Source organism: Rhinichthys klamathensis, unplaced genomic scaffold (genome assembly GCF_029890125.1).
Source record: "Rhinichthys klamathensis goyatoka isolate OS25496 unplaced genomic scaffold, OSU_Roscu_1.1 h1tg000485l_1, whole genome shotgun sequence".
Taxonomy (NCBI): domain Eukaryota; kingdom Metazoa; phylum Chordata; class Actinopteri; order Cypriniformes; family Leuciscidae; genus Rhinichthys; species Rhinichthys klamathensis.
In genome coordinates this window covers 1,386,141-1,640,000 of record NW_026606972.1, presented here as the reverse complement: position 1 = coordinate 1,640,000, position 253,860 = coordinate 1,386,141, and the positions used below count along the sequence as shown (strand labels likewise).

Genomic DNA, 253,860 nt, shown 5'->3' with positions numbered 1-253,860 from the left:
AATATTGTTTACAGTTGTGCACTGCTCTACCCAAAGGGAGTTTATGTTTGTTGTAAATAAGGGTGTATTTTTTCTTTCGCACAATGCTGTGAACAAATTAGAATTGCAAAAAGCATATGCAGTAAAAATGTGAAACATACATATTCAGTGTCTTGTACTCGGTTACCTCACTAAATACAGTAATGTGTAACATTACTGTAGTTTTCTCAGTCGCTTTGGTGCATTTCTCACATCACTATTTACATTTGCACAACAGTTAATGCAGTCCTCAAAACAATTAGTACAAACTGCAAAACCTAGTTGATAACCTGCAAAAGTGTGTCACTTTCTCAAAATGGATAGCTCATTCCTCAAAAGCAAGCATTCATGTCAATGAAAGTGTCAGTGTCATCAAGATGAAAAGTCCTGACACCATTGTTTATGAACAAGATAGTCAAATGGCTTTGTCATGTTTTCATTATGACAGTTTATTTACTCTGTAAATGTTTTCCAATGCAAAAAAGTCAGATCTTGGTGACACTACCTGAAAATGCTCAAGACAGCACTATATACTATTTGCACAGCCATTTGAAAAACTGTAATTCTGAATAGCACACAGCTCTGGTTATGATGACAGACAGAGTCTCTGACCTACAGGGCAGGGGTGTTTTGTCATTATTTGTAGCTTGCAAAGACTTGCGGATGTTATGTACAGAGTTTGTGTCTGTGGTTTTTGTCTCTGTGGACGAGACGTTACACTATAATACCAAACATATGCAATCCTCTTCATCTTTGTGCCCATGCAGCTGTGTCACTGCAGCTGGATTTTTATAATTGTGTTGCATTCAGACACGTCTGTGATGGTCTGCTGCTGCATGTTGATGAACGAGATGGTGTTTGTGTAGGCTTGTAATAGGAAACACGTTCTGGGGATAGTTCCATGATTGTATTTAGGTTTATCCAAATTACATTGGATTCTTTTTAGGTTTCAGTAACATCACTATTTTAATTGATGAAAAGTTTTTCATGCGTTTGTCTGAATTTTGTTAACAGTGGGTAATGTCCACATGTCAAATGTTTCATTATATTTTGTTCCTGGTTTTTAGTGTAAACTAACATTTCTTGTCTTTTTTATTATCCAGGCAAATCAATGTCATCTGATGACCATCAAAAGAGTAAGTTCATAGCAAATTTCTTAGCAGATAATAAAAAGAAAACACCCATGAGAAAGACAACAGTGGTTCTATTTCGACAAAAAATAAACAAACATATAATTAAATAAAACATGTATGCACTAGAAGCCATATCCACAAGTGTCCTATTGATTTGCATAGACTATGATTAATTTATTAGTTTTTACAAGATTTACATAATCATCTATTTCTTTTTGGTCAGCCTGTTATTACATTTGCATATTATTGGGCCTTTGTAGTTTTGCTGTTATGTCCAGTGTAAAATATGGGTCCTGCAGCAAAACCACTTGAGAACCACTGCACTATGATAATATGTAAGATCTATATATATTTTTAATTTATTATCTTCTTTCATGAAGTCTTCTTTGACAGTTCCTGCTTTCCCTCTCAGCAGGTGGAGGAGCGAAACCATCTTGTTTTATACACAAAACCACCCGGATTGTTGGGGGGATGCAGGTGCAGCGAGCAGAGGATGGAAGCTGGGTCGTCAGCATTCAAAAAAGGTACACATGTCCAATTTGATCAGTATTAAGTATTATTTTAATCTAATTCAACCTACTTAATTTAGAACAAATATGCAGATGAATCTGTGGTAGATAAATATTCAATACATTGAAAAAAGTTGTAGTTTCTTTTTAATAAAGTAGTAAAAATAAGTAATTTAGATGGTAACATCTAAATTAACTGGTTTTATTCAAATAAAAAATATTATATAACATCAATGAACTTAAATACATTAATTTATACCAACACAGCTGATTTTTATGGGTTAAATCAGGTAAAAATAGCTCTTTAATGTGACAATTGCAGGTTACAGCCTTTTACAATGTGCAATATTGCGTTGAAATTTAAGTTTGAATGAGAATCAGCACATGTTATTAAAAAATGCACTTTTCCTAAATATGCTTATTTGTATTGTACATGCTGAATTTATGTTTGAAGTCTTGGGGTAGGGGGTTACCACATTTGCACCTTTTTTTCTTTTCTTTTTTTCATTCTTTTTTTTTGGTGAAAAATGGCATTATGATTTAGAATATTTGGCTAATAGAACGGATTTTAGTATCTGGAAAATTCAGAAAAACTAACATGACATAACCTGAATAAGATGAGGGATGGTAATTCCTCTAGCCTTAACGACACATTCTGATTGGTTCTCCTCCCGCAGGAACAGACACTGGTGCGGAGGTTCACTCATCAGAGAGGATTGGGTTCTGACTGATCAACAGTGCTTCTCCACCTGGTAATCTATCTCAACTCCTCTAATAACCAGTCACTCTCTCTTGTCAATGCAAAGCACGTTTGAGTTTTCCTCCTCCTTGAGCGTGCAAGATTCTGGCCTGTCCCGGCCTTGTGTTCCCATCTGTCAGTTGATGTTTTCTACGAGACGTGCGGATCCACAGTTTCCGGTTTAGGAGAGAGTAGTGACAGATCTGTTCGGACTGTGACTGATGGTTCTCTGCTCTTGTCAGCGGTGCATCTGTTTAGACTCGGCGTTCGGCTGCGTGATATACGCCTGTGGATGTGCTTCAGTGACATTTGAGTGAAAACCTGCTGGCTCTGTTTAGTTTGAGGGAGGAAAAGGGGACAGAAGGAGAACGAGAGTGAGCGTGTCTGGCTTTTAGATCATCTCTACTTCCCCCAGATCCGCTCCCTGGTGGTTTCAGCTATCTTGTGCTTTGCATGAAGACACAGAACCGGGCTGGACGCTCGAAACTGACCTCTGCGCCTTGATCAGACCTGGAGATGAGCTTACCAGGAACGCTCTGCAACATACATATCTCATGCTTGTAGAAAGACTCTGCTACGTCTGCAATCCAGATTATATATTTCCAGAAGGCTAAAAATGACTTATCACCGTTCTACTCGGATACTTTAGTCGCATACTTTAGTTGTCATGACACTTCTGTGTTTGACATATATGCTTGTATGTTCCTCAGTGTTCCTGACCTCTCGGAGTACACTGTGCAGGTGGGGCTTCTTCATCTCAACGCGTCCGCCGACACGCAGGATCTCCGGATCGCACATGTGGTCTGCGGGCCCGAGGGATCCAACTTGGCCCTGCTCAAACTCACAACGTAAGTGCATTTATCCATCTGCCCATTCATCTTCTCATCCATCCAGCCATCCTTATGGTAACTCATAGTCTTATGCCCAGGCCTGCCCCTCTCTCTGAGCATGTGCGAACTGTGCAGCTTCCTGTCGCGGGCTGTGCTGTTGCAGAAGGCACTTACTGCCTCATGTATGGCTGGGGAGACACTAAAGGTACTATTCTGTTCTATTCTATTCTTTTCTATACAGCAACATTGTTTAGTGCTTTTAAATAGTTATGACATGTTCCTCTGGTTGTTATATGCAAAATAATTGAGTCTGAGGACTGAGGAAATGACTAATATTCAAGGTGCAATGCTCCATTGTTTATTATTATTTGCTGATTCCATTCTATTCAACTCTATTTTATTTAATTGTAATTTATTTTATTTTACTATTATATTTGCTCTTAGGCTACCTCAAAACTGTCCTGATATGTATTTTAGGGCTTTCAAAATTAATATATGAATATGTGAATTTTTTCACATGCATTCAATTTGATAACTATATATATATATATAGTTATTACAGATGTTGTGTATATATATATATATATACTATTTATGTGTAATAATATATTTGTTTGTTTTTTCCTTCCTTTTTCCCTCGAACTAGTGCTGAATAGTAATATTAATTTTATGATTTTAAATAATATTATATAATTAATACAATATTATATAAAAAATATATACAGTATATGGCAACACTTTAGTTTAGGGTCCAATTCTGACTATTAACTAGTTGCTTATTAGCGTGCATATTACTAGGATATTGGCTGTTTATTTGTACTCTTAAAGCACATATTAATGCATTGACATTCTGCATGACCACATCCTTCATCCTATACCCAATACCTAAACTTAACAACTACCTTACTGACTATTAATAAGAAGTAATTAGGAGTTTATTGAGGCAAAAGTCGTAGTTAATAGTTAGGTAATAGTGAACTGGAGCCTAATCTGAAGTGTGACCATAATTATTTAAATATTTTCCACCCAAGAATTTGCTTTATTAAAATGGTCAAATAAAATAGAAAAATATATAAAAATCTGAAAACCCCTGATCTGTTCTATTTGGTATTTGGTATTTACTTCAAAACACAGCTCTAATGCATTTAGATGGTCTTAATAATCACAATGACTTATGACATCTTTTATTCGTGTTTGTATCTTGTGGACAAAGAACAAGATACACAAATAAATATTTAATGTGACTCAGCATCATTAAAATACACACTTGAACAAACTAAACATTCTAAGCACATTCTGTTTAACCCATTTTTCCAAACCCGTGTTGAGTTATTTAGACACATAAGGCCAAATAAAGAAAGCTAATTGAACTTGCATGCAAACTTTCCAGACCATTACATTTCTATTAAAACTGACCCTTTGACCTCTCTGTTAGGCACGGGACATGAGGGCAGTCTGAAAATGGTGGGGCTTCCGATTGTCAGCAACAAAAGGTGTTCCCAAAGCCACAAAGGTATTCTGCCAATCACAGAGACCAAAATCTGTGCTGGAGGCAAGAGAGACCAGGGTGTTTGTGAGGTACGAGTCAGATCCTGATCATTGAGGAGTATCGTTTCAGAGGATGGTGTTTATTCTATGATTGTGACCTCTACTCTTCTCTATTCACCTCTTACAGAAAGACTACGGTGGCCCATTGGTGTGCCAGGAAGGAGAAAGCAAGGTCATAGTGGGTGTGAGCATCAACGGTCGTGGGTGTGCCGTCGCCAGGCGTCCTGCTGTCTTCGTCAACGTGGCCTTCTACTCTGAATGGATCCGCAAAGTCTTCAAATACTATTCGGACATGGAAATAAGTTACTAGACTGTTATATTTTCCAATGTGGGGATAATATACTCATGGCGCGTTATGGTTTTTAGCATCTACAACGTGAAGACCATGGTTGCTGGTGTACACAAAACTTGGAGGCCAGAGTTGTTGTTTTTTTAATTAAATGAAAACCACTGGTACAGAAAAAAGGTGCAAGACAAGATCATCTGATGTTCTCACAAACAAACTGTAAAAATCAGACATCAGACATTATTTTATTGTTTTAATACAACAAATGGAGGAAATTGCAACTTTTGAACTTTTTTTTGGCAGGAGATTGTTGTGGCTGGTGAGTTAGCTCAAAAAATCAAGGACAGATGGATAAATGAGGAGATAAAAGCAATTAGAAGAAACTGTGGTGTTCATCCACATGAACATATTTGTCTCAGACCAGAGCAGATGTTGTTCTAAATGTCATTCCCTGGAGATACTTGAAGATGTCAATAACCCCACGTTTTCAGACAGGACGGAGTTTTTGTTTTCACTGGGGTGCATTTTTCCAGGTGTTATCACTTGTGCACAAACTGAATTTTCCTCAGTGTAAATCATTTTAAAGGCATTTCAGGTGCAACTTAGAAGGACGAAATTCCGTATCACAGTTTCCAATACACCATTTTCAACATCAACCACTTCACAAATCAGATTTGGAGCGGCAGTCTGCACCGTGGCCGATTTTCATGCCCGATTGAGATGTTATCACACATTTCCAGAAGGGTTCATTGACATTCTAATGTTTCGCACCTTGCCTTACTCCAGTTTGGAGCGTTCTGTGGCCCCTTTGGGGCCGTTTCATGTACTGCACTCCAAAGAGTGTGCGAATGTCACTCTGTGCATCCGTAGGTCTTATAGATCTGAAATTACAAACATCTGAAGGTCTTTCCTTTCACATGGTGTAATATATCTGTCGAAATTTTATACGCAGTTCGCGGAGTATTTATTTATGTCTTTTATAGATGGACCGAAGTCATGGCATTTCATCCTCCAGAAGTGTTTATTGTGTTTAATCTGGCGTGTAGATTTGAAACATAACATTTGTAAACAAAACAAAAGGACGATATGTCTTTAAAGGAAAATATTGGGTCATAACAAGACATTTCGACTCAAAGACGGCTCCCCGAAGGTTTATAAGCCGCACATGTGCGCGTCGTCCATGTGGAGGGTCTTTTAAGTCCAAATTTAGACAAGAGGGCTAAGATACTTAATCAAACTGCAGTACTGAACAGTAACGCAGTCGAGAACAGGCAGGCCTAACTGTTTAAACTAATGTTTATCATGTTTTTAATACGAAAATGTGTTTTATTGTAAATAATATGCTCGCTATGTATATAAGGTGCCAGTTTTTTGACATTTTATCAATTTTCACACTTTGTATTGTTAACACATCAGTTTTGTGATTTCCTCTTTGCGCTGCTGCCATCAGTGGTCTTAATATTGAATATCTAGGCTGCTGTTGTTTTTAACACTATTTCTATGACTTTTTTGTATTTCCAACTTTTAAAATGTAAATGTGACCTTTTTTTGTTTTATTTGTAAATAATTAAAACATTTTAAAAAAGTTATTGTTGGTCATTTGTAGTATTTCAGTTTCTATTAAACAGTGTTGTTATTGTTAACTAACACTTTTCAAAATCCTATTTTTTAAATTAAATGTATCCGGGAACTTATATAAATAAGGATTAAATGGAAATAAGAAATATTGTAAAATGGCAATGGCACATAACAAGATTACTAAAATGTAAAGCAAATTTAAAATGAAAACATATAAATTCTAATTCAAAATATGAATAAATACTATAATAGGATGTTAATAATACTAAAATAGCTCTGTTATTAAATTGAAAAATGTCTAATCATTAATATGCTAATGTATTGTTTCTTTCTCTGCTGCTCTGAGACCAATGGCCTGATGGTTTCCATTCACTCAAGTCTGATGTTTCAACCCATCGAACGTGTGTGTCAGTTCGCTTTCAGCAGGTTGTGTGTTTAGGCGACCCATAGCTGATGAATACAACCCCCTCTTATGGGCGATAGAAAAGGACGTGTGAGAAGAAAGGTCATCCAGACCAAAGCCAATAGTTTCCTGTTTCCTCCAGTGCACTTAAATCAGCAGGGGTCAAAGGTCAGGGTTCAAACTGTTGAAAAGCTAACTGAATTCATAAAGCGGTTACTTCAGTCAAACGGGAGCAGGCAGACAGTATGTTGAAGCAATCACGGATGAGAGTCAGGAGAGCTCTCATGAATAAGCCGTTTCAGTTCCAGATCCATGATGGATTGTTGCCGCCATATGAGGTTAAACTAATACACTTGATTCAATTAATCCAGCGGAGGCTGATTATTGTTGAATCAGATGTGTTAGTTCAAGGCTGGAACAAATTATGCTGTCGTGGGTTCCCAGAGGACAAGAGTTGAAAACCACTGGAACAGACACAAGACGTCAGATCTTCTATAGGACTCCAATGTACAGTAAAACACAGAGGTTTTGTGTTTAAATCAAGAGAAAACCACATTTCCACTCGAAACTCTCTCTGAGAGTAAGCATTTGAAGTCATTTTTCTGCTTCAGTGCTTTGTTAACTGCTCGTATAATGGCTCTCTTCAATCTTTTTTATTTTATTTTCGAGCATCGATCTTGCTTGTACAGAGTGGTGCATATTTTCTTTATAGACTTTCCTACTGCATGTACATAGAAAGAGTTTATGCGTTTGATCTTTCGAATGTGGAAAATAAACACTAACAATTTTAGATTCATGGCATTTATATCAGAAATAAGCCTGTGAGTTTGACCTCTGCGTGTTTGTCAGAGTAGCCCAGACTCCCTGTTAGCGCTTGAAGCATTCTGGTTTGTGTCCAAGTGTTGATCTCGTTCACTCACCGTGTAGAAGTATGCGAGTCCAGTCCAAAGCTCACAGGAGAGATTTCTTACCAGATGAACCTGTGCTGACAGAGGTGGTCTGAGAGAGAGAGAGAGAGAGAGAGAGAGAGAGAGAGAGCACTAATCAGCCACAACATTAAAACCACCTGCCTAATATAGTGTAGATCCCACTAATGCTGTTAAAACAGCTCTGTTGCATCGAGGCATGGACTCCACAAGACCTCTGAATGTGTCCTGACTGTTCATCCCAAGGCGTCAAATACTGACGCTTTTGCCAAAGCGTCTATATCCAACGCACATGGCACCCTTAAGCGTCAATATGAGACGCAGATATATGGCGCCTCCTAGTGGTCTAACCCTAACACTACCCCAGACCTAAACCTACCCAAAACCGAAGCGTGTTATATTGACGCTAAAGGGTGCCATGTGCGTCGGATGTAGACGCTTTGTCAAAAGCGACTTGGGATGAGAATGCGTTGCAGCAATGCGTTGGTTGGATCTGACACCAAGATATTAGCAGCAGATTCTTCGAGTCCTGCAGGTTGACTCCATGGATTGGATTTGTTGGTCCAGCACATCCCATAGATGCTCAGTCAGATTGAGATCTGGGGAAATTGGAGGCCAAGGCAACACCTTGAACTCTGCGTCATGTTCCTCAGACCATTCCTGAACAATTTGTGCAGTGTGGAAGGGTGCATTAGCCTGCTGAAAGAGGCCATTGCCATCAGGGAACACCATTGCTAAAGGTTGTACATGGTCTGCAACAATCTTTAGGTAGGGGGTACGTGTTAAAGTAACATCCGCATGAATGCCAGGACACAAGGTTTCCCAGCAGAACTTTGACCCCTGACCCTGACTCCGGTTCACCGATTGTCCTTCCTTGCACAACTTTTGGCTGGTATAACCCCAGCATACTGAAAACACCCCCCAAGACTTGCTGTGTTGGAGATGCTCTGACACAGTCTTCTAGCCATCATTATTTTGGCCTGAATAGCAGGGCCCTTGGTGCATGTGCTGCGAGATGACCACTAGGACTTTTATTTTGCATTGTGTATATGTCCAAAAAACACCCATTTGCTCATTTGTTTAGCTAAATCGCTTTTGATATTAAATGTAGAATAAAGGGATTCTGACACTATATGATGCAAAATTCTTAATTAGCATTTTGTCTTATTTTTCAGCTAAAGTTTTTATAATTCCTTGAAAAAAAAAAATTGCATATAATATTTTCAAAGACTTCAGATATTTTTCAAAATGTGTATTAAATAAACAAAAATGATACAAAATGATACTAGTCATTACAACAATACTTCAACAATACTTCTCTTGTTTTAAAGATACATTATAAAATGTAGACAAATACAAATTTTGATTTAAAGAAAATATAAAAACGTCTTAAAATCTTGTGTTGCTTATAATTTGATTCATTTTTTTTAAAGTGTTATTTTATAAGACAATAAGTGAAAAAAAAAAAAGTGTTTTGTTTTTGCATTGCATCTCTTTATTATTTATTCACGATTTGACAGAGACAATCTTTAGGCAGACAGTGAGTGAGACAGGTTTTAAGTTTCCAGTCCATGTAATTTTTAAAAGCACTTCCAAATACAACCACAATATCAAAAACATATATATTTTTATTAGTCTAAAAAATTGTCTAAAAACAGTACATCCAAACCAAATGCCACTATTTCTTTCCTTTGCTGCCCTCTACTGTCCACAACATCAACCTTCAGGAACGTTCTATCTTGGAATTCAAAACCTTGAAACATTCTGGCCAATCAGAGACTGACGAGAAGCCCACTGTGAGCGATTACTTTCATCTGTGTTCAAGGGAACCAATCGGTAATCTGATTCCATTTGGCCATGTTGGTGATATGATGGCATCAAACTCTCTGTGCGATCCAATGGACACGTTGACATTGCATTTGAGTTCAAATGAGCCCATGGAAAAGTGTTTTTGTCTCTGTGATGGGCCAATGGAAAAGTGGATTGTGTGTGATGAGCCAAGTAACCGTCCAATGAGCTGCCAGAGGTCGCTGGCAGAGAAATCAAAGCATTCCTACTTCTCAGAAATCCAGGTACACCTGAGAAAGAGACATCATTTATAATGCAGACTATGATTCTACAATGAAAACAAGACATCAGGGCTTACCCAGTGATCCACTACGGTCTTCCCTTCGCTCCCTCCTCATCCTCGCTCTGCGATTGGAAAACCAAACCTTCAGATGGAAGGTCAAGATCAGGTCAAACATCTAACACAAGCCCCTTTAAATATGCAAACTCTGAAAGCATCTTCTTCATTTGGCAAATGTTTATTTATGAGGGGAAAAAAAAGCATTTGTTAAATCTGAATTGCCTTTATGGTGTCTTGTGGAAGGTTTGTCTCCTCAGACAGCTTTTCTCTGGTCAGCAGGTCAGGATAAAGCCCACGGATGAACTCTGAAATGGCCAGAAATCAGAAGGGGAGATGTTGCAATGTCAGTATAATAGCACTCAGATGACTCTGAGCAGACAGTGAGAGATTGGAGTGACTGAAAGTGAATCACCTTTCTCTAACCTCTCACTCTGATTTGGTGTGAAAGCTGTTCTGTTGCGAGGAGAGGTGACTCGCGGGGTTGTGTCCATTTGTTGCTGAATTGTCTGAGCGGTTGTGTGTAAACTCCTCTGCTCATCCACTTCTGGGTGAAAGGAAGTGAACGGAGAAGGTTAGTAGACATATTTGTTTCAAGACCAATAGGATGAATGCATGTGGGACATTTTAGATGGGACACTTAATCATCTTTATCATTATGGGCATATTCTTCTATTAGTAAACATAAGCAAGTTCATCTAACCTGAACTGTGTAGTATAAGTAACACAATAAAGCCCTCTTTTTGTATGTGGTGATCTTAAAAAGTAGCACCTGGAAAATTGGGTGGTTGATTTGGTGTGTTTTTCCACTATACCATTCAAAAGTTTTGGGGTCAGTACGATAAAAAAAAAAAAAGAAATGTATACTTTTATTAAGAAAGAATGTATTAAAATGATCCAAAAATGACAGTAAAGACATTTATACTGTTGTAAAAGATTTCACTTTCAAATAAATGCTGTTCTTTTGAAATTTATATTCATCAAAGAATCCTGAAAAAGAAAATGTATATTGGTTTCCACAAAACAATTAAGCAGCACCACTATTTTCATCATTGATATAATAAGAAAAGTTTCTTCAAATCAGCATTTAAGAATGATTTCTGAAGGATCGTGTGACACTGAAGATCGTAGTAATGGCTGCTAAAATTCGGCTTTATTAATTAGGAATAAATTACATTTTAAAATATATTAAAATAGAAAACTATTATTTTAAATTGTAATAATATTTCACAATTTTAATATTATTTTTACTGTATTTTTAATCAAATAAGTGCAGCCTTGGTGAGCATAAGAGATTTCTTTCAAAAACATAAAAAAAAAATCTACATTTTTTGAATGATGTTATAATATCAGAACACAGAGATCAGTAACAGGTTACATTGTGCCATTTGGAACAACACTGACAATCAGATGACATTTTAAAACTACAACAGTGACAAATGTCTCGCTTCACCTGTATTTACCCTAGTATTTGAATAATGAATGAATTCGATTACCTGTGTAAATGTGTTTGACACTTGGATATGCACTGCCCATCATATCCACATCTAGATGAATCTTCTTAAGAATCCGGTTTATGGATGACACCTGATGGACATTGATTTGTTGAGTCATACATTTCCTCCCCAAAAGGTTCTTTATAGTGAAAAATGGCTCTTTAGATTATTAAAATGTTCTTCAAGTTAAGAAAATTGTTCTTTTAAGAACTGTTCACCGAAAAGTTCTTTGGGGAACCAAAAAAGGTTCTTCACTGCGTAAACCTCATAATGAGGTCCTCTTTTGGAACCGTTTTTTTTTTTTTTATGTGTGTCTATGCAGAAATTGGCTTTCAAAACTACACCAGCTTAAAGGAAAACCTCAATAAGTGTTGTGACCTACACTGGGGACTGTATCTCCTCTGCAGACTCGATCTGTCGCCAGTTTTTGTCGGATCTCCCAGGCGAACAGTGTGGGGTTCTGCCGCTTGTGCTGCGCAATGATGGAGATGACGTCAGGAGTCAGGAGCCTGGGTCTGCTGCCTCCCGTTGCTTTGGGACCAATGGCCCCTGTGCGCTGAAACCTGCCCAAAATCTTACTAACGCAGCCGTTGGAGACCTGACAGAGCACAGGTTTATTCCAGCATGTATAGATATTCACAAAAACACATGGCAAAGGTGAGAATTTGACTCAATACCTTGAGTATTTTGGAGATCTCACACGGTCTCACACCCTCGGTCGCGAGCTCAACCATCAATCTCCGTTTGCAGACGGGCAGAGGACGACCGTTCAGAAACACACCGCCCAGCTGATTCACACTCCCTTCTTCTCCTGACACATATATCCATAGACAAAGCTACATTACTGGGAGGTTTGCGCTTTTATAATGCAGTGGAATTTCTTCCATAATCAACTGAACAACTTTTTCTGCGCCTTTGCTGAACAAATGTGGCTATATAGCTTAAAGATTTTCATCATTTTTATCCATTTGATTTTGTGCTCCATAGGCTGCTGGATTTTATGAGTTCTCAGAGTTTCAAAACAATTTCTTCATCCGTAAAAGTCACTCAAAGTGGCAGAAACTGTTAATGAACAGCAGCAATTAGGAGTTGAAAATCTTTGGAATAACTGTAACGATTAAATGCCGACCTTCATTTCCCAGAACAGAGTTTGCGCTGCACATCCCAATGGGCACCTGGTAAAAATATATATTTTAGTCAACATTTAATGCATTAAATTAGCCTGAAATCTAATGCGGAAAGAAAACTACAATGAGTGAAAGCGAGGTAATCCTTTTCTTACAGTGAAGACGGTCTTTTTCTGTGCCGTTCTTCTTGAAGGAGATGCGTCCTTGCGCGTGGACCCCTCACTGCCCCGGCGCGCGACTTCTTATATAGCTAACCTAGCCTTATCAAGATGACGTACTGTGCACATAGGGGGGAAAAGGTAAATATAGACTCTCGATGGTGATAATGTAGTCAACAGTGTTCACACTGTAGAAAAGACGGAAAATATAGTCATTTCTGCCAGGACATTATGCATAACCCTGAAGCACAACGCACTGCAGTGCAAAATTCAAAATACAGGTAAAACACCTGTGAAAAAAATCAATACGGAAAAATCCTTCATATTAATAAAATTCATTGTCCCCTATTATTTTTTAACGGATTTTTTTTAACAATATCCATAAGTTATCCCTAAAATCAAAAGGGGGAATTGATAGGTGAATAACACTGATGTAGAAGCACCTGCTTGTAAGTCTGTAAAACTGAAAATTTGTTTCTCAAATCTGATTGTTTGATTGGAATGTTGTTCCACAAAATCTGTCACTTGGATGGTACCCTTTAAAATGGTTCTAGTGTACCATTTAGGAACTAATATGTAGACCTTTGGTAGCAACAAGTACCTTTGAGGTAGGCTACTAATATGCACTCTAGATATAAAAATATGTAGGCATATACCTTTGCTGTACAAATGGACAGCTTTTGTACTTTTTTTTCTGAGAGTGAAGGGTTACAACACCGTTTTTGTAATGTTTAGACTTAGATTGCAAGCATAAGCGCGTATTTGACGCTAAAAGTGTTGTTTGGCGAAACCCGTCCGTTCACTTCAATGATGTTCGCGCGCTTTCCATTCCATACTGAATGTTGTTATTAGTTTGAAAAGTATTTTAGATAATTAAAGTTTACTGTGGCAGTCAGTGGCGTAAGTGCCAAAGATGAACCTCAACAGATTACGCCCAGAAAAACTATCTTCAAAAATAATCAACTAAACTAAAAACAGTGGCCCCTAAAATATCGTGTAATTGGCACTGTGTGCACCAATGTGACAGATGCAGTAGTTAGACTTGCAGGTTCCCTGCGCACATATGAGTGGCACGAATATTTAGAGAAAATAGGTACCCCAAAGGATTTTTTTTTTACTTAAAGATGTGTTTATTTAAATAAAATGCTTAATGAGTTTAAAGGATCGCCTTTGCTGAGCGAACAGAGAGCACCAAGTGTGTGAAGTGTCTGATTTCAGCACCAGCCCGCGCTGAACAGGTCCCATGATGTTCTGAATGAGCGAATGAAAGCAGTGCTTGCCCACATATGAAACTAGTCAGCTTCCAAACGATGATTCTGAAATGTTATACTCTTTTTATGTGCCCACAAGCCCTATTTTACTACTGTGCTTCTCAAACGGCTGTAGATTGAGGCTCTCCGGCTGTCACGTGACTGGCGCATCTTTCATCCTTCCACGCGACGACTGTAGCTACATGTTAATCAGATTTAGTTCTTTTAAAGCAAACATTTGAAAGCCTGCTCCAAAGACGACTGCCATATGGTAAAGTGCTTTTGATAAATCATAAATCCATCATGGAGCCCCTTTTATTACATTTTCTTTCAAGCATGAACAAATAGAGTCCGAGGGGCAAATGTGAACCAATTGTGGTTTTATTTATAAAAATCGAGAGTTGAAAACCCTCCCAGATGTCCCTTGTCTGGCCAGCAGATAAAATGTGTTGTAAACGTTTCAAAGGAAATATTTGGAGAGCAAATATTAGCGCGAGAGTATCCACACAAGCCTCATCTTTGGTCCTGCTCAATGACTAATTGGGCATCATTAGGTAAATCCACACAGATCGAAGATTGTGGAAATAAGGTTGGATTTTAAAATGCCATATGGTGCAAATTACATATTAACCACCCCTTACAGCATAATCATATCTGCAGGACTGAACGATGCACATATAAACGCGACGACCGGTTTGAACGCCAACATCTCCTTGCCAACGAGATGAAAAGACAAAAAACATATTTATTTATTACTTTAGAGAGCTTTACGTTCTTTTTTACTCATTTTATTAAACGAAAATTGATAATTAAATGAGTTAAAGTTCAAAAATGAGATAAAAAAGGACGAACCCCTCTCTGTGCGCAAATCTGCCCGGCACTTTGGGGATGTTTACAATTTGAACATTTAAATCAATACGATTTTGATATATTCGCGTATCCTGTGCCGTCAGAAATCAAGAAAGCCACACTAATGATTCATCTTTCCATGTTGTGCTCTGAATCATAGCACTTAAAGTCTGAAATGGCACCCGCGTAAATGTGTACATGCAGCTCTCCAAACGCGCACACGTGTGGCCCACAGTGATGTGCTATTCAAATATCAGTTGAAATACTGCGGATGCATCTTTAAAATTAAGAGAACACAAAAACTTTTTGGACACTAGCTTTAAAGTCAAGGAAACCATGGCCTTTTTTATTTATTTGTATTTTTCACTGTTCGCACCAAAGCTCATGGGTAGCTTACAGCTGAGAAAGTGCACTTATGTGCCAATGCAAAAATTCAGGTAAATATCAAATCTTTTACATTTCCTCCCCAAATGTGTAATTTAATTGCATAACTGTCCACTAATACACCACCTTATCGTATCCAAGGCTCTTGGTTACATGTACATACCGTTGTTGGAGCTCAGTGAGACAGCTGGTAGTCCGGAATAGAAGTAATCGTTAAATTTCTTACACAGTACACGTTGTATGCCAATCAGTGATGATATCATGAGCCATATGGTTATAAGGCAAGTAAAGCATGTTTTCAGGTTCTTGCGTTTGTCCTGATCCGAATATTTTGAAACAACAAATGATCGACTAATGTTTTAATAATTAATTTATTTTATTAATCAAGTAAATTAATAGAACAATCGAGGGTGAACTATAGTTGTAGCTATGGTTGTGGGCGTGAGTGAATGTATGTCCAATCTGCCTTCCTATTCATATGACCACGTTTATGATTTTTGTATGAGATACAAATGAGCATTATAACAAAAAAACCTAGGGTGAATTCGGGTAATCTGGGACATTGGGTAATGTGGGACACCTATCTCCACTGTGTTTATTTCACACAATTTAGTCAGCAGGACTTTTACTATAGGTTTAGCATGGATGTCATGTGACTGAAATCACATGACTTTATGGGGGTGATGCCACAGAAAGGGGCAGGGCACTTGTCAATCAAGAAGCTCCTCTGGGAATTGCATGACAAGGTCATTGACATATAGGACACTGACTAGATTAATGTTAAGGACATAAATCTTTCATAAATAAGACAATGTTCCTACTTGTTGTCAAATTATGTTTGTGATCTATTCAAGCAACAAAATATGTATTAAAGTGTTGAAAGTTTTTTTTTTTCTTTCAAACATTTGTTTGTTGTCCCACTTTATCAAATATGATTGAGAATGTGGGACAGCATGCTTTGGGTAATCTGGGACAGTCTTCAAATGGGGGAAATATGCATTTAGGATCTTTATAAGTCTAATGACAAGGGCGTAGATCTCATTATAACTTATTGGTAGACAACTGATATACTTTAAAATGAACTCTAAAATAAAGCTAATCAGGGTTTGAAATGAACACCCGCCAACTCGCCAAGTTGGATAAAAATCAACTGTGGCGGATAACGCTGTCAAATCTAGCCAATTTGGCGGGTTACCTATTCTTTTTTTCTCACTTTGCTGAGTCTCTCATCTGCAAGGAGCGTTTGTTCCCTGAGTAGCCCCAATTTGAATGGAGAACTTAAATGAATAACCGAATAAATAATCGGTTAATCAAATAGTTGTTTGCTGTTGCTTAAATTTTAGTTGAAATTTTAAAATAGTATACAATTTTTATAGAGTTATACATTTATTTAAATGAATTAACACAGAAGATTGTTAATCCTGTGATAGAATTTATTTTTCCTTGGAACACTCTTTATGTAAATATGACATGAAATTTCTATGAATATTATACATTTTCTTATTGAGATTTCCGTTGCCTACTTGTCATTTTTTCATAATGCTTTTTAAAAATGTGTGATATTGTGTTTGGCATGCATAAAGTATGGTGAATATAGGCTTTTTTTTTAGGCCTAACACGTGTCCCAGATTACAAAGTGACCTGTCCCAGATTATCAAATTCAGTCAGAATACTTTTTTTTTTTGGGGCTAAAAAACACTAATAGATGTGGCATGTCTCCTCTGGGTATAATATCTACATTCTTTGTTCTGGTGTAGGTAGGAAACATATTAGGGATTTCAGAAAAGTTTAATGTGTTGATCTAATGTGTTAGATAGATATAGAAATAAATCGCAGAAGTCAAAATTGCAAAAAAAATTCCCAGATTACCCGAATTCACCCTACTATAAAATATTTTGGGTGCAGGGCGGCACACGCATTTCTATTTGTTCCAGCAGAACGATTCCAATGCATACTTCTATTCTAACATAAGTTCAATATGATCTACTTAATCAATAGAAAAAAGGTGATGTCAACAGAGTCTCACTTCATTAAAAAAAAAGTGCAGAAGTGTAATATTGACTTATGAGTCAATGCAATATTTGTCAAATGGTGTCATCTAGTGGCCAGTAAGTATTTCCACAGAATTATTGTCGAGCAGGGGGTCCATTAATGTCAGAACATGTATGTCATATTTTGACAGTTATGGTGCATTATGAAATTATGAAACCTATTGAATTACAAACAAACGTAAAATCATAGCCTATATATAGTTAAGTGCTTTCAGTTTGGGTATCACCACCACAGCTTATTCAACAGGAATTGTACACTCTCTATAAATCAATTCCAAAATGCAGGAATGTGCGGGGAGGCCATAGTTTAAATGACACAATTAACAAATTAACAATTAACAAATCTTACGTATTTGTGTCTTTTCACATGTTTTAGGGATTGACCGTAATTTATTTTTTTCTCTCTTTCTTTTTAAATTAATACCGATGTCCTAATAAATAATTTTCTTTTTAAGGCTCTTACGTTGTTAATAGTGCCATATTGTGTTATAACAGTTATAACAAACCAATTTCAATTTACAAACTCAAGGAAAATTAAATTACATATGAAAGTATAACAAATAGGCCCATATGTAGGACAAGCTTCTATGCATCATCTCTCAACCAGTGATCTCTCAATCTGCCTCCATCCATGTTGCACAGAGAAAAGTATTTGTATAAATAAATAAATATTGAAAATAAATACGTGTGCAAATAAATAAATAAAAACAAGTAAATGCATAAATAAATGCACAAACAAACAAACAAACAAACATATAGTGTGTAATAAATAATTAAATAAATAAAGTTAGGTCCATAATAAATAAAGGAAAAAATAATACAAAATAAATTCAGGATTCAATTTCATTACAATAGCATTTATTCTATAAAGTAGTTTCTTTCTTTCTTTCTTTCTTTCTTTCTTTCTTTCTTTCTTTCTTTCTTTCTTTCTTTCTTTCTTATTTAAATCTCCAGTAATATCTATCGTTGGTGACTACGCTTACATACTCATGAAACATATGCGCCAATATAAAGATAATAAAAGAAACAGTAGCAAAGTAAAAAAGTAAATAAAAGCAAACAAATAAATAAATAAATATAGTTATAGTAGCAAAGTGAATAAAATAAGTAATAATAATAATAATAATACAAAATTAATTCATAAATATTAAATTGGTGTGTGTTGTGAATGTGAATATGTGCAGTATGCACACGTTTTTTTTTTTATCTGTGCTGACGTGTCGCACCTCCCCATTTACCGGATGTCATCACTCGTGTCCAACGTCACAACCAAATCGCCCCATTCAGAGCGCCAGTGACGCTGTGACCGAGGAAGTGCAACATTTCGACGTGTACATCCCAATGCTGTGCTTCCGGTTAAGCAAAGCGTGATCAGTCGTGCTCAGTCTCTCTTCTTCCCTTTCTCGGCTCACAGTAGAGGCGTCTCATAGGACTCTCCCGGTTCCTTTACCTCTCTCTTTCTTCCCTCCCTAACGGAATACTCATCCAGCTCAGCGGACATGGCATCTGCAGTACAGGCACAAGTTCAGTCCAACCCAACTTCAGCCCCGCAGCTGCAGAGGGGAATAGTGAAGATGGTAGGAGAGCACACGGGGCACAAGTGTTGGTCTGGGGGGGCTGGTGATAGCAAAGACTTAAAAAAGTTCCGGTCTTTCATGTCAGGCATGTATTATGCAGCCTGTTGGTTTTCCACTAGTTCTCTTGAGTTTTGGCGAGTCTTCAAGTTGTTTCCATGGTCAGCAGAAATTGACAGAAGTTGAGCGGGCTTCAGCTGTGATCCAGATGGCCAACGTTATATTCAAAGTTCATTTGTTGGCTTTTATTCGCTGTCGTAAACGAAGCCTAACATTATTATATACCAGTCGCTAAGTCTAAATGTTTTGCAGCAACAGCTCAATGTTTGCAAAGACGAGGCACAGATTTCATAATAAACTCTTGATAGTTTGTTAAACAGCTGTCTTGTATCAAAGCTGAGCTTCTTAAACGATTCTAGAGTTTATCTGAACGCAAAATCTAGATTTGTGGGTTGCATTTGATTTGTTAATTGGCGGAGTTAACGGATTTTGACTCATGCTAGTGACTCGAAACTTTTGAATCGGTTCACAAAAAGATTCATTTGCGGATTCGTCCAGGTTGCACCTCCAGGAGGTGGCGCCACTTGAGTGTCTTATGCGTTACTAGTGAGTGTGTTGAATCCTTTTTACAGTCTGTGGTTGAATCATTCACTTACTCAACCGATTCGGGGGATGTCGTGAATGAGCTTTAAGTTTTTTTTTTTTTTGTTTTTTTTTTTTTTTACAAATGACAACAAAGCATCTCTATAATTTTTTCATTCATCCTTCAACGGCAGGGTTTGAATTTGTTTTAAAATATTGAAAAAAATGTGAGAGACTAAAAGTGATTAAAAGACACTAAAAAGTGTGTCAAAAGTAATTTTTACACATTCCCAGACAGTAGTTCTCAAAAACTGCTTCGTCAGTTTTTGAATGCACCTGTCCGTGCAGTTGAATGAGAACGAATAAATCGATTTAAAGATTCGTTCAAAACACTTATTCTCTCGCGAATCAAACTGTCATAGTCGTAATCTGGAATCACCACTATGATTAGTCTTACTACACTTTCATTTGAACTTAAGTTCAAAGTTCAGATTTCTTCTGTTCTGTCAGTCTTGCGTGTGAGATCTCGTGTGTGTTCGTGCGCTCGAGTAAATTCTCCTTGAGTTTCGCTCGCGTGTTACAGTGTTTCTGTGTTACTCATTCAGCTCCTCATGACTGACCAGGCTCTGCAGTTTCGGACTGTTTGCTTTTTATCTGCTCTGGTCAATGAAGGGGTAAGTTAGCAGATAGATAGGAGAAACTGACACGTAGGTTTTCCAAGGAGAAACTCGTGGCGATAACGTGAGGTAACCCACAAGTAGAAACGCTGCATGATATCAAAGCCTTTATTCAACCTAATTGTCCGTGAAATTAGCTTTTTTGTTGTAATGTTTTCAGTTGTTATTATAGCCTCTTTGGGAGGATAAAACTGCCACAAAATGTATCTGGTATCCATAGTTTTCACCAAAAGCTATAATTGTTACTACATTACAACTATATTTGGGGCAAATGCCTCTGTAACCAGTTCATGTTTTTGTAAACAAATATGTAAACATTTAAATATGTATTTGTTGTTGATGTCTTGTGAATCATTTATCGCTATTTGATGCTGGTTTTACAGATACATTTCATACCTATTCCTAAACATCAATTAACACTTTTCAAAGTAGCCTACTTCCCACTTTTGCTCAACTCCTTGTTTAACCAGAGCGTGGTGGATTTGGGAAAATCATGGATATTTTCCGAATCTGACTGTGGTGACCTAGGCCTGTGTATCCTTCCATACAGCCAGTAATTAGACAGGCGCTCTGCTCCCAGGGCCTCTCTAGAGGAAAAAAACTCTCGGTTTGGCCTCTTGATTTATTAGAAATATATTCGTTTTAATAAGTTTAAGTAAAGCCTAGAACACCATTGGGTTGCGCAATCATCTTTGATGATATCAACCAGTGTTTGTGACATGTGGCTTTGAGTTTGAATCAATGTGAGCAGGACAATAACTTAGATATTCTCAAAAATTTCTGACAAATATTGAATTGAAAGATTCTATGTAAATGTTATTATTACTGTTGTTACTATTGGTATAAATGTCAGATTTTGTATATTGATTGTTTTCTTAAGAATTTTTTTTTAAATTATTGTAAACAATGTTTTGAATTGATTAATCAGAATAATTTTTTAAATTGAAATACTGTTGATTGCCATACAATATAGCCATTGCTGCTTATGTCGTTTAATCAAAAATAAATAAATAGATATTCTCAAATGGGACAGAGTCTAATATCTTTATTGGCTATATTTTAGGACCAAAGATTGACACAGAATCAACGTAATCTTTAGTCCATTAATGTAATCATTTCGTAACGGTGCAGGTGTGTCAAGGGGTTTAAAGGAACGCCAGTGATCTGATATCTGATTGGATAAGCCAGTGTCAGATATCTGTAACAACTGTTTCAGCATAAAGCAAGCATGACGAGGCTTGTAAACATCAGTGCTGTAAATACCTCACACAGCTCCGAGATCAAGCACTGATTCAAATGGTAATGTGAATACACAAGTGGTCGTTGGTCTCATTCGTTTTAAGTTGTATTTGTTTAGCTGCTGCTAAAGCTGAGACGTCATGTTGTGATTATCACAGTAGTGATTGTTTTACTGATTTTATCTTTGTTTTGTGGGTGTAATGGTTGTTCAACTGTTGGCCAAACACAAACAAGCAGGTCCTAAAGGAATTATGGTCAGATCCCTCAGTGTTTGACTTGCGGATTGATTGTTTGTATCATGCACTGCCAATGCACAATTACAACTCTCATCATCATTGACATGTCTGTGATGATAAACTATTTATGAAACATTATATGTGCACTCACATTGATTTGTTTCCTCGCAGGTCTTGTCTGGTTGTGCTGTCATTGTTAGGGGTCAGCCACGAGGTGGACCACCTCCAGAACGGCAGATCAACCTGAGTAACATCCGAGCCGGAGCTCTGGCCCGTCGAGCAGTTCAGGCCCAACCAGACACCAAGGACACACCGGATGAGGTAAACATCAGCCCTGCACAGAGCTGCTCTGTCTGGCCCTTTGATTTTTTTTTTTTTGTTGTAACGTGTTGATTCATAGTCATTTTCTTATTTTGTTCTTCTCATAGTGAAGTTTTGGATATTCAGTAAACCAAATAATCCCCCCCCCCCTCCCCAGTATGCTAATTTATTAGCTGTGTTTACTACACAAAAATAAGTATTTTGTGAAAACTCTGAATATAAAAAAGAAATAAAACAACCTTTCCTTACATTGTTCAAGAGCACCCAAACAAACAAAACAATCACAGCTTTGTGGGAAATTGATGTGAAATTAAAGCCGCTGTGGCTCTTTTAATAAAATGATTTTAATGGCAGGTTATGACTATTTAATGACAAATAGTTTGAGAATTATTTGAGTTTTATTGTCACTTGACTTTTTTGATCTGCATTTAGGAATTTATTTAATACAGGGGTTTAGATTACTTACCATCCAATATTTTTGTCCCATGTTGTGGTTATCACTATCAATCATAGCAATTTCAAGAGTGAATTTCACATTTAAATGTAGATGTCACTTCCGAAATTTTGCAGCATGTAATTGGCCGTCGGTCCTCTTTACTGCGTGAAAAACTAAAGTTTGAATCAATGGTTTATATAAAGCCTCAAAAGCACGCAGTGACAGCTTCCTTTTTAATCATTTAAAACCTGTCCCTCATCTCAGTTCATCACAATCTCACAAAGTTCCGTTATAATAAATGAAGCTGACTGCACTTCACAATGAATCTCTTACTTGCATCGTGTCTACACTTAATTTGCTATAATGAGAGGATTTGCAAGCGTGCAGAACTCGGCACTGAACAAAAGCTCTGGCGTCTTGAGCGGTGAGTGAATTCTGACTAAATCAAACATCTCTGATTGGCCATTGCATTCAAGAGATCAACATGTCTGTGATTGGCTACATTTCTCACTACTGCAAACACACGTTGTAAATAGAAACATTCGACGTTCTCTAAAGCGCAAACACCAATACACACTAGAGCTTTTGCCCTGTTTTGCTGAAATTATATTATTACAGTATCAAGTGAGGGTGCCCCTTAATTCAGCTTTGCCAGCTCAGGAATAAAGCACATTTTAACACGCATTAAAATAGAAAACAGTTATTTTAAAATGTAAAAATATTTCACAATATTACTGTTTTTACTGATTTTGGGGTCTCGCAGACCCCAGACTTTTAAACAAAAGGGTGTGTGCAGATGGTCATACTAAGAACCCGCATCAGACGAGTGGTTTGTTTGGTATTTGTCACTTGAGCCCCTTTAACATCGTTGATCCCGGGAAAATTGCCGGAAAATGCTAGTGCCTTCTGTGTGAACGCAAACACGTCCCGGGATTGATACCAGGATCGATGCCGGGATGGGGACCTAGTAACATTGCCGGGATCAGTCCCGGAACGCGCCCTGTGTAAACAAAAGCCAGGACCAATGCTGTAAGGGGTGTGTTGTAGTGATAACTTGACGCACAACGTAATGACGGCTTATCGAATTAACACGTTGAAAAGAAGTCATAATCTAAAAAAAGAGTTGTGATGTGACCACGAAAGATGTTGTACATAAACAAAAAAGTTTGAACATCAACATCTAATGCCTGATCAGCTGCCATGTTGTTCAAAGCAATGCAAACACTTCCACTGTTGTACCACAACATGTTTTCGACGCGTACGTTACTCGTCACGTGTCTTTACGGGATGTGTGTGAACGCACTCACAGATTCCGGAAAATCACTGGCAGTGTGAATGAACCAAAATCAAACGATCAAATCCCGGACGGCGGGACACATCCGTGCATTTTCCGGAATCTCTGTGTGAAAGGGGCTTTGGTATTTCCAACCAATGTATTTAATGTGTATATAAGCCAGTTAATTGTGCTGTGCATAAAATGACTGTAGTTCATAGCATCTTGTGACATTTTTCCTTAGTAAGTCCATTGTGTTTTTAATCCTTTAATTCTACACCTCATTATATAATAAAAAAATTCCGCAGGTCATTTATACGGTTTTGTTCAAACATTTTCATTCCCGCTAGAGTGAATAGCGACTCTTTAGTTACTAATGCACATCCTCCAGTGCTGAATGGCTGTAAATAGCTTTGTGTTCTTTGCAGCCATGGGCTTTCCAGGCACGAGAGTTCATGCGTAAAAAGGTAATCGGCAAAGAAGTCTGCTTCACCGTTGAGAATAAAACACCTCAAGGCAGAGAATACGGCATAGTGTACCTGGGAAGAGGTGAGTAGTGTGCTTTTTCACATGAGAATCTCACTGCAACAGTGCTGATCTGAAGTGCATTCTGGGTCATGTTTTACTAAAATATGAGAGCATTTGAATGTGTGTCGATGTGTTGACTTTAGTGTTGTTATAGTAACGTGGGTTTGATCTCTCTAAAGACACATCAGGAGAAAATATCGCAGAGTCCCTGGTGGCCGAGGGTCTTGCAGCAGTTCGCAGAGAAGGCATCAGAGGAAACAAGTAAGAAACCTACGTATTTTCTTTCCCAAAGCGTCAAACAACTGGTGTCAGTACGGTTCTTGCACCTATTGTCAAAGCCTTCACAATGCTGGCTATGTTTTCCCCTTTGGCTGAGATCATTTGTGTTGTCACAGTGGTTTTATTGTAAAAACACATTATTTGTCCTGCAGGGGGCAGTGTTTGCCTTTAATGAAGTTACATTAGACACACTCTGGATTTATCAAACGTTATTGCTTTTGATATTTCTCCATTTGATCTCACACCCCCTCTTCTGGTCACATCTGCTCTTTACATGTCTCTTCTATCTGCCCTTCTCCCTCTGGCTAGCAGCGATGTCATATTGTCCTAAGCTTTTGGGACTTAATGATGCGTATGCAGGCCACTCTGTGAAATGGCCCTGAACAATTGCCAGTGGAATCGGTTTGCTTTAGCCTCATTTTCCCCGCAGGAGACAGTGGTGTTAGACCCGCTGGTCTCTCCACAGCCCCTGAAAAGCCTTCTCATTAGCCAGGCCTGCTGTGGCCCATCACAGCCCACTTGATCGGCTATCATAATCTCCAAAGGAGTCGTGTTTAAACCTGGGCCGCGCTCTGCCCACCAGCTCTCAATTAGGCACAGCTGAGCTGGGATGGATGCCCACTCCTCTCCCTCTGACACACTCCTGCTTTCTCTTTTAAAAAGATGAAAGAAAATAAAACTTTACAAGACAAAGACTGCTCAAGATGGCTGCGGAGATTTGGCAGCCTCTTATTTCTCGTAGTTAAAATTTATGAAGGCTTAGATAATTGGAGCTTTGGGCTTGTCATTTAGTAGGCAGAAGGCGACTTCTCTTTGACATTTGATCTACCAGGCTTGCCTGTTACTACATGAGTGAGTTTTTAAATAAGAGTCGGGTATTAACATCTGTCCTGTGGGTTGTCGTTTTGCATATCAGAAAAAGCAGGATGACGAACCCAGATGTCTGGTTTGAATCTTGTGAGCTTTGTGTTTGTGTCCATTAGACGTGGCAGTATCCTAGACTCCCATGGGCCGCCGACAGTAGTAACCATTAGACTTGAAGTCAAGACCGCCTAAACCGAGACCAAGACACTACCAAGACCAGAGGGTATCAAGACCAAGACAGACCAAGTCGAGACCAAGACCGAGACCGGAAAAAAACAAAAAAAAACAGACTAGTGTTGTTGTAGCTAAGGAATAATTTGTAAGATTTTGTTTTGCATTGCCTGCCTATCTCTGCTGATTTTGAAGTCTCTAAATGAATCCATTCTGCAACTTTTAAATACATAATTATATTTTTAAAAACGAAATTATTAGCTAAAGTCCAGGATCCGAAAGTTGGTTGTTTTGTCGCTATGGTTACACACACACACACACCGTTGGCGGTGCACTCAAAGTCATCTGTCAGTTGTGCATGATCTCCTGAATGAAGTTAAAGCCCATCATGTCAGTAATATGTGTTTTACTAAATATTAATACATCAAAAACTGTACATGATATGTGTTTTTTAAATCAAGTGATCTAAGTGCTCGTTGCCGCTGCGATCAGTGGCGCGGATACGGCTCGAGCACCGCACTGTCTTCACTCGGACGCGCGCTTCAATCCGTTGCGGATATCGTCGTGGATATTGATATTGCTAAATCCCCGACCACTATGTCGGTCTGAGACAACGAGACCAAGACAAGACCAAAGACCGTCAAGGCCGTGACAAGACCGAGACCACGTAAAAGTGGTCTCGAGGCATACATCACTAGTAACCATTTGCACATAAAAATGGAAATGTTTTCACCAGGTCCAATGAAATTGCCTGACTGCAACGCAACTTCCTGGAGGTGGGCTTTACAGGTCTTTATCAGTCTGCCTGGAAACTAAATAGAGTTTGAAAGGAACTGGGCTGACTGTTATCACTTATTAGACCAAATCAATTATTTGCAAAGTTTTCCAGGTATTTGTCTTGATATTTAAAAGACATTTTTGGTTTTCAAGCACTAAGCAAGTATGTATGATGGAATAAAGACAATGTTGTTATTCCTACGCATATTTCATGATTTAAAGGTGGAGCGTGCAATCGTACTGTATGTGTGTATGTAACCGGTTCTACTTGACCCACTCCAAGCGGGATTCGAATTCGGCGTGGGAGGCAGCCGCGCTAACAAGGATGCTAATGCCTCTTGAGGCCAGGGGAGTGAGGTTTACACACACAGCTCTTACTGGGGTGCGTTTCCCAAAAGCGTTGTTAGCCAACTATGGTCACAAGTTTCATCATTATCAGAATAGTTAAATGAGTCTGTGTTTCCCAAAACTATAGTTCCAATGAACATTCGCAAACCTGTGGTTAGAAACATAGTTTCATGTTTGCAAGATATGTGGACTTAAACAAAATCCCTATCCCTATTCCCTATCTTAAACAAAATAAGCAAGCTGACATTTAGTACAATCTATAGTTTTTATTTTAAATATATACAAATGTCATTTATGTTTTTTAGTTTGGCAAGATATTTAAAGCACTGTTTTTGAAGAGTGTGCATGTGCGTTCGTGCTCTAGTATGTAATAATGAACCTATGATTGAATCTGGAAATAAAGCAAAATGAGAATTAGTCCTCAGATGTCATATCTGTAAGTTATAGCAAAAAATCTAGCATTAATTCAATTTCAAATGGATTCATTAAAATAAGTTATTACTCCATCACCTTCACCTGTGTGACATTATTAACCAACATGGTTGAACGACATATTTGTGACAGCATGGTTTTGGGAAACAGTCGCGATTAACTACAGTAGTCAACATTTGAAGTGGATCAAAAAAGTTAATCAAAGTTGTCCTAAGACAAGAACGGGTATTGTTCAAAATTCATGTATAATTTCGATGAAAGGTTTTGATCCACTTCAAATGTTGACTACAGTAGTTGATTTCTTCAATGATGCATCATACTTTGATAGTTAAGTAGCGAATTGTTATTTTATGGGAAACGCACTCTAGGCCTACGTCCATTACACTCCTAAACCTCACTCCTATCCGGGTCACGGCACCAAATGTGACCGGTCCTACTCGACCTGCTCCGAGCGGGATTCGAACCAGGGGTCTCTGGCATGTGAGGTGGGCGCTCTAACAAGGACGCTAAAGACCACAGCTCTTACTGGCCTACGTCCGTTGCATGTGTATGCGCAATATTTCAGTCTGACCACCTTTTTTATTAAAGAAATGCAAAAATAGAATACAACCAACATATCACATTAATGAGCATTTGAAAGTTTATACATCCCATAAAATATTAATTGCGACTCGAGTACAGACTTACCATTTAAATAATAATGTAACATTGCTTTCATACACTTACTTCAGTTTCTGATTCTATCAAGTATTAGGAAAAAATGGAAGGTTGTTCAAATAAAGGAATATTTCCGGCCCACAGTCGATATATTCAAAAATAACCGTTTTCAAAAAGTAAATGCATCATATCCTCTGGGTTTGAGTGTAATAATTGGATAACATTATATCGTAGATAAGATTGGAGTAAACATAATATATATGCAGCAACAATAAAAACAATAACATTAAAAATAAAATTCCAATTGTATTATGATTATTCATCTGGCAGTAACTTTAGCTTAGTAACTTCACTTAAGTTATTTTAATTTTTTTTTATCAAAAATGGTAACAAAGGTATGCCGATAGACAGCATTTCTTATCCATGTCCTGTCCTGTATTATGTTTAGGTGATTTTTCAGCAAATTTTAAATCTCACATGCATTAAAATAATATCACGGTATAAAAGCGCCTATTACAAATTCAGCAAGCATGCTCTTCAGTAGATCTGGTATATCTAAAAGGCACTTTGAATCTTGTCTTTTCATCTAGTTTCAGTAAGACATGAATATTGAAGATTAAATTATCATTGAATGTGTTTTAATATTCAATCTCTGCGATCTTGCCATCAAAACTCCAGTAATTCATCATTTTATTTCATAATTTGTTTGCTGTCTGAGCCAAGACATTAAAGCAGGAGCTGATACATCATTGACAGGGCCTCTGGTCAAACTGTGTCTTTAATTAATTGACTTTCACCACCCACATTTTTTCACCACTAAAAAACCCCCCAGTTTTCATCATAGATTCTGATTCATCCCTCTTCCGTTCTTTCTGTCTGTCTGTCTGTCTGTCTGTCTGTCTGTCTGTCTGTCTGTCTGTCTGTCTGTCTGTCTGTCTTTCTGTCTTACCTCTTTAAGTCTGTTCATTATTAAGGCCAGCACTACTTGCATTGATAGAGCCTTATTAAAAAAACTGACGAGTGTCTGCCATGGTCAGACTGTTTAATTTCCCTTAAAGATAATGATGGCTTTTAGAACAACAGAGGAATTAATTGAAACATGTGTTGGTTTTTGATAATGAACAAACCCATTTGAAGAGCTTATCAAGGTCTCAGAAAGGGGCTGCTCTCTGTGAAAGACCTCTACATCTGTTGCTCAGAGCATTGAAGTCGCGAGGGGAAAGAAAGGCAGACTAAAATGATCTTGTCTTATTTTTAGTTCTCCAAACTCTTGTGGTAAGCTCTGTGGTCTGTAATTTGATATATACTGGACTTTGTGCACTTCTGTATGTTTCAGTCCTGAGCAGGCAAGACTGTGTGATTTGGAGGACCAAGCCAAGTCTGTTAAAAAGGGACTGTGGTCTGAGGGTGGAGGCTCACACACCGTTCGAGATTTGAAGTATACCATCGAGAACCCTCGCAACTTTGTAGACTCCCTCCACCAGAAACCAGTCAATGGTAAGCTTGGTTTGTGGATCACATATTATGCTCTTGAAGGCCAGTACAAATAAATGCTGGTGCAAACATCACTAGTGTTCAAGATCAAGTTCCAATTTCATATTCTTAAATGCAGATTTACTAATACCCCCCCCAACTGATTTTAATGAGTAAAGGAAGGTCATACATTCACATAATTATATATTATAGGTTATTACAAGCATTACAAGTAATACGAGTTCCGTAATCAGATTACTTTTTTTACAAGTAACGAGTAAAGTAACTTATTACTTTCAAATTTACAACCAAATACTGAGTTACTTATTTCAAACAAGTAAAGCGGGTTACTTTTTTCTCTTTTATTGACTGACACCTCTCTTGTCCCCATGTTGAGAGAAATCAGGGAAAGTGCAGAAGTGCTGTGTAAACATGATGGATATTGTAGTTCTAGATTAATTGTGAGCAATGCATTCTCACTTGCACAAAAACAGATTCAGTATTCCTCAAAACGAATAAAAACAGTGAAATGCAAACTCAGATTATTATGAAAACCTGCAATAACACAAATATACTTTCATATATCTCACTTTATTAACCAGTGTCTTTTCTGCTGACCTTTGTTGATCCAATTCAACCATATGAATAAGCAAAAATGGCTTTAGTTAAACATCACATTTGAGCGTTCATTTGTTTTTATTGGTTAAGATTGTTGAACTATCTTGTCCTGCGACGTATTTATGCATTTACTTCAGTGTATTTGCTTATTCATTCCACTTTTGGTGTGAAAAAGCCAAATATATATATATATATATATAATATATATATATATTTGTTTGGTTACTATAAAACAAGCAAGCCCAGCCCAGGTGATAAAAAGTAACACAAAATGAATGTAACATTACTTTTCATTAAAAGTAACTAACGCAATTAGTTACTTTTCTAGGGAGTAACACAATTTTGTAACGCATTACTTTTAAAAGTAACTTTCCAAAACAATGGGGACCACTATATCATAAATACTTTGGGGAGTTTTGCACGGTGGGCTCCACCAGGCCCCCCTTATAATTATGGCATACAGTTTAGTGTTTCCTTCAGACAAAAGTTAAAATTTAACACTCTAACAATGCTCTCTGGAGTGTCTCATTCTTCCAGATGCCCTTTTTTAAATATATTTTCACAGCTCTGCACACAGCTCAATTCTCCTATTTAAACTGAGTACTAACCCTGATGAGAGTTAACCTCCATTAGAGGGCTAGCCAGCTCGCTGCAAATGAACAACGGAGTCATTAAATGCTATAGAAATGTGCACCATTTCCCCCCGCAGCTGACAAGCTTATTAGATGCTAATCAGAAGTCAAAGTTGCCATTGTTTGTAATAATGAATTGAAACACCCTTGGCCACATGACCCGTTCCAGCGTGGCTGTGATCCACCTTCTTAGTGAATTATTTCACAGCCCTCGCTGTGCAGTAATGCCAACTGAGTTTTAAACATGCCAATTTGTTCTCTTCAAGTCAAGGCACCATGCAGAACTAGAGAGGCCTGTTTACATACTGTCAGCTTCCCACATGCCGTGACATCGCATGAACTTTGTGAAGTGGGCTGACAATTTGAATTGGAAAAAGCAAAATTAGAATCAACAATAAAATCATTAACATGCTGAATTGTCTTGGTTTTAACTATTAGAATAGTTCATATTGGTGTGTTCTTTTTCAAATGTATAGCCTACTTTTATTCTAAATAGACTTTTAAAATATTACAAATGTTACCTGAACTTTCTATTTTTCAAAAAAAAAAAATCCTGATAAAATGTACCACAGTGTCAGCAAAAATGGTTTTATATATATAAAATGTTCAATATTAGAATGATTTCTGGAGGTTCATGTGACAGTTATTGTAAAAACCATGTCATGCCATATCATGTGAAAAGTTATTTTAAATTATATAATATATCCCAATATCTTTTTTATCAAATAAATGCAGCCTTGGTAAACATAAGAGATTCAAAAACATTCAAAATGTCTTACTGACTGTACTGTCATTTTCATTTTGTGCATAAAAGCAGCAAAAAAGGGACATTTTAAGTTTTGTCCTTCATTAACTTTCTACCTTTTTCTTATACACACAGCCATTATTGAACATGTGCGTGATGGCTGCATGGTTCGAGCGCTACTTCTGCCCGACCACTATCTGGTGACAGTTATGCTATCTGGAGTCAAGGTGAGCTTCAGTCCTTCTATATGTAACTCTATGAATAAGAAAGAACCAATTTCTTTAGGCAGAACCCATGAGACCCTATATATCTCATGCTTTCCCATTTTCTCATTAGTTCTTCTCTATGTATCTCTTGATGGTTAGCCCTGAGAGATTCTCTCTGGGTTTTCTTTGACCAGACCTGTTCCATGAATTCAGTTGACCATCTTACTGCTTAATCTCACTAATCATGAAAAAATTAACTCCATAGCTGTGATAAATTAAGTGTGTTAGTGGTAGAACTAGAGTTTCCACTCAGTGACTTTTCAAGAAAGGGTTTGCCTTCTTTGTAAAGTATGATTGTACATTGTTTTCTGGGGATTGTTTTTTAGTATGTCCCAGTAGATTTCAGACAATGTATATTTTCTGTAATGCATATGAAAAACCTGTGTCTCCAGTGCCCTACGTTTAAACGGGAGGCAGATGGCAGCGAGATCCCCGAGGCCTTTGCAGCAGAGGCAAAGTTCTTCACAGAGTCACGACTTCTTCAGAGAGATGTGCAGATCATTTTGGAGTCCTGCCCCAACCAGGTCATTCTGGGTACCATCCTGCACCCGGTATGAAGCCACGTCATCCCAGACCAGCTTTCTGATTGATCTTTAATAACTGCAGTTAAACCCAAGCATAGACCATTAAGCTTTTTGGGCGTTCATTTATGCTAGATCCAAAATCTTAAAGTGTGTGAGAGATGGACACCTTAGTGCAGGTTGGAAAATGAATGCACGCAATACAAATGTTTTTTGGGTTTTTTTTGCATTTGAGTACATGTTAGCCTTCAGTCTGTCTGTTGATTTTTGCTTTCAGGACAATACCTGATATAAATGCATCAATATCAATATTTTAAGGTTATCAACAACATTCCACACACAAACCGCAATGACAGTGACTGTCAAAACTAAGTAATTAAGGGAAACGATGCATAACCAATTTTGATACAACAGCATAAGTAATACTAATTAAACTTAAGTAAACATTGGTTCAAGTTCTTTAGCAATTGTTCAAGGCAAGTCAGTTAGAACATTAAAAACATAGAAACATTACAAGCAAAAGAACAAAATAAAAATAGATAAAAGATGGAAAAAAGTATAGATATCTAACAATATAAGGCATTCAAGTAAACTTTTGCAAATTAAGTGAAATACCGGTACTTTTGGCATTCCTAGTGTGAATAATACAGTAAACACTAAGGCTGTAATCAGTAGATCTACAGGTCTAGACTTATGCACATGTTTGTTGTACAGGGCCTTCAATGTCAAGAATTATTCATAAATTTAATTTATTTAATGCAACACATCAGTTCCGCAGGTATAAAGCGTCTTCATGTCATAGTTCTTAATCAGAGTATCAGACACCATCTGTGGTACATTTCACACAATGGGTCTCATTCATGAAACACGAGCAGAACGAATTTGTGTAAATCGTGTGTAAAGTGGTTCTGGCGTAAATTTTCGGATTCATTAAAATGTTCGTATTTTCCAAATGTTAGTTGGTACACAAGAAATCTACACCTGCTCCCAGCCACGTGTAAATAGTGCGCTTAACACCCGAACGTTTTGCTCATTAATAAGGCTGCATTTTAATTCACCTTAATCGGGTACATATTTGCACAGCATTTTGAAAAAATATTATATATAGAAATTACATACGGTTTTTCTTATTATGAGAGCCAGTAATAGCATCTGCGATGGTGGTCCTTCTCCAGTTTGTATACTATTTTTCCGAAGTGAACTAATTAGTTTTTTGCTCTCAAGCTTAATGTCGAACCATTTTCTTCTCACTTCTGGGAATGTTCGATTAAAAGATGAAACTCCATTAACTGCATCTGTAATATGCTGCCAAGCTTCCTTTTTTTTTTAGGACCCGATACGCCACTATGCACGCTTGAAAATAAAATGTGGCGTTTTGAAAAAACTTCTGATAATAAAACTTCAATTTCTGCATCTGAGAATATTTTTTTCATTCGCATTCATGTCATAATATGATGCCCATATATAGTTGTCAGTCGGATTTAATGGGCGGGATTTATGGTAATTGAGAATGAACGTGCACGCGCATCCCATTTACGACTGATTGGAATTCATTAACACACACACACATTTCACTATCACATCTGACGTTTACGAAGTATTTGTTTTCGAGTTTTCGGGAAGGTCTCTTTACGCGCAAATCACTCGCATATTTACTCATATATTTACGAATGTTTCATGAATGAGACCCAATGTGTGAGGCTGTTTTGCTCTTAAACAATATGATGCACATTAAACTGATAACATTAGTAACTGGCACACAAACTTTGCACTGTCTGTATTTTTTTTTCTCGGTTTCTGATATTTCTTTGCTAATTTTAAACCCTGTGTTTGTGTGTGGTCGTTACAGAATGGGAACATCACAGAGTTGTTGTTGAAGGAAGGCTTTGCACGTTGCGTGGACTGGTCAATGGCTGTGTATACCCAGGGTGCTGAGAAACTCCGAGCAGCAGAACGGTCAGTGCTTCCGAGTCGGACAGTTGTCTGCCCTAGTTCGCTATACATTTCAAATATGCCTGACATTTCGACTGCTGGATCTGACAGAGCAGCTTGTTAAGTGCTTTAGACTGTCTCGGGCTGCTCTTACTTCATGTTTCAGCAGAATAGTTTAGCAAATGTGGCAACTTATCACACAGCTGTTCAAGAACACCTGCCCTTATGCCCACCTGCTAGCTTACTGAAGCGTTAGACACAATCGCAATGAAATATGATAGGAACATACAAGGTTGTGTCTTTATTCCAATTAAGTGCACACGGATGTCCTTTATGCAGTGCTTCATTTTGGTAAAATGAATATTTCTCTGTCTAAAACCCTGCAGTTCAGCGAAAGAGCGTAAAGTAAGAATCTGGAAAGACTATGTTGCTCCCACAGCCAATCTGGACCAGAAGGACAGACAGTTTGTAGCAAAGGTAAGTCTTTGTTCTCACTTGGTTTGAAAGAATTTCGGTTTCAATCTGTGCAACCTTAATAGCGACAAACCACAGAATCGTTATACAAGAACCAATGACACAATGCAAACTTTTTTTGTCCAGATTTATTCATTATTTTAAGATGCATGAAACCAAAATAATGAAAATCAAAATGAAGACAAAAAGCTAATTAAAAGCCCTACATTTTTCTTTTCGATGCTCGCGTCACACTTGGATGTAAGCCACAATATGGATTCAATTGTCTGTTGCTACTTTGTTACATTGCTACATTAAAGGGTTAGTTCACCCAAAAATGAAAATTCTGTCATTAATTACTCGCCCTCATGTCGTTTCAAACCCATAAGACTTTCGGTCATCTTCGGAACACAAATGAAGATCTTTTTAATGAAATCTGAGATACTTCTGTCCCTCCATTGACAGCTCTGCAACTGACAATTTGACGCTTCATCATATAAAGTGATCGAGTCTCTTCAGAAAATCTGGACTAAACCGCTCAATTTATATGGATTAGTTTTGCAATCTCATTATGAACTTTTTGAAGCGTCAAAGTGGTAGTTGTGTAGCTGTCAATGGAGAACACAAAACTGGCTCAGATTTTATATAAAAATATCTTCACTTGTGTTCCAAAGATGAACGAAAGTCTTGCGTGTTTGAAACGACATGAGGCTGAGTAAATGATGTCAGAATTTTCATTTTTGGGTGAACTATCCCTTCAAAATAGTTGTAATTGAAAACAAAGTCATGCAACCAACATGCAGATATGTTCAGAAAAATTCTGGAAGTGATCTCAGAGAGGAGCCCTGCAGACCCTCAATACTGTGTGAAGGTCAATAAGTCTCTAAAAATATCAATACATTGTTTTTTTATTTTATTTTTTTAAAATACATTTTATACAAAGCAAGGTTAGTTCTAGTTGTAAAAAATTAAAGAAATTAAGATATGTACATTCACATGTATTCAGGTTATAAGAAACATATAAATATATAAGAATATATAATATATATATAAGAATAAAATGTATTACTACTTTTTACTTTATGGCTACACATGATATTTGAGTCATGACCTTGAAGCTATTATTTCAAAACCATATGAAACTGATATGAATGCAAAGAGTACAATTCTAAGAACTTGGCACATGTTTTTAACCTACATTTCTTTACCTGTTCTTGCCATTGACCCACAAAAAAAATCTGAATGTTACACTACTAATTTCTTGTATAGATGATAATGCAGTTCTGAACTCTTCAAAAGTTCTTCTCGCTGAAGGTCACTGAAACCTGTTGATCTAAAATCAGCCCTCGGGCCCTCCAGACAAACTCTTGATCTCCAAGCGAAACAAGTCTACGTCTAGAACGTCTAAAAATAACATGAGAAGTCTGCAGAGTTTAGGTCGACGCTTCCACACTAGCAAAGCTTGACATTTCACCAGCTGAGACCCAACATGATAACAAATGACCGTCTCTACTCTGTCTGTTCTACAAACTCCTTTATTACAGGGCTTCTGAAGAATATTTGAGCACCGCAGTCTCTTAAAGTGCTGAGTGCGGTTGACATACTCATCTCCCTGACGCCTTGTTCTCTATTGTGTCTGTCAGCGAGGCAGGCCTTTCAGGTCTCAGGTGTTTCATTTCATTTTGCATACTCTGTAAAGTCAGCCTTGGGCCGTCTCAGCGGTTCTGTTCAGCTGCAGTCTTCAGCGCTCCCCTGCTGAATATCTGCTTTCGCTGCCCTGGAATAGAATGCATGAAGAAAGAATAAGGAAGAATAATGGGAACTTTAAGGGTTATTTGCTTTTCTCAAGTTTTGACTTTTAGAAAAACAGTTGAGTCTGAAAGAGACAGATTGAACATGAAATTGACCTGGTTTCTTTCTTAAACTACTGTGCAAAAGTTTGAGGTCGGTAAGATTCTAAAATTACTTTGCTTTTCAAACGACATCTCTTGTGTCATGTAGGTGGCAAACATAGTGTTGACAAATTCCAAACATTATTATTTTAGGCTACTGAGCATATCTCACAATCTTATTAGAGTGGTGCAAGGATGACGTTAGAAACCCGGAAGACTAATTCGCAGCTGGTTCCTTCTACATTTTACAATTTATGTGTAAAATAAAGCCTGTGGTAAACAAAATTTGACTATACTTTGACGTTTTGTTCTACAACTTAAATTACACGCTCCCATAGCGAAAATGTGAATTTTGAAGCATTTGTTCATTTTTGAAAACTTAAGTTTCTAACAAGTTACTAGATAAGACACCTTGGGGTGTGAGTGTGTGCAGTGCAACTAAATGTCAAGTTATGTTTACCACAAGCTTTATTTTATTCACAAATGAAACAAAAATACCATTTTAAAACACCATGGGAAAATTTCGGGTTCTGACGTCATTCCTGCACCACTCTATTCCCAATCGATAAAATCAAATCTTTTTTGAATATTTTGTTTCATTTGGAAATGCATCGCATTATTCTGGTAAAATGGCCCGTGAATGTGGTTTCATGTTGACTTGAAGATCAAAGGAGAATTTGTAAGGTTACCTTTTGCAGTTAGTGATATTGCCACATGAGTAAGGTTTGTTAACTTTGTTGAAACCGCTGCCGCCTGGATTTAATTGATATGTTGACACTGTGTGCTCTCTCCTAAGTCAGCAACTGTGCTTTTGCGGAAAGTTTATTCATTCTCCTTAAAGTAAGGTTGTTTCACTGAACTTCAAGACCTTTAAAATATTCATGCTTGGCCTTTGGTTATGTAAAGGTGTTGCTCTGCAATCTGCTTACAGAATTAGTTTCAAAATCCGCAGACACAAAATGTGTTTTTTTTTGCCTGAGTCAGAAAATACCAGAAGTGAAGAATAAAACATTTATATGAGCTTTAGCTTGCCTCAGATCTCTTTGAGCTGGGAGAGAAAGATATACTTTGAAATTGTGTGCGAGTGTGTATTTAAGAGAGAGTGTGTGTGTGTGAGAGAGAAACTCAACAGAAAAAGCTACTGACAATGGCAAGTATTTGTAAGCTGTTTCTGTGTCCTGGCATACAGGTCTAGCTGTTGTAATTGGCTTGCATTTCCTGGCCTTCAGATGGTTTTTAGAAAGAGTTTAATAATAATAACAGTAATAGTATTAGTAATAATAGTATTATTATTCAACAACACCAATAATTATGTTTTAATTATATTTTTCTATTAGAAGAATTGTTAATTTCAGCTAAGGTTGCTTTGTTTTAATTTAATTGTAAACCATAAACTTGAACCTACGGAGCCCCTAAAGGGACCTTTGCAAAAATAAAAATATAATTTACTGACTTTCACGTGCGCACGAGAAACTATCGGGGGCTCCGTATAAACCATATGTAGAAAAAAAAATGTAAATATGATATTTTCAGGCCAAAAAGATAATTATATATATATGGTATATACACTAACGTTCAAAAGTTTGGGGTCAGTAAAATATATAGTTTTGGATGAGGATGCATTAAATTGATCAAAAGTGACAGTAAATACTTTTTTAATGTTACAAAAGATTTCAATTTCAAATAAATGCTTTTTTTTGTTTCACTTTCTATTTATCAAAGAATCCTCAGAGTATCACGGTTTTAAAAAAGACCATTTACCAGCAGAACGGTTTTTAACATTAATAAGAAAAGTTTTCAGAATGATTTCTGAAGGGTAATGTGACTGAAAACTGGAGTAATGGTGCTGAAAATTCAGCGCTGCCATCACAGCATTAAATAAAACAAAAAATATGTATTAAAATAGAAAAGTTATTTTAAAGTGTAATATTTCACAATATTACGGTTTTACTGCTTTGATCAGCATAATATAATTCTTTCAAAAACAGAAATAGCTTATCGACTCCAAACTTTTGAACACCAGTTTAACATGATAATCTTTCAGTCCTGTGTCATGTATCAAAAGCACCATGCCATTACCATGTTATATCATTACTATAGTACCTTTTTTTTTTTTTTTTTTTGATGGTTGATGTTTAAAAAAAAAACATTTGTACCAAATATATAAAAATATAATATTTACTGGGCACAACATCATACTCCTTATGATGTAGTTCTAGTGATGATCTGTAGGTGGCAGTAGCTCCCTGTCGTGTTCAATGGGCTGCAGTACCAGAGTGAGTCATGAATATGGGCTGAAGATCTCTGTTGGTAGCTTGCGGTGAAGTGCCTTGCATATGTGACTGCTAATGAAACGACAAAATGTTCGCCTTACAGTTCCCAGTTCTGCTCAACTACTTCCACACCGAAACACCCCCCACTAATTTGCTCAGGTGACCTTGTTGATTTGGCACTGAGTGTGCTTAGGAATACATAAGCAGCGCACACGCATAGACTGACATTCTCTGCTGTATCACTGCCGAGCCGAATGCTTCTGCAAGTGATTCGTTTAATTTCCTCTCTGAAGATTCAGTTCAAAGCCTGACGATCTATCAGTCTGTGCCGTAATTCTGCTCATATCATTCTTCTTTCCTGTTCATGTCCCTCTGAAGACTGTAATTTTGTCTTCATTTGCTCAGATCACATAATGCATGTTTTTGAAAGCATTCCTCTGCTTGTTCAGGTCTGGTTATATATGATCCATTACCCCGTCATCTTCCACATCACTGACTCCTCTATTAAATAACTCTGAGTTGATGATCATATAAGATGACATCGGATATGATATACTCAGGCGGGATTCTAAACATCAGAGCTTCTGTGACATTTGTTGTCTTGTGCGGATGGTCCACGTACGCGATTGGATGGAGACTGCACATGTAACGCATGATTCCTCTCAACTGTAATGTAACATGATTCTGTCACAAAACCTGGATGTCAAAGGTAGCACATGCCAGTTTTAACCTCAGGAATCTCTTCACATCACTGGGGAAATTAAATATGAATTGTTATTATTATTATTATTTTGATTGAATCGTGGCTTCTTTGGGATGGACCCCCTAGCATCATGGTGCCAACTTCTGTGCGTTCAAGCATCACTCACATTTTCTTTAAAAAAACAAATATTTCTCTTTATTTTATAAATAAACCAAGTTTATTTCTCCTTATTAAATGTCCATATGGGCAATTAATTCCTTTTTTTTTTGGTAGATCTAAAAAAAACTTCTAAGTGCTCGATTTAATCCTCTCCCTGTCTCTTTTCCTTTAAGCAAAATTGACCGTTTCACTACTCTCTCCCTCTCAGCTCTTTTGTGTTCCCTGTTGGCTCGCTTTCATTGTCTTATGTGAGTGAAATGGTGAAGTTATGGTGGTAGGATGAGACAATCCGAGAGAGGAGGCATGTTCTTTTGAGAACAGTGTGGGAGAAGTGTTTTGTTTGCAGCTGTTTGCTTTTGTGCCGCAGAAGGCTCGTGGTGGGGTACAGTAACGTTTCTCTGGCAACAAGTGAGTCTCTCCCGTCCTCCAAGCGGAGCTTGCTCGCCACCTCTCGTTCTTTTTTACACCTACTCGTGCGCTCTCTCGATAACACTCCTGAATGTTAGGGTGACTGACAAATATTTGACAAATAAACAGGAATAATTAAAATGGGAACATTGACCACTGTAGGCAGTTTGAGTGTGAAAAAGGTGCTAAATGTTACAAATGCAGTGCTTTAATTGCTGTAGATGTGCCATTTTTTTCATGTTTTGACTGGCAGTTGCTTTTAAGGTGTTTACACGTTCAAGTCAATGATCAGCCAATGTCGGCACACTGGTGAGAGAAAACACTCTGATTGGGTGTTCAGCTTAGCAAACTGAGTGTGACGTCATATTACAACTGTTGGCAGTGCCTGTAGAAAATTGTGTGCTCAGTCTTGTGGTTCCAAAATCAGTGTTCTCAATCAGTTTTTTTTTGTCCCTAAAACAGTTTGGCATGTCTGTTGTGCTTCAAAATGGACAAAAACATCCAAATATGGACAATAAACCATAAAATATTCAAATATGAGGTCAAGAGTGTAGGTTGAACATCAATGGTATCAAATGTCATTGGTTCTTGAAAATAACGTCAAGCTTGCGGCAAGAAAATTATGCCAGAATTTTCATTGATAACTTGACCTTCCTTTCTCCTTTCTCTGCATTATTTAATTTTCTTTTTGCCCTCTTCTTTACAGGTCATGCAAGTCATGAACGCAGATGCCATCGTGGTGAAGCTGAACTCTGGGGAGTGTAAGACCATCCACCTGTCCAGTATCAGGCCCCCAAGGCTAGAAGGCGAGGTACGAGTTAATGCACGTCTGTCCTTGGATATCCCTGTCACTGAGGCCATTACTGAATCCACTGGGTGCCAGCAAAGTGCTGATGTGATGGTTTTTTGCTCTCTCCTCCATTTCTTAAAAGCGCCGATCTCCTCCCTTCATGCATCTTTCACACTCAGATCTCAGAGCAATGTCTTCACTGGACACCAGGGGGAGCTAGACAGACAGAAGCCCACCGGCTCTCCTCCCCTCCACTCGCTCTGACACACCAGTGGTGCACTGCAGCCAAAAGCCCTATAGATCTGCTCCCATAATGAGCACACGCTCTCTTCGAATCTCTCTTCCTCATCTATTAATGTCATACGCATCCTCTCAATCCAATGCAATTCTCAAATGCTCATTTTTGATTGGCTAGATGTTAACAAATTAATATGGAAGCATCATTTTGCGGGGCTGCATATGCACACACATTTTTGAGGTCACCAAACGCTCAGAAATGTGCTTGTCTGTTTCTTATTCACGCCCAAATAAGGCTGTTAATGAGAGTTGATGTGTAATGGGTGCTTTGTCTAGGCTAAGTGTGTGCGTATCAGCAAGCTATATTTTCAACTTAGTGGTTTAAATTGGAGTGTGAACATCTCGCTGCAATTAGCCACTCTCTTCCTGACCCCTGACCTCCTGTAATAAGACACGATGATTCAGCATGTTGGTAAAAAAAAAAAACTAGCTTTGGTTTTGATTTAGCAAATTAGACATGTAGTTTATTAGGGAGGACTTTCGCTCTACCGTTGCATGATCATTTTTGTTTTGGGTTCTTGTGCTTTTGATGGATGCAGCAATATGTTTGAAATCTTTAATGAAGTTTGTGATTATTTTTAAAGGAGGCTTTCAGAAAGTCGCAATTTGTCATGCACATGTAAACAGAGAGCAGGAATGCGGAGCTGTGGGTCGGTATCTATGGATACGCGGCTGCAAGCTTTCGGATCACAGCGTGTTTCTATCCTGGCAGCTTAAAGATGGCTTTAATCAGATCAGAGATGATTACAAAACAATAAAGATTACGGATGTATTTAGATCTCATACGTGCTTCGGAGGAATGAGACGAACCAGAGAGCTTTTAAAAATGGATTTCTTTAGATTTTGTAATATTTTGACAAGTACATTTTTCTCGAAAGAGAAACCTGGAAGCTTGATTTAGACAGAGAAATTGATCTTTTGGATTTATAGTATCTTCTGTCAACCATTTTAATGAGGTGATGTTAGCGTCATTTCAGACTGTTGCTTTGTTCAGTTTACAGCATTTCTGCTTTTATAATCTCTTTAAATGTGTTTGGTAAGGTAAAAATCACTATTGTCGGATGTAAAGGGATAGTTCACCTAAATTAAATTGTGATTTACTCACCCACATGATGTTCTAAACCTGTATGACTTTCTTCTGTGGAACATACACTGATATTTTGAGAAATATCTATTTTTTTCAATGGTAACCAAACCACCTGCTTCAAAATATCTTGAAGTTGAAGGGGGTTTGAAGATGAATGTTAGTTGAATTTACCATTTCAAATTTTTGAACTATCCCTTTAAGGTTAGAGATGTTATCAAACCACTGACTAACAACTGCATAACAATGACCTGGAAAGTATCCACAACACTCATGCATCATGGCGAGTTTGGCACGGACAAAGCACCACTTATTTTTCCCTCAGAAAATGTAAATCCGGTTTAATTCCTGTCTTTTCGGTCTGCGGAAGGTAGATCAGATGGCAGTGAGCTAGTGTATTAAGCAGCATGATGTAATTATCATAATACCATGGTGACCAACCGGCAGTGTTTGGTTGCATGCATGTCTGTCTGACACCTATGGCATCTGCCTCACTCCACAGATAGTCGTGACTAAGCAGCACTTTGTGCGTCTCTTAACGAAACTAGTTTCAGACCAGCTTCCACAATGCTATAACGTCTATCGAATGATCTAAAACTAAATTAATGTAAGCTTTAGAGATGTTTAAGCACATTATAGTGACTATACTGCTTATTTCACATTATAATTTTTTTTTTTTTTTTTACTTTTAAATTGATAATAGTCGACTAGAAGAGGTTTAGTCGACTAAAATGTTAATAGAAGAGTGCATGTCCTGTTCATTCATTCCCCCACCTAAATTTTTTGTCAGTACTAAGACTCGAATCCACGATCTTCGGGTTACAAGTCCGACTCTTATCTATTAGGCCACAACTGCCCCAAATATTGTCATTTAATTATTATTTCATGATATGGGTAATTTTAAATGTCAGTGAAATTTCATAATTATTGATACTTCAGCAAAAACTAATACTAGGTTAATTAATGTAAGTAAAAAGTCCTCTAAATAGTTACAGAAGACAAGTAAACAGTCAGCAATAAAATAAGAACAAAGAAACTAATTGCAAACGAAAAATACAACACAACAAAAATACAAATGAAATAAACTGTGGTTTTTCAGGAAGATGTACTAAGTGGTATTCAGATAAGTAGCCTACAACAGAAATGAAATAAAGTAATCAAATGTAAAATAACACTGCTGTATATATTAGATATAGACTCATCCTTATTTAAAACTACAAAAATGATTAATTCAAGAGCAGAAAGTGATTTTTATCTTTGTCTTTCCTTGTTTGATTAACATTAATAACTGAAGTAGTCATTTGGCTGCACAGATCCATTATACCGGTATACCGTTACACGCACGTTTCAAACACGCTTTCTCAAATGTTTACATTGACCTGAGACATAACCGACTGTGTTTACGAGGATACTTACCAAAACGGGATTTCGACAGATTTGTGCGCAGGCTATTTGACCGTTTATGCGCGAATCTGAAGCCCATAGTATACTTGGCTTATGCGCGTTACGCCCCGTCTCGGAGCGTGCGCACAGGAGACAGCCTAGGGAACAGCGTCTCTTTCGCGGCTTAATACACTTTTAATTACACTGTTTGATATCAAGCACGTCCCGCAGTTTAGCAACAGTAGACTGCATTTTACAACACTCACTCACTTCGGCTGATTTGGATGTTAAGTTTGGCTTAGGGAGGGACAAAAGTGCACCGAAAGTGCACTGGACTGAATGTGGTAGTGGCACAATAAGCACTTTACCTCAATTATCCTGTTTTCATAATCGTTGGAAGCTGAAATCAAAATACGATTAATTGCACAGCCCTAATTTTTTCAACACATTGCTAAGCATTACTTTTGCCAGTACTTTGTGGCAAGCTTTATGCATGCACTTGGGAGCGGAATAGGCTATATTACGCCTATAGCTATATATTAAATGCTCATTATGGTTTAGTATTCTCTTCAGTATATATTTAAGTAATTAAATTGAATATGAATCTGTGATTAGTTGACTAATGGCTTAAATGAACGTCTACTAGTCGACTAGAAAAATCTTTATAGTCGGGGGCAGCCCTAATATAAATGCACTTCTCAATTAGATGCAGTTTTTCCCATAGGCAGGTTGAGGGTACATTTATCCTTTAAAACCAACCAGATAAAGGCATCTTGGTAGAAAGGATTCTGATGTTGCCTTCTCCCTTTTATCCTGCCTGTGACGGTAGCATTTTTCCGGCACAGCCATGTTGTAAAGGTATTGATGTGTTGGAGGTACTTCCTCTTTTGAAACCCGCACTCCTGTTCAGGTTATTGACTGTATCTTCTGTAGTGCATCTCTGCACCAGATGTTCTTGCAGTATGTTTTCCCTGCTTGGCTGCGCACTTTGACGAGGGTGAAAGAGAGAGAGTAGTGTGCAAAGTTGTTCCTCTAAAGCATTCGAGTCATTGCGGTCATGCTGCCCTTGAATGTGAGGTTTCATCAATAACGGTCCTGGTATGGTAAATCTGACCTTTGACCCTTTACTTCTATGGTCTGAATAAAAGTCAGTTGGGAGAAACTCAAACATTATGTGTACCAAACAATTAAACTTCATTAATAACATCTGTTCTTTCTCCTTGGTTCTAAGGGACCTGATGGAAATCAGGTTATGATTTGTTTTGTTGAATTCTACAAAATGGTTAATGTAGTGTTTTGAGGAATCATCCTAGAGAAGAAAAGTTAGAGAAATTGCTAATGCTCATGTTTTGTTTTATTCACTTCATTTAACATGATGACCCTCTGCAAATGTCGATAGTCATTCAAGATCTGTTCCTTTGCCGTCTAAAAGGGACAGGTACCTATATTTTTCCTCCTTAATCTAATGCTACATTAACCTTGACATGATGTTACTTAACTAACGAGATCTCTGGTAATCTTTTCATCAATCTAATCAATTTTGGCTCGCAAGTCTCCAATAGTTTAGCACACGACAACTTTTAAATTGGTATCGTAATTAATTTAAACTGCGTATGTTCGAACAACAGCTGTACAATGGTTTCAGAACAGCTGCAGTCATTTTTTATCAGTTACTCTTTTGATTGCGTTTATCAAAATGGCTCTCGGTAATGGCTTTCTGTTTGTGCACATGCACTCGTGTCATCAGCACTCGTGTGCTCGCTCACATTCAGAGGCAAATTTTAGTGTTTGACAGTTCACAACATGATTGTATACAGTTAAGCGGTGATGTCACATTACATGCACTCTCAAGGGTGTGGTTACATTTTCGCAGGCTAAAAAAAGTCCACTGTCAATAGTGTAGCAGCGTATGAAGCAACACTCACACAGAAGTCACTTTCAAACCACACAGCTTTTCAGTGAATTCGCATGACCAACTTGAAAATGGGCAAAATCTGTGGGAACATTTCCGCTCTCTGATTGTGCAGATTCCTATCGAAGGACTCGTAAATGTGATGCAAATGCAAGGGTTTGCTAAAGTGACGCTGCCAACTGCAAACAAAAGTCCAGGTCCATTTGTGCATCTAAATTTTCAGTTCACAGTATTCCCGCTCGGTTTTAAAATTGCCCCAGCTCTTGCACATTCTCATCCTTCAAAGCCTACGTCAAAGCTTCCTCTAGTGTGTAGGCTCCTAACGGCCAATAGGAACATATTTCATGTGTACTATACAATATACACAGGGCCACCCAGCCAATGCTGCATAAATAGAAACCAAGTAACTGACAAAATGTCTGGTTGCTTGCTGCTTGCTTAGGACAAAATCTCACACTAACATAAAAAAGAGCTATTATTGCTTGTCCCTTTATCGCATCACGACTGGTGTCATGGTGACACTTCTATCTTCTTTTTAGCCATCTGTTTGTCACACTCTCTTGTCCTGATTTTTAAACACTCTCTCTTCCTCAGTTCAACTCAGGGCATGAAACTGTTGTCCCCGCGTCATGCCTTAAAAACACTTCAACTCAAAGAGACAAATCTGACCTCAGGCCAGCCCGGGGATCTGTGTGTATCTCTCTCTCTCTCTCTCTCTCTCTCTCTCTCTCTCTCTCTCTCTCTCTCTCTCTCTCTCTCTCTCTCTCTCTCTCTCTCTCTCTCTCTCTCTCTCTCTCTCTCTCTCTCTCTCTCTCTCTCTCTCTCTCTCTCTCTCTCTCTCTCTCTCTCTCTCTCTCTCTCTCTCTCTCTCTCTCTGAGGACTTTGAGGGGATTTAGGGCCAGATGTGTTGACCAACACGAAGATGAACTCTGACAGCTGCTGCCCAGTGTTTCTCTTTCTCGCTCTTGTCACTTAATGCTGGGACCCCCATTTTTGACTTCCCGTGGCTACGTAATTGCTTTATTATTATTATTGACTGAATGATCCTATAGACCATTTAGGAGCAGACGTCAGAGTTACGTGACTTGCAGCTAAGCACACACTGTGGTTGCAGAAAAACAGTGGTAACAAGTAGAGGAACATAGGGAATTTGATTAGACACCATTTGAAGCTAAATTCAAATGATTATGGTTGCAAGCCACAGACTGGACGGATGAAACCTGCGATGATTAGTCTACTATTTAAGCAGGAATTTGATGTCAACAATAGTTCTACACAATATTCATGCAGTTCATAGGGGACATAATGTATTAGCCCTACAGTTATAAAATAATATTTAAATATTTAACGTTTCACATAGATGAGTTAAACGCATAACATTTGAATCTTGGAATTGCGGGATATGAACTGGCAATTAAATTTAAGTGTGAGATTAAACCAAGTCAATGAAAGCGTGCTGCTCTGACAAACCATTAGTGTGATGCACACACAAGTTATTGACTGACTTAACCAAGTATATAAAGTCCTTATTAAACATTCCACACATCTAAATGACTGTGATGCATGTGGAAACTCAGTTCAAGCGTTTTGACTGATTGGATGGCTATCCTATCCTGAAAAGACCATGGGTAAATGCCCTCTGAAAGAGAGGGCACTTTTTCACATTCCAGATGAAACTGGACAAAATGCGTCTGGTTGTTAAAGTCACATATATGTAAATTTGTAAGTTATTTTGCATAAATATTACAAAGGCACATTAATTTCTAAGAAATAATATGCACAGATAAATCATTTAGGCTATAATAAACACTGCAATATTCCATCAAAATATTAGAATTGTTCATTTTGATTTAATTTGTCCTATTTTAGGCTGCTATTGTGATTGGCTGCTTAGTTTTTCTTATTAAAAATAAGAACAATCTTGTCATATGTCGTTATCATGAAATAGTTTCTCGTATCATGAAGTAAGACTTTGGTTGTATCGCCCACTCCTGTTTTCCACTAATATTTGCGTTAAAAAAAATACGGCATTTGGTTACTACTATGAACACATGGCGTTTCGGCATTGTCGTCGTCATCGCGACATTTTTGACTGGGTGAACCATCTCTTTGAGAGAAATGGGACCATGTGTCTTGCCTAATTTCTTTTCCTCGTTCATTTCCCCCCTTCCTCTCTCGGCCAGATGGAGGCTTATTTTTTTTGCGCCATGGCGAGCTATTTCCAGCTGCGTGGTGGTGTCAGCCGTTTTAGGAGCACTCACAAGGATGTGGAGGGGGAGGAGTTATGTCAGAGCAGCTCAATGAGTCATCCTCACTCCCACTGTATGTGTGTGTTATGGGACTGCAGGGGAAATGTTGACATCTGGGTTTAAAGCCATACCCCTGTCTTCTCTACAGAAATAGCAATATACAATGTATCGGTCATTGAATGACTCTTCCGTGTCATTTGCTGTCACCTTGCTCAGTGTGTTTGTGCTCTGGGTGTGTGTTTGAATGCCACATTGTGTCTTTTCATAGTGTGTTTGTGTGTATCTGCTGTGCCTGCATGCTGAAGGCATGTGTTTGTTTGTGTATGTGTGTCCTGTGGCCTCTGTCTGGGGTCACTCTATGGTTCCATGGCTCATCTTACACATGGTTGGTCAGGCTCTTTCTTGCAGACGAGTCTGCTTTGCTTCAGGATCGTTTGACTCTTGGAATTCTAGCGAACTTCCTTCCAATCATTTGAGAGTAATGACCCATGGATGTTGTAAAACAAAATAATTTTTTTGGTAATGGAATGTTCGGGGTTCAATACAAGTTAAGCGTGACTCACATGGGTGCCCTAGGGCAAGGTCAGACATGAAGTGTCACGCACCTTAAAACATAAATAAAATAAATAAATAAATACTATATACCTGTTCTTTTGAACTTTGTATTCATCAAAGATTCCTGAAAAAAGTCAAATAGAATGGTTTCTGAATTTTCACTTGAGTAATGACCGCTGAAAAAATCTGTCATCACAGGAATGCATTACATTTTAAAATGTATTATTAGAAATCAGTTATTTATATAAATTATATTACACAATATTACTGTCTTGACTGCATTTTTGATCAAATGAATGCTAATGTTCAAAAGTTTGGGGTTAGATTTTTTTTTTTTTATAGTTGCATGTTGAATTTAACAATATAAGTGACAATGTATTTGTGTAAATATAAGATCATCTCAATTGTTTGTCCTCCCTTTCTTTTTTTATCATTCTGTTTCTCCATGCGTCACTGTTGTTCGTCACTGATGATTTATTTTAAGAGGGCATTGTAATTTCAGTCTTAAATGCTGATTATTTTTCGAAGGCATCTCTGATGCAGCTGCATGAGTTTAAATTGCTCATTGCGATTTCCGTGACTGATGCTGAGGGTCATAATACGCCAATTCCAACTGTCGTGCGTGACTTATGCACTTATGCGAAAGGCTGAAAGGTTTTCACTGCAGTTATTCTATTGACATACCAGTCATTAATTGTTACTCAGGTTTTCACATTTTTTTGCATCGTTCAAGGTCCTTGCCTCTTGACGATTAAGAAATGTCTAACTCATTGCAAGAAAAGTAAAAGCCTAAATTTAGACATGTTTGAATACACTATAGTTGAATAGAGCAGCTTCATCTGTTCTGGTGTTTGGTATGGTTGAAGTTAAAGGAATTAGGGATGTCAATTTATGATCATTCCCATGCTTGATTGTCATTTTAAATGAACAATTAATCAATGAATTGTTAACCTTAATACTGCAAGATGCGTCTACTGCAGTGGCATATAGTCACCAGCATGACAGGATGTGCAAATGCCACTAAAAATGCCAGCTTCCTCACCCGAATTAAATGTTTTTTTTTTTTTTGGTCTAAATAAAAGGGTAGGATTGTAAAATGAATCGATGTAATTGATAATTTGATAAAATGAAGTGAGTGTGCGTTTGGGATCATTTTACTTTAAATGGAGGTTATTGTTGGCTGTATAGTTTCTTATCTCGTTACGGAGACCGCCGAATGCGTCTTTTTTTTAAATGGTAGCCTATCATGGTGCTTTGTTGTATTGTATTTTAAAACGCAATCACAATGTTTGCAGTTAACATTATCGGCATTTAAAGTAAAATGATCCGTAGGGCTGTGCCGGAATCTCTTGTTTCTTTCCCAAATCCTCGCCATCTATTATTGCAGTGGACTATAAACGTATATTTTCTTCCTATCATTCACTTTTAATCCCTTTTTTTGCATCTTACTGTGGTAAAAAATGCTGTAGTGTAGACGACATACCTTTTTACTTGCCAAAACAACAGATAGCAGTGTTAGCCTTACCTAACCTAATTTGTTTTATAGATGTATCTTATGGGTTTCAGTCTTTATCTCTTTACACATTCAATTGTAACAGTTTGTCCTTGTCCACATCAAGTTTATTTGTTTAGTACGGCACCCTGGATATGACATGCGGGGGGAAATTGAAAGCTATCGTGGACACAAATGTGTTCCCTCATTTTAGTTAAATCATGGCCACTTTTTACTAAACCGTAGTTTTAATTTAATGAGGGAACATATTAATGAATGGTGGACTGTGGCCATGAATTAAGTCTTAGGAACAAATTATGTTTGTCTATTTTTTAGATCTGACGTGCACGCATGTGCCACACGCACCCCAAAACTACACTCCTTGCTTAATCGACCATCAATACGTTTTATTGATTAAATTATCGACAATTATTGTGGGTTAAAATAAACATCTATTTGAATTTTCACATTAATTTAAAGCCAGAAAATGACATTCAATTTGCAGGTTTCCTGTTCTTTTTAAGTAAATAAGGTGTCACTCTTTAGTACTCAAAATGTTCTAATGCTTAAATTGAACACCACTTCTTTTACCTAAGTGACATTCTCTGAGTATTATCTGGCATTAATGGAAATCAAATGGAAATCTAAAAGGGTATGCTTAATTAACAATTTGTGCAAAATGACATCTAGAACATCAAGATAAACAAATTAAAGTGCAAAAGGGCCCCCTCCCCCCTAAACTTTTTATATTTTTCTTCTTTCTATTTTACATAACTCCCACATTTAATCTTTCCTCAGATTGTGTATATGGACTTGCATATCTTTCTGAATAATTAGTCCTTCTGAACACAGATTTAATTGGCTAAAAACATGAACGAATGATTTAAAGGGGCTTTGTTTGATTAAAGGGCTAATTGACCTTTATTAATTTATTTGTTTCATAAGATTCCTTCCTTTTTATTATATCGACAAAAATGGGTAAAGCATTCAAAATGTCGCATGACATTCTGACAACTCTTTCAGTGTTTGTTTAAAAACATTTTCCCTCAACGTTCACGTTATAATAGGCTGCAAGAGCATGATTATAAACACAACAAATCTGTGTAAGCAGACTAGTGAGTAAATTAGTTTACCCGTTCAACTAATGACGTTTTGTGTCCTCAACAACCTCTGTAGTCCCATTTAGCCAATTGTTAGCAACTGCCTTTTACAAGACAAATGAAAGCTTTAAAAAATCACAACAGTGTATAACACACGTATTTTATATTGTATATTATATTTCAAGCATTTAACCAAAAACCCATTAAAAAAAAAAATATTGACTAACCGGAAGTGCTTAAATGCTCGGCCGTTTTTGGGTTTTTGGCTTACAAAAATACGTCTGCCCTGCACCACTGTATTTTTTGAGGGTGTGATTGGTTGTTCCCTGACGGTGGAGAGAGCTCTTCACTCTCTCTCGCTTTCTCTTTCTCTGCTTCAGAGTCCTTGGGCCATTTATCACCTGAAGATAATGAGATTGGCTAATGAGAAAAAGAGAGAGAGAATCAGGAATGAAAATGTGAGTGGTGCATATAGGTACGAGACAAAGAAACCTTTGTATTGTGAGAGGTGTGTGTGACTTTAAACATCAGGAGCTACTGTGTATTGCATGACAAGCCGCTCATAGATCTACTAAAATGGTGCTAGGGTCAATAACAAGTATGATTAAAGAATATATTACGTTTTTTTTTAAATAATGAATATCCTGAAACTTTAATTCATAAATACTACATTTTTGCATTATTGTGCATATGACGTTTTACAACCTAAAAAGTCTAAATCTGACAATTTAAGAGACTTTAAGAGACTTCTTATTTTGACAGTTATATTTTAAAACCACTTCACTGCTTCAATTACACATGTTCAGGTCAAGATTTGTCAATGATTTTTGTCATTTTTTAATTTTATGTCATTGGTTCTGGAGAGAAGATGGTCAAACTTAACTTTGTGCAGAGTTGTAATATAGATATGGAACTATTTTTATAGATCAACAGCACCAGTCCACATTTTGAAAAAAGACCCTCGGAAAGAAAATCATACTGATTTTAAACATTAGGGCAAGTAAATGAAAAATTCATTTCAGTTAACTAACATTGAGTAACATTGTTTTTTACGGTTTCACATAAATGCTGTTGTTGTAATGCTAGCTATAATAACAGGACAGTTTTGAGTCCATTTACTCTTGTATACCGTATGTCCATTTTTTGTGCTTGTTATTCGTTCATCTTCACTTTATTTTTTGTGAAGCATTGTTTTGCTTCGTTTCTGCTATGGGCAATAGACATCTACTCTTGCATTGCGTGTGTAAAGGAGACCAGCTAGTGAGAGCTGTGCAGATAAACCTCACTCCCCTAATCTCTAGAGCCAAACAACACACCTCTCTTCATTGAGGCTGGCGCGCTAACAAGGATGCTAAACACAGCATTCTCTAGCATCAGTCGCCAGAGCGCCGGCCTCAATAAAGAGAGGGGTGTGTTGTTTGGGTTGATTTCAAATATCAACAGTTTAACAACGATTTTGGGAGATCGCACACTGCACCTTTAAGTGTAGTTTGTCAGTTTTCCTTAATGTAGCAATACATGATTGTTTTGCTTATCATACCTGACTGATGGTTGCACAGGTCTTGTTCTGTCCTGTTAGCCTTTGCAGAATGAAAACGTTCTTGTGCTCACTGCATGCAGCCAGACTGTCATTTTTAGGAGCCAGTAACAGGAAAAAATCAGCATGTCAGCCAGACGAAGAAATCCTCATTTCTCCTCGCACGGTTCAGTAACCAGCCTTCCGTGTCTTAGCAGAACACACTTGAGTTGCTCAATACAACGACAAAGACTTTTTATCTTGACAATCGACACTGATTTTGCTATTCAGCAGTGTTAGAGCTGTCTCGTGGACGCAATGAGATGAAAATTTTGAATATGTTCATTGTTTAAGACTGATTTTTTTTTTATCAGTGACATGGCACTTGCATGTTACAGCTCCAAGTACATTAACCCCATCACACGAGTCAAATATTTTATGATTTCAGCCTGCTCGTATTCAAAACAAATGCACAGATTTCAGTATTTGTGTATGTAACATGCTTGCTGACATTCATATGATCAACTAGCAAAACACAGAACGCTCGCTCTTACCAACACTTACACAATAACACACACTCTAACACACGACTGCATGGCCTCCCTCTGCTTTTCTTGCTCGGGGGAAAGGAATTGCCGTGGATATTTATAGGCGGGCTCAAAACGGGTTGTCCTCTCTTTCACCGTCAGGGGTTTCTGTCTATATTATTCCATCGGCACAGTTCTTTAGCCGTCCTGAAAGATGTCTCTGCGCATTAAATGCAACGTCTCACTCTCAGAAGTGGGTGGTCGATACGGTTTTATTTTATACCAAATATCAGACCACGTGGGTGCAGATGATGTGGTTTTAGGTCAGTTATTTGCTGCACAGATTAATGTTCGCTGGAATCAGAGCGTGAGGATTTAAAAATTGCGGAGATTTATGCTTTTTAAAGTCAATATGCTTTTATTCGCCGTAAGATTTGGTCCTTGAGGTTAACAGTCCGATCTCTCCCTTCTTTCCCACAAGCTACGCCTCATCCTGACTGTGGTGTTAGTAGTCTCTCTCTAGTTTATTTCTGCTCTTGCTTATGTTTTTCCTTCAAGCAAGTTGTTGCCTGGATTGAGCCAATTCCAAAATAGGCAAATGATTCTTAAAGGGATAGTTCACTGAAAAATAAAATTGGCTTACTCTCTCGTCGTTCTGTCTCACTAAGTTTCTTGAAACATGAAATTACATATTTTAAATTAATCTACTGGTTTATTTTTTCCATAGTTACAATGAATGGGAAGCAGAGCTTTCCTAAGGGGTTTAAAGCACCATAAAAGTGGCCCAAACAACTTGTGCACTTTATTTCTGGTATTTCAAAGTGATGCAATAGTTTGTTTGGCCAAAACAAAAGTCTTTATATCCTAATAACTTTTCTCTAAAACAAGCTGTTAACAACAGTTGATCATTGAATCAGTCATTTCAACTTGAGAACCGATTCAGTCCAAAGCATGAGCAAATCAAACTGGTTTTATTAACTGGATCTACCTGTTCATTGAAAAGAGTGATTTGCTCAGTGTTCTTTTCTATAACCTAAAACAAACAACTTATTTTTTCTACTTTAGGTAGAGTGGGTCTGAACTGAACTAATTTGTTAACTGGACCTACTGATTCATTTAAAAAAAAGATGCAGCCATTTGTTAAGTGTTCCTTTCCACAACACAAAAATTACATTTTTCCGATTTACGCAGAGTGGCTCTGAATGTTGTGTGTTAATTCATACTGTCATGGCCTCAGCTGCAAAACCGGATGCTTGAATATTGAGCATCCTGAGTTTTTTTTTTTTTTGCCTTTCTCTGTGAAAATACAGCCTTTTTTTTTTTTTTGCTTTCTTATAAAAAATGTAAATGAGGTTCTATTTCTAGTATACCAATGTGTGTGGCAGTGAGAGCATCTCGTATAGCTTGTGGAGTCACATGCCTGGCACACCAAGAGATCGAGACAATGAGACGTGTCATCTACCAATTCTGACACATTAGCATGGCTGTGTGGGAAAAGGAAGGATATTGGGTATTAAGAGAATGGTAAAATTGGAAAGAGATGGAGAAGGGGAGGAAGACAGGATGGAAGTCATGAGACTCTCAGCAAGTGATTAAACGTTGTGCCAGTTTGGGATGGAAGGCTATTTTTCATTTATGTGATATTGACTTTTCTCTGTCTGTCTTTCTCTCTCTTTTTGCCTATTCTATCTGACTCTACAGGAGAAGAACAAGGACAAAGACAAGCGTTTCCGTCCACTCTACGACATTCCTTACATGTTTGAGGCACGGGAATTCTTAAGGAAGAAGCTCATTGGCAAGAAGGTGAGAGACTGTGACGTTCTGCCTTATTATTCTTTCTGTATAAAAGTTTTCTTCCATGTGAATTTCTGTATTCTGTTTGGAGTTACTAAGCACATTCACCAAACAGACCTTGAACATATCGACTTTATTCATAGAACCACAAATGATTTATATTTGAGGAAAACAGAATGGCAAGGCACAGGACATTGACATGTGAACTGTTGATGTATTTACACACAAATATGTGCACACTAGGGCTGTTGCAGTTATACAGTAAATTTGTAATACTTATTCTCCACAATATTCTATCAGTATTTTTATTTATTAGATCTTCATCATGTCCCAAAAGTTGAAAATAATGAAGATAAAGAACAATGTACGCGTTATAAATTAATTGGATAATAACAAGTCTCTATATGACAAATGTTTGAAGGGGATGGGTTGAAAAATTAAAAAGGCTTCAGCTAGAAAAGGAAAGTTGTTTCTAAGGTGGAGCAAGTTATTACATTTTGATGCAAGGTATAGATATATGAATATTATATTAGGGCAGTGAAAATGTACGTGTTAATTTTAGGATTACATTTTTTCAGTTTAACGCGTTAAAAATATATATTCTTGAATGGACAAAAACACAAAATTATGTAAAATTAGAATATTTATGGATTAACATTAAACCTTGATTGATTGAATGCTCGAAAAAGTTGTTCATGATGTCACTGGATTACCATGCATGAATTAATCACTCACAAAAAGCAGGAATATGTATTAAAGGGATAGTTTGCCCAAAAATGAAAGTTCTGTCATTAATTATTCACCCTCATATCGTTCCACACTCGTAAGATTTTTGTTCATATTCGGAACACAAATGAAGATCTTTTTAATCAAATCTGCGAGCTTTCTGTCCCTCCATTGACAGCTACGCAACTACCACTTTGATGCTTCAAAAAGGTCATAAAGAGATCGTAAAAATAATCCATATGAATTGAGCGGTCTAGTCCAAAATTTTCTGAAGAGACTCGATCGCTTTGTATGATGAACAGATTGAATTTAGGCTTTTATTCACATATAAACATTTATCAACTCACGTATCAATTGTGGTAAACGGAAGCATGTTCGCTTGACGTGAACGAGGTTCATTTTCGTGTGTTACGCAGCTCGTTTGAGTTTCCGAAAGAACCATTGAAGTCAATTTTATTTGTGTTCCGAAGATGAACGAAGTCTTATGGGTTTGGAACGACATGAGGGTGAACTATCCCTTTAAGTACATGTAGTGATTTAAAAAATATATTTTAAAGTAACTGTAAAACATGAAGTGATTCCATCTGTCACTCATAGCAAACAGAAATACTTTGTATCAAAAGGTGCAGTTTTAATTGGGACAGCAGGGTGTGGGATGTTCTGAAAATTCTGTCATATCGGGACTCATTAAAGTATGATAGACAGATTGTGTAGCTGCGCATTGTCTATTCATGACTTTTCTCACCCAGACAATTCAGTGTTTATGTGCAGAATAACGAAAAGCCCAGCGTGCTAGGCCCACTTGATTTAACACCAAAGAAATATGACAGCACATTTCCTCACACGCAGACATTTTCTCATAAATGATCACCAGAAGCGTGGATTACTAATGCAGCTTTATATTGTCCTTGTATGATCGTAATGCTCCTAGAAACCAATATTTTATTGCCTCATCTTTTTACAGAAGTCTGGTTCACTGACCTGGAATCATTCAAATATTCTGACACTAGAGCGGGAAAATAGAAAGCAGCGAGTTTTGCCTCAGATCAGAGTTTTGCATTTCCCGTGTATGCACTCAGCGGTAACAGATAGTTGCATTTATACAACACACTGTTTGATAAGATATGTCTGTTTGCATGTTAATGCAAATAGTGTGAGAATGTTTGAATTCATTCAGAATTAATCCAGCTCAAGAAGATCGGCGTGTGGTATTCATTACATTTTTCACACAAGTGCTTTGACTTAGATTAATCATCTTTGATCTTTAGAGTCAAAAGTAGCGTCTAAATATTTCCTTTACAGAAAAAGTCCTGCTTTTTTTTTATAAATTGATTTAAATTTAGTTTGTAACCAGATATTCAGTATTGGGATGGACCAAATGCAAAAGTTAAAGCAGAGGTCATTGAAACGCATGTTGATCGACCACTATTATGGATATAGTCTTGATGGTGGTTACACCAATGGATTTTTTAAATAAAATGCAATCAGGCTTTTGTCAGCTTTCTTTAGTTGTTGCTAGGACACAATGTGGTGTGAGGATGAGGCCTTGTACAGAGACGTGCCATGTTTTAGCATCTCCTCTGCTGCCCTGGCAACCGCCGTGGAAAATGATGTTCCAACTGTTAAAAGTTAAATGAAATCTGTGCAATTATAGAAGTTTGTAACTAAAATCGGGTAATTGGTAAAGACTGATTGTTTTGTTGCTGGAAAAATAGAAATCTAATGGCCCATATCTGCCAGATCAGGGGAGAAGGATGATTTTATGCCCAGAACCTTTTGATTTTGAGTTTTTCTGGCATTTAAGATGCCATTAGTTCTCTACATGCTGCATCCCAGCTAGTCAGGAGGGGGAAGTAGTACCTGCTTTTTGTTTCCAGAGTATTAGCATGAGAGCTTGAGCTGACACTATTGGATTTGTCGATGTTGCATCAATTTTCTGTCACTTTAACATCGAAGAGGTCGAAGGTCAACTTTTTAAAATCTCAGCCAGTATGTGATCAATTTCAGTTCAATGGCACAATGAACAAGAGAAGATGAAAGGAAAGGAGGGAGAGAATCTCCATCCAAGCCCCAGTGAGTCACAGCTCTGGAACGGAAGAACTTGGGAGCGAGGCATCCATTTCAGATCGCGTTTCCTTCTTTTGAAAGGAGGGAGAGAATGAGTGGCATTCACCAGCAGTGGGTAATGGAAGAAAATCTGTGCAGAAGTGCATTTTCTCCTCTCGGTTTTGAAACAGAACTTCCCTGTGACATAATCCAAAGCTAGATTTGGCTAACTTTCTAAGTAGCGCCTCTGTAGAGGGTCTCTGCCTCAGCGAAAAAGTCAAATGAAAATGTTGCATTAATCCACTTATCAGGAAAGAGCACGTTTGGATAATCCTGCCCGCTCAAAGTGCCTCCTGTTATGTGGGTGTGAGTGTTTGTGTGTGTGTGTGTATGAGAGGTGTGAACAAGAGGCAGTGACTGACTGGAATGTCAGTGTTGAGTGTTTGATGTCTGTGTTTATGCAGGTATGTTCCATAAGTTCTGCTTTGTTTATTAGTTAGTTCATTTGTATGGAAGAGGACGTGCTGAGTCTTCCCATGTTTCCCTGATGCACATTGATGCAGCCACGGCAGAGCTGTGCAGACTTCATTCATCTTTTTTCTCCACTTTGGCTTCTGCTTTAGAGGGAATTACAGTGGCATGTGAGACTAGCAGCTCACTTTTAATCCATGAAATATGTATTACAGAGTTTCCTGACTACACCTACCCTCACCACATTAGACTCCACTCACAGGGACTTAAGCTTGCAGAGAGCAGGTTTGACTCTGCACATCTCATAAGATACATTCACACTAGAGCTTTTGGTGTGGAACCGTGTCCGTTTGTGATCCAAGTTTGGTTGGTATAAAAGCTTTTTTTGGCATTCCTAACAAGTGTCAAGCATACATACTAGAGAACCTTTTTATTTTTTATTCCAGCTATAAATAACTATTTAAAAAAATATATATTGTTGCTTTTTGACACACTAATAAATTATCATTTATACCACAACAATGAAAATGTAAAATGTAAATTTACTATTATTAATAATAGCAATGATTAATTATTAATTAATAAGAATTAAATGTTAATAAGAATTTAATACTATTGTTTTGTAGTAATACAATTAGTAATATAATAAACATCAATACATTTATTTACTTAATACTAATACAAATAATGATCATGTATTTTAATAATTTAGCAATAAAATTATGAATTCATAAACAATTGTATAATAATGATGTAAATGATTAATACACACTTAATGCTATATAATTTTTAATGCTAACAATAGTCATGATAGTGCTAATAAGAATATGAGAAATATAAGAAAATATTTGTATTAATAATTGTCATCATCAATAATAGTAATAATAATAATTATAATCATCATCGTATTATGTTAAGAACCGACTCAGTCATTCAATCTGGACAACTGGTTGCAGAATGTCTGTCTTTTTTATTTTATTTTTTTAGATGTAATTTTGTGGCTTTTGCATGCTCCTTATCATACATAATGTCATACCCGCTTGTCTCCAGATAAACTGTTCAGAGAGCAGTTCACATGCTTTGCGTTTCTTGCAATACATCTGTGGCAGATAAACATGCATGCTTTCCTATGTGCTATAAGGTTTATGTTTTATTTGTTTGGGGATAAATCTGACTTTCAGAATCATACTGATAAATCATACTGACAAAAACATAAACGGTGAAGCTGGCATCTCCTCTTCCTGAGTCGTCAACAATTTACTTATGGTGGTATTCGCGCTGATGATTCAAACACATACCACCGTTTGTACCCTAAAGTACAATGTGTAAAGAATCCAGTAGGGGAGGGGGTGAAACCATCTCTGGTTTTTACAAAGCAGTCAAACCAAGTGTGAAAGCATCTATACATTGCTGTACATGGACCAGCTCAATCTCTTTGCATTTCCCTGGACGTTTCAGTGGATCTGTCTCTGTTTTGAGGGATGCTTCGCCTTTAGCACCATTTCTGTCTTCGTCATCCTCTTCCTCCTGGTTCTGTCTGGGCATTTTTCAAACCCTCCAATGCCTTTGTCCTTTGGTCAGATCTTTCTATTCAGGCATGTTTCTAAAAGCCCATTTAATCTGTCATCTACTTCCCAAATGGGCCGCCACTTTCTTTTCTCATTCATTTTCTTCATAAGCACTTTTGTTCCTCTGAACGAGCGGGAATCGTTTGCGTTTTGTGTTTCTTAAGAAGGGCATGTTGTCGTCGTTCAACCAAGCTCATTACTCCTGCCCAATGGTGCAGAGCTGTCTCTGCCTTTCAGAGAGGGAACTGGAGAGAGTAGAAGTAGAGGATGAAAATGCAATTATTTTGTGCTTTATTTGTTGATGAAGCACTAAACTCCTGGGGTAAGAAAATGAGTGTCCACAGGTTTCCCCCACCTAATGAACTTCCATTATGTCCATTAGACTGAGTTACATTGTCATTTTGAGGCAAATGAATTGAATGGGGATACATGGATTGAATTCCAACTTTAGGAATTAGTTCAGAGCATATAACTTTCTCACCCTTTGCCTTATTGTGCCATGTCACAATTCTGTCTTGTTTTCGTAAATCTACGTTCACATTATATTATGTAGAACAGAACTGCAGTACATTTGTCTTAATGTGAGCACCATCGTTTACCATTATAGGTGGGTAAGAATTCAGAACAGTTAATTAACTTAGTAATTTTGCTTTTGCTATCTTAAGATTTAAAGAATAGCACTTTCAGCGATATTTTAAATGTTTAAAGGAGTAGTTCACTTTTTCAAAAACTTTTGCTGATAATTTACTCACCCCCAAGTCATCCAAGATGTCCTTGTCTTTCTTTCTTCAGTCGAAAAGAAATTAATGTTTTTGATGAAAACATTCCAGGATTTTTCTCCATATAATGGACTTCAATGGTAGCCAAATGGTTCAAGGTCTAAATGACCGTTTCTGTGCAGCTTCAAAGGGCTTTAAACGATACCAGACGATGAATAAGGGTCTTATCTAGAGAAACGATCTGTCATTTCAAAAATAAATAAAAAAGTTAAAGTTTTATAGGCACAAATGCTCGCCTTGCGAACTCTCCTGTTCGAACTCGTTCATCAAAATGAACTAATCTTTTTTCGAGTCAATGACTCGAAAAAAGATTCGTTCATTTTGATGAACGAGTCAATGACTCGAAAAAAGATTCGTTCATTTTGATGAACGAGTTCGAACAGGAGTTCGCAAGGCGAGCATTTGTGCCTATAAAACTAACTTTTTTATTTATTTTTGAAATGACCGATCGTTTCGCTAGATAAGACCCTTATTCATCGTCTGGTATCGTTTAAAGCCCTTTGAAGCTGCACTGAAACGGTCATTTAGACCTTGAACCGTTTGGTGCCCAGCAAAGTGCATTATAAGGAGAAAAATCCTGAAATGTTTTCATCAAAAACATTAATTTCTTTTCGACTGAAGAAAGACATGGACATCTTGGATGACATCGGGGTGAGTAAATTATCAGCAAAAGTTTTTTTTTTAAGTGAACTAATCCTTTAAGTGTCTTATAATGTAATGCAGAATTGTTTTTTTTTTTCAATTTAATTTTAATAAATATTCAAAATACTACTGCAATAACTAAATTATTTAGCCTTTAAAACTAGTTATCCAATTTGTTAAACTAGATTTTTCATTTGAGAATGATTTGGCTGATATTTAAAGTAATTATAACAAGAACTAAGTAATTCTTAAATAATTTCAAATAGTACGTTATGCAGAGTTGCTTCACCTGTTAAGACTCCGGATGCCACATCAAAAGAGACTGGTCTCGTTATTTTTGACCAAACCGTTTAGAAGTTATAAGCAAAATAGATGTACCCTCAGGCCATGCTTATTCTAAAGTTTGGTTTTTGAATAGATTAAAAAGTTGCAAAAATACAGCCTCATCAGCCTTGCTTGCCATCAAATTTGTTTGTGTTATTGGAGAATGGTTTGACTAATCAAATTGAATTCCATAATTTTTTGTTGGCTTGGTCTGAAGATCGTCTGTATCGATTTGTGAAAATCGGAAATGAGGAAAAGGAGAGCAATCGAATGCAGTGTCGAATGCAATCGACATAAACTAAAGGCTGTGATTTTAACGTTAGCCGATATTAAAGAATCTATTACTAATTTAAGGTGACGAGCGTGAATAGTAAAACAAATATTGGTCAGACAGATTATCAGTCGGTCTCTACTGCAGACTACAAAATCACCAAGTTTAAGGGACATTGAGTGCACTTTGTTGTACACCCTAAGTTGTAAAACTTTTCGCACAAATTCTGTCAACAACCTGGGAAGGATCCAGAAAGAAATCATCTCCAAGTTTACTAGGGTAGAGCTTAGTTTTAGACTGAAATTAATTGTTGTTCGTGTACATATGGTTCACACTCGTCAGCCTCAGGACGGGGTCCTTCAGATTGGAGGGAAATGCTTTGACACATTAGTGGTGCCTCATTTCTGTAAGGTAGTTTTACACATGCACTAATGAATTGTGGTCAGGATGCAATCAATCCACACACTCCAATAGGACAATGCAGTCGGTCACGTGAAGTCTTCGTCCTTGGGTTGTTATTGGTGCCATCCCGATTAATGACTGATCTTCCCCCCTGCATGTCAAGACAGATGGGAGATCCGGCTTACTATTTCAGATTAGCTTCCAACCCTCTGTTTGCTCTGAACTGATTGAACGGAATTGGCTGGATCACGGTCTCCTATCTCTGAATATCTTAACGCGGCGGCTTTATTTGCTCAGAGCTAACAAGAATACACCGCATGCGATGGCCCCTCCGTGATGATCCTATGACCTCAGAGAGAGTTTGACACAAATGGAGTCGATTTCTTAACCTGAAGCAGTTTGGTGTGAAATAATCAGGTTTAGTTATCCTCTTCCCTTCCACTTTCCTCTATTGCCGCCGAGCGAAATAGTAACCGGTCCCCGCCTCTTTTTTCACTTTGTAATAAACAGTTTCCATGTTTGGTCTGGCTTCCTCTGGGGAGATCTATGGTCTAGCCTGACATGATTCACACTGACTCAGGGTGACCTTGGAAAGTAGCCCACAGTCATGCTTGTACACGCGCACACACACAAACCCCTTGCTAGATGCCCTAACACAATTTGTCCACCCTGAAAGGCCTGTAATCCATTTTTTCCCCTTTACAGCCAGCTTTTCGCTTGATTTGCAATCCTGTACAAAGATATCAAATTCAGAGTTTGATGTGTTGCTCTTTCTTGGCGTAATTCTGTCATGTTTAATGCGACATCATAAAACAGGGTTACAGTGCAGTTCTCCATGTCCTCACATGTAGTAGCTTCAGTGGTCAATTTATCTCAATAGCCAAGCCCCTGACAGGCTTATAAAAGTGTGTGTATGTATGTAGTGTTTCTTGGCCCTTCATCGGCTCCATTGGTGATTTTTAACCATTTTGTTTTGTATCTTTGCAGGTTAATGTCACGGTCGATTACATAAGAGCTGCCACCAGTGCCATGGAAACGGGTGGCGTTCCGGCTTTCCCAGAGCGTACCTGTGCGACAGTCACCATTGGAGGAATGTGAGTACAGTAGCCAGTTACTAAATCTGTACCAAGTTCTGCTTTTTGACCTATTTTTGAAAACCACCTCCTCCCACTCAGGTTTTCTGTACCTTACAGACATTGATAAAGCAGCCTAAATTGGTCCATATACACTACTATTCACCAAAACTGCCTTTTTAAAAAATAAAAAATAGTAAAAATAGTAATATTGTGAACTATATTACAATTTAAAAAAACTTTTAAAAAGACCCCCAGTCTTCAGTGTCACATGATCCTTCAGAAATCATTCTAAAATGTTGATTTGATGTTCAAGAAATATTTCTTATCAATGTTGACAACAGTGCTGCTCATTTTGTGGAAAGTTCATAAAATCTTACTGACCCCCAAATTTTGAAAGCTATTTTAACTCGTGCTACATTTCAGGTAAAATGATGTTGATTGTGTAAGAATAAACCAAAAATTAAGTCATTATTCACTGAATATCTTCCCCTCCAATAAGCTGTAAACTGCTGCGTCTGGATCTAGTCATTGTGTTGAACTCGAACCACATCAGTCTGATCTGTTCATTAATCATCCAGACTGATTAAATAATGACTTTAAATGTCAGTCATTTCCTCACATAGTTGCTATCACTCTTCAAATGTGGGTTGTCTTATTCAAAAGAAACATGTTACTAAAAAGAAAAGGAATCAACACTCTCTAACCATCACCTTCAAAATCAGGACCGACAAAGGCTTTATTACCTTTTTTGACTCCTCTATGAATTCAAATGATTCTTGTTCACCCATGTGATGTGGATGTGTGAGCACACTGTCCCTTGTTAGGGTAAGTGAGGCCAGGCACATGAGTCTGGGGTGGCACTGCGCCTCAGGCTGTGATTACCCAACCGTGCCCCAGTGCTTGGCATTAGAGCATTGTGGGTAACAGGTGGTCACATCGCCTGAGGGCTCAGCTGCTTTGCCACATCTTGACTCTTCGTTGTTTCGGAATCAGCTCTTTCCAGGTTTTCCCATAGTGCCATAAATATTTTAGGAGCCTGAACTGATCGTAGATCTGTAAAAATTCATGGCAGCACAGACAAGTCTGTTGGCCTGATGCAATATGTTACTTTTTAGTAACCATTTGATTTGTGAACTTTGAAAATAAGTTTATCATGGCTTGCAATTTTAGTGTTTTGTTTTGTCAGTTTGTTTTTTGATTTAACTACTTGGCCTAAACAGCCACGCTAGTTCTTTTTCACTTTGTATTTTTTGGCTCTGATCTGTGGTATGTTTGTGTAATCAAAGTGAGGACTCCATTGAGTACTAGCTGAAACTGTGTACCACTATAACTTCAGAAAAGGCACCAAAACATTGTTGTTTTGTTTTATTCATGTTTGCTCTTTTGATTTTATTACCAAAACTTGACACAGAATGGCTGTTGCACGTTTGCTGTGCTCTGCAATAGGGGAATGCGAGCTGCTCGCCAAATGCAATATCTGTGTTGAAAAATGGCTATGAGAAATGCATTTGCCACTTTGCTTGCAGGGCACCGGTCTCATTTGTTGTCATCAATTATGGTTCAGTTCTGCAAATTAGGCCTTAAGACTCAATCTTACTCAACGCTCTCCTTCAAACAATGTGCAAATTACATTCTATATAATATAGACAAACCTCCCTCCAAAATTATAGTTGTAATATAAAGTGAGTGATTCAAAAAGAAAAAAAAATGCACAAGCTCAGTTTTCAACGGTCAAAATATATTTTAAAATGTAATTTATTCCTGTGATGGCAAAGCTGGACTTTCATGATGCTAATATGCTGATTTGATGCTAAAGACATATTTCTTATCATCAATGTTCAAAACGGTAGTGCTGCTTTATTTATTTTTTTGGTATTCTTTGAATGGAAGGTTCAAAAGAACAGCATTTGATTGACATTGAAATCTTTTGTGACACAACGTCTTTACTGTCATTTGCTTAATGTGCCCTTTCTGAATTAAATGATTCATTTCATGCCAACATCTGATTTTGTTTTGCTCTCTCTATAGAAACATTGCTGAGGCTCTGGTCAGTAAAGGTCTCGCCACAGTGATCAGATACCGCCAGGACGACGATCAAAGATCTTCCCATTATGACGAGCTCCTGGCAGCAGAGGCAAGGTAAGCCAGAACACTAAAATAAAAGCACCGGTGAGCGAATGCGGCCCATATTCCTCCACATTGCGAAGGAGAAGCCGTCTGTGAAATGGAGCCATTTTGTTCTTTGCAGTTAGTCATGGCTTGTCTGGTTAGCTCTCATTTCATGGGGGCAATATCAGTCTCAGAGCTCATACCTTAACCACCAGCACTAAAGCATGGCTCTTTTATTCTTCGTCTATTACTACAATTATATAGATTTGCGGTGCAGAGGTTTCAAGGGTGGTTCATTGCACAGAAAGAGATTCGGATCTCGTGGTCTGCGATAGACGGGTTGACTCTCGAGAGAAAGAGACTCGCTTTTTCTTATCTGCTGCTCTCTTTTCCATTTCTATTCTTCACTTTTGGTGTTGCTCTCAAACGCACATGCTTTCATACACATCTCCTCGGTTTTCTTGTCCTTTGCTCTCTCTGGGTAATACTTCCCCGTGGAGCCAGCGGAGATTGGAGGTTTGCGGGCCTCAAATTTATTTTTAGCAGTGATTGCTGGTCATTACCCTACATCCTCTGAGAAATCAACCCCAGGACTAGCTCTCTCTCTCTCTGTCTTCCTTTCTTCACCGAATGTGATTGGACACCAGGGAGGCTACAGCCACAGATGCATCTGCCTTAAAGAGGCCTAAGACACGTCCCTCATTCCTCCTGAATCTACTGTAATCTGCAGGCGTCACCACTCAGCAACCACTATTACACTGATCGAGCACTCAGACACACACAAAAGACACCATATCCATTCCCATGTGTAATACAGGAGAACTGCTGGCCTATAAATGTAATTTGTTGGTTCTTTTCTGGCATGAGAGATGGATGAATGGGTGGGCTTGTTTAAGGGTTGGTTTCTCAGGCTGGGGCAAAAATGTTTTTATGTTCTGGGGGCCCGTTCTGAACATTTTGTCTAACACAATTCTTGAATCATTGCAGGGCGATCAAGAACGGCAAAGGACTTCACAGCAAGAAAGAAGTGCCTATTCACAGGGTGGCAGACATTTCAGGGGTAAGTTTGTGCGTTCCGGGACCCCTAGCATAACCAGTCCTACATTTGTATTTGCTTCGATTTGATTGATTTGTTTGGATGCATTTCAGTTACTACGTCCTTTTTGTTTACACAAGAAAAATATTCTGTAAGTTAAAGTTATACATGGCATTGTTTTAGACCTATTCAAATCGGTAACTCATCTTTTTGAACTGTTCATTAAAAGAACCAGTCAGTGAACTCATAACTGAAGTAAAATTTGATTTCCGCAGAACTGTGATATCTACAGGATGGACAGCACTATTCAAATAAATTGGAAATTACATATTTGGATATCAATATTTTTACCTAGCTTTAGCCATTCATACACTGGCATAACATTCACTGCATCACATCCCCTGTCGTTTGTTTTAAATAAATAGTTTGGTTAGTGTAGTTTATTTTCCGCTGAAATATTTTTGCTTGTTTGATTTTTCACCTTTTTTATTGATTTATTGATATTTGTTGACTATTATGATTTGTCTTCAGTGTAAAAGTTTTGTCAAATTTGATTTTCAGCTGCCCATAAGCGTGTGGAATTTTCTGTTCTGCTTAACACTTTCTGTTTTAAATCATCCCACAGACAAAATCAAACCCAAACATCTGTGTGAAAATTTAAAAAAAATAATAATAAATTGTGTTTGGGCCCGAGCATGACCCATGACCGTGTTCTGAATGTTGAACGGTTTTTCTGATGTCTTCTATATTCCAGAATCCTCTCCCAAATCTTTGATGTTAGCGCTACGCCCTATGACAGCTGATTTATTGCTGCATTACGGCCCTGCCCATTAAATTAATGAACAGCCCTCTAAAAATAGTCTTTCCACCCATAAAGTCATCATGCTCGTAGCTCTGAAGTTGTTTTAAGGCGAATCCTGTTTGGTTGCCTCACCAAATGAAGATTAAATTTTACTTAGCTTGTAAATGTCGTTTTCTGGGTGACAGGCTTGTTTACTTAGTGTGTGAAGCAACTTGCGTTTCACAGCCGCTGACTTCCTGTTCACCTCTCCTCAACTATCTCCTTCCTCTCTTCCTCTCTCATCTCTGCGTTTATGAATGAGCTCCTCAGGTTTTAATGAAGTGTATGGCAGCTTTCTGCGAACTTTTTCAGGATGTTATTTATACCCGAGTTTGTGTAGGAGGCATTTAGAGCGAGAAAAAAGAGTGTCACTCTTAAATGATAACATTCTCATTTCTCATCCAGAAACAAGATTCCCTCGTTATATGACTGACAGTCAGAGTAATGTCGTTTGGATTGGGACTGTGAAAGGGCCATTTATCTTTGGATGTGTTTGTTTGCTTTTCTCCCCTTCTTTCTCTTCCTTTTTTCCTTTTCTTTGTGTGGGTCACAGGAACCAGCAATATTTCGAGTGAAATCTGAAGTGTCTCTGTTACACCCCAAACCCTCACCTGTCAAACCAAGATCGCTAATCTCACTTCTGAAAGTATACTATTGGCCAGGAAACTTTTGAAATAGAGCTGTCCTTCTCCCATAATGGGTTACGGTGTCACCATCTGTTATCTTCCACTTGGCCTGCCATTCTACAGTAGTCCAATTGTAATTACAAATTAAAAGTATCTAAACTAATGTAACGTATCCAGCTGAGTTAGCCATATTTTTAAAATTGTTTAAAAATTTGGTGTAAAAAAGGGGCTAATAGTTTAGTGCATCATAGAAATTGTATAAATGTATTAAAAAGTTGCATTAATATATTGTTTTTGGCATAATTTAAAAAACAAAATCAAAACATTTAATCATGCCATCGATCCACTTTTAAATTCTGTAAAAAACGAATTTTGGTGGCAGAAATAATCCACTAAAACATTGCACATTTTCCACTTTACCTCCATGAATAAAAAAGAGAAATGTAGGTCTCCTTAAATTTGAATTTTACAGCACAATTCTAATGTTAAAAAAAGTGTTTAAAGTATTACATGCAAAAAATATATTACAATTAAAATGTGGTTTTGGGGGAATGGGGTCACATCTTTGTCACCTTTTTCACCCCTGATGAGTTTGCATCTCTGGGTAATTGTCATGTCAGCTGCAAATATTAATGTGGCTCTATCATTTGCACAAAACCAAACACCTGTCCAAACGGCACAAAAACAGCTGCGAGGTGTAACGTGTAAATGTTTCTTTTCATATGATGTTTAAACACCAGTTCAATTACTGATGCTCTTTTTTTTCCCTTGCACAGGAGACACAGAAGGCGAAACAGTTCCTGCCATTCCTGCAGAGAGCGGGCCGCTCGGAGGCCGTGGTAGAGTACGTGTTTAGTGGCTCAAGACTCAAGCTCTACATGCCCAAAGAGACATGTCTCATCACCTTCCTGCTCGCTGGTAAGTGTCAGTCGGCTTCGGCCTGTCAACTACGCCACCATCTGTGACCACATAACGACCACAATGTGGCATCTGACCGCTGTTGCACCACCAGTCTAACGATTTGTTTTGTTCAGTTCTTTAACACTTCAAGGAACAGTTCACCTAAAAAGAATGAAAATGTTGTCGTCATTTACTTCTTCTCATGCCATTGCTCTCCTTCATGCATTGAAAGTGGTCAGTGTCCTGGGGCGGTGAAGCTGTGCTCCATACATCTGGCTATATTACTTCTGAAGCCATTGAAAGATTGGAAAGTTATTCACCCAAAAAAATTATTGAAATCTTGCTTACCGTGGTCACATTTCAATGTGGAAAAAAACTGCATAGACATTCTACTATAATAAGTTTTGTTCCATGGATGAAAGAAAGTCATACAGGTTTTAATAGAGGTAAGTAAATGATGAGACAATTTCATTTTTATATGAAAAATTCCTTAAATGATTCATACACGCTCCATGAGCCATATAAAAGTATCTCTTCACATTTCCTTGCCTCAAGCTTAACGGTGAGTGATTTTTGTGGAAGGGGTTTCTTTCTTCTCAAGATGCTCTGCTAGTAGAGTTTTAGATTGAATACCTTCTGTCCTTCCCCTCTGACCTGTGGAGGCTGGTGTTTTCTGACAGGTCTGGAAAGCTGAAGTTAGTGCAGGCGTTTTGTCTATGCCTCTGACCTCCCAAAGGCAAGACGAGGATCTGAAGGGCTCAATCTGATGGAAGGTTAAGTGTCACGTTCGCTGGCTGTGAGGTCTTGCTACTCAGCATCTGTTCTTCCCCTTGAGTTTCCTTGCCCTCTCTGTGTGGAACATATATGCACACATGCTTGTGTGAAAGTGTCTGGGCAGATACAGCCATCACTGCTGCACATCAGGGGAAGTGGTGGAGCATCTGTGACATTTGACCTTTAATCAGGACTCTGCATGTAGCCAATTGCCACTCTTGCTGGCACATTTGCAGGTGTGTTGCCAAATCCTTCACCCTTTGACATTTTTATATAGACGTTTGTGATTTAGGGTATTTGTTATTAGTAATATTTAACTTTTTTCAAAATATTGTTCATTTCAGCATTTATGCTACTGTTCAAGTTTGGGGCCTGTAAGATTTACATATTTTTGTAAGAGGTTTTATGCTCACCAAGGCTGCATTTACTTGATACAGTAAAAACTGAAATATTGTGAAATGGTTGCGATTTAAAGTAACTTTTATTTAAATAAGTTTTAATATGAAATTTATTTCTGAGATGGCAAAGGTGAATTTTCAGCATCATTACGCCAGTCACATGATCCTTCAGAAATCATTCTAAAATGCTGATTTGCTGCTCAAACATTGTGCTAATTTATTTTGTGGAAACCATGATACATTCTTTCAGGATTCTCTGAATAGAAAGTTCAAAATAATATTTTTAAATGATTGTTGTAACGTTATATTAAAATTGCTCTTCCAAGCTTTATAATGGTAGTGAATGGTGGTCCTCATTTTGAAGTCCAAAAAAGTGCATCAACCATCATAAAAGTAATTCATACGACTCCAGGGTGAACTATCCCTTTAATACATTTTTAAAATCAAAATCTGTACTTTAACAATAATGCAAAGTATACAATACAATTTATTAACTAACATTTACAAAGTTTAATACATGTTGTCAAAAATGTATATCTAATTTCTAGTTCATGTTATCTATGCATTAACTAATGTTAATGGATGGCATCCTATTGTGTAGTATTACCACGTTATCCAACACTTAAAGCATACTTAATTACTTGTAGCTTTGCAGGTTAACCGGTTAGCTTAGCTTATCCGGTTAGCTTAATAATCCACTAAGAGACTATTTGACTAAATCACTGACTGTTTGTGGCTTCAATTTTAATTTAATTCAAATGAATTCAAATTAAAATAAGCAGTCAAGGCTACCTAGATGATGATTTTTCACACTGTTTTTAGGAGACGTTTTTCCAGATATTCCAGCATTATGCACTTAATTTTATTTTATACATCTACATCAAAAAGCTGCATTTTAGGATCTCTAATTGGATGCCATAAAAATAACCAAGCTTATTTGGACAAATCGAATCTTTTCTGGATCAATGGAGGGTGGGATTTTGACCATTTGCCGGAATTGCACACAACATGGGAACATCGCAAGGTTCTGTATATGGGGTGCACAAACATTCAAGCTTCATTAGACTACATAAAGAGACTGTCACTTTCTTGTGGTCGCTCAATTTCTTCAAGACTGACATTAGTGTCCTCCCAACCCCGACCTCAACCTTCCTCCGTATCACTCAGAACAAGCCGTTGACTGATTTGTGTTATTTCTGAGGAGTTTATTTCTGTCCTCTCACCATCAGGTCTAATTATTCACCCTGAAAACAGAGAGCAGAGCCGCCCATCTATTTCTGCATCCCTCCATTTCTTCCATCTATTTGTCTCTACTTTCCCCAACGGAGAACAGACACCCTCCACCCCCACCGTGCTTAATTGTGCATATCGTCATTGGAGATATTTCAATTAATTTGGTCATTTGTTCCTGAGTGTGTCTTTTGTCTTTTCCTTCCTCCATTTTTTCCCTTTTGCAATTATCTTTCTTCCTATGAGGGATTTCGGACAAAAAAAAAACTACCTTTTTTTTTTTCTCAATTTAAAAAAAAAAATCTGTTTTTCAGATGCATTTCCTCCTGATTGACTCAGCTCTCTTTCTTGGTTGTATGTGATTTGATCATGAAGGCTGGCATGTTTCGTGAAGCAGTTTGTTTTGAGGGTTTAAGAGTAAAATTCAGCTGATGGTTTGAGTTGAAAATTATCCCAATTTTTCAGTCGCAGGTACTTTGGGATCTGGTCTCCTGGCACAGGTCCTTCTGAAGTTTCTAGTGTTTGTGGAAACTGTTTTTCTGTCAGAAAAAGGAAAACACTGACAGTACTAGCGGCTGTAAAATGCAAATATGTCAGATCTTTAGCAGTTCAAGAGGTTATTGACTTTACGACACAGGGCATTATGTCATAAACTCACCAGTTTAGATTGTGTTTGGTTACCTGCAGGCCTTCCTCTGCACTCGAAATTTGTATAATTTTATTGCTTGCATGTTGAGATCTCATATCTGTGTGGATCCAAGGGGTCAAGGTTTGGATAGTTAAATGCTGGTTCTAGATGCCATAACTTAGTGTTTCTTCAAGTTTTAACTTTGAGGATCTTTAGAAATGAAAATTCTTTCTCCTCTTATTCTCACTACTTTATTTTATTTGTCAGCTACTATGTGCATCACAGGATAAATCTGTACATTGTGGTAGAAATTTATTTTCAAAGACAAAAATACAGTCATTTCTACAAATTATATTGTTCAATACACTGAAAAACATTATATGATCAATAACTTATGACAACATAACTTTTTTGATGAGTTAAATCAATGTAAATACAAGCAATTTATAACTTGTCATAAAAGATTCAACTTGAATTTTTTTTAAGTCAGTTTAATGTAATTTAGGTTGAAGAGACTTAAACATCCAAGTTGATTGTACTTAAACAAAATTTAAGGCAGCAACTTTTTTTTTTACAGTATAGCCTTTAAATACATTTAAATACATTTTACAAGCTCTTTTAATAGGGACAGCATTTGGTGGTTAAAAGATTGTGTGGTGAAAACAATGCCAGGTGGTTTTTTTATTATCTTTTTATACAGTTTATTAATTATTACTTGTTAATTTTTACACAATAAATATTGAAATTGGGTTGTTTATTTGACATTGTTTAGATTATTATAGATTTAAAAGTAATTCATGGTTTTTGGCTCGGGGACAAATTTGACCAAGATTTGAAAAATGTGTGATGAAGGCAATGCTTCAAAAACTCTTTTATTCATATCTCGTTGAAAAGTATACATTTTAAAGCAATCTCTGGGATTTCAAATTTTTCAGAGTTAAGCAACTTGAGCGGCCATGAGTAAAGATGGTGGAATCTTAGGTTTAGTATAGTAATTTATATAATTAGCATTATTTAAAAACAATAGAAGCCCATTCAATTGTATGTTCACATTTAGATGTATAATTAAACAAGTGTGCACAAAGGAATACCTTTCCTATCACATCTCTTCATTAGATTGGTTGTGTGTGTGTGTCCATACAGACAGTTAGATTCTCCACATGATTGTTGCATGAATGAGCTCAGTACTAAATTAGACCACAGATCGTAGCCGTCCAATCAACAGGACCCTCTGCCTTCAGTGGTTGAAAGGCCAGACAATGCCAAAGCCCCCGATGAAAGGAGGAAAGAGAGACAGGATAGCTTCCTGTCACTCAACCCTCCATTACAGCACACAGTTCCCTATTAGTGTTGCTATGGCAAAAGCCTCTCCACCCACAGGCGCGCCAGCAAAGGTTACCGCATTAAAAGGGCAGAAATGCTTCATTGCTTGCTCTATTTTTTTTTCCGCTCTTTCCTGTTTAAATGCTTCTTTTCCAGCGATATCATCGTGGCTCACGGTGTTGTTGGACTACAACAGATGTTGAAGCAGGCCTGATGTGGTGCTACAGCTTCATGTGCAAAACATAAGCAGGGACTGAATTTGTACTATACAAATATCAGCCATTTCTTTAACCTTTAATCGAATAAACTATTTGACAAGAAGTGTAATGCGAGAATTGGCAAGTTATTGTACTATAAGAAAACCGTGTAACTCAAACTTTTTAGAAAGATTCATTGAAAATGGGCTACAAATAAGTTTTATAAAGATTAAATGCCAAAACTTTTGATGAACATTGAGGTCATGTCAAAAACGGAATTAGGACTGTCCAAGAAACCTTTAAGGGGGAACATTTTTTAGAATATGACCCTTTAAACGAGTGGAAAGAGAGGTTTTTTTTTTTTTTTTTTTTTTTTAAGAAAAATGTTTGTTCATCTCTTGAAATCGAGTACTGTCAAACCCATAGCAATACATCTCTGGCTAGAATAAAGAAGCCCTCTTCAGTCTAGGGTTATTAACCTTCTCTAAAGGAAGGAATTTTAAAACAATAGGCATTTTAACACACTCCCTTGGCTGCAGCTTGTGTTCTTATTGACTAAAGAGCTTTGTTTGGATTTAAAAAAAGGTGAACTGGATGTTGTAGACTTTGGTTGAATTTATAGTGACCCAAAAAGCATCTGGAGTCTTTATTCACACACAAAATTCATGAATTTTGTTGCTTTAGAAACCCATTATCAAACCAAATTGCCTCCGTGACCAAATGATGCTAAAGCTAACTTTATTTCTATAAGCCCAACTGGTCTCTGTTTTTAGTGTCAGGGTTATGATTTTAAATTTATTTAGTTTTTGTTTCTATTTTATTTTCAATTTAGTTGGTTAGTTTTTAGTTGGTTAGTCAACTTGGTTTTTAATTTAGTCTTAGTTTTGTAGTTATTTTACTGTTTTAGGGCTACCAACGTTAATGGTATAATTTAAAATGTTTAACATTCAATTTCTCAGTATAATCTAGTGTTTTCTAGTGGCATTTTGGTTGAATGATTTCAGAAGTTTTTTTTAAAAAAATGTATCATAAACCATAATTTTATTTAAAAGCAATTTGTTTTTGAGCCAAGAAAATGTTTAGTTTGTTTTGATTTGTATGAACAATAATATGGGTGGATTGAAGATAGAATTCAAATACAAATAAGATTTATATTTCAAAGAAATTCTGTTCTTTTAATCTTTCTATAAAAAAAAAAAACATTTAAAAGTAAAATTTAGCAGGATGACTGTTTTCAACATTTATGATAATACATTTTTTCTTTAGCACCAAATCAGCATATTAGAATGATTTCTGAAGGATCATGTGACACTGAAGACTAAAGTAATGATGCTGAAAATTCAGCTTTGCGTCACAGGAATAAATTAGTTTAAAATATATGACCATTTTCACTGTATTTTTGAAACCATTTTTTATTCAAATTCATGCATTAATTTTGGCTTCAAGTGTTCAAATACTTTTTGGGACTTTGCATTGTGACTCATCTCTGTGTCCTGACTCCTAAGGTGCGCTCCCTCCTCTGTTTGCCCTCCTGAGCACCGATCAGAAAGAAAGTTCACTTGTTTGATTTTAGAACAGAGTGCACACAACAGTGTCCTTCCTTCCTGCCTATAAAGAGCAAGAGAAAGCGTGAAAGAGGGAAGACGGCTGTCTTCACATGAAAAAGAAAGAGGGAGGAGAGGTTTGAAGGAGACATCAAAGGGGTGTGTTTCAGTGTGAGATGGGGCATCGGCAGGAGGGCTCTTCCCTCTTCAGGGCGTCTCTGGTCGTGATGCAACTTTGATGAGCTGCATGCTCAAAGCTCAGGTTCTCTGGAGCAGGCCAATCCACGGTCGTGTGTGTGTGTGTACTTGCAAGTTGGATACATGGTGGTGTTTTATACTTTAATTATGAGAAATCGGTCTCTCATATTAAACACCATATATCCTGAACTTATTGAGCTATGGTGCTCTTTCAGGGTATTCAAGTTCTAGTCTGGAACGCAACCCTTTTATTAGAATCAGAAAGAGCTTTATTGCCAAGTGTGCTTGCTCAGCCAAGGAATTTACCTTGGGTATTGGAGCTTCCAGTCTTCACATGTAAATATAATAAGACACATAACATTTAAGAATAAGAAATATTTTTAAAAGTATAGAGACAGATAGGTCTGAATAAACATTTTCAGACAAAGGACATTTACAGTATTGTAAATAACATGAATAAATAGGACTAAATGAATTTGCAAGGATAAAAAGTGGGGAATTGCACTTGCACTTTAACTGTTCAAGAGGGAAATAGCCTGTGGGAAGAAACTGTTCCTGTGCCTTTCACACTTGTGTGAAAACACAGGCGCCATCTTGTGTTTTCAGTTCCATTTCTTCTTGTTTATTGTCATCAAATGCATCAGCACTGCATTATCTGGGTTTCCTTTGTCTTTGGTGCCAAAGCTCCTACTTTTAAGGTCTGGCCTTGGTTGGCCTCAGTCCTGCATCTTTTCAGAAATAGAGAGCTCTGTGGTTGTGCTCTGCTAATTCCTCAAGCAGAGGTAGAACATGTGGAGAAGAAAGCTGCTTTTATCAAGGAGCTTTTAGAGAAGCGAGGAGACCCTATTAAGTTGTTTGATGAATTTAGTTTTCTTTCATGCACTGACGTATTTTTTTGTTCAGGCTGTTGGGCCGGGACATATCGAAGGTTTTTTTTTTCTTCCTTTTTTATTGCTATTATTATTATTCACCATTAGCTTTTACTTCAGATTATTGAGAGACATTTCTCATGCCAAAGCAAATGCCTAGTGATTGCAAGGATAAGGATTGGAGTTTTTCAGTACCAAAATTTTGCTTTGGTATCTTAATGTATTTATATGTAATTGATGCTAAATTGGTGCATCAACCATAAACAGCCAGCGAGTATACCATTTAACGTGAAAAAAGTGAATGTCAACTTACATTTTGTTCATTTTGTCCTCCAACTGTGGCTTATAAGATTTATTTGCATTTGTTCACTCACTTTCAAGTGTGGGGTTTGTAAGATTAATTTTTTTTATATTTTTTTTTTTATAATAAATACTTTTATTCGAGAAAGACAAAAAAATAGATCAAAAGTGACACTAAAGACATTTATAATCTTTCAAAAGATTCCCACTTCATATACATGCTCTTCTTTGAACGTTCGATTTATCGGAGAATCCTAAAAACTATCACAATTTACTCAAAAAAATTAAGCAGCACACATGTTTTCCACAATGATAATAAGAATAGTTTCTGGAGTAATGACGCTGAAAATTCATCACCAAGTAAATGACATTTTAAAATATATTATAATAGAAATCAGTTATTTTAACAGATTTTACTATATTTTCAAATAAATGCTGTCTTGGTATAAGCATGAGACTTTTTTTAAAAAACATAAAAAAAAAATCTTACCAACCCCGAACTTTTGCATGGTAATGTGCATTTTTAATTGATGTTTCTGTATTTCACCACAACTCAAAACTGCTTTCATGATCAAATGGGAGACTGCACAATCCTTCTCTCTCTCTTTCTCATGTGGGTGAGCATAGTGAGAAACTGGTTTCCGAGCTCGAAACTGTGCTTGGTTATATAAGTCCAGACATTTTTATTAGAAGAGATAGGAGATCTCTCTCTCTCTCTCTCTCTCTCTCTCTCTCTCTCTCTCTCTCACTCTCTCACTCTCTCACTCTCTCACTCTCTCACTCTCTCACTCTCTCACTCTCTCACACGCGCACGCACACACACACAGAGTTCTCGGATGCAAACAATTTTCACTCAAAGCTCTAGTGCTGTCACATTGTTTTGGCTGCGATGATCACGAATGGATTGACGTTAATGTCATGAAGAGTGACCCTGTCGTAAAGGAGCCGCAGTGACGCAGGGCATTACTCTGTACATCACATAACAGAGGGTATTGCTACGCTAAGAGCGTGTCATCTGTTTTCAGGCGAGAGAGTGTCTTGTCTGAGTGCTGCACTTTGTTGGTGATTCTCTTGTGGAAAAGTAGTGCGATGTTTTTTGTATTACTAACATGTGCTGTTCTCTATGTGGCAGTGCAGTTGAAGGCCTCGAAGTGCTTTTACAGAGCGCTGCATTTTCTAGGTTTCTTTTGTCTTTAGTGCAAAAGCTCCTGCTTTTACATTCTGGTCTTGGCTGGCTTCAATCATGTATCCATCTTAGATGGAGAAAGGATTCCAACATTTCCTTAATTTTTATATATATATATATATACACACTACCGTTCAAAAGTTTGGGGTCGGTACGATTTTAAATACTTTTAAAAGAATTCTCTTCTGCTAACCATGGCTGCGCTTATTTGATTAAAAATACAACAAAAATCAGTTATAGTATTAAATATTATTCCAGTGTAAATCAGCTGTTTTCTGTGTGAATATATAGTAAAGTGTAATTTATTCCTGTGATCAAAGCTGAATTTTCAGCATCACCAGTGTCAGTGTCTTCAGTGTCAAATGATCCTTCACAAATCAGTATAATATGAGGATTTGATGCTCAAGAAACATTTATTATTATTATCAATGTTGAAACAGTTGTTGGTCTGTCAGTTGTACAGTTTTTTTTTTTTTTTTTTTTTTTTTTTTTTTTTTTTAGGATTCTTTGATGAATAGGAAGTTCAAAAGACTTTTGTAACATTATAAATGTCTTTACTGTCACTTTCGATCAAATTAATTATTCCTTGATAAATAAAAGTATTGATTTCTTTCCTCCAAAAAATAAAAATAAAATTCTCACTGACCCCAAACTTTTGAACGGTAGTGTATATACACTCTTGAACAAAATCTTAAGACCAGGGGAAACATTGCAAGTATTCGCATTTCGCGCTGGTGGATCATAACCGGGTTGTAAGTACTGCTTCAAAATGCCAAAAGAAGAAACAGGAGCAAGAGACAAAAAATAGAGAGTAGGCAATTTATTGAAAACTGCATTTAAACTTAAACAGGCTGGTCATCAGCTGATCAAAAGTTTAAGACCATAGGCATAAAAAGGTAAAATCTGCACAAAAATATGGCTTTCGTGTCATTGATCTTCAGGCAGTCACACTGTCATGATCTCCTGATGGCAAAGGCAAAAAGGCTTTCTCTTTGAACGTGGCAGGATTGTTGAGCTGCACAAGCAAGGCCTCTCGCAACGCGCCATCGCTGCCAAGGTTGGATGCAGTAAGACGGTCATTTTACATTTCTTAAAAGATCCTGAGAATTATGGGACAAAAAAGTCAAGTGGTTGACCCAAAAAAATTTCACCTGCACTGAGCCGCAGGATCCGACGGGTTGTCCGTGAAGACACAGGTCGATCCTCGATCCAAATTAAGGCACTTACTGATGCTGACTGCAGCCCAATAACCATAAGACGTCATCTGCGAGAGAAGGGCTTCAAGAACAAAAAACGTCTTCAAAGGCCACGTCTCCTCCCACGCCACAAACTTGCCCGTTTGGAATTTGCAAGGGAGCACCAAACATGGGACATTGAAAGGTGGAAGAAAGTTTTATTCTCTGACGAGAAAAAAATTAACCTGGACGGTCCTGATGGCTTCCAACGTTACTGGCATGACAAGGAGATCCCACCGGAGATGTTTTCTACGCGGCACAGTGGAGGAGGCTCCATCATGATTTGGGGTGCTTTTTCCTTCAATGGGATAATGGAGCTTCAGGTTGTCCAGGGGCGTCAAACGGCGGCTGGCTATCCCTCTTGACCGAGGGCCCCCGTCTGTGCGGTAATGACTGGCTCTTTCAACAGGACAACGCTGCAATTCACAACGCCCGCCTGACGAAGGACTTCTTTCAGGAGAATAACGTTGCTCTTTTGGACCATCCTGCGTGTTCTCCTGATCTAAATCCCATTGAGAACATTTGGGGATGGATGGCAAGGAAAGTTTACAAAAATGGACGTCAGTTCCAGACCATGGATGCCCTTCGCGTAGCCATCTTCACCACATGGAGCAACGTTCCCAGCAGCCTCCTGGGAACAGTCGCATCAAGCATGCCGAAACGTGTTTTTGAAGTGATCAACAAGAACGGTGGGGCTACTCACTACTGAGTCCTTTTTTGACACTTTTAGTTCTGTTGTAGGTTTATTTTTGGGCTATGGTCTTAAACTTTTGATCAGCTGATGACCAGCCTGTTTAAGTTTAAATGCAGTTTTCAATAAATTGCCAACTCTCTATTTTTTGTCTCTTGCTCCTGTTTCTTCTTTTGGCATTTTGAAGCAGTACTTACAACCCGGTTATGATCCACCAGCGCGAAATGCGAATACTTGCAATGTTTCCCCCGGTCTTAAGATTTTGTTTAGGAGTGTATATACATATCGTACATACATACATACAAATAGTAATATTTGTGTTTATTTTCTATACTAATTGCTATTTAGATTTTATATTCTTGTCTAAAATATTTCCTTAGTTAGAAATTATCTACTGTGATCACGGTCTCTAAACTGATGGCAAAAATGCTTACCCAACAATCATGAACAATTCATTAGTCAAAAAGTGTGGGAACTCTTGATGCAAGTTTATTAATTGTTGTTTTGTCTTTTTGTTTTAACCCCTTTCATCTGTTTTTCTTAGTCTCATAGTTCACACATCCATAAAATGGACATTTTTGGACTGAATCCCAAATTTCCGCGCGTTGGTGGTGGTTTATGCTGGTGTACAGCTGCTGCTGCATGGCATCGGTCTGAACTCTCTCTCAGCTCTGTTTGAAGAACTTTTGGCATATTATGCTGAAGTTCTGGGGTTTTTTTTGTGCAAAAACTTTTTTTAAGTAGAGAAAAGTCATGAGTGGTCTTTTAAGGCTTATTCACATCATTTCAAATTATTTCAGAGATTTTTTTTTTTACCTGGAAAAATGATAATTTTATGACAAGCAATGCTATTAATGATATTGAATAAAAGAAACCAATTTCGGTAACACTTTGCAATAAGGTTCATTAGTTAACATTAGTTAACTACATTAGTTAGCATGAACTAATAGTGAACTGCACTTATACAACATCTATTCATCTTTGTTCATGTTAATTTCAGCGTTTGCTAATACTTTATTAATCTTGTTAACATTAGGTAATGCACTTGTTAACATTAATGCAGTGTGAACTAACATAAACAATGAACAGCTGTATTTTTATTAGTTAGTTCATGTTAGTTAGTAGCACACACACACACACACACACACACACACAAACCCTAGCAACCAATAACACAATATTTATGGTCATATCTTAAGAAATTGGCATTCCAGATAGACAAAAGTAACATAAGCCATAGCAGCAATAATTTAAATTGGTGCCATTCTCTGTGTGAATCACTTCGGTGCAGAAAACCCCTGCAGTCAAAATCTCCTCTGCAGACACACACAGACAGCTGCCTACTACTGTCAGGCCTTTATCACGACTTCACTTGAAGTTATTAGACACGGTGTTCCTGTCTTCAGCCGTCCTCTTTAAATCTCTTCTAGTCCTCTCTTCATTTTCCATCTCTCCCTCCACGGGAGCAGCCAGCAGTGTCTTCTGTAACAGAATGTTCTGGATGTTCCACTCGCTGTGCGCGTGTGACTGATACAGGGTGCAAGTAATGATGTAATTTGATGTTTTACTGTATATTAGATCAGGAGGAATTCAGAAAATATCACCTTGACAAAACACTCATAACCTAGGAGTGTGTATTTGAGAGAGCCTGAAAAAAGAGTTTCATCTCAGAAAGTCGTTGTCTCTTCCTGCATAAAACATGGAGCTGTCAGAATCAGGTCTTGGATGCAGAAACGCTTTTGCGCCATGTGTCATTTGCAGCAGTTATTTTAGAGATATACTGGTGCTATTGGGGTTTCTGTGTGTGTGATTGGCGATAGGCTGTGTTTAGCCTTTCAGAAAATCTTATTAAACCTCTCCATCTTTGGGCAAGAGAGTGACAGCGATTTGTGCATGGTTTTCTACAGCTTCTCAATGGATTCAATATAAAAGTTACAACAGATAGCTGAGTTATATCAAAATAATTACCATTCACTTCTCATTTTCTCATAAACCGAAGCTTTGAATGGACTAACACAAGCTTGCAATGGTGGTTTTTTGAACCCAATAACAATGAAATGTAATGAATTCTCAGAACCAGCAACATCCGACTTGCTTTTGGATTTCCACTCTTCTAAGTTAAATATAAATATAAAAAAAATTAATTGGAGCAATGGCGTTTGGCTTATCCCATGGCGTTTAGGAATCCTTAAAAAAAATCACTATTTCCACAAAAATATTAACACAACTGTGTTAATATATACTGTGTATATAAAAAAATAGCACAGCTGTTTTTAACATTGAAAATAAGGGTGTATTCACACCTGCCTTGTTTGGTTCGATTGAATCGAACTCTAGTTCGTTTCCCCCCTTGGTGCGGACCTTTTGGGCAGGTGTGAATGCAGCAATCGAACTCTGGTGCGGACCAAACAACCGAACCGAGACCCAGCTGAAGAGGTGGTCTCGGTACGCTTCCAAACGAACTCTGGTACGGTTCGTTTACAGTGTGAACATGAACCGACCCAATTGCAAGAAAGCACTGCGCCTTTGAGTTAAAAGGCTTCCGTAGTCGGAGATTTGGGCATAATGGTTTGTGTTATTGTTGTTCAAGTGCGAAAGAGAATTCCATTCCGGCGCGCGCTGTCTGGCCACACGATACTGTTGCGCGTCTTTCTGCACGTCGTGTGTGTGCGTCATTGGAATGGAATGAATGAATGAGTGTGTGCATCAGGACATTCACATACAGCGCGTTCTCTTTAGTCTAATCGCGCATAGATGCAAAAAAAAGCTTTTGCAGTTCATATAATAGTTACAAGGATGACGCTGCGTTAAACTGGACAAACTTAAATCGCAAGCGTTAACATTGACAGCACTTGTTAGCAGTAGCCTATATACAATAAGAATCTCATTATTTGAATGTGTGAACATAGCCCCTCTCTATGAATCAAAACTTTATACCTTATCCGTCTTCTGCGCAGTTTCTTCATATTGCGTTTGTACAGAATATAACACAAAATTAGTAAAATAACAAATATGGCAGTACGAAATATCTCCATGCTGAGCCTTTTTTGCACTTCCTGATTTCCCTACTTGAGAATCCTTCTCCAATGAATGGACGACCTTAGCACACGTGTGGTTTTGTTTACACATTTTGGTTCACTTGCAAAAAGAGCAGTGTGAAAGCGAACCGTACCAAAAAAATAAAAATTATTTGGTCCGGACCAGAGCAAGTGAACTATCGGACTTTCCTGGTGTGAATACACCCTAAGAAACCAAATTGGCATTTTAGAATGATTTCTGAAGGATCATCTCACGCTAAAGAGTGGAGTAATGGCCGCAGAAAATATTGGTTTGCCATCACTGGAATTACATTTTAAAATGTTTCAAAATAGAAGTTATTTTAAATTGTAATAATATTTCACTATACTTTTGATCAAATAAATGCAACCACATAACAGTCTATATTTAAAATAATAGACCGGTTTCTCTGCACTTCCAATGCGGACTGGTATTGTTTCTTTAAATATTAGTCTTTTACTGGAGCAGCGTTACTTTTGGCAACTACTAGTAACTTGGATACAAAACCTCTCGTTTCCGTTCCTGTAGTATTCCATGTCTCCTGTGAAGAACAGTGATATTGAGCACCAGAAAGGAGAGAGTGAGCGAGCTAGCGTGTTAGTTCTCTGCAGGAGCTCTGCTGCAGTCTCCTTTACAGAAGTCACTGAATATTTTGGTAGCTGTAATTGTGGCTGAGGAATACCGAGGTGTTTTCTGATCATCTGCTTGTCTAGATATCTCAGCAGAAACAAACACACTCTGAACTGCATTAAAGTTATAAGGATGTCCTATCCAAGGGCTATAGGAGTAAAAAAATGCCCCATTTCTTTGAGTTGAGCATCTAAATAACTTTGTTGCAGAGTCTATTAGCAATATACAGCATATGTATATTCTACGTAAATGATCACAGGCAGTCTAATTGGTGCAATACTGATTCTGGAACAGGTTTACGCACAGCCACACAAATAAAAACAAAAAATGTGGGGGGGTTTTGTGCGGGTTGTCAATGCAGTTTTCTGGTCAGAGTAAATATTTTCGTTGTGTATAACACGGACCAATCAAAAAGCCCTCTGAACAGTTTCTTGAAGCTGACATCTGTGTGCGCCATGTGACATCTCTGAATCAGCAAGGCTAACAATTGTATGATGGTTCTGATGTAATTGAGGAAGTCAGGGTTGAACAGGTTGAACTGCTGTTTTGTTCGGCGCCTGTATTGAAGCCCCGTGCCGTGCCCTGCAGTGTAACGTCATTTTTCAAGGCCACGCAAGGAGGCGTTGATTGTTAGAAGTCATTACGTCTGTTAAAGAGAAAATCGCTTATACACACAGATCCTTTCATTGAGAGCTGCAAGGAAACAAGAGAAAAAAAAAACAGTTTGAGACCATTTTTATCATAACCTTGGAACTTTTTATAAATGGGATTTCAAATATTTCTCTTCCCAAGGCTGCATTTTGATTGCACATACCTCATTTTCCGAATGCTGTTTTGAGTAGATATAGCAGCCGTTCTGTAGATAATGTTTATTTGCAGATCTTTGTATAACTAATGTAACTTATTTCTTTTACAGGGAGTTCAATGCTTGGTAGGCCTGTGTTATTAAATTATACCATTTGATTAAGAGCTTGTCAAGGTGTAATTAAGATTCTTTTAACACCAACGTTCTGCTCACTTGAGATGGGTTCGTTCTTAATAGGTTTTTCAGGCTAGTTTCTCATGCATGTGCTCTTCAACCAGTTCACAAACGTCCGGCTCTGAAAACACTCCTGTTATTGTCAGAAATCGTGTTCTGCCTTCGAGTAGATCGGACGCCTGGAGCAATTTAAATGCTAATTTTGGGTCCATTTACTGACAATTACCAGATAATTGAGTTGTTTCAGTGTTTTTTTTCCCCTTTCCTTTCTCAGAGCTGGATAATGCCGAATGACTGCTTATTGTATTCGTGTTTTTAGTTATTTTGGGGAATGTGGGAGGATTTCTATTATGATAAGATAACAAGCCTTTTGTACTACAGGGCGTTTTGCAACCTTTTTTCCTTTGCGACTAAATTTTGTTAGAACTCTCACTTGTGCTACTGCCAATTTGCCTATCTGATAAGTTCTCCATTTGTGTTGTGTATGAGATGCATTAAATGACAGACGTGGCAAGAGTGAAACGAAAAACAGCGCTACTCGTTTGAACTGCATGTCACAGGCCATTTATCAGCTTGGCCGAAAAGTGCGAATGTTTACTGACCGGTCTCGATCACGTGACCTCTAAACAGCACTGTCGGATCCAGTAAGCGTTTGAGTTTGGTGCAGTTCTCTGATACAAACCACTTATTTCTCTGTGATTTAAACTAGGATAATGCTGATGAATTTGTGCTGACATTCTCAGCAACACTGATGCGGAAAACAGGAGAAATATTGTGCCGCAAAGATCCTGTTAAAGGCTTTTCAGTTCACAAATCACCTGCATTTACCATGGTTTTACTGTAGTAACACTTACTGGAATCATGTTATTGTGGCAGAAATGTGGGATATTCATTATCACATTTTATTATTTTAATGAAGACATGTATTAAAGGTGTAAGTATTTTATACATGAAATATAATTAGTCATCTTTATTAAGCTATATCAGTTTTTGTAAATTTGTATTTGTACTAAATGCGTTTATGCTAAATACCATAAAACCATTCTAAAATACCATATAGTTCGATTTTACCATGGTAGTGAGAGGTGCTATACGTTGATGTTCTACATTAAGCTAGGGTTATACTTTCCGCGTCCGCGAGTATGCGAGGGTCCGCTAGGGTCCTAGTGACGTAAAAAACGTCATCGGAGGGTGTGCGCAGAGGCTCCTTGCGGACGTCCGCGTGCCTCCCATTTTTTTTGACCGTGTGGACAAGTACGTGCTGTCACTAAGTTAAAACCGGTAAAGCGCTGGAAAATAAATGGACGTCCAATTTGAAGAGAGGCTGTGTGTGTGAAGTCCGTCGCTACCCACACCTCTACAATCCGTCGTTAAAAGATCACAAAGACAGCCAGATGTGTAATAATTCCTTGAGGGAAATTGGCCACAGAGTTTAGGCAAAGAAGAAAGTCTGTGTCGGCAGAAGTGGAAATATCAGAGACCGTTTTGTTAAGGCAAATAAATGGAAATTTTATAATTATATAGAGTTGACGCTGCGCGAGAGAGACCGAGCGTGTCCGAGCATTAGTACATTGGTCCATAGTAATATATAATTACTATATAAGAAACATGGAAGTTTGATAAATGGACAACAATTTGTCGTTTTTGTCCAAGGCGGTCTACTGCGCATGCGTGGAACCAATGTGCACCAAGAAAATTTTGGCCGATACCAATAATTCTTTAGATTTGAAAGCCGATAACCTATATATTGGTCGATAAATCTAAATCAAGTTTTATATAATTTGAGAGCCTGATTAAAAGCCATGTCCCCAGCACACAATTATAATGATGTTCTCGTTATAATTTTATGTAGCCTTTATGACAGACTTGCGCTCCACGTTGTATTTTCCTTTTTTGAAGTGATTCCCATCATATTTCTAGCCATTCAAAACCATCTTGGCGAACAGTGCGCATCTGAAGTGTCTCAGCTGAAGGAAATAATCCATTATTTATCTGATTTAATATATCGGCCTTATTTTCTTATTGGGGTAGTTATGGAAATATTTTAGTTTGTTGCACAAATGATGAATTAAAATCAATATTTTTAACTGATTCATTACTAACACTCTGCAAAGAGACAGCCCACCCTCACTCTGTGTTTTTGTGTGCAGGTATTGAGTGTCCCCGAGGGTCTCGAAACATGCCAGGTGGGATGCAGGTGGCAGAACCATACAGTGATGAAGCCATGCTGTTCACCAAAGAGCTGGTTCTTCAGAGAGAGGTAAGGCCTCCTGTCATTTACAGTCTGTTTCTGTCGCTTTGGTCTTCACAAGCTGTTTCTAGACTTCCCATTTCTATAGTTGATTTGACAGTGCCTGTGATGTCTGGTCTCGCCGGTCATTTTGTGACAACTATCTGTCCATTCTCTTCTTGGCCTGTCTCCTTACTGCTGTCTTCACTTGAGATACTCAAACACATGTTGGAGACCAACTTGCTGTTTTTGTGCTTTATTCAGAGATAATGGCTATCCGTTTCGGTTACTTTATGAATAATGGTCACAGAAATTACATTTCCAGAACCACAGATACGATGGTTCAGACACTTGAGGAAAATCACTTGCCTGCACACTATTCTTACCTTTTCCTCAGGGTGCTTGACGCTGTGCGGATGCTGTTTCCATTAATGTTGTGTGAATGAGGTTGGCGATGTAGTCAGGTCTAATAAGGAGCTTTTTTAAGAGCCTAGCTTTAACCTGCACTTTACAGAGAGACTGGACACAGGGACCTTTTGCTGAAAATTACAAAAGAGACAGGAAGTAGGAAAAATAAAAAAAAGATGGAGTCCTGATGAACTCTGTCACCCACAGTGAAACTAAGCCTTGCCTGTTATAGGAAATGGAAGTTCTTGAGGAAAAGAGTGGGCCGTGATCCACTTAAAGTGTGAAGTGTTGACGCGTCATGTGTGTGTCAGACCGCCAGTCAATTTTAATGGGCAGTAGACGCATACTTTCATGTTTTAAGATTACATGTTTCCGGGCTCATAGAAAAATATTTTTTTGGAAGTTAGGGTTGGAATTTAAATATAAATGAATTAAAGTTTTTCTAGTTTTGCTCAGCTTAGAAATATCTCATAAGCACATCATTTAGACAATCATCCAAATGCTGTACATTATTATTAAGAGAAGTTTTCATAAGAACATTCACAATATAAATTTCCATGACTTTTTCTGATTCTGGACGCGTTTTAAAATTTCTTAAAGAAAATTCCCACTCAAATAACAATTTCTACAGTGAATCATTATAAAAGGTTTAATATTAAATTTAAGATTTGTTTGTATATATCCAAATTTATGAGTAAATATCCAAAAATGGAAAGGTCATGGAATATGCATTTTTCTATAAGGATTTTTAAGTTTCATAAACAGCTTCTTTTCTTTTTTTACAGTGAATATAAATCTTTCAAGTTATTTTTAGTTTATATGGGGAATACATTTTCTATTTTTCTGAAATTAGCTGTGATTAGCTTAAAATAACCTTTTTTTTTTGCAAATGCATTCTCTCTATATATTTTTTATATAGATAAAATATATAGCAATATTTTTCTCTTTTTTTTTGTTCACACAAAGTATGAATTATGCAACAACATGAAAGTATAAAATAGATGTTTTCATCAAGAGTCCAATTTCATCATTCTTGAAAAAAAGAAAAAAGTTTGAATTCCTTAATGAATTGTTTGGTTGCCAAGTAATAAAAAAATCGACCTTTTATCCAAATAACAAAATTGACTAATCTGCGCAGTGCAAAAAACATACGTGCTCGTCACTCTTTTCTTTTCTTTTTTTGTCCCGTTCTCCATAATGCATTTGTTTGTCCCGTGGAAGGCCGTTGTTTGTATTGCCCACTTTTAGCTGCATCCCATAAGTTATTCCTCTCAATCTGGGTCTAATCTCTCATGATCTGAAGCACGTAATTAAACTGGCATGAGAGGCTGCATGTTTCTTCCACACACACCTCCTGCTTTTGAGGTTTCCACCAAGTGGAATTAAGACTGTAGGCTTTGGATTTCCTAAAGCACACACAGCAAGCTGCTACAGAAAGAGCGAACGCATCTGTGAATGTCTGTGCTGTGATAGTCAAATTAATAAATGGATTGATCAAATTTGTATATATTAATCTTTTAAAGTCAGCAAATGAGGCAAAAATAGTGTCCTGTTACCTGACCTGTGAGCCCAACATGACTCGACAGACTTTGTAGGGCTGATAGTAGTATGACAGTAGTATATTGTGCAGTGGTGTCAGTGTTAACTGCTAGAAATTTTGCTGTTCTCTTTATGCCCCAGAATATAGTTATGCATATTTCATTGGTTTTATTCTTTTGTTTTTAAATAAAGCGTTATGTAATGAGAAGCTGTTTTGTTATGGATGCCAGACATATTGATTTATGAATAATCTAATCTTTTGGTTTAGCATTCATCCAGTTCCTTTCTCTATGTGAGAATCTCGCTACATATTTGAATAGATTTTATTGTAATGGATTACTGTTTGTTTTTAACACGTGATCAGTGATTGGGCACTGTAAAAAATACTAGGCCAATCATAGGCTCAGGACTGTGCTCCCATGTGCTGAGTGCTTTAGTGTGTCACGCTGTGTGTAGCCTGTGTGTGTGTGTCTGTCTGTGTGTGCGCTGAGGAACACACACGTATGGATACACTTTGTCCGAAATTAGGTTGAACTTGATGAGAGATAATAGATCTTGTTTATCTTTCTCTTCCTCCGTCTCATTTCTGGTCTTAGTGGAGGAGGGCAGAGGCGATTGTGTGTGTACGGTGTGCGTTCATGCAGTAAAGTGAGGGAAATGAAGACCGTTGATGGCAGCACATGCAGAAACTCAAGCATGGCAGCTTGGAGAGAGAGAGCTGCTCGGACACAGTCATGACTCATCCTCATGTGTGCCACCCCAGCTGCCTCTCACAGATAGTCCAAACTCAACAAATGACCTTTTTGTTCAAAATCTCTACATCTTACACACACACCCGTAGTGTCTGAGTATTTCTCAGTGTATTTTGTCTCGCACATACACGTAGTTTGTGAGTTGGCTTACTATCTTTACCACTTGAGTGTTTTATGTCTGGTTATGTTTATGTATGCATGTTAGTGGTCGACCAATATATCGGCCCATATTTGGTATCTTCAATTATTGACCGAGAAGTTTTTCTATTTGGCTGATTTGTTGTAAACTGGACTTTTATTTTGACTGCGCACAACTCTCCCATTCTCCGTCTTTATTAGTTTACAATATCTATTTAATAGTTCTGTTTACATTTTAATTGCACACTGAAATGCACACTACATTGGTTTACAAATTTGAAGGTTGCTTACTGAATCAATAAAGATAGACATATGCGAATATGCATTATACAGAGCTTACAACCTTCTTGCTTTGCATCATTTGTTCAGTACTTTGGAAATAATTTGGCCCTTAGTGAAAACTTCTCATCCTAATTTTATTAAGGCTTGACAAACGGCTGGTGCAACTCTACCCAAAAAAGAGGCGTTGATGTGGACCCCTTTGACTTGTGCCTGTAAGCAACCGCAAAGCAACACTCTGGCAACCACCCATTCAACCCACATAGTGTTGGCAAGTTTTGCACGGGCGAGCAGCACCATGGAGTTCTGCCATTACATAAGCCACACATCCCAACATCATTACTTAAGATTATCTCTGTTTCCATCTCTCACTCTCTCGCTCATTTGTTCTGTGTTGCTGATCAGTGTAGCCCACAATCTCTCTCTCTCTCTCTCTCTCTCTCTCTCTCTCTCTCTCTCTCTCTCTCTCTCTCTCTCTCTCTCTCTCTCTCTCTCTCTCTCTCTCTCTCTCTCTCTCTCTCTCTCTCTCTCTCTCTCTCTCTCTCTCTCTCTCTCTCTCTCTCTCTCTCTCTCTCTCGCTGAATAATTAATGGTGTGTTTGACAGGCAGGACACACTCTGGGCGGCTGAGCTCCTCTGGGAGAGCTGCTGTGGTAGAGTCACATTAGAGATTTCTCCTCACCACACACATGCTCAAACTGCAACACGTCATAAACTCTGCCAGTGGCCTCTTGTTTCAACCGAATGCGGACATTCATACATATTTGAAGCACGGCAGGCATGGGATTTTCTGATTTTTGCTGTGTTTGTCCTGCTGTCGTGATTTTAAGTATTAATATGCTGGAACTGAGTTCATGAGATTTGTCTCTGTTTGTATAAATTTGGTTCCAATATATGATTTCTCATCTTTTCTCCAGCAAGGTCTTACAAAGTCTTTTGTAAAGGCGCATTGTTATTTTTAGATTAATAAATGCAGCTGTCGAAATTGATTTCAGTCCTCTGCAAGATTTTTGGGTAGAGTCGAATTTTATGAGGTAAAAGGTCATTTTAAAAGCAAATATTGAAAAGTTCTCTGAACAGGCTGATCTGTGATACTACAGTATTTCTGCACGTTAAAAGTTCTGTTGCTTTTTTTTAATTAAAGTATTAGTTAAGCCAAAAACACAACTTCTGACATTTATTTACTCATTCTCATGTACTCAACATTATAGGCGATTTCTGAAGAATATCCTGGTACATGATTCAAAGTTCCTATTCAAAGTCATACAGGTTTGGAATGGTATTAGAGTAAGCAAATAAAGGCAGAATTTTTGGCTGAACTAATACTTTGTCATATGGATAAAACCGAATGGGGGAATTTTAGGATGGAAATATATTGGTTCACTGTAAAAAATAGGTAGTTGTGGTTGCCAGAAATTTACCATAAAATACTGTAATACTATCATAATGCACATAGTGCAAAACATCATCAGGGTATCACATACTAATGCAATAAACATTAAATAAATAACACAAAATGTAATGCAAACCACCGTAACATTTACTGATGATAAAAATGGAAAAACTAAATTCATATAAATTATAATTGTATTTGATATGTAAGAAAATACAATTGTGACACTAAGTATGGTAAAAAAAAAAAAATATTTGATAGTAGTTTACAGTAAATTAATTCATAATTTACTATTCTTTACTTCATATTGTAAGCAGGTTTTCACTGTACAATTTTTAGTCTTTTCTGTAAGTTCTGAACTTTGTTGGACATTTTTGTAGAGCATTAGAGAGGTAGCAGAACAGAGTTGAGTTTATTGCTTTTGTTTTACTGAGTGAACATGTGGATACCTGTGTGCTCTCTGCAGTTCAGTCCGATATCTGCTTCAATCTGTAGTCGTTCTGTCTGCTCTCTTCCAATCTTTCGGTTAAACTCCCTCCTTTTTTTCATTCTCATTTTGTCAGAGCTTTTATTCTGTGAATAACTAAATCTTTTTGTGTTTCTATCCCTCATGTGTTCCTTAAATCCACAGTCTGAGAGTTTTAGTCAGAACTTCTCTCTGGTGTGAATGAACTCACCATTTTAAGTGCCTATTTTGTTCATTCGTTCCTTTTGCTTTTGTTTGTCTGTTCATCCGCTGGCTCAGTGTTCACTGTATGAGGAGCTTGCAGGGTTTTTCAAGTTGCTAATTTGTTGCTAAGTGACTGGATAGAGAGATAGAGAGAGACTGACTGAAACGAAGAGATGCAGTCATTCTTGGCTCTATGCTGTGTGAAAGTGTCTCTCTCTCTCTCTCTCTCTCTCCTCTCTCTCTCTCTCTCTCTCTCTCTCTCTCTCTCTCTCTCTCTCTCTCTCTCTCATCTCTCTCTCTCTCTCTCTCTCTCTCTCTCTCTCGTTCTGACCCCCTTGTGAGGGTGACATTTTGTCGCTTTTTGAAATGAGAACTCTAATAATAAAGTGTAGAGTCTTAATTTCTCACCATTTCTCACTTTTTCTTTAAGCTTGGATGTTTTTTTTTGTTTTCTATTTATCTTAGTCTAATTATCTAAATTACATGTTTTTTTGTTGTTGTATTTTGCAGCAGTGTTTTTACTATTGTTTATATTCTTATTTTTAATATTTTTTCAATTTTCAGTTTTAGTAATTGTTTTTGTAATATTTATTAGGGTTTAGTTTTAGTAATTGTTTAAATGTTTTAATAGTGTTAAACAGAGTACCACATTTGTAAAGCAAATTTGCCAAATTATTAAATTATAAAAATAGTTAAAGCTGCAGTCCGGCATTTTTCCTCTTTGTCGCCATCTCTGTTTGAAATCTGTAATTGCAGTTATTCGCGGAATTATTAACTTTGCGTGAGTTGCACATCGGCATGAAACAGCGCGGATGAACACAATGTTTTGAGACTGCGAGTCTGTCAGTCACCGCGCTGATGTGTAAACTGGCATTCAGAATCACACATTCTACTTTTGGAAGTAGGCCTACAGTATGACCATGACAACATATGAATTTTCATCGGAAAATGTCATCTGAACAAGTAAGTAACATCCACATCAACTAAGGGGGGAAAGCCTTGCAGTAAATCGTGCTGATTAAATATAACGATCGCGTCAAACCTTTCAAATTATACTTTGTTCTCAAATTATCAACATCAGCATTGTGACTACATTTAATGTGTATTATGATTACCCTGTAGTTCAGTTTCTATTTCTGTGCAGTCTAATTTCTAATTGTCATACCAATAAATTAATGTTTCTTTACTGGTTTTCTTTGAGAAAAAAAGAAAAGAAAAAAAAACACGTATCTGTAATCCGATGCATATTTAAAACTATATATAATTTCGGAGGAGGCCGGTTTGGTTTGCTTGGAGTAGAGGTGAATTGCTCCCTCTCATAGCTAGCACAAAATATTTACCATAATAGCTAAACGAATAAAGACAGGAAACTCCGTAACTGTGTGAATGAAGCGAACAAGTGTGCTACTGTTACACGATTGAACTATTGAAATGTCTTACCTGTCCTAAAAGAAAAAAAGCCGTCTCTGCGTCCGTTTTGAACCGATGTTTATCCTTGTTTTCGCGTGGGCCAGTTGCAGTCTCTTTTTTTCTCTAACGTTACCCACTCCGAAGTCCGAATTATTTGGGGTTTTACAAGTGGTGAATGTCCAGTTGTCACTGGTGATTGTCGTTTGAACCTTTCTGGATCCGCCATAAGTTTAATTATTTAATGCTGTGAGAAAAGGCTAAAAATGTCCACCTCCAACATCCTCACGCAATATAGCCGACCGGGACGCCTTCTTTATGTGTACAGATGTGACGTAGTGACGCAAAGACATGCTCGAATTTCCCGCGGAAATCCACCTGTACCACTGGAATTAAAATCATTATTACAAGCTAACCGTTTTGAATCGGGCAAAAGCAAGCAGATATTTTTGAACACTGGCTGGTTATGTTTTTTTTAATTATTATTATTTTGGATAATTTTTAACCCAAAAAAGTTACGGACAGCAGCTTTAAGAATCTACAGAGCTTTCTGCAGAGTTGGGCTCATATGGGAGTCTATGTGGGCAAACCAATATTGATTGACCCCATGTATTTTGGAACAGTAGATCCTGTCATGAATTATTCTAGATTCTGGATCTTTTGGTATGTGTTTGGGATGGATACTTGTCTGATTGTATGCTGAATAACATCTCTTCCCATGTTCCTGCGTTAGCGTGCTCCATGATCTGGAAATGCAGTGCTCATGGCAGTGTGAGATGAGGTGAATGTTTCCTGCAGAGGGCACACAGACCTCCACTGAGCCTAAACTCAACGCAGTGTGCACACAATTAGCCTCCCAGCTATTTTTTTTCCTGCTAAAATAGAAGCAAATTAAAATGCTGTCATTACCCCTTCCATGGAGGGAGCTGTGTCCCAAGGCTGCTGGCCATGCAAATGAGACACTGGTGGCTTTCGCAGAGGCCCCTGTTGCAAAAAGAAACACTCAACGTTGTGTGTGTTCTGGATAAAGATGCAGGATGGAATAGATCTCGATGTAGTGTGGTCCTCCATCACAAGATCTCTAACAGGAAGGTTTCCTGCCTTTGAATGCGGTTGTTACTTTTCAGTGCATGTTTGCTGAAAGGGGTTAGAATTGGATCTTTTGTACATTCATTTTTTTGTTTACTTACTCATTTTTGGCACAGTGCACTGAATACCTAGCAAATTTTTGTCCAGAAATTATATTGACATATTTGCCACATTCACAAAACCATTTTGCTTTCGACTTCAGGCTGAAAGAGGAAAACTATGTACAGTAGATGCTTTTTATCCAGTGGGCTTTTTTTTTATGATACATACCAAAATTAAATCACTTTTGAGGATGCTTTTTGATCAGAACATAAGGGATGAAGGTCAAGATCGTGTATCCTGATACATTAAATATGTATTTTTTATTTATGTATTGCCATAAACTTTATTACATTCAATAATGAATGAAATTCAGTTCAGATGTTCTTTTATACGTTTTTTTTTTCTCTTTCTATTGCAGTATGCCCTTTTATCAGTCCACAAAAGGAGAAAAAAAACTGTCCCTCTTGCACTTGTCCGTATAATGATCAATGGCAAAGATCAGGATTTTTGCTGAATAATAATAAAATTTCCCTATGTTTTTCACTAATCCCTATCATAAGCCCTCGGAACACTAGGAAAATATGGCATGAGTCATACTGGATCATTTTGATACTTTTTTATCTATTATATGGATGAACACAAGCAACTTTTAATTTTCTCCTTTTGTCGTCCGTAAAAGAAAGAAGGCCGTACAACATAAAAGCAACAACCGGGGTTAGTAAAGAATGACTGAACTTAAATTTTTGGATGAGCTATCCTTTTCTAGTGGCATAAATTTACCACTTTTTTTTTTTTGTCAGATCAGTGCGTTACATCCGTTTGAGTCTGTTAGCATCTGTTGGAACTTGTTTTTGCTGATTGAACATGCTGAATCAGTGTTAGAATGTCTGAGAAGTGACATGCTGTAATCTGATGACTGTCGACGTTGGTCTGCGAGTGTCAATGTGGTGTGAATTGGCCTTTAAATATAATACTTTGCCTATAACAGTAGCCAAAAACAATGTCTAAAAAGCTATTTGACTGTCGGCCATCACTCATTAAACCAGTGTCTCTTTATGCTATAAAAATAGGTCATTACTGATTTCATATTGACTTTAAAGATTAGTTTTAATCACTGTTACAGTATGCATTAGTGTTCAGTAAAACTCCAGTGGCTGTGTGTAGACCTGTCCTCTTTTCTCCTTTAGCGTTTCCAGGTGCCAGCAGTCAAATCCCTCTGTGTCCTTCCAAACAGAGGAAATGCCCTTCCAAGAGAACCCCACTCCATATACTCTCTCACACACACACTCTCTCTCTCACACACACCTTTTGTCTTTTTTTATTAAAGAGGCCACGGGTACACCTTTCATTGTGATCCGTTATTCATTGCTTGTCTGTCTTTACCCCAGTAATGTCACCATGACCTAAATACCATTTTCCCTTAAACTTCCTGTCTCAGGGCTCATTTCACCCAGTAAGGGTGTTTTTTTCTTCATTAATATGGCAATTCATTTATTTCATACGAGGTTCCCACAGTATTGCAAAACATTGAAATATCAGGGATTTTTAAAAGTGTGTTTTCCATGCCTGTAAAATAGTTATGATAAATACAGTAAACACAGTAATATTGTGAAATATTGCAATTAACTTTATTTTTATTTTTATGTATGGCATCATGCGATGACGGGAATTTTCAGCAGCCATGACTCCAGTCTTCAGTGTCACATGATCCTTCAGAAATCAGTCTAATATGCTGATTTTGAGCTCAAGAAAAATGTCTTATGTTGAAAACAGTTCAGCTTTTTTTCTGTGAAACCATAATACTTTTTTACCCATGATTCTTTGAATAGAAAGTTGAAAAGAACCGTATTTATTTGAAATAGGAATCCTTTGTGAAAGTCAATGCTATGCGTCCTGCTGAATGGAATTATTAATATAAAAAAACTACACACAAACAAAAACTCAAGGACCCCAAGTTTTTGAACAATGTTCTGCTCTAAAATATTTTACAGTTCATAGTTTGCTGGAAAAAAAAAAAGAAGAAAACAAGATTTTCTTCCTTTTATTGAGTCTCAAAAGTTTGGATTTGTCATGTCATTCAATATTTTTCAGTCAGTTCTTTGGCTATTTTAAAGCATGTTTCAAGACCAAAAATTTCTGTCTAGATTGGCAGCACACTAGGTTTTGTAACACAGCCATTGTCTTTTTGACCTCTTTCCGAGCTCCGGCTTTCAGCAAATTCCTGAAGTGGCCTTGAGAAGGAAAGCGATTTAGTTAGTCCTCATTCATACTCCTGTCCTCGCCCCATGACCCTGTAGCGGGTCATACATGTATGCGTGGCTGTTTTATAAGGCTGCTAAACTGATTCAGTGCTTTAATCCAGGCAGCCATGTTGTGTGCCCGCTGTTCTCAGCTGCTTTATGACATGACTTTACCGAGCCGGGTCAGACACTCAACCACATAAACACACACTCATGACAGATTTATTGTTCAGTCCCTCACTCTTCTGGTTCTATCAAGACAGTCCTTCGCTCAAGCCTCAGATGGAATGACCGAACAGAGTGATAATTGTTGTAATTGCTGAGGGAATTAAAGATCACAGACACGTTGATGTAGCGCTCCTCACCATTTCCGTCCACTCTATCTCACGGTCTTTCTCATTTTCAGTGGCTCGCGCTCATGCGGCGCAAGCGTAATCTTTAAATCAATGATATCGAGCCACGTTATTGTAGTTAGGAGTTTTTTTTCCACCTCCTTCAGTATGAAAACCTGGCGATCCCTCCTCGTTTTGAGGAGATTTGAGAGATTATGCCTTTCTGAAAGGTGCCGTTGTGTGCGAAGGGCCATTATCCATTAAGGAACTATTGGGCTAATGTTTGTTTATGTGTGTGTAAATGTGTTTGTGATAAACTGCCAAAGGTGGAAGTGTTTTATAGGAGATTGTAGCACTGTGACTGGATTGAATGATTCCCATGACAATCAGGTTGCCATGGGAGCCTCATCCTGGTCTCTCCTTTGGCCCATTCACACTCGACAGCTGTCATCACACACGCGTGTGCACACAGATTTCCTCAAGCCAGCCTTCCTCTTCCCTTCCCGCGTGTTTGATCAACACCATTGCATTCTCTCCTCGTTTCACTCTGCATCTCCTTCTCCTCCTCCTCTCCTTTGATCCAGTCTCCCATCCCTTTTCCTCTCCTTCATTCCGGCGGTCTCTTAACTCCCTGTGTGTTCGCTTATGGGTATTCCAACTTTCTTGCTAATTAGAGTGTGTACAAAATGAAGCGAGTGTGTGTCGCGTTTCAGGTGTGTATGTGAAGTTCTAGTCCCTGCTGTGGGGCCCCAGGGCTGTTCTATCCTCAGGAATCAGCTCTGAGAGTGTAATCCTGCAGTAGCTTACTCCAGCACAATGCCTGACCTCTTCTGGCAGACAGGACACCCCGACAGCCCAGAGGAGAGGGCCTAATCTTCCCCGCCACGTCAGCGTTCGCCCACCCCACACGGCTCGAGGGAAAGGGCAATCAGGACAGAATCCATCTAAAGAGCTTCAAATAGGGTTGAATTTCCCCTAATAGTGCAGAAAGAAAAGCTTGATTTATCACTTTATTCAGGGTCAGAAATTAGCTCTCAAGTTCACGGCCAAAAACATTGATAATGTCCCTGAAATTCAATTCAGTGTCAATGCAATGCAGAACCTCTATTTATTATGTTGGAGGGGTGTTTTTTTTTATATATTTCTCTTTTAGATATACATATTACAGTTGCTACATTATATTACTTATTGATATTTGTTCAATGTCCAAGTATGCATACGTTGTATAAAGAGTTGATGCTGATTATAAAATATTATATTTAATTAGATATTATAATATATTACACTAATATGATCAGAAATGGGTGTGAATTCAGGAGAAACAATCTTAATAGTTTTGTTTTAGCATTTTTTTTAGATCATTTCTTTTCTAAGTCTAGATGTACCTCAGTTGATGTGAAATTATATTAATTATATTGTATTATATTATTTTAAAATTGTATATTTTGTTAGAAATTATAATAGATTACACTAATATAATCACAAATAGTTGTGAATTCAGCGGAATCATAACAATCGTAGTAGTTTTTATACTTTGAGTAATTTCTTTTCTGATATGATTTGATTGATATGACATGAAACATTTTGCATTAAATGAGCTGATGCGTAATGTTATTTTAGATTTAATTACATTATAATACAACACAATAAGTAATAGTTTTGAATTCAGTAGAAACAATCGTAATAGAATTATGATATTGTGATGTAGTGTATATTGGATGTGAATCATAAGGTAGTCAGCAATACCTTGTATTTAATAGTTCATGGGAGTGTGTTTGTATTTGTTGTGAAGTGTCTGGGTCAGTGTGGCTTTGTTATTGTAATGCGATCTGTAAGTTCGTCACAGGCTATTGTTTCATTACTTTTGTCCTGTATACGTGTGTATCAGAGCCCGTAATGGTCTCATAGCTCTCGCTTTAGGCAGAACAAGAGCTGTGCGAAGTCACATTAACAAGATGGCTGACCCAACATTACACATTACTTTCTGATACTTGCAGCCATAAACTTCAAGCAGCACTATTGACTGATGGTGCAAAAGGCAAAGCTATAAAGGGTAATTGGCAAAAAAAGACATACCATATGGTCTAGATCATAGCGGTTGTTAATCCAATCCAAATAGTTATCTGTTCTGCTTGTGTGTGCCGTTTGGACAAGTCTGTTAGCGCTGTTGCGTGTGCGATAATACAAGTATTAATGACGAAAGCATCTGCCTCTTAAAGTGCTTTACAAAGAACACAGGTTTCGCACAAATGCGTTCGCAAAAAAAAAAAAAACATGTTCGCGCTTCTGAGAGTTTTCTCATCATTTGTGTTCCAGCCTGCGCCTATAAATGAGTTCTGCACAACTTAAAAAAGAAAATGGAAATAGCTGCAGCTATGCTGACATTTTTGCTCAATTACACTAATGAGAGCATTAGGAGCATGTGCATTTGTGGCTCCGCCAGCCAGAACTCTGAAATGGAGCTTTTTCACGCCTGAGCAGGGAGGTTCAGAGAAAGCCGTCTTAACTGCGGAGCGCACTTGACAGCAAGATACTCGCTAGGTATAGTGTTTGGCCAGAGGAACGCCATCGCTTTTCTTTCTCTTTATTGCTTTTCTTGAACACATTCTTGTACAAGAATGTGGCTGGAATTTGGCCATCCTGTGTTTTTCCACCTCTTTAAAAGTGATGCAGTTAGCTTCCCGTCCTTCCCACCGGTACATTTGCCTCTGTGGCTTTATCTTTTCTGAACTTCCAACGGGCTGCTAATGGCTTTGTTTGTCATGATTTAGACACGTTAGCATGGCCTGTGCCAGCACAATTGGGAGGTGAGCCATGTGCTGGGCTGCTCGATTCACCCCTGCTGTATGCCAGCGAGGTGCCCGACGATATCCAAGCTTCTTGCGCACAAGACTTGCGCCGTCTGCCAGCGTACCACGCGAAACCTGGCACCGGACGCGTCTTGCGCCATGGGCCTGGGGCCTAAGCTCTTGATGTTTATGTTCAGCGGGAGTAGCGTGGGATTTGAGCTAGCGCAGGTGTACGGCAAGCCAAGTTTATGTTCTTACAGAGTTTTGCTGTCTTAAAATGGAAAATAGTTTAAGCATGACCTCTTTCTGGCGTAGCCTATGCATCAAGTGCATCTCTTTCATTTCCCAGAAGCCTCTGGGATGCTGGCTTAGATTTACAGCTGTATTAATCTACTCTATGTATCCAGCACTCTTTTGGCATCAGTGCTCGCATCTAGAAATGAAGCTGCTGCCGCTCGGTGTGCTGTCACCTGAGCTGATTTAGCAGGTGCTAACCTCCATCAGCCAGGAAATGTCAGGCTGGCCTGGCTGCGTTTGTGTGCCGCTTCCTTCAGGGCAATGCATGCTGATTAGAGCATGTGCCTTTCAGAGCGTTCTGAAATATGACCCGCTTCAGAGACGTGGCTCGTGTCAGCGTACCTGTTACTTTGGTGCACTTTCAGTTAATTAGCATGTCACAGGTGAATGTAAACAAAACTAGTACTTGAATGGATACATCCCTGTTAGTAACGTGTTTTGTTTTTGTTTTTGTTTCCCCCTCGAAGATGGTGAGTTTTGAATGATTTTGACACTTTTATCGACAGGTACTATGAATTTCCTTTCTGAACTTTTAGAGATGGGTAATGCTGATGCAAGGATGCACCAGATATGTCTCCCATTTTCCCTGCAGGATTGCCGGAGGAAGCCCATTCTCACTGCTTTAGGCAAAGAGACTAACAAAAACGTCTTAAGCAGACGTTATAGTGTCTGTCGATGATCAGAAGCATAGATAGTTCGCTCGGCGGCCATCTTGGCAGCACTACAGGGAGCTTTTTTCTCTTTGGCAAATATGCATAAAACAGAGCTTAGTGGGGAAAGACCAAAATCTCCCAAACTGTTAAGATTAAAAAACATCAAATAAACTATAAAATCTTATATTTAGATTTATACGAATTTCACTTGCATCACAAAAAAGCCCTGCAGAACACAGCAAATACTATATTATTTCTATAACCACATTGAGATTTCTGCAGCTGCATTCTCGGGAAAAAAAAAAAACTTGGCAAACATTTTACCTTTAGGGGTATAGCAACTTGTCTCTGCATGGGCAGGTAAACGTATTTACCTATAAAAGGTTCATAGTTGTACCTTAAGGTTACATATTACTACTCTAAAGTACAGTACTAATAGACACCTTTTAGGATAGATAAAGTACAAAATTGTCCTTTTTTAAAGGCTAATTCACACTGCACTGACAGACGTCAGCCAACGGCAATAGACGCATTCATTTTGTTTTGTAGGATCAGTATGTTACCCCTGTCGGCATCTGTTGCCATTGGTTCGTTTGTGGATCGTGGAATGTACGAAAAGTGACGTACATACTGTAATCTGGTGATTTACAATCTGTCGGTACAGTGTAAGTTAGCCTTAAGAATGTACTAGTACTAAAACTAACTGTTGTACCTCTAAAGGTAGCGTTTTAATACTTTTTTTTTATGACAGTGTGAGGTTGTAGGTCATGTGACATTGCCATGTGCAGTATGTGTCTCGACTCCTAGTTCACTGATGTTGATTGAATATTGTCCTCCTGACTTTACAAAAGATTCGACTTTTGAATGACAGAAGCATAAAATGACTTTTGCTGCACTCAGCATGTTGTCCTGATAAACACTTTCTCTGTTGGTAACAGTCTCCATTTTACATTGTTCTGTGTGTTTTTATGGTCCTGTCCGTCAGAAATAGTGTTTTTACAGAGCCTCGCTGATAAGACTTTACCAAGATGCGAGTACTCTGTTTGAGAAACACAATCTTATTTAGAGTCCGTTTTCATTTTGTTGTCTCTCTCTATTTTTCAAAAAGCATTTATGTTGGTCTATTAAATACTAGAGACTGCCTGCCTACTCATAAAACCATCTGAGAATTGTATAACTGCTCTTACTGTTTCTTAATATATTTGATTTGAATCCATCACCTTGAAAACCGCGTTTGCATTTAAGCAATTATGCACAGTTCAATAGCTTCCTAAATGGTGACAATAAATAAAAGAAATAAGATTATAGCTTTTAAAGAACTACAAATCACATGATGTACCAGACTGGTTAATATGCGTTCAATGCATTCTCATTTTTCTGTTTTTAAAACGGATCTTTTGCAACAAAATATTAACGTAATATGCAAGCGCTATAGATAGCAATCCAAATGGCCCACATTTTCCCCCCATGCCTTTTCTCACTTTCTACCCCCTCCTTCTCTTTTCCTCTTTTCTTTTTGCTGGAAGCCATGTGCTTATGCCACTTTGACATAGTGAATCAGAGGGGGTTTGATAACTGCTGTCTTGGGCATCCACGTTGTTTAATTTTTTCCTTTTGAAGTCGTAGGAGCTGTTTGTCAGACATCGGAAAAAAGTGCAAAGTGCACCAAATGGAGTCGTTTTGCTGCAGTGCTTGCGCTCGACCCATCATTCTGCATCTGAAGCACATGCCCTCTGGGTCGTGTTTTAAACATGTCGAGGATGGAGGGGGGCACAGTTCTTCCCCGCGCTGCTGCCATTTGCATGAAGTTAAAATGGAACAGGCTGGAACGGCTACCTCCCAAAACCCATATGACACCAGAGGCATGTGAAATGGCACCGAAGAGATGCAAATGTGCCACGGAGAGGGGCCTATAAACCTCAGATAGATCTCTACTTTAAACACTCACCAAGGGATGTGCTAGTGTGTGCATGCTGACAGTTTTACTACCTGCTTTGTCTATTGAGAACCCTTGTTCTGTGTTTTTGGTCTTCAGGCGCGTATAATGATTTTATGACTATCTTTATGCGATGTGAGTATTGTTTGTCCAAAGAGTTACTTGATTTGCGACTGTTTGAAGATATAGAGCATCTACGCCTTTGTGTTTCCTACTCTTTAAGTGCTAGGTCGCATCAGTATGCCAGCTCAGAGGTTAACAAATGGTGAGACAGAATTTGTGCATCGGCCATTAACCACAGACAGTGGCATCTGAATTAATGACGAGTGACTTGGTACCCCAGCACTGCTCTTTCCTGTGTTTACTTCATGGGTAATTGGACCCCTTTCTCCCCCTTTATGGACGAGGATACGGATAGAACACAAAACCTTACAAAACGGTGATTAACTGTGCTGTCTTTCATTTAGGGGCCCTCGGTGGCCGTCATAAAGCCTCTACTTTTATTTTCGGCCAGAACTGAGGCCCAGACAGAAGTGCAGCCAGTTAACATCTGTTCAGGAGCACTCGTGGGACTGCCAATGAGAAGGTCAGACAATGACAAACGCTCTGTTAGGTTTTGTAAAAGGCCTGTTTTGGCAAATAATGTAAGAAATATACAAATATTCTCACAGCAGACTAAGCAGTTAGCATGTGCGAGGCAGATTATAAATACATACGGATTGTCAGAAATTACAAGTAGTGCCAGTTATGCTCCTGTAGCTCAACTAGGAGGATGTTGGCAATACCAAGGTCATGAGTTTGATTCCCAGGAAATGCATACGGTAGTTAGATAAAAATGTATCTGAAATGGAACTAATACGCATTTTAATCAAAATGATAAAGAACATGGATTATATATTATCTATTGACAAGGTGTTTGGTAGATTTTGGAGCTGATGCAAAGAGGAACTATCACTGCTGTTCACTATAAATACTTTGGCTCGGATAGGGTTGGGAATTTTGAACTTGTTCCATTTCATAAACAACAACATTGCAATTGAATCTACGACCATGTGATTCTCAAACTGACTCTTGTGAACCAATTATTTTTAGTGAATCAATACCATTTAGCATGATCAGAGTAGTCCAGCCAAACTAATGACTCAAAGCTTAAAATGTACTGTTATTATGTTGTACGTAGACTTGCAAGATTTAAAAAAGAGTTGAAGAAATACAGCCACTTTTTTTTCTTTTAAAAAATATAATCTATAGTTATTGGATTGCATGATAACTATTGGATTGGATTGCAGTCTCTAAAAATAATTGAATTGATTAGTGTATTATTAAATTATAATTTTTTTTCTGTATTTTATTTCTAGTGTCTTTTGTTAAAAGCACTAAAAAATTGTTGATGGACCTGGAATCATTAAGAATAATTGGAACTAAAATTCAGTTCTTTACAATTCCCATTTTTAGCCAAGTAGAGCTTGGTTAAAGAAAGAAAATGGCCTGATATCAGCCATTTGAGTAGCCTAGGCAGTATAGCAGTCTATCACTTTTAATTACCCTAATAAATAAACCGCATCTTTTATGTGTGGGGGACAGAAATCAACTGCTAATGACCCCTTTAAGCACAAGAAATGAAGACATACAGTAGATATTCTCACCATCAACAGCACCATAATAAAGTCATACCCTCCCAGGTTTCTGACCTCATTTCAGGGTTGTCCATCACTGGCCCCACTATCTACATTCCATCTGTAGTTTACTAATACCCCTACCCACTTTTTACACCTCCACTGGTACAGCCCAGTCATTACAGTCATAACCTTCCTCTCTTCGGCTGTAGCTGGCAGTCGTGCCTCATACTTTCACTCTAAAACCCTTCTCTTTCATACTGCTGCACAATTGCTCTTTCTAGTCCGATGCGGACTATTATTTGATTCACATGCTTGTTTTTATATGCAATATTTAGCCAAAATGTGTTGCCTTGTAATTGATATGTTGAAAATGCTTGTGCCGACCTAACCCCCCCCCCCCCACTTCTCTTGTCATTTCTTAATAGTATCTCCTCTATTATTCCCTCTCTGTGTTTGAACTGATATATTATTGTAAATGTCTGCCTTTCTCTCACTAGTGGGCAGAAGAGCATGAAGGGTTCTCAAACCCTTCGGCAGAATGCACCCTCTTCCTTTATTCTTTCTCTGCTCTTATATGCTGCTTGCACAAGGATCCACTTCAGTCCTGTACAATACTCCATTAAAACCATACTGGCAATTATAGCTCTGACGTTCGGCTGCATAAGCGGCAGCTCACTGCTATAATGGCAGTTTTTAAAGTTATTGCAGCAACAGCGGCTTTGTATGTGAAGACACCAGAACAAGGGTTATAAGCTGTGAAATATATTCTGATAATATGATGCTCTACCTGAATATTTATATAAAAAAAAAAACTAAGGCAGGTAGTGACTGATCTTTTTTTTTTTTTTTCATACCCTTGATAAATTTGCAGATGTTTTAGTGGTCCGATAGGACTCAATTAATAGCGCGATTTTGGGGCGGGGTTAACTGTTTGGTCAAACTTGTTTGAAAAAAAAAAGATTGATTCCATTTCATGCCCTAAGTGGTGCTGAAATTACACTTCAACTTAAGAAATCTGTGGTTATTGTTTCTGTTTTGTCGTTTATTCGCTGTGTGAAGGTGGAGACACAGGTGTTATTTTAATGTGGCATCAGTTCAAGTTCGAACAAATACTAGATTTACTTTGAGATAGCTATATAGTTATTTTACCTATCCGTACACTTACCAACAATTTCCCCAAACTACCACTAAATTGAGGCCTGTGGTGTAAACGTATCCTACACCCCTTTGACAAACAGTCAAAATTACTCATAAAGACACTGAATACAGAAATACTGCTCCCATTGACTTTCTTTTTTTAAAGCACAGATACAAACAGTGTGAGGCCGGTCTTAACTGGGGCGATGCACAGCCTAAAGCAGCAATCTTTTTTGTTGTGTGTGTGCTTGCATGTTTTTTCTAGGTGTACAGTGGGTACTGAGTCTCACTGTGAAAAGATGTCCCAACTTTTTGAAGGGTGTGTATCTATGTGAGCTGGATCAATTATCATGTAATCAGCTTTAATCTCCCAGACAGCCTGCATGCACTCAGCCAATATACCCTGCAATGCAAACATATATTATATTTTATTACCCTCTAATATGCCATCAATTTATGGCCTAATTTTTTTTATATCATTCATTATTTCTTAGTCTTTGCATTTCAATTAGCCTAGATAGAAAGCAGTTTCTGACATTCAAACAAGCCTTGCCATACAAGTGAGAGGTACGCAGTATTGCACACGTCACAGTCAAAGCTTATGAAGCCTGTGCAATATGTCATGACGCACCTCTTATGAGCATACAAAAGCTGCTTGACTTGTGATGCCTCGCTACCCATTTTTGTTATGTCAATGTCTAATGCATTGGCTCATAAACGTGTAGGAAATGAGAAGTGATCCAATAAAACTGTTTTATCAGACATCTCAATTTTCATATACTTTATCAACATATATATTCCAGTTCTAGTAAAAAAAAAAAAAATTGGGTTAAATATAAATGGATTCTCACAATATTTTTCAAATTGCTTAACCAACCCTTTTTGACCAGACCACTCTAAAGGCAGGCTAGCTTTTTTTTGTGTTTGCAGACCTCTGTCTCGTTTAATGTCTTTTGAAACACCTGCAGTCAGAAATTGTCCAAATAACAACGTACTTTACAATAATGTTTACTTGAAATTAATGGCAGAATTTGGGCAATACCTTAAGGCAGGTTTAAAAAAAAAAAAAAAAAAATTTGGCATAAGGTGACATAAGATAGCAATTCACCAATAAATTATATAAGCTCAGTTAAGCCACTTCAGTGCTGGAAAGCATACAAAGGAAAAAGAAAAAGCAAGAAAAGCAGCCTCTGCCCAGCCTTTTAGGCTTGAGCGGCACCCAGCACTCTGAGGGTTAAAGCAGAACTGCAGTGAGCCCTACTGCAGTGTCTAAAGCATTTGGCTGATCGCAACAGTACATCAAGAGAGGAAAAAAAAAATATCTAAATGGTTCTCTTTTTTCTTTTTTTTTTTCTTTTTTTTAAAAATCCTTTTATTGCATTTGTAACATTTGGCACAGTACAAATTCATGGTGCTTTTACAAGATAAACCTGCAAAGATCAACATTGACCTTTTTTCTTTTCTGTTTTTTAAAGAAAGACTTCTCAGTATAAATGTTTTTTTGTTGTATTTTTCACTGCATTCTCTGTAGTATTTAGAAATCACACAGAATGCCCTTTTTAAACAAGACTACCCTCATTTCTTAAATTCAGTACAGCATCTTAAAACAACTCATTTTTTAAATAGGAGTTATAAGTTAGAAAATAGTTTAAATTTATTATTTTTTAATATAATCTGCTTTTCTATTACCAGCCCATGGTAGTTTCAGTTTTTCCATATATATTTATTTATAAGCATGTACAACAAGAATCAGTCTTTATGAATTGCACTCTGTACAAAAAAAAAGTAGTTCCTGTCTTTTTTCTCTTTTGTGCATTCTATTGCATGTTTTTATGCTGGGGTGAGGGTGGGCTTATAAGGGAGAGAGAGGGTCATTTTGACTGAGGTTCTGATTTGATTTGATGGGGCAGATTATATCTGAGTCTCTTGTACTTTCTCCTTGGTGTGAGTTTTTATGACAAGGGCTTCAGGAATAGCAGTGGGCAAGGTTCGAGGCAGAGAATTTCCAATGCTGTTACTTTCTGTCCATTTGGCGCCATGGCCTGGTGGCTTGTAAGTGTTGTATTTGGGCTTCATGGTGCTGTAGTCGATCTTATGCGGGTTGTAGTCCACCTTGTGAGGACTGTAATCCATTTTGGACTTGTGGGGGCTGTAGTCACAACTGACATATTCCGCTTTGAGGGGGCTGTACTCTGCCTTGAAAGCACTGTAGTCAGGTTTGAAAAGGCTACAGTCTGTCTTGAAGGGGCTGTAATCAGATTTGAGTTTGGGCATACTGTAGTCAGTTTTCGATTTCGGAACACCATACTCTGGTTTAAACGGACTGTAGTCTGGTTTAGGAGTATGAGATTTGTAGTCAGGTTTGTGAGTACTATATCCAGATTTGTAGGGACTCTGCTCAGTTTTTTTGTGTATGTGGTAATCCGGCAATGACTTGTGTGAATAGTCCGTCAGTTTATGAGAGCTGTATTCCAGAGTAGGTTGGTACATATAGTCTGTTTTAGGTTTGTAGGTGTTGTAGTCTGACTTGTGTTTGTGGATGCTGAAATCTTGCTTGGGCTTATGGGTACTGTATTCTAGTTTTGGTTTGTAGCTGTAGTCAGATTTGTGGGTGTTGTAGAGACTGTTATGATCCCTTATCTCTGGGAGACTCAGTGCCCCCTCCCCTGCTATATTGGCAGCAGATGCTGGTGGTGGCAATTCTTCCTCTACCGGAATAATTTCCACAGTTCTGGCTGCAGTCACCGTGCTTCTCTGCTGATGCCGTTTTCGTAGTTTATAAAATACAATTAGCATGATTGCTGCTAGCAAGGTTACAGCCACAAAACAACCTATAATGATCTTTGTTGTCTTCATCACCTCATCCAGACTGGTACTGGCTGGGTTGGGAGGCTTTCCTGTTGTCACTTTTGAGCCAGGTACAACAGATGGGCGACTTGGGGGAGTGTCAGTGCTCTGGAGCAGGACTGTAGGCGTTGAGATAAAAACCGGCTGAAAGACGGATGGCGAGGCCGTGGTAGTGGTGCTGGCGCTTGCTGTGGTTGTGGTGGTTTTAGGCTTGGGCATTTCAGATGTGGGGTTCAGTACCTCCACTGTGACTGTGGTGAAGTAACTGAGGTTAGATGTGTTGAGTTCAGCCGCACTTACATTTAAATAGGCTGAAGCGTTGGAATTTCCGGCCGCATTGGACACCATGCAGGTATACATACCCGTGTCACCTGCTAGCACATTGGAAAAGTTAAGAGTCCCATCATTTAGCACGGTTATCCGTGGGTGGCTTGATGCATGAGTTAGAACAGTCCCGTTTGGTAGGAGCCATCGCACGGCAGACATTGCCGCTGTTCGACATCGCAGTTCTGCCACACGTTCAGCAGAAATATTCAGATCTCTCGGGGCATCAGCAATGAAAGGGGCAGAGCACTGCATTGCCCCGGTGTCACCCCTGTCCAGCTCAACCAACTGGCGGCCTCTCATGTGTGCAGGGGAGTGACAACGCCCACAGCATGTCGAGTTGGTAGGTATATACTCGCGTAGCCAACGTGCTAGCCAGAGTGAGTCACAGCCGCAGTTCCAGGGGTTATGGTGGAGGTGAAGTTCCACCAGGTACTTCAGTGGGGTAAAGAGATCATGGGGCAGTGAGCTTAGATTGTTATGGGCCAAATTCAGTTCCACCAATGAGGCCAGGTCATCAAATGCGTTTCGCTCAATTAGCCCTATTTGAGAGTTCATGATCCATAACTTTTTGAGTGAAGACAGTCCTCTAAATGAACCTGGTTTGATCTCAGGAAAGAGGTTCTCTGAGATTTCCAGCTCCTCCAGCCCAACCAGAGGCGTCAGGTTGGGCATCTCTCCTCGAATGTTGCACATCCCCAGGTTGAGGTACTTGAGGTTGACTAGACCCTCAAAGGCCCCATCTGAGATGTACTCCAGTTTCCTCAGTTCACCCAGATCCAATCTCATTAGAGATGGCACTCTGTTAAATGCGTACGATGGGATGCTTTCAATGGGGTTATTCCTCAGCCACAGCTCTCGCAGCTTGGACAGATACTCAAATGCCCCACTTGGCACCACTGTCAGCCTGTTATCAAATAGTTCCAGTGTATTGAGATTGGTCAGCCCACTGAAGGCTCCCACTTCAATCTGTCTAATGGCGTTGCGACCCAGCTGCAATACCTCCAGGTGATGGAGGTTGCGGAAAGAGTCGGCCTGCACAGCCTCGATGGCGTTCTCCATCAGGTTTAGGTGCCGGGTGTTACTGGGTATTCCTGGTGGCACACGAGAGAGCCCACGCCTGGTGCACACCACCTTGCTGAGCTGGTTGTTGCAGGAGCAATCAGTCGGGCAGCCCTGGGGCCCTGCTGCGGCCGCCACCTCCACGCACACTTGAACCATGAGGAACAGGACACAGAGCAGGGCGGCTTTCCTGGCTCGACGCACAGCTACCCGCCCCAGGAGACTCATGATGTGGCACATTCATAATTCAGCATCGTCTGGGGGGGCGTGGGGTGATGATGGTGGTTGGGGAGAAGGGGGTAGTAAGCGGGGGGAAGGGGAGGGGTTCACCTCTGACTAATGAAGCCCTACCCTGGGTTAAACAAAACTCTAGATTGTTTTTCCATTTACTGAACTGGAGGCTAAACGTTCAGTGACAAGTACTCGAGAGAAGAGGGAGAAGTGAAAAGCCAAGGTATAATGAATTAAATAAAACAGGGGACTATATTTTATGTATAAAAATGGTTTGAAAGGCTCAACACCTACCTCAAAGGTTTTATACGTCCAATTTTTGCAATCACAAAATAGATTTTTTCCTCATTCTTATATTCCCAGGATAAGCAAAGCCTTCTCTTTTTTCATTTGTCAGAAAACAAGAGATGAATGCCAAAATGGCCCCTAATAAATCCACAGAGGAGCATCCGAGAAGATGTGTAGTGGCTCTGCAGGGCCTCAGAGCTTTAGGCAAGAGTACCAATCCAGTTTGGCTCCTATAGAAGCGTTCGCTCTCGCACTATCCACAGATGCTTGTCCTTGGATACCTCCGCTTGACGCTGCTACTAAATGCCTGTGTCTCCATAGAGGACCGCTCACACATGCTAAACCAGTGTAGGGGGAGGAAAAAAGGGAGGGGTAGTTAGAGGGGGGAAAGAGAGAGGAATAAGAATGAGAAATCCAGTCTTTTCAAATGTTTGTCTATGCTTTTGTTTAAAGAATAATAAAAGTGCCCCTCTAATGTTCCCACTCACTTTACTTTGTCCGTCTCCCTTTCTCTCAGAATGTTTTGTCCGCTCGATTTGTCAGCACCTTGTCCAGCTGAAAAGATAGTGACACTGCGGTTATTAGCGCATTTCTTTTCCTTAAGTAGCTCCGGGTTCGATCTTCATACACGCGCTCTCACACAGCGAAGGCTTCAGGGTTCTTTCAACACGCTTCCCAATTATCCTTATTTTCTCTAAGAAGTTGATGATGAGAGTCCAGGAAAGGTGTAAAGGGAGGCATCAGTGCAGAGACAGCTCCGTAAGAAGGCTCGTTCACTGGAGAGAGATCGCTCTCTCTCTGCCTCGTTCTCCTTCGCTTTCTCCTGCTTTCGAGCGTGCTCTCTCTCTCCCTGGAATGAGAGAAAAGGAGTGTGTTTCTCCCCCCTCTCTGTGACGTTGTGTTGATCAGAGAAGTATCCGTATACCGCTGCAGTGCTCTGAGCTCAGTGCAGAGTTGAAGCTCTCAGCTTTGTCAGCGGCACAGCTGTCCGGCTCAAGCTGGTGGACGAGCGCTGAGGCAAGGGAAAAGTGGCTCCCCATGGCAACATCTTTCCTTGCTCCCTCCTTTCTTTCCTTTTTATTTTTAACCTCGCTGGCACCGGGTTAGTCCTTCTTGCTGCTGTGCACCGATGTTTTTCACTGTGTTCTGTGGTGCAGTAGCAGGCACCCGGGACGCAGGCTTACTTGCCTGCTCTTCTTTTTGTCCTTCAATGAAAACGTGAATGTACTGCTGACGCATCACACTCCAAGCAAGTGCATTGGTTTGATGCATTGGTTTTAGTACGTTAGCTCATCCGTATCCGCCCCCTCTCTCTCTCTCTCTCTCTCTCTCTCTCTCTCTCTCTCTCTCTCTCTCTCTCTCTCTCTCTCTCTCTCTCTCTCTCTCTCTCTCTCTCTCTCTCTCTCTCTCTCTCTCTCTCTCTCTCGCGCGCGCGCGCGCGCGCGCGCGCTCTCTCTCTCGCGCGCGCGCTCTCTCTCTCGCTCTCATCTTGCCTCTCTCTCCCTCCCTCTCTCTCCCATATTTGTCCCTCTCTCCCTGTCTTTTTCACTCTTCAAGGTTCCTGTAGTTTGTAGATCTGTTCAGAGTTGTCTGCAGTCTGGCAGTGAACTGCTGCGATTTGGAGATGGTTACCTTCCACAGATAAACAGTCCAATTGATGAATGATTTTAGTCTGTCCTCCACACTCCCTGGTGGTACTCTCTTAATGCCATTCAACCCTCAACATACCCCCCCCCCCCCCCCCCCCCCCCCCCCCCACCCCCCGGTCTATCTTCCCTTCAGTTGATGCGGTGAGGTGGAGTGATTTTTGTGCTCTGATCCTACACTTGGTCAGTGAGACTTCTCTGATGACTGAACCTTGTGTGAGCAAGTGTCTCTACTGGTCGACCAGTGTTCTTAGTCCACAGGAAATCATGGGAGGGGTGCTGGACAGCTCAGCATGTGTGCTGCCAAAGGCTATTGCTCTCTTCAGATGGATTAAGCCTCCTCTAGATGATGTAGAGGGAGTCTCTGTACTGTGCAAAGCTGGGCCTGTGTTGAGGACACTTTCTCCCTCTCTTTTATCCTTCCAAGATTAAAATATCTCCTCTGTCATGCAGTGGGAGTTAAGATGGTCCCCTCACGAAGAGAATAGGGCTTACCATTTTAAACCATTTCCTCTATGAAGAGAGCTGTTAAGCAGTTCTTTTTTTAAGGCAATCACTTTCATACCTTTGGCATGTTGGCTTTTGGTCAGTGTTAGCCAGCAGGTGAAAGGTACTTTAAAGAGGTGCTTTCAGGAAGGTTTCATCTCACTCTTGTAACAACAAATGTCATAGAATTGAACAGCAGTGCTAAACAGCACGGCACCCCGGGCAACCGATGGCTGGTATTTTGACACACCACTGTGTATGTGTGACAGTGAGAGTGTGTTTGTGAATGTCTTTGTGAATGACACCCATAGCTTGGGGTAATGCCTGGATATGAAGTAGGACACATTAAGGGATTTGTGACCCGGTGGCATGAAGTGAAAAGTGTCTGGGGACATTATTCAAATGTGTACAGTGTACACACGTGACCCACAGGCTAACAGCCTCTTGTGAATTATGATCAATGTGTGCTAGAGTGTGTAATGTATATTTGTTTGTGTCTGTGGACTACACACCTCTGAGTGTGAGATTGGGTGGCCGTTGGCAAGCCTCCACCATCATTTGGGCCATTCCACTCTCTCTCTGTGACGTTGACCCAGAACACCATGCGTATAGTGGGGACGCCCAACCCCTCAAACTCCAGGCCTTCTGGAAGGAGAGGGCCCAGCTTGCCAGCTCAACCTGCCCTAGGCTGAGGGACGCAGGGAGAGGTCTGCTCGGTATCAGCACCAGCGACCCAGTTTGACGGTTTGGGTCTTGTCAGTAAGTGGGCGAGCAAGGGCAGGATGGCAGCCTCAGGGTTTGCCAGTCTATCTGGGATATAGGGTCTGCTGCATGTAGGTCAGCCTGCTTCCCTCGTCCAATTCGCTGGAGAGGACCAATACCATCCCAGCGATATTTGCGCTTACTGTACTATGAGAGCAGTGCATATATAGTCTTTCAAAGCATGTTTATAGAAGTTGAGAAAAGTGGGAAAGTTTATTGAAAAATCATCTACATTTAACATCTACATTGTTGTTGTTGTTATTATTATTATTACTATTATTATTATTATTAAACTATATATCAAGTTAATGTTATTGCAAAGAAAAAGTTTTCTTTTTAATCTTTACTCTTCAATCTTTGATCTTTACTAAGTTTTAGCCAATATGTGCTGGTGGTGTTTCCTAAGAGAAATAGTTTCCACAATTGACTCCAAACTCTGGTATGGAACATGCACTGTTCATTTTCTAATTAAGTCTTAATGGATAAACATTGTTCAGCCCTACATTCAGAATTGCCACATTTTGGAAGTAGCGGGGGGTTGCAAATATATTTTGATACTGACTTTGAAACTTGTAACATTCTTTTTGTTTCCACACCTGCCCCTTTTTTCCAGTTTATCAAATTAATGCTGTGTCCACGATTAATCGCAATTTCCATGTGATCGCACTTTAAACCGATTTGGCTTATCGCGATTTTGAAATCGCAAAGGCTGCGATTGTTTTTTATGCGCAGATTGTCATGGATGAACAGCTCTTAAACGCTGCTCCATCTGAAAGCACTGAGTTTGAGTCACTTAATAGTGTGCATTTGAAAAAGCAAAACACGTCAAACATCTTTTCAAACATGAGAATCATTTATGAACCTGTCCAACAAAAGACAACATTTAATAACATGCTTTACTCCAAACTCACTTCATAACGACAGTTGAGCATCCTTCTGTTAGATGATGTGGCTTCTTACACAGAATAAGGTAGTCATGTATTTATAAGTCATGTTTAATTAACAATCAAAGTGTTTATATCTTCTGTTTATTCAGCTACAGCGATGATGCCCGATGTGTGTTGTACTTCTGCGGCGGGGCATATTTGGCGTGTTTGCGTGAGCGCCCTCTGGCGTTCAGATGAAGCAGCATTTACTACCGATCAGCCGCACTGCACTGACAAGTTGCGCATTAAAAAATCGCAAATCGCGTTGCTGTTTCGTTGCATTTAATCATGCAGCCCTACTGCCCATCACATTTTTCAATGTACTGTATGACCGTTGCACTCAAGTCTCACGTCTTTTGCAGCGTCTCGTGCATGACACGACGTTCTAAAAACGCCGCACTCAAGTTAAAATAAGTTCAACTTTTAAAAGACGCATCTCGAGACCTTGCGCTTTTTCAAAGTAAAAACGTTTTCTGTGTGAACCAGCCCTAAGAAGCCGAAATTGCCAATTAATTCGAAGGCAGATAACCATCTCATGTGAAACTAAACAAAATACCACACATATTAGACAAGATACCACACTGAGCAGAAAACAGAAACAACAAATAGCATGTCTAGCCCACAAATAGTTGTACATTTGTTAGAGTAGAAGTAAACTAAATGCCTGGTCTGAATAGAACATTTGAATATGAGTATAACTAAGTATATGATTTTAGCCAGCAATAGACAAAAAAGCATTAATGGATCAATACAAGAATAATGTTTGAAAGGATTAACCATAAAGGAATAATCACAATAATCATACGCATATTTTTTTCTTTTTCTTATATGCCACATGTTTAACAAGATTTCATCTTTAATATGAATGCGTATGCATGTCTTTTTACTTTTAAGTTGCATTTGTTCGGTTCTTTGTTCAATCTCAAACAATTATTTTATTTTTATTAAGAGATTTGCATACGAGTTAACTGTAAACTGCAAACATTAAACTTTGCTGAAATTAAATGTCTTTAACTGGAAGTGTTCTGTTAACTCTGCTAAACTATAATTACGAAAGCTAAAACTGAAACTAAATATATAAAAACTAAATAGAAATGTGTTCACAAAATAAAAAATAAACCTAACAAAACCATTAATAAAACTAACTAAAACTAAACTGAAATTTATAGGAAATTTGAAAATGATATTAAAATAAAAACTTTTTTTAAAAATGCAAACCTATAATAACCTTGCTGCCCATACCGGTTGAACAAACTTCAAGCCTTTTTCAATATTTGAAGCCTAGGACAGGTGGAAACTCTGTAATTTCGTCTAACACTTTTGACCTTGAGTGGGGTATGGTGACCAGAGACTTTCATTTCAATTTAATTCTAGAAGAGATTAGTCATCACACTAACATGGGCTCTCTGTCCACTGTCATTCACATCATATTGTCCAACTGTGAACAGCTGTTAGAAAACACATTCAACAAGATTGAGTTTTATCCATCATTTCACTTTGCTATCATCATGACTTTCCCCGTTTCATCCTCTCTCATCACTTTATATCCGTTTCTTTTTTCTCTATGGTCTCTTTCCTTCTCACAATCCCCTTACTCTGTTTTAACCATCTGTAATATAATATTTGTGGGCCAGTGGATGTGTAATGATATTTTCCTTGATTGTTTTTCCTGTGATGGATTGGTTGAGCTCAAGACAATTCACTCCAAAGGGATGGAGAGAGTGTCGTCCCTCCTGCTCCAGCACTCCTTTAATGGCTATTGTTTGCAAACTAATGACCTTCATTAAACCACTCTGTGTATTAGAATGTTCCAGCCCAGATTAAACACTTATGGGTTTATTTTAAATAGATAGATCACCCAAAATTTTTAATTCTAGTCATTTACTCGCTCTATTTTTGTTCCAAGCCCATGTGACTTTTTCAAAGAGTACAAAAGGAGACATTTTGAAGACTTGTGCTGATAGAAATTACAAGGTTGACTGAAGCTTTCAAACTTCAAATAAAGAGGCAATAGCACTTCAAAAAGTGGTCCATATGACTTGTGTGCTATAAATATTCTGAAACCATACATCAGCATTGAAACACCTAGCTCTCTTTTGCAAATTTTTTAGATAAGTACAAATGTTCGAATTGTGAATGATCATTCTCATTTGCAGTGGTTGTCTTAAAAGCAGCAGGCATTGGACAGTCACCCTGCTATAAATGAATATACATTTTTCCCCTAAATTTCACTTTTCCCTAGCAATTTTCTTGACAGATTTTGTCAATAATAATGACGTTTTTGATTTTCAGATTAGCATTTTGTTTTGCTCCAAACTTATCTTAACTGACAAGACATCTGACATACTTATGTGGGTATATGGAAGGTGGCACACTTCAAAATGACTGACTTACTTCTTTTAATGAAATATACACAGCTGAGTTCAATTTTTTTTTTTTGTTCTCTGGTGGTTCTTCAGGCCTGATATAGAGTATTCATTAGTAGAGGAGGATGAGAACCCTGAGTCCTTAACTGCATATTAAATGGCCTTTTTTAACATACACACTGAAATGGAGGATTCACTGAAGGGTAAAACGATGTCATTGAGTGCCAAACTGTGTTGTTCCTTAAAACACAATATGTGGTGTAGATAAAGATCATTTAAGGACACAGGCACACTAGACTGAACGATTGACGCATGGGAATGAATAAAATGTTTTGAAGACTGGAAAAATCTGGAAATTAAGCAGGAATACGACAAATTGAATTTCCAGAAGTGCACCAAGAAGTATAGCTATTTCTGAATGCAACAAATTAATATTTTCTCAACTTTTTTACATGGAGTGTCACCTTAACAAACTTTTTTCCCCCTTCACACCCTTCCATCCTCATTCAAATCAGTGAGTTTGCGGTAGGAAACCATAGTGTGTAGGCACAATTAGGTAGCTATGATTTAGTTTTTCAAGTTTTCACCCACTTAGTGAGCATATGATTCTGAACCATAACAGCCTTGCAAATGTCTGATTAAAGTAATTCGATTGATTTGCATAGTTTGGCTGTACAAACACTGACAAAGTTCACAACCCAGCCTTTTGAGGAATGTTAAAGGGCATTTAAAATAATTTTCAAAGAGGACAGGGATTTGCGTTGTTGTCATTGGCCAGGCTTGCTTAGCATTCTAGAACACTCAGTGCTCATTTCCACTGAGCTGTCATGCCACCCAGCATGTAAAAGCTTCTTTCTGAGTTTTTTTGTGGCTCTGTGTATATAATACTTCTAAGACTCAAGTCATTCTTGCAATTTTGAGACCGCCTACTCTATGCTAGCCAGCTAGATAATGCTACCTTGGTGACAAGTTTAAATAAGCAGAATTCACAACTCTAGTATTCAATGCAGAAACTTTCAGTTAGAGAATACCAAATGTTAAGTTTGCAAGGAAAAAAACAGATTTTATTCACTTTGTGCTTAGTCAATAGCATTATCAAATCCAGATCTCAACTTTATTGCGAATGGCATATTATTCTCACCTTATCATTCTCAATACCTACTGATTGTGATTCAATTTCACTCTCATTGTCAAGTCTTCTGAAAAAAAAAAAAAAAAGTTTATTTGAGGTCACCAAAAGGCCATCTCGGCTTCATCGTCAGCGAGATATCAACCATCGCCGCTGCCAGAAGCTCAGAGGCTCTGAGGAACAAGATTTTGGCATAATATTGCACAGGGGTTTTATATTGGGGTACATAATGGAGCCTAATATATTCCAATGGCACCATTAAGCTGCAGAGTTACAGGAAGATTGAGGTCTGTTAGATTTAAATGAACAATATGCCCACAGCCTTTTCTAGACATGAGGGAGAGAGAGAAAGGTGCACAGGCCTACAGGCAGAGGTAATAAGAGTCTGGCAATCTAATGCATGGGAAATTATATCCACTCAGAAAAGGCAAATCAAGGTGAGTTTTTTTTTTTTTTTTTTTTTTTACAGTGTTGGAAAATATGGATCATCCATAGAAAGACTTGCTATACCATGCTAGCTTTATTTGTGTATCCCGCAGTCAAAGTCCTTCACACTTAGTGGCACCCCTCATATTAGCATCTGAATTTCTGATGTGCCTCTGCCTAGAATGTGCAGTGATAATTAGTCTTTTAGCTAGAGTCGATTTTTTTCCCTTCATTCAAGCCAACAGTGTGTCCGAATTTGATTAGAAAATATGCTAATGCTAGGTTTAGCTAATGTTAGCTGATCTTTCCTATACGGTTTCGAACATCAGCTCTGTGTAGCAGCACAGCTGCACCGTTGCTATGATAAGGGGAGGGGGACAGTGGGTTGTGGAGAAAGCTAAAGGGGTCCTGGGGAATATGATGGAAAGCTCTAGAATAAATCCCCTTAAACTGTGGGTTGTGACCTTTCTTAAATGTGTTTTGTGTTGCGGTGCAGTATGGGATTTCCCAGAGGTGACTGCCTGCTGTATGTAGGGAACACATTCAAACCCTAGCTCAAAACAGTGGCCACTCTTTGCTCTGGCTAGAGTTGAGCCTTGTTCTCAAAACCTTCCAACAGTGAGGACGTGGAGAGTGAGTGATTGATGACATGGTGTGAGGCTGATGTCCCTCCTGTTTTTCCATGTAAAGCCCTGCTATTACAAGTAAATGTGTTATAGACCTTATTCTTAAAATCCTCTTTATATATGTATGTGTGTGCTTGTTTTTTTTTGTTGTTTTTTTGATAACCAGGCACACAGATTTAAAAATCCATGCGTGGGCTGATCTTTGCCAAACAGTGGGATAGAAATGAATAATAATTCTTCAAAGCTGATAAAATCTTCTTTTTTTTTCCACAATATTAAAGTTGCTTATGACTACAGATGGAGTTCTAATTTTTCAAATTTGTCAGGGGATAGGCCAATCATAGTGCTCATATAGTGTTGTCCCTAATTTATTCCTTTGTTAAACTTATTAATGTTGTATTAAATATGTCCACATAAAAATTCAAGAAGTTTCCCATGCTTTTTTGTAATACAAACAGTCTAGCACAACAAATTGTAAATTAAAACAATTGTATCTTTTATATGTATTTATATTATAAGTTGCATTTTATTGTTACATTAATGTAAAATACTGGTAAATAAAGCAAAATGTTTACAAATTATATACATAGCTACTATGGCTATTTTAGTTCTCCTCACTTCACAACAAATCCTTTTATTTGAATGGTATTCAGAACAGGACAAGAATGAAAAAGAAAAGTTGCTAAATAAATGGCAAGCAAAAACTAATTCATTTAAAGCGAAACTAAAACCGAAACCAGCATTGGGGTCATGTAGCCTACCTCTCATTCAACAGGAATCCATATGTTACCATATTCACAATGTATTTGGATGCTAAACTATTATGTAAACTAGGCTTTGTACTTCGACGTAAAACATAATCCTTCACATGCGCAAAAATTGTGGTGCTCATGCTAAATGGCACAGATTGCACTACAGAATATTTAAATTGAGCAGAGTAACTTTTTATGTTTGGTTGATTTTATTTTGAGAATGAACCGGCTGTGATGTCGAGTTAGCAATGATAGAAGTGGTGTGTGTGTGAGGCGCCTGTGCAATCGCTTGAATTGTTTCTTTATTACAGCAGAAATAACTTACTCTTATCTGTATGACCTGACAGAGTATTTTAAGACATCATTAGAACCTGTAAAGGGTTTACCTTTTATTTGTGTAAACTCAAAATGAAAAAAAAAAAAACATTTTCATTTTGTAAAATAAAGAAAACAAACAGGATGCCCTTTCCGTGAACCTGTTTGTGGAGCGTCTCACAAAAATGAACCGAAACTAACCAAAGCATATAACTTCTATTTGCTTATTTGTCTACTCTATACTATTTGTCAGGTTTTTTTTTTTGGTTTGTTAATCTGTTAATTTAAGTGAAATATATTTCGCATATGCTTTTTTTTTTCTCCGTTCACAGAAGCGCTGCAGGTGCGTGACGACGATGTGTGAATCCTCATGTTGTTTTGCTGCGTTTTGCATATGTAAAAAAGATTTTGTTAATGGCTCACAAACACTTTTTTATTTTTTTATTATTAATTAACCAGCTTCGGTTGTCGGTTAGGGATGTATATACATTTGGTTAGTAGGGCTTTTTTTTTTTACATGTAGTTCTTCACTGCTCTTGTGTGGTTTCTGCATTATATAGTGCTTTTAAGAGGAGCTTGTTTTAAAATTGAGACGCTCTCGCTGAGGGCCAGATCAGTGTCCTTCATGCACCAGCCCTGAGTGGCATGCTGTTTTTATTATTTAATTTTTTTGTCCACCTCTTCTTCAAGCATATAGGGACGTACTGTAGGCTTCACTCATCCTGAGCTATGGAGCAACATGGTTTTACATATTTTATGATGAAACGTATGAGCCCCTGGCCCACACACTCTCAGACACGTGTGCTGTCACACAACATCATGTTTGTCTAAAGGGATCCCTACTATAGGAAATTCCTGCATAATTCCTGTTAATGTCAACTCTAGTCTTAGTTAGTAGGGTAAAGTGAGTAAATGTGTTTAAACTAAGAACTATGCATAGTTTTGTCAGTTGACTGTTAGAAAGTCCCCTTAATACAGCTTCTTTTTTTTAAATTACAAAAACAGCTAGGGATTTTTTTAAGGGAAATTAGGATTGTTTGGGTTAAACTGTCAGCTAAATAGCTCTCTCTTCTAGTAGTAGTAATAATAAAAGTTAATTTAATTATTATTATTAAATTTTATTATGCATTAGCATACCTCTCCTGCTGGCCTTGTATTTTCTCCCCCTTTTTCAGATGAATTTCACAGTCCCAAATGCAGGTCATCCCAACTTGGATCTCTCTGTGGTGAAAGCCTTGTCTGCAGGCAGTGCGTGTTCTCTCTTCAACATTCCGCTAAGAAACAGACAGAACATCAGACAGGAAAGGGGAACACTGAAATGAGGGAAGAAAAGGAGGGGGTTTCGAGAGGGGTGTAAGTAAAAGAGTAAACTCCACTCATTCCCAAAGCTGCTGACGACAGGGCCTACGTCACTTCATATCTCTCTGACTTGCACACACACTTATTCTCCCTCATGCACCACACAAGCGTAGCTCTATGCCCTCCAGCTGAAAGGTTTATATAAGACCCTTTTTGGACCTGAGAGAGAATAGCATGAAACTAGAGCATATTACCTCACTGTCTTACCAGCGGCAGGTACAAAGTTGCAGTTGATTCCACGTTGAGCAATTATGAGGTATCAATTTAACTATTCTTCAATATGCTTAGAGTACAGGTGATGATTGCAACAATTTGATATCAAAATACCTCCTATCCCAGCGTAATATGCAGAGACAGCTATAAGAGCCATTTTGTGAGTTTGCTACCTCCCCTCAAACTATAGATTTAAAAATTAGCCAGAGAAAACACCCACATTTTACCTGTCAAGCCTGTCTGGGTGTTAATGCTTAAGATTCAGGGCTTCTTTTCTTATCTTAAATTTTAAATAATATGTCTTTATGCAGTTGTCAGAATCCAGGGAGCCATGTAATTATCGAGAGTTTCTTACGTGTCTAAAAGCAGCTTCAAATACTGGTTTTGCCCCCATCTAGTAGTTTGAGATTTAGACTTGTCTTTTGTTAAGGGTAAGCTATTTTTGAAAAACACTAGCGTTTTTATGCGCATTGTGAGATATTGCATAAAAAAAACTCTGGGTAAAAACGCCAAAAGGCGCATAAATTCTAAAAATCCACACAAAAATCTTATGCGCTCAATTGAGTCTGATAAACTTTTTATCCGATAAGAAAACAAAAAAGACACGACTTCGCGATGGACGGCATAACTGGACCAACCCAGTAATTTATTATAGGCCTATTCGAAATTATTATATGCTGGGGCTTCTCCTACTGCAACAACTTCCATTTTTCTTGGTGACATTTAGCTCCAGTTTATCAGGAAGTGACGGTTTTGTTCTCTTCGGCTCACTGGATGGAAACGGTTCTTTATTCGCCAATGTTTTATGCGATATTCCAATTTTGCGAATAAGTTAAATTCGCAACTTTGGATGGAAACATGGCTACTGTTGAAAAGTGGATCCGACTGAGCACCAAAACACACTTGTAGCAAATCAGCAGTAAGCTTTCCAGCGCTGGAGAGACCTTAAGCAACGAGAAGGCTTGATAATGGATGCAGAGGTTGCTTTATTTCTATTCGATATGGTTTTGCTGTTTCACGGAACTAAGATATGCTGTCTTTTTCTTGAATATACTTGTCATCTTCACTTGTTTGTTCATTTGCATTGTTATTATAATCCTTGAACATCTAAACCGCCTCCATCGCCCATTTCAAGCATCGGCTCCCAAAGTGTGTCTGAAAAGTGAGATAACAATCATAACATTCTCCTAATATATGGTTTTTCTTTTGGTTCCCCTTTTATTGTTCGCTGTAATCCGTTAATCTTGTCACATTTGTAATGTATTAGTTACTTAGACTGCCGTGTTATGTTGTTTTTGATTTCACTTATTAATGACTTCAAACCTATGAGTTTTATATTTAGTCCAGAAACATACTAATACTTTGCAATGAATCAAAACCCAGAGGCAAAGGCTTGACCAATGTGTTGCAGGCATGTGGTCTTGTTGTACAATTCATTCTTGAAAAGGAATTCAAGGACATTTTTGCAGTGTGACGTTGGTTGTCTTTTTCGGGCTGAAGCTGCTGTTCTGCATAATTAGAACTGGGTCTTAATGCAACTACACATTCAAAAACATTTTCCATATTAATATTAAAATAAATATTTTAGTGCATTTACATGTGCTAAAATTGATTTATTATAGTAGTAATTAGCCTTTTTTACGTCAATCAAATGCTTTAGACTGAAATCAAGTAAATTTTTCGCAAATTTTGGTGAACATTAATCATACTGTGATTGGCCTTAGTATTATACTCATGATCTGAAAGACAGATGCCATTTGACGTTTTTTTAAATCCTTCAAATATTAAATTGTGTTGTCATGTTAAGCTGTGGTCACATTAGGAAAATAATGGTGAAATCTAACTAGGAAAAAAAAGGTTCAGTGTCAATTGTCAATTCTGCGATTGTATGAAGCACTGCTCTCTTTCACTCTTTCAAACCTAGCAGCTGTCAGTTGATTAATTGTGAAATCTGCGTGGGGAAATTATATGCCCTCAAGTGAAATTCCCAATCATTTATCACTTGTTTTCAATTCATTTGTTTTCAATTCATTTGTTATTGCCCACAAAAATTCGCTGAACAATGGTAAATGGGACCCTAACTTAAGTTTGAAGAGATGGATGAAAAAACCAAAAAATCTGCTGTATTTCAATTAACTGGACATGTAAACATATTCACTTCTTTATATAGATTGGAAATTTGGATTTCAGTCGTCTTGGTTATTGTGATTTGTGATTGAAGAAAGAAAGCAGCTGTGAAAGTAGCGTGTTGCAGGAAATGAACAATTAAAAAGCACACATCAGTAACCCGCGATTGCATAAACCTTGATAACGTTGGCGCAATGTTACATAACAGCAACCACTCAGCGCTTCTTCTGCTTACCAATAAGCACACTCTCTCTCAAAGCCGCTGGCATAAATGCTGACGGGGCCTTCACTTCACGGCTGATTTTTCACCAGCACAATTTCTGCTTTAGATGTCTGCTCAGACCTAAGTTTGCAACAGACTCCTTAGTCGACCCCTTCCCACTCGTTTTCTCTCTCATCCTCCTGTTTCGCACTTTCCCATCCTTTGCGGCCCGTGCACGTTTCTTAGACGTGTAATTTTGACTCAATCTTGGTTAAGCCCTGATTTCTACTGGAAAACGGAATGCATGGCTGTGTAACTGACTCCTGTTCTTTCATCTTCATACACTTCATTGTATCTCAGTATTGAATCTCTGTCTCTCTTCTCTCCCCTGCCCTTCTTTGACTTTATGTGCTACTTTTTCCCTGATTTGAGAGTCAGAATGTGTCTATGTTCAGGCAGACTGCCTCTTTCTGGCTGATTAGCAGCATCTGTGCGTCCCGGAGTCTTAAGGTGGGCAAAAATAGAGGGGATTTAAGAAAATGGTGAACCTTTTCTCCTTCAACGCTCTTTCTATGGCTTCTTTCTCATTGTAAAGCTGTTGGAGGCACAGCCTTGATTTTGACAGTCAATCGTTTTTAGACCGTATCATGGAGAGTTTCAGGATGTTTGCTATTTGTTTTTCCTGCCCAAACTTGTAATTGACTGACAGGTTGTTCTTGGGACTTTGTAGCTGTTGTGACTGTCGTTTTGTCATTTCTGGCTGTATTCTAATGTGCCCTCAGTATTTAGAGGTCTGCCTCTAGAAGGCCAGAAACATAATCAGGTACTTAATTACAGACACAATTCGTTGATCATATATTAAAAGTGTACAGTACCGTTGTGCTTATTTAGCATTAGTGAGGCAGTATCAATGTTCTGAGAACATTTTCAAAAATTAATGGGATTATTTTCCCCCATAAATTCCAGGGGACATTCAAAATGCCCAGTTTAACATGTTCAGACCATTTTTCTTTGTTTATATGTATATTCTGAAAATGCATTAGCATTGTGAATGTTTTATTAACTTTTGCTCAACATGAGAACCTTTGTAGAATGTTCTGACAACATTTTCATACCTTAATAGGAATGATAGGGAAAAAAATCCCTTTTCCCCCAAAACTTCTGGTGATATTCAAAACATCCAGGTTTTTGTTTTCAGAATGTTTTTCCTTGTTTGTATGAAAAACCTTTGCAGAATGTTCTGAGATAATTTTATGTTGGCTGAGAACAAACTTCAGTACAATTGTTATTAGTTAATATTATGTTGCTACAGCCACCATATTTAACGTTACATATATTGTGTTTTGGGCCTAAAGGAGAAGGTGTGGCATTTCCTTATTTCTGGTTCAGGCAGAGATCTCAGTTGAACTTGGGTCAAGTGGTCTATATGTACATAAAGAGCACCCAGGCTGAGAGACAGTCACACTAATTTCATTTGTACACTGCATCCCAGGCATATTTGATTAGAGAGTAAAGAAACAGTCGGTCATCTTTTGTGCCGTCTCTCACTCTAGACACCATTCACAGTTCAGTGTGTTCACAGCTCTACAATACCCAAGTATTGAATTGAATAGACTGACATTTTGAAATGTTACACAACATCTCTTAAGAGCTTTTTGTCATTTAGGAGTCAATACCGATTGAATGATAATGACCGGCCTTTGCTGGGCTATTTAGACTGGCTGTGGATGTAAAACACGTATGTAATGATATACTCTTAACTCAATTGCGGTATTTCTACACCATCTCTTTTTGACACTATACTTGCTCTTGGAAATGCAAAAACAAATGAGTTGTTGTAAAAATGGAGAGCAGATTCCCTGAATATATCATGGGGCCAAAGGCCATTCCGAGACAAATGGAAATTCACTGGCATATTCCAGCTCATTAATTTGGTCAATTGCTTTGTACAAGATATGTGCTTCAGTGTCTGAAAGTCAGTTTTGAAAGTTTTGAGTCAGACCCTTTACTCTTGGGTGGTCTATTTCATGTAGCTTAATTTAAATTTATTATTTCTAATTTTTTGTGTCCTTGCCACTTTCAGAGAAAGTGGAGATGAGACAATGATGGTAGAGCGTAAGTTACATGAATCGGACTCAAACTTGCGTCACCCACATGAGCACCACAGTTCAATGCGTTTCAAACAATGAGCCATGATTGAGTCTCCTTCTTTTTCTGTGGGCCCAGATGAGCTGTTGATACTCTTTAATTCTGTTTGCCCAGATATTTTGGATGTAGTGGCCCCATATAAAGTTAGGAAACCAAAGATTAATTCAATACCCTGGCTTAATAATCATACTCGATCTTTGAGGCAGGAATGCAGAAAGGCTGAACGAAAATGGAGAAAGGATAAGCTACAGGTTTCTCTTCAAATTATGAGGCAGTGTTTTTCAGACTATCAGGCTGCAGTGAGAACTGCGAGGCAAAATTATTTCTCTAGTGTCATTGCACAGAAATGTAATGCCCCTACTAGGGATGGGACGATTACCGGTTTCACTATAAACCACGTTAAAATGTAATTCACTTTAAATCATGACCACAAGCTCAGTCGTCGAGTCGTCTTGTGTGACCGTCACCCACTGTTTTATAGCGAACGCAAGGCAAGTTAACTTGACCTCAATGCCAAAACTACGTCTGGGAAATAATTGGGCATATTATTTTGAGTTGAAATATTTTATCTCACTCACTTGAAATAAACGTGAAGCTTCCGCGAAGAAAAGTTTGCAGCAAGTGGCTTTGAGCCAAAGACGAACGAACACGTTCAATTAAGAGTGACATTTAACCCTCTGGGGACCAGAAACGCGCGGGCGCGTTTTGCTCGTTTTTTTTCACATAGCAGAAAAATAGACTTAAAGTACTACCATCATTTCTGTTCATATAGAGTTAAGAAATATGAGAAAATAATCTGTTAAATGTCTACTTTTTTATGTGCCCACATACAATCGAAATAAAATATTGTGCTTTTGTAAAATAAAGAAAATAAACAGGGTGTGCGTTCTGCCTCTCAGTCACCGTGAACTTTTTTTCTGGAGCACGTCTCTAATCTTCAACACAACTCAGCTAATACTATTCACCCAGCCATAAGCAATATATCTTTTAAATCGTTTGAGTTTGTACTTTTAAATGATCCGATTCAAAACTAAAATTAATATTCTCCGTTTATGTCATCTATATAAAAAGAGAGACGTGTCAGCCCGTCTCATTATCGTTCTCTCAGCTGATTATCCCTGGTAATGTGACACGCCCACGGAGAGCACGCGCTATTCAAACGCAAATATGTGAAGCAACACATTGAGACGCGTTAACGCCCATAAACTCTGAAAACACATTATTTTTTAGTCAGATTAATCTACTGTCGTCTTGCGCGGCTATATGAGGAACAATCCTGGGACATTTACCACTGGGTTTATTTTCACTGCGAGGATGAACAGATTCAGCTGAGAAGTAAGTGTTTTTTGCAAGTGCTTTGTTCTAATCGCGATATAGAATAACGTAGTGTCTGTAAACGGAAAAATAGCGTACTGTTAAATGTGAATCGTGTGTGTGTGTGTGTGTGTGTGTGTGTGTGTGTGTGTGTGTGTGTGTGTGTGTGTGTGAATGAATGAACGCACAGATACGCACTGTTACAGACTAAATAACATTTCGTTGACTCGTTTTGGATAAAGTTTTTACTCTAAAATAGACATCAAATAGGCTAAGCTTTTTTTAGGAGTTTCTGCTCATATGTTAAATATATAGTATGTTTTGTCAATAAACTAATCAACTAAGATGTTATAGTGTTTGTTCAAGCTATATCAAAATAATGAATCCTCAACTTTGAAATATGTATGATCAAACTAAGACATTTATGGAAAAAGACAATTTTCTTTTCAAGATGTTTCCAACTCTAGCTTTGAACTTTGAACTGAAATAAAACCATGTCTATATGGTGAAGGGTGTGTGATAGAAGTGTCCAGACGTATGCACCCTGTATTTTCCTTATATAAATCCAAACAATCTAAAAGCCATTCTTTTTTAAATCTCCTCATTCTTTGTGCAAGGCTCCTGTAATGATATGGCCTGATAGCACCTAATAGGGCCATTATGGGGAGGGTCTTTGTCTTTCTCAGGTGTGAAATTCCACACATATTAATGAGAGACCATGCCTCCTGCATAAAGCTTTCTCAAACAAAACACGTCATTAAAAATGTAAAAGACTTTATTGACTTATCTGAATGAGTAGTCAGGATGATTCTCACATAGTTTTGGAGCAAATATTCTAGGCTATGTGATACAATTTTCAAAAGTCTTGTGAAGAAATAATCAATATGTGTTTTGTGGTCTTATTTCAGCAACTTTCATTTTTATTTTTTTCAATAACCACGCATAAACATTATTCTATTAAAAATACAAACATGTACATACATGTTGCTCACTCATCATGGTAGCCAAGTTTGTGCTATATAGAGTGAATTTACACCTTTGCCATTAACATGTTTATAAATAACTGAAAAAAGCACAAATGTCAGTGCATGTCAAAACATCCCAAGGGCCCCAAAAACACTCTGGTCCCCAGAGGGTTAAGAGATAATAATGTATATTTATTGTACACTTATTATACCGATTTTTTTTTTTTTACCACATAATTACGGGGACATATTGAATTGAGATTAATGTTTTAAATCTTACCTGTTAAATCCATTTTGTAAAGCGTACAAAACTTGTCCAGACAAGATGATCACAACAATATTATCAAACACAGTAAACAATAAATCATCTCTGATTTCATTTTCAATACAATCAAAGACGGAGACGCTAGAGTCAAGACGGCAAGTTGTATTTGAATGAAATGAGAGAGCGCGTGATACATGGATGTGCTGTTATATAATGCGTTGCTATTGACGACAGTCATTATAAGGAAGGAAATGCCACTGAATAGAATCTTGCTTTAAAAAGTGCATAGAGCTGCTTGTTTTATTTGTTGTTTGTAGATTTATTAAATCTAAAACTTTTAAAAATGTTTTAAGTGTGTGCATAAGTTCTTTTTGAACACTTTCATCTCGTTTTAACAAAACCGTGATATTGATGATCACGATAATTTTGGTCACTATAATCGTGATATGAAATTTTCACACTGTCCCATCCCTAGCCCCTACAGCCCTATTCACAACGATAAATAGACTTTTAAAACCAATTGGCTGTTCTACTTTGACTCCCTCGTTGGAAACATGTGACATGTTTCAGACATTTTTTATAGAAAAAATGGAGAAGATTAGATCTAGTCTTCCTATATTGCCGGTTGAGACTGTGTTGTTGACAGCTAGTGTCAAGAGTTTTGACCTCTTTGAGCAGGTGTCAGTGGCGCAAGTTAAGGACATCATCATTCGTTTGAAGCCTACATCTGATGGTTGTAATGTGACTCCTTTACGCCTTCTCAAGGAATTGGTGGATGTTGTTGGGCCAAGTATTGCGTCTATTATTAATAGCAGTCTTCATAATGGGATTGTTCCAACGGTCCTTAAGCAAGCAGTTATTCAGCCGCTTCTTAAAAAGCATAACTTAGACCCATTTCAATTAAAGAATTACCGGCCTATTTCAAAACTTCCATGCTTATCAAAGGTTTTAGAGAAGGTGGTATATGCACAGCTGATGTCATTTTTAAGTAAACATGAGATCTTAGATAAATTTCAGCCCGGTTTTAAGGCAGGCTATAGTACGGAATCTGCACTCTTGAGAGTTGTTAATGACCTTTGTTTAATCCGAGATGCAGGTAATGCTGCAGCCCTGATTTTATTGGACCTGAGTGTGGCTTTTGATACTATAGACCATGTGATTCTCATAAAGCGGTTATCCCAATTGGTTGGAATACGTGGGACAGTTTTAAAGTGGTTCAAGTCATATCTTACTGATAGAGCATTCTCAGTTAAAGTATGGTAACTTTGTTTCAACAGCAGTGCCTGTCACTTGTGGGGTTCCTCAGGGTTCTGTTATAGGCCCAATTTTATTTTCTTTGTACATGCTGCCCCTGGGTTTGATTTTTTTTTTAAAAATATGGCATGTCGTACCATTTTTGTATGCTGACGATACACAAATCTATCTCCCTTTGAAATCAGAAGAGAATTGTGGTTGTAACTTCTAACTCACTGTTGGCATGTCTGGAGGAGGTTAAGAGCTGGATGACTCATAACTTGGTTCAGTTAAACCAAGTTTATGTAAAACTGAGATTATGCTATTTGGCCCTGCAAGAGGATGCTTCGATATTGCAACATATTTTGGTACATGGTCAGAATATTGCCATGACCAAGTAAAAAACTTAGGTGTTGTATTTGACCCAGAGCTGAAATTTGATAAGCAGATTAATGCCATGGTTAAGAGTTGCTTTTTCCAGATTAAGACTATTGCATGTTTAAAGCCTATTCTGTTGAGGAAAGATTTAGAAAAGCTTATTAATGCCTTTGTTCTGTCCCGCCTTGACTATTGAAATGTTTTGTATGTAAAAATGTATGTTTGTATGTCAGACCACTATATCACGCTTGCAGTTAGTTCAGAATGCGGCGGCACGGCTGCTGGTGGGTGCTAAGAAAAGTCATCACATTTCTCCTGTTTTAGCTTCTCTCAGGTGGCTACCAGTGGATTTCAGGATCAAATATAAAACTCTGCTGTATATTTTTAAAGCAGTGCATGGGATAGCTCCTGCTTATGTATCTGAGCTTATTGCTCTTCATCAAGCACCTAGGTCTTTAAGATCAAATTATAAATCACTGCTCTCTGTCTCTCGATCTCATTTAAAGTTAAAAGGTGATCAGGCCTTCGCTATTGCGGGTCCGAGGCTTTGGAATAGTCTGCCTCTTGAACTAAGAGAGATCACTTCTTTAAATATATTTAAAACCAGTGTTAAAAATTATTTCTTGTCTTTAGCCTTTGAGAGGTTGGGCTAGTATCTGTATTTGTAAGTTGCATGTTTGTTTTTGTGTTGTTTTTTTATGCTGCTGATTGTACAGCACTTTGGTCTGCAGGTGCAGTTGTAAAGTGCTTTATAAATAAAAGAAAAGAAGAAAGATGACTGACATTTAAAATGATTTCATCTTAGATAGTGTACTTTTTTGGGGCTAAGTTTGTCTGTGCCGTGTTTGTCTCTGTGGCAGGTCTTTTCGGCTTATCACTCCATGCCTTGGGGGCTGAAAAATAACATGCGATTTTCAACCCCCATCCCATCCCTTGTTCTCTGTTCTGTCCCATTCTCGTTTGGCTGTCAGTGTGGGATGGCCAGAAATGGCCTTTTGAGTGACACTGGTTGGCACATCATTTTGAGTGTTGGTGGGAATGGGAGCTCAAGATAAATGGTGATGCTTCCCATGATTGTCTGCCGCTTCCCGTCACCCCTCCCCTCCAACGAACTGAGGAAAAAACAAATAACAGCTGTGCTCAATGAGAAATGTCAAACTGATGTTAAGGATACCTTCTTTTTTCCTTTCTTTTTTTTTACACCACTCATTTTTGTTTGTTTTGCTGATTTTATTGTCCGCATTATCACAGTGAATAGACATGCTTGGAAACAATCCACTTCATAGCACTTCATGACTTTCTTATGCATCGCTACATGGCAAATGAAGTGTAAAACTATGTGGTCTGAATGTCTCCTAACTTTTGCAACGTTTTCAGGCACTCATAACTCTTTCTGAGAAACTGAAGGCCATGAGAGCTGCCTTTTGTCTGTCTTTTTACGTGGCTGGATTACCTTGACCCAGGAATGGGCTTTAAATGTCTTTCATCGTGATCTATCTGTGTATGTGTCTATGATGGATGCGTGTGTGTGTGTTGACGTGATTAGAATGTGCTACTTTTGGGAATATTTGTGGCTTAATGCAGTTTCAAATTATTTCCTACCGCTAAATGTGTTTAGTGTAGCTTGACGGATTTTGGATGACTCCCCAGAACTGTTATTCTGCTATCCTGCCACATAAATGCTCATATACAGACACAACGTGACTGCAGACCCTAATTTTAATCACTGCCACTCAAAAGTTTGGGGTCGGTACTTTAAAAAAAAAAGATTATCTTATGTTTACCAAGGCTGTATTTATTTAATAAAACATACAGCAATATTGTGAAATATTATGACAATTGAAACTTTCTATTTTAATATTTCTATGATAATTTTTCTATTAATTTCTGTTTTACTATCTATTTTCATATACCGGTATTGTAAAATGTAATTTATTCCTGTGATGGCGAAGCTAAGTTTTCAACAGCCATTACGTCAGTCTTCAGCGCTTTGGTGCTCAATTAACAATTTCGATGTTGAAGAAACTTCAATGAAGTTGATGTTGTGCTGCTTAATATTTTTGTGAAAACTGTGATGCTTCTTTTTAGGATTCTGTAAGTAGAAATTTCAAAAGCATTTATTTGAAAACTTGGAATGTATTCGGCTGCTTCTACCTCCATGTTTGATCATTTTATGGGTGTTTGATTAAAAAAGTATTCATACCAAAGTGCAATTGATCTTTAAGTAAACCATCCCGGTCGAAAACATCCACCAATACAAATGTCTATCTATTCAGTCTTGATCCGTCCTCTCTGGAAAGGAAATAATGTCTGATATTAGCAATATTACAGATGTAGCTCAATACTCATTGATCAGGGCGCAAGGGCTGTGAAAGAGATGGATTGCAGTTATTGCCGCCAATGATTTTAACAACCAGGCTGTTAGAGTCCATCCAGAAGCTCACTCAATTGTTCTGGCTTCCTCTGGTATCCCTTCATCCAATCGGATGTCTCCATTTACGCTCTGACTTTTCACGCTCTCATTCATTATCCCAAAGTGGTCCAACGAAAAATCATTTAAAAATTGTATCCACTGCCCCTGTTAACATTCTTTCACACCACGGATCCCTTTGATCACCTCAGCTTGAGCCGTAACCATATAGATACAAAGATAATTTGCACAAGTCACATGATACTTTTCGCCAGCCAATGGTGTTTGCTGCTCAGCTCCTGGCGTGAAGAGAGCAATGAATGTACCCTGTGGAGAGGGTCTTTGTTATGTGCCGTGTGTAGATTGGCAAGCTTCAGGGAGGATATGATGGAAACATTTTTATTATGATGTGTAACCTCATGTGTCTTCCAGCTGGACGTTAGGGATTTCAGATGAGATCTGCCGGGCTCGTCTTGAGTGTTCTTATGAATGTCTTGAAGAAAACAATGAGACGCTGGTCTAAAGATAATTTGACACCAGAGGAACCGCAGAAGGTTGTGAAGGTACCTCAGATGTTCTAACTGTTATATTTGTGGTGAGACCGACTGGAAGAGCTTGTGTCGTAGGGTCCTTTCAGGATTGACTGCTCCATAAAGCCATGTAGGTCGTTTAGAGGGGACCACCACAGCTCTACGAGTCCCATCGACTAAATATTGACCTGTTCCCACTGAGGCCATGGGAGGCATTAGAAAAAAGGCTTCATATGCCTTTAAAACATCCATGCGCTCCCTCTTAAGCAAATGCACGCGTGCAAACACACACTGGCAGGATTTGCGTGTACAGTGCATGCAGGCATATAAATGCTCTTACAAGCCACTCACACAATTTCAAACTTGCACCATTCGTTAAGTGTTTGCATGAGTGTGTGTCAGGATTTGTGTATGTGTGTAGTATTAAAGCTGCTTAATGCAAACTGTTCAAAATGCAGCCATCCTGGCAGACTTTAAATGGACACCATTTGGGAGATACTTTAACATCGCCGCCAACATCTGCACTCAAAACTGGTGTTATTTCCATATCTTTTACAAGCGTTCCCAGTTATTCGTTTTCAGCCTTCAGCGGGATGTTTCATATTAAATTATTAAGTAATACAGATAATTAAGCTTTTTGCTACTTTCTGCTTTTTTCCATGCAATAACTCGCATGGCAGAGAACAAAATCACCCCCTTATGCCCTACCATCTACTTTCATCTAGTCTTCCAGGTCATTTAGTGGCAAAACATCCTTTACCTTTAAATTCATTTGGTTTCTTGGCTTTGTTCACATTATTTAAGAAATTGATAAGGGACTCGTTCTGATTTTTCAGGTAATGAGGAGACTGGAAAAGTTGCACTTGAGTGCTGTTGGTGCATCAGATCAACCGTGCAAATAACAAGACACTGACACACATGCACAACTTTCCCTTCTATGTCAGGAGTTTGAGATGTGTGAATCAACCTAATGTACAGAGATCATCTTCATTGACGCCACAGCACTGTGTTTTATTGACTACGAAACAGCTGATGACATGAGTCAGACATGAGTCAGTCTGCTCTTTCACACACCTTTTTTTGCAAAACAATAGTTTTTGGAGTTTGAGAAGTCTATTTCATTTATTTTAGTTTTTAATAGTTTGTTAGTTTTTTAATCTATAGAGGAACTTTTTTGAAAACTTTTTCAATATTAATCATTGATTTAAGTTATGGGCTAATTTTCTTCAACATTCTCTATCAGTAATCAGTGTTTTATTTATATACTATTGTATTTGTTTTTAATTAGCTGTTATTTGTATATTTTCAGTTTTCATTTCAATTTTAGTTTAATAATTGTATTTACTTTTGGCATTTTTAGTTTACGTATTTCTTTTTATTTTAGTACTCCAACTTAAACAAAAATTAGAAACTAACGGAAATAAATGCGTTTTTTTCAGTAGAAGTTAAATCCCCTTATATTTTATTTCAGCTTTATTTTTTATTTTCTTTAGTTAATGACACTGAGTGAAAGTGTAATACAAATAAAGTTTTTATACAAATAAAAAGTTGCTGAATTATGATGTCAGAAATATTTAAAACCAAGAGAAATGAGTAAGGTGTTATGGTTAAAAAAGAAACTCAGATTGTCCCTTTTAAGAATTGACAGCATTTACAGGATGTGCAGCTGTAAGTTTAACTTTAAAACTTGCATTTTTTTATAGAACAGTGTATACTTTTTACTGTAATTGACCCAGTTTACACACTTCCATTCCCTCAAAATAAACTGACCTTTGACCGTTAGAGTTTATTAACTCTCTTAATTTCTTCCCCTCTGTGTGAGTTTTACTCTTGCTGCTGTCTTAATTCATTGACTGTCCCACTGAAACACTTTATTTAGTGCAGTGTCGGACCTTTTGGGTCAGCACTAATTTTGAGGACAGTAGACACACAGTGCATTACAGCATTGCTCCCTCTTTAACTTCAGCCAGTGACGTGACTGCGAGTTGGAACCTATAGCAATAATCAAACATTCTCTGCCAGCTTCCTGTCAGTCTGATGGGCGGAAGTGTCTATAGGGGCCTCTTACTGATGTATTAATTCTGCTTTCCTTTTTCAAAGAGGTTTAACAGAGCTCTCACTCTCAATCAATGGACCCTCACACGTTGGCCTTAGATTGATCCATTGATTTAAGCTGTGTTAAAAAGAACCTTCTTCCTTGTTTAATCTTTGCTTCTATATTATTACTCTATTTTTCTACTGTTTTATGAGGCTTTCTTTTGATTAAAAAGCCTATTAACGGTACATTTTGCATTCCAAAATAGATCCTCCACTATTAGTGTTTCGATCCATTATTTATTTGGAAGGGACTGATCCATTTTATGGATTTACCCTGAAACCTCTGGGGTTTTCACTGTTGTACTAGAGGTTTTTGTTAACCAATGTCTGTAAGTATTCACTTTTTGATGTACAGTATGTGTTTAAGTAAACACTACACAATGGGAATGAAGCGTATGCAACAAACAAATTCTGCTGCAAAAGTTAAATTGAGACTTGTTTATTCTGGACAAGGTTGTATGAGGGGTAGATATTGTAATACTTACCTGTAGTTTGAGGACAACATTTTCCCAAGAAGTTCTGAAAAACCTTAAGTTGTTAAAAAATAAATATTAATGTATTTAGTTCTTTAATAATAAATAATTTAAATATACACGATTTTCTAAATTCTACATGTGCAGTGTTCCTTTAGTGGTAGGGCCAATAATTAAATGACTATTATTAGTGTGGCAGTGGTAATGACGATTAATTAATTAGTTATCAATAATCTTTGAATTTAATTTGGAGATTTTTTTTAATTCTATAAATTTCAGGGTTTTTAGTGGTAGTGCTAGGAATTGTATTAATTTAGTTAATATACATGTCAAATTATTACTATTTTGTTAATAGTAAGTTAATTTTTTCTATCTTCTAAAACAAAGTGTAATTAATTGCTAGGGTTAGTATTGGTCTATATTTAGTTTTAAATAAAAACAACAGAAGGTAACTAATAATATATGGATTTGTGTGCTGATCCAGGTGCTATCAGACGCAGTATTTCGGAGCATCTTAAGCACTATATATTACAAACTGTACCGTGGGGGCCATCTGGTGTATCTGCTTCCTGTTCTGGCTGACTCTCCTTCCTGTTATGCATTTACCTCACAGATGGCACCACATGGTGCTATAATTTGACATGGTTGCTATGGTTACACAAGGTTAACCCTCTGGGGTCCAAGGTGTTTTTGGGGTCCTTGAGATGTTTTGACATACTCTGACATTTGTGCTTTTTTCAGTTGCTTATAAACATATTACTGGCAAAGGTGTAATTACACTCTATTTAGCACACACAGGGCTACCATAATGTGTTATCAACATGTATGTACATTTTTGTATTTTTGAGAGAATATTGTTTATGCGTGGTTATTGAAAAAACTAAAACTTAAAGTTTCTGAAATAAGGCCACAAAACACATAATAAATATCTGTCCACAAGACTTTTGACTAATGGAAACTGTCGTCGAGTTTTTTCTTCAAAATGATCTGAAAATCATCCTGCCTTATCATTCACATAAAACAATAGATTGGTTTAAATTTAAAAATGACACTTTTTGTTTGGAAAGGCAATATGCGCAGGGGTGTGACCTGCTGTGATTCTCACCTGAGAAGACAATGTGCCCGCATAATGAGCGCAATGGGGCTGCATACTAATGACCCTTTCATTCAGGTGTGTCACTGAGCCACAAGAATGCAATGACAAAAAAAAAAATATATATATATATACACTCACCGGCCACTTTATTAGGTACACCTGTCCAACTGCTCGTTAACACTTAATTTCTAAGCAGCCAATCACATGGCGGCAACTCAGTGCATTTAGGCATGTAGACATGGTCAAGACAATCTCCTGCAGTTCAAACCGAGCATCAGTATGGGGAAGAAAGGTGATTTGAGTGACTTTGAACGTGGCATGATTGTTGGTGCCAGAAGGGCTGGTCTGAGTATTTCAGAAACTGCTAATCTACTGGGATTTTCACGCACAACCATCTCTAGGGTTTACAGAGAATGGTCCGAAAAAGAAAAAACATCCAGTGAGCGGCAGTTCTGTGGGCGGAAATGCCTTGTTGATGCCAGAGGTCAGAGGAGAATGGCCAGACTGGTTCGAGCTGATAGAAGGGCAACAGTGACTGAAATAACCACTCGTTACAACCGAGGTATGCAGCAAAGCATTTGTGAAGCCACAACACGCACAACCTTGAGGCGGATGGGCTACAACAGCAGAAGACTCCACCGGGTACCACTCATCTCCACTACAAATAGGAAAAAGAGGCTACAATTTGCAAGAGCTCACCAAAATTGAACAGTTGAAGACTGGAAAAATGTTGCCTGGTCTGATGAGTCTCGATTTCTGTTGAGACATTCAGATGTTAGAGTCAGAATTTGGCGTAAACAGAATGAGAACATGGAACCATCATGCCTTGTTACCACTGTGCAGGCTGGTGGTGGTGGTGTAATGGTGTGGGGGATGTTTTCCTGGCACACTTTAGGCCCCTTAGTGCCAATTGGGCATCGTTTAAATGCCACGGCCTACCTGAGCATTGTTTCTGACCATGTCCATCCCTTTATGGCCACCATGTACCCATCCTCTGATGGCTACTTCCACCATGTCACAAAGCTCTAATCATTTCAAATTGGTTTCTTGAACATGACAATGAGTTCACTGTACTAAAATGGCCTCCACAGTCACCAGATCTCAACCCAATAGAGCATCTTTGGGATGTGGTGGAACGGGAGATTCGCATCATGGATGTGCAGCCGACAAATCTGCGGCAACTGTGTGATGCCATCATGTCAATATGGACCAAACTCCCTGAGGAATGCTTCCAGCACCTTGTTGAATCTATGCCACGAAGAATTGAGGCAGTTCTGAAGGCAAAAGGGGGTCCAACCCGTTACTAGCATGGGGTACCTAATAAAGTGGCCGGTGAGTGTGTATATATATATATATATATATATATATATATATATATATATATATATGCCTATATAATACAAAATTGGTTCACAGTTCCAATTATTTATTTATTTTTCAAATTGTGCTTGCAAATTGTATAATATCAAATGTAAAAATTTCTAGTAATTGTGCAGTTAATTATCATACTGTTTTTACAGAAAGTTTGGGAATGTATCCCAAATGTGTCACTAATAAAACACAATACAATTAATTTAAAGAGGAGGCTTATATTGAGCTTTTAAGATTTACCTAAGATTTATTTATATGTAGCCTACATATATTTTTGCTATTTTAATAAAAAGGTTACAATTACAACAACAATTAAAATTTTAACTATATTTCAAATGTAATCTTTCTTTGTATTATATACTAAAGTATACATTTTATCATACATATTTCACAGTTGCGGATTAATTAGTTTGAATATAGCTTACAATCGAACAAACACTATAATAACATCTTAGCAACAAGCTTATTTGATGTGGCAGTATTTTACAGTAAAAACGACATCTTGTCTTTCATATGTAACATATCGTTTTTATGATTAGGACATATAAATGTTAATTTGCAGTTTAATACGTTGCTTATACAAAAATATTTTATTTCAACATATTTCAGTCGATTTTTACTCATCTCAGTATTGGAATATAGTTAGGTAAAAGCTGTTCATTCATTCACACACAAAAACGCGATTCAAACAGTCTTTTTGTTTACAGACACTATTCCGTATCGCGATTAGCACAAAGCACTTGAAAATAAAGAATGTACCTATTTCCTCGGCTGGATCCGTTGCTCCTCCAAATGAAACTACCTGTAGCCTACTTCTGAGGTAATTTTTTCCAGGATTATTATTAAGATAGTACTATTATTCCTCACAGCGTCGTAAATCTGAGTCTCTTTCGGTGGGTTATGCAGCTGATGTGGGCGTGGATCGCCTCAGAGCGTTTGTGTTTGAATAGAGCGCGCGCTCCGTTGGCGTGGTCAAATTAACTTTAATGAGCTGAGACGAGAACGACTATCATCTCTCTCTTTTCGTACAGATTACATAAAATGAGAAAACAATTTTTTTATATAAATTGCTTCATTTAAAAGAAGATAATTCAGGCTTCATGCCTGTGTGCCTGTATACCTGTTTGACTGAGTATTTGCAGAGTTACAGATGATTTTTCGGACGCGTTTCAGAATGGACTTCACTGACAGAGAGAACGCAGAACGCGCATCATGTTTATTTTTCTTTATTAGGCGAAAAGCACAACACTTTGTTTTTATTATGAGGTTCCACAAAAAAAATACAAACTTAACAGGATCGAATGATGTACAACACTTATATGTAAGATCAAAATTAACAGAGTAATTTGAGTCTCTTTTGCACTGATAAGGAAAAAAGTGAGCTGGTATCGCCGGCGAGACCGCCGACCCCAGAGAGTTAAGTGCCACCTCTGAACTCTATGCTGTGTGCCTCACTTTAAAGGTAGGGTAGGCAATTTGTTTTATAAACACTTTTTTGTTATACTGGTTGAAACACTATTCACATCCTGATAACAATCAATAATATAAGTGGTCTAAATGTTAAAACATGTACATGTATCTTCTGTGGAAGTCTCAGGACCAAAAAATTTTCGGCCAATCATTGCATTCGGTCCGCTACCTGCCTGTCAACATATATGTCCATACTTCCGCGTAGCCTGCTCACGTCATCAGCGTGTTCAGTAAGTTATGCAGGCTTGTAGACGGACAGCTAGCCTCTCCGCAATTGCCTACTCTACTTTTAATATTGTTTCACATGTTCTTTCGTGGTTTTAACATGACTAAGATGTTGTATGTGAGGTGTGTTTGTGTATGTTTGTCTCATGGCAGTGGCTGGTTAAAGGGATTGCTCTGTGCTTAAGGTGCTTGAGTTTTCTTTTTACTGTGTTTTAGCTGTAAATATTAAAGTCACTCACCCAAACATGCACACACACAGTTTTGTCCTCATAACAGCAGTATTCACTCTTTACATAGTGGAACTGGAACCTCACAGTAGTTCTGTGAACAAATGTAATAAGTGTTAACACAACACGCAGCTGGAACTTCAGACGATACTGGCACCGATGAGGCAATTTCCCCCTGAACAGGGGAACACACTGCACTACACTGGTGGTCACTAGTGTTGAGTTCTGCATTCGGCTGTTTCCTCAACTACAGGCACTTTTATGCCCCAGATATATTTTTTTTTCTTCCTTTTTGTTATATGAAAGTCACAGTTGAACTGCTTTGGAAAATGTGTCATGCTTTCATCTTTCTACTTTTTAAATCCATTTTATATATAGATTTTGTTCCCATGGCCATGAACAAACTGAACCATAATTAAATAAAATACAATTTTGCCACTAACTGTTTATTTATTTGAAAATATTTTTGGGGTCTATATAGTATGCATACAATTGTAGCTATGAAATTAGCCACAGCTAACAAAACTAATTAAAATCATTTTAATCAAAAAAAAAATTTAATTGACATTTCCAGTTTGTTCATCACTTAAAGGAAATAATTCATTGATTCAATCACAACTAGATTAAATAAACTTGTGAGCTTGGTGGGAAAAGAAAATTAAGGTAGCTTTTGTAGGCTGCAGGGCCAAAATGCCCATATTGGCCTAAGAAACCCACATTAGTTTTCAGATTAATATATTTTTCTCACGTTTGTCTCTCTGGACCAAATCTCATTGATTCTCAGCTCGACTGTTGAAAACATGTCCGTCCTGATTGCAGCTGCTTTCACAGGGTGTAAGATATCTACTTTGGCCCTTTTTAAATGATCCATAATTTAGACAATTTCGCATGAAAGAGAGCAAAAGAGATCATGAATTTTAATTTTACATATTGAGATTTGAGTTGAAATAGATGGCAGTTTTAATAGGGGTGGAACATTTGTTGCGTCAGTTATCAGTTAAAAGTGGCAATTGGAAAAAGGTTTCATTGAGCTGTGTGTGTGTGTTTGTGATGGGCCGCCTGTCATGTGTTTTCCATGCTCATAATGGGTCCCATGTTTGAGAGATTGTGTTCAGACAGCATGACTGTGACACTGATGTATGTGCCCTGAAGCTTAATCAATACACACACACACACACACACAGAGAGATACACACATTCTCCACCTCTCACCCCACGAGTTTGTCATGTGTGAGCTAAGCTACTGCACACCTGGGAAAGTTCACCTTCATTGACCATCACACACTCGCATAAATAAAACTGCATGTTCTTCTACTCACAAAGCACACTGTTTTCTCAGTGTGTGTGAGCCATTAAATGAAGTGTTTATGAAACACTTGGTTGAGTGTGAGGAGTTTTTGTTATACAGATGCCTTCTATGGGCAGCATAAAAAGGTTTTAATATTTTACAGTTTGTATTAATGTTTCACACACACTTTTTCTGACGTCAACGCTGGATTTCTCTCCTGATTTCAGCTTGAAGCGATCTTAACCCTCTGGGGACCAAGGGTTTTTTGGGGCCCTTGGGATGTTTTGACATGCACTGACATTTGTGCTTTTTTCAGTTATTTATAAACATGTTAATGGCAAAGGTGTAAATTCACTCTATATAGCACAAACGGGGCTACCATAATCTGTGAACAACATGTATATACACTCACCGGCCACTTTATTAGGTACCCCATGCTAGTAACGGGTTGGACCCCCTTTTGCCTTCAGAACTGCCTCAATTCTTCGTGGCATAGATTCAACAAGGTGCTGGAAGCATTCCTCAGGGAGTTTGGTCCATATTGACATGATGGCATCACACAGTTGCCGCAGATTTGTCGGCTGCACATCCATGATGCGAATCTCCCGTTCCACCACATCCCAAAGATGCTCTATTGGGTTGAGATCTGGTGACTGTGGAGGCCATTTTAGTACAGTGAACTCATTGTCATGTTCAAGAAACCAATTTGAAATGATTAGAGCTTTGTGACATGGTGGAAGTAGCCATCAGAGGATGGGTACATGGTGGCCATAAAGGGATGGACATGGTCAGAAACAATGCTCAGGTAGGCCGTGGCATTTAAACGATGCCCAATTGGCACTAAGGGGCCTAAAGTGTGCCAGGAAAACATCCCCCACACCATTACACCACCACCACCAGCCTGCACAGTGGTAACAAGGCATGATGGTTCCATGTTCTCATTCTGTTTACGCCAAATTCTGACTCTAACATCTGAATGTCTCAACAGAAATCGAGACTCATCAGACCAGGCAACATTTTTCCAGTCTTCAACTGTTCAATTTTGGTGAGCTCTTGCAAATTGTAGCCTCTTTTTCCTATTTGTAGTGGAGATGAGTGGTACCCGGTGGAGTCTTCTGCTGTTGTAGCCCATCCGCCTCAAGGTTGTGCGTGTTGTGGCTTCACAAATGCTTTGCTGCATACCTCGGTTGTAACGAGTGGTTATTTCAGTCACTGTTGCCCTTCTATCAGCTCGAACCAGTCTGGCCATTCTCCTCTGACCTCTGGCATCAACAAGGCATTTCCGCCCACAGAACTGCCGCTCACTGGATGTTTTTTCTTTTTCGGACCATTCTCTGTAAACCCTAGAGATGGTTGTGCGTGAAAATCCCAGTAGATTAGCAGTTTCTGAAATACTCAGACCAGCCCTTCTGGCACCAACAATCATGCCACGTTCAAAGTCACTCAAATCACCTTTCTTCCCCATACTGATGCTCGGTTTGAACTGCAGGAGATTGTCTTGACCATGTCTACATGCCTAAATGCACTGAGTTGCCGCCATGTGATTGGCTGCTTAGAAATTAAGTGTTAATGAGCAGTTGGACAGGTGTACCTAATAAAGTGGCCGGTGAGTGTACATGTTTGTATTTTTGAGAGAATATTATTTATGCATGGTTATTGAAAAACTTAAAAATAAAAGTTTCTGAAATAAGGCCACAAAACACATATTGATTATTTCTTCACAAGACTTTTGAAAATTGTATCACATAGTCTAGAACAGCGGTTTTCAATAGGTGAGGCGCGCCTCCCCAGGGGGGCGCCAAAGAGCGACAGGGGAGGCGCGACACGCGAAGAAAAATTAACTGTATGCAGCTCTTGAGCTCTATTAATATCGGCTGTGAGGAAAAAAAAGATTTTTTGGGGGGAACTTGCATGCGGTTTAATATTTTCGAGTAAATTAATTTCACCTACCAATCATATGAGAGGAACGCAGCTCTAACACGTTACAAGCCTATCAGAAGCAGAGCGGGTCCAGGCAACACAGTATGATTGAGATCCATACGTCAGCGTCGTCGGTGAAAGCATGGAGCGCGAGTAAAAAAAAAAAAAAAAAAAAAGTTCATGAAGCCTGGGGATGATGTCCTACCCACGGGCGTAATTTCCTATGCGGACAGGGGGGACATGTCCCCCTTCACTTTTCAAAATCCCGTTTGTGTCGTTTGGAAAGAAAGAAATATCTGAGAGACCGTTTTAAGGCAAATAAATGGAAATTTTATAATTATATAGAGTTGACACTGCATAAGAGAGACTAAGTGTCCGAGCATTAGTAAATTGGTCCATAGTTATATATAATTACTATATAAGTGAAGAGGCATGGTTCGTTAGAGCAAGTTCGATAAATGGACAATAATATGTTGTCCAAGCCGATCTACTGTGCATGCGTGGTACGCGTTCACCGAGCGGACCTCAGCAGACAGTAATACAAGTAGTGCGCGCCCGTGCTGTCCGCGGCTGTCCATGTACGCGTCCAAACTGGAGTATATTTTGTGCTTCACACACACACACACACATACACACGACGCACAGAAAGACACGCGCCAGTAGCTATCGAGTTATCTTTCGCGCTTGAATGATGCCAAAATGTCCGTTTTGTCGAGTATCTTCACAAGAACAGTCTTAAATGAGTTAAATACAATCTTAAATGAAAGTAAAGAGTAGTGAGAGAATGAGATGCTTGAGATCCTGTCAGCAGGTCTTAAAGTGACAGTAGCCACTAATTCTCTCTGTCAGTAAAGTTAAGAAAGAACAAAGAGAACAGAGAAAATTACTCACTACTCTTGAGTAAACGCTTGTAGCTATAATAACGATTAATCTATATTTCATTTATAATTTAAGCAGTACGGACTGTTTTATAACCTTATTCAATTTCTGTATATTTCATACCTGTTAGACAGGAAAGGTACAGGCAAATATGACATGTATTATGGGTTTAAGTGAGGATTGTTTTAAATTAACTTAAATTAAAAGTTGTTATATTTTTTGAAGCTTAAAGGGTAAGTTTGGTATTTTACAATTAAAGCCCTGTTTTAAGATCGTTTCTAAAGAAATCGAACGGTTAAGATTAAAGTTTGGACACATGCTGCTGTCCCGAGAATTTTAGGTTTATTTGGTAGCTCCCCCAACCTCTACAATGCTTTCATAGGTGCATATGAAAGAATCATTCATAAAACGCATATAATAAAATACCGAACTTACCCTTTAATGTACGGAGCAAAAAAATAATTTTCATGGAGACATCATAGCTATATTAGTATCAGTGATACTGGACCTTCATTTATAAAAAGATGCCATTAACATACATCCATAATACTTGAAAATAAATCCATTGAAAGTCCGTCTGTGCAGTTTCTCTCCAATCGTCTTTGGTGCCGATTACACGTTAAGCATGTTTTGTTGACTTGTGGTTAGGCCTACTGACGTTCAGTGATTTTAAAAGTAGCCTCAATTAGGCCTGCATGAAGTTGGAAATGATTTGCTGTTGCAAATAATCGTTTATGAATGCACTTTAAAAAAAGTTGTGGAAATAAAATGTCTTCAAATACAATATTAAAAAATATTTACATTTTATCTGTTTTTATTGAAACTCTTCATTGCCTGGAACACACAAAAGATGGCATTTACTGCAGAGGCGTGTGGGGGTTAGGGCAGGCGGACAGGATTTTGGGGAAGGGGGGGCTCGGCTGTCCTTACCTACTGTAAGGGGAGGCTCACATTCACCCAATTTGAAAACCCCTGGTCTAGAATATTTGCTCCAAAACTATGTGAGAATCATCCTGACTACTCATTCAGATAAGTCAATAAAGTCTTTTATAATGTGTATGACGTGTTTTGTTTGAGAAAGCTTTATGCAAGGAGGCATGATCTCTCATTAATATGTATGGCATTTCACACCTGAGAAAGACAAAGACCCTCCCATAATGGCCCTATTAGGTGCTATCAGGCCATATCATTAGAGGAGCCTTGCACAAAGAATGAGGAGATTTAAAAAAGAATGGCTTTTAGATTGTTTGGATTTATTTGCAACACAACATAATCCAAAGATACACAACAAAGGACAAAAAAGCACATTAGTAAACACGCTGATCTAAATACAGAGGCTTACACAGTTACACAGCATTGTCCCATTCCTGAAACATAGTACATACCTGTCATTTCCAAGGTGTTTGATTTTTCATTACAGTCTCCTGTGAATGTTGAAGTCAGCAGGACTGATATCAAGAGAAACTATATGGCTGCACGACTTTGGGCATGCATTGTAGATTTTTCTGGTTAAAATAGCTTTTTAATTATAGGCTATATATATATATATATACACACTGCTTAGAATTAGAAGAGAACACACCCATGCTAAAGTTGACTAAAAAGAGGAATAAAAAAATCTTAATGCCTTAATTAAAAAATTAGGAAAACTCTAACCTTTAGGGACGTGAATAATGTCCCTGAATTCTTTGTGAATGAATAATGTATCGCAAATAATTAAATGTTCTTCTTTAAAATACAGGGTGCATACGTCTGGACACTTCTATCCCCAGAAACTCCTAACAAAAGCTGATGTCTTTATTTTGAAGCTTATTTGAAGCTTAATTGATGCTTATTTGATTTGAAAAACTTTATCCAAAACTAGTCAACGAAATTTTGTCTTATTTCGTCTGTAACAGTGCGTATCTGTGCGTTCATTCATTCATTTACACACACACACAGAGAGAAACATGATTCACAGTATGCTATTTTTCCGTTTACAGACACTAACGTTATTCTATATCGCGATTAGAGCAAAGCACAGCCATAAAACACTTACACTTCTCAGCTGAATCTGTTGCTCCTCCTCGAAGTGAAAATAAACCAGCACTTCTGTATTAAATGTCCCAGGATTATTCCTCATAGCCGCGCAAGACAAATCTTAATCTGACTAAAAAATATAGTGCGTTTACAGCATTTGCCTGGGGGCGTTTATCTATTTTGCAAATGGCCTCAACACATTATCTTATGAATAGCGCGCTCTGCGAGTGGGTGTGAACAAATTAACGATAATGAGCTGAGACAGGAGAAACTGTACTTCTCTTTAGTTTCAGACAGATTACATTGCAGGAGAATATTTGTTTTAAATGTGAATTGTTTTATTTAAAAGTAGAAATTTAAAGCGTTCTTTAGACGTATGTTTCATGTTTGTGTGATAAGTATTAGCGGAGTTTCCGTTCATTTTCCAGACATGTTTCAGAAAGATTTTTGCGGAGACAGAGTGAGCTGAAAGCGCACCCTGTTTATTTTATTTATTTTTAAAAAACCACAAGGTTTTGATGTTAATGTGAGTGTACACAAAAAAAGAAGACCCTCTATAGTTTATAATCATGTATTGATTTTATTTATATGACCATAAATGACAGAGTATTTTAAGTCTATGTTGCTGCTATGTGAAAAAAAAAAACAGCAAAATGTGCGGGTGCGTTCTTGTTCCCCAGAGGGTTAATCATCATGTCATAATGGACATCAGGACAGTTTTCTGCTTATATATTATATCAGTCATAATAATCATTTATTTTTATTATTACTATTATTGATTCTCCCTATCCCTACCAGCACTTTTTGATTCTTGTAATAACAGTGTTCTCAATCTTGTACTCAAACTTAAATCTACCCATTATAATCAGTCTATCAGCCAATACAGTGTCAGATGCCTTCCCTCAATCACAGCAGGTATTAAAGTACCTTCACAGCAGGACACTTTATTCATAATAAGTTGTTATTATTTAATGAAAATTAAAGGAGGCATGTTCTGCTTACATATGCAAATTAATGTCACAAATTAGTGCTAAATCCTGTCACCTGTTTTCAAAAAGACTTAATAGGCTATATTGTAGCACAGTCATGTCAGGATATCCTTCCTGTACTTCATGTTGGGCTTTGAGTTACAGAGCAAGAGAGAGACGCCTTCTGTAATTGGTCCATGCCATGAAAATAAGATTTAAAGTCTGTGAAGGGCTTTCCTGTGATTAAAAGTAAGGGTCCTGAAAGTGTGTATATTACTCCGGGAGTCTGTTTACTGTTTGGGGATTCTGTATATCATTTGTAGGGAAGCTCTCAGACAAGGTTAAGCAGGTTGAAGCTTTAAATTAATGCAGATTTATCTATCTGTTATGAGTCTTTGCTGTATCGTCATCCTTTCTTGTGACCATCAGCTCTTTTAAATTTAATATCATCCCTCACCGTGACCCATCTGAAGTGGGAAGGGCCCATTTTTCCTCTAAAAGCGAGCCGCACTGGAAATCAATCTCTCTCTGTTTTAATGTTTCTCCTCTGTGCGGCATTTTTCACACTTGCAGAAGCCATTTGTGATCCAGCGGGAGCCATGTTGGCTCAAACGCTCCATCCACAGGGAGCCATAGTGGCTCTGGAAACCTCCGCTGGGAGCCATCTGGGCCAGCTATCTGAGACTCCGCCTGCTCTTACCATGCTGGTGTTTTCCTGTTTCTGTGCAGGATGAGCGGATGTTCAATGCATCGATCGGTGTGGGCACCCAGCAAAACACGTGGCCATCCACCTACAGTCTGTCACACACCCAATTTCACTCTAGGGTCCATTATTGAGTTTGTGTTAGTGTTTTAATGAGGGGGAAAAAGAAGTCACATCTTCGAACTAAAACACATATTTTTAGCAAATAGCTGCTAGCATGTCCATCATGTCCATTCACTGTTTTATAATACAGCAACATTTCTGCTCATTAAGTCTGTTGCCTATGTAGGGTGGGCAGACTCATGTTGCTCAAGTTTGGTGGTGTAATTTTTTTCAAATAGTAAACAGGTTGCTTTTCTAGACGTTTAAATGGCTAGCATCCATTTAAATGGCTAGCTATTTACTTGTAACCCAATGCTGCCATTTTCCTCATAAAAAAACTCACATAGTTGTGATTGCTAAGAGTGTACAAGTGGGGTTTAGCGTCCCTTGCCAATTATGACCGAAACGTCACACTAACTGTCCAATTTTTCAGCATGGCTGACTCCAGAGTTACTTTACGATGGTAAATTAGTACTGCAAATGCGGTAACGCACCACACTGGATGAACGAAAGCTCGAGCCATCAATATAGGCGTTTGAAAATCGTCTGGGATAGATTTTACATGATCCCTGTGGAAAGCTTTTCTGCGGCTCCCTGATGACACTGAAACATTTTTCTCTGTTTATCCATGTTGTCTTTGTGTGTATGAGTCATGGTGTTGTGCCAGGAAAGAATACCGCAAAGATATTAATCTTTTGGTTTTGGGGCCATTCAGATTAATCTCATGTAATTGTATATTGCTTTATTAAAGCTTACATGAAACATTTGGCGTTTTCTCCGAATTGCAGGCGAGTGCGTTGAGTTTGACCTTGTATTTGAATAAGCTGGAGATTTTAAATCTATTTGCCAAGATAAAGACCATATGCTTTTCTCTCTTACTCACTCTCTGCCTCACAAAGAACTTTAAGCCTCAGAGACGCAGTGTAGCATAATTGCAACATTTGTGTAAAGGCTATTAATATTACCTAATTTTATGGGTGATAACACATAACAGTAGCTGACACTCTGAAATGCATCACAACAGTTTTGGTGGGGGAAATGTGTATTAACTTCCACAGCTTGTTAAAGTCACACCAAAAGGCACCAGCTATGTGACAATGCATAACACTTTTGTAACAAATTTATTTATTGTGATCTATTATTATTATAGTAAGTGTTTGACATTTTGAAAAAATGCTTGCATGCCCTGAAATTTTCAATTTTAACCTCTTACAATCCTTGCCATTTTGGGAGATTTCCGCCTGGATTTGGCCTACCCAAATTAAAAAGCTTCCCATTCCCACATACTTTGGCCTAAATACACAGTTTTGGTGTCATTTTACAGTAAACCCTTTGCACTTTCATAAAACGGTGCTAAAAGTGATAAACATTTAAGTATATGTTGTCTGAGCTTTAATAAACACAAAAAAGATGGCTTTTAAATTTTTTTAATTTAAATTCATTTTTGAAAGTGTATAACTCAGGCCCTGTGGGGTCTAGCTACCTGCAGACAAGTATGGCTATTTCCCCTAGATGACAACAAACACTGGAAAAAATAATTTTTTCTCTATAATAAAAAATGAAAAAGATATTCAAATAAATCTGAAGGGAGGAATATTACCTTTTTTTAATGTAATTTCCACCTACCCAAATCTAAACTCTGCTCATAGCCACACCCAGTGGTCCATATGCAATATTCCAGTGTAATTTGACAGAAAACCCTTTGAAATTATATAAAACACTGCTGAATGTGATAAATATTATAGTATATGTTGTCTGTGCTATAGTAAACAAAAAGAAAAAAATAGACGCTTTATGATTTTGATCATTTTATTCTTTCAGAAGATACAAGACTTATCATTTGACACATTGTTTGCCTAAAATCTGTGGTCTATTACAATCTAGAACAGGATCCTCATCCTCCATATTTATATCATTCATTATATGGGCATCAGTTTTGTCACCTGTGTTGTGCATCACCTCAACATCACCGGCCAGCCTCCTGGAGATGTGATGCCAGCTGTGCCAACACTGTGCCAACAGTGCCACATCTTCAATCTTCAACAGAACCTGAAACAAAGAAATCACTGTTTATACATAGTTTCTGCACTGTAATAATATCCATTTCACAATATCAAAATGTAGATTTACTGAAATGGCCATTTTATTCAACTTATGCAAAGTTGGAAACTATTGCGCAATCATACTTTCGTTTCAATATCCAAAACGTTTGACAATTATTTTCAAATAATAGTTTATCAGATTGGTTGCTGTGCTTTCACATTTCAAACTAACAATAACTTTATCAAAAATGTATATAAACATTGTAAATGCTGAAAAAACAAAGTTATACAGTACGTACCCAAACGTCTTGCATGGCCACTCCAAATTTCTCCAAATTTAGAAACCGGTTGCACTTACAAAGATCGTTTTGATCAATGCTTTTATCTTTCTATATGCAATTATAGAAATCAAAACAGTTCACAAACTATAAAAACACACGCTAACTTGCAGATATATCAGTAAACAAAGATCTCGCCGTAACCCGGAAGTGTTAAGGTCTCTCCAAGGCGAGCAGCGCGTCAGTGGGATTCCCGTCATTCAGGCAGTTCCGGCTCCGGCGAAAGGTCCGTCTCCTTTCTGACGCGAGTTCCGGTTAGATATATGTAGTATTTGGATGTGCCTTTGCAGTTGCACAAGTAGACTCGCGCGCGTCAACGGATGACTTGGAGATCCTGTGTCTTGCGCGCTCAGAGCGCGCCTCCACTCAGTTCGTTCGAAAAGGGTTTTCGCACCAACGAAAGCTCACAGAAACGTGAAAATGGTCTCATTTGAAAGATAACATCCTAAGCTAAAAGGTGATATAGATTATGTGGCTGTTTGCGGCTGACTGAAGCCGACATCGGAGCAGGAATGTGATACTTGAATCTGTCATTTCTGTTTTATTGTATTTCACTGCGCGATTCTTTTGAGGATATTTCGATCTATGATTGTCTCACAATGTAATAACCTACAACGACAAATTCCTTAGAATGAGCTTTCTTGTTATATATAATTTGACTGTTTTGTGAAATAAATGAAAAATAAATATTTGTAGAAAGATTTATTCGCAATCATAAAGTGGAATTTTTTGCCTGGGACCAATGCATATTTAAGCTAATATTTCATTTTATATATATCATAAAAACGAAAGTGATGGTGTTCTTTGTAAAGTTTAGATTCTAAGCTTTCAAATGATACCATGAATGATACCATGCCTTATAGGGAAGTCTATAAAAAGAACGTACGAACATCATAACAAAGTTTTTTTTTATCCCGGATACGGGATGGTGGAGTTTATTTAAGAGAAAGGCATATTCAGTTGTCTATATACTTTTTTTATTAAAGGTTTTTATTATTAATCACTTCCTAAAACATTTTATGATACAAAAAAACGCATTGTGAATTTTTTTTTCATGGGTCTCTGAACGTTTCACTTTCATGGGAATAAAGCATCATGTGATGTTGATGACTAGGATGCATTAGAGCTGGTGGACAGATGAAACGGACTCACTAAAGAGAGAATTGTGGACTATCCTGCAGCATGTGCTGCCAAAGCATGTCTAAAACCAACCTTGTCTGACATTGAGGAAGACAGCGCTCCCATCTAAAGACTTGATTATATAACGCAGGAGGCTAGCAGAGAGCTGGCCAGTCTATGATCTCTATCTGAGAGACTCATCTTCTGTGCAAAACAGTGTCTGAAATCTAAAGCATGTATGTTATGGACCAAATGTAATTGGAATTTGATGGTGGGTGCATTTAACAGTAACTATCCACTTAGCAGCCACCAAAAACCATGCTCTCAACCTCACAGAAACATGCTAAAACTACCCCGAGCACCTCAGCAAATCCAGAGCAACTCCCTGGCAGCCCCCCACTATAAACCAGCATCATTTAATTAAAAAACTCTGGTTTAACATCATCAGATCATTACTAATGAAAACCTGTTTACTAGACTGGTTCACTCTGATTAACTCTGCACTCTGTTCTAACAGCAAAGTACACTGGGTGCGTAAAGCTGGCTGTGCTAGACCAAATACATTTAGCCCTCTGGCTAAGGCCAACCCAGATTACCGGAACATTCTGAGCGTGAACCCGGCTGGAGCCATTACCTTTTGCGTGTAGAGCATTAGTTTGCCGCCAACCAGGGCCGGAGTGGGAGGCTAGTTGTTTGTCCCCATAATGTGAGGTTGGTTGTCATTCTTGTGTTTAATCAAAGTGCCGATTATGCCCTCATTAAAAAGCTTTTACTCTCCCTGCGTATGCAGCCTCTGCCTCCAAAGTAATTCCCAGCAGATTTCCCAAGGGACTTCCTGGCTGAACAACCGCACTCTTAATCGTTTGACTCTTGGAGTGTCTTTTCACAACACCTGCCTGTTTCTCACAAACCTATTTCAGCAACACACACTTACACAATGTGGATGTTGCTTTTCTGATGGATCGCAATAGTTGAGGCCGATTATTTGGGGGCGCACATTTTCAGTGGTGCTTGCTAAGGCAGCCTGTAAATTTTAGTATTGAAGTTTGGTGCATAAGTCATCCCTAAGCTTTTCATTAGGTTTGCTGGAAGGTATCTGATCGTATCGGATATTAAAACAGTGGAAACATCTAGGAATCAGAGACATAGCACCCACCTAGAAACACTTAGAAACCATCCAAATTGCCATGATAACAGCGTGGTAATGTTTTGAAAACTCTCAGAACACATTAGCAGCCACCTAGCAATGCTTAGAAACCACCCAAAACACCCTAGCGACTGCATACTAACACACAAGATGGCATTCAGAACACCCTAGCAACCACTATGCAACACTTGGCAACCATTGCATAGTTACACAAAAAATTATTCTTAACACCTTAGCAACTGCTTTGCAACCACTCACAAGAAAATGCAAAGATCTAGTTTTCTTAAGCAATCGAGTTCACTATGATCATTGTAATTAACACGACATTGTCACTAGGTTGCTTTGATTAGAGCTTTTAGATTTTCTGAGATGTCACCAAAATCTTGATGCGTCATACAGTGCGTAATTTTCTTGTTTTCAGGTGTGAAAAAACAGTCAGAGAATTCATCCTTGCATACTTTCACTTAGTAATTGGTTAATATTTAATCTTTCCTTCTCTCTTTCATTCTGTCTTTCTTTGAAATGCACTCTTTTTGTCCTTTCCTGCTGTCTTTGATCACTAGCCAATAAACAGCCTCAGTGCTCGGAGACAAATGTAATATATTAGTGGTGCGTGTTCCCTGGTGTCACCGCTTTAATTGAGAATGTCAGGCTAAAGTTAGCGCCAGGCTGAATCTCGACCTCACGTTTAATTGTGCGAGAAAGACGTGCCCAGCAGTGATGTCAGTGACAGGAAGTGTGTGTGTGTGTGTATGAGATGAGTGGGGGTATGCTGAAGGCCCCCTGAGTTGCCTGAAGAACGAGCCGTCTGGACGATCAATAGATAGCTCGGTCTCCTCCAGTGTTCTGTCTATTTAAGACAAAGTCTATTTCTCTGCCGCCACAGTAATGGAATCTCAGCTAATCCCAGATACAGTACATTAACTCACTCTTTTGCCTTTTTGTCTTTCTCTCTTTCTCCTAGGTGGAAGTGGAGGTGGAGAGCATGGATAAAGCAGGGAACTTTATTGGCTGGCTTCATATCGAGGGAGTGAATCTCTCCGTGGCTCTGGTGGAGAACGCCCTGTCTAAGGTCCACTTCACTGCTGAGAGAAGCTCCTACTACAAGAGTCTGATATCTGTGGAGGAACCCGCCAGACAGAGGAAAGAGAAGGTGAGTTTGGTGGAATTCCAGCATCTCTCTTGCAGACTCGGGCTCTGTTCCAAAACCACCTAAGCAGCGTTTTAAAGCATCATTGGCGCTCTTCTGGCATACAACCTGTGCAAACACAGTAGGCAGACAGCAGTGTTATGTTGTCTTTTAAGATACCTTCTTTTGGCCAGAACCAGAACCCTTTTAAGGCAAACCAGTTCACACTACAGCCATTTTGGCAACACTCCAGTCAGCTATTTATATTCTTAAACAAAAGGCTTACACATTCAGCAACTATCTACTTTAACATCAGAAAGGTTAAAATCAAGATTTTGTCATTGAGGGCAATCCCAGAATGCATTGCAAAAAGCACAGTTGTGGACAAGACTAAATAGTTATAAATATATTTATTTTCAAAGACTGAAAGATATTGATAATGATAAATCTAATTGAATATTGAGTATTTTACCCAATATTCATGTGCTGCATTTTTCTCCTATGTTTATAGTATCATATGTTAGATTAGCAACATGCTAACAACCGATCCTGTTGGAATCGAGTTTCCATTTCATTAAGGATGTTGCCGTAGAGGGGTATCTGCCTATGTAGACAGTACAAAGCAAGGCCGCCCACTAGGTTTTGGAATGGAGTCTTCACTCAGTCACGATCAGAAATTCATATGTATCCTGCATCTGGCTAGCAAAGAGATTCATTGCTTATTATTCCAGATATCTTCCAGCTCCACTCTGGTAATAAATATCATCTATTTTCTGCCCAGCATGCCTTGAGCTCCTAGAGCTGTGGCCAGAGCCTGTCATCCAGTGTATATGTGAACAAAGAGATTACACAAATCTGTTGTCATGTTGCATTAGTTCAGGTAGAACAAATGGACACCAGACATTGAATAACAGTGGGAGCTGGACAAAAGGCACAGGATTGAGTATGTAGCTCAGGGGGTGCCACAGGGCTATGTCTTTGGCACTATCAGTTTTGTTCTCTTCTCCCCACTAAGCTTTGATTGATGAAACCCTCTTCATCCCTGATCTCAATCTCTCTCTTCATTTTCATTATGGCCGAAACAGTCCATGGAAAGCAAAAGCTCTGGTGGACAAACAAAACTCCAAGCACCTCTTTCTTCTGTCCTCTATCCCTCATTTGGTGAGAGAGAGTGGCGTCGTGCTGATAGCAAAATGATCTACGGCCCAAGGCGATGAAGAGCCTGTTTCTGTCTTCCTTGTCAAATCTATAATTTTTTTCATCTCACGTATCTCTAACCTAACTCTCGCCTCTACAAAATATTGCACAAAGTCCCAAAACACATAGCCACATCTTTCTTTCAAAGGCAGTGTTATCTGCTTCCAGCCCCCGTGAAAATGGCGACCAATATGAAATGTGCATACATAGATCTTCCCTGAACATATGTCTGGCTTAAAAAGTCAATCTGGCTTGTTTACACTCCCTTGGATATACACACAGGCACTCTCATATGCACACTCCCTTGCACACCTCTCTGCCACAGTGTCACCTCGCTGTAAACAAAGCATGGCATGTTTTGCACGGACACCTTGAGGAAAGCACAGTTTGACCCTTATTTCCTGTGCTGTCGCTTTCCCAGTGGGTTGGATTGACTCACTGGCAGTGAATCAAAGACGACAAGTTTGGTTTGTTTGTGCCCCAGTCTCCTGCTCTCTGGCCCTGTGTTTGTCTGGAGGGGGCCGCCAGTACAAGGCCACCCTGATGTGAATGTGTTTGAGAGAAAACACAGTTGCCACCCATGAACTGGACAGATGCATTGTTCTCAAAGACTTCAGATGCTGATTGTCGGATCTGTCCCAATCCATTCTTGAATTTCCCAGGCCCCACTGAATAATGGAGATAATTAACCCTTCAGGACCAGTGGAAGAAGAAAAGGAAAGCTGAGGGCAGCATTTCTTTTATCTTGATGACCTCCTCCTCCACAGCCAGGTGTTAAAGTTTTTTTGTTTACTTTTTTTGTTGTTGATGGATGGGTTAGTGTTAGATGTTTGCCGTCTTAGGTGTCCAGTTCAGAAAGTAAATGAGTGAGGTTTCATTAAAGTGTTCTCTCTTTTTCTTTTTCATTGTTGGACTTTGGCACAGAATCATTGAAAGATCCAATAGTTATATTACATCGTGTGGGGGTCGCACACCGGACGAGAAGCGCCGCGTCGCATCGCGTCTAGGACAACTCGAGGTATCGCACACCGGACGCGCACTTTCTCAGTTTATGGCCAGCAATATTGTTGGAATTAATATGGAATAATATGGAATTAAGATAATGTCTGTGCTATGTTATGATTGTACTGAACAGTTTAATACAATCGTTGCTATGTCTTCAGTCTGAACACACTTTACCTCAGAGCGTTCGCTATGAGAATATCACCTGAAAATCTGCGAACATAAGCAATTTGAATTCTAGCTGCTGATTTCTGTAAATGAATGTAAAACTAAATGTATATTGCAACACAGGGTCAGTATGTACATTAACGACGATTTGAGACAAATAAATGTAAATTTAATATACAACTAGTAACTGGCCCTCTGTGGCACAGCAGGGTTTTGAACAAGGTCCTGAGCCGTAGCTGGGTGCCGCGGACAGACGCCGAATGGCGCGCCGGTGTGTGTACACTCATAGAGAATAATGTGTTCGAATTTTAAAGACATGGCGCTGCGCTTCTCGTTCGGTGTGCGACCCCCTTAAGTGGGCCATTTGAGGCCAGAATACGCCGCAGTATGGAACTAGACTTTATAATCTAAAGTCTCATCACGCAAGACTAGGTTTGGATCTCTTCACACTAATTTCATTGTTGATTAGCAGAGACGTCTTAGTAAACCTTCACTAAAACCAAAGAGTCTTACATTATATTTGTTTACTTGCATGCAGAAAAAGGGTCCCATGATCCCCCTCTGCGCTTTCATTTCACATTTTTATTTTTAACACAGCTTCCCTGTAGATTGAGGGAATCCATTTAGAAGTTCCTCAAAGCATCATGTGCAGTCACCGCTAACACTGCTCTGAAATGTAAACAGTTTCTGCATGGAGTTTTTCGAGCACTTCTGGTTGCCGGGCAACAGAGTTATGGCTGCTGATTAGAGAGCGGTTTATGACCCAGTGTTCACTGAGCCTACCCGCATTCACGCATTTCACAACACAGGCTATTAAAAGAGCCGCCTTGTAATTACAACACGCTAATTATGAAGCGGCAAATCTGAAGAGAAGTCCGCTTTCTGTTGAGAAATAAGGCTTTGTCATCTCATCTGAGTTTGGTCTACTTCAGCCAGGCTCTGGCGGGCCGCCCCATGATTCTCGAAAACTGGGACAAACCCACCACTGATTACGATCCTCCCTTAGATCATCATCCTCATCATTGTTCAAAACATCACTGAGCTTGTCCGCCGCTCCCACGGTCACTCATTTGTCTGCTTGTTCCTGCCTTTTCTGGTATTATTAGGGCATAATTCCGTCACCGGGGGGTTGATTTCAGCTCTAATAGCCTCCCCAGGCTCTTGTGTGCTTTACAACACTCGTGACAGGGTTCCGCAGGGGTTGAGAAGGGCAGCCGTCTGCTAGTGACATTTAAGCTCGATAAATTTGCACTGTGGGTGAATGCAGCTCACCTCCACGTGTCATCCATGTGTGTCTGGACAGAGGAGGTCTATAATACTTGGAGAAAAGATGGGAACAAAGTCCTTTTTATATTATTAAGAGACCTCCAAAACAGTCAGGTTCTGGTAAAACATCAACTGTAACATGACGACATATTTGCACAGATTTCTCACTAATTTATTCAGTCAGAATACACCCATTTTTATATGTCTGTCACATGAGAAAAATGCTTTTGCAGTGGTTAAAGGAATAGTTTATCCAAAAATGAAATTTATCCCATAATTTACTCAGCCTCAAGACATCCTAGGTGTATATGACTTTCATCTTTCAGTTGAACACAATTAGAGATATATCAAATAATATCCTCGCTCATCTCAGCTTTGTAATGGCATTGAATAGTGCCTGATTTTTTGAAGCTCCAAAAAGCGCACCCATCCATCATAAAAGTAATTGTACTTCTGTTCATGAGAGAGTTGAGTTCTGGAGAAAGGGTGACCCCTGACTTGACATATGACGTAGGTGTAGCATAAGCTTAGGTGAGAATTGACTAACACGGAGGTGCAGAGGACAGAGCAAAACAAAACCCTGGTCATGAATTAAAAGTTCTTCCATGAAAGCTTTGTTCTACGTCATCAGAGGTCACCATTCCGCCAGAACTCGACTCTCTTTTGAACGCGTGTACAGCCGTTGCCGAAAGCCAGTGATTATAGTTTATAAAGTATTAAATATGTTAAGTTTTAAATTTTCTATTTAAAAAAATTTCTTACTAAAACCCATGGCTTTCAGAAGGCATTTATAAACCCACTGGAGTCGTATGTATTACAATTTTTATTATGGATGTGCTTTTTTGGAGCTTCTAAAACTGTCATTTCAATGCTGGGAAGAGCCAGGATATTATTTAATATAACTCTGTGTTCGGCTGAAAGAAGAAAGTCTCATACACATAGAATGGCTTGAGGTTGAGTAAATTATTGGGATAGTTTTTGGGTGAACTACGCCTTTTATGTGTACCCCTTATGTCTGCAATGGTTTCTGAAAGTATTTTTGTTGATCTTTGATTTCATTTGGTTTCAGGGAATATTTTTGAGTAACAGTTTATTACTGAGAGGTGGAACCTCTGCAATTTTTGTCACAACACTTGAGCGCTACAGACAATCAAAATATGCAAATCAAACCCAAAAGTGCCCCCTTTTTTTTCATTTTTTTTCATTGTGCATCTCAGCTAGGGAGAAACCCTTTGTGCTTTAGTACAAGCTTCTGTGAGTTGGCACTTTTTACCTCCTGGCTAATCTGGAGTGAGCCAAGGATGAATGAAGGCAGTGGGAGGCTCAGGTCAGTCTAATGGAACCCGAGTTTTCAGACTTGCTTTACTACATTAATATTTAGCATGGAGATGATAGCTCAGAGCTCGCTATCCTTCTTAAAGAGTTACTTTTGTTCATGTTGAACAATGCATTTTAATTAAAGGCCCTCTTTTAATTTCCTCTGATGGAAGTGATTTCGTTCTGAAAACTGACTTGCCTGAACTCATGAATCTATCACAATTTATCTGTTAACAACAAAGTGTCCTAAATAAAGTTTTAACACTTTTTATATCATGCTTTTTTTTAGCTCCAGAATCAGTGAAGCAGTGGCTGTTGCCATGGCAATATTATAAAACACGACAAGATAATTACATACATGCCACAGATGAGGTTATCTGAGTTCTTGAGAAAGTAAATGCTATTCTGGAGTTTTCAGGTGTTCGGTTTGCAGTTTTGAGTCTGATTTGAGTTTTTCCCAAACTCAGATTTTCTTCAGTCATTCATCTGAAAGTACTTTTTCAGAGGTGATTCCCTCACTTGGCTTAAATCTGTTTTAGGCTGATAATTATATTTTCTTATCATTATGAAATGATGATATGGGGGGCTGCATTGAGTAATGGATAAAAATAAATACTGAAATTCGGTGAGATTCATTTTATTCATATGTATATATATATATATATTTTTATGCGCTTTAATTTGTGTATACATTCATAGGATTTATTCCTTTGAAATAACATGCACTAATAAATCATCCACAGTAAGACCAGGAACATGTATTAATCAAGTAAATGGTGTCTTGAATTTTAGACCAGTTATATAGAGTAGCATATCTCCTTGTCTTTCTCTCCCACTTTTGTCATGCCTGTGCTTCGAGTTGCTCTAAATTGCATTAAGTGCCGTGTAGAAATGGCACTAAAAGGGAAGTGTGTGATTATATATGCATTTCCATTCTGTTCCTCGCTCCTCTCACCACTGTCATCGTTGCCTTCTAATTTAACAAATGGAGGGCAGGCTGTGTCAGACAGGAACAACCAGAGCACTGTGGTGAATCACAGTAAGAGTTATCCAATTAGACACAGCAACTCTCCCCGGAGGCTTGCGCTAAGGCCTGCTCCGCCACAACAGGGACTTGGCCGGCTAAAGAGAGACAACAAACATGGCAGGACTGATGTCTCTGATGTAAAACATTGGCTGTAAACATCAGCATGTGTACACCGACTCCTGGACCAATCAAATTTGAGAATGTTCGTCTGAACTATTCATGAGTTTCAGTCTGGACATTAATTAGTTATATAATGTTGCAATATATACAGTGGTGCTCGAAAGTTTGTGAACCCCTTGCAGAAAATGTGAATCATTTTAACTAAATAAGAGGGATTGTACAAAATGCATGTTACTTTTTTTATTTAGGACTGTCCTGAATAAGATATTTTACATAAAAGATGTTTACATAGTCCACAAGACAAAAAAAAACCCAGTGAATTTATAAAAATTACCCCGTTCAAAAGTTTATGAACCCTTGATTCTTAATACTGTGTGTCGTTACCTGGATGATCCACAGCTGTTTTTTTGTTTTGTGATGGTTGTTCTTGAGTCCCTTGTTTGTCATTAACAGTTAAACTGACCGATGTTCTTCAGAAAAATCTTCCAGGTCCCTTAAATACTTCAGTTTCCCAGCATCTTTTGCATATTTGAACCCTTTCCAGCAGTGACTATGATGTTGAGATCCATATTTTCACACTGAAGACAATTGAAGGACTCAAACACAAATAATATAAAAGGTTCAAACATTCACTGATGCTCCAGAAGGAAACACGATGCATTAAGAACCGAAGATGTCCACGTATATATATTTTTCATTTAGGATTGCCCTTCGGAAGCAACAAAGATACTTGCATGTTTTCCGGAAGACAAATTAAGTACAGTTTACCTTGATCTTCAATGCATTGTGTTTCCTCCTGGAGCATCAGTGAATGTTTAAACCTTTTTAATAGCTGTGTTTGAGTCCCTCAGTCGTCCTCAGTGTGAAAAGATGGATCTCAAAATCATAGTCACTGCTGGAAAGGGTTCAAATATGCAAAACTGAAGATTTTGCGGGACCTGGGGGATTTTTCTGAAGAACATTGGGCAGTTTAACTGCTCATGACAAACAAGGGACTTAGGAACAACCATCACAAAACAAAAAAACAGTTGCGGATCATCCAGGTCATGAGAGACAGTATTAAGAATCAAGGGTATGTAAGCTTTTGAAAGGGGTCATTTTTATAAATTCAGCTTTTTTTTTTTGTCTTATGGACTATATGTAAACATATTTTATGTTAAATATCTTATTCAGGATGGTACTAAAAAAAATAACGAGCATTTTGTATGATCCCTCTTATTTTGTTTAAATAATTTACATTTTAATTTTTAAACAAGATGATCACTCCAAGTTTCAGACACAAGATTTGTCAGAATGGTCGATTAGTCTGGTCATTTTTATTTTAAATGTACTATTTTTATTTTTTTATTTTTTTTAGTCCCTATTTAAGTAGAGATTTGATCAATATTTTTTTTTATGATCGACATTACAGGCTATTTTTCATATAACAATGTTTTTATTTTCTTATTTGCATATACATATTCTGTGTTCCTGCTTTTTGACACCACTAAAAAAAAGCATTAAACTACTGCAATAAGTATCATAAATTGATTTTAATATTAACTTTGTTTTAATAGTATTCGTTTTATATGTATAATTTCTTATATTTAATAATGTTGTTATTCTAAATTAAAGGGCTCATCTTTTATTAAAACATAAGTATTTTGTTAGCAGTGTGTTTGTATTCAGTTTTTCAAAAGTATTCTCATTTGTTAATCCCACACAGTTAATTCCCTGGCTTGAGCGTTATCGTATCATAATTTAATGTACATCTTAAGAATTCATCACATTAAGTCTTGCTACTCTTTTTCATCGAGGTTTCCTCCATGGCAAAGTTTACTCAAGTGCTCTCCATGCCAAATCAGAACAAAACGCCTTGCAGCATGAATCTTGAACAAACAAGAAAAAGCTCTTTGCGCTCTCATGGCGTCTCTGTGGTTCCTATTCCTCATCTTGAATTCATGAGCAATTGCAGTCGTCTTTGCTACATAAGAATGAGAGAGCCTCCCCTGGCAGAAGCAGTGATTATGAGCAGCGCGAAGAGTTCGTTCAGGTCACCCCTACATTACAGATGAGCGTAATCCATCCACAAACCCCTATCGGTACTCGCTCTTTCCGAACCTCCCCCGTGCTTAACATTGATCTTTTTTTTGCATGGAGTATTTTCTCTTTTTTAAACCCACGCACACAAGTTTTGTTGTGCTAAAAAGTTTGGCAGGTCTGTGGACCGCGTTCCTGCAAATGTGCTAATAAAGATCTCTGCAACGGTTTCCATTGCAAAACAAAAGTTTAATTGAGTATTTACGCACCCAAGTGTTCTTTGCTGGCAGGAAAGCAAATTGGGTCTCTCTGTGTCAACAAACCCTTACAAAAAAGTAATTAATTCTCCTCGCACTTTTAGTAAGGAAGCTAATTAATGTTCTTGTGACACTTAGCAATGGCTTCATATATTAGCAATAACACTATCCTTGCCAGGCCATATGTCTTTGTTTTTGCTCAAATATTTGTTCCAGACTGATTATGATACAGTTGAGTATTTCATCAGTATTCTCATTTTCTGATCTGTGTGTGTGAGAGAGACACAACAAAGCAGCCCCTCCAGAAATATTGCAGTGTTAAGCCCCGAACAGTAAGTTAAAGGGGTCATATAATGGTACATGCACTTTTACAAGTTGATTGTACTGAAATGTGTGTTGGCAGTGTCTGTACACAACCATCATATAATGATAAAAATCCATCCAGTGGTTTTGTTTTAATCTCCTTATATGTTTTCCACTGCCTCAAATCGAGCCGTTCGAGCCTGTGACGTCACAAGCTCGCACGGCCCTCCCACGATTGTTGATTGACAGAGCGTTTCAACACAGACCCGCCCTCGCTCGTGAGCCAGCTGTCAATCATAGTCTGCGCGGACCGGCGCGGTCATTGTTGATATGCTGGAGCACTGTCTATGAGCAGAATGGCGTCTAAGCGATTGTGGTGTTCTGTTCTTGGGTGTAATAACGAACACAGCAGTCATTTTGATGTTCCTAAATCCAAACCGCTGAAGACGCAGTGGCTGAGTTTGTTTTCGAAGGGAATATTCCCCACGAGCAACGTCAGTGCTCTCATGTTTGCGCGAATCATTTCTCACCAGACTGCTTTATAAACGAGGAGGTATAAAGCTGGATTTGCTAAGAAGCTGCTCATGAAAAATGGATCGGTACCAGATATTCGTGTTCCTGCTGAATCTCCAGAAGAACGGAAATGAGTGTAACGTTTTATTAAACTTTATATTAATATATTAATCTTTGCAAATCGCTAGATGCACGCTTCACAATGAATGCGTCTAAGGTTTACACTCAGGGTACATTACGGCATGTTTTCTATGTACGACGTTCTCAATATAATTCATAATCCCACGTTTATACTGAACAACGCGTTATGGTTATTGTGTTATCAAGTTACAAATGGTGTATGCACAGAACAGAGAGGCGGAGTGAGCGCAGCTCATTATCATTTAAAGTCATATTCACTGAAACGGCGTGCTGAAAACAGAGCTGTTTTTGACCAGGTAAAATAAGTGTTTTCTTACAATACTAATGAGAATGTTTAATTAAAGTATATTACAAACTTTTAATTTAGACCCTAAAGAATCATATTAGCTTCTACTATTCAATATGATAACATTAGTTCATGCATTCGGTATCATGGAGTACTTGTACCTTTGCAGTATTTGTTAAACTAGTTTTTCATTCATTTCCACTTATACCAATATATTTGTTTACATTTCAAGTTGTGTAAGTTGACACTAATGAATTGTAAGTTAATATGGAGGAGCAATAAACAATAGTGTATTTATAAGTTAACATTACTAAATGCTGTAATTAAAGTTTGTTTTGTTCATAACTAATGGATTAACTAATGCCTGAACTTTGCTAATCATATTTGCAATTTATCGGCTAGCGCTTATCCTGTCACGCTAACAATGAAAAGCAACTTTGCTTCCACTGAAAAATCTGTAATTCCCAAAATATGTCTTTGGTCCTTTTCATCGTGCACCCAGCTTAAGTACCACTAGGAAAAAAAGTGCTATATTCTATGGGGAAATGTGTCCTGTGAAAAGCAGTGCCTCCTGGGAAATTGTTTTGATATATGATCACCAACACCGGTTTTGATTTGTGTTAGAGCAGTGTGTGTGTGTGACATTAGGTGCTCTACTCTTGCTTACCTCAGTAGAGGGCAAGAAAAGATCATCTCTCATCACACAAAGGGGAAAAGCTGAGAAGGGCTATTCCATACATCTCATGGATTATGTAAGATGCGCATTTCTGCATAGAAAATGGGCTTAGGTCATCTACTCCTAACACGCGTACACTTCACGTACACACTTCACATACACACCACCGCATAAGCAATTCTTAACAGCCCCGAAGGCAAACCAGGGCTCTTTATAACCACACACACGGACGTTTATCACAAATATTTTGCCGCAGTTTGTCATATTTATTTGTAACTTTCCCAGACCTTTATTTTTATAATGTGATGGTAACTTACAATTCACTTACATATATTGTTTTAATAGTGAGCTAATTACATTTTATATCCTGTAACACTAAATTTAAATTTAACTTTGCATTTTTAGATTTTCATTAATGCCTTTTTTATTATTTTTATTTAGTGGTTTTCTTCATTTTGTCCCCATTTTGTATGCAAATCTGACGCACATTTACCCACAGTCATACTTTAGTACTGACACAGACTCCGACATTCAAGCATGACGACCTTTGAACACTAAATGTCAATCCCAGTTTGAAGGAGAGTTGGCGAGCGCATACATGAGCAAGACGGGAAGTAGTGACCGATCGGCCGTGTAAATGCTCAATCTGCAGAGACACGAAAATCCATCCGCATTGAGACAGGATTTTCAGGCATCTGCATACATGCAGGAAGACATCTAGCTCACGCTGCACTTTATCATGCACATAGGCTCACTCCTATACAGGCTTGTGCAAACACGAGATGTCACCCTGTCTCTTTGCCCATTCCATAGCCTCCCTCCTCTCGTTTATGGGATATCCCTCAAGGCTCTTGATAGACATTCTTTTAGGCAGGTTTGTGGTTCACCCATGCAGAAAGAAAGCCATAACACTTCCACTAGTCCCATTCTCATGGGGAAGCACGGTGTGTGCATGCGTGTTTGTCTGCTTAGACTGTAATTAGATATGACATTGTGAATTGCATTACTGCAGATGAACACATGCTTGGATATGCAGGCAGAGAACACAAATGATTGTCTGCAACCGCTGCATATACGGTTCTTTTTTCTTTCTTTTCTTTTCTTTTTTTGAGGAATTTCTAATCCACATTTCTAAGGTTGAAGGGCAGTTTCCCTGTAGTTGCACAGAGTCTTTGCCCCTCCAGGGAGACCGCAGACCAAAAACAGGCATTTTTCTGCCTGAGTTGATGGCAGTAGTGTTTCCAGTACTTAGTCCTCCAATGTCACAAGTCTTTGAAGTGAAGAGATCTGCTTGCAGTTGGCAAATCTGTGAATCCAAAACACTGGAAATCATATGACACGGCCTGATTTCTTTAATGATTTGAAGGTGATGTTAAATCATAATGGACCATATTTAGCTAATAAATGTTCCTGGTCGGATTGTTTGAGAGGAATTAATGGTTTGTACTCTTTTATTATACGTAGCAAAGTTTAAAAATTACTAAAAATATTGACCATGCTCTGTATTTTTACCATATTCAAGGTGGGATATAAAATGTTTAGGTCCTTAGATTTTTTTTGTTCCAGAAGGTTCCAAATATATTTTGTAAAAAGAAAAGGCTCATTTGTATTTGCACTCCTAGTGACTCTGAACTGCTACAGTATATTATAATATTGTAATAAATCGGGTCCCTCTGTCTCCGCTGCCTGGGGATATGGCAGTAAAGGAATACATAAACTGTCTACTTGTCCTTTAAATTGAGCCGTGTTTAGATGTAAAAGTCACTTGCTCTGAGATCCACACTGTGTGTGTGTGTGTCTCTGCGTGAGTCTGTGCAATGAATGAGACTGCATTTCTGTTCCTTCCTAGTGGATTTAAACACATACACACACACCAGGCACACATGGCATTTCCCTCTAGCCTGCTGACATTTGCTCCTTTTTGGGAGTACAAACTCTCCACCGCCAAAATGTTTAGTACTCTCAACTCGGCTGTCGCTTCAGGTGTCCTTTCTAATCGCCCGACAGTAATTAAAAAGAGTGGACCTTCCCTTGCGCACGCCCACTAACATTTACGGAGAGCAGACGCTCCTGACTGTGTTTTTGATGCTTTTTGGCGGTGGGACGTCCCTTCATTCCTGGTTAATAGATGCTAAATATTTGTTTCTTGCTGACAGAGATTGCTACTGTCCTTTTTTTTTTTTTAAAGAATAGTCATGTCATAACAGCCCTTCTCGCGGCCGGTCCATTACCAGACTCCAGCGGCGTTACAGCTGCTTTTTACTGAGAAGTCTTTTAATGTGATCACTTCCCTGAATCAATTTAGGCTCTTTGACAGCTTTCTTCTAACACGAGATGAATTTTCAGAGGCTTTTTGTTTTATTTGGTTCAAGTGTAAGAGTTTCTCGCAATGTTGTTGTCCAGAAATGCATCTGAAGGCTCTTGGGCCTAAAACCCATCATTATACAGCAAGATAAGACCACCTCAGAGAACCCAGGCTTTCAGCAAACAGCATTCTCGCGCTTTCCACCTGCGTTTCTCTCTTTCGCAGGTCATCGTGGCTCTTTCTCTGTCTGCCATGCACACACATACCCCTGAGAGAGCACAGTAGACAGGTTTAAGCCGGCAGTTCTAGGGCTTTGGGATTCAGCTAACGGCTCATCAATTTTCTTTATTACCTGCTCTGGAAAAAAACGAAGTCCTCAGTGCAGGGAGAGGCTATTCTTAGATCCGCTGCCAATTCCCTTCCTGAATGCATCCACTCACTCTCCCTCCTGTTTTTACACACTCGTTCTTTCCCTTTTCTTTCTATTCATTCATATTTACTTGCGGAGCTATGTTTGTATGCAAAATGGCTGCAAACACCTTGTGAGTGGACTGCGTTGTGACAGAAAGATTTGGCTTTTTCTACTCTAGAGGCTTCAATTGCCATCATCTCTGCATTTGGTAATGGGTTTGTGATGGGTGAATTTTTACAGAAATGTTCTGGGTTCAATATAAGTTAAGTGCTGTCAACTGCATCTGTGACACGCTGTCGATTTACCATGGAAAATAATTTCGACTCGTTCCTCGGGTTGTAAAAAGCAGAAATTGCGGTAATGCACTTGCAGTCAGGATTTCTGAAGCAAGCCATTGCTCCAGGATAAGTTAAAATATATATAGTTTTGAAAGTTCAGCAACATGTTTAAGTGGCGTTGCTTAACAATTTCAGAATTCCGTCGTGATTGGCCCAAATTATACAGTAAACAAAAGATATTAACAACATATTTTTTAGTTTTTTTTAGTAAAACGTATATTTTTATTTGTTCATTTATTTGGAAAAAGAACACATATGATCAAGTAATATGAATATGAACTCAATATGAATATGATTTTTTTTTTTTTGTGATTTTTTTTTTGACAAACTGATGGATGAATCCATATCAACAGCTTTGTCACAGATGCTGTCCATAGAGCTTAACTTAAATTGGGAAGATTCTAATAAAATATTTTTTTTTTTCCTTGCTTTCTCTCCCGATCATTTGGTATGTATTTGACGCAATTCCCTCAAGGCTTTGGTGTTACATCTGTCGTTGAATGTTGCCAAGTGTGGAGTTTGTATTATTTGTGTTTGTTGTGTTCCTTGGGTTCTTTCATGCGTGTGTGTTTCTGTTACTTCTATGACATCCGATTGCCTGAAGAGTTGTAGCGGGCCGTTACGTTAAGACCCCTCAGCATCAATCACATACAGCTCCCCTCCATTGTCCCAGGCCATCAGTCTCTCATGACGACCCCTCCTGACCCCTGTGGACCCGTAGGTTTAACATCCAGACATAAATCTAACCGTGTCGGACTGCACACAGAGCCATTTTGGGTTGCTGTTACAGAACGCCACAGGCTCGTTGACAGAAAGAGCCATTTCTTCAGCAGAAAAGCAAGCGGGCTCTTTTTCATGTGCTGTCAGTGTGTGTTGGGCCAGAGAGCGAGAGGAAGTGGTTCAGAGCCTGCGATTCTATTAAACACGGCTGCACATGGCCAGGACTGCACTGCACGCTTGCACAAGAAACTCAATCAAGAATTGATCGGATTGAATCCGAATCAAATTACGGTGTCAGATTCACCTTACAACTTCCTGTTTTCAGTAAATCAGAGTGAAGGGTCACGATTTGAACATCTTAAGGGATAGTTCACCTATAATTGAAAAGGCTGACATGATTCATTCACCCACCCTTATATTATTTTAAATGCATATGATTTTTTTGTCTTCCATGGAAACCAAATTGAAGGTTGAACTTTTCCCTCTTTTCCATGCAATTACAACGAATGCTTCATAAAGTGCAGAGAATGTTTAATGATAGCTTTGTGTGACAGTTTAAAACTTGACATCACCATTCTAGCTTTTCTTGACACATTTATGCAGTAGCAATGTCAGATTCATGATTGATTTTTTTTTTAGTAAATTTTTTATTGAATCAGTTGGTCAAAGGAGATGAACGGATGTTATAGTTTTCAGTGAAAAATACTTAAATTTTACTACATTTATCATTTAAATCTATCATATAACTTCAGAAGACTTTAAATATTTATGTATGAACCACATTTGTAATAGTTTTATGGTGCTTTTTTATGGTTTGTAAGCTCCAGTCCCCTTTCATTGTAATTGCATGGAAAAGAGAAACCAGCCGATTCTTCCAAATATCGCCTTTCGTGTTCAACGCAGTAAAGTAAGTTGTACAAGCTTGGAATGAAATGCGGGTGAATAAATGATGGAGATTTACATTTTTGGATGAACTATTTCTTTAAAGTGCACTTTTCCTTTTGAATGCAGAGATCTAGAGTGATTTATTTTGCTCTACTCAAACAGACAGGCATTTTGTCTACCCTCAAGGAGTTGCACTGTTATGTAAACACGTACTCTGGCTTCACTTCCTCTTTTCATCTTTCTCTTATGCGCTTCTCTTTCTCTCTCCTAGCATGCATCTCCCTTTTCTCAGTATTTCCCCTCACTCTGTCTCATCTGTGCTGTGGGCTTGCAGCCAGCCATGTCTTGTGTGTGTGTGTGTGGGATGTGACTGGTTTTAGTGGGCTACCAGGCCTCCTTCAGGACATTAGTGTCCCCCTATAGAACGGCTGTTGATGTCAGTCCAATTTTTCTCTCTTTGTCATCTTACCTCCTTTTTTTTACATTTTTTTTATACTACCCGGCTTCTCAGTATCTCCGTTGTGTAAAGACAGCTAAACGCCCATGTTTGTCAGATGCAAGCGAGTCGATGAGCAAAACTGCGAGAGGTGGAATATTCGATCTGAGAAAATGAAGAGGCTGCTTAACTGTAGCCATGACAACCGGGCATCAAGACATGCTGGGTTAAATAAAGTGGATTATTTTGCTTTTAATTTGCACACATTTGTGTGTTCTGATTCCTTTGCAGAAAGAAACAGGAAGGAAATATTAAACCTCTTTAGGGTCAGGGTTGTGTAAACACGGTTTATTTGATAAATGGATTTGTGTGAAGACTTCACTTGAATTCCGCGTCTATCCCAGAAGCCCTCTGTCATGACGGAGTCTGATTAAAACATATGTCGCATGTGGTTATTTCATGCGGTGAAGTGTGGGCAGACAGCAGGTAGGCAGGCTAGCTGGAAATAAGCCGCTTTAAATAGCTCCGCTTCTAGTCTTTACTGCAAATGAATACTGATTTGAAAGGCTTTTATTTTTCTCAGCTTTGTACAAACATCAGGAGGTTTGTTCAGATTGGAATGTCAGAACTCCTCCAGTGCCTTCGATTCTTACTTGTACTGGAACAAGAGTATTGAGGATGGGCAGAATAGTCAACCACTTGTTCAACAGCCAATTTAGCTTAAACATACTTGCTGGTGCTTTGAAGTTGGCATGAAATAGAAATTCACGTTATCTCTTTACTGCATGCATGTTTTTGATGTTATTGTGAACAATTTATCCATGCATATGTTCCATTTGTTTAATTTGCAACTTTTAATCTTCTGGTGAAACGATGCTCTATGGCAACGTATACCAGACTTCAGTCATTTAGTCTGATAAAACCCTGCCCCTTTCTTACAATTGACTGCAAACTTTCAAATCCAATAGACCAATAACCAATAGATGGAACAAAATCCCGCCCTATATTTTGTCTTTTTTCCCCACCTTTGGCAGAATTTTCTCTCTTTCCTTATTTTCACTGGTTGGGGCGCTATAACGCATCTTCTGAAAGAGTACTGAATCTCCTGATCAAAACACATGCGAAGAAGATGCAGAAACAAGCAATATCATATGTAATCATATGCATATGTAAAATAACGCGATCATCAACATTACACAGCATATAAATTAAAACTAATGTTAATGAATGAAATGTCGACACAGGACGAGCTATAGGACTGTGTGCAAGCATTAGGGGTGTTGATGGACTCTACTCCATCTATGTTTTGATTGTCATTCTGAATCCGATTTGGATGTAGTCTTTGACAAAAACGTGATTTTTCTCAGCTTTTTGCTCAATGTTGCTTTTTTTGTGAAACTTACCCACATTCAAGTGTTGATAAAGAATGCATGAAGCTAGAATAAAATGGAAATATTTGTTTTGTTTAAAAGCAGAGGGTCTGTTCTTTTGATATATTGCATGTTCAGATATTCATACAATAAAATATACTGGGGGCCATGACATTTTTGTGAAAATGATCAAAAACGCTGGATGGCTATACGCTCAACCTTGTCAGCAGTGTTTTTTTATATTCATGATTTTGTTTTCTTTAACTACATTGTCATCTTTTTGCGATCTTCCTCTAATAGCTGTGTGTAAAGTCAACATTGGAGCAGAAAGTCTGTGTTGTTGTGTAAGGCCCCATATGCTGCCGTGTTTCCCTGGGGGCATCATCTGCGCGGGTGGGTAGTCGTGACGTGTGCCAGACCCCTCAAAACCAGCCTGGGTTCTTTGTGCAAACAGGCTTCATTGCCATAGTTAACCCCCACAGAAATGGTGCTTAACCACTTAGCATTTCGACACCAACGCCGCTGCGACGGGCCAGAGTTTCTGGTGATTTCTTACCTTTACCGTGCAGGAATTTCAGGCTGGTGGGAGTTTGTAACGGCTGACAGGAGGGCGGTGACATTAGCGGTGTAAGCCGCGGTATAAGCTGCGCAGCCGCCACTGCATCCGAACAGCTGCTGTCGGTGATATGAGGCTGAAGAGAAGCTCCCCGCATGCTGACATCTCGCAGCTGTTGATTCCCAAAGTGCCATGCCACCTGGGCACTTTTAATGCATAAATTTATCCGCTAAGTAACCACATCCAAGACTCCACGTCCACCTCTGCTCCACACACCCCTCCCATCTGCGTTCACCCAGCGTCACCCCGTCTCAAGTTGGTTGGGTTGGAAAACGCCGCATTTATCCAGCTTACAGTGTTCTGTGTGTGTTCAGATGAGTGTATGACTGCGTGTGTGATTATGCTAAGTGAGTTTATAGCGCTAGCTCAGTGTTTGCAGGTTAAGTGGATGCTGACAGTGTAGGTCGCTTGGTTGATGTGTTTGTCAGCGTCCCTGAGTAGATTGATGTGGACTTTGGGACGCCTGATGGATGGTCGGTCTGCCCTCTGTCACCGGATAGACCCGTGTGCTTGCGTACATTAGAACCAGTGAAACAAATGTTGACAGTGAAATCCCAGAGTGTTGTTTTTTTCCTGCCTTCTAGTGCAATGGTGCTTTACAATCATATTAGCATGAAATATGTTTTCTCTCTCTCTCTCGCATTACGCATGCATGCATTTACGTGGAAAATACGTGCAAGCTGTCACATCAGCTACATTTAGACACGAGTCGAAAGCATGGATTTCTTGTGGTTCGGGGGGACTTGACTCATTCAGACTAAAGAGACTTACTATAAAGCTAATTGGATTTCAGAAAGCATAACTGGACCTGTATGTTTGAAATTTCTCATTGGGCAATGGATGTCTATTGTCTGTTCATATGACATGATAATTGAAAATCAATAGATTTGCAGTATAAACCTGTTTAATACCTTCCAACGTGCAGTACATTAGTACTTAGATCCATCTGCGCTCTTGCTAATCTTGTTAGCATGCACAGTAGCGAAACAGTTCAGTCATATTCTGCGGTTGGGTCCCGTGTCCTGCTTCAATGTAGGCGTCTGCTGGGGTCAGAGGTTATAGCTGTCAGATGTCAATCAGGAGGAGTTCAAACGAGCAAGGCTTAGTGCTGTTGTCATTCATGGATCTTTTTACATAGATTTTTTTTTTTTTTTTTTTTTTTTTTTTAGCCCTCTAAGAGAGCACATAGCCATGCATGCTAATCAGCTTCACGGTTTAGTTGCGAACAGACTATGGTTGCATTGCGTCACGGTCTTGCTACTTTTATCGATTATTTTTAACTATATTCTAATTCTAACTTTCTTTGTTTGATTTAATGTATTTTAATGGCATATGTAGAACTCCAAACAAGTGTTTCAACATAGATAATATCAAGTTTTAGGGGATTGGAGATAAATGTAATGTGTTACCAATAAGGTGACCAAAATGACCACTAGATTTTAGGGTTCCTCCACACCTGAAATCCTAATTTAACCCCTGCTCAGGCTTCCCAGTTTCAGATATCTTTTGCAAAACATGCACTCAAAATCATGAGTGATGATATAAAGAATGCAAAAACGACTGTGACAACTTTTTCTGCTCAGATTATTCTCTGATCTGGTCGTGCTTGTATCTATATGCAGGTTGTTGCATTTGTATTGTATAATGTATTTCTGCAGGGGTTGAATCATCAGTTTGGTAATGCGTATAGACAGCATATCCATCCGCAGATGGTTTTGTTGATTCTTGTGTAAAAAGTCATTGGATGTAAAGGCATGTCTGTCTTGTTAGTCATTCCATACTGCTAATAGCTTCATCAATATGCACAGACGAATCGAGCAGACGGACATCATGGGTCGTAGACCTTAATTGACTATGCTAAAACACCCTGATAATGTATCCCACCTCTCCGATTACTATTAACGCGTTTTTTTTTTTTTTTTTTTTTTGTGGTGCCTGTATAGTCCAGCACTGCATAACCCATGTGTTCAGCTGTCGTTTAGGGCAGACCTAATCAGACTCTGAACCTATAGCCTAACCAATCTTCTGAAATCCATCTGCAGCCTTTTTCTTGTCCTAACCTTGGTAGATATTTAGCATTTCCCAGGTGTGGTGGACAGCAAACTCCAGGCCTTTTATTTTATTTAAAGGGATAGTTCGGCCAAAAATGATATTTAACACATGCATTACTCACCCTCAAGCCGTTCGAGATGCATATGTCAATCTTGTTTCAGACGAACACATTTTCAGTTATTTTAGAAAATGTCTTAGACCCTTCAGTGGATATAATGTGAAGCAATGGGGTCCACCTCCTTCAAGTCCCAAAATGTGCATACATCCTTCACAGAAGTAATCCATCCGGCTCCAGGTGGATAAACGAAGGCCTTCTGAGGGTAATCCGTGCGGTTTTGTCGTAAAAATATACATATTTAAAACTTTATAAATGAAAATATCTGACTTCCGGCAACGATCGACGCGCGTTCACGGGTGATGGAAGTCGGCGTACGAGGTATGACGTAGCGTAGGAACCGGCGTGACGTAGAACGAATGCGCCTGCGCAGCCAGAGTGCAGAGCAAAACAAAACTACACTCAGTTCACCCGTGAACGCGCGTCGATCGTTGCCGGAAGTCAGATATTTTCGTTTATAAAGTTTTAAATATGTATATTTTTACGACAAAACCGCACGGATTACCCTCAGAAGGCCTTCGTTTATCCCCCTGGAGCCGGATGGATTACTTTTGTGAAGGATGTATGCACATTTTGGGACTTGAAGGAGGTGGACCCCATTGCTTCACATTATATCCACTGAAGGGTCTAAGACATTTTCTAAAATAACTGAAAATGTGTTCGTCTGAAACAAGATTGACATATGCATCTCGAACGGCTTGAGGGTGAGTAATGCATGTGTTAAATATCATTTTTGGCCGAACTATCCCTTTAATGTTTTAATTTGTATTATTGTTTTATCATTTACCATTTATTTGTCGTATGTATTGTTGTGCACATTATTTAAATTAAATCAATATTTCGAATATCCTGGAAATAAAATAGGTTTCAGATGTTTAATGTTAACTTCTGTCAAGTTTAAGTGTTGTTGTGTGTTTTTTTAATCAAAGAATTGCAGTGGAACAAAGAGTCTCCAGACTGCTGGGTAGACTTACTGAAGTATTTTCTTCAATTATTTCACTTTGAAGAACAAAAGCACTGCTAGCAAAATTGCATGCAAATATTCTCAGTTTAATAAACCATCTGTTTATTCCTATACTTGTTCTGTAATAGAAAGAAAATAAAAGATTTGTATTTTAAATATACACTGCTAATGGTCGGTGAACCTATTAAATTCGATATGTTTTGTCACACAATGCGGACAATGGCCCCCCCCCATAGCCCGCCCCCATTGAGCTTGCATCTTGGGTTTCCAAGTATCCAATTTATGCACACTGTGAAAGAATGCTGTGTGTGTGTTGGATGTCTCTGCCGTGCCATTATGTCTCACACAGAAGTTTCAGAAAGAGCCTTCTCTTGAATTAATGAGCCTTTATTTCCAAAGGTGCCTTCATTATGAATATAATGAATGCTTAATTGATTTAACCAAGTATAATTTGATTAATAATAAAATGCATGGCTTTTTTTAAGCATTATTAGATGGCTGTGACTAAATGAAAGGCCTTATTAAAAAAGCTGGATTTGCCCAAGTTTCTACTATCTTTGTTTTGCAGGAAAAAGACAGCCTGGTTATCTGCCTCAGGTGCAATGACTTATGGGTATTGTAGTTGCAGTGCAGCAGTGTTGCATATAAATCTCTTGGATGCAGATTAATTTGGCAGGTAAATTTAGTGTGTTCCAGAATGAACTTGGACTATACTTTGATTCTTTCCCTTTGGCCCTGTGTGTTTGTGTGTGTATGCGCGTGTATGCGCTCTGGGTGTTGATGGGGATTCGCTCTCACTGGGCGGAACACACTCTATTGGAATTGACACGCTGTCACCTTTCATCAGCGTTTGGAACGGCCCCCTCCCCTGAACTCAGTGTGTGAGAGATGCAGTTTTTATGAATGTAACTGCTGTATCTTTAGTCCCTGAAGAAAAGTCTGACCTCTCCTTGAGTGCTCAACACAACAGGGAAAGACACACTAACATACTATTGGCAAAAACTGCTGCTTAAAACGGCTGATACTACTACTAATAAAGCAATAAGCCACTAAAAAGCATGTATTTCTGTTATTTCAACCAACGTAATGCCCTAAACCTGTATTATAATTGTGTTTAAACTCTCAAACTTTAGAAGATTGACGAGCAAATCTGGCCTGAGAAAATTGTGGACTACAACTGTTAAGGAAAGATTGGTTCATAGTGGTTTCCAGGTAGGGTTTAATAAATTCTTTCATTAGCAAAACTCTACAATGAAGAGGCTGTTGTTGTATTCATATTTAATGTGTGATTTATCACAATTTTACCATCCTTTCAAACAGTGCTTATTCAATCAGAGTTTTGAGTCTCTCATTAGCCCGTTAGAGGTTTTCGCTCATGTTTCTGCTTCTAATGTGTTTTTTTTTTGTTTTGTTTTTTTGTCCTTTGAGGGCTGTTGTTAGCTTGCAACAAAGCTGTCGTTTAATTCGTTCAGTCTCTCACTCTGTCACACTTGTTTTTTGTGGCTTATTGCTATGGATTTAGGCCACAGGCAGCTCAATGACAGAATACATCACAAATCCTTTCTCTTCATGACCCCGCCCAGCAGCAGTCATATACCTGCACTCATGTGGAACAAACAAGAATGGTTGGTTGCTCACAGAAGGTCATTTGCCCAGGGTGCAGTGCGTCTCTTTGAGTCAGTGTGTGTTTGTGGCTTCTTTTGTGCTTTTGCAGTGGAGGATACGCGAGAGAGTGGGTTTTTGCATATGTCCGCCTGCTCGCGTGTCTCAAGTGCCCTTGCCTCTATGGCGAGTGTCAGAGGTCACATGGCCGCAGGAAGCGCAGAGTCTGCACTGACCGGCGGTGCCAGAAATGACATTGTGACAGTCGGCATAGTAACGAGTGTTGACACTCAAATCTGGGTGACTGCAATTGGTCCTGCAGGTTTGGTTATAACTTTGTTACTGTGCCAGGGCATTGTGGGTAGTGGGGTTACACTAACGCCCTTGCTGTGGAGTGGTTTGCAGAGCGTGGCATGTTTAGATCTTCTTTAACCTGATCGTTTTTCCCCAGGGAATCATTTTCTTCCATGTTTCCTTGGTTCCACACCTCTAGGGAAATACTCAGATGTAATTGGGTAGTTTGACCCTGTAGTTTATCATTTGGTGGCTGGGTTTTTAATGCTCACTTTTTTTTCTGGTGGTGGTGAAATTGGACTGTAAATGTTGGTCCTGCAGTCCTAGTGGACAATTAGCTAAAACCAGCACTGTGAACATATAAAAAGTCTGGTTTGAAATTAGCTTCCTCCTGCTCTCTGGGAGAAAAAATTTAAATAATGGAATGACGGGTAACTTCAATAGCTGATGAACATCATTTGCTAATAAAGCCTCCAAACTGAAGTAAGGGGCAGTCGCGTAAGAGCCTGATAATTCGTTATGTTTGTATTTCGTAAGACTCATCCCTCAGCGCTTAGTAAGCAAAACAAACTGCTTTGACTGCACGCAGGGGCTCTTTTCTTGACACTTCATAAAGCATTGATAAAGTAGAACTTCTTGCCCTTCGTTTTGGCACTATGCTGAAATTCGCACACTCAAATTCGTGATCTGCAACCGCAAGTCTTAATGAGCTTGCTCTTTCTTCATGATGCTCTGCCTTCTGGTTCTTACGGCGTTGCTCAAATCTAGCCAATACCGCCTGTCATCGGTGAAGTGCAGAGGTCATGGTGACCTTGTCATGGGTTGGTAAATATGTTACCAACCCATCATGTGAAGGGATTATCAACAAATGTAGCATTCACACTGATGCCAACAGATGAAACCACTCAGATCTGGTTCAGTCAGAGGTGTTAATAGGTTTAAGTGAACATGAAATCAAAATTAACCCCATTTACTTCATAATGTATAATGGGTTGCAAAGCATGTTAATTATAAGACTGTGGTGCATTGGTTATTTTTAGATCCTGTTTTAAACTGTGGAAAATGTCTATTTATCAACAGCTCTGGGCCAATTACGAAGAGAAACCAAAAGAAGAGGTAGCTCAGCTCACGGAGGAGAAAGAACGTGTGGCAAAATACAGATCCGTGTATGTCACCGAGATCACAGATGGAATGCACTTCTATGCACAGGACGTGGAAACTGGTGAGTGCTGTCCTCATTTTCTAAAACCAATGCAGGATCATATATATGTATGTATAAGAATGTAATTTTTTTTTTTTTTATTATATCTTTCCCCATCTTCATGTCATGGCCCAAACTTAGTCGCTAAGTGAAGGATTTGGGTCTGTGTACATTCTTGTGGTGCTCCAGTCAGACAGTATCTGTAATTTAGTTGTCCTGTGGCTCTGGGGTGATTAGCCACATGACTTTTACGGCTCAGGTGATTGGCTTAAAAAAAAAACCCTCTGTGCCCAAGAGCAAAGATGCCAGAATGCAAGTCATATACTTTTGCAATAGTGAATGGAAATGTTAATGGATAGCGTTCTACTTGGATTAAACAGTGTCAGCAGCAAAAAGCCTTATGAATCACATCATTTAAATTGGCTTCCTTTGTTATGTTTAGATGACAAACTCTCAGGGTTTTACACTAATAGGCATCTAATCCAGCTCCATATTCAACCAGGCATGAATATGACATCATATCTGAAGGGCGTTCTTTAGACTCCAGATATGATGATTATTAAATGTAGCCGCTCCAACAAACTCCAGTTAGGTAACATTGCAGGTTGTGTTTATTGCCTCCTTAATGCCCCGAGTGATCTTTCTGCTCAGTGTGATGGCAACTAGTCATTAAACATGACATTTAAATCGCCCTTGGTAGTGACCTAGTCCATGATGGGACCAACCATCCTGTGATTCAAGGAGCTGTTTTAGTGAACAAACACTTTTCATCCCTCTTTTGTTTATATTCACTCATAATCACCCACTTGTACATACACTCTCTCTCTCACACACACACACACACACACACACACACACACACACACACTAGAACCAGTAAGAAAGCAACAAACAACAGTATGGTTTCATAATTAGGGTCTCGACATGTTCCAGTGGCAGACTTCATTGGCAGAACCATAAAATTGACTTTCATGGTCTCTTAATGTGTCTTAATTTGCAAATTAATTAATTTGCATGAATTTATAATAAATCTGTGGCTGGCATTGCCAGTAGCATTACAATGCTATCGCTTTCAGTGTGCGGTTTGGCTTCAAATAACTCCATCTCAGAAAACTGCAGTTGTCAAAACCTGTTTTTACAGGTTTAAAAACAACTAAGGGAAAACGTTAGAGAAAGAGTGAGATTCTGGACCCCCGTCTATTTATCACTTTAGTTCCTCAGATGACCTTTAACCCCTGTGGGTTGCCCTGAGAGGAAGCGAAGACGGCTGTGCCATGTCTAGTAACCATCACACCAAATGAATACCAGCAGCAAGTCATACACACACTCTCACTCAGTTCTTTGTGAGGTAATTATTCAGGTTATCTGGTTAGCTGCAGGAGAAAATCAGGTCACACCAAATGTAGTGCAAAAACGAAGGGAGACGTGAGATAGAAAACAGGAAATAGGCGAGGAAGTAGTGCGAGAAGATAAGGAAAAACGCTGAGCTGAATATGCAGTATGTTTGCAGCTTTGCACTGTTTTGGCTTTTTTGTTGTTGCTCTTTTGTTGTTTTTAAGGGCTTGTTTTTTGTCAGATGAACCAGCAAGTGTGCATCTTTTCCTTTGTTTAATTGGCCAATGTTTTCCACTGAGACGATTGGAGATGGGGAGAGAGAGAGAGAGAGGGAGAGATGGGCTCATTAGAGAAACAAGATTGTTATTTTCAACTGAAAGTCATTCCTTTTTCCCCTTTTCACACTCTCTCCAAACTGTGTTAAGGAGGTCTCATTCCTTGTAGAGCACTTCAAAGCAGAGCCCTATAAAAACCTACAAGCAAGTCGCTTTGCAATTTCATTACCAGTTTCTCACAGCAACTTCAGAAAGAGAGGGAAATTTTAACAGGGCAGGCACGATTTTCATAAACACTTTGAAGACGAGCCTTTTGATTATGACATAACTTTTTATGTCTACAAATGTTGCATCTAATAATTCCACTTTCTTCCTTAATGGTGGTCTTGCTGAAAGAAGCGTTTCACATCATTTGAATATTTATAAAAAATTCTAATAAAATGAAAAAATAAGTCACTGACACATCAGATGGAAATACAGTGTGGATGTCAGGGTGTCATGCAAGTGTGTGAATTAAGTGTGGTATGTGTATATATATATTGCCACTGTAAAAGAACCTAAGCTCTGTGGCACTTTAACCACAGAACCACAGCAACCACAAAAAAACGAAAATTCTCGGGACAGCAGCATGTGTCCAAATTTCAATCTTAACCGTTCCATTTCATCAGAAACGATCTTAAAACAGGGCTTTAAGTGTAAAATACCGAACTTGTCCTTTAAGCTTTAAAAAGGAAAACAGGAATCACATTCTTAAGATGACCTTTTTCTCAAACAAATTTTTCTATAGTCAGTAAATTGTCTCCAATTAGAGGAATTTTTTGCTACTACTTGGCACCAAAGCCAGTGTGAAGAAGAAATGTTGGTCTTTTCAGCATTTGATAGGCAGATAAGTTGCTCATTGCCAAAGTGGCCGCCAAGTTTATTTACTTTAAAAAGATTCAGTCCTTTGCAGTTGTTTTTACAGATTCATTTCACAGATCCACTTTGTGATCATGGAACTGGTAGTCTAAGCCAATACATGCACAGCTATTTCCTGCAGCTCAACTCTCAATCCATGTCTTCTGACAACTCATCTCTAGAGGGAAGTGTGGAGGATTACAGCATGTGTAATCTAAAATTCTGAAATTACTGAAATTCAATCAGAGCGAAAATCTGAACACGTCTGCTGCAACCTCTGCATAGTTATTTTTTCCCTGCGAATGAAACTCAGGCTGTTATCCAGAGTGGTGTTGACTGAAAATAAACAGCTCTGATTGATTTTGTGGTATCACAGGGCTGAAGCTGCCATCTCTTATGAGCACTGCGCAGTCTGCGGTTAATGCATGGCTTGACGCTGTGATGATCTCAGCTCACGACTTCATTTAAAAGACTCTAAACACCCACAAATCGCCCTGATAACATCTCCGGTTTCCAGCACCCCATGCGGAGAAGGGAAAAGCTTGCGCACGCTGTCTCTCTCTCTGTCAATTCTTTTCCTTTTCTCTGTGTTCTTTAATTAGTTAGATTTAATTACTCAACGTGTGGGATCAGTAGTGAAATGGAATTCCTTGGGCAAAGGAACGTTTGTGTGTATCTCCAGAGGCCGTGTGTAATTTCTCTCTAGGGTGGGGGGTGCTATGTAGTTGTGTAACTGAAACCTCAGTAAAGTAATGAACACTTTCAGTTACCTCCACTGACTTATTCGATTCGGCATTAGCGTCAGCATGCACTGTTGTTTTGTCTTCAGCTGGTGGAAACTAATTCATAACAGAGATGGGTTTGTCACCTTGTGTAGATATTTGGGAGTATAATTGTCAGTTTGCAGTGAGTATAATTATGTATGCTATGTTAGGTCTTTATTCTGTGCGCTGCACTTTATAATGTGTGGATCTGTCATGACAAAACTGGAAAACACAAGGGAATTTGACTATTGTTTTTTAAGATCAAAGATTTAAAAACAAAATCAAACATTTTCTCTGCCTTAAATTTAAACCTTCATTTTTTTTAATGTACATTGTATTTAATTTTATTTTTATATTACTGCATGCCTGCAGCAAATTAGCTCAAGAAAAGTATGAATAATTAATTACAACTTGTTATAATTATTTGAATCAGTTAATATAATTAACTTGATGTCGCAGAATTACTAAAACAATCAACTTAACCTGTCAAGTGAATGCTCAGTATTAATTATTTATTAATTCTAAGAAAAGTCAGTTTCCTTACTGTACAGTACTACTCAGGGCATGTAGCCAAAATCTGCATGATTAGGGACTACAGTATATGAGCATTAACCACAAACAACTTTACATGTGACACGAACAAGACTTTATTAACTTAACTAAACACTTGGACTAATCTAACATACACATGCATACAGTTTAGCAAGGGAAAGAGAGCTGAAGCAGAATACAGGAAAGCAAGAAGTTATAGTATTGAGCAGATCAACACTCATGAGCAAACCATCAGTTTCTTAGTTCTAACACCCTTCTTTTAAAGGGGTAGGGATATACTTAAAGTAGCAAATAATAAGACTAAGTTTGATACTTGCATCTCTCGCCCATTTTTTAATATAAAACAGTCCTGATTCAATTTGTTGAGGCTCCAGTTGAACTTTGCTGATGTTGTCTTGATGAGGGAGGACCAGTTGGAATCAGAGGGATTTTGGTGAATGGAAAGGCAAGGCCGCAGCCTGGCACAAACTTAAGGGTCCTTAGAAGACTTCTAGCTCAGCATCGCCTTCACATCAGAATTTCTAAGAATCCCTGTGATCAGTGATCTTTTAAAGTGTGAAGATGTCACACCCTCTGGAGGTGAGTGAGCCAATAAGGAATTGTTCCTTTGGAGGGAAACTTTACTATCCTTTGTCTTCATATAGACAAGAATTTGAATTTTCAACAAGTTAAATATTAAACATTAAATATAATGAATAATTGTGTCTGATTGGTACAGATGTTACAGACATTAAAATAGTTTGGCAGATTTTCCGAAATGTTAAAATATTAACAAGTTAATATATTTTATTTATTTTTGTATTGCTGTATAACACATAGTTTTGCCTTTTTTAAATTGTCCTTTTACTTTTTTTTACCATCCCAGCAGTTTGGGATGGTAAAACCTTTGGTTAAATCCTTGCCTGTAACCAGCAGAGACTGTGATACTGTACATCTGTTTGATAATTCTGGTGCATGAGTGTCTTGGGCAGTGGTTGTATTAGTTTGGCGGGTGAGGGTAGGGAGGCCGTCTCTGGCACAGAGCTTAATGACTGGAGTGGTTCCCTTACCAGGTGCCAGTTTATACACATCCACCAACACTTACCCCTACATGCAACAGCTGTTTTACACCTAATGAGGTCCAGCCCTCTTGCTTTTTGTACTCGCTGTTCCCAGAAACATCTACCACTTTCTGGTTCCATTTATTACCTTACTGTTGGTCCTCTGCAAAGCCATCCTTCTTTTTCGTTGGTTGCGCTTCACAAGTGGAGTGACTGGAAACGATGCTTTGATATTGATTTAATTAAGGGGGGTGAACGCTGGTACTTTGTATTGATTTCAGCGCTGGAGGGGAGTCTGTAGGCGTGGAGGTGTGAGCCGCAGTGTGAAGCACTCTTGATTAGCACTCGAGTGTAGTCTGAGCATCTCCTGTTTGTCAGGGATAAACCCTGTTCTGTAGATTTAGAAGAGGCTTTAGGTAATTGTGTCTGTAATGTTCCTTACTTTGATTGAAGATTTTTTTGTCAATTAGCAATAATGCTCATTAGGAAATGTATTTTATTTTATACAATAATAAATGTCTTTGTATTTATTATTATTAAATGTAATATTTACTAATTGTATTTTTTTTTGTATAATTAACTTTAGTGTTGTTGATGCACACCCGAAAATCAGAAGAGAAAATCAGTTTAGCTCCCAGAAAATTAAGATTGAAAATTAAGTAAAGTTTCTTTTGCATTAACTTTTTCACCAAAAAAAAAGTATTTCATTGTTTTTTTTATTATAATACTGCATTCAAAGCCAGGTTTTCTCAGTCTTTTGGCTTTATGAAGCATTATTGAACCAAAATAGCCTCTTTACCATGTCCACTTTAAAAGAGGCAGAAACCAAAAAGGTGCTTTGCACACTTCCAAGCCTGGAGCACTGCAGAGGTTTATGGGTATATTTGTAAAGCTGCAATCAAAGCGCAGAGTCGGGGTTTCACCCACAGCTTGCGTGACGGGAGGGAAAGGCCGCAGATGCTGCCACTGCCCTTTCTTCACAATGGCTCTGAAATCACAGAGCTGTAATTTAGCACCGGGCACTGATTGCTGTGAAACCGCTGTGCCGTCTGTACACCAAAACGGGGCACATTGTGCACAACCCTGGGATTGTTTTGTCTATATCCCTCTTTATGTGCATCCGTGTGTATGAACATGCATTTGTTGTGTTTCTCTCGCCCCACTGCTGAACAGAGGCTTTTAGTCTCTCTGCCTCTGTTTGTTTTCCCTAATGTAATGCTATAAGCAGCTGGAGGAGCCTGTAGATGTGCAGTGTGTGAATCTTTTCTCGTTGAGGTCGTTCTATCTGCCTTTCTCCCCATTCCCTCCCCCACTGGGGCTCGTCCGCATCTTCTCCTGCTCAGAGTCAATCACGAGCGCCGGGAGGGGAGGTGAAATTCTTTTAATACTACCCTCATCCTTGCAGAACGGACCCCGTCCACCCGCCAATGAATGTTTAATGAGACGAGCGGACAGGTGGCCCAGCCCACGCCACCACGTGCCGCCCCGGTGTCAGTGTGAAATGTGGCTTTGTCCTTAAGCTCGGCGTGGGCTGCCGCTTTTACCTGGAGATGAAGGAAAAGAGAGAATGAACATCACTGTTTGAAAGAGATAAAGACGTTACTGCAAATGGCTTTGAGAGAGGGGTGCTCATTGGCGAGTGTGTGTGCTTGTTTCTTTCTTTAGATGCATCTCTCCGTGGGTGGCGTTCCTTGTACTTGTGGTCAAATTAAACAATTAAGTTGATTACGCTACCACTAACTATTTTTTTTAACTGCCATACACACACTGTGTGTCATATTTGCTTATTACATAATTTAGAAGTGTTGAACACATCTCATATATTATTATTAATATTTAATGATATTTAAATGTAATGTTTAATAATTTCTTAAGCCATTTTTAGGACCATTAAGATTTTTTTTAATCAAACAATTTCATGAAAAAATTAATACAACTCACACATAATCGTGATAATTATCGTGATAATGTGCCTGGAATTTGACTTTTTTTTAAAAAAAAATATATATATTGTTTGTAATTTCAATTATTCTGAAAAGTAATTGATTTTAATGCTGTGTTTTACTGTAATCTACTGTTTGTTTTTATTATTCTCAGTACAATACAGTCAAACAGTTGATGGACCCCATTGACTTCCATAGTATTTTCCTACCATGGAAGTCAATGGGGCCCATCAACTGTCTGGTTACCAACATTCTTTAAACTATCACCTTTTGTGTTCAGCAGAAGAAAGAAACTCACACAAGTTTGAAACAACTTGAGGGTGTGTAAATGATGACATCATTTTCATTTTTAAGTGAACAATTCCTTTAATAGTCTAAAATATAATGTCACTTTTTTCTTGAGTTGGGGTTGTTTGCAGATTTCGTTAGGTTCATGTAGTTAGATTCAACATGCAGTATTTATGCATGGGAATTGTGGCTGAATTTCTGTTTAATGTGGTGATTTGGAAACACCAGTATTATATGGTCTCATTTCTTTAGTCTCGTTCCCTCTGGGAATCGTTTGATGGAATAATATCTCAATAACGTTGATATTTAGGTCTAATCATTCTTCTCTGTGCATTTGCATATGATTTGCTCTCAGCTACTGCCATAGCAGAACATAAATACATTTTAAGAAGGAATTGTGAGGGCATTTCAGTGAAGTTGCTAAGGTGTTCTGAGTGCTTTTTAGTACATTGTGGTTGCTAGGTGGTTGCTTAAGTCAAAGAAAGTCCACCCCTACATCTCTGATATTGTAGTCTGTATATATGGCATATTGATATCTACAGATATCAACCTAAGTCAATGGGATTTGTTTTCTATCTATTTCATCTGCCAGGCGAAAATTGTAAGTCTAATTACTCGGACAAATAATAGTACACCTCTTATCAAGCCATAAGGATGTGGCATAAACAACGTGGGATCTCTAACCCTGAATATGAGCCATAATAATAGTGAATCTCGCCTTGGCAAACAATTAATTATGGGATCCAGAGAAGCAATGAACATGATATTTATTGAAATGCTCTCCCGTCTCTGTGGCATCGACCTTTCTCTCTGTGGATTCCTTCTCTCTTTCTCCAGCTGTTGTTTTCAAATACCGGTAGTATAAAAAGCTCAGTGAGAGGTTGATCCCTCTTGGTTGCATTGTGGGTAACGTGAGGTAGGCGTGGAAGTGTTTGACCCACTGGATACTATTACGGTAGATTCATCTTTCCAATGCAAATAAACACAGGTGTGGGTTATTTATAGGGCTTTTTGCAGCTATGCCACGTGTAAAAGCAGTGCTCATCCCTCATAGCTGGTAATGTCAAGACTGTGTCATATGGAAAGAGTGAATCATCCACAGATAGAGTAAGTGAGATGGAGACCTTTAAAACGAACTAGGATTCTCGCATTTTTAATACTTTCTTGTAAATATTCACAGCTTAACCTGTGAGCCTTTCATCTGCCAAACAAGTGACTATTACAGTGATTCAAATAAAATGGTGAAGATGGAAATGTGAAGGTTAATGTAGTTCAGTCAATTAAGATCATGGTGACATGTTTGAGATGGTTATTATTCCTGTGTTGATAGAAGAGATGGACATGATGTGCATGTACATCAAGACATCAGAAAAAACACAACTTCAGAGTGGCATATAAAAAATAAACACCCCAGGATATGCATGTTGCATTAACTTTTCTAGTCATACATACATTCATGTTTTCATATAGACATGTAGCAGTCTTAAAATATTTTCTTTTCATGATGGTTTTTTGAGACGAGAACGAAAAGAGAAATTGACAAAAATGCCCATCCCTAATGAAATGTAATGTTCTTGAATGCAATTTGTTACTTTGGAGTGTATATAAATTGGGAAATATGTCTAAAATGAGAAGTAATTTTAAAATGCAAAAAGATAACCCTGGTGTGTAAGAGAGAAAGGCATTTTTCATGCAGAGAACCTTTGACTTTAGAGATTAAACATTTACATTAGCTAAGAGTCCTTGACCGTCCTGCTCACTGTTATCTGTATAAAAACCGTTTATTCTCATAGTTGACTTTCTCAGGCTCATCTGTGAGCTCCCACCTCATGTCCTCTATAACGCTCACTCGTTCCTCATCAGAGCAGGAGGTGAGCCCAAATCCGTAGACATGTTCAGCTTGTGCTAATTAACATTACACACTGACCGCGAGCTAGCTGTGTGCAAAGCACGCTGCACTGAAAACTCTCTCTCACACACACACAGTCAGGGGAGTGTTACAGATTTACAGTAGGCACTAGAGAACACGACCCCACCGTAATTAAAGCTGAATCCTTCATTATATCCTCCAGTATATCAGCCAAGGAGGATGTAATGAAGCATACAGGGAACGTAAGCAGAGCTGAACATCTGAACCCACACCATATGGACCACTGCAGGTCTTGTTAGTGTGCTTTTAGATCAAAAACACAAATTAACAGTACTTCATTTTTAAGTTGACAAAGTCTCCCCAAGAGTTCTATTAAGTTGCTGATTAACATAGAAGTACAATGGTATTAGTGTTTTTCCCCAACATTGTAACATGTTCTCTAAAGTAAATAAATACCATGCTACATGTACCATGGTATATATGAAGAGTTTGGTTCCAAAACTTGAGTAAAATAATTTTAGTAAAAAGTGGAAAGATGAAAACCACTATTTTATGTTTCAAACTTTCATATAGCATTTGTAGGTCATAATAACAAATAACCAAAAAAATCCAGGTTTTGATTTTCAAAGATTTATTATAAAAACGGATTATTTTTTTCTCCAGAATGCAATAAATCCATTTTTTTTTCATATTGAAACTGTTTAAAATACACAACAACGTAAGTTTATTAGTATAATATTTTTATTAAGAACTGTAAAGAAGATTGAAAACATTTTTCCTCCTCCCGAGTGCCTCATCTTCTTAATCTCCTCACGTAAATTATTCGATTTCGATGCCTTACGTTTCTTACCCACCGCAGAAACAACCACAGGTTCATCAATGCCATCAAAATTATTCATTTTTTTGTTTGTTTGTTGATCGAAAAGTACAAAATAGATAAGAAAAACTAGGAAGCCGGGTGTATTTAAGGCGCTGCCGTTACGGTTTACATTGCGTGGAATGGTGCGTTGTGATTGGTTGAGAGCGGATATATCGCATTCTGCAGAGAAGGGAGACTGGCGTTTGTCGCGGTTTGGAAAGAAAGGGAGAAAACATGACAGAATAACAGGGCGGATGTTGCATTTTTCTTCAAATTAAACATTGACTTTTCAATACCAACCAGATACAATACTGATTTTTGCAGTAACTAATTTTTTTTTTTAAATGGCGTTTATCGCGTTTTGGAACCAAACTCTTCATATGTAAGTACTATGGTGTTTCCATCAGTCACTACAACTATGGTACTCTCACAGTACTGCTTAGGGTGTTAACACTTGTAGTTCGCTTCTCTTAGTTTTCTTTTGGTCCAGACCAAAAAAAGAAAGAAAATATTTTGTCCTGGTTCGCTTGCCCTTTACACTCATGTTTAAGACCGAACCCATATATTATACAAAAAATATATATTTTAATGAACATCCAAAATGATGCTGTGCTCTGGGCTATATGCACTCATTGTACAGTATATGTGCGTACATTACATATGATGATATTTTGACCAGCTGAGAACTTGTGAAGAGTTTATAAAATGTGTAAAGGAATCAAAACAGGAGTAGAAATTCTGTAGCAAGAAAACAGCGTTTCTGACACCTGTACCGAACTGTAATGGGCAACGTAGCTTCTATAACAACAAAAAACTTGTATGATTCAGCATTCTGTTCTTTTAGTGTGTTTTTTGTTCTTTAGATGTCTATGGTCCGAGTTGCATTCATATTTCAGTCAAACTGCTTTCGTTTGGAAGCAGACCGAGACCCGCTTTTCGGATGACAGTGTTCACACGTAATCAAATGAACCAAACTAACAGAACAATCGCAACAGTTTGTTTTAAACGAACCAAGCATGCCTTAAAGTAAGCATGAAACGCAAATTGAGATCATCTTTCCTTCTCTATTGTGAAGTATATCCCAGTGAATTTTCTTGATGAATAAAAAATTGGGGCGGGACTTGATATTGTCCCTTGGCAGTTGATTGGGTTGTTGTTTTTGACAACAGTGGGTTTTTTTCTTTAATGAAACGCAGTCTTTTGAAGTCAAATAATAGTTTGAACAAACATGAATTAGTTATTCACTAAAAACCTTTCCGCATTCTGTATTAATATCATATTTGCCACCTTCCAATAGTGACATCATCAAACATCATTTGTTATGTTTTGTCACCTGATAAAGAATGAAATTTGACATCTGGAACCATTTTCGATTCCTTCAACAGTGTTTGGGGAGTGAGTTTAGTATTCTTTGACATGTATTATAACGCCAGTGCATTAATTTTAATTAGCACCCATCGTCTATAATAGAGACTTTTTCTCTGCCCGGTCCATGCGTTCTAATTGAGTGCCTCTTGGATTAATTGGGTTAAACGCGCTGCCTCCATTAAACCTTTATAACGCGTACGGAGGACACCCCCTCCTTATTTATTATTTAGCGAGCTCTCGCAGGGCTGGAAGTGGGGCATGGATGAACGAAGCCGGGGAAACACACTCTCGCTGCCCTGCTGCCTGGGAAGAAAATGCAAAACTTTTTAAATTAGTTTAATAAATCAAGGCTACACATTCAGCTGTCATCTGACACGCTACTCTACCCACAGTCACACAGCCACGTCCCCCCCCCTCCCCCACTTCTCAAAAACTGCTGCCTCCTCAAAACGCAGCTAATATCTCTACTGTGCGAGGATCAGCTGAGAGGTTTGTGTGTATATGTGTGTGCACGTGTCTTCCCATATGTGCTAATTAACCGTTTAGCAGGCTGGATGCTGGTGGGTTAGCCAATAAAATAGAACATATAAGCCGCACCTCTTTGGAAATCTGCCATTAAAACCCCCTGCGCCCCTCACACGTACACAAGCATACGTTCACACGCTAGCGTTGCTCTGTTTGAGTTGGCATCATGCTAATTAGCCGCATGCAGGCTTAAGGCTGCTTGAATGTAGATTTACGGGACATGACAATGTCTTTTCATTTAATACATGCAAATAATCTGATGCTAGCAAACCTTTTTCATAATAACCCCAGTGACGTCAGAGGAGGGGGGTGAAAGTGAGCAGCTTAAGACAGGCCCATTAGTTGGCTTTTTTTAACAGCTTTCCTGGAGGGATGTTTGGTGTTTGTCGCACATTACAGCTCTCGCTCTTTTTTTTTTTTTTCTCTCTCCGCTTTGCGCTCTTACGACATTATTCATGCCTGACTGTGGGGCCATTTTGTCACGTATCCGTACCCCAGCAAACCCCACACCTCAGCGATTATACTGATTGCTCTGTTGTTGAGAGAAATGAATGAACAGCTGCAAGAGTCTGGCTGTAAAAAGAAAAAGTAAATATTTGTAGTGGACGTTCTCATTAAAAAGGCCTTTCAAACAATTTTGATATTAACCTTACTTGCCTTTGGTTGATTTGAGAGCATGCTTGGGTCACACGTCCCCCCTTAAGCGGGCTCTAGTGCGCTAGAGCGGTGCGGATTTGTGGGTCTTAATCCAATATTATTTCCGTATTGCAACAGACCCCAGGCCCAGCAAAAACTCAATGGATGTTGGTTGTCAACAAGTGAATGTAATTTAGTATTTGCCGTTTGGCTAAACAAGGATAATATTCTCTTCCTCTCCAGGGCTATCAGGGCTTCATTGTTGGAGAAACGATGTAAGCAGAGGCCAGTCACACGCAGGATAATGGCTCAATACCTCACCAAATCGGCCCGTTATGTTATAAATCATACAATCAGTTCGTCGGGATGGTTCTTGGTCTTTGAACGTGGAGCCAAATCAAGTCATGCAAGCCTGATGGTTCCCGACTTTCCTGAGAAGTGTGATGGTTTGCACAGAGATGTTCACCTTTTTGTCGTCCTCATGTCTGCAGGAACTAAGCTGGAGAACCTGATGGAGAGCATGCGAGGAGAGATTGCCGCCCAGCCTCCGGTGGAAGGATCCTTTGCCCCACGCAGAGGGGATTTCTGCATCGCAAAGTTTGCTGACGGAGAATGGTGAGAGCCAAAAAAAAAATCTCCTAATGAAGCTGAGTTTCCTGGTTTAAACCAAAGACCTTTTCATTTATTCATTTCTTTTAATAAGTAAATGTAATAAAATATTTGTCAGAGTTGCTGTGCAGGATGTTCTTGTCTGGTTTTGAGAGGTAAAGATTCATCTTGCTTATGTGGCAAGTGTGTGCAGGTCATTTGATGTTTCAAGTAGGAATGTACTTATAATAAAATTGGGTTGTTTTTATGGATGAAAATTATTTTTGTTATGGCTGATAACCAATAAATGGGCAATATTAAATATATCTAATATATTTAGTCATTTAAATAGTCATTTTTAAATGACAAGTGAATTTATGCATCAGTTTGGTGATTTTAATGATTAACTTGCATGCATTGGATAATGGCAATTATTATATATAACATGTCAAATTGCATTACAAAATAATAAACATTAAAGGAAAAAATTTATAATATTGGGATAAAATCAATTCAATTACTTGATTACATCAATTACTGTGCATCCTTGGTTTCAAGGAAGATAACTGGTGAATAAAGATTAAAAGCAGAAAGGCATAATTTCTCAGCAAACTATATTAACAGGGATCGCTTTAACTTCTTATTCATTGTTGAAATCATTTTATAGTTAACCATCTGTTGGTTATGAGTATAATCTGCCCTAGATTGCGGGACCTTGGACTGCTCCGAGTTCTTTTTCCATTAGAGAGTCTGGAAGCTTCTATTGTCATCTTGTAGACTGTGAACAGACTGCATCCTCAGTGGGGTCGACCCATTATTCAAGCATATGCTGGTGTTTTTGTTAATGTTGTCTTGCTCTTTTAAAATCTCATTTGAACTCCACCCAAAGATATTCCTAGAATTTGATTTCTTTTCTGTTTAGTGCCTCAGATGTTTGCTATGTTTGTTGCTAACAGGCACTTTCTCTTCAGTGATACGAGTCAGTGATACATAAATCAGTCTGCAGCCAGCAGAAAGACTTTTTTTCTTCTTCTCATGGGTCCCTGGATCAGGTGGTGGTTGGGATGATTGAGGCGATTTAGCATAAGTAGATGGTTTGGAGTGGGCAGGGGGGCTCGAGTGGGTCGGAGTGTCTGTTATATGATTATATGAGAATGGAAACTCTTCTTTGACTTCTCTTTTGTTTGAGGTGTCACACAGAGCTTTGAACTACTCTTTATGATTATGAGAGGCTTTTTGCGCTTTCAGAGCATGAGGTTATGAATACAAGATCAATTCTCTCCTCTGACCCATAAAAGATCTGCCTGTACTGTACAGTTAGGGGCACAAAACTAGTATTTTGCTCTTTCTAAAGTGGGGTGTTTTCAGATCACTTAAACTCCTCTTTTACATCAACAAAGTGCTGGTAAATTGGTGCCATGCAGTGTAGCCCCTTTCAGTCGTTTCCTTGAAGAAAAAGCAGTTTGGATCCAGCAAGTCAGTGGAAACGTGGGTACCAAAGTGCCATTTGGTGGCAAACCTGTTCTGTTTAGAAGTTCCACATCAAGTTGTTCTCTAACTCTCTCTCTTTCTGTAGGTACAGAGCACGCATTGAGAGAGTTGAAAATCCAGCAAAGGTTCACGTGTTCTACATCGACTATGGAAACGTGAGTATCAGCTTGCATGAAGGTTGATGCGTAATCTGGATGTCATGCAGCGTCTCCTGAGTGGAGAAAAAAGGTGCTGACAGATTAATGTTCTGAATTGTGTTTAAAATACTGCATGTGCTTTCAAAAGCCAGCACTGAATCCATCAGTCAAATGCCACACAAGTGGAAAATAATTTGCAAGGAAATGGTGTTAGTATGTTTAAAGGGGGCTTTAAGAATGCAGTACCCAGCATGCTATGCTGTTTTTTTGCCCGGGGCAGAAAGCTCCAGGCCAGCACAAGAGAAAAGATGCAGGTGGTCATGTGATTTAAACATGTCCCACACAACAGGCCTTCTCTCTCATCTCTATATTCCCTGTGCCTTCCTTTTTCTTCTCTTTTCTCTTTGGACACTTGCTCTTTGTTCTGTATATCTTAACCCTCGTTGTAAGAGCATTGTGCTGAATCTGATATCATTGTTTATCCACCTCTGCTCAATCACTCTGATAAATGCCTTTTTTTTGTTATGATTTAGATTTCATATAATAATCTGACAATGTAGTAACAAAACATAAAGTAGCAGATCTTAAATTCTGTGTTCAAATACTTCTAGGGTCCACCTTGTTCATGATGTATGCGTTTCTGCTGCTCATCCTCTTAAATATTGCTGTATAACCCCCCCATACAGAACAAGCCAGTCTTTTTGCTTTGTACTTTCAGCTGTCTTGTCTGTTTGCCCTTCTTTTAGTCTCTCTCTTATTCTCAAAGCTGAAATGAGCCTTTGCGCCATCTCTGTGCTAAGCAGCCTCTTTAGCCTGCTGCGTTCACATGTTCTGTACTGAAGACACATGACCACAGCGCTCAACTGCGACCCAGTAGAGAGAGAGAGTGCGTCTCTCTCATATTGTGTTGCTGGCTTTGAGTGTGGCATGTGGAGGAGTGGAGCGTTATCCTTGACTTTGCTTTTATCTGCTGTGCTGTACTCACACCTCCTCCATTTAATGAGGACCTTGGTACAGGCAGTTGGTGTATGAAAGAGGTATGAAGTCTGTTTTATAACACAACAATGTGACAGTCTCTCTCTCTTGTCGTTTCAGAGAGAGATATTATCCTCCACACGTCTTGCAGCGCTTCCTCCAGCCTTCAGCACGCGTACACTCCCTCCACAGGCTACAGAGTACGCGTTTGCCTACATTCAAGTCCCACAGGACGTAAGTTATCGCACAAAAATGTCTATACGCACACTCCAGTGTGATTGATCATACACCGTGGCCTTCAAACAGGTCCACGTAGAGCATGCACGCACAAGCTAGTCACATCCGGGTTATAAAAGACAGGAATTTATGAGTCACATCATGCTAGTTTAGCTGTTTTGGGTGTTTGGAATGGCGTACTACCGTACAACTGACCGTTTCTGCAAAGGATGCTAATTTTCTGCATGGAATAGCCATACGACGCTAGACTATTTAGGGTTTTATATTCCACAGTGCAAAATAAACCAGAAGTACACTGCTATGTATTTCTAAAGCTTGTCAATAAATTAATATATAAATAAATGTTATATGTATATAAATATAGGGAGTATACTGAGGGATTGTATACTATATATATGAATATTTATATAATTTATTTATTAATAATGAAATGATAAATAAAATCAATCAAAATAAGTTTCTCAATACTTCCTGAATTAAATATGCACGTAATGAGGTCATGCGACTTGTAACAAATGTAGCCAAAGACTACAGATATAGAAAGACTGTTCACTCCTATTACTTATAAATGGGATTGCACTGCAACGTGCAATATGGCGGAATATGTCCCGCCTTCTAAGCAAAAAAGCCAATCACTGATTGGTAAAGTCATTGCGTCACTGCAGCTCCTGTTCCCATAAAAGCCTGAGACTCTCGCTTAAGACTGCACATGCCCATTGGCTGGTCTAGCCTGGAAAATAAGCTTTTTTAATGCTATTTGAGCATAAGAAACAACATTTATGGGACAGTTCATGTCAGATTTTGTTGCTGATTTAAAATATTATTTAATTGTGAGTTCGGCGAGCAGTTTTAGATTTCAGGATTACCCTTTCAAATAGATAGGACTTGGTCTTGAATGCCCGAAAAAGCTGCCCGAAATAGCTGCCCGAAGGCGTTGCAAATATGGTTGTCGACTGAACAGACTTTCTTCAAAAGGGACTTTGATGAAACATACTAGCTCTTTTAAAGTAGGTCGTATTCAGTGTGTTCCTTGTAGCAAGCAGTACCCTAGAGTGGTAATATCCCAAATTAAGCCTTTATGCTAGTTACGCGTTATTAAATTGTGTGACGAAATGCATACGAGAGAACGCTTTCCAGCAGGTCTGTTTGTGTGTGTAGGTGTGTGTTTGTGTGTGTAGGTGTGGCATCATGCCACCTGCCCTGTTAATACTGCTGTTGTTTTGTGATCTTTGAGGTAGGCACATTGTTCTCTCTCTATCTCTGTCTCTTTCTCTCGTTCTGGATGGCCTCTGTATCTCGTACCCCCACCATAACTCCCCCCAAGGGGAACATGCTCTGAGGTTGCCATGGAGACTGGGTTGGCTCACAAGAGCTGTGTGTGTGTGAATGAGCGAGAAAGATCAGATCTGTATCTCACCTCATGCGTCGAACATTTGCGAAACATTGTGTTGGTGTGGAGGTATTTTGATCCTTTTTTTTTTTGCAAATCTACATTTATCATTATCGCAGTGCTTGTGTGTTTTTGTGTGCAAGTGTGATGAATGAGCAACTCTGGAGCTGGCGAGTTTGAACGATGGAGTCTGATTGGCTCAGAGCACGCTTGAGGACCTTGGAGTGTCTATCAATAGCTTGTGTAGTAGTGTGTGTAATTGTAAGTGTGTGTGTTGAGGGCAGTTTGTAGAAATGAAAGCAGGTTTGGGATACATGGATATGTGACATGCTCTTGTAATGACCCCACCCACAGGACGACGCTCGGACCGACGCTGTGGACAGTCTGGTCAGGGACATTCATAACATACAGTGTCTGCTGAATGTGGAGTACAGTGGACTCGTCTGCCCGCACGTCACGCTGCAGTTTGCTGACTCTAAAGATGACGTGGGTCTGGGTCTGGTGAAAGAAGGCCTAGTCATGGTGGACGTACGGAAAGAGAAGCACCTCCAGAAAATGGTAAGTAGATCTGAATACAAAAAGCATGAAGCCACTGGTCAGCTAGTTTGAGGCGGAGACAGCATTAGCTCGGTGTGGGTTATAGCATAATCTATGTGCCCTGAAATGCACCTCGCTGTTTCACAGCAGGGCCTCTGACGGCAGCCATTTTGTATTATTATGAAGCACTGACCATTCGTTCTCCCCTTGTTATCCTCTCTTCATCAGTCTCGCTTTTTAAAACTTACTGCATTCATTTGTGACATTGTGTCAGTGTATACAAACACACCGCTGCTCACACAGGACCTTAGAGGACTTTTTGTTTTAACACTGTTTTTACTTTCAGCGATTTGATTTTTTCTAGAGCTGCACGGAAATTCGAATCCGATTTTTCTGATAACAGTGCTTTTTTGTTTTGTTTTGATTTTAAAAGCTCCAGATTTGTTGTGCTTTCTTCTAGGACTGCATTTCACTGTAAAATAAAACCTGATAATAATAATGTAATAATACTGTGTTCATTTATTTAAATCGCAGCCTTTGTGATTTGATAATCGCACTAAGCCATATCGCAATTTTGATTTTAGCTAATTAATCGTGCAGCCCTAGTTTATTTGTTTAACTTTTCAAATGTCATTCAGTAGCTGTTTATGTGATAGCCCTTAGAGGTAAGACTTAAAAGCTACAAACTCTTCTGTTTGAACCGTTTGAATTTAGAGACATTTGAACCCGTTCTTTGATCATCTGTATTTATCCTTTAACCTTGTGTCACCCTGACGTTATTTCTGTTATTGCTCTTGAATCAAACCATACAGGTTTGTTCTTAGCAGTCTGCCTTATGAACTTGAGTCTTGAGTAAGGGTTTGTTGACTCTGACGTGGCTGTCACAAACACCCTCCATATGCTTAGTTCCACCGTTTCCCTGTTCCCATAGGAACACTGCTGTTCTGGTTCACTCGTCCCCTCCTCTCACTCCCTCGCGCTTTATTTTTTTATTGTACTAACAGGTTGTTTGAGGTGCTTGTATAGAGCTGAGCTGTCTGACTTCAGTGGCAGACACTTCTGCTACCGTTCCACACACTCACAGTTATGAAACACTAGTGCTCAGGCATGTGCACTGTACCTCAACTACTGTACACTACACACATGCTTTAGTTCAACAATACAGTATGTCAGAAGAAATGCATAAATAACCAGTAGTTTTATTAAGATGTGCCAAGGTGAAGTGGGTAAAGTAAATGCTTTCGCTTCTCCTAGCCAGCTACAAGACATTTCTAGGTTGATTTTCTCCTGAAAAGTGTAAAGCATCCTGACCAGCGTAACACAGCAACATTGGCACAACCAGTGACCAGTGTGTTCAGGAAACAGAACGAAATGGCAAAAATAATGTTCAATGACGTTAGTGGCTCAGAAATCACACGCCTCGCCTTTAGTGAAGTGTTTTATTTCAAGATTGGAACCTTTTATTTTTCAAAAACAAAAGCATCTCCACTTTTTCTTGGTGTTAAAAGTTTTTATTAATGTGTAATAACTAGGGCTGGGAAAAAAATATCGATTTCTCGATATTAATCGATTCTCATTTTTACGAACCGATATCGATTCTTAAATCTCAAGAATCGATTAGTCATCCTGTTTTCATTTGATGAATGAATGGAACATAGTGCGCATCCCATCCAATAATTCGCAATAATCTTTGTGCTTTGTTACTATTAATACTAAATAAAGTCTCAAATTTCAAATTACGTCCATTTTCTTATGAAATTCAAAAACATAAATACCGTTTTAGCGCTGTGGCGTGAGATCGCTCTGGCTCAGCTCGAAAGAAGCAGCAGCGCGGAGCGCACATGATCTCCTCTTCCGCCTTAATAATACCAGTTACAGCGCGAAATAAACATGAATGAACGTCTGAAAGTGTGTTAAAAGATAGAGTACAACTTATCGAAATCCGTATCATGTCACATGGAATCGCTCAATCAGTGTTTCAACCGTGGAAAGACGTCAGTAAAACAACTTGTAAACAATGTAACGTCACATTTACCTCAGAAAAACCATATGTGACCATAAACTCGTTAGTAAGCTAGAAAATTAACTCTAAAGAGGAGCATTTTGCTAAATATATGCACCATATTACATATTCATTATAATTTGTAATGTTCTTTGATATTTAATGCATGTTTGAATAAATCTGGCAAGTTTTTATGACAGCCACCATTTAAATGTTTATATTTCATATAACTTTATTATTATAAAAATAAATAAAAGTGTAATTTAAGTGTTTGTATAGCTACAAATCAGTTCATTTTTACCTTGAATATTATAGTAGGCAACAACTGACTCCCATAGTTTACAGCATTAGTTAAGAGATTTGTTTTCCTTGAGAAAATTTGCCATGTATTGTACCTGATATCCAAAATAATCAATATTGAATCGAATCGGAATCAAATTGTGAAATTTGTCAATACCCAGCCCTAGTAATAACCATCTTATAACACCGTTATTACAGTCCATTAGCAGTTGAATGCACGTAGTGGCACACATCCTGTATGCCAGACGGTCATTTTTTTAGGACAGCACTGGCACTTTAGTATAGTGTGGTGGCGCCATGCCACTTGTCTTCTGTACTTTAGCTTTCACCCTTGGCTCTTTCATAAAAATTCTCTCATCTCACTCTCTCCTTCATTCAGTTTCTCATTCATTATCTCTCCCACTCACGCACACTCTCTTTCTCTGTCCTTCTCTCTCTCCTTCCCCATCTTTTTTTCTGCTGCTGGTTTGGCCTCCAGTGCAGCACACTGTGTGCTGGAGGATGTAGTTTGGAAATTTCCATGTATTTGCATGTCGGTGAAAGCGGTGTGATAAATCATAATCTTCCGAATTAAAGACAAAGCAGTGAATCAAACCTTTCATTCCTTCGTTAAATGAGCTGTGATTTAAAACGCTGTTAATATACAGCGATTATTTACACTGCCTTCATAATACACGGTGCCATCCCGCCCGTGACTCCCCATCCCCCTTGTCTTTCTTTTGATATTCTATTCCTTTTTAAACAGTGCTCTGTGATCATTTCTCCCTATGTCCTCTCTGCTTCTGAAGGGTATCTGCTTGACACCTGACTTCCTGCTATCAGCAAATCTTTACTTTGCTGAAGTCTCCAGACCAGAGTCCATACGTCAGTCAGTCCGTCACATTCACTACGGTCTAGTGTGGAACGAGTCCTTGAATCTCCGTACAAGGCAAACGAGAGAGGGAAAGAAAATCTTTAACGTGAAAGTAGGAGTCAGATATGGGAACGTCTGTGTGACACGGAGAGAGAGAGTAGGAGAGAGTGTCAGATAAGGCCCCCCGGTTCTCTTTTTCTTTCTCTGCACTTGTGCGCGGATAACACAGGCCTTCCGATAAGTGTGCACGAGCTTCATCAGTTCTCAGGATCGATAGCTGAAATCGATGTGTCATTTCCCTCCCTGTGTTTGTCAAACACTGCTCTTTCTTATTTGTGTATGCTAGATGACATGTCTGTATGTTATCAGAGGGCATGCGATTGAAAGTAAGAGGCGAATTTACATCAAACCAACAAGTTACTTCATTCAAGCTACACCTTCTGCATGTAAAACAAAAGCATGCAACGCAGCTCATATGGTTTGAAACAGGTGCCATGCATTTTATGCTACACCAGTGCTAAGCGTTAGCTTACTGTAGCATACCATCAGTGACACTGGTTCATTAGTTTTACATGGTAATTACAAGCTCACATACTAATTAGGGTTACAGTCATAGAATACAGACAGTGTTATTGGAGATTTGTTCCGTGAGATTATCCTAAAGCGTTCAGTATTGGCTTAACTCTAGACTTGTGATTTCAGAAAGAGTTTGAAGGTCTTGCTGTTGTTGGCTTATAATGACCTTCTGGAGATGTTATGATCTCAGCTAACCTGGATGGGTTAAATGCAAAGGACAAATTCCGAGTATGGGTAATCACTCTCTCTCTCTCTCTGTCATATTCTTGTGATATTGAGTTGTACGGTCCAGATGATAAAGCCCAAGGGAGGTGTAGTATTTTTATTACGGTTGTTCTGTGATGAAATTGTCCTGTGAGCGCTTTTTAGCAGTTTATGGAAAGTTATATGGGGTTTAAAATAGTGGTTTACATGTCTGTTCCTCTCCTGTTTTATTCCTTTAACATTTATTTAATGTTCTCAACTAATTGCTTAAAGGAATCCAGTCAGACATATTTCTTAAGATTTGATGATAATCAAATCTTTCTTGCATTCAAAAACTGTTAGATGAGTGCAGGGATGACTTAAATTGGATTATTCCTAACTTGATACGCCATCATAAAAAACGTAGCACTCGTGAGTCGTGACAGAACACAAACTAAAACGGCTAAAAACAAAAGATTATTTCAGCTCAACTACAGTAAGTTGGTTTGCAATCACGCACTTATTGGCCACCCCATGTCCAGTCATATCCCATCATGCCTTGCTCCTGACAGCTCTATAACCACTTAACCAGCAAAAGTTAGCTGCGCTTAGAATGGGGATTTTTCTGCTCCTCTAGTATCAAATACACACTCATCCACACAAACGGGCCGGGACACATGCTGAATGACACGCATCGCTGCCTAAAAACCCCATTTCATTCCTGTGCCCTGTGGATTGAACACAGGCTTGATGTGGGACAGAGAAGCCATTTCAGCTACAGTGTCTTTCTGTTGTTTAATCTCTGTACTGAGATGATCAAAGTCCAAACTGTTCTCTTCGAATGCTGTGCGGCTGTGTCCATGAACGCTTTGATTTTCAAGCTGCCTGTATTACTGGGGTATTATAGTGTGTTTCGAAGAACACCACAAATATGATCACTGTCCCATCATTTCATGCCGAGAGACTCAGTTGCAGTCTGCAGATTGGTAAAACAACCACCTGAACCCGTAAAAGTGAGGAGTAACAGAAGTAACTCACACAAGTGGAAAATGTGTGTATTTTTAGCTGATTCTGATATGATGATGATTTAGGCTAATATGATTTAATGCAGCATTAGAGCAATAAAGCATCCATGTATGAGAAAAAGTGCAGACATGATTGATCTTTAATGATCACGTTCTCTCTTCTCTTTTCGCAGCTTATTGTACTAAAATGTTCCAATACACACCAAATCATGTGTACGCAATCAATCATATTGTACACCCCTACTACCACAAAATACAATATGCATTAAGATAATACTAATAATTGGAAACTGATCATTGGATATCTTGATTTAATGCACAGCTCTTATCAGTGCACTCTAATATCTGTGAATCTGTAATCTTGAAATGTTGCTGAATTGTCCTATATGATCGTATCAGCACAGCTCTAATGTTGGCTTCTTTGAAGCAGCACAAGAGTCTTGGCCCCTTTGCTGTGTGAAAACTGCTGATGGTGGTGTGTGAGAGTGTGGCACGTAAGGTGCTGTGTTGCATGTCATGGGGCGTCGAACGCTTGATGGATGGAGGCTGCGTTAGCTGCACTTTTCTCTGCTGTCCAGATGTACCTCGCCGTCTCTTCTCTTCACGTGTGTCCGACCTAAAGCACTGAAGAATCACCTGCTCTTCAGCCAGCCAACTAACCCCCTCTAAATAATAACAGCCCCTGCACACAAACACACCACTAAAAGAGCACACATTACACTTTTTAACGTCTGCCATATTTGTGCATTAAATCCTCTGCTGTGATCTCATCCTTACCTGGTTCTACCTTTCCAGCTTTCTAATGTTACTGGAAATGAGGAGAATCCCCACTCTCTGACTCATCTATGCCTCAATCCTTGCTATGGCAGAAATGGTCAATATGTTTAGTGTTGTGCAGGCCTGTGCCTGTGATACAGATATTTGTGGGCCGCAGGAAAAGAAAGAGCTTGAGAGACAGGCCGTCTAGTGGCTAGAACCACCCACACTTTCACTTATTATTGAATACACACTCTACAAGAACATGGCACTGATCGCTACCCTTATGATCAGAGAACAGCTCAACAAGATGAAGGCCTGTTAAAACATCTTCTAAACAAGATGCACTTACTGTGATTGACTGATGTAGATTCAGCACAGCATCAATCTTGGAAAACAATCTCTGTCCTCCATAACGTAATGTGTGTCATTTATCTAATGTTTAAGATGTTCAATGATATGTTAAAGGAGTTAGGACAACATTAGGCCCTGCTCTGTCTAAATGCACCTCTCCTTTTTTTGTCATAGGTGACTGAATATCTGAATGGCCAGGAATCTGCCAAGAGTGCCAGGGTAAGATCATCTTTATTACATTCCTCTGAAATGCTTGATTCTGATTGGTCAATCACAGCGGAAAAAGAAAAATGCATCACTATTAATTGCACACTTCTCGTAAAATTAAGCATGCACTATTTATCTTGTTTAATACGTTCATTTTGTCATCATTTGCTATATCCAGCAAAGTAAACCCTTAAATTGAAGGGTGATTCTCACAAAACTATTTTCTTTCCAAAAAAAAAGGACACTTAGTGAAAACAACTAAATACCAAATGATATGAATCCATAATTCATACATTTATGCTCACCATTTAAAAAAAACATTACAGAAAACTTTTCAGAATCCACAGTGTATATAGTATGTGTACGTTGCAACAGCAAAGAGCTTGTTTACATTTTTGAGATTTCACACACAGGGCTCGCGCTCTTCAGAAACTATCACAGAATATGACACAGCTCGTGTTTTAAACTGAAACACACTGGAATGAATAATTCTCTGAAAACTCCATGTGAGTCTCTAGTCTATTCTCTCTTTACATAAGCAATGTTTTGAACTGATTGTTTGAATGAAGTCACTTACTGGATCATTGGACTAAAAACTTTCCAACTTAAAATGATCTGATTGCAAACAGAGAAGTGAAATCTGGTTAGAAGAATAGAAATGTCCACCTACCAGGGTTACAGGTGTTGCGGCATTGTAGATGCTGTGTGATAAACTCCCTACTTCTAAAAGATCATCTAACTGTGTGACGTTATGTTAATGACGCAATTTCACGTGCTTCAGTTTGCAGTTCAATTATTTTAACACGTGAAGGATTTTAAATGAATGGCATGCATTTTTTACCTGTAGCATAACCTATAACTGCAGCATGGTTCACATCAAACACAGTCTTTTGGCTCAAACATAGCTCCATATGACAGGCCGACTCAAGCAGAAGAGAGAACCATGCCAACCCAAGAGCTTTGATGATGATATCCCTTCTAACGACGGCGCTAATTATCATAGATTCTCTCCGAGTTAACAGCCACACACACATCGACCACAGAAATGGAGAAAAAAGATAAAAGCCTGTATGACATACAAAATGATTTCCCGTCGTCACTAAGAATCTCTGAAGCCGAAACCATCCACCATCACGTAAATGAAACATTTCACTGGGTTATGTTTCAAACCCGATGTGAGAAAGAAGGGCTGCGATGAAATTTGTTGGATGTAAAGACTTCACGCGTGACTGGATGTGAAGGGACTGGAGTTAAAGAGGACCGTAAACGACCGTTCGCCTCGTTATTACTGAGGTGTGATGATGTTACAGACCAGCTCGTGTTTTAATGATCCTGTCTACATGCTGTGCCTCAGTCTGACAGATACATGAGCACAAATGCTTATCAGGACTTAATGATGGTGGATCAGTGCTGTCAAATGACTTAAAGCCTCATTTTGCAGCTTATTAATGTTTCATTTAAGTTATTTAGGATTTAGGGTGGGTTTCACCAATTTTTTTCAACACAATTGCTTTACCCTACGTGTCCACTGGTGCAGAAGAAGCCCGTTCAAAAACAGCAAAGATCTGCTGATTTGAGGGTTTGTTTTCCTTATTCCTTCCTTTCAATATGCGGTCTCTAAAATTCTCGTATATGCACAATTGCGGTTGGAAACTATTTTGTCACAACCTAACTTTAGAGACGGCACTTTAGTGAAAGTGTCCAAACCGCAATTGAAATCTGAATTAAATTACACATGTAATTATGAGATTTAAGTATTGAGTATTTCAATTCCACAATGACATGTACAGTTAAAGATATGTTTTAACTCGTGTTTCATGATTTATTTATTTTTTTTGCCTTTTATTTGCAGCTCAACATTTGGCGTTATGGAGATTTCCGTGATGACGACGCAGTTGAGTTTGGGTACCGCCGCTAAGTCATTGTCCCAAAGACCTTGTGGAAGACCGGATGCATTTGCAGAGAACACAAAAATCATGGGGAGAAAAAAACGCAAAAACATCCGAATGCTCTTTTTTTTTTCTAACGTTGAACATTTGCCTCTATCCATTTTTTATTTTTAGTTGTTGTTTTTTTTACTCTGTGCATATCCTCTCTTCTGCTCAAGGACTTTGTTTCTTATCATTTTCTTTCTTTTTTTTTAAAGCAAGTAGGCTACTGTAGCTGCTTTAAGTAGGACCAATTTATTTACCTTAATCTTAAATTTTGACATGATAGCCAAACATCTTGTTCATGTACATTTTTAGCCAATCACCAGCTGTCAAACACCATCATAGCAAACCTGATCTGCCCAATCAGATTTCTATATTTTGGGGCAAGATTTTTAAAGAAATGAGGGGATGCACAGAGCAACCATGAACTCAAAAGCTTGCTGAGAAATGCCTCCCTAATCATGAGATTCTATATATGGGATATATATATGGATATTTTGAAGGTAGATCAAAACTAACCAAGTGAACTGACTGAACGTATTTTTGTCTCTTTCTGATGTGATCTGAGTGTTCAGTGACATTTCTGGGCATTTGTGTAGGACGTGTGTTTTCTCTTTCTCTGTGGCAAAAGAACCGCTGCCAGCACCTTTACAAGCGTCTCTGGGCATCTTCCCTGTGAGGTTTACTCAACGGTCATCGTTTCTTCCTTTCCTGCTCTTGCCGCCATACGGAAGCAGTGTATGAATTTGTTTCTTTCTGAGGTAGACCCAGTCATTGTATTTAAATCTGATGAATAAAAATGAGCAAAGTGCCTTGTTGTCTGACTGGTTTTGAGGGATGTGGTTATGGTGAGCTCCTTTCTTTGACTATTTACAACATGGTATAGTCACTATAGTGTTTTTAATGTGCCTCTAAATGACACCAAACTATGTTACAATGGCAAAACACAGTAACAACAATGCTTAAACTGAGAAAAATAGTTTCTGGTACTTTCACTGATTTGATATTAATTTTCATAATTAATATGGACTTTATAATATGGTAAAGTATATAATAATTATAAAGTTGGAAATTTACAACACAAAGTTGTTAGTGAACTTTGTAAGTATCAAAGTTAATTGTTACTTACAATTTTAAGTAACAATTTGTCACCTATTATAACTACATACACTATTGTCCACACGGTGAGGTTTAGCTTTGGAAAGTCTTTTAGGCTATTTGATCAAAATTACAGTGAAAACAGTAATATTGTGAAATATTATTGCAATAAGAAAAAGAACTGGTCTCTTTTAATACATTTTAAGAATGTATTCCTGTGATGGCAATTTATGATGGTCATGTATCACAATGCAGACACCACGTGTTTTAAATTACATTTGTGCATTTGCAAATTGTGAAATGAATGAAATATGAACGCAACACAGACCAAAGACATGTAAATGAACCAAAAACGGGAAGATGAGACTAAAAAAGAACAGAATGCTCACGCAAACCTGTTTTTTCTCATCATGGTTTCGATGGTGCCCATTCCAGTTCGGTACAGGCATCAGAACCGTGTCTCTTCGCAGCAGATCGTTTGTGTGTGTGACGGAGAGGAAAATCGCCGGTTAATCGACGTGACAACACTGGTAATACCGGTATCACCGCCAGGGGGGGTCCCTCTTTTGCACCTCGCTTTAAAATCGCTAATTTGGAAGCTAAAGTAAAATGCGCACGGCCACACAGGAATTCATAACGGTGTGGAGCAAAGCGGGCGTTTTCAATTAATTCCTATAGAAGTAAGCCTCCATTGGAATGAACTGAAAACGCTCGCTCTGCGCCAGGGGACACGCGCGTGCTGTGCACATTTTACTTTCGCTTGCCAATTCGGGAGCAGAAATTGCTTGAATGGTGGGTTCATTATTATTCTTAATGAAAAACACAACAAAACAGTACATTGACAAACTTGTTTAAATGGTGCTTTTACATTTAGCTTCGAAACCAAATCTTCCGCCGTCATCTTGTCAGTCAAAAGTGAGTTGAAATGGGCGAAGTGAGGAGAAATCTGACTCCTGCCGCTGATCTGTGCCGCGACTCTTGTTCATCTCAAGCTAAACTGAGCAGATGCGTTTTAGTTTTGTATTGTATTGTCTGTTCTGGGCACCTTTACACATTTTAGCTCTCCACGAGTTCTCAGCTGATCAAAAACCATCATGTAGGTTATACGCACATACAACGAGCGCATTTATCCAAGTAGACAGCATTGTTTTGGAAGTTCGGTAAGCTCCGTCTCGAAATAGGCAATACGTCATAAAAGCCGACCGATCAGGTTGTGAACGTATCCCTATGCCTTTAGGTTCGGTGTTAAAAATGCCAATGTGAACGCTAAGCGAACCAGGGCTAACTGAACTACAAGTGTGAACACACCCAAAACAATGCAGACAACTTGTTTTAACCGCAATTGGTTTCAGAACAGTGAAACTTCCACTCAGTATGACAGCGGTGAGCATTGGGTCTCTAGCTGAAACTGCAGTAGATGAGTTGAGACTCACTTGAGAACTAGCCTGTGTTTGAGGCTTGAGCTGAATGGCCCTCATCTCTGCTGAAAACATCATCGCATCTGTTCTCCACTGCCCTAATGAACCATGAGCACCCTGGTTTTGCCCAGTGCAACTCAGGCTATTTATTAGCTCTGTGAGAAAGGGCTTTTATATGAGATCATGGTATAATGTAGTTCTCTAATGTTAGTTTATGACTTTTAGAACAGAGATTCGGCCCAGATTTCTGCCTCATTGCTGCACTGATGTGCTGCTTCAGCTTTATCTTGTCCCTTTATTAAGTCAAAACACTGGAAATCACTTCTCTTTTTTTCAGGTTAATGAGATCTAACTTTACATTCATATACACACATTTTTTAGCCTTTAACAGAAGGACATCGTGTCCTTTTCGTGTCAAATGAATACAGAACTTATCTCCATTTTAAATGTCCTGTCCTCAGTGAATCTAGTTATGTTCAGCTTGATTAGCTCAGTTCTTTGACCTCCCTAAACCTTTTATGTTCAATAATTTAAGGACTCAAACCTGTATATATATTCACTTAAATTGAGAAATATGTCGCTAGATATTCTGCAGAATGTGGTGCTTTTAACTGAAGCGAGGTGTAATTACTCAGATTAACATTAAGTAGGTTAAGTCGTAACGCAGCAGGTAGTGTTGTGGCGAACACAAAGATTATTCAGATTCTCATTCAAATCCACATTGTGTCCCAGTGCCCTTTTTCTTGTCATTAATTTCATGTCTCCGCTTCACTATACAATTATTAAAGGTGCAGTAAGCAATTTTTGAAAAACGCTGTTGAATGTGGATCAGATCGAGCACCACAACAAACTTGTAGCCAATCAGCAGTCGGGGGTGTGTTCACTCATGATGGAAGAGCTGAGGAAGAGGGAGATTTGAAGAAAGACTGTTGACATTACATTACATTACAAAATTGAATATCACTGGAAAAAGATGGTTATGATGAGGCATACTGCACCTTTAAAAGATAGAAAAAGCCCTTCCAAAATAATGTTTATGATGCTGCTTAAATTTTGAAAGTGTAAAGTTTTTGTCTTTTTTAAACGTCTACATTATTCATTTTGGCTAATACATTTTATATATATATATATATATATATATATATATAAAAAATTGGGATGATTTAGGAAAGCTGAAAGTTTTGTCCCAGTTGTTACAATTTCTACTCTTGTTTTTTTTTTTTTTTTTTTTAGGCAGGTGTTTAATGTTTGGTGTTTTAATTGTTAATTTTACCTTAAGATGTGCAGAATTTTTTAGCAGTAGCCCCTGTCCTTCCATATTTCTCCTTTCATCCTCATGTCTGTCAGACCCCGCTGCTGTTTTAACCTGTCTTTCATCATGGAATATGAACTATATGAGTGTCTTAGTGAGCCACAGTACACCTGAAATACATAGTGTCCTAAAACTACAAATAGATATATTATACACTCACCGGCCACTTTATTAGGTACACCTGTCCAACTGCTCGTTAACACTTAATTTCTAAGCAGCCAATCACATGGCGGCAACTCAGTGCATTTAGGCATGTAGACATGGTCAAGACAATCTCCTGCAGTTCAAACCGAGCATCAGTATGGGGAAGAAAGTTGATTTGAGTGACTTTGAACGTGGCATGATTGTTGGTGCCAGAAGGGCTGGTCTGAGTATTTCAGAAACTGCTAATCTACTGGGATTTTCACGCACAACCATCTCTAGGGTTTACAGAGAATGGTCCGAAAAAGAAAAAACATCCAGTGAGCGGCAGTTCTGTGGGCGGAAATGCCTTGTTGATGCCAGAGGTCAGAGGAGAATGGCCAGACTGGTTCGAGCTGATAGAAGGGCAACAGTGACTGAAATAACCACTCGTTACAACCGAGGTATGCAGCAAAGCATTTGTGAAGCCACAACACGCACAACCTTGAGGCGGATGGGCTACAACAGCAGAAGACTCCACCGGGTACCACTCATCTCCACTACAAATAGGAAAAAGAGGCTACAATTTGCAAGAGCTCACCAAAATTGAACAGTTGAAGACTGGAAAAATGTTGCCTGGTCTGATGAGTCTCGATTTCTGTTGAGACATTCAGATGTTAGAGTCAGAATTTGGCGTAAACAGAATGAGAACATGGAACCATCATGCCTTGTTACCACTGTGCAGGCTGGTGGTGGTGGTGTAATGGTGTGGGGGATGTTTTCCTGGCACACTTTAGGCCCCTTAGTGCCAATTGGGCATCGTTTAAATGCCACGGCCTACCTGAGCATTGTTTCTGACCATGTCCATCCCTTTATGGCCACCATGTACCCATCCTCTGATGGCTACTTCCACCATGTCACAAAGCTCTAATCATTTCAAATTGGTTTCTTGAACATGACAATGAGTTCACTGTACTAAAATGGCCTCCACAGTCACCAGATCTCAACCCAATAGAGCATCTTTGGGATGTGGTGGAACGGGAGATTCGCATCATGGATGTGCAGCCGACAAATCTGCGGCAACTGTGTGATGCCATCATGTCAATATGGACCAAACTCCCTGAGGAATGCTTCCAGCACCTTGTTGAATCTATGCCACGAAGAATTGAGGCAGTTCTGAAGGCAAAAGGGGGTCCAACCCGTTACTAGCATGGGGTACCTAATAAAGTGGCCGGTGAGTGTATATAGATATATTAATGTGTGTTGCACATGATCTGGCACAGTCAGAGTGCTTTGGTCCATCCATGTGGTTGTGTGACACTCACCTGCTTGCATCTCTTGTTTTCTCTCTTCTCCCTCTCATTCATGTGGACACTGGGTGTGAGATGGAACAAAAGAAGACGAATATGTCAATCTCAATAGGAAATAATATATAGCTGTGTGTATTCATAAGTTTATTCAAAAGTGTCATTTAATCAATGAAGTGACTTGAATTTCTCAGAGAAAGCTGTGTGGCTTCAGTAGAGTTGGGATATCGTGCACAAGTATAGACTACTTTTGTGGTTCTTTCTTGAAGTTTGAAATCTTCAGTTTTTGTTGCAGCTGCAATAGACAGTATATAGGAACTGTGCAGACTGCATTGATATAGTCACTTCTTTTGCTCAGTACTTTTAAAATGTTCTAATGTTTAAAATGAAATCCAGTGGAGATGTGCTCTTCACACTCAATATTTAAAAACTAGCTAAAAACCAGAGGTCAACATTTGTTTTTGTTACCTTCCAGCAAATTGTATTCTGGCAGATCTGCTCAGTTGCTCAGCTGCATTCATTTCTTGTTTGACATCAGCCAAAAGAGCAGAAAAACAGCATAAATTCAAGAAATGGATGTACAACCATGAACTTGAGGTGCAGTCAGAATCTCAAAGTATTATTTATTTTTTTGTTCTACATTGGAAGGTCTGAATGGCGTTACAGATTTTTTACGGCTGACATTATTATAAAATGGTTTAGATTCGATTAATTCCACCCAGTCTTGTGAAATCAGACTGCAACTAATAATATTAAATTATTGAATTCTCAGTAGCAGCAAACTCTGATCCCTGACTCAGTCTCTCAGGGCAGTGCAAGTATCTCTCTGAGGCTTACGTGTGTTCTGCATGTGTCTCATTGACCTCCAGATGCTCAGGAGAGGTCTGTGTGAGAGCCAAGAGTGAAAGAGGGAAAATCCTGTGGTCTTGTTGTGTAGAGGGCACCTCTAATGGAGGCTGTGTGAGAGGATTTCTACCTCCGACAGCCATGTGCCTCACACTGCGAGGCAGATTGGACGGCATGGGGAGTTTCTTCTCTCTCACTCATTCTATTAGATCACCGTGGCAGCCAGAGGATGAAAAAAAGATCCTGGATAATAAACTTATGAAATGATCAAAGGCATATATCCCCATCATATGTGAATATAATTACTGTGGCCTTGAATCAATTGAATCATGTTGGATTCTCATTAGCAGAGCTCCACAGAGATAAATGACAAGGAATGTAATTGTCTTTTGAGAGATTCACTTATATCCTCTTGATGAAAGCTATACTGTATGCATCTACCTAAATGACAGTTTGAAGCAAATTCCCAACACAAAGGCTATTCCAAACCTATAAGACTAAAAAAAATCTTTATTTTACAGTGCTCTTGTTACACGTTACATAACAGTAATTTATGCATATTACATGCAATTAAACCCTATAACCACCTAGCCCTATAGTAAGTATGTGTTGTTAATCAATATTGCTCAGTACAAGGACACCTTAAAATAAAGTGTAACCATACATTTTTTATTACTATTGTTAAGGCCCGTTCACACCAAGAACGATAACCAAATATAACTGTAATGATAACTAGCCTATATTAGCGTTCCCACCAAATGGCGATAATGTTGTTTATTCTAAGCGCGCGCTGCAGTTTTGTCGTCTGTCGCTTTAAATGCTCGAGCTCTTTAAAGCAGGATGGATTCTGATTGGCTGTCAATGTTTTCATTGTTCATCAGCTGGAAGAAATTGTTCTGAAATTGTTCTGGACACTGCTATTCGTTTATATTTAAAATGGGTTTTTAGAAATATATCATTATTATAGTTATCGTCCTTGGTATGAATGGGCCTTTAGCCTTTGTACAAAAGCACTAAATGTAGGTTTATGCAATATGACATTAAAAATACTTCCTTTTTTTATCTACATTTTTGATCTACGTCAGCTTTAAATAATGGACCAATCAGATGACGCTGAGGGTGGGATAAATATTTCAAGGGTATTGAATTAATGTACACTAGTGTTCAAAATTTTGGGAGCAGTAGGTTTTTTCATTCATCAAGGATGTTATATTGATCAAAAGTTACTGTAAAGACATTTACTATATAATGTTACAAAAGATTTCATTTTAAAATTGTTATTTAAACTTTATAGTCATCAAAGAGTATTCACACAATTTACCACAAAATTCTAAGTTTTCATCTCTAAATTTAAATTTTGAATCAGACAATAACTTTGTAAAATATTTTAACCACTTGTCGTCCTTGATATAATTTGCGTTTGTGTTAGTTTTTCCATAACTTTTCATTTTCTTCCACGGCTGTTGTGTTTTCATGTTATTCCTGTAACACATTACCTAAAACATAAGAGTTATAAAATGTTGCCTCTCAAGGACAGAACTGTTCAAGATGCTCACATTACCTGTTCTTCTGAATTGATTTATTTTAAAGCATTATATTTGACACATTTCTGAGATGAATAACCTTCATCCCACCACCTTGGTTGTTTACTTTTAGATTTTGTGTACATTTATTAATCAAAAATCTGCCTGCTTTATGTAAACAGCAGATTTGCAGACACAAATGTAACGTCACCATCCGCATCTTTTCCAACTCTTCCATTTACAAAGTGTATATTTAAAAAGTATTGAAAACCTTATCTTTTGATTTTCTATTCCATTCAAAATAATCAGTAGTGTAATATCTACCACATGCTATATATTCAGAATTCTCACACTCAATGTAGTCACGTTCATTGCCAATTCTAGCATTAAAATCTCCTGTAAATAATTAATTGTACATCTTCTCCTACTTGATCTAGCACGCTTAGAAAGTCATTTTCCAGAGAGTTGATGCCATTTTTCTCTTCTCTATTTCTATGAACTGGCATTTTGATTGTTTCTTCCCTATGTAGACAGCGAGACCCGTAGTGTTTAAGTCAGCCATTTTCCCCGAGCCTCTATCTCAGAGGACTTGTTAGATAGAACTCTAATCTCGCTCTGTCATGAGAGGAAGGAAACCAAGTTATCAGGTCTGGTATAATAGCGTTGTCTCATTTCTTTAAGCGTTAGTTGCTGTCGTGAATATCAGGAAAACAAGTGCTGGAGGTGACATGGCACCTCTCTAAAATGATCAGATTAAGTGTTCACAGTTGTGCTAACAGGAGAGGAGGGTGTCTCTGTAGCAACGCAGCGCAGCGGGATGCACATGCAAACCTCTGGTTTCTGTTGCTACGGTAACATCAGGTGATTCTATAATTATCCTTCTTGTACTGGCGGTCTGTTGCCACGCCCTCTCGGCCGGCTCTTAACCACACCTGACATCCCAAGATTCTCAGAGTACAAGACAATATGTGCGTCACGATTCACGTACTTATGCACTATTCTATGCCGTTTTGTAGTATAAATAGTACGAGTAGTATGTTCACACTGAAAATTCTACTAAGAGAAAGTGCACTTTGATGATGCACTTACTTAACAGAAAGAACAAAGTGTGGAATGTTGGACACTTCATGCACTCAACTGTCGCAGAAGGGGAAGGGCATCAGACTCTGATGTGGAATCACAAAATAACCTTATAAAATTCATACACTACACGGTTGAGTACAGTATAGTGTATACGTGCATCGCTTATAGTGTGTCATTTGGAACGCAACTCCTGTCTCTCTCTCTCTAAACCGATTCCCAGTTAGGGATTTACATACCAGGTTTACTAGATTCCAGGGTAATCCAGGGTACAAAATACAAAAACTGTAGGAAAACATTGATCTAAACACACACTGATCAGGGAGACTTTTCCTTTTCTGTATTTATGCAAGTGATGGCGTTTTCTAGTTTAATATCTGTCGCTGCTCGCTGATAACGCATCAGAGCATCAAATTAAACTGATCCACTTCTGTGTTTATCCACACGTCTTCGGTTCTGACTGCAGGCCCTGATTAATAACTTGAGGGATGGAGGGAGGAAAGAATCAATGGAGCCTTGGTTTACTCTTTTTATCATGCACCCTACAACAAAAAAACAACACTGCGGGAAAAGATGCACTTTCATCTTTGCCCACTTACCATCAAATCATCCAAAAAACTGTATTTCTGTCTATCTTCTCCTAACCTCATGCATGTAGGAGAGGGCAAAGTAATGGCTGCTGGTTTGCCGTCACAGGAATTAATTATATTGTAAAATATATTCAAATAGGAAACATTTCTTTTAAATTGTATTGATACTGTATGTGCTGCACGATTAATTGTTAAAAGATCGTGATCTTGATTCAAACACCCAAGCGATCTTATTCCTAAATGACAATGATTCAGTTCTGTCTATTAAACCTCTGACAAGATTGTATCATCATATCACAAGTGACCTGTTAAAAAATGTATTTGTTATTGAATCATTTACTCAAGAGATTTGTTCTTAACCCGATTCATCCAGGAATGAAACAAGTGAAGTCTGTGGCGGCATCCAAAATCACATACTTCTCTACTATATAGTAGGCGAAATACAGTATGTGACAAAACTGTAGTATGTCTGAATTCACAGTACTCATAAAAGAGTAGGCAAAAAGTACCCGGATGACCTACTTCCAACAAGATTCTGAAGTGTGCATACGATGGACACTTTACTATCCCATGAGGACACTGGGATTTATGAATGGCAGTGATGTGACGTAACTGACGCTGGTAGGTCACAAGACAGTGACAACATTGCGAATGTAGTATCCTGATTACATTCATACTACACACATTCATATAGAACATACTTTTTAAGTGGTCGTGAAGTAATTACTTATTCAAAATAAGAACCTATGATTTCAGGCGCAGACCATATGAGTGATTCATTGAATCATTCATTCAAGAGATTTGTTCAAAAATGCTGATCCAGCAATGAAACGTGAAGTCATTGAATCATTTTTAAACAATAATTCATTTGAATTCATTTGTAAATAGACTGCAGCCATAAGCATTTTGTCAGGACCTCTAGTAAATGACATGCCATGTTCTTTAGTTGTCTATTCAGAATCGTGGGAGAATCGTGATCTCTATTTTAAACAAGAAAATCATGATTCTCAATTTATCCAGAATCCTGTAGCTCTAATATAGCATAAGATATTATACACATAATATTACATTTAAGACCAATAATATTGGTCAAACCACTCCAGTGAACACTGGGAGGTCAGAGATATAGGGAATTGTACCTTTTTTTTTTTCTTTTTTTTTTCTCAGTCCATCCTTATCGCATTAATGTAATCAGGAAGCTAGTAGTAATCACTTACAACGGAGATGACCGTTGTAGATTTAGATTTATTTCTGCTGTTTGTGACATTAAATCTGTCGCTCGGGTTGCCCCTTGCCATTTGTTGCGCATATGTTAGCCTTTATGTGATTGATTGATTTATTTCATTATTTCTGATAATCTCCTAAAACTGCCTGTAGGTTGGTTGAATAGAAATTACACTGTGGAGCATATCTAATTGCCCTAATTAGCATATGCAGATGAGCCTGTTATCTTGTGTACAGAGTGTTGCTTATGGTAAACACAGGACTAATCACTTTAACGAATTTAGCTGTTTAAAATGCTGGTAATTGTGCATTGTTTAAACAGATGGGTTCCGTTTTCCCAAGCATTCAGACAGGAAGTGTTGAGATGAGTGCTCTCCAATCAGCTTCCCTTTCTTCTCATCCTCATCATTGACACACAGGGTAGCCCTCTAATTACTCTGCTTTAAACAAGCCGTATCCCCTTCCGAAACAATACACGTAAACGAACTCTTCATGTCTTCCACAGATGTGTTGAAAGACTAAAGCGTACACTACATGAATGACTGACTCATCACCCTGCACACTTTCTCATTTTTATGACATGTTGGTGGTGCTTTTTACACAACTAAGGAAAAAAGAAAAAGATGCACACATCACCTTTAATATATGAAAAGGCTCGAGCTTTGGAATTGTATTGTGTTTAAAGTCACCATGAAATCAAAATTGACCATTGCAGTATATTTTATAAATGATTTATCCATGCACATCATTTATTTTTTTAATTCAAGTGTCCTCATAATTTTTAATCAAAATAACTGCATCCTTCTCTGATGACATCTCTTCTCTGATGACGCGTTTACTGGCGCAAGGGCGGGAAAACCTGTCACTCACATGATGACATCACATAGGAAACCACAACCACCCAATAAATTCCCAATGGACAAAATCCAAGGCTACGTCTACATTGATCCGGATACATTTGAAAACGGCGTGTTCGTTTAAAAACACTCTCCGTCCACACTGGCGTTTTCCAAAAGTTTCTCATCCACACTGAAACGTCTGAAAACACCAAATTCACCTTACTCTGCGCATGCGTAAACCCTCACAAAAGCTCACTGAGATGATACAGACGGAAAAATAAATAATAAAGTTACCGTGCAATTCTTCTGGCAGGATCATTTTATTTAGCAAAATATCTCACCATTTACTGATGCGTCCAGGTCGCACTCAGTCACCATTATATTGGTCTAAAACGCAAATGCTATTATGTTTTATCACAGGACAGCAAATGTGAGTCAATTTTCTGTCATCTTTGCAGGACTGTGATATGAAGAGAGTGCAAAGTAACATATTTTAGCACCAGTTTGAAAGTGAATAGCACATAACAGGCACAATACCAGTAAACATGAATATCTATTGGTACAATATGCGTCACATGACTAAACTTGCATCATCATTTTTAAATACCTCCATTTTGACAGGCCATTTTACAATGCGAAAACGGTATTTCCAAATGTATCCACTTTGGAGAGCGTTTTCATTTATAAAAACGCCGTCTCAGTGTGAACGGAAGGCCAAAACGGGGAGAAAAAGATGCGTTTTCAAACAAAACCGTATTAGTGTGGACATGGCCCAAGTCACAGCCCTGTTTTACTCAGCTATACATCACAATAGGGAAGAAAAGACAATCACAACTTCTGTTTCATGGCGACTTTAACGGTTCTGTTCTTGTATTATCTTCCCAAGGTCACCAGGAGGGTTTTTTTCAGGCCACTTTGAGACATTTGGACTCATATTTATCTCTGTTCATTCATCCACATCCCTGCGTTCACATAACAAATCAGCAGATCCCATTATAAAACTGGACTTTCAAAAGAAGCAATGGACCTTGACGGATCCAGTCCTCTATTGAGAGTCAAAGACTCACATGCACATATGGTTGTCATATGTTCATCAGAGGTGGTGCAAAATCTTTGTTCAAGGGTCATTCATTATGTGTGGAGGGAAACCAGCAGCAAGCGCTCTAGCACAGGGCATACTGTTCATGATTTCGACACAAGAACAACAACAACAAAAAGGCTACTAACTTGCATGTTTGTGAGTACGTGGCAGTTGTTACACCAAAGGTTCCACGATTTCGTCATGTCTCCGGAGAGCTCTCGGGTTATGCACCTACACCCTGACTGCCTCTGTGGAAGAAGAAAAAAAGTTCATGTAACAAGACTGAAATTCAGGTAATCTCAACTGTAAGGTGGATTCAGTGCGGGCTACTCTAGATGTGGAACCTGAAATGGGCAACCCCAAATAAATATAGAAGGCACCACTGCTGTGCTATTTGTTGAACATAAAGTGGAGCTGACAAAATTCCCATCATACTCTCTTTCCCCAGTACTTTCCTGAATAACAGTTGTTGAGAATTGCGAACGGTTTTCTTTTGTGAGAACTTGAGGGCTTCCTGTTACATCAATATTTAATATGAAGATTCCTTCTATACTCCTACTTCTCTATCCCTCGTGGGCTCAAACAGCACCATCCCAAAAATACCACCCTATAGTAAAGAACTGAAGTTGAAAAAAAGGAAATGTTAAACCCTGTCCTGAAGGCCTCTGTCCACTGCAAATTTTAAATGTTCCCCTTATATGTGACCCTGGATCACAAAACCAGTCATAAGTCGCACGGGGTATATTTGTGGCTATAGCCAACAGTAAAATTATGGATTTTTCTTTTATGCCAAAAATCATTAGGATATTAAGTAAATATCATGTTCCATGAAGATATTTTGTAAATTTCTTACCATAAATATATAAAACATTTATGGTTGTGAGTGAATGCAGCACAATCGCGAACATAAATGGACAACTTTAAAGGCGATTTTCTCCATGTTCAGATTTTCAAATAGTTGTATCTTCTTGGTCAAATATTGTCCTATCCTAACAAACCATACATCAATGGAAAGTATGTTTATTCAGCTTTCAGATGATGTATAAATCTCAATTTAAAAAAAAATGACCCATGTGACTGGTTATGTGGTCCAGGGTCACATATTGGATAATCCAATTCAGGGCTTGCAGTCTCTACTAATGATATGATAATTTGAATCAGGTGTGTTAGATGGATCATGAGACAGAAGTAAATCGAGTAAAAGTACAGATACCCTAATAAAATGTGACTCCAGTAAAAGTATTAAGTACTCCTTTTCAATTTTACTTTAGTAAAAGTACTTGATTTTTAATGTACTTAAATTAATTAAGTAAAAAGTACTGACGATTTTGCAATTTTACGTAACTCCATCCTTCTGCTCAAGATGTGTAGGGAGATAACGTTAGAGCTAAAATAGGTTACATCTCAGTCTGACATCACTGTGAATTATTATAATTTAAGTAGCCAACACTAGTAAATAAGGAAGATTATGCAGACACTTAATTGATCTGCAAGTAAGAAAACGTTTTATTACCAAAACCTTTCATACTCTGATAACTACTACCGATATTTAATTCGTGTGCAAAGCAAACAAGTGAAAACAATAGGGCTAACGTTACCCCCGACTAAAGATTTTTTTAGTCGACTATAGTCCTGTATGTTTTCTTTATTTTACAACGTTTTGTTGTTATTGTGAGTTTACACAAATAAAAGTAGACCATTGGCCGTTTTGAATGATGTATCTGTATGACCATAAAATATGGAGTATTTGAAGTTGTTTCCGGTGATATCAGGAAAATGCAACTGATCGCACAGCGGTCATGCAGTAAAGCGCTTCCACACTCCACACAAACACTTTGATACGCACATGTATCTAGGTTAACTTTAGACCGAGCGGCAAAGTTACTTACATCATGTTTAAAATGATAAGTCATATTTGAGGTCGATGGATGATAGGCGAATGTTTGGATATCCTGCCCGACATAGCCTACTGTAATTCGCCTTTGGCTAAGCCCCGCCCCCCTTAGTTACTGTTGCTACGTCCGACAAACAAACTTCATCTGGGCTCTGGTATCAACATGGCTTATGCTGTGTCAGCTCTTCCTGCTGAAATTTTATCAAACTTTTATAAAGCAGCAAATAAAGTATCCGATAGAAGTAGGCAAAAGGGGCTGCAATATACGTTCGAAGGCTATATTCACGACATACAGGTGAAACGCAAGGAACAACAAGGCATCCAAACAGAGGCAAAAGCATACCGGTCACAGTCAAAAAATGAACCACCGCATATCCTACTAATCGAGACGGAGGCTGGGACTAACAATATCAAGGAGCAACACTGTTCATGCAAAGCTGGGTAGGTCTCTATTCACTTCTATAATCGTTATTACAAAGCAAACGGACTACGCGAGTATAACGTTGTATTTATTAGCAGCGTGTGCTAGCTAGACGACACTTGTCAGGATTTGACTTCGGTTTTGGGAAGGGAAAAAAACGCACACCCCCCTCCAACCTCTCTGGGAAACGCGTATCTGTGTTACAGATGCCCCAGGCACAACGTTTAACCATATTTTTGATAAAACTACGACGGTAATAGCCTGCCGAGACCAAAAATATGAGACGCCTGTGTTAAAGGCAATGGAGCGCTGTGAAAAAGTGTCGGACCACTGTGGGAGCTCGTTCTTGGCTGCTCTGTGATTGGTCAATCTACATTCTAGGGTGTGGCTTAGCCAAAGGCGAATTACCACAAGGATCTGTCCCTCACGGACTGCGTGACTTTGCCACTTCCTGTGGTCTGTGTTATATATTTTTTTTTTTTGCTGCAACTAATTTTGGTCGACTCAGCCTCTTCTCGACCACTGGGCAGCCGTAGAAAATAATAAAATAGCCATTTATTATAGAAATGAGGAAAAACTAAATGTGTGTTGACAATATTAACATACAATATAAAACGACGTCACAATGGGTTAACATTTTAAGAAGAAAGCTGTATACATACCAGTTTTACATCATTTGAAACTGTTACGGAAGTTGCATGGGCATTAATTTACGTTATTTAATGTATATTTTGTATTTTGAACAATCCTATAACTCAGAATTGGTGACACTTTTCACGCCATCAGTGGCGCGCTGATCGGATCGGTCCGAATTAAAGGGATAGTTCACCCAAAAATTCTGTCATCATTTAGTCACAACCAACACAACTGTTTGGTTACAAACATTCTTCAAAATGTCTTTGTTTGTGTTCAGCAGAAAAAAGAAATTCATACAGGTTTGGAACAACTTGAGGGTGTGTAAATGATGACAGAATTTTCCTTTTTGGGTGAACTATCCCTTTAACAGGTTGATCGAAAATAATCAGTCAGTTTATGAATAGGACACCTGTCATGTCTCTGAGCAGGTGACAGTTTCTTTCAGTTTAAGATAACAAGGAACGAGTAAAAAGTATGATTATGCTTTGGAATGTAGTGAAGTAAAAGTTTCCCAAAATTAAAATACTCTGATAAAGTAAAGATAGGCCTACTTGAAAAATATTCTTATTGAACAGTAACAAAGTAAAAATACTTTGTAAAAATGTCCACCACAAGAATTCTGTACTGATAATAATACCTCTACAGGCTACAAGTATCATGTCAGTAAACATGCTGCTCTACATGAACTCCATCTCTTCATCTGAGTTTAGGTCACTTACAGTATTTTTAAACGCAGTGTGGGCCACCAATTGCACAAGGTGTGTGTAATAGGAATCATTTATAAACCTATTGCCAACAAAACATAAAGAGCTCCCTGCAGTTGTCCGCCAAAATAAAAGCTTTATGGTTTAACATTTGAAAATGTCTGAGACATTAGTATTGTAATTTTGTATTTTTACTGTAAAAAAAAATATTTTTTTACTTCAATACTTGACACTTTATTCTTACAGTGAAATAATATATTTCTTAATTTGCTTAATTTTTACTTGCCATGATTTTCAAATGATGAAGCTCCATTTTCTTAGAGTATATTAATATGTCTCTTCCAGGAACCACTCGACAGGAGCTTCAGAACAAATCCACCATCAAGACCAGTGATGTGTGAATGATATACAGAGTTCCCAGTATGTTAAATATGCATTAAACATGTACATGATTCATGTAAATGTTTACATGCTGTGTGTGGATCTGAAGAGCTGATTCACACGTGGTAAGGACACAGGTGTTTGTGTTTTCCGTAAGAGAGTCCTTCTTGTTTCATGTAGTTTCTTTATGCCTAAAGCCTAATCATTATGGCTGCGGGGCTGTCTAACAAGATGGGCAGTTTGTCTTCATTGTGGATGGTGATGGTTCCCGTGTGTGTTGAGGATGGGCGCCTTCACAGTAGTCTTTAACTTCCCCCAGGATATCCTGTTAATGTGTGTATGAGGTTCTCTTTTTATCCTACTCTCCATCACTTTCTGTTGCGCACCTGTAGGTAGAGAGAGATTCATTTGATTAATTTCAAAGGATGGTGCATTTACCACACCATAGCAGTCTGTTGTTGGATTGTATTCGGACAACAAAATATTAGCGCAGATGTTTGACCTGCCAAATATTTCAAACATCTTTCTCACACTAGTTAGAGACAGGATAAGTCAATGTAGCCTGTGTTTCTTTGTGTGCCCTGTTTCACTAATGGTAAAGGGCATTGCTTGACTTTATTTTTTCACAGAAAATGTCATCTACAAGAGGCTGCTGTCTCAGAGTGGAGCAAAAAAAAATTCCTCATCACCATGGCTACACCAACTGCGACAAATCGCTTTTCTGTCCAATCCTGTTATTTTTTTCCAATCCTCTCTCTCTCTTGGCTATGAAGCGTTTCAGTTATATGAAACAAAGTATCTGCTTATGACAAGAAGATATGTGAGCTTATTTCACAAGAGCCAAAGAAGCTACAGCTCTAAACAGTAGAAGTTCAAGGCCCCAAGGGCTACAGCATATTAGCTTTGGAAATATTAGTTTAACCCCCCCTCCAAAAAAAAAAAAAAAAAAGCAGCTGAAGGAGGTGGTATTGGTTTGATTTCCTGAACATATGCATAGTGGTCCACTCCACAGGTCCTTCACATCAAATGGGGCCTGAAGCACCTTAGAGACAACCCCTTAGCTTTACAAGGAGTTTGTCAAGAATCTTTCTGTAATGTGTAAGTATTGGTTTAAGAGCCCTAAGTCAGGAAAGAGCATTCAGATTCAGGCTACTCAGGTTCTGGGTTGGGTCTGCTGAGTTCGGTGAGGTTTACAATGAAATCTCAGTGTAAACATCTTTCATGAATGGACGTTTGCCAGTCATGAAGGGTGTCCAATCAGCAGATGGAATGTCATGTGACTCACTGTGGTACCACTAAAAGGGGAGGACAAGCAAGAAAAAATTCAAATACAATACAAAGTTGTTAGTTTCCATTGGCTCAGCTCAAATTATCTGAGTGTTCCACTTCCCTTTTAGACATGAAATAAAACCCAAATCGTGGGTTCAAATATCACCTTTTCGAAAGAATGTAATGTTTCATATTATAGTTAAGAGTAATTATGATTTAACCTAAAAAAACTCAAACTGAATGTTCTCTAATAGCTTTTTTTAAATAGTTTTGTACTTTTGAAATCACAGGTTCAAATCTTGCTTTTACAATGTTCATATTAGGTTAAGGAACGATTGTAGTTTAGTTGTGGTCATTTCTCAGGAATATATTTAAGACAACAACCTCCAATCAATGACTCTCTGATAGCTTCATATAGTCTCATTATGGTCATTTCTTAGAAATAACATAACTAACAACCAAAAACCAAAAGTTCTTTGTTTGGTCAGAGTGTTAGAACACAACTTTTGTTGTTCTGAAATTACGGGTTCAAATCCTGCTTTTTTCCAAGTTCAGAACCATAAGCCAAATACGGGCCTTATGCATGTCTTAAATATAGCTTAAAACACTCATTTTATGTGAAAGATCCTCTGGCTTAGTGGTAAAACCCAGTGCCTGGATGACAAGGATCTTGGGTTTGAATCGCACATGAACTAAAAGTGGTTAGGTGTAATGCAGGAGTGAAAAATGTGTGATCGGCTGAAAATAACTTGATCCAAACAAAGTATTTGTATTAAGAGACACCTCTATCTTTTGTCTAATGTAATGCTCAAGTGTCAAACTCTAGGGCTGCCATGCTGCAGTTCCAACACACCTGCATGTAATTGTAGAGTAATCCTGAAGTCCTTGATTAGGTGATTCAGGTGTTTGGAGCTAAACTTGCAGGAAGACGGCCTTTCAGGAGAAGAGTTTGAAATCACTGCTTCAACTGAAAGACAGTACTCTCTTTGGAGACAAAAAGGGAGGGATAAGAAAAGGGGAAAGCAAACTGGTCTCTTCTGGCATTTCTTTGATGGCAGCGACAGAAGATAAGCGAGGTTATTTGGTGGAGATTCATGCAGCGTGTTGGGTCATGCATAGCTGCTTTTGACATCCGAACTGTCACTTGGTGCCTGCTCTTATCTCCCTAGGCCTGTCATCTTGGGTTTTTTCACCAGCACTCCGCTACTTCCAAAAAGACCCTCATCATACTGAGCGCAACCTCCAAGCAGCCTTCCTTCACTCTCTCCCTTCATGGCTGAAAGCCATATGCAAGTCAGATCTCTCACTGTGCTAAAATGCTTTCTGGCTCTGACTTTGCACGGAAATGGAATCCTCTCCTGCCTGATCATGAGCGCATTATGAACAATCGTCCATTTGTATGATAATCACATCTGGGAGCACAGGATAGTAATGTAGTGTAATTTGATGTAATGTTTAAAGCTGATCGGACACCAATCTATTCAAGCCCCATCTGTTCACAGGATGCCCCTCTCCGCTCATGCTCTGGGGCTGGCGGTCAATTGCAGGTGCCGTTTAACTTGATCGGCGGATGGGATGTGGCTGTAGGGATATGAGATAAAACCGAATTACTGAGCACCGACAGCCGGGTTAAGGGTCACACAATGGACAGCATGGTGAAACGCAAAGCAGGAGAACCACATGAACCAGTCACAAATAGACCCTGCTAATGGATAAGACTGCTGATTCTCCATGATCAACTGCCAGATGTAGGAATCTAGAGGTTTTCAAGCAGCTTTTGAAGAAGAGACATAAGCATCTGGAACGACATGAGGGTGAGTAAATGATGAACTATTCCTTTAATGCACCAGTAATGCCTGCTTCTGGCATTCGCAGTCCAACAGTATCTCAGTAAATAGGGTTTATTGTTGAGCCCTGAACTTAGGGTTTATTGTTAAGGGCCTGTGGCAAGTATGAGAGAGTTTTGGGCCAGTTGACAGAACTGTCCTTTTTGTGCCAGTGCTGCATTGTCGCAAAAGATTGTGCATTCATTGAGTTTGTACATCCATCGGTTTGCCTTGCTGTGGTTTATTCTACATTGTTTCTGCAAATTCAGTTGAGTTGTCACCGAGATTATCTAGCTTGCTAACATGCATATGATGTTGTCGAAACTGTAAAAACGACTTGTGATAGTCTTGAAAGCATCCGCAAGAACATGTTGAAACCCACAAAACCAATCAGTAATGTCTTGGATCATATGCCGTTGATTCCAGCCAAAGTGAGTTTATAGTTTACAGCTGTATAATTTCTATCTTGTTGCAAATATTCAGTGCATTGCTGGCCTGACTTTTAATGGTGGTATGTTTGTTTGCTTGCTTGGTAATATTCCTGTCTGCCAGATGCTTTTGCTCACTGTTTGAAATGGCTGCTCTTTTTCAATGTCTGGAAAGTTTATCATTCTTCAGGGAGGGAGAACAACAGCTCTCTAGAGTGGCTAAATTAGATTACCTCTAATCCAAAATACAACCAGTCCTGTTCCACAGATTAAGAACTTTCTAATTTAATAATAGAGGGAAATGATTCAATAGAAGAAAAAGGATTACATCAAATGGCCATCAATTTCCTTTTTCGCTGCATCAGGATGAACTCACCTGTTCTCAGCATCAAAGTGAGAGGGCTCTATTATTTTCCTCAATCACTATTGCTTTTACTCGGAAGGTCTTTAGAAGGAACGATTTCTCTCAATTGCAGGTAAGCATTCCTTAATCCTGCCATATGGATGAACATGGTAGCGTTCAAAAGCTGTTCTCCTCCCATTAGTTAATGGCTGATGCTGGTTGTCACTTCATTTGAGCTCTTTGCAGATAAGAGTGAATGTGGGCTCGGGGAGGGGTTGGTTTTAATGTGTCCCCCCCCCCCCCCCCTGTATTGCACTTCACTATAGGCATATTTTAGCTAGTTGATTTTCTATAATCAAGAGCTGATAGAGTAAAGGTCACGACCGCGGCCCTGGACAGAGACTTTAATCAGTGGCCATCAAAGGGCCTAGGGCATCACTCTGTAAGTGATTTCTAATCATCTCTCTGAAAGGCAGACAGATATTAGAGCATGTAATGGAATGGATGGTTCCGGTAGCTTTTGCATTAGCAGCCTAAAGGCTCTCAACTTTTGACCTTGACCTCTCTTCCATTAGGAAACTCCAACCTCAGATAAACACTTTCGAGTGGATCTCTGTAACCACGTTAAACTCCTAAAAGACATTTTAAGAAAGTGCTCATGTTTTAGTCTGCTGGGAAAAAAAGAAGATAAATTTAAAAATTCTACTTTTTCTCCCCATAGAATATCCTGTCTTGCACAGGATATGTACCATATACATCAGGATATGACACATGTATGGTCACGTATGTTTTCTGAATATGAGACATTAGATGAAAATGTAGCAATATTTTCCATTGCAAAAAAACAATTCTGGCATATGGAGAGCTAGAATGCATTAATATGTTTCCATTCAAATTGAATAGTGTTCTTTCTGCTCAGCCTATTGGTTCTGAAGTGACAGAATGAGACTTTCTTGTCTAGATTCTTTCACCAATAAAAAAGAAGCTGGGAAGGAACTTCCTTCCCACTCATAAAATATATATTATTTTTTTTTACCTCAAAGCTGATAGATGGGCATCCCTGAACGAACACACACACACCCCTCAGAAAACCATCAGCTGAATCTAAAATGAACCCTTTGCACGTGTTTCCTGTGGGGCAACGTGTGTGACCACCATGTGCTCCATATGTGTGTGTATGTGTGGCATGTAACTGGTGGAAATGTCCTATGTGACAGCTGTAGTATCATTGCCCGAGGAAACTCAGCACAAGCATCAGAGAGAGAGAGAGAGAGAGGAGAATCCCTCCAATACTATATCTGCAGTGATTGGATATAGGGTGACCAGATGTCCTGATAAAATCAGTCTGTTTTATGAGCCGTGTCTAGATGATAATTAGTTTTAACTTCAGTTTGAAATGTACCAAAATGTTGAATGTATCTAAAGATCAGATTTTTAATTTCCTGTTGTTTTCAGACCATTGTGGGATATAAATAAATGTTCAAATAGTTCAAGCGCAGCCATTATGTCCTGATATTTCATTATGTTCATCTAGTCACTTTAATCAGATACTACTTTCTGAGAGTTTACTTAAATATAGGGTACAAAGGGGCTAAAGGCACACTTTAAGAAACATTTTTGCTTTTCACTACTCCCATAGTGTATGATTGCAGAAAAAAAAAAGTTTGCATTGAACATTTATGGAGCAACAGATTTTGTGTGAAAATAAATCATGAAAGTGTTTTGTTTTTGTTTTTTTAAATGGTATAAATGTATGAGGTGGTGAGGGGGGCCTTTTACCCCACACACGGGCTAAAAGGCTCACCAGCATGGGGCAAAGTGCAGATCCCATAATGTATTATAAATTTACAGTAGTAACATTAAATCATATTTTATTATACCAGATACCATACTTTTACATGTTCTTGTTATTGAAAAACGTTGCTTTAATTAGCTTGAACAAACTGAAAATCATTAAGACGACCTTTGTCTCAAAATATATTCAATAATTTTAGCGATTCTCATTTGCTAAATCTACAACATTTAAAAAAATATATCAAATATTAGATCAAATTAGCACAGAATCAACTTTGCGGTGCTGTCCGTGATCGTGCCACGTGCATGTGCAAAGTGGATGTTTTGGAAAGTGCTGAGCCAAGTTTTTGTGCCATGTGGTTTAGAGGAAAATAAAATCAAATGCGCCTTTTTTCTTTCTTTTTTTTACACTTTGGAGCCTTTAGCCCTCTACTTATGGGCAAATTTGTTTCTAGCTAAATATGAGATGCCCTGCCTTTGATGATATTGTCAGAAAAATATTCGTAAATAAAGCAAATCTAAAATAAAATATTAAGTTTTGTGGTCTAAAAAACACAGACCTGTCTTTGTTTTTACGTAATTTGTAGGAGAGTTGTAACTTGAAATAAATCCGCAAAGAAATATAACATATTTACGTGGAAGTCTCGACAAATGGTTGTCAAGTCAAGTCACCTTTATTTATATAGCGCTTTTTACAATACAGATTGTATCAAAGCGCTTCACAGTGATAACATGAAAACAATATAACAAAGTTTGTTTCTAAAAGAAATTGCGTCAACGTCCACCTTAAGTAAGGCAGATCAATAATATTATTGAATATTAAATGTTAAATGTCCCCAACTAAGCAAGCCAAAAGCCAAGGCAACAGTGGCAAGGAACCAAAACTCCATCAGGTGACAGAATGGAGAAAAAAACCTTGGGAGAAACCAGACTCAGTCGGGGGGCCAGTTCTCCTCTGGCCAACGAAGGAACAGTGCATGATTCGGGCAGCATTACAAGTCAGATTGGATCGGAACATTTAGAGTATTTTTTGGAAGTCCAAGTATGCACGCCGGTCTTAAGACGAGTTGTTGAGGATCAGTGCCGTCCACCATAGAGAGTCCATATCGCCCGTGTTGAGTCGTCACTTCATAGGCTTTGTGATTGGAGCAATCAGAAAGTCAGAAAGTCAAAAGGTTGTACAGAAAGTCAAATGTTGTATAGACATTGTAATCAGAATTTCTGTTTGTCCAAATTTGTCCGAATATGCATTGAGAATCTTTCAAACATCTGATGCCATTGACGTAGTACGTCCATTGTAAAAGTGACTGTTGCCAGGAACACTGATTTAAAAAAAAAGAAAAAGCAATGGGTGTATTGTCTGGGACTGAGACTATAGGTTAAGCTCAGTCAGCTATTATAATTAGCTGTATATAAAAACAATAGAAGTAAACGGGCATGTCCTCATTTTTATAGCTAAGAGTGTGTGTACAGTATATGGGGAGAAGTCAATTCTCTCCCTGCCTGATGGCTGTGCGTTATGCAGTTAATACAGTGCTAATGACGGCTTACCGATCTAATTACTCAAACAGCGAAGAGAAAACACAGTACCTTTTCATTCAATTAAATCTTTTACGCTGTTTAGTGTAAAATGACTATATAATGAAAAATTAAACATGAGGGAGCATTTAATTTTTTATCTCTGGGAACCATAGTGGTAGGAAGTTCAGTGTGCCAGCCCTGAGCATCTGTACTGAGTCCCAAAGCAGTTGAGTGCGGTTTTATGTATTATACGGTCATTCGCTCGAGGAACGGACATTAAGTGGCTTTGACTTCATTTGTCAAAGGCCCTTTGTGTCTCTGCAGTAATGACCTTTCCATTTAAATAAGTAAACGTTTCCTTGCCCCTGCCTCTTGTCTCTTTGCAAAATGACCCTGCCACTGTGCACGTTTAGCATCAGAACTTATTAGACTGGTTAGGAAGGAGGGTTTGGTGTGTGGTGGCATTGCAGTGGTCTACCCGGGCCACTCATCCTCCCTCCCCAGCTGCTACTCTACAAGATGCAGATGACACAGCCTGACACAACTGAAAGCAACGTGCACTGACAAATCTTAAAATATGTCAGTACAATTGTTTTGTCTCAAGATGCACAGCATTAGCATTTATAAATGCTACTTAAATGTCCTAATTGAACTAAGGCCTAATCCTGGCTTAATCTAAGCCCTGTCTGTGAAACCAGGCCTAGGTGTGTTTGACTTGAAGCGGCGCTACACAGACCGATCCGTGTATGACATCAAAGTACAGCGAGAACAATTATCGAGCAGATGGCTCTGTATCTTTCAAATCGCTCTTATGGTATTTTGATGTCAAATCAGGTTTATTGTTGTAAATTAAGATGTTTGTCCACTTATTTTTAACATACACTCAATTAAACTTGATCTTCAAAAAAATTTTTTAGCAGAGTTAAATGTAATCGTCTCTCTCTAACAGGTGTTCCTACAAACAGGTACATGATCTGAGTCAAACCAGAATGTTTGTGAGACAAGGCGAGAGAAAAAAATCCTACATATGCGCAATATGCTTTCAGGCCTCCGCTGAAATCCAGTAAAGAGGAGGGATCTGCAGTTAATTAAGATGTACAGAGAGAGGGGGACGATTAAACCACATCTTCTCTTGGGTCATTTACCAGATGGATGAGGAACATGTCTGAAGACTCTGGGACAAGAATTAACAAGCTCAAATCTGTCTAATTAACTAATCTGATCTATTCCCCTACCCAATCCTGAAGCTGAGAATCTGGGGCAGGAAAGGGACCTCGGGCTTTTGGCTAACGCAACGCCATTTGTGTTTCTACTAAATGATGATGGTGATTTCTGTGTTCTACAACAAGCAGTGGTGTAAAGTATTTGAGTAAATGTAATTAGGTACTGTATTTGAGTATATTTTTGTCTACTTTGTAGTTTGACTGAATATCAAGGATATTAGCAACTTTTACTCTCTACTTGGCTACATTTTTGAATACCTCTTTACTCCAATACAATGAGTAATGTAACGACCCTAACATTTTCTATGGCACCTAACTTTTTCTGCAGCAGTTTATTTCTGCTACCAAAGAAGCGATATCGCCATCTACAGGGCATTGAAGGAACAACTGTATATCTTGAGCGTTTTGCCCTTATACTCACAGCAAGGTCACTTGAATGTGGGTGCATTAGCAGGTGTAGTTGCTGAATCACAGGCATTTCATATGAGACGAGGACATGCAATCGGTGCTGAGGCCGAATGGCAACAATGTAACAGATGTTTGTTTGAGAGAAATGTTCATATTCAAGAGAAATGTTAATATTCAATATGACATGTGCTTGTGTCATTGTGGCGGTAGTGGAAGTTGTCACTTGCTTGATGAGAAAACTCTAATATCCCACAGAGGAGATTTCAAAGTAAAGCCTTTTTTTTTTCTTTACTACTTTGCAAGCGTGAATTACCTTTTTTACTAAGGTTATAGAATATTACTAAGGTTTTTATACACAGAATTTGAGCATGAAATACTTTGATAGATGTACTGTTTCGACACAGATAACACCTATTAAATCATTTTTATTTATTATTTTTTTATCAATATTTAATGAATACTTAAAGGATTAGTTCACCTCAAAATGAAAATGTCCTGATCATTTTCTCACCACAATGCCATCCAAGATGTTTGTCTTTCTTTCTTCAGTCAAAAAAAGAAATTAAGTTTTTTGAGGAAAACATTTCAGGATTTTTCTCCACACAATGGACCTCAAGCGCAACCAACATGTTGAAGTCCAAATCAATGCAGTTTCAAAGGGCTTTGAAGTGCTTCAAAGTGTTGTGCACGTTCCCAGCTGAGGAATAGGGTCTTATCCAGCGAAACGATCGGGGATTTAAAAAATAAAAAGAAACATTTATACTTTGTAACCACAATTGTTCGCCTTGTGCTGGTCGGCGACGCGCCAGGCATTACGTCATCTGCAAGCCATCGCTGGTTGCGCTTGAAGTCCATTGTGTGGAGAAAAATCCTGAAATGTTTTCCTCAAAAAACTTAATTTCTTTTCCACTGAGGAAAGAAAGACATGAACATCTTGGATGGCATTTGGTTGAGTAAATTATCAGGAAATTTTCATTTTGAGGTGAACTAATCCTTTAATTTAATGTCAAATTCATTAATAGTTATGGAATTGTAATGAATTTGTCGAATTTAAATGACTATAAACTGCCATCAAATAAAAATGTAACCTGTCCTTATCTAGCATGATTTTATATAAATTCTTAAGTGTAATTTCATTTCAATTTACAGCTTTATCTGAAAGAAAAATGACAAAAACAACAAGGTAAAATTAACCCAGAATTGTAGTTAATATGAGCTACCATCTGGGTTAATTGAGTAACCAATTGCCTGCTGGGTTAAATGAGCAATCCAGCTTGCTTGATTAGAATAACTCCACATGTTTCTTAGCTATACACATCCAGCAGCGTGGTTAAAAGCCCACCCAAATTAGATTATTATATTTTTTTATAGAAATGTACATTGTTGGTTTCATTTGGATTTTATTTTTTTTATGCCATTTTAGGCATCCCTGGTTAGAGGACTTTCTTTTAGAGCCACGAAAAAAAAAAAATCTCTCCTTGTAATTCAAAAAGACTTTTGATTTTCTTCATGCATGCGGTCATTCTGTCTATCAAGGAAATAGTCCAGCTCATAATATGCAACTAAAGCCCCATTAGCCATTTTAATGGAAGACATATCTACAGCATTCCCGACTTTACAGACCTATGTGTTTCTCTCTGATCTTAAATGTGAGACTTTAAATCATCCACCCACCTGGGTCATCGTTCATTCAGACTCGAGTCCTCTCGGGCCTATTTAGGGATGCGTAACTGCAGAAACGTCTGTCACCTTTCCTTCCCAAAGACATCTGGAGAAAGACATGTGTTGGCGGTAAGAATAATATCTGCATATGAAATGGAGCACGAGTCCTCTGAGGAACGTCTCGTTTACAACAGGATGAAGCAACAAGGCGGAAAAAACACTGATTTGTGGGGTTTTCTCAGGACCTTGCCCTGTGGATTACTTTTAAAGTATAAAGACAAGTTTACTTCCTCTGGCTTCCTTTAACAAGAGGTCAGGTGGCTCATAGCCAGCAATAAAAAAAAAGCTGCCCTTTTATACACTGCAATTGCGTTTTACTTCATCTTTTACTCTCAAAGCTCTGCAGGCAGCCGTGTCCAACAAATGCTCCTTTGCCTTTTCACTTAGATGTAGCCAATGCTGTTCTTCTCCATTGTGTTCCAGTCACTGTATACATCACTGAGGGTCCCATGATAATGCCAACCATCAATGAGACTTCACTTGATGCCTACCCTTAATAGGGCAACTTAGTCTCAACAAAGTACAAGCTAATGAGCCGTTTCTCAGGACTAAAGTACACAGATAATCAAAAAAGCTTGTTTGCTTGCCAAAACTCTCTCTGCTTTTCTGGCAGCCTTCCAAATGCCTAAATGTTTATTATTTTATGTTAAATAAGATGTAATTTCCATAAAAATATCAATGTTGGCCTGAACGGCAACGACGTCTTGGCTAAGTCGCTCAAGTTTACTCTGTAATGGATCAGCTGTTTTCAACGCTGAATATCATAAGTGCGTTTTTAGACACCGAAGCTTCGCTCCACAGCTTGAGGCTACTAGTGAATGAAACCATCAATCAGCCACACTTAGACATGTAGGAGATGGAGATCTTTTCATTGATCGGATTTGCTAATGCACATGGTACACGCAGAAGTGTTTTGCAGGAGCTGAAACATTCACATGTGATTGATTTGAGGTTTTTGCAAGGATCTAGTCATTTATCATGCTACTGATATTGGATGTGCTAAGATCTTTTCCCAAGCGGCTGCTGTGAATCTGTGTTTCGACGAGCAGCTGAAAGGATATCATCTAAACACTGCACTTCAGTTTCCAGTTTCCAGTTTCCAGGTGGTTGAAGACTTCTTGGACGCATATTAGGCCTAAAGAGTGCTGTCGATGGAAAACCACAAGTTATAGTGCTTATGAAACCAGCCGGTCTTTGACTTTGAGCGTACAGATGTGATTTATGATCGGAGGAATCTCACTAGCATTTCATTAAGTCCTTGTCTTCATTAAAGATGACCTCACTTTGAGCTATCCCGGACAAAACACTATGTAAACAGGATTGATGCCAATTGAATTAAAACTGCCTTGACTAGGTTCCCCCTATCGAGATCACTGAATCTCTCCAGCTCTAGACTATTGATCAGTCCATTCTATTATCTTTCTGTAGGGACTTATTAGAGAAACTCATCTGAAGACCTCTAGTTCTTATTGATGTTTGCACAAAATGACACTTTGATGGGCCCAGTCTGATATTGACTAACAGATGCTGTACAGCCTTGTTGACAACCTGAGCTCAAACTTTTATTACATCCATTAAAATATTTTGGCTTTTTTTATTAATTTTTTATTGGGTTAGTTCTGGTTTGATTTTTCTGGTATTGCAAAATGCCTTTAGGATCAACACATGCCACACATTTATTTATTAGTTTATTCAAAAATACGCAATGCAATTCCTAAAACAAAGATGACAATGTTTTCATTTTGATATTTAAAAAAAAAATAGGGTAATACAACTGTCCTGAAAACGTGATGAAGAAAAATCATAATGTAGCCTGTATTTTAACTTTATCTTCACTGCTAATTAATATTAGAATTTTTTTTGGCAAATCAGAAAAATAATGTGGAAAAATAATGATTAAGATGTGTAGACTCATGCTGTAAGAAATGTTTATTTAAAAAAAGAAAAATCCTTTTTTTATTTAATTTATTTACTTACAACACTTAACTTTTATAAGAGACATTAGATTTAAACTCTTGTAATTATTATTATTTATTTTTTAAAACAACATGAATACCAACAGTAGCCTTAATGTTTTAATAACTAAGGCAGCTGGCATGTGTTTTTACTTCTCTTTATCGTGGACATTCTTATTTGTCAATTACCATTCAATTAAAACTAACGATTTCTGTCTAATAAGTGTACATTTTTGGACATGAGATCAAATGAGTGTTGTCATCATATGTTGTTAGGTGGCTAGCATAGCATAACGGAGCATATAGTCTTTCAGAGGGACAGAATTAAACTGGAATGCAAACCTCTGTGAGCGGCAGCACTATACATACGGGTGGAGGAGGACTATTAGGACTGTTCAATAAGGGTTGCGCTGCACTATTTGTGGGTAATGAAGGAAAGCTGGGGGGGTTCTGCTGAAAGGGAAATGACAAACCCATTCGACTGGGCAACTCTGAGGGGAATTTGATGAGGTTTGGCTCGATAAAGCTTATGCGTGTTGTTTTAGACTCCCTTTCCCAATCTTATCCTGCTCCTGGTCGGCCGAGGCCTTATAAATGTTATCTGATTGCTGAAAGCTTTTCCAACACACAAATTCTACAGTGAAATTAATCTCTGACTAAATAATTGATGGTACACAAAACCTGTCAATTGGAGGGTGAAAACAAAAAAAGCACATTAGATAAGCAGAATCAATGGCTCGGCTTCAACCCAGTTAAATGTAGAGTCTATTGTGCAAGACGAACGATAACACCAATAATAGGTGGCAAAATCCAGAACTCTTCTTTTACAAAAGACCTCTTTGCGCACAGCTTTGAACCCATGCCATTGACCTTCGCATATGATCTTCTCTCAGCAGGTTACCATCAGCGGAGAAAGAGTAATACTTGATGAATACAAAAACAAGACACTTTTGTGTCCTTTTTTGAAGTTTAAAAGCTCCAATCCCCATTCATTGTAACTGCACGGAAAAGAGCAACCAGAACATTCTTAAACATTACTCTTTTTGTGTTCCACTGAAGGACAAAAAACAAAGTGACGAAGATTTTCTTGGGTGAAAAAAATTATTTGAAAAGCAGCAGCCCCATGTGTCATAATACACACCAAATGCTTTTATGTTAAAAAGTGATGGTCTTGATATGCGATATGGCTCATTCAAGTTGATGAAAGGAGTGCAGGCCTTTCTACCTATGAATAGCCATTGCTATGAAAAGTTGAAGAGTGTAAGGGTTGGATGGGGCTCTCCCCGACACAAATACAACATCAGCAGAAATATATTATCTGCACATATCTGAAGGGGCAACATGGGAAATACTACATGAGTCACGATTGGTTGAGGGTTGGCGGCTTTCCTGTCAAAATGTTACCAAGAAATGAAAGCGAACAAACACATCAGAATGAATATTTCATAACACAAGCTAGGGAATCAGGTGTAGAAAAGCAAGAACTCTAATGTAAAACATGCCACATAAATTGTCGTTCGGCAACAAAATTGACATAGACAAATAGAAAATCAGAAACGAGGTGCATTCGCACACACACAAATGTGCTGCAATTGATGTGGTGTAACTTTTCTCTTTTCGTCCTCCGCCACCTTTACCTGGAGGAGTGCAATATCAGCTTATTATGGGAAATGTCTATGCAGCAAAACACAAATAAACTGCCAGTGTTTGGTCGACACATTTTTAGAACTTGTTTTGGTTGATGACTATTTCAGCTTTCCCGTTTGATGATGGGTCTTGTGAGGATATAGCTTGCTCCTAATGGCTGGGTCTGGGTTGTTTTTAAACTGACCCTGGATGTTTCGAGGTCAGATGTTATGAGACCTGCATAGACTGAGCTTTCCACTGGGGTTAACAGTCACAGGCTGACTCAGGATCTGTGGAGCTCAGGGCACTGCTGGCCTGCTTTCTATAGATGCTAATGACTATTATGCAGCCTAGTTGCGTAATGATGCTTCTGGCTTCTCACATAAGCAAATGATAAAACAATCTGTAACCAAATGAAATGGCTCCTTAAGACATATGGACACAAATAAATACATAAACATATGGACACAAATAAATACAAAAACATACGTGCATATAAGCCTAAGCTCTGTTCCAAAACCTTGTGAGCTGCATACCTACAAAGCATTTTAAGGCATCATGGGCATGCTCGCTATTGTTGTTGTTAATAATAATAATAATTATTATTATTATTATTTAAAAAAAGAGTTAATATTGATAATAATAATTTAAACTGCATAATGCAATATCTTCATTTTGCCAAATTCAAGTGTATCCCATTTATGCTTAATGAGATTAAAAAGTTTAGGATCAGCAAGTTGTTTGTAATTTTATTCATTAAAAAAACAAAACTTTTTATTCAGAAAATAGGCTACACATTAAAATGTTCAAAAGTGATATTAAAGACTGATTTATTTTAACTTTATATTCATTAAATAATCCTGAAAATGGTTTAATGGATTCCCAGAAAATAAATATAAGCAGCACACCTGTTTTCAGCATTGATAATAAGAAATGTTTCTTGAACAGCAAATCAGCATATTAGAAAAAATCTGTAACGATTGCTGGAAATTCAGCTTTTCCATCACAGGAATAAAGCACATTTTAAAATATATTAAAATAGAAAACAGTCATGTTAAATTGCATAATATTTCACACTATTACTGTTTTTTTGATCAATGAGTCCTTGGTGAGCATTAAAGACTTAGTTCAAAAACATTAATAACATCATTAACACTTAAAGTAACAGTTTCAAGCTACATTAGTAAACAAACTTAAGCTAAACAGCACTTCCACAGTATTTATTATTAATCTTAATTTATTAATAATGTTAATTTCAACATTTACTAATACATTATTAAAATCAAAAGTTGTAACTTAACATTAGTCGATGCACTGTGAAATAACATGAACAAACATTCAAAATAGTTTATTAACTAACTTACTATGAGAAATATATTTTTACAGCATTTATTAACCTTTGTTAAAGTCAACTAATGCATTCGGTGTGATCCTGATTAACTGGTAATTCGAGACTGATCGAGGATTTCAAGCAGTCGGATCTTAAACCAGATTATTTTAAATTAAGATTCCATGTTGGTTTGGAAATGGGTACATTTTATCACTGATAAATATGTATTTTTAAAGGTCAAAATTAAAACTGTTGGACAATATATTCTTCATTCTTTCTGACAAAGTGTTTTCTATATTTTTCAATTGCCGTGTACAGTGTTTATTAAGTACTCAGTACTCACTAAGTTCTTTTAAATAAGCTACTCTTTTACTCTTACTCAAGTAGTTTTTTGGACAAGTACTTTTACTCTACTCGCACTACCCTTTTTGGAATGATAGTTTTACTTGAGCACATTTTTCAGTGCTCTTTCCACCCCTGCCTGTGTAGAGCTTTCCAAAATCAGTCACGTATGAGGTTCCACTTAATTTTGGATGCCTACATTTGAGTTCGGTGCCTGCAATGAAAGTAGACAGCAAGAATCTCACTTGGCTTTGGAGCAAGTGCTATGCTGAACAATTCAGCTGTTATGTTGACAGTCCAGGAGCTTTTGTACGATGCTTTCATAAACTGCATGTCATATTTGATCATGTTTAAAATCAGTGCATTCATTCTCAAACTTTAATTTTGGGGGAAGCGTATTTCGAGTCACGAGAACAGACTGAGGCACACAGTAATGAGATTCAACTGTTCTGCCCGTGGCCTGGTCCGAGAGGATGTTAGAGTAATTTGAGCTCATGGCTGTCAGCGCTGACCAGGTCCACCCCAGAATCCATAAACAGAACCGCAAATCAAATTCCACATTTTTTACTTAATATGCTGGACTTGAAGGGAAAACTAGGTGACAGCAAAAGAGGGCCCAAGAGATGGAGGTAGAGGAAGAGAGAAAGACAGAGATTAAAGTTATTTTCTAAAATGACTGCAGCATTAAGGGCTTAATGGGGCTTGCACATCTCGAACACTCAAGGGTCAGTTTTAGTTTTAACATGTCTATGGCCCTAACATCACTGTTATTCCCTCCTCAAAGGCATTAGTGGTGTGTCCTCAATCCACTATCAGCTCTAACCCCCTTAAAACCGGAACAACAGACAGGCTGCCCTGAGATAAATGTGAGAATTTTAAGCCATTACGTTTGCTCCATTGGTTCAATGTGACCCGGGGAACCAGTATAGAGCTGCTAAGCAACACAATGATATTTCTGGGTGTCTAGTGGGCGGTTCACATCACACAGGAGAAAAGAAGTGGATTTTTAGAGTTTCAGGCTCCTTTGAAGGCTTTTTAAAGAAGGTGTGTATATGTGGCTACTTTGTGTGGAATATTTAAGGCACATTTTGACTTGCATCAAGCTTTCTCTTTGGAGAATTTTTCTCTTCTTTTTTGAGACAGTTTGAAGATCTTGGCAGGGAGCTGACATACATCTGCTGCCGGACATACATCAACATGCAAATTAGAGAGCCATTTACAGCCCCTGTCATGTAAATCAGAGGCTGTGTCTCCTGAACTCTTTCCAAAAGACCTTCATCAACTCAGTCATCACACTGCCTGCTGCTGCACTCTATAGTTAGTGTTCAGCAAAGAGGGAGAAAAAAGAGAAGATAATGGAGGAAAGATATAGAGGAATGAATGTTATGAAATATCTGGATCATATTTCACTTGAAAATCAAATAAAAAACTGTCTCTTTTTAGATTTTATGTCCGTCCGTCCCTCCATCCACCCATTACATGAAAAAAAAAACGTTTTATGTTTAAATATTTTGAAATGTAATTTATTACATTACATTTTAAAGTAGGCTATATTACGTACTGTGCCTGTGATGAAAAAGCTGGATTTTCTTCAACCATTACTCTAGTCTTCAGTGTCGCATGATTTGTCGCATAATTCATGGCATTTCTTATTATAAGTGTTGAAAACAGTTGTGCTGCATAATATTTTTGTGGAAACTGATGCATTTGAGTTTTGTTATATAGAAATCCTTTGTAACCTTATAAATTTCTTTGTTGCTTTTGATCAATTTAATGTGTCCCCGAACTTTTTAATGGGAATATGTAATGGGGTTTTTTCTCATTTTTTTTATGTATATGTTTATATTATACAATGATTTCTTGGATGGATGGATGGATGGACGGACGGAGGAACAAGTTTCCTACATTTTTGGAGGGTGAAAATGTGCTCAATTGTCATAGAAAAAAAAAAGCTAAAATATTTTTTTCTTTTTTATTTGGGGGTGAAATATGACCTAGACACCTCTTGTGAGAAAAGGGGTCAGAGAAATAAATTGGGCTGAAGTCACAAATTCAGAGGTCTCATAATTCAGCACCAGTCACAGGGTGAGCATCTAGTTTTCCATTATCATCCAATAAGGCTCACAAATATAAATATATGAGACGTATTATATAAAAAAAAACATAGAACCCTCTGTTTGTGACAAAGGAAAAACAGGCTGCTTGTGCTAAACGCAGTTTATTAATGTTATTGTTGTTTTTCCAGATAGGCCTTCAGCTACATATTTTCACCATGTTCTTTATTGCTGAAAGAACTATAAATACAGGAACCGATCCGCGTTTCAGTCAATCCCGGGTGGTACTTCCCCATAAGAGCAGCGCTATAAAATACAAACATTAGCCAGACTGAAATCAATACAAAAGCAGCCATTGACTGATCCACAAGGGGATGCTACAAAATATCAGTAACAGAACGATTATACTCCAGCATTTACCTGATTTTCTTTCTTTTCATGTTTGCTCTCTCCTGAGACATGAGCAGCGGAGGTATCGAGACTAGGAAGTTCAGGAATCAAAAACAGTTGATTCACATCTGCGGCTGGATTTTAAATTGGACAATCTTCTCTTGTATGGGAAATAAATTGACAGCTGCTGCAGCTTTATGAGCTGAGGTGCATTTGAGAAAAAAGCAAAACACAGCTGGACTGTAAAAGCCGAATGGCGCACTAAAAACAGAAGAGCTCTGTATTTCCTGTATTTCCATTTCCTGTATGCAGGTACATCACTTTCATTTCTCATTGAAAGCTTACACTGCTTATGAAGTTATGGCAAATCTTGCGTGGGCTACTATAGCGGGGATTATGGGTAAAGAACAAAGTAGCAAAGGTTGGCTTCCTTTAGCACGGTGTTGCTGTGGTGATGGATCTGAGTGCCCTTTGGAGAGAATCAAAGGTATAAACGCAGTGATATTGTGAAATGTCACAATGACAGTTATGTAATAAATCAATACTCGTGTCTATGTAGCTACTCAAAATGTTGCTTGGCCCTCCTTTGTACCTTTTGCTTACGTAAATATTTGATCATTGGTAAAGAATCAGTATAAGGAAGTAAAAAGGGAGTGAATGGATGGAGGAGAGACAGAGTTAATAATGCAATTAACTTTAGGCAAAGCTGTAAGATTTAAGGGATATAACTAGAGATGAGAGCATATAAACAATACAGAGACTGATTATTTCATAGATCCTTAAAGCTGCAGTCCGGCATTTTTCCTCTTTGTCGCCATCTCTGTTTGAAATCTGTAATTGCAGTTATTCGCGGAATTATTAACTTTGCGTGAGTTGCACATCGGCATGAAACAGCGCGGATGAACACAATGTTTTGAGACTGCGAGTCTGTCAGTCACATAGTCAGTCACCGCGCCGATGTGGAAACTGGCATTCAGAATCACACATTCTACTTTTGGAAGTGGGCCTACAGTATGACCATGACAACATACGAATTTTCATCGGAAAATGTCATCTGAACAAGTAAGTAACATCCACATCAACTAAGGGGGGAAAGCCTTGCAGTAAATCGTGCTGATTAAATATAACGATCGCGTCAAACCTTTCAAATTATACTTTGTTCTCAAATTATCAACATCAGCATTGTGACTACATTTAATGTGTATTATGATTACCCTGTAGTTCAGTTTCTATTTCTGTGCAGTCTAATTTCTAATTGTCATACCAATAAATTAATGTTTCTTTACTGGTTTTCTTTGAGAAAAAAAAAAAAAAAAAAAAAACACGTATCTGTAATCCGATGCATATTTAAAACTATATATAATTTCGGAAGAGGCCGGTTTGGTTTGCTTGGAGTAGAGGTGAATTGCTCCCTCTCATAGCTAGCTCAAAATATTTACCATAATAGCTAAACGAATAAAGACAGGAAACTCCGTAACTGTGTGAATTAAGCGAACAAGTGTGCTACTGTTACACGATTGAACTATTGAAATGTCTTACCTGTCCTAAAAGAAAAAAAGCCGTCTCTGCGTCCGTTTTGAACCGATGTTTATCCTTGTTTTCGCGTGGGCCAGTTGCAGTCTCTTTTTTCTCTAACGTTACCCACTCCGAAGTCCGAATTATTTGGGGTTTTACAAGTGGTGAATGTCCAGTTGTCACTGGTGATTGTCGTTTGAACCTTTCTGGATCCGCCATAAGTTTAATTATTTAATGCTGTGAGAAAAGGCTAAAAATGTCCACCTCCAACATCCTCACGCAATATAGCCGACCGGGACGCCTTCTTTATGTGTACAGATGTGACGCAAAGACATGCTCGAATTTCCTGCGGAAATCCACCAGTACCACTGGAATTAAAATCATTATTACAAGCTAACCGTTTTGAATCGGGCAAAAGCAAGCAGATATTTTTGAACACTGGCTGGTTATGTTTTTTTTAATTATTATTATTTTGGATAATTTTTAACCCAAAAAAGTTACGGACAGCAGCTTTAATTAAATATACTTATCAACTATGAGGCATTTTAAGGATTAACAGAAAGGATTCAGAGGTTCTTGTGAAAAAAATCATACTGTTGCAGGTTCTATTACCTAATTTTACTTAACAATGAATGTATGAATGAATGCAAGCATGCTTTGGTGTAAAGTCAACAAATATGTCATTCTGTTCTTATTTCTCTTCTAAAAGCTACAGTTATGTTTCATTTGTCAACTTCTTGGCTGATTTAGTCCTCATATGTCTTCATATTTCTCATAAGTCTAAATGTCACTCAGCGATTCATCCATATCCCTTTCCTCCATATAAAACTTCAATAAATACCTTTGGTGTATTCACTCACCCTTTTTTCATAGTGCCGCTGGGTTAAAAGTCAACATTAAACTGCGTTTGCAACCCATTTTATCTATTGGCAATTGACTGGATTGTGGAGATGTGGGTGTTCCATTGTAGAATGGAGCCAAACCTGAATAAGAGTTTGCAGTGGATTGTGGAAAACCTCTTTGCTATTTATTCCGATTTATCTTTATATGCTATCATTGCTGTGACTTTTATTTACATTAACCAGGACTTGACACTGAAGCCTGCACATAAATCCGTTTTCAATTGCAGTAATTTCAGTTGCAGTGAAGAAAGGACTACCTTGCTATGCCACATGAAAATGACTGCATAACAAGATTATATTCAACATAATCCTTATAATAATATTATTATTTAACATGACAAAATATAATTGGGTGGATTCCAGCAGGCAAATGTGAATGGAATGTAAACGGAGACAAAATCCTAATTTCAAGCCCTTTTAACATGATCTGGTATTAAATTACTACAAACTGCACTGAATACTCTAGCGATTTGTCTGCTGAAAATACATTTTCACATCATTTCAGAGGCGGAGCTTATTAAATTTTGAAGAAAGACTGCTAAGACATATTTCTTTGTAATAATAACATCCGCTGATTTGATTTCACATTGATTTATAATATGTATGTCTATGTTAGACAAATGTGTGTCCTTCTGAATGCGCACAAGAGTTTTAACTTTGTGGGCACACGACGAGGGTATCATGAACTCACACATGAGGGCTTTAAATTTGAGTGGTGAGATCAAAAAGCTCATTGTAGTGAGTCCTGAAGGCTTTGATGTGCAGCATGAGCCTCAGATGAGAAAACCAATCGCTGCATGTTGATAACTTTGGTCGAGTCACCCATGTATGCATATGATTTAATGGGACTACATTTTGAAGATGAAAGGGATTTGGAGAAGCCTAATGTAGAAAGCTCTACCTTAATACACCCCCACAGGGGGCTTTCAGCTCAAATGTGAATCACGCAAACGCCCATCGCCGTGATTGACCTGGATCAATCTTGCTCCTGAAAAGCTGGAGTCCGGTCAATCGATGCTACAATTAATTACGACTTGATGTGTTTGAAATCAATGCTCCCAAATGCCAAAACATGTGTTCACAGCTGGTTTTGAAGTAAAAGAAGGGAAATGAAAGGCTTATGTAGAAGTCACACAGGGTAATTTAGGCGAACAAAAAACACCATCCGTTAATCAGACTGTCACCTCTCAGGTGACAAATTCAAAAGCAATGGGCGATGATAATGTATGACCACTGCTGTTGAAGGTCACATACGATGTGATTTGGCACTACTATAAAGCTAGTTAAAGGAACAATTCCTCTGGAGCAATCGTGCTAAATGGAACGAGGATGCTTACCCATCACCAGGCCTCTTTAATGGGATAGTTCACCCTAAAATTTGGCTATTTTCTCACTCTTAATCTTTCCAAATCCATATGTAAAGAAAATATTCTACAGTTTTAGGATGAGTAAATAATGACTGAATTTTAATTTTTGGCTGAACCAATTTTTTTTTTAAAAGAGAAATATTCGTCAATCATCAGCAATTGTGCATACTGTTAATTACCACAAAAATGATTTCAACTTGTCCCTAAAAAAAAAAAGCAAAAGTTTATAATTTCATGAAAGCACTTGACATTAAATCTTCTGTGAAAACTTATTTGAGCAATTAAATTGTTGTTGCCATTTTAACAAGGTTTTAGGTGTTATGTTGTCACGACAAAAATTGGATATAACTTTACATCGAAAGCAGGATTAAACATTGTTATACTACTAAAGCATTATTATCTTGTGGCTATACTATTAATTTAGTCTTTGCAGATCAGCCCCATTCACGTCCATTGTAGCCCATTTTGCTTCTTTTTTTTATCAAAAAAAAGGGACACGTTAATTTTGCGTTAACCAACATTGAAGCCTTAAATTGAGCTTAAATTATACTGAACCTTGAATATTTTTAACTAGCTTTACCAGTACTTCACTATGCTGTTTGACTGGCAAAAGCATGATCCAAAAGCAATAAACCAGTATTCTAGTTTCAGATGATCTTTCAAGTAAGGACCATTATGCCACACCACATCAGAATAAAAAGAGAAAAGAAGAGAGACCATAAAATGAAATAAGATCTCAGATGGCATTTCTAAACACAGAGGAACCTACCTAGCAGATGATATTTGTTACAGCGTAAAAGCAAACTTGAAGAAAGATGCTAATTGAGATGGGGGGTTTGACTGGGATTGGAGCTGCTGGAGAGGAATACATCCTGAGATATGCATACAAATAAACTACACATACAAATCTAACAAAATATTCATTATTCAGCACCAGAGATGTCTGGGTACTCTCCCTGCTGGCAGCTCTGCAGTTAGTATGCTAATATTTTGTGAAATACCAAACAAACACATTCTCTCTTCATTTAGTCACCTGACGCTCTACTTGCGAAATAAGTCAGCCAACATCGCTGTGAAGAGGGCTGCCTCGCCGTTCCCCGATACTGAACAAAATCAAATGTTTGTGTTAATTTTTGTCTAGTGGTTGATGGTCAGAGTCTATATGTATATGGCATGGCATCCCATACCAAGTTTTTCCTCTCTTTTTAAAGTAATTTTTCTTCCTCTTCTGTGAAGAGCACTAAAGATTTGGCAGCGTCTCTTTCCCCAGGCATCATTTCTCGGCAGACATCACACAAGGCAGTATTCAGTTGAAGTGCCAAGCACATTCCCAACGAACGGAATTGTTTTTTTTTTCACTCTCTCTTTCATGCCGTTCCAAGCGCTCCTGTCTTTTCTTTTTTCATCACAGACATAGAGGGTTTACATGGCTCAGAGGCATTAAAACGTTTCCTGAATATTCACTGACGTACTGTATGTGCAACTATGGCTTTGAAAACGAAACTAGTACAAATGCAATCAGGAGCCAAACAGGGTTTACAGTGTGACGGCAGACATACCGCTGCTCATATGCTGTTTAAAACGGTTTACTAGAGCTCAGCTGTAGTAATTTGCTGTTTTTTAAATTATGTTGCTTGCTGTTTATTTAGCGGTGCAGCTTGGCAATTCCTCCTAAGTCAGGCCAGGTATGACGTCAAGCCTCATAGAAGGTATGATAATATCTCAATCAGAGAGGTAAAGTGCTCTTAACTTGCAAATATGTGAACATAGTCAAATAAGCATGTTTGTGAACATGTACACTCTTTTGCACAGACGATCAGATGTTCTTGTTCTAGCACAAGATGCTTGAAATACTCTCAAATAATTTTGGATAACATGTTTATCAGGTTTTATACAAACTCGCAAACCTTCATGGAGAGTTTGTGGCATACCACGCAACATTTCATTCAAATTATTAAGTTGATGTTATAATTTGAAACAAAAACGTGCATTATATTACAATTTGTTTTGAATATTTTAACTTGTGGTCTCAGACTTTTGGACCCACTGTATAACAAACACAGTAGCAGTTAACAACTAACTAGCAATTAAGTTGAGACAACTGTAAATGCGCCCGAATATGCCTCTTTCCCTACTATATAATTGAGCAAAAAGCAGTATGTGAAATGCGTAGTATGTCCGAATTAATAGAATTTATAAAACAGTAGGTGAAATGCACCTGGATGTCAGAAATACATGGAAATAGTTTGTCATATTTATCATTTGTTATGTGTATTTGCTGGGTCTGTGTTATTGCTGTTGTAGGCTGTAAGGACCTTTTGAAATAACTGAAATCATTTTGCGAAGTGATATGGAACTGTAATGCGGTCAAGACCTGCCTGCCTGAAACTCCTTTAGCTGTGTGTTTCCTTGAAAATAACGGCTTATCTTAGTAAGTTTGTCGACCAATCAGAATCCAGCATTTAGCAGCCCTGTAGTAAAAATGAATGACCTAAATTTGGGTCGGTTCATTACACAGTTATATGGTTTCAGAAGATGAGTTTGGAATGAGATGAACATGTTGTTTTAGGTGAACTGTTGCCGTAACTCTGTTGTTAGCTACTTTTTCTTAATTGCTTGGATTGAGGCTAAAGGGGCGGCCACACTACACTTCTTGTTCTATTGGCTTTCATTCATATGCACGTGAATGTGAATTTTGATGCATTCCAAAGTTCAAGTTTGGTGAACTCTTCGTATCATGTTAAGATGTGTGACCAATAGAAGATTGATGTGTCAAAGGTACAGTGGAGTAGGCACAGTAGAATGTTTTTATATTTTGGATATAATGTATATTGAATTATGCTTTTAAAAGACGTCATATTGCGACTGTGGCAGTGTAGTAAGATTGTATTTTAACCACTTTAACCAAAATTATGATTCAGTTGTGGCTTTGAAAACTACAGCTTCAAAGTAGCTTTCTCAACATGGCACCTGAACATTAATACATTATCATGTGAGTATTTTACACACACACATGCACACACACAAATGTACTTCTGCATCCTCCATTCACTGCAAGTTCACCAGCAAACAAGAGAATCTAATATTTTAGCAGGGAAACAATAATTGAATCCTAGCATGAGAGGTTGGTAAATGGCTGCTCTTAACGTTGATTTAAATAATATATTCAAATAGCATGCTGAGCTACAACTGCAGGATGAACAATGGTAAACAATATCAAAACCAAGTGGGGTTGGTGGAGTACACAGACTTGGACAGCGATACTGACAAACCTGAAAATCTTATAAGAAAAGCAATTTCCCTGTTCAATTACATTGACCATGTTTACATGCAAACCAATATGTTGATAACTACCAAAAATCTGCTTATTGAAACTGAATGAATGAATGAATGAGAAAATTGTGTTTAAGCACTGTAAAACGTGATCAGTTGACTTAACCATGCATAATTGAAAAAATTAAGTTATGTGAACTTGACAATTCCACGTAACTTAATTTTTTCAATTATGCATGAAGTTTATTTACTTAATAATTTTAAGGCAACGGGTTTCCTCACTTTTTTAAGTTAAGTCAACTTTTTACAGTGAGGACACTTTTCTGTCACATAGTCCGACATGCACACTTAAATACGCAGAGAGAATGCATGCAGGGTGAGGTGTTTACATGGCAGGCAAAAATCTCGCTGTGTCGATCCGATTGGTTTATGCTTCATCCAGAAATGCATGTAGTCCTATAAACATGTCTTCCTTTATTGGAGGAGTATGGTCATAAATGGGTCAAGCATAATCATGTTAAGAACTTGCATAAACATGTTCGGCTTCAATTGACATGCAAAAAGAAATGAATTACCAAAACAGGACATGTATGTTTCTGTACTGTTCCATGTTAGCTGAATAATTGAACAGTCAGAAACCTTAGTTTCTCTGTAGTCCAGCCTGATCAAAAGAAATGAGTACATGATATAAATTGAATTTCATGGTGGGGACCATCATCCAGAACAGAACTTCTGCTGGTGATTCAGAAGGGGATTTTAACAATGAGGCATCTTAAATTACGAACGATTCGATTCACAACGATTATTCAAGAAAAAGGTATTGAACGAAATTTGCACTACAAACGTGTTTTCAAGTTGCCGTGCAGCACAGGAAAGTCTCTTCGCAGTCAAGTAGCCCTCCTACAGAATAATTAAAACAGTGGGATGCAGGTGAGAAAAAAGAGTGAGAGAGCGAGGGCGTGATCGAGGGAGAACTAAACTGATAGTGCGAGAGAGAGTTACACAACCTCTGTATATGTCGCACGCCATACTCATGTTTTATTCACAGAGAGAGAGGGAGAGAGGAGAGTCAGGGAGTTACCCCACTAACCACAGCATTTATCCTCCTCATCTCCATCAGAACAGGAGCTTTACTGGAAAAAGAGTTCTTCAGTCTGATGCAATGCTGATGTGTTTCAGTTCTCAATTGTTGTTATAGTCGCAGCTTTTCTGAAGGTTTCTAAAGTTCACGCCTCAACCTCATGCTGAGAACTTAAATTTACACATGGAACGGTATTTGAAACTCATTTTATTTCGAATATGTGAAATAGGCATATTTCTGAGTGTAGGGAAGCACTTGATTTATTCACTGGAAGATTGCTGGATTTTGAACAGTGCGGCCTATACAATAGTTGCCAAAGGTCCTGAGGTGATATTTGTTTTAATCACCCTACAAGTTAAATTAAACCTTCAAAATATTTAAAAATATAAATAACAGAATATATGTTATTTAAAATATGAGGGAAGAACAAAACACTAAATTTGGTTATGGTATTTATCTGACAATAATTTGGTATTATTTGGCAGGTTTTATTTCACTATGCTAAAAAAAAGCATAGAAAAATAAAAATTTCAAAGGAAAAAGCATACATAACAACAAATTAATAACTTATTTTTTTAGTAAAAATATATGCTTACAAAACCTTTTAACAATTTTTTTTTATATAATATTTGAATAAAGGTCTACTGTAAGTCATTTCATTATGAAAGATTAAAGGAAAGATTACAAGCAAGATTTTCCTTTCGAATCATAAACAATAAGTCCAGGAATGTGTATTAAGTCAATGGGGTCAATTTTGATGTCATGTTGGTGTAACAAAGGTGTAAACATGACCAATGACCTGCATCTTATATCATCATTATACTTGTGAGCAGGGCACTAAACCCCAGGTATAGCTCCAGGGAGACTGTCCCATGGAAAGTGTACTGTAAGCTGCTTTGGATGAGAAAACATCTGCTAAAAAACCAATAACCAATAGCTGTGGTCACTGGTGCTAAACCAGAATGAATGAGTATAACGGATCCAATAACAAACACTTAGATTTGACCTTTTCACCCTTTTCATCAAAGCCATTGTGCAGTATTCGATCAAACAAGCAGACCTGAAAAAGCTGCTTTAGTGCTGCATATAGAAATTCATTCAAAGTCTGAAATTCACAGTGACTTAACAACAGCTTTTAAGTAGACAATTCTGCTGTGATGGAATTAATCTGCATGGCAAGAGGCTTTTGTCTTAATTAAATGCACTAGCGTGCTTCAACACGACTCTGTTCTTTAGGTGTTTGTGGGTGAATGGAAAGCTAGTGTGTGTGTGTGTGTGTGTGTGTGTGTGTGTGTGTGTGTGTGTGTGTGTGTGTGTGTGTGTGTGTGTGTGTGTGTGTGTGTGTGTGTGAGATTTTCTTTGGGCAGGCTGGGTGAGGCTTTTATTCTGTGTTGCATGCAAAAGTTATTGCTTCACACATGCATAGTGACTACTTAATAGTACAATTTAACAGGATCGTATGTCTGTTGTGGTAAAGTTACGAATATCAGGACAGTTGGATCAGGAAATCATAATGGAAAATAAAAGGCTTATTGAAACAAAAACAAACAAAAAAGTATATTATTGAAATAACAAAATTTACACTTTAAAAAAATTTACCTTTTTTTAGACAAATATTTGAACAAACTTGCTATATACTGTATCATGAGTCATGACCGTGTGCTAAGGTCAATAAGTTGATTATTTATATTTATTATATTCGATTATTTAACCCTTTTATGACAAGGCAAGGTTAGTTTAGGTTGTAACATGTCATGTAGCGCAACTTTATAAAAAATTATACATATCCCATAATTCATATATTTTTTGAGGTATAAAGTGTTTTTATAAAAAAAATTTTTTTTTAAAAATCAAAACAACATTCATGTTCAGGGTGAAATGAAAACATGGAAATGTTACTATATGAAAATATTCCTTTTAAATGAATGAGTCATTTTCTTTTCTTGTAAGTCTTTTAAAACAGCCCATTCTCATCCCAAGGCGTCATCTAACTGACGCTTTTGAACATCCGACGCACATGGCACCCTTTAGCGTCAATATGAGACGCTAACCCTACCCCAGACCTAAACCTACCCATAACGGACGCGTCATGTAACTGACGCTAAAAACGGAAGCGTCATCTAACTGACGCTAAAGGCGTTAAATTACGCCCGAGGATGAGCGTCATCTACCTGACGCTGAAGGGTGCCATGTGCGTCGGATTTTGAAGCATGGTCAAAAGTGTGAATAAGATGATGCCTTGGGATCAGAATGCGTGTTTAAAACCATATTAACCAAGATGAATACAAAGATTGCATTTTGAAGAACTTGGTACATGTAGCACATGATGAAATAATCAATCTTTCAGCTCATAGTGTGTCATCAGTAAGCCACAAGACACGAACATACCAAGGTTCATCTACCATGCAGGAATGTTCCTTGAGGCTTCTAGAGTTGCCGAAAATAGCCAACGCATCACTTCCTCAGTGTTTTCTGTGCCGTTTCGGCTCATTGTCGTTCACAACAGTGCTCCCATCTCATTAAAACAGCTGGGATCAGCACGCCCTCCCTGCTCTTCTAAAGAAAGCATTCGTAAGGAAAATGAAGGGAGAAATGACAGGCAAGGCCAAGCATCAGCCATCACTTCCTGAGCGTCAGTACCCCGAGCCCTCCGGTTCAGAAGCTCTGCCACTCTCATCTGTAGAACAGGACGCTGGGAGCTGACGGGAGCTAATCGCCAGTGCATTAGCATATACTAATTACACTGCTTCTGTAATGGCTGCAGAGATGGGCTGAACCACTGGAGCAAGCCGTGCTGAAGCTAATTTGAGCGTTCTGTGTCCTGTGAGGCTCTTCCGAAAACAGCCTTTCCCAGAAAGGCAAAATGTTCAACATAAATGCACGTCTTGGAACCAAAAATGAAGCCTTATTTGAATTCAGCATGTTCAGGATCTAAACTACTGCATTATGTTGGGGATTTGAAAAGTAAAAACCACTAAAATATAGTCTTGTTTTACTATAACAATATCAGTATTGCTCTAACTTCAGCATGTACCATAAAATCGTACATATATTTTTACATAAGGTATTTTTATATAAGGTAGTAGTAGGAAGTGGTAATTGCGTGGACTGTCAAAGGAGGGACAGAAATATTTGTGTTCCGAAGATGAACGAATGTCTTGCAGTTTTGGGACGACATGAGGGTGAATAATGACAGAATTTTCATTTTTGGGTGAACTATCCCTTTAAGGCCTGTTCACGCCAAAAACTATAAAGATACGATAACTATTAGCGCCCAGACCAATGGACGATATGTCAACAATTCACGATAATGTTCTGTTTACAAACAAACGTAAATGTATACTTTAAAGGAACACTCCGACTTTTTGGGACTTTAGCCTATTCACCTTATCCCCCAGAGTTAGATAAGTCCATACATACCTTTTTCATCTCCGTGCGTGCTATAAGTCTGTTTGACGCACCCACCGCTAGCCTAGCTTAGCACAAAGACTGGATGTAAATGGTTGCAGCTAGCATACTAATCCAAATAAGTGACAAAATAACGCAAACATTTTTCTATTTACATGGTGTGATTTGTATAGTCACAGAGTGTACAAAAAACAAAGTCACATGAGACACAGACATATTTTAACCGTATAAATACTGGGAACTATATTCTCTGAAGGGAAGCACTGCTACTTGGGCGGAGTGATAACCGCAGCACCTGAGACAACATGTAAATAGGAAAATGTTTGCGCTATTTTGTCACTTATTTGGATTAGAATGCTAGCTGCAACCATTTACATCCAGTCTTTGTGCTAAGCTAGGCTAGCGGTGGGTGCGTCAGAGTTACAGCACGCACGGAGATGAAAAAGGTATGTATGGACTTATCTAACTCTGGGGGATAAGGTGAATAGGCTAAAGTCCCAAAAAGTCGGAGTGTTCCTTTAAATGAGGCGTTAAATGTCCGCTGTAAATGTTAAAGCTCTTTAAATTCGGGTGGATTCTGATTGGTTGACAATGTTTTTTATCATTCATCAGCTGCATAAGTATCGTTCTAAACGTCATTCCAACGATATCGTTCCTCTGTGTCTTTATAGTTAGAACTTCCCTATTCCTAATTAGAATGATTATTAAAACTTTTTATGATTATCATCCTTGGTGTGAATGTGTGGCCTTTAGACTTAAAGGGATAGTTCACTTTGAAATTAATTTTTGATATGTTTTAGCTTACCTCAAGGGCATCCAAGATGTAGGTGTCTTTGTTTCCACGGTAGTTTCAATTTTGATATTTTTAGGTCAAACCGTTCTTGTCTGTCAGTCATATAATGCAGGTCTATGGTCACCACCTCAAAGAGCATGCACAGAGAAGTCCAAATTAAACATGATTTAATGACTCGTAAATGTAAGTACACATTGATGGCCTAAGACACGAAACGAGCGGTTTGTGTGAGAAAACAAACAGTATTTATATCGTTTTTACCTCTGGTAACGCACAGACCGAAGCGCCCGCGCCCTCAGATCACTTGGACGTGGCTGTGTTTACAAGAGGTAAAAACGATATAAATACTGTTCGTTTTCTCACACAAACCGCTCGTTTCGTGTCTTAGGCCATCAATGTGTACTTACATTTACGAGTGATAAAAATCTTGTTTAATTTGGACTTCTCTGTGCATGCTCTTTGAGGTGGTGACCATAGACCTGCATTATATGACTGACAGACAAGAACGGTTTGACCTAAAAATATCAAAATTGAAACTACCGTGGAAACAAAGACACCTACATCTTGGATGCCCTTGAGGTAAGCTAAAACATATAAAAAAATTATTTCAAAGTGAACTATCCCTTTTAAAAGGAAGGCCCAGAGTCTCATCCACCTTTTTTTTTAATGTAAGAGCCATTTGTAATTTGAATGTGCTAGGCTTCCAGTGTCATCCGCTTCCAGTATTTTGTAGCTACGAAACAGCTCGTTATGCTCCCTGATGTTGCAAACTGGTATTTCGTATCATATTATTTTTAATTTATTGTAATTATAAACGCACTGATTTGCAGCACTTTGTTATTCTTCTAGTTATTTACCTACATATGATGATGTAGTTAATTCAGCCTTGATGCCTCTGCTCTTACACACAGACACAAAAACAAATGGGTTTCACATAGCTTTCAAATTACACACGGTGAAAGACTTGCTTTGGTGATGTGGGGGAAAACGACTTTTAGTGAGAGAAAGAAAAATGTTTGAACCTTTTAGCCTCAATCTTAGACTTTATGCGTGTGTTTTTGTGTGATAGGTCGCTTTGTGTGGGTAGGAATTTACAGCTAGGTCTGTCATACAACTGCTGCACATCAACAGGTACTGCAACACACACACGGACACACACACAGACAGACACACAGACAGACAGATACCTTCTTGAGCCAGGGAAATAATATATAACCCCCCAGGGCAGAAGAAGCAATTGAGAAAATCTCAAATCCAAATCATTTTCCCCTTCTCCACTCTCCCACGGTAACTAGAGGCCAGTCCCTGGTGTCTGATTGGCTGACAGGTTTTAAAGGATGAAGTTGAGGTCAGACAGGAGACACAATTACTCTGTACATCTGACCTACTGTGTTTCTGCTCTTTATTACCTTTTCATTCACATCCCTCATCCACCTTTCGTCTCTCTCCCGCTCTCCATCATAGGTTTAGTGTTCCACAGAGAACCGCAGCATCACAAATCTCAGGCTGTTTACTCTGTTGCTATGGAGACAGCTCTCTCATGGTCCGTCTCTCCGTGCGCTTGCCCCGTCCCTGTGCTTTAACTGAGAGAGAACATGCATATGACAACATCTTTTCTCCATCTCTTTTTCCTGTTCTTTTACGCTCAGATTATTCCCGAAGGTCTGTGCTCATGAACGCATCTTTACAGGAAGATGATGATTAAGGTGAAGGTGAGAAGGATGAATGGATAAACAGAGTGTGGAGCAGGCGCGTCGTTAGACGTGGGCATTCGGGGCTTCAGCCCCGGATGTTTTTTTTTTAACCCCGGATCTCAAAAAAAATAATTTATTGATAATTATTATTATTTTTTAATAATTTTGTATTTATATATAAAAAAATGACCGGGTCTTTTAATCTATCCTTCGGAATCATGTATTAAAGACGATTAAAATGTGTTCAAGCAGATCAAAGTTACTATGGTTATAGTTACAGCACGCTTGCATTTAGAGTGCGCACCAGAGGAGAGAGAGAGCCTGAAAGAGCCATGTTTGTGGCTTCTGGTGGTGGTAGCTATTATGGACATTAGAGGCGGAAGGTATACTATATACTATATGAAAACTATAGTATAATGTGAGATAGACATACAAATTTAAGTCGTTAAATTCAAGATCACGTAAACGTTTCCCTCCGCTGCGGCTGTCAGTCATTCTCCATTCAGCATCAGCGCGTTGCGTTTGGTTACGACAGTCAACGATGAAACTCTCTCCAAGATGATTCAATGTTACTATTATTATATACTTTATCGGACGGTAGATAAAGCTATATGGTTTCGCATAAAATGACTATATCTTGCTGGACTGTATTGCTTAATATTCGTTTCTACCGTGATCACACTGGAGAGCACTATAATTGTTCTTCACGCGCACATTAACTGAAATTTAAAACTGTTAAAAGAAAAGCCTCAATAAACTATTGCATAGATAGATACTGTTACTGTATAATACACTATGCATCGATATGCCTTTCCTTTGTGCTTTGAACTTTTCTTTGCGCTGTGACTCTGTGTTGCTTCAAGCGCATCATTCTGCGCTCGAGATGCGCATAAGCGCTGTGTGCCGCACATGAGTCTTTCATAATTATATCATAATACTTTTGCGCAATGAAAGATTATTAATAGCTTTTTTTTTGTTCTGTTCTGTCCTATCTATCATATGTTGCTGCCTCATTAAACAGTTGTGCTATACATTTAAAAATGTCTTAATTTTATAGTAGACTATATATATATAGCCTATAATAATTGATCTTTCTGATTTTTATCTTGTTTTTCATGTATGTATTTTACAACAATACAAAGAGCAATGTGTAACGTTTTACCTGATTTAGTGCTACTATATATTTAATATTTAATGCTATTATATATTTAATATTCATGTATTATTTATTGGTGTTTCTGTGAATAGCTGTTGCAGTTCTACAAATAAAGCATTCTATCTTTTTACCTATCAATTAAATTAGCTACAAAAAATGCACCTGAATGCAGGAAATTAAGTGTTTAATGCCCAATGTTTCCTGGGGGAGGTCCCCCAGACCCCCCATTTATATTATTATTGCTTATTATTATGTGCCTCTGAGTAGAAGTAGTAGTTACCAAAAGCGGGGGTGGGTGGGTGGTGGGGTCTGGGCTAAGCCCCCAATGTATCAAGACCCTAGCAACGCCCCTGGTGTAGAGTGTAAAATCTCACAGCGTATTTCAGAAATGTAAAGCTGAATATAAAACCGTGGATCCGTCTATGCTCACGATGCCTCCTGGGACTCAATACACACACACAAAATATTCTTATAGAGGGACATAATACTCTGACAACCCTGATATGTTTATTTATAAGAAACCATTTGAAAATCAAACAAATATAATTGATCATTTAAAAAAAAATCTTGTTGTACAGAACCACTGAGAGGCTAGGTATTGTTTTTTTTGTCTTTTTTTTTATTGGGATCATGGCTTAATTTTCTTGTGATCTTCACACAGCAAAATGTTTCTCAACATAACATTTTGAATGTTGTGACCTCGACATAATTTTTCTTCTCAAGGCCTTAATATAATAAACACTTTGAGATCTCAATGTAAAAACAAACAGTTGTTTTCTTTTGATGACATGTGATCTACATACATTTTCGATTTGGCCAAGGTTTTTCTCAACATAAGCTGTTCTTTCGGGAACTTAATTTCGTTTTATCCAAAAGCAACTTAATTTTCTTGTGATCTCTACATATACTTTTCCCCCATGATCTTGACAAACTTGTTTTCTCGAGATCCGGACTTCATTTTTTCCCCCCATTATCTCGACGCAAGAAGTCGGCATAACATGAATTGCTGGGTCCCAGGAGGAGGACACACAAAATTGAGTTCTGATCCAGACAGAAGTGTTTCTTCTCTCTTACTCTCAAGTCTTCAGGAGAAAGAGAAAGTCTGCTCTGCTTATTATAGTGTTAATCTCTTAAAATACTTTAATATAGATTAAATGTGTCTGCTCACTGAAAGCTGACAGCCTTCTGATACCTGCAAGCAAACCTCGATTTTGTGAGCCTAATTATTCAAATTGTGCACGTAATTATTCATAGTTAACGTGTCAAAGTGCTGTCACACAGAGCAGACTTCCCCTTAAACGCTATCTCTTTCTCACTGTTTCTCAGCGGAGAGTTTGAATGTTGTAAAGCATCCCTGTGTGAATAAGGCCGTGAGAATCCCTGCGCCGAGAGACCTCAAAATCTAATCTCATCTCACACACACAACATGTTATTAAGGATAAGACAAGGTCAACTTGCCATCTTAATAGATATCAACAATAGCAATTATGTGTGTTACAGAGCAGACAATGGTGTCTCTGAGTGGGCCTGGCTACGTCCCAAGCGCACGTGTGTCTGTGTAAATGTGTGTAAATTGCTGTGCAGTTATTTTTCTTATGTGTGTATGTGCAGGATTTAGTCAATAAAATTGGTCTGAGTATGGGATTGGCTTTTCCAGTGTGTTTTTGTGTGTATATACAGTATATCTGAATGTACTTTCTTGAATCATTATTCGTGCATAAAACAACTGTACTGTGTAGTGCTGTAAACTGATGTCAGCGGCAAAAATATATCAAGAATGCAGTAAAGTTACCAAAACTCAAATGTTTTCACAGCAAAAAAGTTTTTTTATACCATTTTAAAGACTGAAAAAATATTTTATTGTAAAACATTTGATTTATTTACATTTAATGTGTTGTTACTTGCCATTTCTTTGTAATTATTTGGTCATTTGCTAGCAATTT

At 38.3% G+C, this 253,860-nt stretch overlaps 4 protein-coding genes across 5 annotated transcripts in view; 2 read left to right on the top strand and 2 right to left on the bottom strand.

The window, feature by feature from the left end:
- hgfa (hepatocyte growth factor a) overlaps nucleotides 1-5,187 on the top strand; it is a 23,468-nt gene extending 18,281 nt beyond the window's left edge. Inside the window, exons 12-18 of the mRNA XM_056237328.1 lie at nucleotides 1,122-1,154; nucleotides 1,564-1,675; nucleotides 2,338-2,412; nucleotides 3,110-3,247; nucleotides 3,328-3,434; nucleotides 4,665-4,807; nucleotides 4,905-5,187. Coding sequence (XP_056093303.1) covers nucleotides 1,122-1,154; nucleotides 1,564-1,675; nucleotides 2,338-2,412; nucleotides 3,110-3,247; nucleotides 3,328-3,434; nucleotides 4,665-4,807; nucleotides 4,905-5,087 — 791 coding nt within the window. The 3' untranslated portion in view covers nucleotides 5,088-5,187. The remainder of the gene's footprint in view (nucleotides 1-1,121; nucleotides 1,155-1,563; nucleotides 1,676-2,337; nucleotides 2,413-3,109; nucleotides 3,248-3,327; nucleotides 3,435-4,664; nucleotides 4,808-4,904) is intronic.
- Nucleotides 5,188-10,305: 5,118 nt separating this feature from the next.
- pax4 (paired box 4) lies at nucleotides 10,306-12,726 on the bottom strand. Its single transcript, XM_056237298.1, has 6 exons — nucleotides 12,721-12,726; nucleotides 12,269-12,427; nucleotides 11,974-12,189; nucleotides 11,592-11,682; nucleotides 10,511-10,642; nucleotides 10,306-10,403 (listed from the first exon to the last, which is right to left on the bottom strand). The coding sequence occupies exons 1-6, from the start codon at nucleotides 12,724-12,726 to the stop codon at nucleotides 10,306-10,308; spliced, it is 702 nt and encodes a 233-aa protein (XP_056093273.1).
- A 6,012-nt stretch (nucleotides 12,727-18,738) lies between these two features.
- snd1 (staphylococcal nuclease and tudor domain containing 1) lies at nucleotides 18,739-202,834 on the top strand. 2 transcript variants are annotated; one of them, XM_056237387.1, is made up of 24 exons: nucleotides 18,743-18,987; nucleotides 21,890-22,039; nucleotides 24,177-24,297; nucleotides 24,456-24,537; nucleotides 29,141-29,301; nucleotides 31,408-31,499; nucleotides 31,931-32,089; nucleotides 33,909-34,015; nucleotides 34,378-34,468; nucleotides 40,586-40,690; nucleotides 54,487-54,588; nucleotides 62,796-62,902; nucleotides 64,913-65,023; nucleotides 65,981-66,053; nucleotides 68,273-68,414; nucleotides 85,786-85,895; nucleotides 152,363-152,551; nucleotides 176,009-176,150; nucleotides 188,973-189,096; nucleotides 190,646-190,715; nucleotides 191,793-191,906; nucleotides 193,654-193,857; nucleotides 200,060-200,104; nucleotides 201,945-202,834. In XM_056237387.1, exons 1-24 carry the CDS (start codon nucleotides 18,910-18,912, stop codon nucleotides 202,008-202,010), a joined length of 2,745 nt encoding a protein of 914 aa, XP_056093362.1. In that variant the 5' UTR covers nucleotides 18,743-18,909; the 3' UTR covers nucleotides 202,011-202,834. The 2 variants fall into 2 exon arrangements, with proteins under 2 accessions (XP_056093363.1, XP_056093362.1); XM_056237388.1 differs by lacking the exons at nucleotides 85,786-85,895; nucleotides 152,363-152,551; nucleotides 176,009-176,150; ... (4 more) ...; nucleotides 200,060-200,104; nucleotides 201,945-202,834 and having other exon boundaries at nucleotides 18,739-18,987; nucleotides 68,273-68,461.
- lrrc4.1 (leucine rich repeat containing 4.1) lies at nucleotides 106,238-110,603 on the bottom strand. Its single transcript, XM_056237389.1, has 2 exons — nucleotides 109,825-110,603; nucleotides 106,238-109,674 (listed from the first exon to the last, which is right to left on the bottom strand). Exon 2 carries the CDS (start codon nucleotides 109,055-109,057, stop codon nucleotides 106,496-106,498), a length of 2,562 nt encoding a protein of 853 aa, XP_056093364.1. The 5' UTR covers nucleotides 109,058-109,674; nucleotides 109,825-110,603; the 3' UTR covers nucleotides 106,238-106,495.
- Nucleotides 202,835-253,860: the final 51,026 nt, after the last annotated feature.

Coding starts and splice junctions, on each gene's coding strand:
- pax4 (XM_056237298.1), bottom strand. Junction 12,190..12,268: donor AGATCTCCAAAATACTCAAG/GTATTGAGTCAA, acceptor GTGCTCTGTCAG/GTCTCCAACGGCTGCGTTAG. Junction 11,683..11,973: donor GAGGAGATACAGTCCCCAGT/GTAGGTCACAAC, acceptor AATGTCCATCAG/GTGTCATCCATAAACCGGAT.
- snd1 (XM_056237387.1), top strand. CDS start 18,910: ATGGCATCTGCAGTACAGGCACAAGTTCAGTCCAACCCAACTTCAGCC. Junction 34,469..40,585: donor ACAGACAGTTTGTAGCAAAG/GTAAGTCTTTGT, acceptor TCTTCTTTACAG/GTCATGCAAGTCATGAACGC. Junction 54,589..62,795: donor AGAAGCTCATTGGCAAGAAG/GTGAGAGACTGT, acceptor GTATCTTTGCAG/GTTAATGTCACGGTCGATTA.
- lrrc4.1 (XM_056237389.1), bottom strand. CDS start 109,057: ATGTGCCACATCATGAGTCTCCTGGGGCGGGTAGCTGTGCGTCGAGCC.